General features: G+C 45.6%; 1 protein-coding gene and 2 long non-coding RNA genes across 8 annotated transcripts; 2 read left to right on the forward strand and 1 right to left on the reverse strand.

The window, feature by feature from the left end:
* Positions 1–19,804: 19,804 nt before the first annotated feature.
* On the reverse strand, positions 19,805–234,981 carry SHQ1 (SHQ1, H/ACA ribonucleoprotein assembly factor). Of its 6 annotated transcripts, none has more exons than XM_068253995.1 (13): positions 215,419–215,528; positions 202,723–202,876; positions 195,908–195,972; positions 192,625–192,747; positions 186,437–186,591; positions 169,657–169,769; positions 162,481–162,581; positions 152,101–152,255; positions 149,125–149,178; positions 117,983–118,106; positions 108,012–108,132; positions 20,260–20,306; positions 19,805–19,909 (listed from the first exon to the last, which is right to left on the reverse strand). In XM_068253995.1, exons 1-13 carry the CDS (start codon positions 215,432–215,434, stop codon positions 19,851–19,853), a joined length of 1,287 nt encoding a protein of 428 aa, XP_068110096.1. In that variant the 5' UTR covers positions 215,435–215,528; the 3' UTR covers positions 19,805–19,850. The 6 variants fall into 6 exon arrangements, with proteins under 6 accessions (XP_068110096.1, XP_068110094.1, XP_068110091.1 ...); XM_068253993.1 differs by lacking the exons at positions 19,805–19,909; positions 20,260–20,306; positions 215,419–215,528 and adding exons at positions 41,403–43,785; positions 82,735–82,785; positions 234,913–234,981; XM_068253990.1 differs by lacking the exons at positions 19,805–19,909; positions 20,260–20,306 and adding exons at positions 41,403–43,785; positions 82,735–82,785 and having other exon boundaries at positions 215,419–215,525.
* LOC137531866 (uncharacterized) lies at positions 54,197–67,532 on the forward strand. Its single transcript, XR_011023788.1, has 2 exons — positions 54,197–54,345; positions 66,633–67,532. It is a non-coding gene; the product is annotated as an uncharacterized lncRNA (long non-coding RNA).
* On the forward strand, positions 126,213–162,841 carry LOC137532944 (uncharacterized). The gene is made up of 3 exons (XR_011024081.1): positions 126,213–126,348; positions 139,243–139,309; positions 162,428–162,841. It is a non-coding gene; the product is annotated as an uncharacterized lncRNA (long non-coding RNA).
* Positions 234,982–278,348: the final 43,367 nt, after the last annotated feature.

A 278,348-nucleotide genomic window follows, 5' to 3' on the forward strand; every position in this document is an offset into this window, starting at 1 on the left:
AATGAAAGCTTTGAGGAATCTTGGGGAAGGATTTCTGCAAAGACTGCTTATTGGTCATGGCATGGGCCAGATACTTCAAATAAGAGAACTGCCTAAGGCTCAGTTCACACTGACACGGATGGAAAACTGATTCGTGTGAAAACTGGAATGGATCAGTCTTTAAAGGCACCAGTTTTCCCTCTCCGACACTCTTTTCCATTAGCGCGCAGTCAATGTGACGCATCCACCAATCCCGAAAAATTACTGCAGATCCAAACCTGCAGTCTGTCCAGCGGATTGTGCAGAACCGATCTCCTCAAACGGACCAATGTGAATCAATGTTACAATCCGCTAACTGACCATTTTTTAGTGGCAGTGTGGCACAGGCCTAAGGAAGAGGAGGGCTAAAGCACAATGGGCCTTTATTCATGTAGCTCCGGTGTGGTGAAAATAAATGCAACTGTGTCAGAATTTGACACCATCTACCATTCCTTTCCTATGGGGTGCAAATTCTGACAGGTCACATAAAATGCTATGTGTAGTGAAAATATTTGCAACTTCATTAGAATTTGCAATGTCTACCATTCTTCTGTCCCACATGAACCTTGAAACCTTTTTGCTAAATACTAACCTACCCTTATCCTGTGCCTAAAACTACCCTCCACCCATCCCATGCCTAACCAACCCTATCCTGTTCCTAAAATTAACCTCCTCCCATCCCATGCCTAACCAACCCTATCCTGAGCCTAAAACTACCCTCCACCCATCCCATGCCTAATCTACCCTATCCTGTGCTTAAAACTACCCTCCACCCATCCCATGCCTAACCAACCATATCCTGTGCCTAAAACTACCTTTCATCTATCCCAGGCATGGGCAAACTTGGCCCTCCAGCTGTTTAGGAACTACAAATCCCACAATGCATTTGCCTTTATGAGTCATGACTGTGGCTGTCAGACTCCTGCAATGCATTGTGGGACTTGTAGTTCCTCAACAGCTGGAGGGCCAAGTTTGCCCATGCCTGATCTATCCCATGCCTAACCAACCATATCCTGAGCCTAAAACTACCCTCAACCCATCGGCTACTTCCGGGTTCGGCGACAGCCGCCGATAGGTTGGGAACGCGAGTGATTCTCCGCGTTCCCAGCCGCTATATCACCCTCTATGCTGCTATAGCGTATAACATATAGCGTATAACATATACGCTATAGCAGCATAGAGGGTGATATAGCGGCTGGGAGCGTGGAGAATCACTGTCGCCGAACCCGGAAGTAGCCGCCGGCGGGGACAGGAGGATCGGAGCCAAGCTGCGAGGGCACCATACAGCTTCAGGGGGCTGAGGGATGCCCCAGGTGAGTTAAAATCATTTTTTTATTTTGACTTAAGTATTCCTTTAAAACTACCCTCCACCCATCCCATGCCTAATCTACCCTCCACCCATCCTATGTCTAATCTACCCCATCATGTGCTTAAAACTACCTTCCACCCATCCCATTCCTAATCTACCCTATCATGTGCTTAAAACTACCCTCCACCCATCCCATGACTAACCAACCCTATCCTAAGCCTAAAACTACCCTCCACCCATCCCATGCCTAATCTACCTTCCACCCATCCCATTCCTAATTTACCCTATCCTGTGCTTAAAACTACCCTCCACCCATCCCATGACTAACCAACCCTATCCTAAGCCTAAAACTACCCTCCACCCATCCCATGCCTAATCTACCTTCCACCCATCCCATGCCTAATCTACCCTATCCTGTGCTTAAAACTACCCTCCACCCATCCCATGCCTAATCTACCCTATCCTGTGCTTAAAAGTACCCTCCACCCATCCCATGCCTAACCAACCCTATACTAAGCCTAAAACTACCCTCCACCCATCCCATGCCTAATCTACCCTATCCTGTGCTTAAAACTACCCTCCACCCATCCCATGCCTAACCAACCATATCCTGTGCCTAAAACTACCCTTCACCTATCCCATGCCTAACCAACCATATCCTGAGCCTAAAACTACCCTCAACCCATCCCATGCCCAACCAACCATATCCTGTGCCTAAAACTACCCTCAACCCATCCCATGCCTAACCAACCATATCCTGTGCCTAAAACTACCCTCCACCCATCCCATACCTAATCTACCCTCCACCCATCCCATGCCTAATCTACCCTATCCTGTGCTTAAAACTACTCTCCACCCATCCCTAATCTACCCTAGCCTGTGCTTAAAACTACTCTCCAACCATCCCTAAGCTACCCTATCCTGAGCCTAAAACTACCCTCCACCCATCCCTAATCTACCCTATCCTATGCTTAAAACTACCCTCCACCCATACCATCCATAATCTACCCTATCCTGTGCTTAAAACTACCCTCTACCCATCTCATGCCTAATCTACCCTATCCTGTGCTTAAAACTAGCCTCCACCCATTATTATTATTGATTTTTAAAGCTCCAACATATTCTGTAGCGCTGTACAAGTACATCCAGTAGATAATAAACCCTATCCTGTGCCTAAAACTACCCTCCACCCATTCTCTGCCTAACACTAACCTCCCCTCTCCTCTGCCCAACACTAACCTCCCCTCTCCTCTGCCCAACACTAATCTCACATCCTCTCTGCCTAACACTAAACTCCCCTTTCCTCTGCCTAACACGAACCTCCCCTCTCCTCTGCCTAACACTAACCTCTCCTCTCCTCTGCCTAACACTAACCTCCCCTCTCCTCTGCCTAACACTAACCTCCCCTCTCCTCTGCCTAACACTAACCTCTCCTCTCCTCTGCCTAACACTAGCCTCCCCTCTCCTCTGCCTAACACTAGCCTCCCCTCTCCTCTGCCTAACACCAATCTCTCATCCCTGCTGCCTAACACTAATCTCACATCCTCTCTGCCTAACACTAGCCTCCCCTCTCCTCTACCTAACACGAACCTCCCCTCTGCCTAACACCAATCTCTCATCCCTGCTGCCTAACACTGCCTCTCCTCTGCCTAACACTAGCCTCCCCTCTCCTCTGCCTAACACTAGCCTCCCCTCTCCTCTGCCTAATACTAATCTCTCATCCCTGCTGCCTAACACTAGCCTCCCCTCTCCTCTGCCTAACACTAGCCTCCCCTCTCCTCTGCCTAACACTAGCCTCCCCTCTCCTCTGCCTAATACTAATCTCTCATCCCTGCTGCCTAACACTAGCCTCCCCTCTCCTCTGCCTAACACTAGCCTCCCCTCTCCTCTGCCTATTACTAATCTCTCATCCCTGCTGCCTAACACTAGCCTCCCCTCTCCTCTGCCTAACACTAGCCTCCCCTCTCCTCTACCTAACACGAACCTCCCCTCTGCCTAACACCAATCTCTCATCCCTGCTGCCTAACACTGCCTCTCCTCTGCCTAACACTAGCCTCCCCTCTCCTCTGCCTAACACTAGCCTCCCCTCTCCTCTGCCTAACACTAATCTCTCATCCCTGCTGCCTAACACTAACCTTTTCATATAGGATGCAAATTCTGATAGGTTGCAAAATATGCTACCACATCGGCAAAACTGCTGTGCCCAGGAAGAGCACAACAATTTTCCTGGTACCAACGAATGGGGAATAGCGAACGATGCGCAAGTTGCGTAACCTGCATTATCTAGGTAACTTGCACGGTATACTACTGCAATGAGAAGACTGGGTCAGCACCTCCTGAATTGAGATCTAGTTCTTTAATTGCATCAAAAACCAAGGCAGAGTGACAGAATAAAGACGTAACGTAATGTGTGTCACTCAATTAATGCGGGTTGCGCTAAATGCATGCTACTACCCTGGCATTAGTACCAGTAAAACCACCAGCCACATGAATCATGCCGAATGGGTGGTGGGCATGAAACAAAGGCTATGAATAGAAACTGAAGGCTACACATACTAGAGGAGTTGCTGTTCATGGATAGACTGCACGTGTGCCTTTTACCAAAATGGCTGCTTGTGATTGTTTTAGGTAATAATTTACTTAAAGCGGATCAGAGATAAAAAACTAAATATAACAAGTGACTTGTCTATATATCTTATCTAAAGTTTAGATAGTTTACACAGCAAATCTATCTTCAAACAGCTTCAACAGTATATTAATATTTTTTCCTGTGATACAATGGGAGCAGACATGTTTTCTGCTTGTCACGATTACACAATTACACACACAGGCAAGCTTATCTGTATCTAGGCATGCTAATCTGCATATTCTGTGAAAACTCCACTCTTATCTCCTCCATTACACAGGCAACTGATCTGTATCTGCACTGCAGCTCTCAGATTGTGAAAACTCTGCCTCTGAAATCTATAGCTAGTAACACCTTTTTCACCTGCCCAGACTGAAATCCCACAATCTCTTGCAAGCGCCAAGGCACTCTGGAGAAGCTGTGGGTGTGGCTTGTTTAGTTTATAGGAAATTAGGGTATTAAAACAAAACAAAAACGTATTTGGCTTGAGGAATGCCCTATAAACAATAGGAAAGGAACACAATTATGCAATGAGTAAAAGTTCATCTCGGATTCACTTTAATGTGCCTCCCGTGTTTCTTATCTACTCTTCAGCAGTCTGCCAAGTTGAAAAATCTGGTCAAACTACTACTGTAATGTCAGTGGGATGACTCCTTTTTCTCCCCCACCACTCCATAAGGCAGTGCATGCAGAAATCCAGGCAAGCATGTTTGCGCAGCCTGGAGGAAACCCACATAGATAGTGCCCTGGCTGGGATTCGAACTGAACCCAGTGCTGCAAGGCGAGAGTGCCACTACACCACCAGGTCATGAAAAGTCTCACCCAAACAACAGACATGAGATTGTAAACATCCTCCAGAATCCGGATTCAAACCTAGTTTAGTAAGGAGGTATGACCAGCTTGTTATAAGGAGTAGACCCACATTCCCCATGGGACACAGGGTGACATGTTGTATACCACAGGGAGATTGTAGGTAGTAATTACCCTGGCAGCTCAAGCAGCCTTCCGAGGGAAAGCGCAAAGGAGTAGATTACACTGGAACACTGGTATTATACATTTTGCATGAGTTCCCCTCCAGTTTGTATCATTAAATAAATTAAATACCGGCAGCCTCCTAATCGATCTGAAGCTGCGGTGATTATATACAGATATGATTTGTTATCAGTAGGTGGGATTCGTGGTAATGACCAATGGAGTTCGGCTGTTTCTTGAATTTCATGGGTTATGCAATGGTTTTTCTGTGACTTTGAACAAACAAGGCCGATGTCCACTGACTTGGTTTTAAAAACCCCTGTGATGAATTTCACACAAGAATTTATAAAGAGAAACAGGAAGTGGTCAGGCACATAGATTTTAGTAGAATGCCTTTTTCTAAGTAGTGAGGAGGATAATTTAGGAATCAGGTTGCAGTGCTATGCTAAATATATCCTGTTTAGCAATGCTTCCTGCACAGAGATCAAACTCGTTGCACGTAGACAACTGCAGATTCACAACCTGTCTGCTGCCCCGCTCTGTGTGCAAGCATGTTGCAGGCAGCTGAGGGACGATGTGGTACATAGGGTTGTCGGATTCCGCGGAATGGAGATTTCCGCGATTCCGGTCGGAAATTGGCAATTCCGTTACGGTGAGCCGGAACGGAAAAGCTATAGCGGTAATCGGAAATAGCAGAATTTCTAGGCGGAATTCCGTCGGAATTTAATCAGAAGCGTGTAAAAGCTGCATTAGCCAATCGCAGAAGCTTAAAATATGTGAATTTCTGCATTAAAAACTGAATTTCTGCACCAATTAGAGTCTTAACAAAAAACAACCAATCCTACGTTAGCAACCAGATCCTAGCTACCTATCATCAGCTATTCCACCCATTTTGTATATAAGAGAGGTGTGACAGTCACGAAGCTTGTGGGTTTCAGTCTGGTGTTTTGGAGAGAGTAGAGACAGACCCATATCAGTTGTTTCAACATAAAACAATAGTCTTTTTAAAGACTGTGAGAGAGAATTAGACTGAGTGTGAGCTATTAGTAGTAGTAGCTAGGTGTATTTGTGAGAGAGTGACAGTAGATTGTTAGTTTGAGTGATAGACTGTAGTGTAGTGTACTAGTAGTTGCTGTGTGGAGAGGGTTAGACAGAGCCAGCCAGGCCGCAGGCTTAGTGTTTGACAGAGTGAAAGAGTTAGGTGATTGATTAGTTGAGTGTAGTGCAATGTTTTTTGTTTTTGTTTTCCAAGTTCATTTTTTTTCCTTTATTTTGTTTTTGATTTATTTTCTTTATTTCACTACCTTATTTTCTTATCTGTTTTTTAGTTCAAGTTAAGAAAAACAAAAGTTTGCTTTCTTAAAACAGAAAGAATTTGTGATAATTCAGGTTGGAGTGAGCTTGAGATGTCTCCCAGGGCATCACTGCTGAATATATGCAAATTAACCATTGTACCCTTAGAAGCTAAACACACCTCCAGAACCACTGGAAAACAATGATGTGTCAGCTTGTTAATTTGTACAGAGCCATAATAATCCAACATGCATACAGACTGTTTCGGAGTGTTTGATCCTCATCAAATGGTATCCATGGTACTGCTGAGGAGGGTGCAAGATCTGGGGCATCTCAGCTGGTGGTGCCGCCACGTGGGTTGAAGGGGAGGCCTGTTCTACTTCCCTCTGCTACCTGTTCTGTCCAAGGCCAGTCTGCCGTTGCTGAGCCTCCCAGCAAGTGGTCCCGCTCCTACACAGGTCTGCAGCACCAGCGATGCCAAGCAGTGCTTAAACTTGAATCCATGGACAAGAACAGGCAAACCATATCTGTAATCCTTGCAGCCTTACAGGATCAGATTCGGCAGTGGCTGACCCCTCCCCCCCCCCCCCCGAAAACTGGAGACAGGTGTAGTGGTGTCTGATAATGGTGCCAACATGCTGGCCGCCATTTCTGAAGGTGGCTACACTCACTTACCTTGCTTGGCCCAAGTCTTCAACCTTGTAGTCCAGAAATGTTTACAAACTTTTGATGGGTTGAAGGACAATGTGGCCTCAGCACGAAAAGTGTCAGCCCATATCTGTCGCTCCGCAACCGCCACCGCGGCCTTGAAACTGCTGCAGCGCCGCCATAGCCTGCCGCAGCACAGGCTTATTTCTGATTGTCCGACGTGGTGGAACTCCACCCTCCACATGCTGGAGAGGTTGTGGGAGCAATGAATTGCGGTCAGGCTATACCTGTCTCAGACATCTTCCTCCAGAACAGGGCCACTGGACTACATTACTGGGGACCAGTGGCAGCTGATTGGACAGGTGTGTAAAGTCTTGGAGCCATTTGAGCAGGCAACAAAATTGGTCAGTGAGGAGCACTGCAGCATATCAGAAGTGCTCCCTATTGTCTTCATGCTGGACAAGGCTCTTGACAAAGTGCTCGGACAGGGGGAGGAAGGCCTACTGAACAGTGGTCAGTCAAGTGGGGGAGTGAGTGAGCATGCTCAAGTCCTGGATGAGGAGGCAGAGCTTGTGGAAGCGGAAGAGCCCATTGTCCGGGGGTGGGAAGAAGAGTCTGATGTGGAGCTGTAGCATGACGACAGTTCTGACAGCCAGGAAGAGGTGATTAATGGCAGACAACTCTTCCCTATGGCTGCGCATATGCTCCAGGACCCCGGATTAAAACTCTAAAATCAAGACATATGGGTGGCCACCATCTTAGATCCCCAGGTGCAAGGGGAAAATGTGGCAGTTCATACCCCCCTCCCAAGCAGACACCAGGATGAGCCACATCCGGGATGCCCTTCTTTGTTGGGTAGAAAATGTGTTTCCTGCACCTGTATCCCGGGCCCAAGCTACCAAGCCTCATCATACTCAGCAAAGGTCGGGTGGTCCCACTCCCAGCAGCAGCACCAATAGCCAATCTGTGAACCTGCTGAGTATGTTGAAGGATACTCCTTCTAGCAGCAGCACCACCAGCGGGCAAAGCAGTCACCGCCAGCGGCTGGCCCGTATGGTGAATGATTACTTGGGGTCGGCCAAGTGCTCCACACAATATGGAGAGTAATGATGACCCCATGGAGTATTGGAAAAAACAACTGGATACCTGGCCTGAACTCGCTCAGTATGCATTGGAGGTTCTTGCATGCCCAGCCGCCAGTGTTCTTTCTGAGCGAGTATTTAGTGCTGCAGGAAGGGTGGTCATCGACCAACGGACCCATCTGTCCACAGACAATGTGGACATACTAACATTCATAAAAATTAACGAGTCATAGATCAGTGATAATTGCAAGGCCCCTCTCACTGATTCATGATGAAGATTAGACAGACTAAATTAAAATGTTGCTGTTTTTCAAGCCTAAAATGATCTCCCTCTCAAACTCTGCTGCATATTTTTGCATTTTAAGATCATAAAAATGCAGCTTTTGCAGCTGTCCGACGTTATATTATAAACTAACCCTATGCTTTTGGCCTACAACTTCTGCTGCTCCAAACAAAAATTGTAATGACTGCCGTGGAACCACCTCTAGGTCCCATGGCCTACGCCAACTCCTGCTGCTCCAAACAAAAATTGTAATGACTGCCGTGGAACCACCTCTAGGTCCCATTGCCTACGACAACTCCTGCTGCTCCAAACTAAAATAATGACTGCCGTGGAACCACCTCTAGGGTCATTCCGGTTTCCTCCCTCATCCCAAAAACATACAGATAAGTTAATTGGATTCCCTCTAAATTGGCCCTAGACTACGATACATGCACTACACGATACATACATAGACATAGGACTATGATAGGGATTAGACTGTGAGCTCCACTCAGGGACAGTTAGTGACAAGACAATATACTCTTTACAGTGCTGTGGAAGATAATGGCGCTATATGAATACATAATAATAATAACTAGGTAGACACTTTAAGTCTTAGTCTGTTCACACTTTTCCTAGATCTATGTAGGCACACAGTAGCAGAGAGGGGGGAAGGGGGGATGCAACCAAAATTTTGCTATGTGGCCCAGGGCTAGCGATTGCACAGGGTCAACTGAACAATTGCATAGGGCCACAAGCTACCCATTTTGCCTAAAGCCATCCCTAACAGGGCCCAGTGATTTCTAACTACACCCCTCCCCATAAGACTGCAGCCCTACTGACCACTGACTGTAAGGAGGCCCCAACTAATACTTCATTCTCTCCAATAAGGGTCCATCCTTTACATCAGGTGTTTTTTTTTTTGGCTACACTTGTTATGGGTGAATAGATTATGATGTCCCCACTTGTTTTATTACCTCTTAAGATTAGCCCTCAGGCTGTGACAGTCACCCGCGGTATGCAAGGGAATGGGTGTGAGCATTGGGGGGGGGCCATGATTTGTAGTTACTCCACTGGCTGGGGACACACTATATGGGGCCCATCAAAGATGGTGTGCACTTGATGGAGGAAGTGTTGTTGGTGGTGGTGGTGGGGTATAAACTAGAATAGGGGTTTCTATGTTCTCTCTATAGGTTTTCTCAGGGCACTCTGGTTTCCACCTATATTTTATAAAAACATACTGATACGTTTATTAGCTTACCCCTTGATTGCATCTAGACTTTGGTATAAACTGAAAAAAATAGGAGGAAGACACGGAGTAACAGGAAAATCAGAGCGCAGGCTGTGCACAATTTTTTTTTACATTTCCGTGCCGTCAGAGCACTCCTGCATACCCAAGTCCTTATGCTGGAAATACACGGGTCGATTCTGGCGCTCAATTCTGCGACCGATTGTTTTGCCCGCTCGATTCTCTGATCTTCCTCTCGTTTTTCTGATCTTTTTTCAATTCACTTCAATGACAAATCGAGTGCAAAATGATAGAACGGTGATCGGACATGTAGGTAATTATCTATCTAACCATCTTATCAGCTCAGAATCGACTTGTGTATTCCCAGCATTAGACCTTGCTTGCACCCATTTGTGAGCGGCCACACAGCAGTAATAGCGACACTTTTTGCGGTGTTCTTTATTGACTAGACTGCGCATAAGCAAGACCGCAAAGCTCACAGCAAAGAACCATTCAAGGTAGTCTCTCTTGAGAATGCAGTTATGAGGATTCTGTAATTAAATCTGTAATTAAGCAATCAACATAATTACTTAATCACCACGAAGGCATCTCAGTTGCACCATCTATAAAGTATCTTTAAAAAAAAAAAAAAAGGCCATTGAGTTTGATCTATGCAGTAAAGCTGTAAGGCGTATTTGTGACAGGTGTCTCAGCTAAGTGCTCTGTGATTATTCAGCTGAAGAGGGTAGTTAGCAGCAACCATTGGCCCTTTCCTTATAAAGGGGCAGAATAGTAATAATCAACCTCCATGATCGTTAACACCCCCTCCCACCGGGGACTGACTGCGGTTGGCCGGCAAACAAGAGATCACCGCTTGGCCTGGCTGATAAATTGTCTGCTAAATCTCAGGATGTTGAAGCGGTGATGGGAACATCCTGCTAGGACGTGTAGTTCAGTAACAGCGGGAGAGTCGGCTGCAGACTGCCGAAGTCAGACTACACAGCAAGTGGACACAATATGACTGCGCTGCCAGCTCCTGCCATTAATGGCGGGCAGAGAAATGACATAATTAATTGCTATTTAGTGCATCCACTTCAGGAAGCAATGGGGTTAATTAAGCCAAGATCTGAGATTCATGCAACATAAGTTGTGCCGCTCGCTAATGAGAACTGTGCAGAGATGATGAGGGAAGGCTGGATAGAGCGCTGAAAGAGCAGCGCGATATAGATTCAGCTCTCTAAATTGGCCCCCGGGGGCAGCTAAGAGCTCCATATGGCAGTAATGTGCCATTTCACTACCCCTTCAGAGCTGCACAGCCTCAGCCGGGAGACCTCTCCCTACCTTATTAAAGGGACAGGGGTGACTTACACTGACGGAGCACCTAGAGTCTATGTACGGTTTCCCACAGAAACTGTACTGTATGTGATACTCTCTTTATTTCAACTGATGGTAATTTCTCTCAGATTTCATTTTCAGGAGCGATTTCTTTGGCCAGATGCTGGGAATGCGGAGTCAACTACCAAACATTTACATAAGGGCACATTCTGAATGCAGAAGGAGGCAACAGGATGCAATGTAAATCACAGATAACAGCTGAGTAAGGCCCCTTTTACATGGGGGCATGCTTGTGTCTGGCAGCCGCAAGCCTCTTTCCGCAGCTAAATGGCAGCGTCTGTTACCCCACAAGTGTCGTCATTTGACATGCAGTGGTATTAAGGCAGGGGCAGTGCCATTAGGACAGTGGCACAGCAGCAGAGAAGCATGAGATACTGCGTCTGAGCACAGCTGTGACCGTGCTCAGATGTGGGTGGGTGGGGGGGCAACCTCTTCACTGCAGGTATCAAGTGCCGAGCCACCTTTAGTCTCACCACCTTTAGTCTCCCATGTGAAAAAGGCATTAAGGACTGGTTCAGATGGCCGCTCTGGGAAGTTTCGCTTAGCCAATGCTAAACGCTTTTGTGCCGATGAGAAGAGTTTGGCATCAGTTCCAGTCATGTGGTCGTCGCGTTGCGGTTTGATCACCCAAGGGGGCACAGAAGAGCCGAATGTAGCTGATGAGATGAGACGACGGGATTGAACGCAGCTTTTACGTGAATGACAAAAAACGCTAATACCATTGTTTAAAGAGTGCTGTTGATTTATTTGACCGGACAAGGCTTGAGCGTCAGATGCCGCAATTGCTGCAAGTGCCGCGTGAACCGGACCTAAGAGTCAGATGCGAGGAAAGGGGGATGTAGAGCAGTGAAGGGGTCATGTAGATAGATGTTGGGCAGAGATACTGAAAGCTACGTTCAGTAATGAACACTGTCTGCCTTGTATTGATCAAGATCATCATCCTCTTCTCAATTCAAATGTTGTCCAGTCCTGAACAGATCCAAAGCCACCTTCTAAAACCAGAACATTCACATCTTAACCATTGTGCCCAATCTGGGAAAAATGATGACCGAGTTGCATTGAGTAGTTATCTTTGTGTCTTCATAGCTTCATTCTTTTTTACACCACACTCTGGGAAGAGTATCATCAGTATGATCCTGTGATGTTTCCATAACAACCATTGTCACACTTATTGCACTGTACGAGGTATGCCACATTATGGGAATGGTGGCAGAATGATCCTGTGATGTTTCCATGGCAACCATTGTCACACTTATTGCACTGTATGAGGTACACCACATTTCGGGAAGGGTGAGAGAATGATCCTGCGATGCTTCCATGGTAACCATTGTCACACTTATTGCACTGTATAAGGTACACCACATTCCAGGAAGAGTGGCAGCATGATCCTGTGATGTTTCCATGGCAACCATTGTCACACTGTAGGAGGTACAGGTTCCCTGTGAGCACAGATCTGATTGCCTGGTTCCTCCCAGGCTGAGATTAGCGCTTTGAGGCTAGCACTGCAGGTTTAACTCGGCAGAATCTCATCTTCTTTACCCCTGCTCAGTAGGTTAAAAAGTATTTAACCCTTCCCACACCCTCCCCAGTGTCTTTATAAAAGCTGTAAATCAAATATCAGTGACAACAATTCCGTTACTGAAGGCAAGACAGTGAGATGAAAGTTACACATGGATTTTATAAAAAACATGTGGAAGGCGGGGAACGGGATATGTGGTGCATTACATACTGAGCAGGGAGGGAAATGAGCAGGAATATACAATAATAATACAATAACATTTCTATAGCGCTTTTCTCCCATAGGACTCAAAGTGCTTAGGCTCTCTCAGAGTCAGTAATTGGTAGTAGGATGAAGTATTCACACAACAAAAGTTATATTTCTGCAAATGCCAAACTGAACAGGTGGGTTTTCAGTCTGGATTTAAACACGTCCCGGGATGGAGCTGTCCTGATCTGTTGAGGTAAGGAGTTCCAAAACGTAGGGGCAGCATGACAGAAGGCTCTGGGACCAAAAGTTTCCAAGTGGACTCTGGGTATGACTAGATTATTAGAACCTGTGGATATGAGAATGCGAGGATTGCTACGCAACTGCAACATATCTTTCATGTATCCAGGGCCTAGATTATTCAGGGATTGAAATGTCAATAGGCCGATCTTGAATATAGGTAGCCAGTGAAGGGAGTGCAGGACTGGCGTTATGTGGCACTGACGGGATCCGTTGGTTAGCAGTCTGGCAGCAGTATTCTGTATCAGCTGTAGGCGGTACAAGACCTTTTTTGGAAGGCCAGTGTAGAGAGCATTACAGTAGTCCAGTCGGGATGTGATGAAGGCATGGACTAAGGTTGGCAGATCTTCTGGGGGGGATGAGGTGCTTGATTTTTGCAATGTTCCAGCAATGCTGGCCACGAACAGTTTGCCTCTTGGCATCAAAGCAAGGAGCTGGATAGCATCAGGTGGGATGGTTCTGCCCTGGGCAGTGAGTAGCTGCCATTTTTAAACACCCCACCCCCCACATATGAATCTTTGGTCACATGACTGAAGGGTGCCTTGCCCAAAGACTGTTACGCGTACTGGATAGAACCAGGATTCAAACCCTGGTCAAATGGTTCAAATTCCACATCAAGAGCAACAGCCTAAGGCCCCATTTACACCTAATCAGTTGCTCTCAGTTATAACTGAAAGCCGGTCAACTGATTTTCAAAGTAAGTCCCATGTTTTCCTATGGCACCTCTCACACTGAAATGTGGGGCCTTACCAGTACGCTATCCAGCTGACCTGACAATAGGATTATGGTATGAGTGATTGCATGGCCCCTTATTTACATTTACTGACAACAAGAATTCAGGTGGGGTGATAAAGGGCTTTAAAAGGAACCAGAGGTGTGAGACCTATGGAAGCTTTCATATTGATTTCCTTTTAAACAATACCAGTTGCCTGGCAGTCCTGCTGATCTTTCTGGTCAGTATGCCTAAATCACACACCTGAAACAAGCATGCAGCTAATCTTGTCAGATATCATAGACATCATAGAAAGGATCAGCAGGACAGCCAGGCAATGTGGATTATTTAAAAAGAAATAAACATGTCAGCCTCCAGATCCCTCTTACCTCGGGTTCCCTTTAAACATCCGTTGCATGTTCCACACTGATAATTAGTTAAAGTACATCTGAACTGAGAGGGAGACGGAGGCTGCCATATTTATTTCCTTTCAGACAATAACAACAACTACAACAAATAACATTTGTAAAGCGATTTTCTCCCGTGGGACTCAAAGCGCATAAGCATGGCTCCGACCATTGTGGTACAGAGGAAGAATTTTATAAGTCTGGAAATGCCAGGCTAAACAGGTGGCTTTTCAGTCTGGATTTGAATAGCTCCAGTGATGGTGCTGTCTTTACTGGGTGTGGCAGGGAGTTCCAAAGAGTAGGGGCAGCATGACAGAAGGCTCTATCTCCAGATTTTTTGAGGTGCACTCTGGGAGTGACCAAGTTTATAGAACTTGCTGATCTGAGGTTGTGAGAGGTGTGGTGCAGCTTCAGCAAGTCCTTCATGTATCCAGGGCCCAGATTGTGCAGGGATTTGAATGTCAGCAGTCCAATCTTGAAGAGTATTCTCCATTCTACTGGTAGCCAGTGCAGTGAGCGAAGGATAGGTGTAATGTGACAGTGGCGAGGCTGGTTTGTTAGCAATCTAGCAGCAGCATTCTGCACTAATTGCAGGCGACGCAGGTCCTTTTTAGGGAGGCCAGCATAAAGGGCATTGCAGTAGTCCAGCCGTGATGTGATGAAGGCGTGGACTAGGATTGGAAGATCCTCTGGGGGAATCAGAGGTTTAATCTTTGCAATGTTCTTCAGATGAAAGTAGGAAGATTTAACTACAGATGAAATTTGGTTTCTGAAACTCAATTCCCCATCGATTAGTACTCCAAGGCTGCGCACAAGGTTGGAGCTGTTTATGTCTGAATTTTCCAATCCTGATTGGTGTTGCTTTGGGATAGAGCTGTTTTCATGGCGAGTGCTGGCTTTGGACAAACAGGACCTCAGTTTTGTCAGCATTCAGTTTCAACCAGTTATCATTCATCCATGCCTGTAGCTCAGCTAAGCAAGAGTTTATTTTTGGAGTAGGGTCTGTTCCCCCAGGTTTGAAGGACAGGTATAGCTGTGTGTCATCGGCGTAGCAGTGGTACGTCAGGCCATGACGTTGGATAAGTGTACCGAGTGGCAGCATGTAGATTGCAAACAGCAGAGGGGATAAGATTGATCCTTGTGGACATTATAGGACCTAGGGATACTCTCTGTGTTCTGTCAGTCAGGAATGATCTGAACCACTGGAGGACTGATAAACTGATGACACAGTACTCCTGCAGTCTGTTAAGCAGGATTTCGTGGTCAACTGTATCAAAAGCCTCTGAGAGGTCCAACAGGATTAGGATGGAGCATTCCCCTCTGGCTCTGTCCCTTGCCATGAGCAGATCGTTGCAGACTTGGATGAGGGCTGGCTGTACAGGACAATACATGGATGCAGTGATTATTAAACACATTGCACAATTGAAAATAAAAATACACTTATACAGTAGTATCCCTTTAATAGTAAACACCAAGGGACCTGAACAAGTAATTTGCTATATCAGAAATTTACTAGATCAGGATTTGCCATATATTGTATATTAATACAGGCGCATGGTCGGGACCTGGGGGCTGAGTTTACGAATAACCAGAGTTTTACTATATCCAGGGCCGGTTTAAGCCACACGGGGGGCCTGGGGCAAAAGTAACTTGCCCCCTGCCACCCATAAAGTCAGCTCCTAGGGCCCATGTGCCTCTGGACTCCCCCCTCCCCAAACCCCCCCCCCCCCCGTGGTCTCCCCTGACTGCTTCCCGTGGCCCCCATTGGGTAGTTTAGCTGCCTTGAAATCTCACCTTTCCCGGTGGCTGTTCCACCCCTTTATCCGTCTTCAGCCCAGTTGCCTGCGTCTTCCCCATCCGGCGCATGTTATGTGTAAAGAACATGTGCCGGGCATAGAGAAGATGCAGGCAAGTGACTGAAGATGGAATTTAGGAAGGAACAGCCACTGAGACAGGTGAGATGCTTCAAGGCAGCTGAACTACCAAATGGGGGCCACGGGAAGCAGTTGGGGAGACCACTTGTGGGGTTCGGGGGCAAGGGGACCCCTGGAGCGGTCGGGGCTCTGGGTCAATTTCCCCCTTTGCCTAAACTATATCATAGTTTATTATAATGTGACTCTGTACTGTAATAATACATAGGATTTCAGCTTGGCCGCCTGAAAGCAGCGCTGTCCCTCTTCTGTGGCCGCCAGAATAGCTGAGGCTTCTGTGCAGCGTGCTTGGAAGATCAGGGTACTCCCCGGGGCACACAGGAAAGGATATGAAGTATAACAAATGAGAAACCATCATTCCCAGCATGCCCTGTTAGTCATGCTGGAACCTGCGGCTATACAACTGCAGCAGGGCCACAAGTCGTCCAACCTTTGCACGCTCTGCGGGTAGAACAGCTTCCGAGCTGAAGTTTTCCTTGGCTGAGCCGAGCTTTACTTCATACAATTCCCTTTGTAACTGAATTCTCTTTCCCAACACCTGCAGGCTGTGAGCTGGCCTCCATCCTCTCCCACTTCTCAGAGAGCAGACAGATCGGAGCTCCCATTCCCCCTCAGCTCCGCCAGCCCCCCGCCACAGCCTGCCTGCTGAGCTGCACACCAGTTATACACATAATTAGGGAATTCGATGGAAAATGAAGCAGATCATTGCGGGCGGCTGTTACATGATGCGAGACGTCTGAAAATTGTACTGGAGGATGGCAGTCTGGGAAATAAAACATAATGTTTGCTTCTGGGTAGCAAGAGAGCTCGGCGCGCTGCGGAAGGCAGGCCACAGCCACAGAGGGATTACACCAAAGAGCTGCTGGTTAGGGTGAGGTCAGCGCATAGCTCCAGGCAACCCGCTACATGGAACATGGCATCTCTCCTGCCTGCCACAGGGTCACTCAAATCACTTTCACCTACTGTGTAACACTGCTTTTTTTTCTTAAAAGAAGGTCAAGATAATACAATAAAAAGAAAAATCAGCATTTAATTCAGTTATGTCCGTAAAAATCGATGGCTAAATGTAGTTTTAAGCAGAGCTACTAAAGACACTGGGGAAGATTTTTCAACACCAGTGCAGAGATAACTGGAGCAAGACTGGTGCAATATTAAGCAGATGTGTGGAGGATTCTGACTGGTCAGATTGTGCAGGTTCTCCGCTTCTGCACTAGATTGCATTGATTTTGATAAACTTGCCCCACAGTTCTTAAAGGACAACTGTAATCAGGGAGTATTGAAACTGCCACATTTCCGATGCAAAGTCTGCAGCAGGTTGCCTCATGATCCGTGCCTACCATACAGATTATGCAGCAATGCAAGTCAACGGATGAAGCAGTAAGTGTAAATGTCGGGAGTGTGGTGCGGCGCACATGCACGAACCGATAGGAATCCCAAAGATGTACGTCCCGAGGAAGCGGCTTACGCCATGAAATGCATTGTGTTAAATAAAAAAAAGTGACTTTTTTTTATAAATAAATTCTACTGTGAGCCTTCTTCTTAAGGTAGGACCAGGATCTATTATTTTATATTGAGGTTTACAGTAGTCTCTTTTTGGGTGCCTCCTGCTTTCGTGTGTATTTTACGTTTTAGTTTTGATTTAAACGCCTCCAGGATTAGAGATGTCTTGATTGAGTGTGGCAAGGCACTCCAAAGGGTAGGAGCAGCATGATAGAAGGCTCTGGCTCCAGAGGTTTTTATTTGGGCTCTGGGGATGGTCAAGGTATTAGATCCTGTTGATCTGAAGCTGTGGGAGGTGAGACTCAGTTACAACAAATCCTTCAGGTATCCGGGGTCTAGGTTGTGTAGAGATTCGAATGCTAGCATGTCTACCTAGCTTATAGAGAATCTGTACTCTAAAATTCTTACAATAAAAAGTATACCATTCTATTCATTATGTTCTCCTGGGCCCCTCTGTGCTGTTTCTGCCACTCCCTGCTGCGATCATGGTTTGTAATTGCCAGTTTTAGGCAGCGTTTACAAACAAAAAACATGGCTGCTAACCAGAGTGTGATAGGCTGAGAGGAGCTTAGTCTGTGACTCACACAGAGCCTGCAGGGGGCATGGAGAGGGTGTGTATAGCTTCTATCCTATCACAAGCTGACCAGCACATTCCTGACTGAGTGCCTGAGCACGACAAAGCTGTCAGAGGAAAGAAGATTAGATTATATAACAGAGATAATGCAGCCACTGTGCAACTAGGAAAGGCTGCAGTAAGACAGACCACATTAGAACAGGTATAGGAACTTATAGCATAGAAGAAATAAGGCTGACAATGTTGTTACAGAGTCTCTTTATGTACTGTACTGTGAGTGAATTCAAATGTGTATCGACTGTGTGGCTATTTGCAGCAATGCCTCTAGCAGCATCACTAGCAGGGGCCCTCTGCCACTGTCAAGTCAAATGACAGCAGCTTTTCAGCAAGCCACAGGGTGCCAGCTTTGCCTCAGAAAACGGTGCCCACAGATATAATACTTTGGTCAGCTGAAATTCAGCGGTTTCAGTTGACAGTCTGTTGTAAGAAAGATCTTTCTCAACTGAAAACCTGTTCCGCATGGTTACATACTTTTGGCTGAGCATCAAGTCAGCGCCATGTTTCATCAATGATGTTACCAAACAGAGAATGGAGAAATGCCACTCGCTGCCTCATCAGCACATCATAGGCCAGAGCTTGCGAGGCTAGGTTCACAGTCGGGCGTTAATTAAAGTCACGCGTTATAAACATTTTTAAAACAGAACAGTGTGCTGCAATAAAAAATGTATGCGCCGCTCACAGTGCACAGGTTGCATTGAGGTATAACATTCTGCGTGAGGCTAAAGTAGTGCACGCAATGCATTATTCTATTGCAGACGTTACTGTCACAGGAGCCCTAGTGGTCAGACCGCAAATTGCCTTCCAATCGGTTTCAGCACACAGACCATGCAAGCTGTGGGCGTGATCTTTGCGCAGAAACCGACGGAAATTTGGGCAGCAGCCCGACCAGAAGGGAGCCTGTGAGGTACGGCACTTACAACTTTACACACTATTTCAGGGTATCTGCCACCACCACTGGTATGGGCCAGTGGACCTGACTGACTGACTAGTCCTGCAAATAAAAAAGGTTAAAACACGCTGTATTCTGTCTGGCTAGTAACAACAGTGTCTCTTCAGAAGTCTGGTTCAGTTTGTGCGGCTGAGAAGCAGGGTAGCGGAACAGTGAATGACTTTGATAAAGTCTTTATTCACTAGCAATATAAATAATTAATACAGACAATTATTAAAATCAACAATTATTGAAACATTAATAGCCAGTATGAAAAATAAAAGAAATAAAAGAAAAATACTTAGTTTCATGGAAAGATGTCCTTTTGTGGGAAGAATCATAAAGTCCTTGGTTTCAAGTTCCGCAAAGTTCTTTGTTTCAGAGCAAAATTCAAAGTTCAGCAAGATGGCCGCCAACCATATGTCCTCTGGCTGGCAGCAGACCGCTCTCATACAGATGGAATTTGGAGGACTGAGGGAAGAGCCCCTTGCAAATACTTTTGATGAAGCTGGTTTGGGGGTGTGGCAACGCCGGCCCCCTCTGAATTACCCACCAATGACGGTTCATTCCCTCTGAGAGATTTTAGGTTTAAACTTATTGTCCACAAAGTGAGGATGGAGGAGCACCCATGTAGAGGAAAAAATGGTTGTGTGCCCAAGCCTTAGATCCCAGTACCATAGGGACCTTTAATCCAATCTACGACAAGAGGCTGGCACCACAAAAATCAAAGTTCAGCTCTTTATTGATTAGTCATTAAGAATGACATAAAGGTCAAAAGATGATAAAAATGGCAATAGCAGCGACAGCCCGCTGTTTCGAGCCTCCTAGCTCTTTCTCAAGCCACTTAGCCATACTTAAAAACATCAACAGGAAGTCCTTATATACATACATATGCGCAGATCAACCAATCAATTCAAAATATCTTAGACCAATGAGAATGCACCATGCAGTAAGCGGACCTGATGGGGAACAAGCATATAAGGCATTCAGCTTACCTAAGGCAGAGTCAGGGTAATGTATTCAGCAGCAGTGCGGGCGGCGCAATAGCGTAGACACATAGCGCGGCGCCATCCATAGACGGCAGTGGAGAGTGACGTCACAGTCACATGGGCCATCAGACCAATGAGCGCAGCGCCCAGCCGCCCTCCAATCCCAACTCACGCTGGGAATCAAAATAGAGCAGCGTACAGGTATCGCAACACACTGTGACTGCTAAGGGAGACAGCACCGCCCACCGCCGCCATGGAAACGCCATAAACAAAAACAGGGCTACAACAGCCCATGTATTATCAGAGAAAACAGGGCTTACCACTCCTGCGCTGAACAGAAACCCCCACATCAGCCAACGGGCATTTGCTGAAAAAGAAAAAATAGAAATTAGAGCAAAATCCCCCAAAAGGTTGCGACTGCAATAGTACATAAGCATTGTTCACCATATACACACACATTAAGGATCCAGACTTACAAGGACATAGCCAAAATCAGTATAGGGCTTCCCCAAACTTTAAATGCAAAAGCTTAGATCGTATTCACGATTCAGGCCCCCATTCCCCATAGCGTTCAATTTCCTAATCCACCAGGCTTCCCTTCTGGCTAGTTCACTAGATCTGCTAAGTCTACCTCTCCAGTTAAGGGGCACACTATCTATAATCTGAACTCTCATTTGGGACACATTATGTCTGGCTTCAGTAAAATGACAGGATACAGCCTGAGTGATGTCTTTATTACGGATAGCAGTTTTATGCCCTGACATTCTAACCTTCAGTGCCTTGGTTGTAATTCCCACATACGCCAAGCCGCAGGGGCATTTAATCAAATATACAACATAGCTCGAATCGCACGTGTAACGACCCTTGACAAAAAATCGTGTACCCCGAGATGGATGCTTAAACGAGCCCCCCTTGACTATGTGACTACACAAATGACAGCCAAGGCACGGGAAGGTACCTATCTGCCGCCTACCGTGGGCCCCCCCATCGACTGGAGGGTCACTCACCTGCACTTTACCTGGGTTAACATTAGGAAATTGATGGTGGAACACTTTGTCCCGTATGGTGGGAGCCCTTTTGAAAGACATCATTGGTGGGTACCTAAATTCTGGTACCCTGGGGAAAGCATTCTGCAACAAATGCCAATGTTTCCGAATAACCTTACTGACCAAGTCACTACTGGTATTATAGGTGGATACAAACGGCATCCGAAATTGTTTGCGTTCAACCCGTCGATTCCGACGTGTGGTGACCAAAGTGCGCTCAGGATAACCCCTTGCTAAAAATTTCTCTTTTAGTGTATCTTTTTGTGCTTCAAGGACAACATTGTCCATGACAATTCTCCCAACTCGAGTGAATTGGCCAGAAGGTATGGCATTTTTGACGGAGGGAGGGTGGAAGCTGTTATAATGTAACAGGGAGTTTCTGTCAGTGGGTTTTACAAAAAGTGAAGTAATGAGGTTCCCCGCCTTTTTTGTGACACATGTATCAAGGAATGTGACCTCACACAGACTGGCATGTACCGTTAGCCTGATCACTGGACAATTAGAGTGCAGCGAGGAAATGAATTCCATCAGGGTCGAATGTGGCCCTGCCCACAAGCAAAAAATGTCATCTATGTATCTCCACCAGCACTTAGCATGCTGGTGGAATAGCGGATGAGTGTATACAAAATAATCCTCATATTGGCCCATAAAGAGACCCGCATAGGAAGGGGCCACACTGCTGCTGAATACATTACCCTGACTCTGCCTTAGGTAAGCTGAATGCCTTATATGCTTGTTCCCCATCAGGTCCGCTTACTGCATGGTGCATTCTCATTGGTCTAAGATATTTTGAATTGATTGGTTGATCTGCGCATATGTATATATATAAGGACTTCCTGTTGATGTTTTTAAGTATGGCTAAGTGGCTTGAGAAAGAGCTAGGAGGCTCGAAACAGCAGGCTGTCGCTGCTATTGCCATTTTTATCATCTTTTGACCTTTATGTCATTCTTAATGACTAATCAATAAAGAGCTGAACTTTGATTTTTGTGGTGCCAGCCTCTTGTCGTGGATAGGTTTAAACTTATAAAATGCCGTAACTTACAAATGATACAAGTCATATTTAGGGGGATAACAGATTCATACTTGTCGGAAAATACAGATAGACATGGCTAGTGCAGCGGACCCAGTTCTTGAGAAGGGTCATACCTCAATAGCCGGACAGGCTATCGCGATGAATTTCATATCAGCACGATGGCCAGATTTTACTGAATAAGACTATATGAATTTTATAGCTGTGTGATGTACAGTCGCCATATAATCGACAAGAAACCATACATCACATGCCTTCAGGTCTGCCCTGGTCGGTGCTGGAGAGTCTGGCTTCCTCAGGGCCCCCCTGGGGAGCCAGCTTCCGAGCCCTTTTCATGGAGACATCTGGCTGTAGGGGGAATGAGCTGGTCCCTGCAGGGAATGTGGCCAGTGTGACATTCCTGAGGGGGGAGGCATTCCTGAGGGGGGAGGGGAATGCTTTGCTCACAGGGGAACAGATCTCTGGTTTTACAAACACAAAGAAGTTGTTTTTGATCGCTTGCACGACTGCACAGATCCGACAGGGAGCGATCAGGAAATCGACTGTTACATAGTTATTTTGGTTGAAAAAAGACATACGTCCATCGAGTTCAACCAGTATAAAGTACAACACCAGCCTGCTCCCTCACATATCCCTGTTGATCCAGAGGAAGGCGAAAAAACCCTTACAAGGCATGGTCCAATTAGCCCCTAAAGGGAAAAATTCCTTCCCGACTCCAGATGGCAATCAGATAAAATCCCTGGATCAACATCATTAGGCATTACCTAGTAATTGTAGCCATGGATGTCTTTCAACGCAAGGAAAGCATCTAAGCCCCCTTTAAATGCAGGTATAGAGTATGCCATAACGACTTCCTGTGGCAATGCATTCCACATCTTAATCACTCTTACTGTAAAGAACCCTTTCCTAAATAAATGGTTAAAACGTTTTTCCTCCATGCGCAGATCATGTCCTCTAGTCCTTTGAGAAGGCCTAGGGACAAAAAGCTCATCCGCCAAGGTATTATATTGCCCTCTGATGTATTTATACATGTTAATTAGATCCCCTCTAAGGCGTCTTTTCTCTAGACTAAATAAACCCAGTTTATCTAACCTTTCTCGATAAGTGAGACCTTCCATCCCACGCATCAATTTTGTTGCTCGTCTCTGCACCTGCTCTAAAACTGCAATATCTTTTTTGTAATGTGGTGCCCAGAACTGAATTCCATATTCCAGATGTGGCCTTACTAGAGAGTTAAACAGGGGCAATATTATGCTAGCATCTCGAGTTTTTATTTCCCTTTTAATGCATCCCAAAATTTTGTTAGCTTTAGCTGCAGCTGCTTGGCATTGAGTACGATTATTTAACTTGTTGTCAATGAGTACTCCTAAGTCCTTCTCCAAGTTTGATGTCCCCAACTGTATCCCATTTATTTTGTATGGTGCTAGACCATTAGTACGTCCAAAATGCATGACCTTACATTTGTCAACATTGAATTTCATCTGCCATGTATGTGCCCATATAGCCATCCTATCCAGATCCTGTTGCAATATGACACTATCTTCCTGAGAGTTGATGATTCTGCACAATTTTGTATCATCTGCAAAAATAGCAACATTGCTCACTACTGCATCTACTAGGTCATTAATAAATAAATTGAAGAGCACTGGACCCAGAACAGACCCCTGTGGGACCCCACTGCTAACAGTCTCCCATTTTGAGTACGATCCATTGACCACAACTCTTTGTTTTCTGTCCATTAGCCAGTTCCCTATCCATGAACACAGACTCTTCCCCAGTCCTTGCATCCTCAACTTTTGCACCAGACTTTTGTGGGGAACAGTGTCGAAGGCCTTTGCAAAGTCCAAGTATATCACATCTACAGCATTCCCAATATCCATATTAGCATTCACTACCTCATAAAAGCTGAGCATGTTAGTCAAACAGGACCTGTCTTTAGTAAACCCATGTTGATGCTGAGAAATAAGATTATTTTCTACTATGAAGTCATGTATAGTATCTCTTAGTAACCCCTCAAATAGTTTGCATACAACTGATGTTAAACTTACAGGTCTATAATTTCCTGGATCAGATTTTTTGCCCTTCTTAAATAATGGGAAAACGTGGGCTGTACGCCAATCCACTGGGACTCTGCCAGTTGCAAGAGAGTCACAAAAGATAAGATAAAGGGGTTTATCTATAACTGAACTTAATTCCCTTAGGACCCGAGGATGCATGCCATCCGGGCCAGGAGCCTTGTCTATTTTTAATTTATTTAGTCTTGCCTTCACTTCTTCCTGCGTTAAGTATTTAATATTACAGTTAGAAGATTGAGACTCTTCTGCCTCTGTAGTTTGCAACAGTGCTGTTTCTTTTGTGAAGACAGAAGCAAAGAAAGCATTTAATAACTCTGCCTTACCTTGGTCATCCACCATTGAGTTCCCATCCTCATCCTTTAGGAGTCCTATACAGTCAACCTTTCTTTTTTTAGAGTTAATGTACTTGTAAAACTTTTTTGGGTTAGATTTGATATCCTTAGTGATTTGTTTTTCAGCTTCAATCTTTGCCTGCCTAATTTCTTTTTTACAATTTTTATTGCACTCCTTATAATTGCTTAGTGCAGCCTCGGTCCCCTCCTGTTTTAAGACCTTATAGGCATTCTTTTTTCCTCTTCATTTTATCTTTAACCTTTCTATTCATCCATAGAGGCCTTTTTTTATTCCTAGACATTTTGTTTCCATATGGGATATACATACTACAGTATTGATTGAGTATAAGATTAAAAGCTTGCCATTTCCCTTCAGTGTCTTCCCCTTGTAGTACATTATCCCAGTTCACCAAACTTAGTGCCTGCCTAATTTGAGTGAACTTTGCTTTTCTAAAATTCATAGTTTTAGTGGTCCCGCTGCCCCGTGGCCTATCAGTCACCAGATTAAACGTTATCATGTTGTGATCACTATTTCCCAAATGTTCTTGAACCTGCACATTTGATACATTATCTGGTCTATTAGAAATGATCAGATCCAGTAACGCATGCCCCCTAGTTGGTTCAGTTACCATTTGAGTCAAGTAATTGTCCTGTAGTGCTGCCAGAAATCTGCTGCTTTTACCAGAATGGGTAGCCTCAATACTCCAGTCAACGTCTGGAAAGTTGAAGTCGCCCATAATTATGACCTCATTTTTACCTGCAGCTTTTTCAATCTGCTGTAGTAATCGCAGTTCTGCAGCTTCAATAATATGAGGTGGTCTGTAGCATACCCCAATAAGCAATTGGCAACTTTTATTTCCACCATGAATATTTACCCAAACGGACTCCACATCTTCGCAATCTTCCTCCATCTCATCGTTGAGGACAGCTGTAAGAGAATTCTTAACAAAGAGACAAACCCCTCCACCTTTTTTCCCTGTTCTATCCCTCCTAAACACATTGTATCCTTTTAAATTGGCTATCCAGTCATGGCTTTCATCCATCCATGTCTCGGTTATTCCCACAATGTCATAGCCTTTGTCATTCAGAATGAACTCTAGTTCGTCTATTTTATTTGCAAGGCTCCGAGCATTGGTTACCATGCACTTTATATTTTTACCACCACATTTACCAATTTTGTTTACATGAAATTGGCTACTTGAATTTTTACCAACCTCCTTAATCTTTACACTGTCCCCACCCCCCTCTCCACCCTCCATAATGATAGGTTCCCACTGTCTTTTTACCTCATCTTGTCTACGTATTGAGACTTTATCCTCCCGCCTCCCCCCAGATCCTAGTTTAAAATCTCCTCCAACCGTTTAGCCATCTTCTCCCCCAATGCAGCTGCACCCTCCCCATTAAGGTGCAGCCCATCCCTGCTGTAGAACCTGTAGCCGACTGCAAAGTCTGCCCAGTTCTCCAGGAACCCAAACCCTTCCTTCCTACACCAATTTCTCAGCCACTTATTTAACTCCCTAAGCTCCCTCTGTCTCTCAGATGTAGCACGTGGCACTGGCAATATTTCAGAAAACACCACCTTAGAGGTCCTTGCTTTAAGTTTATCTCCAAGTACCTGAAAATCATTTTTGAGGACCTTCCATCTCCCACTAACTTTGTCATTGGTGCCAATGTGTACCATGACAGCCAGGTCTTCCCCAGCCCCACCCAGTAATCTGTCAATTATTTCCGCTACATGCCGAACCCGAGCACCCGGGAGGCAACAGACTGTACGGCATTCGCGGTTTCTTCGACAGATTACCCTATCTGTGCGCCTAATAATTGAATCCCCTACCACCAGTACCTGTCTAGCCTTAGCTGCACTCCTATTCCCTTTCTCGTTACAGCAGTCTGCCCCTTGGTTGCTAAGGAGCACATCCTGCTGCAGCATTGCTACTCCTGAATCATCCTCCCCAATATTACGCAAACAAGCATACTTATTAGTGAGGGACAACTCGGGACTAGCCTCCCTGCCACTTTTTCCCCTACCCCTTCTAACTGTGACCCAACTAGCGGCTGCCTCTGCTTCTTGGTCCGGCTGTACTCCACCCTCCTCATCTTCAACGGTTCCATCCAGTGTCTGGATCGTGAGATCCAAGCTCTTCTCCATGTTGTGCATGCTTCTCAGTGTTGCGAGATGCTTATTTAGCTCTGCGACTTCCGCCTCTAACTGAGCAACACGCACACACCCAGGGCAACAGTAAACACCCTCAATCCGCTGATTGTGAATTCTCCAGATTCACCTGCGTTTCTCACGGCTGTTCCGTGACAGTTACAATGTTTGCATATGCATAGTAATGCCTATAGCAGATGCTGAATTGAAAAGATAATCAATACAATCCATTACTTCTGTGATTTTAATATCGCATGCGCCATAAAAAGACGTAACCAAACAACCACATAACTACACAAATTACTGTACGCTTTTCATCTGCACAGCACATGCGCTGTTATGGTGGCAACATTTGGTGGTTTAAAAATGAAAATGATGACAAATCTGCCATAGCTAATTATGACCCAAGCATATGCACCATAACGCAATGCTGTTTAACATGTGTCCGTAATATGTTAAGTGTGACATTGCGTTGTGATTTTGCATTGCGCCATTAATGCTTCACCACAGAGCAATGTCCCACTGTGAACTTAGCCTTAGACACAACAGGGCCAGTGGTGAAGGGTGGGAGGCTACAGGGCACTGAGAGAAGGTGACTCCAGTGGGAAGAGGGAATTAAGAGGCCAGCCCATGCTCATGTAGGGGAAGGGAGGGTAAAAATTTTTTTGCGAAACGGAGATTTTTTTTTCATATATTTGCTGTAAAAGTACAATTATCCTTTAGCACTATTACCATAATGACAGGTTCTCTTGTCAGGATGCAAAACTCCATGGCATTCCACAGACAGATTATGGATTGGCAACGTTTAGGAGTATAAACAGTGCTCGATTATCCGGAATTGTCCGCGCAGAGTGTGAGTGATTGTCCTTTGTCGATCTTGGCTGTGGGATGAGCCTCCTGCTGTGCGTTAGAGTAACAGGCTATTTACAGCCACAGCAGGAGGCCTCTCAGCACATACACAACAAGACAAACATGTCCTAGGGAAGCATTTCTCCTGATCCCAGCGGTGAGGGAAACTTTACATCCTGCCTGCGTGTGGGGAAACTTTCCCTGCACAGCTATGTTATGCAGCTAATCGTCACTCTTGTCACCAGCAATAGCAAACATGCCAGCCTGTATAGGAAACCAAGTCAATTTCTATTTCTGTGCAAGGGTGGTGGGGAATGTTATACTCAGATTGTGAGATGTGTAAGCAGCTCGTTATAGGGAACCTGTTACTCTTGTAAGCATGTTAAGGTGCATACACACTGTTGATGGATATCGCTGGTTGGGACCCGATCCCCTTGGGCGACATCAGTGGGCAGGACTGTTCAGATGCAAAGTCAGCTGTATAGCTAAGGACACGTTCTGGTGCAAATCCGGGTGGGGTTCGGAGGAGGGATGACAGAGAGGCACGTTTTACTTCACACGGGGGAGCAACATGAACAAGGAATCACCCGTCGCACAGGTGAGTTGATCTGCTGGGCAGATCGACTGCAAGTTGGGGGTCAAGGACTACTGTACACACACCTGATTATCGGCTGAGGTGATCACGATTGGTAATGACCACCTCAACAAACTTGAATCAAGCATGTGTACAGGGCTTAAAGCGGAATATAACCCTGCATTTCAACTTTGCTTTAAAACATTATTTACAGGATATTATATGCAACCAGCATTTTTTTTTTACTAGACCAGTATTGGAAGGGTTACACATAGAGCTTTAAAGTTCTGTGGATAGAAATGCAGACGCATCCGAAGTTTAGATAGATACATTTAAGTAAACAGAATGTAACAAGTGTGGAATGTGACACACACTCTCTGACTGTGCAGGAGCTGGAGGACAGCCAGAGAGTGTGTAACATTCACCACTTGTTACATTGTGTTTACTTAAATGTATCTATCTAAACTTCGGATGCGTCTGCATTTCCACCCACGGAACTTTAAAGCTCTGTGTGTAACCCTTCCAATGCTGGTCTAGTAAAAAAAAAATGCTGGTTGCATAGAATATGCTGTAAATAATGTTTTAAAGCAAAGTTGAAATGCAGGGTTATATTCCCCTTTATAAAGACACAGATTTCTTAAAGTGTATCTGCAGTTATAGAAATGGGCACATTAGCAAGTACTTTCCAAATAACAAGCGCATAGAAAAGCACTGCTAGTGGGTCAGAGGCCTAAAAATAGATCACCAATCACAATTCAATAAAGAGAGGGTACAGACAAGGCAGTGAGTGTTGCTTCCTTGTCTTGGAGCTCTGAACTGTCACTTCATGCTGTCTAGAAAATTAAAAAAGCTCTCATTAGTTTGTAGACAAATGTGAGAATAGGGCTTGTTCACACTATCAGCATTTGCTGATTTTTTTAAGCGTTGGCGATTTTGCAAAACACCCTAAAAGCACTTGTGTAATGATTTACTATGACAGTGTTCACGTGTAAGCATTTCGATTTCAATAAATCGCAAACGCGATACGTGTACCATTTTCTGAGCGCTTTGGCTCAATGAAGGGTATAGGGAAATCACAAAGTGCTCGAAAAAGCGCTTTGTATAGCGATTTCCAGAGCCCTTTTATGGATAAATACAGTGTATTTATTCATTTTCGGGTTAAAGAGTTCATTTCCTGACTAACATCAGGAAGTGAAAAAAAATCATTGCTGAGCAAAAGCGCTTAGAAAACCGCTTTTCTAAGCGCAAATCGCAGGGAAAAGCTCTTCACAAATCACAGTATAAGTCGCTCAGCGCTTGTGGTAGCGCTGTCAATTTTTAATGTGAACAAAGCCTTAAAGGATACCCGAAGTGACATGTGACATGATGAGATAGACATGTGTATGTACAGTGCCGAGCACACTAATAACTATGCTGTGTTCCTTTTTTTCTTTCTATGCCTGAAAGAGTTAAATATCAGGTATGTATGTAGCTGACTCAGACAGGAAGTGACTACAGTGTGGCCCTCACTGATAAGAAATTCCCCTTTTTATCTTTCTTGCTCTCAGAAGCCATTTTCTGCTAGGAAAGTGTTTTATAGTTGGCATTTCTTATCAGTGAATGTCACACTGTAGTCACTTCCTGTCTGAGTCAGGACTGAGTCAGCAACTTACATACATGATATTTAACTCTTTCAGATAGAGAAAGAAAAAAAGGAACACAGCAGTTATTTGTGTGCTAGGCACTGTATATACACATCTCATCATGTCACATGTCACTTCGGGGAGAGAAAAGGGTAGGTTTGAAAACAGTGCGGAGTGGGGGATATTAGGGCCTGTAAAATTATGTGTGGCCAGAATTTACCACCGCCCATACTCAATGCTCATATATCTACTCTCTGTAGTAATACATGTGCCCTGGACAGCTTTTAGGCCCCAAGCATCCACCTCTAGTCTGAAGCACAACATAAATACTTGCAGGTACCCCGTAGGACTTCAACATAATCACTACAGTAAGTTCACAAGCACTGTAAATCCTGACAGCTGCTCTCTAACGTGGACCTGCACTCTTGCACAGAACAGAAGGAAAACATAGAGAAATGCACCCTGTATGTATTTAGAGAGTTTAGCCTGTCTAATTCTCCCTCAACTGTGACTAATCATAAGCGGTTATTTGATCACTCAGCTGTGTCAGCTGGCTGCCTCAGCAGGGCAGCTAATTTGTAAGCGCAGGGTGTTAACCCTATTTCTGCTTCCATGAAAGCAGGAAATAGAGCAAATGCAAATGTATTGCAGGATTTGTATCAGCTGTAACAAAGAAATGTTTTTCTTTAAATGTTATTATGCTGTTGCTTACCTTTTAGAGCAGAAAGGACGTTCTGAATTCAGGTCCGCTTTAAATGATTCACTTAAAATGCACAGATCAGTCTCCTTTCTGCAGCCTGCTGCTTCTGACAGATGCTAAGTGATTTTTTTTATCATATACTGTATGACCATATGATCGTTATCTCGTCTTGGGTATAGTTTTGAGGCCAGGAAGCCATGTACAGCAATAAACTGCACAAAGATAAGAGTCTGACAATCCCAGTAGTTTATCACACAGCAATCAGGAGTGAGATACGAGATAAGACAGAGGGAAGCGCTGTAAATAGACAAATATATATAAATTGGTGTAAATGATGTGGCTATGAGAATTACATATGAGTAGTTACCATGTCAGTATACAAGGCTGCAAAGGAGAGTGCATTAATAAAACCCAGGGAACTTCACTTATTAATATTCTTAGCTGGTTCCATTCCTCCTACACAGCCGATTCTGTTTGATTTAATGATTTTGTTTTAACTTACGGTATTTGTTGATCATTAGCAACTGTTTACTATAAATGTTTAATAATGCACTGGATCATATGCCTGCAAAAACTGCGTGCAAATGTACCTGGGAAAGGACTTTTTGTTTTACAGGCAAGAGGTGGTGGCCCCACCAAATATTTTTATTATCATTATGTATATATAAAGCGCACAGTAATTTACAGCTTACACTGAATAATTCATGTCGCTAAATGCCCCCGAGGGAAGGAACCCACTAGAGCGCGGGTTTTTTTCTTTTAGCGTTTAGGGATAGCTTTTAATCGTTAGCGATTTCCCTAAATGCTTTGCTAATGTAAGTGGATGGGACTGATTCTACTAGAGCAATTGCAATTAGGCAAACCACAAATTGCAGGACATGCAGCATTTTAGGAGGGTTTCCATTCTAATGTATAGGAGCAGGGAAATCGCTCCCATTGCGCTACGACAAATCGCTAGCGATTGCAACAGCGCTTTGTAGTGGATCCCAGGTCTCAGTGTAGTACATCCCTATAACAGAGGCTACCAAAAAGCTGGTGCAAGCCCTAATCATATCCCATCCTGACTACTGCAACGTGTACATGAAAAAAGGGCACATAGAAATCCGGGCGCCCAGAAAATGCACTACTATCGGCAAATAACGATAGTAAAATATCAGTAATAAAAACTGATATTTTACTACTGCTAAACATAAACCTATTCTCACACTGAACCCTCCTCTTTACCGATGCCTAACCTTAACCATCCCTAACCCCACTGCTAATGTAAACCATCCCCCCACACAGCTAATTTGAACCACCCCCTCCATGGCTAACTTTAACCAACTCTCCCAAGGCTAATCTTGGGGGGATCCCTTGTGGGGGCGTGCCTCAATATTAGGTAGGAAGAGGTTCACCCCAGTATTAGGTAAACAGAGGTGCCCCCAGTGTTTTGTAGCTAGACGCATCCCCAGCATTTGGTAGGTAGAGGTGCCCCACAGTATTAGTCAGCCAGATATGCCCCCATGCAGAGTCATTTTCTTCCTCCAGAGAGACTCTGCTAGAGCCATGGAGATGGGGACACTGAAAAGGAAGGGAGATTGCATCACTGGAGTGCAGAGAGGTGTTTAAGGGGCCCGTGCTGGGCGCCCTTGTCGCTGGACGTTTCCACAAGGGTCGAAGCAGCTGCCTCGGTTGCTTTGTGGGTTAAACAACCTTGCCTCCCGCTCCTCTGAAAGTGGCCCTCTTAGTCAATCCCTCCACTGGCTGCCAAATACCCAAAGAATCAAAGTCAGACTACTAACCCTCTCATACAAAGCTATCCATTAGTTGTCCTCTTCATACACTTCCACAATAATCTCAAGATACTATCTCTCCAAATGCCTTAATTTCTCCCATGAAACCCTCCTGGAGGCTTCCTTTATTGGACAGCTTTTTTTCATTTGGCAGTGTTATTGGCCTGATGAAGCAGGCTCAGACCTGCGAAACAGGTTGCCTGTGCTAAATAAAAACCCTTTGTTTACACAAAGATGTTGTTACTGAGGTAAGCCACCTAATGTTCTCAATTTTATCTCTTTTTAAATATTTTTATTAACACCAGGGCGCCTTTCCCATAATTGTGCTTATATACCCCCCAACAGTTTCTGTTGGAGGGGTCTAGACAGACCACAGTGGAAACCTGTCAGTTTTACTAAGGAGAGCGACTGTATCCATGTCCAGTTGGGCCACCCAGAGTGGAGTCCGGTTTGTTGTCACCACCTGCTTCCTTTGATCGGTTGCCCCTTTGCAACCCGCTTTTGTGAGTAGAACACCATTTCACCTTCAGGCTATTTCTGCTTTCAAACATACGGCACTATTGGGCTCCCGTTTTTTGTTTCCTAGATTTTTTTTCTCTAGGGTGTCAAGACACCCTCACTCCTTCACAGGTTTGGTGGTGGGTCTTGAAAAGAAAATCTATGGATAGAGACAAACCTCTACAGGCTAGACAATGGCACCTTGACTGCCATTAGGTATCGGAGTGATAAATCCAATAGAACACCTCTGTAACATAATCTCTCGGTACTGCCAACTTGCACCTCAGACTGTCCAAGAGCTCATTGATGCCCTGGTCCAAATCTGGGAGGAGATCATCAGGACACCATCTATTGTCTCATTATGAGAATGCCCGAATGTCGTCAGGCAATGTCCATACTATAGTCACAGTATAATGTTCATGCTGTAGTCTAGGGACAGTTTGAGGGAAGGTCAGTCAACCTACCGTTATGCTGTAGTTACTCATTTTGTTTATGACAAAGTGAAAAAGATGTGTACACTCCAGTGCAAGTTGTATGCAGGTAATTGATTCAAGGCAACATTTACCTTTTGTAATTTATAAACTTAAAGTGAACCTCCAGACTAAAAACCTACTCAGCAGAACTGAAAAGGCTTGGTGTTTCTTTAACAGTTTCAAGGCATCAGAACTTTGGTTTTCTTACCAAAGCATCATTTTTAGCTGCATTTTTAGCAAAGCTCCGCCTATCAAAGAAAAAAAGCCCAGGCTTTTTTTCACTGATGCTGTGCAGAGCATGATGGGATTTCCTATGTTGTGATTCACGTTGCCTAGCAACTGGGAGAGGTGCTCAGGACACAGGACAGTTGGAATGCTCCCTGTCACCTCCTTTCCGGAGCAGTGCTTTTCAGCGCTGCTAGATTTGGGCGCAGCCAGCGCCGCCATAGACTGTAATGGGAATCAGTCTATAGCGGCACTCAGTGAGTAATGTCGGCTCCGTCAGAAGACAGAGCCGAAGTTGCTTAAAAAACACAATAATTCGGCCTCCAGCAATCGCTGGAAGCCGCATTATTTCATTCCCCCACTATCCATGGCGGCCTGGAGGGGAAATAGTAATTAAATCGGCCCGGACTTGGGCAGAAGCAGGATCAGCCATATAGCGCTGTATCCTGCGCCCAAGTCTACCGGCGCCGATTTCAAATGTACTCCTCCTTTCAACCAAAAAGATGGCTACCATCATGAAATCAATCATTTGACTGTTCTTTTAAAACAGTGTGGGTAAGAGATTATATTACCTATCTATTTTAATTAACATAACTAATGTAACTTAATGACAGTATGTTTGTTTAGGCTGGAGTTCCTCTTTAAAGGCAAACATTGCAGGTGGGAAAAGTAGGTGCTTTCCTGTATTTATCACTAATTTATCTCAAATAGCTAAATTACAATCAGGTGCAAATGATTGCATCATCACAAGGCCACATTTCTGACCTATTTGGGGCCACAGGCAAGATAACAAGTATCCCTACAAACACTGATGAGGAGAGGGGTGAAGAATGTGTGTGAGCAACCCTAATGCAGAAACTAAGCCATGGATTACACTTCAACAACACAATGCAGACCGCACATGTATTTCCTCTAAATAAAATAATTAAAACATAAATCAGTAATGCAGAGGTTGCAGTTTCTTGTCCTGCACTGCAGATGGTGCCCAGGGTTTTTGCCTAAATGGCCTATGCCTATAAACAACCATGACACATTATAAGAGAAGATCTTGCTGGAAGGTGTTTATTCAAACCTCTAGGCATTTCGTCCGATTTTACTTTGTTGTTAAATATGTGGTATAACCAGATTATGTATGTTAAACTGCACACATCAATTAGAAAAAAGCTGCATAAATTATTCTGGGAGGAGTGTCAGGAGGAAACTTCAATACTACGACTACTCCAGGGCACTATGGCCAAATCTTTGTCCAGAAATTTCCAAGTTTGCCTGTGGATACTACTAACAACTAGGATTTCTGTAACATTTGCCTTTTGTGTTGAAGGAAGGAGAAAAAGAGGCACTGTGACCTTAAACACCTTTTATTCTCTCAGACAGGCATTACATACAGCGGTTCGAAGTGGGGGTTAGGTGGCTGGCCTGACCTTTGGCATAAGATCCATCAGGTTCTGTGCCGACATTGGTCAGTGCTTGCCATAGATCCCCGGATCGGGCCTCTCGTCGGAGAAAGACAACTTATGGTGGCCCGACAGGCACCAAATCTGAGGGATCGCTTAGTTCATTCGGATTTAACCCCAAAGCGGAATTGGTTACAGAATAGGATACCCAATGGGATGCACAAGTGTGGTGGATGTACTGCTTGTGAATTTGTGGATGTGACTAGAACTTTCAAAGCCCCCCAACAAGAAAAAGTATGGGAGATAAGGAGCTTTATCAACTGCAACTCCGAATGGACTGTATACATGATTCAATGTCCATGCCCAAAGTTCTACGTGGGGATGACGACTCGAAAGTTAAAGACCCGTATATCGGAGCACTTAAGCAATATCACATGTGGAATGAAACCTAATGGAGAATATCGTAGCTCCCTGACGGAGCACTTCTGCTTAGTACATGTACTAACAGAAAAATCTAACAGAAAATTGTATGGTGTGTACTAGGCATTATGCTGGGAATACACGTTACCGGTTTCTGCGTTCAATTCTCCGCACGATTTGTTAGCCATTCGATTCCGCGCTCGATTCTCTTATCTTCCGCTCGTTTTTCTTATCTTTTTTCCATTCACTTATATGAGAAATTGAGTGGAACAGAATCGAGCGGAGAATCGGACATGTTGGAATTTATAGATCGTGCGGAGAATCGAACGCGGACACCGTAACGTGTATTCCCAGCATTACACCTAAAAATCCTGGGAGTGGAAATGTTATGGGGTGGAGCTGCTTTACTGCATGGAAGCCTGGACAACTCACCATCACAGAACTCGTAAATTTAGAGGATGCGTGAAGATAATCTGAGACTATTTGTCTGTGGACCAAAACTGGACATTGCAGCATGACAAAAGGTGCCCACTAATGATACAATCTTACCACTTCTGAGGAATATGAAGAACTACCTAAAGTATTAATTTAAAATTATATACACTCAGTTTACTCTTCTACTACATAACTTGGCAAGATTGTACAATCAAGATTGCATCATTAGCAGGCACCTGAAAGGTTATACGAGCTGGAGGGGGGATAAGATTAGATTTACTTTCCTAGCAGTCAGGTCCCTTGCTGTAGTTCCGCTGCGATCCAGGGTCCAGCTGTCCCCTCTGAAATATCCCGGACCACAGGTGTGGTTGCGGGCTACTGCTCACGTGTGGGTACATTTGTGTTCCCTTGGCCGGTAGCATTCTGCACTGGCACAGTTTAAAGCGATACTGCAGGGGGGCCTGGAGAAAATGAGTTGAACGTACCCGGGGCTTCTAACGGTCCCCCGCAGACATCCTGTGCCCGCGCAGCCACTCACCGATGCTCCGGCCCCGCCTCCGGTTCACTTCTGGAATTTCAGACTTTAAAGTCTGAAAACCACTGCGCCTGCGTTGCCATGTCCTCAATCCCGCTGATGTCACCAGGAACCTACTGCGCAGACACAGACCATACTGGGCCTGCGCAGTATGCTCCTGGTGACATCAGCGGGATCAAGAACACGGCAACGCAGGCGCAGTGGTTTTCAGACTTTAAAGTCTGAAATTCCAGAAGTGAACCGGAGGCGGGGCCAGAGCATTGGTGAGTGGCTGCACCAACACAGGATGTCTGCGAGGGACCAATAGAAGCCCCGTGTAAGTTCAACTCATTTTCCCCCGACCGCCCAACAGTGTCCCTTTAAGCCTTTGTGAGCTGTGCAAGTGCAGAAAGCTCCAGACCATGGGACCACGATTAAAGGAGGTACGCGGACACGCCCATGAATGCGCAATCCTGTCAATATTTGACAGATTCCATCATTTTGATTGAATCTGCAAAAATGTACACCACAAACATGACTCAGATGGGGAGTGCACAGCTCCACACATATTCAATACATTTGATGGTGAACTCTATTGGAAAATCTGTGTCTAGTGTGTGGAAGAATTTGATCCCTCTCACATCAGGTTTGATCTGAGAGGGATCTGATTGTCAAATCTGGTGACCATATATAAGTGTATGGCCTACTTTAGAGGTTACTGTGAAAATAGGTTAAAATTATTTTTTGTTTCAAAGACATAACCAGGATAATAATATGCAAACTGGGATTGTTGCTGGAAACTCCCTCACCTATGACCTTTTACATATTCTTACCCATCCTTAAAGTAACCTAGAGACCAAAGAATAGAAAGAATCGATACTTACCCGGGCTTCCTCTAGCCCCATAAGCATGTCTGAGTCCCTTGCCATCCTTGTGTGGTCTGCCGCCCAGCCGCAATCAGCCCCGGTAACCGGCTCAGTTGCGTCAGTCGGGGTCTTCTGCGCATGCTGGAGGAAGCCCCGGGTAAGTATTGATTCTTTCTATTCTTTGGTCTCTGGTACACTGTAAATATAATGGATCACTCACCAGTAGGGAATTCTAGGGATTCCAGAAGCTCAGCCGGCCTTAGGCCTCTTTCACATAGTCTGTTGATATTGGTACAACCACTGCCTGTTTCATGTTCCTGAAGATGTAGTAGGACAGACCGTAGTGTGATATCTATCCCCTACAAATACATCTGAGCAGACAGCTGTCTTCTAACCACACAGTATCATGCACATTTGAACCATGAAACAGGTATTTGGTTCACGGTTTTACTTTGATACACAGTTTATATTCAGCTATACTATTTATCTTGTTCACTTTTCTGAGGTTTAGTTGGGTTTTAGTGCTGTCCTGCAAAGGATCACATGACAGCTTAAACTCAACAGGACAGGCTGCTACCACTAACAGGGATCTACTGAGCCCAATCGAGTTCCAGTGTTGATTGGACTTCTTGGTTTGAATACCCAGTCATGCCCACTAATCCACTCCCATGTATCTTCATGCCTGGTGTTCCCAGAGACAGGAAAAGAACAGCAATAAAACATATTTATTGCGTTCTCTTTTACTACTGAAGAGATTTCTTGCCAAGACAAGAAGTGGGGTAAATCCTCTTAATCTGCGCACTAACGATCCAATTTCCCAGACGATCGACTGTACGATCCTGATTGTTGCGATAGATTGTAAATTACTATTTGGGCTCACCAACATAAGGGTAAATAAGAAGAAATCTGACTAAAAGAATCAGGCCAATATTCAGATTGATGGAACGGTCAAAAGAACTATTGTTCATTGTTGATCAACACCAATAACGATACCCGATATGTTCAATTGTACAGTCAATCATTCGGGAGACTACGTTAATGGTATCTACTTTAATGGTATTCAGGATAGTACTGCTAATAGGCATCTTTAAATGGGGTGCAGATAACAATAAAAAATCCAGGCAAGGTTCTAACTCCCTTGTGCGCTATTCGGAGCTAAAATGAAATGTTTCCTGGACTTAGGCTCTAAGGCTGAATACTCACCTCACAAGGCAGGAAGATGGATCCCAGCGATGTCCCACAATGACAAGCGTCCCCCGATCCATTTTCCTGCCGGCAGGTATACGCGACGGCAGATGACAGGTGCAAACGAGAGTTCAAGCGATTACAGTACTTTGCGCAGAAGTCGTCTGGGATCTTAATGTGCTTTGCCTTCTGAAAACAGAAGGTATTTGCAATAATTCAGCTAATTCAGTGAACATCTGTAGTTATCCACAATGCACCACTACTGAATAAGCAAATTATCTCTTTATGTCCCTGAAGCCAGGCTTACATCCAGAACCGCTGGTGTAGAACAAGCCTATAGCTTTACATTTTACACAGCCACATTAACCCCACGTGCAGACAGCCTGTTTCGGACTTTTGGTCCTCCTTAGAGCATGGCAGGGATTGATGTGGCTCTATGGGATAGGGCTTGGACCAGATCCAATTCACCGTGATGGTTGTTGTCACCACGCTTATACTCGCGTTTCAGTACCCACGTTGCGAGATCGCATAAATAATCACTCGTCGCTTAAAAAAAATTGTCGGAAAAATTGTATAGTGGGTGCGGGCCTTAATTCGAGTGAGCTGTTCTTTCAGCACATTCAGAAAAAAAAAACCAGCAGCAGAAGTACATTTTTACATAAAGCTAGGAAAATATATTCCAGGCTGTGCTGCAGGCGGTAAATGGCACCCTCTCAAGTAAAATGACAAATTAGAAGGCTGGGAGATTGGCCGTGGTAAATCGGGCGCCGGCACAGGCTCCCGCTCTGCCTTGGCTGGCTGGTAATTGCCGGCAGCACTCGGCGCTCTCCGCGTCCCCTCCAGCTTATCTCCGCCAGCAGTTGCCGTTCCTTATCTCGCAGACAAATGGCCTGCGCAGCAAACTCAAACAGCATGAACATTTATCTCCCTGACACGCGTGTCCCTGTTTGTTTTCCGCAGCCTTGAGACATCGGCTCAATCTTCCAACATTATTTAAGACTCGCCTGCCAGGCTCCCCCGCTCGCTCTTCCGAGGTATTAATCAATTCCTGAGGTGCGTTTATCACGCCGGGTAATAAATCCGCACCTAATCAATGCCTATCTGGCGCTGACAGTGACGGAAGTCTCCGGGAACAGGAACTTTGGGAAAGCAGGAACGATGCATGGCTGCCGAGAGGCTTTGTCCCTTAATCCTGCTCCTCGCACGTCCGCTTAGACAATGTCGCTCTTCCTGCTATCAAAGAGAATAGAAAAGGAGTCAATAATATTGATCGTCTGCAAAGGATTCTTATTATTCCAGAGGAAGTCATTCTCCCAGAATCCCGAGTGCCACAGCTTGACATGTGTACTCAGCAGCAGCAGGGACATTAAAGCAGAAATAAAGACAGCAGGCCAGCATACAGCAAAGTCATAGTAGAAACACTGTTTAAAGCCACACATTTTTTTCTACACTGGAGCAGGCACTCACTTGCAGAGTTTGTTTTATCTATAGATAGGCTAACAGAGTAGCCTTTTAAGGGTATCTGGTGGATGAAATTTGGGTGAAACCTCAGGGACCAGGATGGAAAAAAGGAACAGAGAACAGCAGGAGCACTAAATAGCGTATTTTCAGGCAATGGGATAAAATGGAGACACAAATACAAAATTGGGTTGCTGATAGGCAACCACAGCATCAAGTAAGTGGAAAATACCATTTTCATGTGCATAGGAAATCTTCTCCTGGAGTTGTTCGGTCACACACCAAAAAAAATCAAAGAACCCCTTGATACATATCACAGGGGACACCCCTGGGGGGAGGGGAGAACTGTACACAAATTGGAAGGCACCCCAATTCTAAGTGGATGAGACAGTCTTACCTCAGACTGAAGGTATAGACATTTAATTTTACTTTGATTGATACCAGAAAGGATGACACGTTTCGTGTGACCTGCTCACTTCTTCAGGTGTATAGTAGTGTTTTAATGCAGCTGCATGCATGGGCGTGGACCACATGTCTATTTTTTACCAGGAGTCCAGAAACTGTCAACTTTCTGCCCCGCAGACTGTCATTTCTACAGACTGCAATCTTCTCACACAGATTTGGTCTGTGCTTTCCCTCTTTGCAGCCAGAACTACAGTAACATGTTCAGAGTGCAAGGGGACATTGCACCCCAAATTATATCTATTGTATATTATTGATGGCTTGCTGATGGATCCCAAACGCCTATTTCGCTACAATAAATTCTATGGTACTTTACAAAGCTTCCTTAGGTTGAGACATATTCCTAGACTTTCATTGGACTCTATGGGGTTGATTCACATTAATTGTAAGGAGAGCTAATGCATGAGATAAACAAGAAGAGCTAATTCATGAGATAACCAGATAAGAAGAGATAAATGTTCTCCCATGCGGCCCTTATATGCTTCACCCTTGGGGGTGGAGCCATGTCACCTGTCCCACAATGTTACCCTGTAGATGTATCTCTAACTCTCGCCCATGATTCCCCAGCCCTCATCCATGCTACCCAAATTCTCACCCATGCTACCCAAGCTCACGGCTCCCCGGGACAAAGCCTTGTGTCTTGCCAACGGGATAAATACCAACCACGTGGCCAGCACTCCATCCTAAAAGGTCAGTGAGCTGAGTAAGGGAGTGACAGCACATGGCACCACTCGGCGCTCCCTTCTAATAAGGCAAAGCAAGTCTCAATCGCTCAAAGAGGGCAGTCACCAGAAAGGCAAGTGGAAAGAGGGTGAGCGGGAGGGGTGATTAGATGGTATTTTTAGATCTGCGCTAATATGATAATTAGACCTGTGCCTAGAGGGAGAGAACATTTGGGTACTTACCTAAGTAGTGGGAAGCCTCTTGATGGTGCATACACTTCCCAGAACCTCCTGGGGCCAACCACTGCTGCACAGGGCCCTCTTTTTCTTTGTGGCCATGCTCCCGTCCATGTATGAGCACATCCGTGCAGCACATGTGGGACTATGGGCCTCTGCATGCCCAGTAGAACGAAGCTGCTCTTGTACAAAGGGAAAAGCCAGCTTCATTGCACTGGGCTTGCGTGGTCCGTTATCACATATGTGCAATACGGACGCACTGATACATTGATGCGCTCCGCAGCCACCATAACATATTCCACAAGCTCTTGTAAAATATGTTCTAACAGACCCAGCACTGGAACAGGGTGCTCAAGGAGGATGGTGGAAGCCTCTGAAGTGACACCAGGGGTAGGGAACCTGAGGTTCCTACTAATGCAGTATCTTTTTTTTTTTTTTTTTATGTGTATTCCGCTTCAGGTATGCATTAAAGGCAATATACTTTTTAGCTTATTTCTTTATTGTGTATTATTTAATATTAAAAAACATATAAAAGATTACATATATTACTCACACAGTGTTCCACATACTAATATGTGGTGAGGTTTTGTGAGCAGAAGAATGTGTTGCTTTATTGCTGCAGTAATGATGTCTTGAAAATCATATACACACTGTGATTGCTTTAGGTGACAGTTTGCCACCAATACCCTTGCAGACAAGCTTGTTGTACTTTCTGCTGAGCAGCATGTATTGTGGTGTGAGGAGAGTGACTCGAGCACACAAGCAAATAAATATACCACAGCCAACTGCCGAAAAGTATATAGTTGCCCAAAACGAACAGAAATTATTGTTTTCAGTTACCTTAAAGAGACTCCGTAACAAAAATTGCATCCTGTTTTTTATCATCCTACAAGTTCCAAAAGCTATTCTAATGTGTTCTGGCTTACTGCAGCACTTTCTACTATGACAGTCTCTGTAATAAATCAATGCATCTTTCCCCTGTCAGACTTGTCGGCCTGTGTCTGGAAGGCTGCCAAGTTCTTCAGTGTTGTGGTTCTGCTATGAACTCCCCCTTCTGGCCCCTCTCTGCACACTGCCTGTGTAATATTTAGGATTAAAGCAGCTTCTCTCTTCTCTCTTATCTTTTACAAGCTGGATAAATCATCCTCTGAGCTGGCTGGGCTTTCACCTACTGAGGAATTACAAAAAAGGGCAAAGCTGTTTGCAGGAAGAAAAGAGCAGCCTGAAACTTCAGTGCATGGGGGAAAGAAACACACAAATGATCTCTTGAGATTCAAAAGGAATGCTGTATACAGCCTGCTTGTGTATGGATGTATTTTCTATGTGTGGACATACTGTACATCAACCTACTTCCTGTTTTGGTGGCCATTTTGTTTGTTTATAAACAAACTTTTTAAAACTGTTTTTAACCACTTTTAATGCGGCGAGGAGCGGCGAAATTGTGACAGAGGGTAATAGGAGATGTCCCCTAACGCACTGGTATGTTTACTTTTGTGCGATTTTAACAATACAGATTCTCTTTAATCTGTCTACTCTATATAAAGCCTAAAGAGGAACTTTAACTTCATTCCAATCAGTAGCGGATACCCACTATCCAACGAGAAATCGTTGCCTTTTTTGAATAAATCAACAGGATATGGGGGAGGGGGGTTGGGGTCTGAATTGCAGCTTGCTGTCTGTGAAACTTGTTGCATTGTGGGAAATAATGGCTGTTTCCGACTGCCAAGCAAGCAATATCTCCCTCTGTGCAGTGATAAATTTCGGAATGTAAATCGGGGAGAGGAAAGATTTTACAGTGGGCAGCAAACACTGAGCACTTCTTGCACAGCTCTGTCTGCATCCCTCTGAACCGCTTGATAAAACTGATCCAAGCAGCAGAGCCTTCAGTTACCTTTCTTAGAGTGCTTTGAGTCACCTGATCAAATGATTAAACCAAGATCTTTAGCTGCAGAAGCCTCCTTTGGCACAGAGAGCTGACACTGCTAAGCTATCAGGCGGTATATTTAGATTTGTGGCCGCCTTTGGGCCTTGAATACTACATTACCAAATAATTTGTTATTTATACTCTTGTCCATGTAACGGTTAACAGTCTGCCAGCCTTTTATGGCTGTTCTGATTCACTTAGGAAATTGATTGGATGGCCAGGAACACGTCTCCCGCATTAATGAAGTATCCCAAGAACAAGACCATCATTTATCCTTAATGAAAACCCATCCAGAGCACTCGCTGCGGGTCACGCGCTCTTTAACGAGAGAGGCGGGAGGGATCAGTCAATAGGTAATGCAGTGTCGCTGTCTCCTGAATGCTGTATGATCAGGAAGGGATTGCTGTGAGGAGTCACCTCTAAGAAGTCAGTGACGAGCCTGCTTAGCTCAGTACATCCTGGATGTTGGATGGGGCCGTCTGTCTCTGTCCTGTCTGGGGATCTGTCAGCAGTATTCTCATTGTGCCCAGAGGGGATCTCGGAGCCAGTAATTGCTGTCTGCACCTTGGCGTCTTGCATGCTAACAGATGTGAGGTTTGTGGCAGGATCTGCACTTGCAGCTGTGTCAGGTTGGCTGGGTGGTATATCTACCACCTCTATGAGGGTTTTCTCACACACGTCCTGAGCCTCTGCTTCCTCATCACTGCTGCTGCTCTCCTCCTCGTTGGATGAAGTGTACTCCGATGAAGAACTGCTGGAGGTTTCAGAGGTAATGATGGCTGTGGGCTGCCTGGGGACGCTGCCTGGTGTCTGAAGCGATTCTTCTTCCTCTTGTACCTGACGTGCTGCCTCCTCCAGGTCTTCCAACTCAAAGCCCAGATCGCCTTTGGTGAGGCTGACTGCCTGCAGCAAGTCCGCCAGGCCCACCACTTTCTTCGATCTGACCAAGAAAGAAGAAATGTTAAATAAGATCACTTGAAACCTAAACACACGCAAATATTCAATGAATGCAGAATTCCAGCTTTTTGATGCGGGCCTGAACGCAGAACTTCTTCTCTGCTCTAAACGAAAAGCAACAGCATAATAACCTTTACAGAAAAACATTTTGTTACAGCTGATACAAATCGTACAAATAAATCTGCAGTGTTTCTACTTCCTGCTTACATGAAAGCAGACATTGTTAACATCCTGTACTTTCAAATGAGCTTATCTGCCATGGCAGTCAGGTGACACAGGGAGAGATCAAATTCCAACTTGTGATTAGGCAGGCTAAACTCTCTGAAATACATAAAGGGTGCATTTCTCTGTGTTTTCCTTCTGTCCTGTGCAGAGTTCAGGTCAACTTTAAAAGGCATTCACCTGCTTGCTGATAAACCCAAGAACAACAAGTGCAATAAAATAAAAGTCGCTGTTGTCATGGAAGAGCCATGAAAGACACAATCGTAATCAGTTTTCTGCACCGATTGTGGTTAACGGGACAATCCAAATTGGATGTGTACTCCTACTGGGAGAAGATGAATCCACAGTGACAATCGCTGCACACTATGTCACAGCATGCCACAGACTGAGAGGAGCATAACAGAACTGTTAACCTAAAAATGTCCACAGACTGCTTAGCCATTGTCCCCCCTACCCCACCCCCTCCCATGTCCCCTATTTCCCCTTGCTTTGGCAATACCTGTAATGAATCTTGGTCATGCCAATAAAGCTATCTTTGATTTGATTTGGAAGCCAACAATAGCTTTGACTCGTCAGAAGACCAGACTTGCTTACTCCACTGAGAGTAGATTGAAAATAGATGCAATGTATGATTTTTGCTTGTTTAAGGAATACTGTACCTAGGATAGTTATGGGAGTTATATAATTTGGTTTGTGTTGTCTTGCTGAACATTTTGATACCAATATTGAAGGGCAGGGGTAAGCCACGACCAAGTTATTAAACTTCTAAGGAACTGGACATTATACGGTAGGCATGTTTGATATCAATAGGAATTGTCATATTCTGATGATTATGAATCTGTAATTGTTATTTGTGTGCAAGGGCGTGCAAAGAAATATGGAAATGTCATATTTTGTAGACTCAAATGTTCCACCCAAAAGATAAATAACACCCAGTCCAGCCCAGGGGCGACCCAGAGATCCCGCCCAAAAAGCTGGGTCATTCAAAAGGACTGGACTGGAGCTCCTCCCCAGTCCTCCACCTTACCACCGTCATGAGAGAATGCTGCTAGCCTGAGGACCGAGCTAGCGGCCATCTTGTATGTACTCTGACCCGAAACAAAGACTTTCCATGGGCTCAGACTTCCACAAAGGGACATATTTCATCTGAACTTAAGTATTCATTTATTTTCTTCCTTTTTATTTTACACTGGGTTACTTTTCTCTTTAATCGTTAATTTTAATGATTTTCTGTGTATATTAATTATTCATATTGCATTTATAAATTAAAGACTTTTAACGTCACTTATTTCTTAGCTTTACCTACTATTCAGCCACGGAGAACAAACCCTAGCTTTCTGAAGAGTCGCTACTACTGTCCGTATAGCCAGATTAGTGTCTTTTAACTGTTTTTATTTGTAGGTCTTAGAATCAGTGAGCGTAGGTCCTCTGTCCTTCTAAAGAGGTGTTAGCAGCTTTGTACCCTGAAATAGTGTGTAGTTTAGTTACTGTAGCTCACAAGCTACCTTCTAGTCTGTCTGCTGCCAAATTCCAGCTGTTTTTCAGCTCATTGATTGCATCAAAGAGGTTAGACAGTCTGTGGGTTGAAATACATTGGAAGGCTTTGAAAGGTCCGGTCACTAGGGGGCCTGTGATAACTGTAGTCCAGATTTGTAGTAGGCGTCCTATAAAGGATAGGTGGATCTAAAATCTGATTGTTCCCTGATCAGCAATGCAGAAGTCATGGTTAATGTTTACAAGCAATTTGTATTTGTACATCAAACACTGTTGTGGGCTGCTTGCTAGTCTAAAAGCCTTGTACACACTACTCTCAAGAAAATTGGCAGTTGGCAATGCCTCTGATGAAAACTTGGTGTGTATACAGTGGCCCCCGACCCCTCACGGTTATTCGGTCAGCAATCAGCCTGGCGGATTGTCTCGGTCAAACGCACGGTTCTCTCCACTCACCTGCTCACCCTAGAGGCTAGCAAAACAGCTGTACAGCCTTGGCCCTGTCGGTGGTGGACGCCTCAGCCAAGAGTATAGCATGTGTACATGGCCCTGATGCTTTGTACTTTGTTTAGTGAAGGAGAAAGAGGCAAGCACAGTTTACATCTCTAGCTGAAAAGTACCTTACTATTATTATCTATTGAGGACAAATCTAGAAAATATGGGAGACTTTCCATAACTTAAGGCAAATCTGACAAAGGACTACAGCTGACACACATGTGACGACTTTCGCCAGGCTCAGGATCGATCCATCTGGTGACAGTTTGGGGCCTGATGTCGAAAAGATAAACACATCACTAGCCTGCAGGCTAGTGCCGTGTGTTACTATGGAGGGGCAGAGGGACAAGGAGCGGCACTTGAAGAAGCAGCTTCCCACAGTCACTAAGGCTCTGCTAAAGATCAGGCAACAGGCAGATACGTTATACACACACTAGATTCTCAGCCGAGCTGGTCTTGTCGACTGAATTTAATCAAGTGTGTGTACGCCGCTTATGTGAGACTAACTTGCTGACTACTGAAGCTCTGTGCAGACTCAATATTCAGCTGAGCAGTGAAAACATTGAGTGGGGGAGGGGCAAGATCACCATCTCTGGAAGCAGAGGCTGATTGGTTAGTCATTTATAGAAACTATATAATGAACAGATTACATGACTATAAATCTGCAAACTGCCTGCCAATGTATACAGTGAAGAAGTACAACTAAGGTATGGAGGAACAACCCAACATTTGTAAAGCATTCTTTTTTAGTAGCAGTCAAAGCAAATAAGTACTGGCCCACTTAAAGAACAGTTAATAAGCTATCCTAGTTGTGTGAAAAAACAAATCTACTTATAGTCTTATATCCCTGCCACAGTTACAGCAACTCCATGAATGTAGCATCCAACCTAGGAACTGAACCCAGTATTAAAATGCTACAAGGTTAGAGTGCTAGCTAAACTACTGCCTCATGTACTAGATATGGTCTGTACAGCGAACACCTCTCCTAATTTGAACGAGGCCAGGCAGGCGTGTGTGCGCGCATGCGTGCTGACATGCGGCACTGACAACCTAGAGGCCGTTTTTAAATGGGCTTAGGTCAACTAGTCCTTAATAATTTCCTGCATTCTACTGTGTGTCACTGCAGTGCCTCTTTAAAAGTTATAAAGGTGAGTTTGTCTTTTAATGCTAAGCCATCAGCCGGCTTGCTTCAGTCTGCACTATGCTCTGCGCCTTGTCCTGGCCTCACGGCATGCAGATACTTAGTGTTCCGATCGTCACGTTCTGCCTAAGAGGAACACGCAGATCTGTTAGCAGTTAGGAGCAGCTGGAGAGATCACAAGCGGCCCTTCCCGGGGGGAGACTGGGAATAACAAAGTTTAATCCCGGTTTCCTCTCATTCCATTCCTGTGACATTACCGGGCTGGAAATAGAAGAAAGGCGAATTCAGAAAGCAAAAGATCGAGTGGCTCCAGTCGTAACCTAAAATGAAGCCGTAGAACGAGGCCCTGGAGACCTCTAGCATATGAGGAACTGCAAATCCCAGCATGCACCAAGAAGAGTCGGGTTTCCTATGTAACAGGTGGTCCTGTGCCAAAGCAAGAAAAACTGAGAAACAGACCTGAAACGCAGTTTCGTACCTAAAAGGGACTCCGAGCAGCGCAGAAACTATGGAAAGATGCATATCATTTTAAAGCTCTCTTTCTCCTCTTTCCAATGATATATAAACCACCGCCCTACGCCTTTTAGTTTTCGCTATTTTTGCGATTGAAATTGCTGAGGCCGCGATTTCAATCGCGAAAATAGAGAAAACTAAAAGGCGTAGGGCGACGATTTAGGTGTCGCCAGAAAGAGAGCTTTAAAATGATATGCATCTTTCCATAGTTTCTGCACTGCTCGGAGTCCCTTTAAAGGATACCCGAACTGAAATTTGACATAATGAGATAGACATGTGTTTCTACAGTGCCTAGCACACAAATAACTATGCTGTGTTCCTTTTTTTCTTTCTCCGTCTGAAAGAGTTAAATATCAGGTATGTAAGTGGCTGACTCAGTCCTGACTCAGACAGGAAGTGACTGCAGTGTGACCCTCACTGATTAGACTTTCCCCTTTTTTACCTCTTTCTTGCTCTCAGAAGCCATTTTCTGCTAGGAAAGTGTTTTATAGTTGGAATTTCTTATCAGTGAGGGTCACACTGTAGTCACTTCCTGTCAGGACTGAGTCAGCCACTTGCATACCTTATATTTAACTCTTTCAGGCAGTGAAAGAAAAAAAGGAACACAGCATAGTTATTTGTGTGCTAGGCACTGTACATACACATGTCTATCTCATTATGTCACATTTCAGTTCGGGTATCCTTTAAAGACTTGTTATGATTCCCAGTAAAAGTATTAGAAAGTATTAGAAAAGTATTAGAAAAGTAACTTAAGTGACCTGTTAATTAATTAAATAACAAATACACTTGTCATCTAGTATTGAAGTAATACCCTTTAAAAATATATTTAATAAATGCAATATGACTGGCCATCACGGTCATCTGGCAAAAATACTTTCTAATTCATAGACCTGAGAACAAGTATGCTGTATGCGTATGTTAGAATCTTTCCAAAAGCAGATGCTGATTGATTAGTTGACTGGAATGCAGTGTGGATAGTACAGTAGGGGAGCGCTCTAAGGCAGGGATGCAGTGTGTACAGTACAGTATGGGAACACTGTAAGGTTGGGATGCAGTGTGGACAGTACAGAATAAGAGAACTGTGAGGCTGGGATGCAGTGTGGACACTACAGTGTGGAAGGTGGGGATGCAGTGTGGACAGTACAGAATGGGAGTGCTGTAAGGCTGGGATGCAGTTTGGACAGTACAGAATGGGAGTGTTGTAAGGTTGGGATGCAGTGTGGACAGTACAGTATGGGAGCACTGTAAGGCTGGGATGCAGTGTGGATAGTACAGTATGGGAGCGCTGTAAGGTTGGGATGCAGTGTGGACATTACAGTATGGGAGCGCTGTAAGTCAGGGTTGCAGTGTGGGTAGTTCAGTAGGGGAGCACTGTAAGGCTGGGATGCAGTGTGGACAGTACAGTATGGGAGCGCTGTAAGTCAGGGTTGCAGTGTGGGTAGTTCAGTAGGGGAGCACTGTAAGGCTGGGATACAGTGTGGGTAGTTCAGTAGGGGAGCACTGTAAGGCTGGGATGCAGTGTGGACAGTACAGAATGGGAGTGCTGCAAGGCTGGGATGCAGTGTGGACAGTACAGAATGGGAATGCTGTAAGGCTGGGATGCAGTGTGGACAGTACAGAATGGGAATTCTGTAAGGCTGGGATGCAGTGTGGACAGTACAGTATGGGCGCGCTGTAAGTCAGGGTTGCAGTGTAGGTAGTTCAGTAGGGGAGCACTGTAAGGCTGGGATGCAGTGTAGACAGTACAGTAGGGGAGCACTGTAAGGCTGGGATGCAGTGTGGACAGTACAGTATGGGAGCACTGTAAGGCTGGGATGCAGTGTGGGTAGTTCAGTAGGGGAGCACTGTAAGGCTGTGACGCAGTATGGGAGCATTGTAAGGCTGGGATGCAGTGTGGACAGTACAGTATGGGAGCACTGTAAGGCTGGGATGCAGTGTGGGTAGTTCAGTAGTGGAACACTGTAAGGCTGTGACGCAGTATGGGCAGTACAAGGTGGAAGGATTGTAATAGTGGTGATCACTATGTAGACAGAGATCTACTGGAGTTACCGTAAATTATAATCATACATTAACACCTGTAGTTCTGATAGACCTACACTGACTGTATTCCATTAAATTATGTGTATGTGGTGCAGCTGATTGTTGGAAGACATACAAATCTATTACAGCACATATATATCTTGTAGCTCGTGTTTTTTTTCCACTTTATTACAGCTTTAAAGGTCACCTGAGGTGAAAATATACTAATGAAATAAACAATTGTATCTATCCTCTTTCTCCTAAAAATGACTTTTTAAGATATTCCACAGTTTTATTTTATATTTAAATCTACTTTTTAAGTTTTTACTGTTTTATTGTTTTTGCTCCTCAATGACACATTCATTGAAGTATGCCAGAGCTAAAAAGCTATTAACTATGGACCCTTTTTATCTCTTCCCTGCTCTCAGAAGCCATTTTCTGCTAGGAAAGTGTTTTATAGTTGTAATTTCTTATCAGTGAGGGTCACACTGTAGTCTGACTCAGTCCCGACTCAGACAGGAACTGCCACTTACATACTTGTGTTTAACTCTTTCAGGCAGAGAAAGAAAAAAAGGAACACAGCCTAGTTATTTGTGTGCTAGGCACTGTACATACACATGTCTATCTCATCATGTCACGTCACCTCAGGTATCCTTTAAACAGTTATTGTTTCAAGAGGCCCATTTCGTAGTTCAGGTCTGCTTTACCAGACCTGTGCATATTTCGCTATGCACCAAACCACAACAAAACACCCTCCAGAAATAGGCCGTGTATAAATCCTGCAGAAAGGCCCGGACTCATTTCCGCTGCACGGCCTTCGCTAACCTTCCAGGCACGCCACACTGACATCGGAGCAATCAGCACATAATGTAATACACAATTCCCGGGAGGAGGGAGCTGAGGTGCACACTCTCTCGGCTGAATGGCTTTTAAGAGCTTCATATTGCCTCTCTCGGGAGGATAATCATTTAATATGTCACAAAACTTTGCCGTCTATCTTCTAATAGGATTTTATTTCTCTGTGAAATCTCTCTGCCGCTCAGGAGAGGAGCTGTGTCTGTTACAGAAGGCGGTATGAAACCCCCTCGGCAGACACAGAGGAATCTCCGGTCATCTTCATCAGCCCTCCTAGATCAGCAGAGATTAGCAGGCGACAGGCAACCACTAAGCCGGGCACACGAAGCCAGAAGCTACACAACATACTAGCATGATCCAACAGCTTTCAGAACACAGCAGCCAGCCAGAACGGGCAATTCAGCTACAGGCAGGCAGGCTCTGCTCAGCCAAGCATAGCTATACATTGCGATGGAAGGGTAGAGAGGCCAGGTACTGCCTAGTTGGGCCGGAACATTGGGAAACACATGTGCGGATATCAAATGGTCAACCTTACTAATCTATCTCTACACTGCTACCTGAGCTAATATTTACGGAAGACCACATGAGGTATTTTTTGTGTGCAGAATGAGCATGTGAGCAGTTTGCTCAAGTGAAAGATTTATAAGGCTCTGCTGGTCAAGACCATTTGCCCTTCCTGTTTCCTGTGTCAGCTAAAGCAGGAAACTATAACAGCAAATCAGAGCCCTAGAAATCCCTCATCTTAACACACAGAGTCCATTATTCTCTATGAGTTGTTACATACAGGATAACCAGACAGCTCATGGTGACCCAGAAGCACCTGGCAAGTATAAAGGGCTTAAAGAGACCAAAAAGCGAAATGCTTGGTGTAATTTTGCCTTGTTAAAGACAATGAACTTCATTCCAATCAGTAATGGATACCCCCTTTCCCACCAGAAATCTTAACCTTTTCTCAAACAGATCATCGAGGGGGGGGGGGGGGGGGGGGGGATTGGGGGGGGGGGATTCTGTACAGCTGATATTGTGGTGAAACCTCTCCCACAGTGTGATGTCATGACCATGGACCTGACAGTTTGCGGTAGTGATGGGAATTCCGGCTCTTCTCGGAGAATCGACTCTTCTGAATCCGCTCCCATTAAAGAGCCGGTTCTTACGCCTCTGAATCGGCTCTTCATTAAATATCACTAGACACCACTCAGAATCGGAGTAAAAGCCCCGCCCCCGTCTCCATGACAACTCCAGACTTCTTCTCTGACTGGGGCAATCCCTCCTGCTACTGCTCTTCTCCGCCCCATACACTCCTACAAGCTGCAAGAGGAGGACTACATCTCCCAGCATGCCTCAGCGCCCTTTATTACACAGCAAATCAGAGCTGTGTGGGGCTGCTGAGGCATCGGCTCTTTCAAAACTGAGAACCGACTCTTTTCGTTCGCAGCAAAGAGCCGGTTCTTAGAGCCGGCTCGTTCGCGAACGACCCATCACTAGTTTGCGGTCTGTGAAACTTGTTGCATTGTGGAAACTTTTTCAGCTGCCAAGCAACCAGCATCTCCCTCTGTGCATAGAACTCTCAGTAACGAACAATTCGTACAAATCACCTGGCAAAGCTTAAGGTGTCACCACTGATGATACATTCTAGAATGTAAATTAAGGTGATAAAAGATTGTACAATGTACAGTGGGAAAACACTGACATGAATATTGTAAAAAATAAGCAATTATATTCATTATGTTATTTTCACAACAGTTCCACTTTAAAACAGAAGGTATTTGCGATAATTCAGCTGTAAGTGAGCGGTGTTTCCCATGGTGCATCACTCCTGAATATGCAAATCATCTCTTTATGCCCTTGATAGCAAGGCTGCACATCCAGAACCCCTGGTGTGTCTTATAGTGAGGTGGCGGAAAGCACTGACAGATCCTGCTGCACCTCAGCTTCCAGCTATGGAAGTCGGTCTGCAGTGACAAACCATGCCCCATACAGCTGAAGCTGGCCTCCACTGCCAATACAGAGGTTGGAGTATGACTGGGTGGGGGATAATACAGAGGTTGGAGCATGACTGGGTGGGGGATAATACAGAGGTTGGAGTATGACTGGGTGGGGGATAATACAGAGGTTGGAGTATGACTGGGTGGGGGATAATACAGAGGTTGGAGTATGACTGGGTGGGGGATAATACAGAGGTTGGAGCATGACTGGGTGGGGGATAATACAGAGGTTGGAGTATGACTGGGTGGGGGATAATACAGAGGTTGGAGCATGACTGGGTGGGGGATAATACAGAGGTTGGAGTATGACTGGGTGGGGGATAATACAGAGGTTGGAGCATGACTGGGTGGGGGATAATACAGAGGTTGGAGCATGACTGGGTGGGGGATAATACAGAGGTTAGAGTATGACTGGGTGGGGGATAATACAGAGGTTGGAGCATGACTGGGTGGGGGATAATACAGAGGTTAGAGTATGACTGGGTGGGGGATAATACAGAGGTTGGAGCATGACTGGGTGGGGGATAATACAGAGGTTGGAGTATGACTGGGTGGGGGATAATACAGAGGTTGGAGTATGACTGGGTGGGGGATAATACAGAGGTTGGAGTATGACTGGGTGGGGGATAATACAGAGGTTGGAGTATGACTGGGTGGGGGATAATACAGAGGTTGGAGTATGACTGGGTGGGGGATAATACAGAGGTTGGAGTATGACTGGGTGGGGGATAATACAGAGGTTGAAGTATGACTGGGTGGGGGATAATACAGAGGTTGGAGTATGACTGGGTGGGGGATAATACAGAGGTTGGAGCAGGACTGGGTGGGGGATAATACAGAGGTTGGAGCAGGACTGGGTGGGGGATAATACAGAGGTTGGAGTATGACTGGGTGGGGGATAATACAGAGGTTGGAGTATGACTGGGTGGGGATAATACAGAGGTTGGAGTATGACTGGGTGGGGGATAATACAGAGGTTGGAGCATGACTGGGTGGGGGATAATACAGAGGTTGGAGCATGACTGGGTGGGGGATAATACAGAGGTTGGAGTATGACTGGGTGGGGGATAATACAGAGGTTGAAGTATGACTGGGTGGGGGATAATACAGAGGTTGGAGTATGACTGGGTGGGGGATAATACAGAGGTTAGAGTATGACTGGGTGGGGGATGAGGCGTCAGTCTTGGCAATTCCACAGCTTGGTATGTAACAGGACCTGTTGGGGCCAATAGCAGCCTCATTTTTCAAAATGGTGCAGGAGAGGGCAATAGGTCCACACAGCACTCTCATTTGGCATAGTATGAATATTAGCACAGATTTGTTTAAAAAATCTTAAATAACAAATCCGATATGTTTTCAAAATGTGTTTAAAAGTCCCCTCCTCACCAATGATACCGTTATTATGCAGTGCTGAATCTGAAGACAACACTACAGCTCCTTCTATGGTTCACATGTAGAATCTGCAGAGAAGCCTCCTTTCTGTGCATCAGCCACTCGTCTCCTGTGCTGCTGCCCAGCTCCACTCTGGCCCTGCTAAATACTCCGTCACTTGGAAGGTTTAGGCTATAATCAGTGCTTTGGGTAACCAGGCAACAGCCATCTACTTGGCACCCTCCTAGCCTCCTTAGCCAGGAGCTGCTTGAGGTGACAAACAGCAGCAGACTGCAGGGACAGCAGTGAGCAGATGAGGGTTTGAAGGCTCCATGCGTGGAGCAAGGACTATACTGTAATCTAAATCATCTATAATCTGGACCTAGTTCCCATTACATGCAGGACTTTCTTGGGTTTCATTATGAGTGGAAAAATGCACACAGAAAACCAGGTATGCGCTAGAAGAGGAAACATGGCCCATGCATTGCAATGGGTGTTGGGAGTATTCAACAGGAGCAGAGTGAAAGTGTCTGGTGTACAGAAATGACACTGCATGCCGCCTGCCATCTACACCTATATTTCACTATTCTCCAGAGCTGAATAACTTTCAGACAGCAGTGAGGACCTGCACAAATATCCGCCAGGCTTCTGAATGGTTTCTCAATGGTCCGTACTTTTTCACAAAAAACAGTTTGCTTTCTTTTCTCAAAACTATTGCTACAAATCAGACAACTGCCCAGATAACATGACACTTATATATCAAATCCAAACATGGCTACATGTGGATACTTTATGTAACTGGCGCTGTCCAGCACTCGGCCTTCTGTGATGGACAGCATACTGGCTAAGGCTTCTTTCACATCAGGAAACGCATGCAGGAGCCGATCTCCTGCACGCATTGAATGGCCTGGGGCGTGTCGTTGGGATGTTGCGGTGCGTCGCTGATTAGCGGCAGTAGTTCTAATTCCTGCGACGGGAGAACGCGTCAAACCGCAATGCACCATAAAACAGAATCAGATGTGAAAGGTAAAATGAAAGTCTATGGACTTTCATTTTGCCTTGTTAACGCAAAGTATTGACTTTGCGTTAAAACGCATCAAATGAGCTCTAATGTGAATGAGCCCTGCGGGCCTGTCTCCACTCGTCAGGTTTTATTTGTGCATTTTCTGCACAGGAAAACTGCAACCAATGTTAATCAATGGGCTAGTTCACATTTAATGTCTTTTCACATACAGAAAAACTGCAATGCAAAACCATCATAACTCATGCAGAAAAACTGACGAGTGGAGACACTGACAACGGAAAACAAGGGTTTAAATCTCGGCTCCTCCTGTTTATTAAGCCTGCACCTATATAGTGAGGAGACCTTAGGCAAGACTCCTTAAAGAGACTCTGAAGCGAGAATAAATCTCGCTTCAGAGCTTATATATAGCAGGGGCATGTGTGCCCCTGCTAAAACGCCGCTATCCCACGCTGAACGCAAAATCCCCCCTTGCAAAATCTATGACCAACTTGGTTGTAGATTTTGCTGCTGCTGGAGGCAGGGCTAACGGCTGCAGCCCTGCCTCACAGCGCGTCTATCAGCGGCGCACCGCCCCCTCTCCCCACCCCTCTCAGTGAAGGAAGACAGAGGGGCGGGCGAGAGGCGGAGATACACGCTGACAGAGACGCGCTGAGAGGCAGGGCTGCGGCCATTAGCCCTGCCTCACCAGGAAGAGATCCCCGGGCACCACGGAGGGGATTTGGGAGGTAAGGGACCCCCGTTCAGCCGCGGAACAGCGGCGTTTTTTAGCAGGGGCACACATGCCCCTGCTGAATATAAGAGCTGAAGCGAGTTTTATTCTCGCTTCAGACTCTCTTTAACACTGCTACTGCCTATAGAGCGTGCTCTAGTGGCTACAGCTCTGGCGCTTAGAGTCCGCTAGGAGAAAAGGGCAATATAAATGTTCTGTGTCTTGTGTATTTATCAATAGCTGTGCAACCCTTCCTGAAACATCCATCCAACAAAAACGCACAATGTATCGTGTAGAATGTTAGTTTAACCAGTGGCATAGCTTAGGAGCTCTGAGCCCCACTGCGAGTTTTACATTGGGCCCCCTCAAGCACTCTATACATAACTGATATGGAACAACAAAACCTGCCAAGGACAACCACAGGGCCAGAGAGGTGTAAGCTGGGGAGGAGAATAGTCTAAAGCCCCATCTACACGATACGATTCTTTGTACGATTCGATTACAATTCTATTTACGATCTGATGAAATCTGACATGTCCGATCGGGATTCAATTCAATTCGATTTGCCATTGTTTTGCGATAGTGAATCGAATTGAATCGAATCCTGATCGGACATGTCGGATTTAATCGGATCGTAAATAGAATCGTAATCGAATCGTACAAAGCATCGTATCGTGTAGATGGGGCTTAAAAATAGGTTACAACTAAGCAAAGCACATATAGAGGTAATCATTACCAGCTGAGCACCAATAAAGAGCTAACAAAGCGGTTGACGGAGGGCCCCTACTGGTCCAAGGGCCCTGGTGCAGTCGCTCTTCATTCCCTCCACCAAGCCCAACTTCCTGAGTAGGCCATCATTTGCAGAGCCTCAAGATATTGGTTGTCCAAGACGAGATTGTCAAGTCCTACAGTGCTGTTGGCCTCTTCTTTGCCAATCCATCACATTGTACATCACTTAAACGTGTACTAGAGGCTGTATTAAAAAAAAAATACTTACCTAAGCTGAGGGAAGCCTTGGGATCCTGCAGCGACTTCCCAAGTCCTCCTGGCACCCACCATTGATGCGTGTGGACACAGAAATAGATTAAGATGAAATAGGCCCTAAGCAAGATAGCTATTTTTCCCCATTACTGATGGTCATCTAGCTTTTTTTTTTTTTTTTAGTAATATTTGGTGGGGGCTAGCATCCACCAGGTCCCTAGACTCTCTCCAGGCCCTAGGCAACTGCCTACAATTATTTCCTTATGGATGACATGATGATCGGACAAGAGCTTGTCAAATATGTTACGTGGCCATGCTCCTCTTAATACACGAGCGGCTCAGTGCTACTGCGCAGGTACGGCCATGCTTGGGTATACCTGAGTGAGGGGTCTGTACAGCATTCCCCGCAGGGAACTGAGCTCAATCCTGATGACTGACACACACTATAAGACTTTGGGGGGAGGAGGGGGGGTGTTGAAAAGCAGCAGATTTACAGCCAGTCAGTGTGAGTGCTGCATCTGTAAACACCCTCACACGCTGCTTGTCTTGACTAAGCATTTGTGCCTTTGCCTATGGAGAGGAAAGACCAGTGATAATGCAGCAGATGCTGCCTGCAATGCTTCCTCACATTTCTGTAAAGCACCCTCACACTTCCCTTCGGGAACTTTTACATCACAGCTCCAGAGCAAATCGCTGGAAATGATCATCTGGCATGTGCAGCTGCTGCCTGCAGATCTCACTCAGATATTCAGAGGTGAGGCGAGGACAGCGCAGCCTACAGATGTAACCAATTTAGCATTCTGAACGCTACCTTTTAGCTAGGCCGGAAAAATGCATTTAGGGATTAACCTGTTGCAAAAGAAAAATGGGGGTTACGCTCTGCATTACCGCTGCTATATTGGATATGGGAGAACGATAGTGTTGCTCATGAAAATCAGGAATCCATCTGTTTCTTTCCTCGTGCAACTTGATTTACAGAGCCCAGGGCTAAGTCAGAGCTCAACATCCTAATCGGTGTGTGAAGGGTTCAATAGAAAAATTGTTTGATTGTGGCTCCTCCTGTTGATGTGGAAGCTCCCTCCCCTGGCACACAGCTCTTCATATGAATGCTAATCCACAACTTAAGGTGGTCCTCCGATGTAAAAATGAAACCCACACTATCAGCATAGGCAGCAGAAGTTATAACACTGTAGCAGGATAAAATGTCTAAAAACTTACCACTTGTGACATAAAATCCCAGTTTTGTTGGTTAGCCACTCCCCCTTTCTGGAAAACTGCCATGGCAGATTTCTGCCTATGCAAAGACTGCTAACAGATTGTGTCATCTGTGGGAGGGAGGAGCCTCATAGTGTGTCCTGAGAGTTACTCTCCTTCTCACCACTGAGCCAGCCTATCACAGAGAGGAGAAAGGTGAAGAGAGAAGTAGTGCAGTGCCAACCACAGTATGTTGCACTCCAGAGCTGCCACAGTGCTTCTCTGCTGCTTAATGGAAAAAGTCATCTTTGCTGCATTGGGTAAAAAAGTCAGGAAGCAGTCAGTGTCATTCTGGCTCTTTTCACTTTGGAATTTACAGCAGAGGTTCACTTTAAGGAGTAACTCTACTCCCAGAAACTGGCCAGTTTTTTTCAGTGTTCCCAGGTTGAATAGTCCATTCTTAGTGCACTTTGGGATGGATGTAAAAGGCATCTCTTGAGATCTCCAGTATCATAAGTGATCCACTAAACCTGGGATGCATTCATTAAAATTGTCTGCTATTAGGGTCATATCAGAACATAGTGTTGCTAAGAGATTTGGGAATTGGTTGTGTGACTGGGGCTGAATGCAGAAACCAAAGCAAGAAAGGGAGAAATTGTCAGAAGTGCTAGATTTTTTTCCAGCACTATACTATTTCCTCAGTTACAGCACAACCAGGCATCATAGGGGTAAACTAAAGCAATTTCCCAGGTCCCAAAGCTCCTTAGGGGCCTTCAAATTAAGGACTGTGGCGGTCACAATAATTACACTGTCAGTACAGCACTAAAACCCTCCCAGCAGGCATCACTCCATGCTTTTACTACCATTGAACTGAAGGATGTAAACAGGCTGTAGACTACCAATGTGTCTGTAGAGAACTCACCCCCAAGAGATTGAGTCCCAATCCCTATGGACAGGGCCGGCGCTTCTATAGAGGCAAATGGGGCAATTGCTCCAGGGCCCTAGAGCCTGTAGCGGCCCCCAAGGTTCCCCTGTCCCCTCCAGCTATGGTGACCCATGACAGCGGGGATGCAGTGTGTACACTCCGTATAGGAAAAGGAGGATGTGAATAATGGGAACCCCAAAAAATTTTTTTATTTTATTTATTTATTCAAGTATTTATATAGCGCCGACATATTACGCAGCGCTGTACAGAGTTTATTGTCTTGTCACTAACTGTCCCTCAGAGAGGCTCACAATCTAGCCCCAACCATAGTCATATGTCTATGTATGTATTGTGTAGTGAATGTTTCATAGTCTAGGGCCAATTTTTTTTAAGGGAAGCCAATTAACGTATCTGTATGTTTTTGGGATGTTGGAGGAAACCGGAATGCTAAGAGAAAACCTGCACAGACACGGGGAGAACATACAAACTCCTTGCAGATGTTGACCTGGCTGGGATTCGAACCGGGGACCCAGCGTTGCAAGGCAACCACTATGTCACCGTGCTGCCCACAAGTGGACATATGACCAGGGCCGAGCCTGGGCGGGTGCTGCGGGTGCAAGGCACCCAGGCGCCTGCCTCTGAGAGGCGCCGCCCGGCCCCGCTCTCCCCCTGTGGCCGCCGCCGCTTCAAGCTCCCTCCCTCTAGCCGCCGCGTCAGACCTCGATCAGGCGGGCGGGCGCTAGGACCTAGCACGCCGCACTGATATGCGGAAGTGACATCACTTCCGCATATAGAGCGGGTGCGTCCGGCGCCCTTTTCCTGGTCGGGTCGCCCGCTGATTGAGGTCTGACTAAGGGCTGCTGAAAGGTGAGGAGGGAGCGGCGGCGGCGGGGCGCGCTCCTGTCACTCACTAGCTATCCTGGGCACAGATACCACCTGGCTACCTATCCTGGGCACAGATACCACCTGGCTACCTATCCTGGGAACAGATACCACCTGGCTACCTATCCTGGGCGCACATACCCCCTGGCTACCTATTCTGGGCGCACATACCCCCTGGCTACCCATCCTGGGCGCACATACCCCCTGGCTACCTATCCTGGGCGCACATACCACCTGGCTACCTATCCTGGGCGCACATACCCCCTGGCTACCTATCCTGGGCGCACATACCCCCTGGCTACCTATCCTGGGCGCACATACCCCCTGGCTACCTATCCTGGGCGCACATACCCCCTGGCTACCTATCCTGGGCGCACATACCCCCTGGCTACCTATCCTGGGCACAGATACCACCTGGCTACCTATCCTGGGCACAGATACCCCCTGGCTACCTATCCTGGGCGCACATACCCCCTGGCTACCTATCCTGGGCGCACATACCCCCTGGCTACCTATCCTGGGCACAGATACCCCCTGGCTACCTATCCTGGGCACAGATACCACTTGGCTACCTATCCTGGGCGCACATACCACCTGGCTACCTATCCTGGGCGCACATACCCCCTGGCTACCTATCCTGGGCGCACATACCCCCTGGCTACCTATCCTGGGCACAGATACCCCCTGGCTACCTATCCTGGGCGCACATACCCCCTGGCTACCTATCCTGGGCGCACATACCCCCTGGCTACCTATCCTGGGCGCACATACCCCCTGGCTACCTATCCTGGGCGCATATACCCCCTGGCTACCTATCCTGGGCGCATATACCCCCTGGCTACCTATCCTGGGCGCATATACCGCCTGGCTACCTATCCTGGGCGCATATACCCCCTGGCTACCTATCCTGGGGACATATATCCCTGGCTATATATTCTGGGGACACTGTCTGTTTGTCATTATGTGCATTTACTGGTGAAAATCTCTCTTATGTGCATTTGCTGGTGAAAAGCTGTCTTCTTATGTGCATTTGCTGGTGAAAAGCTGTCTTCTTATGTGCATTTGCTGGTGAAAAGCTGTCTTCTTATGTGCATTTGCTGGTGAAAAGCTGTCTTCTTATGTGCATTTGCTGGTGAAAAGCTGTCTTATTATGTGCATTTGCTGTTGAAAAGCGGTCTCTTGTTATGTGCATTTGCTGGTGAAAAGCGGTCTCTTGTTATGTGCATTTGCTGGTGAAAAGCGGTCTCTTGTTATGTGCATTTACTGGTGAAAAGCGGTCTCTTGTTATGTGCATTTACTGGTGAAAAGCGGTCTCTTGTTATGTGCATTTGCTGGTGAAAAGCGGTCTCTTGTTATGTGCATTTGCTGGTGAAAAGCGGTCTCTTATGTGCATTTACATGGGGAAAAGCTGTCTCTTATGTGCATTTAGTGGGGAAATTTTGTCAGTAAAAATAATCTTTTGTCAGTAAATTTTTAGGTATTTGTCAGTAAAAAAATAACGTGAAAGGTTGGCAACACTGGCAGGCTGCGCGGCGCAACGGGAAAGATACAGGCAGCCCACCTCACGCTTGGGCTTGGCGGGGGGAGGAGCCTACGACAGCGAGAGTAGGGTGGCCGCAGGCAGCCATAAATACGCAGTGTGTGACTGCGTCGCACTCGCAGAGCCTCTCAGCCTGAGTCAGTCCAGAGACTGGCAGACTCGCAGGAAGCCAAAGCCAGCCAGGAGCAAGCCCATGGAAGAGGGGTAGGAATGGGGTATCACATGCATGCGGAAAGAGGTGGAAGGTGTGGGTGTGATTAGGCAGGACACTGGTGTGGTTATGTGGTTGGGCGCGGTAAATTTAACCACTCCCATAGGCGCCAGAGAAAATCTTGCACCCAGGTGCCAGGCACCCCAGGCTCGCCCCTGCATATGACGGACAGCAAATTATATTGTGGGGGGGCGGGGGGGGGAATAGGATTGGGCCTGGCAGACGACTCAGGGGCCCTGGGGTAACTTGGTTGCAAGAGCCCGCCCCCAAGTTACTTTTGCCCTAGGGACTCATTGTAGCTAGAACCAGCCCTGCCTGGACAATATTTAAACGTAATAAAAACCTTCATATCACCTGCTCCACTGCCAGGTTTGTATTGTCTAATGCGGTGCAAAGTTGATACAAGCATCACTCATGTACCGCTCTATTCGCAGCCCCCTTAAACCTCAGCTATATCGATCAGCAGAAAGAACAGCTTTTTATGAAAAACAAAGCAACTGATCAAGACCCTAACGGAACACCACCCCCCACCACCGATGCCCAACTCTAACCAAACCCCCTCACTGATGCCTGACCCTAACTGACCCCCCACGAATGCCTAACCGTAACCAACCCTCCTCCTTTCCAATGCCTAACCCTACCTGACCCCCCACCAATGCCTACACCTAACCGACACTCCCTTGCAAGCCTACCGATATCCATGCTGCCTTTGCAGGTATATAGTATACACAAATATCGGGAGCCACTGAAGTTTAGGCGCTCCAGTTATGGACTATAAACAGAAATTTGGTTGCCTGGCCCGCCACTATACAAAATGCGGGTACAGATGATGGGTGCCTTGCTCGCTATTTCTAGCCACAGTCTGCATAGCAAGCATCCCCATCACCTGCTACTTCATTGGGTACCCTACAAATTTCCATTTATGGAACCCCCCAAACTTCTGCGGCGCCTCCATTACCCAAATTTCCTGTTTCAGATTCTGGACAGTTTATTAAACGTGCAATCAAACACAGTGGTAATTTCAGCAGAGTGCATGTTGAAACAACAGCTGTATACATTTGCATGGTAATATCTGGTACAAAGCTAGCGGTTCAGTTGATTCTCCATAAGATTTCAGTGAATGGTGCAAGTTAATTAATAGATCACAAATCCAAGGAGTAATCATTGGCTGCACTGGACCACTATTAACCAGCGCACTGCCAGCTTATATGTTTCATGCTCCAGAAAAGGAATGGGCAACATTCACTATACAGACATTACTGTAGCACACGTGAACCAGGGCTGTGGAGTCAGAGACAAGGAGTCTGAGCAATTTTGGGTACCTGGAGTCGGAGTTGGTGGTTTCAATAAACTGAGGAGTCGAAGTTGGATGATTTTTTTAACCAAATCCATAGCCTTTGTAAAAATTAGGCAAAGGAGTCGGAGGCGAAACAATTTTGGGTACCTGGAGCTGGAGGTTTCATAAACTGAGGAGTCGGAGCCGGATGATTTTTGTACCGACTCCACAGCCCTGACGGGAACACAGCCTGATATTATATACCTTTATTAGGAATCATTGCCAGTCGCTCTGGGCTTTCATGCCATTACTATGAGCAGAAAGCACATAACACCAGGTTCCATTATTGTAGTTAAACAGTCCTACAGTGCGGACACTTAAGGTGGCTATACATCAGGTGACTTGACGGCCGATCGACGATCTGATTCAATTATCATAATTTGATAAAAATGTGTGCAGGCAAGAGAATGCCCAATCATCAATGCAACCAATTTCAGCTCTAGACTGGTTGCATGTATTGATCGAAAATGCTGCAAGATGTAGGGCCGACTTGCTCGATCGGGTGCGATTTTGGGACAAGCAATGAACGTGGCGGAACCCCTGGCACTGTCACCCCTAGTGTCAAATCTGCCCCCGGTGCTTCGTGCAGTATACTTTACCTGTCTGTGTCCACTGCTGGTAGAGTAACATGCCGTTACATACGCGCCCACGGTATGCAGGCAACCACATGGGGAGTTTGTATGAGAACGGAGCCATTGGTGGACACCGACAGGTAAAGTATACTACACATGGCATCACATTAGGGAGGACATCAGCATCACAAGCCCAAATCATGGTAAAATCGATCGGGAATCAGCCTGCGGTGTATGGGCAGGCAACAGATGCTGATCAGATTCGACCAGAGAGAGATATGTCTCTTGGTCGATCTGTCCATACATCGGGCAACTTTATTCTACAGCACTTCATAGACAGCATCAGATTACTTATCACTGATTGTACTTCTGCGGGACTCCTAAAATAATACGCCTACAAAACTTGAGAAGCAATTTTGGTGGGAACCTATTAACCTACCATTATGGTTTTTAGGACAATACAATGAAGCTCTTCCCGTATCACACTACATAAGCCTGGCAAAACAATAACCAATATAAATTTCCAGAAATCCCCCAAAACTCCACATCTGCCAAGCTATTTGTTCCATACCACAAGTCACTCAATATTGTCTTGAGTTTTGGACTTGGAAGTCCCCTTGTATAAGTAAATTACAAGTTAAATAAAGTGCTTTGAAAACCTTGATTAGCTTAACACACATAACATACCATGAAATTGCAGGTGCATAGTCCAAAGCCTCGCAATAGGCATGCCGCCCAGCGTGCACTGTGAGTTAATCCCTTGGGTGACATTGTAGGGCAGAGGTTGTGATGCTAGCCTGAAGGCTGACCACAGGCCGAGAGGGGTCAGGGCTGCTGTACACACACTGGATTTTCAGCAGAGGTAGTTATTACGTATGTATATATATGCCGTCCCTAAGCTTGGCGCAGGGTGAGCCGAATGCCAGCAATCACTGGAACCCCGGATTATCCATGCTCAGGGGATGTAGTATAGCACTAGTGCCAGTGTCTGACTGGGAGCTGGAAAAGTTGAGGAAATCCACTTGCTGGCCAAGCAGCAGTAATCATGTGTTGCTACTCACAAGCAAGACTTGCTGTAGGTTTCTATTGGGAGTGATAACACATGGTTTCTGCTGCTTGGCCAGCAGGTGGATTTCCTCAGTTTTTCCATCTACCAGCCCTACACAGACTAGAGCTGTAGCGGCACCCAGTTATTGGCTGCCTTGGCCGCACAGGCGTCTCACCCACCAGGCAGCTATAAATTCTTGCCTAGAGCGGCAGGAGGAGCCAGGAGCGCTGCTGAGTAGTGAGAGAAGAAATGCCTCTCAGCCCACTAAGGTATCAGTTTACACAGCAGCAGCTAACAGCAGCACCTGACTGGACTTATACCTGATTCACTGACTGATTAATTCAGTTCCTTCAGCTCAATGATTCAAAGAACCACAGTAATGAGTCAGTGAGAGAAGGCTCCGAGTACAGCATCAGCTCCTGAGTCCTGACTCTTCACTCTGATTCACTGATTCATTCAGTTCCTCTCTCTCTGCTACTGGTAACTGGGTGGATGTAGAGACTGAGCGTAGCAGGATTAGCAGCCTGGCATGGACTGCCCCCCAGGACGCCTTTTATTCAGTGATTTAGGGCTGGTCTGGTGTCTGGTGTATTCAGGTTTGTTGTTGTACAGCAATGTGAAACACTAGGCTAGCTGATAAAAGTGCAATTAGAGGACAGGCAAGCTGGTAAATATACACAGCATGATGCAGAGCTTGCCTGGAGGGTCCGTGGGAAAAAATCTGTCTCGTCTCTCCTCATTTTTATGACTGCATGTGCAGATAAGGTGTTAAACAGGTTGAAAAGTTTTGACAGTCCCTAGACTCCAGGAGGACTCCTTTCTGACTTGTGTGGGAGACTGGCAGGGACAGCAGTCCTATTACTGGCAACTAGTCTCTGTGTAATGTGGGACTGCAATACAGATTAGCTCTCTGCTCCATCTCCTGCTATTCTCAGTCTCACTCCACTCCTCCTCTCTCTGGGCTAGTGCACGACAAAATTGCAATAGCAATCGCCAGCAATTTGCAAATGCGACTTGATAATTTGGGCTGAGGCTGCCATGATAACGGGCCTCAAGTCTATGTTCCCCCACAGGGCAAAAGGTCCCAGTCCTCCCCTGGTAGCAGCATAGTGAGTGTGTATAGTGTATATCTACTGTGTGCTGTGTGTGTGTGCGCGCGTGTGTGTGTACTGTGTGTGTGTGTACTGTGTATAGTGTGTGTGTTCTGTGTACTGTGTGCATGTGTATATTGTGTGTGTGTGTGTGTGTGTGTGTGTGTGTGTGTGTGTGTGTGTGTGTGTGTGTGTGTGTGTGTGTGTGTGTGTGTGTGTATGTTGCAATAAGTATATTTTATGGAGAAACGCTCTGCTGCATTACAACTATTTTCTGGTGAACCCATGCCGCAATAAGTGTATTTTCTGGTGAAACGCTGCTGTATTATGATTTTAGGGGGTCTTGGGGGTGGGTTTCACCACAGGGGTGGTGTTCACCACGGGGGTGGTGGGTATGGGGCTGGGGGGGGGGGGGGGGGGGCACAGGATTTCTCGCCTGGAGTGATAAAATGGCTAAAGACGCCTGTTGGCCGAGTTTCATTTAGCATGTGTACGGGGCTTACAGTGTACCCGAGATGGTGTGGGGGGAAAAATGTATACATACCTGGGACGTCCTCAAGCCCTATTGCTAGCTCGTCCGACTCCTGGATCCTCTGAAACTGGCCTAGAAATGTTCTCCAGTTGGGGCCAGTCGCCACATGCGCAGTCTGGCCGTGCACACTCCCGTAGCCAGGAGCGAGACAGGGGCGTGCACGGCCAGGCCACACATGTGCAGTATGCCGCAGACCGGAGGACTTTCTGTGGCCATTTTGAGAAGATCCAGGAGACGGAGAACTATGGCGAGGGGGCTGGAGGAAGCCCCAGGTATGTCTAAAAAAACTTTTCTTTCCCTCCATCTCAGGTCCTCTTTAACAAGTCCAATTACGCAGGCTTTGAGTCCTATGGGAGAAAAGCGCTATAGAAATGTTATTGTATTGTACCATGTCTGTTACAGAAAAGTGCTGAAAACATGTTATGAGCAGCTTGGTGGAGTAGTAGATAGCACTCTCACTTCCTATCCAGGGCACTATTTGCACTGAGATTGTATGTCTGAGGACTCTAGTTTCCTCCTACATCCTACAAACGTACAAAGAAGTTAAATGGCTTCCCCTAATATTGGCCCTTGACTATGATAGACATATGACTATGGTAGGGACACTAGACTATGATAATTGTCGGGATTAGACTGCGAGTCCCGCTGCGGGGCAGTTAGTTACATGACAATATATACTCTTTATATATTCAGTTGCTGATGGAGATCACCAGCTGGGCACTCTGGAGCTGATCACTGTAGAAACGAAAAGCCAGCAGGATTAGGACAGCCCAAAAAAATAAAGGCAGCAGATTGGATCCATTCTGAGAACCATAGCAGAAGGATGGCTGTACCAGAGAAATAACTAGCTTGAAAAACAACCACAAAAGAAAATACATACAACGGAGAAGCAATCTGTGCCAGGAAGAGATGTCTCCAGCCGAGGAGTCACCAGAAACATTGAGAGTTAAAAGATCTGGACCTCAGGAAGCAGAAGCGAGCTGGCTGGTCTTTTTCAGAAATCCAATGAATACGATACTCAGGCCACAACCTGGCAAAGAGCATCAGGTGCATCTGCATCAGTCTTTCCCGTTATGTTCCCCAGATGTTGATGCACCTGTTGTGGACCCTGGTGAAACTGGCTGGCACCCTTGCCGATTTGAATATTATCTTGGATCTGCCACACAGAGTTTATTAATAATGTTCAGAAATGACATGCTAGACCCATTACACATATGCAAACATTTGCACACTGCTGATATTATAATAAGAAGCATATCTACATTTTTGGTAAAGGAAATTGCAGGTTTATATGTTCATCCAGCGAGTGTACAAGGCTTCAGAGTTCCCTCCTCCTTCCCTGACCGCACTGACTGACCACAACGTGCCTGAAATGTGACAAAGGCAGCTGTAATTCCTCCAGTAACCCCCCCCACCCGCATTGGCGAGAGATTTGGACAACCAGACCATCTCAGCTGAGGGAAGTGTTCTACTTAACCCACAATCTCTCAGTGTGCTCTGACTTCATCCTTCCTCCCCTCTCCACTGTAATAAAACATGTCACTAGCCTGCAGGCTAGCAATGTGTCTGTAGTAAACTCTATTCCAAACAGTCGCACGAAGGACTGAGTCCTAATCAATCCATATGGCAGTTCTCATTTGTGTGTATGAGGCTTTACTTAGTGACTCAAATCTTCCTCTGATCTATTAAGGCTCTGGTTTGTCTACACATTCAACTGTCTGTGGCACAAGAGTGGGAGGTGCAAGTAGTACCATGAAGCATAATGATCCAAAATGCATTAGGGGGGCTGCTCCATCCTCTTGTGAAGGGCGCTCTGATGCGGACCATAAGAAAATTAAACTGCATAGTCCTGCAGATAATGGTTTGTAAAAGGAGCTATCAGTTACACAGCTGCTCCCAGTTCCTCTACCATACACCAGCCTACTATGCAGTGTTGCCAACAGGTTTTTTTTATTTTTAGAGGCACTTCAAGATGAACTTAAGACAATCACACCATTGTGCTTAAAGGAGTCATCAGGGAAAATAAGTGCTACTTGCTGGGGGCTTCCTCCAGCCGCAAGGTCCCAGCATGTCCCTCGCCGCAGCTCGCTCCAGGTCTCCGGCGATGACGTCAGGCCGGTACTGCACCTGCGCAAGCGGCGCTGTCAATCACCATCACGTGGGTCGGAGCAGACTGCGCATGCACAGAACTACGGCGCCTGCGCAGTGCACTCCAGCCCATGTGGCAGTGATTGACAGCGCCGCTCATGCAGGCGCAGTACAGGCCGACCTGGAGGTCGGCCTGACGTCATCGCCGGGGACCGGGAGCAAGCTGCGGCAAACGGCTGCGGGGAGAGCTGTGGCGAGGGACATGCTGGGAGCTTGGGGCTGGAGGAAGCCCCGGGTAAGTACCACTTTTATCCATGTTTCCGTGATGACTCCTTTAAAGAGAATCTGTAACTTTAAAAATTTGCCCATGGGGTGTACTTACCTCGGGAGGGGGAAGCCTCTGGATCCTATCGAGGCTTCCCCCATCCTCCTCTGTCCCACGGTGGACTCGCTTGGCCGCTCCGAGCAGTGGCCAAGTAAATATTTACCTCTTAGGCTCCAGCGCTGGCGCAGTAGTGGCTCTCGGCTCGGAATCAGGCGGAAATAGCCGATACCATTCGGGTCCGCTCTACTGCGCAGGCAACATGTGCATGGGCAGCAGAGCGTACCCTACTGGGATCGGCTATTTACGCCTGATCCCAAGCCGATAGCCACTACTGCGTCTGCGCTGGAGCCAGGGAAGGTAAATATTGCAGGCGCCACAGCCTGACAAATTCCGGCTGTGGCTTATGAGGGGAACAGCGAGACTACTGTGGGACCGAGGGACAACGGGGGAAGCCTCATTAGGGTCCAGAGACTTCCCCCTCACGAGGTAAGTACCCCCTCCAGGGGCACTTTTTAAAGTTAGAGTCTCTTTAAATTCACCTCCCTGGTTTAAAACTTGGACCTGCATTAAAAACATGTAATACCAGTTACATAAAACGTGTTAAATATTAGTTCTCTAATGCAAACAAAGGAAAAAAAGTATTATTTTACTTTTCAGATATTGTCATTTGTATGCCTGCTGCTGCTGTCTGGTGGGGTGCACCTCAATATGCTGGTTAGCATGTGTCAATTACTAGCCAGCTCCTTTCAGCCCCTCCCTCCTAAATATGTTTATTAGTAATGGAAGTGTACACCTGATACTATGAGACCTCGAGCATTTGTTATGTTTTATAAGGGGAAAAATATCTAGAAGGAGTGCATGTAAATACCACTGAGAGCTGTCCGGCTACATGAGTTAGGGCTGGTTCACACGGGCGTCTGCTGAGCTTTTGCTTGGCATTGCGTTCAAACGCCAGCGTTTAAAAGCTAGCTTTTGAAGGCTTTTGAAAAGCGTTCAAGGCTAGCAGTTCTGGTCTCTGCTATTGTTTCCTCGCGTTTACCGCCTCTGAAAGCAGCATGTTGCTTTTGAGACTAGACGCAACGCTGGGATCTACTGCCAGGCTTTCATGAAAGCCTGCAAAAGCCAGCTCTAAACGCTCCCATTCACTTGCATGGGATGGCAGTAGATCCCAAAAAACGCTGCGTCTGAAACGCTGCGTTAAACGCCACAAAAACGCCCGTCTGAACCAGCCCTTATGCGTGTCTCCCCTTGGAACACCCCCCTCCTGCCTTTCCTTTCAGGAAGCTCCTGCAGAGAGGGAGAGAGTGGCTTGTCAGCTCCCAGCATAACTAGCACTGTACCTGGTACCTTGCCTTGGCAGCATGCCACAGGGGGGAGTGGATAAATACATAAATGAAGGAAAAGATGGCTTATTATTATTTTTAAAGAACTTAAATACATCCAGAATTATAAATACCAACAGGAGAGCAATGGATTTAAATGATAAAAGTGTGCAGAACTCTCCCTTTTATGGGACGAATTTCAGAAGATCCAGGAGGTGGAGGACTATGGTGAGGGAGCAATCAGCCTGGAGGGGGCTGGAGGAAGCCCCAGGTATGTATAACTTCCCCCCCGGCCATGTCAGGTTCACTTACAGCAGAGATGGATTAAATTAAAGCGGATCCGAGATGAAAAACTAACTATAACAAGTAACTTGTCTATATATCTTATCTAAAGTTTAGATAGTTTACACAGCATATCTAGCTGCAAACGTTTATGATTATTTATTCCTGTGATACAATGAGGGCAGCCATGTTCTGTTTGTCACATTGTCATAGGCTGAGGGCTGGAGATGCTATCAGCTTGTCTGTGTGTAAATTCAGTCCCCTCTCCTCCTCCCCTCTGCCTCTGAAATCAATGACTAGTAACCACCTCCTCCTCCTCCTGCCCAGACTGAGCTCCCATAAGCCCTTTGTAACTATTGGGAAATTATTTCCGTGGTCAGCACACAAGATGTGCGCTGACACTGTGGAAATCCTCCACAAGCGTATAAAACAACAGAACCCAGCTTTGGTGCAAGGCACCTGTAGAGGGAAATTCCCACCGGCAGATGGAGCTGTGGAGTGCAGAGGAACAACCCCTCTGCACTGCCCCAGATGCAAGATGGGAATTGTACGAGTTGAAGCAATGCAGGGCAAGATAGCCCTTAGAGAGAAAGTGAGCACAGAGACAGAATGCATGTGTGTCCACCAATCTAGTCGCCACCCGGCGACGGTGTACACACAACAACGGAAACCAAGTGGAAACGCAGTCGCAAGAATGGCGATTGCCAATAGCGACACCAGACTGAGTAAGACAGAGCAAAGGAACAGACAGGACTAACTACACGCGGTCCCCACACGTTAAGCGCAATAGTGACAACGCGCGTGCACGGCACGGTCGCCACTTGAGAAGCGCAATTAGCGACAAAGCGTACCAACCCTGACTAACCAATGTAACACGAAAATGAATAGAGAACGCGAACGCTTGCTAAACGGTTACCTCACCGAGACTACAGCAAGCGTTCGTTCCAGACAAGACAGACAGAAGGAGTAACCAGTAGCAAGCGCAGCTCTGGCCTACACTCCCAGACAGAGTACAGAAGGAACCACCGCCACTACGGCTAGGGCGAATGCGATCCAGACAGACAGACAGATGGAGCAACCAGTAGCAACCGCTGTTCTGGCTTGCACCCCTAAGACAGAAGGAACCACTGCCTCTACCGCTAGGGCAAATGCGATCCCAACAGACAGAACGATTTCCTGTCGACCGCCGCTGGCGACAAAACAATCACAACAGATAGACAGTACAAGGCAATACAGGTAACAAACAACCTGACTACGCTAGAAGGAATGCTAGGGCACTCCCAAGGATAACTACTCTAAGATAATATTAGCAAACAATAAGCAAAGGGCTGAGACTCTAGGTAAGTCTAGCAGGGTCAAACCTTTATGACCAGCAAGGAATTCTGGGAGGAAATGGTATTTATACTGCAAGCCATCAAAGGAAGCAGCTAAGCAATTTGTATGCCAAGTGGATGCAAATTCCTCACCAGAGCAGCAGCTCAGCAAGTTGCAGAGTGAAGACAGGTCTCCTTTCCAGGGACCTGCAGCACTCAGACCTACAAAATGGTCAAAAAGCTGTCTGCCTGTGCAGACAGCAGAGCAGATCATTACACCCTTGCTACAGTGCCAAAGCACAAAATGAGCTGTGGGCGAGGCTTGTTTAGTTTATAGGGTATTAGAGTATTAAAACAAAACAAAAAAAGTATTTGGCTTGAGGAATGCCCTATAAACTATATGAAAGGAACACAATTATGCAATCAGCAAAAGTTTATGCAGCGAGGAGGTTCATGACGCTCTACCCCCAACCATCAAACCAGTCGGTGCAGGATCAGACAAGCCGGGCCATAGTAGTAGAGAAGTACAAAAGAGGATCCGCAAGCCAAAACAGGATGAGGTAAAAAAAAAAAGGCTGAAATGTTTATTTGAAAAATCCACAGACAAGGCAACTACGACTAAGGGCAGATGGTAGGCCCGATACGCGTTAGTTGATCCTGTGATTTTATTGCCTTGTCTGTGGATTTTTCAAATAAACATTTCAGCCTTTTTTTTACCTCATCCTGTTCTGGCTTGCGGATCCTCTTTTGTACTTCTCAGCAAACGTTTATCTTGGATCCGCTTTAAGATGTAATGGGGCCCTAGACAAGGTAAAGATTTAGGGCACCCTTTTTGGTAAGCTGAAGGAGAGAAAGGTCAAAGAAGGTGGCAGGTGGGCCCCCTTTCTCACCCACTAGACCCTAGGCACCAGCCTAGGTTGCCTGGTGGATAATCCTGCTCTGACTTTAAGGTGTGTTTTACATGCATTTGCAAGACGTTTTGTTTAAAAAAACAGTTTTTGGTATAGAAGCAATTTAGATGCAGAGGAACGAACCTAGAAAGCATGTATATAGCGTGTTCCGTCCCTTGAAAATCCATGTGGATTAAACTGGGGTTTCTGCATTGGCTAGGGTCTCCCTTTAGATAAAATGCCTCAGCGGTAACGAGTGACTTCCAGCAAAGTCCTGCAGGGAGATCTCTGTACAAGGCCCAGAGACGGATGATCAGAAAGCTCCATAGTAGAAAGCCAGCAATATATATTTATCTTAGTCACCACCCACCAAGATCAGATAGGAGCCTGGATTCCGCAGCAGCTCGCAGCGGCGCTCACATACATTAAACATGCAACGTGTCAGCCAAATAAACTTGTAATGGAAGCCCCATCGCAGCTCAGCTACGGCTGCCAGATTCATCTTCCTTACACCTCCTCCTGTCTCTGAGCCAAGGGAAACAGGTCTATCTTTCCCCACAGCTCTGGCGGAATCCACAGGCTAGCCTGCGAGTGTGAAATCCTAGCTGTCTGACGACTACTGCAGCGAGCCTTCTCTGCTCTATCCATTTAAATTGTGCTGATGGTAAGAATGTCAGTCTGCAGTCATTTCATCCACATAATTAAAACTGTGGAGAATTGAATGGTAATTAGACTTGGACAATGTATAGACCAACTTAGGCTTTGTTCCCACTTCATGCGATTTCTCCAGCGCACAAGTTTTAGCATTATAAGACTAATGTTCTTCAAATTGGCAAATTATGCTACTCAGCATGGCATGCTGAGTAGCATAATGGTTGTAATTCCATTACTGTCCCTCTCAGTGCAATTGAATGAGACCTTGCACACCAAAAATCACATAGCAAGTGCACAGAATTTTTAAAACAAATTTTCCTGTGCGCTTTGAGGCGCTCATGCTTTCTACACAGCTATAGAAGTTTAGCCACCTGTTTTTTCACAGACTTGAGGAATCGGACAAGCACCAGTGAAACGCGTTGCCAATTTTACGTGCTCAATTAAAAGACCTTTTTTTCAATAAACTGGTCCAAATTCTTCAAGAGAGGTAAGATTACCTCTCTGTTTAGAAGATCAACAGCTTATTAGACCATATTTTATGCACTGGGCGCCCCCATCCCAGTTTTAAATGTCTTAAAAGGCAGAGGATCAGCAAGATAGCCAGGCAACTGGTATTGCTTAACAGTTAATAAATATGGGCCACAGTTTGGAGCCCATTGGTGTACAGATATGACCCTGTCTGATGCTACGAAGAGGAGCAGAGGGACAATGCATAGGGTGGCGCAGCATAGAGTACAAGGGGTAAGGAAGGAGAACAATGGACTTGGCCTGCATTTGGAGGAGATGATCCGGCAATCTGGATCTTGCAACAATGGACTGGGGAAGGGAAGGGGGAATATTGGGGGCCACCGTCCACATGCCAGGTTGCCAGCAGAGGCTGCCCCAAACCACTAATCCACCAAGAACCATACAGCTTTACTCCAGGATCCAAGTATACAGCCAGTGGATGTGTGTAATGATTAAGGGCTCTGCCTCTGACATAGGAGGCCAGGGTTTGCATTTTGGCTCTTTCTGTTCAGTAAGTCAGCACCTATTCAGTAAGGAATCATTGGGCTAGACTCCCTAACACTGTTAATGCCTACTGAGGGCCCCCGAGTGGCTGCAGCTCAAGCACTTTGAGTCTACCAAGAGAAAAGCACAATATAAATGTTATTTGTCTTGTCAGTGAAGTCAGACTGCAGGCATAACACCTGATCTGCATCTCCATTGCCACTCCACCCCATTTATAGGAACAGAACACGTCACTAGCCTCTAGCTTCACCCCAGCCATGTCGACCGAGGGTTCCAGTATTGATCCCCGACATGCTACCTACATATGTACGAGGTTTCAGTGACTCGCAGGCATTCAGCAGAGGACCAGCCCAACAATCAAGAAAGCAGTGTTTTAAAATGAAGAAATAAGTCATAAATAAATCAGCCTCCATATCCTTCTCACTCTAGGCTTCCTTTAAAGAGGACAGTAATGAGGAGCCCTGCACAGAAATCAGACGACAACTTCAAAAGGAGCAGAGCAGACTGCACTCCTGTAATTGTATTATCTTAATGCAGGCGGCGGAGGCGGCGGGCTGTTTGATAAGCTCACTTAGCAGGGGGATGGAACCACGCGATGACATTCTAGCGTGACCTCGGGGGTTAAAGATGCAATTTTCCATCTGGCATAACCTGGCTCAGGCGCGCCGCTTCCCACCACCTGCTGTTGGCGCCGGAGGATGTGAAGAATCAGCTGACAATGAAATCGCTGCTGAAGGTGTTGTTCCGGCTCAATCACTTCCCTCGACAAATCCTCTTATCTGTACGCCTTGCGAATTCAGCGGAGACACTGCGGGTTACAATACAGTACAGCTACGCTTCGTCTGCAAGGTGCGAGGGGGACATATACATATTTATAGACCGGGGAGTTTCAGCATTATTTCACTGGAAAACACGCAGCAAAACATGGGAACAAAACAATCAGCCTATAGGTTGATTGCTTGACAATGCAATCCCGGCATTGTAGTTGTGGGCGCTGAAAGATTTTGGCACTAAGCAGATGGGAAAGATGTCTAGATTTTTAACAAATTTGAAACTACATCTCAATTACTATTTACAGTGGGTTGCAAAAGTATTCGGCCTCCTTGAAGTTTTCCACATTTTGTCACATTACTGCCACAAACATAAATCAATTTTATTGGAATTCCACATGAAAGACCGATACAAAGTGGTGTACATGTGAGAAGTGGATCGAAAATCATACATCATTCCAAACATTTTTTACAAATACATAACTGCAAAGTGGGGTGTGCGTATTTATTCAGCCCCCTGAGTCAATACTTTGTAGAACCACCTTTTGCTGCAATTACAGATGCCAGTCTTTTAGGGTATGTCTCTACCAGCTTTGCACATCTAGAGACTGAAATCCTTGCCCATTCTTCTTTGCAAAACAGCTCCAGCTCAGTCAGATTAGATGGACAGCGTTTGTGAACAGCAGTTTTCAGATCTTGCCACAGATTCTTGATTGGATTTAGATCTGGACTATAACTGGGCCATTCTAACACATAGATGTTTTGTTTTAAACCATTCCATTGTTGCCCTGGCTTTATGTTTAGGGTCATTGTCCTGCTGGAAGGTGAACCTCCGGTGAGTTTTCCAAGATGTTTTCTTCCAAGTTTGCCCTGTATTTGGCTCCATCCATCTTCCCATCAGCTCTGACCAGCTTCCCTGTCCCTGCTGAAGAGATGCATCCCCCGAGCATGATGCTGCCACCACCATATTTGACAGTGGGGATGGTGTGTTCAGGGTGATGTGCAGTGTTAGTTTTCTGCCACACATAGCGTTTTGCATTTTGGCCAAAAAGTTTTGGTCTCATCTGACCAGAGCACCTTCTTCCACATGGTTGCTGTGTCCCCCACATGGCTTGTGGCAAACTGCAAACGGGACGTCTTATGCTATCTGTTAACAATGCCTTTCTTCTTGCCACTCTTCCATAAAGGCCAACTTTGTACAGTGCATGACTAATAGTTGTCCTATGGACAGAGTTTCCCACCTGAGCTGTAGATCTCTGCAGCTCGTCCAGAGTCACCATGGGCCTCTTGACTGCATTTCTGATCAGCGCTCTCCTTGTTCGGCCTGTGAGTTTAGGTGGATGGCCTTGTCTTGGTAGGTTTACAGTTGTAAATTACACCAGAAAGGAAATGTGTGCATCAACCAAGTGAACCTGACAAATCTGGCTTTGCAAATTTGGCCTATTGGCTAATCACGAGACATTGCTCATGCAAATATGCATTTGCTTTCGCATGCCTAAATATGCAGGGTCAAAAACCAAAACCGCAAAACAATCGCCCTTTGGAGGCAGGTGGAATATGGCTTGCTCTGGTGGTGTGAGCCCTGGAGTGAATTGTTTGCACCTGTCCCCCCCCCTCTGGAGTGTTGTGTGTGAGCCAGCCCTGAGCTCTAAAGCTTGGGGTGACCCATGCTTCACTCCTTTCTAATGTGGTGCCCCCAAGTTAATGCGCATGTAGCAGAACGCAATGGACGTTAAGGTAAGTGCCTGTTTTTAATATTGGGAGGTTGGAGCGGATGGCTCCCCTCGGCGCTGGCCACGCTTGGGGGGGGTCGCCTACGCCACCCAGCCTCCCCCTCCAGGGTGCTGCTGTGGTTCCCAGGCGGTGAGAGTGCCTGGGACCCCGCAGTCCCCACGCTTGGGGGGGGGGGGGTCCCCTGCGCCACCCAGCCTCCCCCTCCGGGGTGCTGCTGTGGTTCCCAGGCGGTGAGAGTGCCTGGAACTCCGCAGTCCCCCGGTTGTATGGGGGCATTGGGAAGCCTCCCCGTGGCGCTCCTGGATAGTGCTAATGTAGCATGAACTAATTCCCGCAGGGCGACCGCTTTGCGGTATTTGTTTTTTGACCCTGCATAGTTTGGCGTGCAAAAGCAAATGCATATTTGCATGAACATTGCCTCATGAATAGCCAATTGAGCCAGATTTGCAGAGCCAGACTTGCTAGGGTTAAAACTTGGTGTTAGAGCACGCATACATTTTCCTCAGGTAAGCATTTTTTGTAGTTGTATCCTTTGGAGGCAGGTGGAAGATGGCTTGCTCTGGTGGTGTGAGCCCTGGAGTGATTTGTTTGCACCTGTCCTCCCCCCCCCCCCCTCTGGGGTGTTGTGTGTGAGCCAGCCCTAAGCTCTAAAGCTTGGGGTGACCCATGCTTCACTCCTTACTCATGTGGTGCCCCCAAGTTAATGCGCATGTAGCAGAACGCAATGGACGTTAAGGTAAGTGCCTGTTTTTAATATTGGGAGGTTGGAGCGGGCGGCTCCCCTCGGCGCTGGCCACGCTTGGGGGGGGGGGGGTCGCCTGCGCCACCCATCCTCCCCCTCCGGGGTGCTGCTGTGGTTCCCAGGCGGTGAGAGTGCCTGGGACCCCGCAGTCCCCCGGTTGTATGGGGGCATTGGGAAGCCTCCCCATGGCGCTCCCTAGCTAGTAGACTTGCTAGGGTTAAAACTTGGTGTTAGAGCACGTGTACATTTTCCTCAGGTAATCATAGGTTTACAGTTGTGCCATACTCCTTCCATTTCTGAATGATCGCTTGAACAGTGCTTTGTGGGATGTTCAAGGCTTTGGAAATATTTTTGTAGCCTAAGCCTGCTTTAAATTTCTCAATAACTTGATCCCTGACAGGTGTCTTGTGTGTTCTTTGGACTTCACGGTGTTGTTGCTCCCAATATTCTCTTAGACAACCTCTGAGGCCCTCACAGAGCAGCTGTATTTGTACTGACATTAGATTACACACAGGTGCACTCTATTTAGTCATTAGCACCCATCAGGCAATGTCTATAGGCAAATGACTGCACTCAGATCAAAGGGGGCCGAATAATTATGCACACACCACTTTGCAGTTATTTATTTGTAAAAAAAATGTTTGGAATCATGTATGATTTTCGTTCTACTTCTCATGTGTACACCACTTTGTGTTGTTCTTTCATGTGGAATTCCAATAAAATTGATTCAGGTTTGTGGCAGTAATGTGACAAAATGTGGAAAACTTCAAGGGGCCAAATACTTTTGCAACCCACTATAGATGGGCATACACTGTAAAAGCTCCATGCTAGGGGACACTCGGCCGAGGTGGCCGATAATGACCGCCTCTGCTGAGAATCCAGCATGTGCACAGCGACCCTCGACGCCTCTCGACCAGTGATCCGCCTGATGGGTTTTGTTTGCTGAGAGCATTGTCCTACCCCAGCCGCATGATGTTACTCCTGCACTGCTCCCCCGCCCTGCATAGAAACAGAGCACAGCGAAAGCATCTGTGCAGCCTCGGCCCTGCATCACAGGCAGCACTGTTACCAATTAGATAGGAGGTCTAAGAGGAAGAAGATGCGCCTCATGTGGATCCTGGAGAGGCGAGTTACGTCTGCGCTCTCTCGTCACCTACACTGGGGGCACTCAGGCTACCTACAATGGGGGTGGGGGCTCTCTGGCTACCTACACTGGGGGCAGAGGCTCTCTGGCTACCTACACTAGGGGTAGAGGCTCTCTGGCTACCTACACTGGGGGTAGAGGCTCTCTGGCTACCTACACTGGGGGCTCTTTGGCTACTTACACTGGAGGTGGGGGCTCTCTGGCTACCTACACTGGGGGAGGGGGCTCTCTGGCTACCTACACTGTGGGTAGAGGCTCTCTGGTTACCTACACTGGGAGTAGAGGCTCTTTGGCTACCTACACTGGGGGTGGGGGCTCTCTGGCTACCTACACTGGGGGTGGGAGCTCTCTGGCTACCTACACTGGGGGTGGGGGCTCTCTGGCTACCTACACGGGGGGTGGGGGCTCTCTAGCTACCTACACTGGGGGTGGAGGCTCTCTGGCTAAGTACATTGGGGGCTCTTTGGCTACTTACACTGGGAGTGGGTGCTCTCTGGCTACCTACACTGGGAGTGGAGGCTCTCTGGCTACCTAAACTGGGGGTGGGGGCTCTTTGGCTACCTAAACTGGGGGTGGGGGCTCTTTGGCTACCTACACTCAGGGAGGGGGCCCTTTGGCTACCTACACTGGGAGAGTTGACTTTCTGGCTAACTACACTGGGGATGGGGACTCTTTGGCTACTTAAACTTGGGATGGAGGCTCTCTTGCTACCTACACTGGGGGAGGGGGCTCTCTGGCTACCTACACTGGAGGATAGGACTTTCTGGCTACCTACACTGGGGGAAGGGGGGGGGGACTCTCTGACTACCTACACTGGGAGTGGGGGCTCTCTGGCTACCTACACTGGGAGTGGACTTTCTGGCTACCTACACTAGGGGTGGGGGCTCTCTGGCTACCTACAGACTGGGGGAGGGGGCTCTCTGGCTACCTACACTGAGGGAGGGGGCCCTTTGGCTACCTACACTATGGGAGGTGACTTTCTGGCTACCTACACTGGGGGTGACGACTCTCTGGCTACCTAAACTTGGGTGGAGGCTCTCTTGCTACCTACACTGGGGGAGGGGGCTCTCTGGCTACCTACACTGGGGGAGGGGGCTCTCTGGCTGCTCACACTGGGAGAGTTGACTTTATGGCTACCTACACTGGGGGAGGGGGCTCTCTGGCTGCCCACACTGGGAGAGTTGATTTTATGGCTACCTACACTGGGGATGGGGACTCTCTGGCTACCTACACTGGGGGAGGGGACTCTCTTGCTACCTACACTGGGGGAGGGGACTCTCTGGCTGCCCACACTGGGGGAGGTGACTTTCTGGCTACCGACACTGGGGGTGGGGTCTCTCCGGCTACCTAAATTTGGGGTGTGGGCTCTCTGGCTACCTACAATGGGGTGGTAGTTCTCAGACTACCTACATTTGCGGAGAGCATAGCTGTAGGGGGAAGTTGTCGGTCTATAAGCTACAGCCATCTTTGGGCACCTAAAGCAGTCATGGCAATGTCTCTCCAGCTTCTGACTCCTCTAGAGACTCACTGTCACCTGACTGCAGGTGTGGTCCCTGCACTTGCATGAGAAACCAGAAAGTGGAGGACTTATAAAAGTACTTTTGCCGGCACCAAGAGAGACAGCTATAACTTATAGACATGCCTGAGAAGGACCATTTCCAAACTGAAGATAAATAGACAAGACACACAACATTATTATTGCGATTTTCTCCTGGTGGACTCAAAGCGGTTCAGAGTTGTATCCACATAGGGCGCGCTCCATGGGTGACCAGGATCATTAGGAAGCTAAAGCTAGGGTTGGAACCCTGGTTAAAGGCCAGAACCTTACATCAAAAGCAACACTCTTAACTAGTTGAAGTGTACCCGAGGTGATGTGACATGATGAGATAAACGTGTATGTATAGTGCAAAAAATATTAAAAACCAGGCTGATTTTCTTTTGCCTCCTGAAAGCGTTATTTTTCAGGCATGTAAGTGACAGTTTCCGTCTTGTCGGTACCTTGTCGGGAATATAGTACATCTCACTGATAAGCAAATTACCAGGGCTGTGGAGTCGGAGTCGGCGCAATTTTGGGTGCCTGGAGTCGGGAAAAAATGCACCGACTCTGACTCCTAATGAATTTGTAACTGTGATTAAAATAGAAAATATGATAAAATGTTCTATTTCTCAGATAATAGTCATTAAAAATAATGTATATATACAGTAATAGCTGTGCTTAGTCCACAAAAATGAAATAAACCAATACAAATTACTAGTTACTTGTGCTGCTTCAATAAAGCAGTCCCCGTATTTTTAAATTCAGATATACATATCTGATTGTGACTGTACAGTATATATGATGTGTACACAGGAATCTCTTATATATACTAAATAACATCTATGCTGTAAGTATAAAGCCTGATGTGTAGCTGTGTCACTAATAGAGATGGTCAATGAGATGGAAATAATTCTGCATTGATGCTGATTTATGCAAATGTATGCACTCTCTTTGCTCGTGAAATCAAATAATTTGATATGTTGTTAAAATTTGGTTTGGTGACTACAAATTAAAGGGTACCTGAGATGGATGAAAAGTAAAGTTTTATACATACCTGGGGCTTCCTCCAGCCCCCTTCAGGCCAATTAGTCCCTCGCTGTCCTCCTCCGCCACCCGGATCTTCTGCTATGAGTCCCGGTAATTCAGCCAGTCAGCGCATTCCGGCCACATGCCGCTTCCATAGCCAGGAGTGTTCTGCACCTGCGCAATAGTGCTGCGCAGGTGTAGTACGCTCCTGGTGGCGGAGTGTGTGCATGCGCACTACGCCCGACTGGCTCAAGTACCTGGACTCATAGCAGAAGATCCAGGTGGTGGAGGAGGACAGCGAGGGACTGATTATCCTGAAGGCGGCTGGAGGAAGCCCCAGGTATGTATAAAACTTTAATTTCATCTGTCTCAGGTTTACTTTGTTACACAGTAGTACTATACTCTACACATGCACTCCCCACAGAGCTGCAGGGAATCCACTGAGAATGTTGTGCACATTGAACACAGAGGTGTTGTCTATCACCTATAAACCTTGTTCAGATTGTACATGAAGTATGTGTAATAGAGGAAGAATCTCCTCATTCCCCTGCAGAGTACCTGCACATCATTCTTACATGCACCCACACTTACATTGCCTAGGGCCTGATACATGTTCTTTGTTCCGGTTTGTACCTTTCACAAGTACTCTTACCAAGGACTAGTTTTAGTCTAAGGGGAATAAATATAGTAGTCTACATATCCTCCTCACTTCAGTTGTCTTGTAAAATTCCTAATCGTTGGCAGTTAAGAGACGAATTTTCACGTTACATACTTTTAATCAACAAAATTGTAATATGCAAATTAGAGAAGTCGGTGGAATCCTTAACTGAGGAGTCAGAGTCGGTGGATTTTTGTACCGACTCCACAGCCCTGCAAATTACAGCCATAAAAGTTTTCATGGCAGAATTCTGAGGGCAGGGGAGAGGTAGAAAAAGGTCAATAGTTCATTTATTTTAACTCTGGGACACTTAATAGGCTCCCTTTGAGTAGAGACAACAAAACATTAACTATACTTTGTAAACGTTTAAATATAAAATAAAACCATGGGATATCTAAAAAAATATATAATTTTTAGTAGTAGGAGGATACATACAATTATTTTCACCTCAAGTTCACTTTAAGACTAACCGGCCACTTTACCTGCAGATATGTCAAACCCATATTTTTTCTACAAAGATATTGGCTTATCCACAACAGTAATATTTCCTGGTAGCTGCCAATTGCAAGGGCTTGGGGTCAGACTATTCAGAAGAAAGTAATTTGTAACAAAGTAAGCCAAATCATTTGTAATTTATACAGCTACCTGAAGATAATTTTTTTAAACTAATGTGGAGTTTTACAAACACATTAATGAAGATATGGCACAATGCCCAGTTAAAGATTTGAGCATTACATCAAAAATGACTTAATATTTAATGTTAGAATGATGGTCTTAAGATGCTTCTTGAGAAAGAGAAATGTACTGTTCTTTTTAGCATGTTCTGTTTATTTCTGCATTGTATTTAGCTCTATAAACTTTTTTTTTTACTTACATAAATATGAAATATTACCAATAGACGTTTCAGTTTTTATTAGCTCCGCCTGATGATTTCATCGATATTTTCTGTGAGTAGAAGAGTTTCAGATTACAGCTAATTAATGATTGTCCTTTCTAGAGGTACATACACACGTCTGATTTTTCCAAACGACCGGTCACTTGGATGTCAAATCGGGCGTACGTACAAACGGAAAAATTAGACGTGTATGTTCCTTAGAGTTTTGGAGAAGAAAGTGATTTGTTTGATCAGCTAATAGATTTGCAAATCCCTGATTTGCTGAGATAACACATGATCATGACTAGCATATCAGAGATTTGACCTGACCAAACTGATCACATGGTCCTCCACGAGTTCTGTGCATACCTATGAAACGGCCGCCGAGAGATTTGGGCGCAGGGTTAAGCTGTTAAAAGTATTACCCTGCTCCTGTAGAAGTCCATTCTGCTTGATTGATGGAAATTGGCCGATATCTGCTGGAACAGACAAATTTACTTGATCGAGCAGGATGGAACATATCAATTGATCGTAAAGAAACCGGCTAATGTTCATATGATTTCGATAAACACAGAATTGATTTTTGGTTTAAAAGCACGGAGACACAATATCGTTGAGATCGATTAGTGAAGGAGCATTGCCAGGATATTGCTTGCAGTGTGTGGGCCACTGGTCAATTTACTTTCAATCGACCACACTATTTTTGTTCGCCCAACAATGTTGCACACCTAATCTCTTGATATAAAATTGAGTAATATATGGGCACCTTAAAGCACAACTGAAGTGAGTAGACTGGGAAAGAACATATTTATTTCCTTTTAACCAGCTTCCGACCGCCTAACACCGATGGGCAGTGGGAGTGTGGCTCTCTAGAGACCGCCTAACACCGATGGGCAGTGGGAGTGTGGCTCTCTAGAGATCGCCTAACACCGATGGGCAGTGGGAGCCTGGCTCTCTAGAGATCGCCTAACACCGATGGGCAGTGGGAGCGTGGCTCTCTAGAGACCGCCTAACACCGATGGGCAGTGGGAGCGTGGCTCTCTAGAGATCGCCGAACACCGATGGGCAGTGGGAGTGTAACTCTCTGGGGACCTCCTAACACCGATGGGCAGTAGGAGCGTGGCTCTCTAGAGATCGCCTAACACCGATGGGCAGTGGGAGCGTGGCTCTCTAGAGATCGCCTAACACCGATGGGCAGTAGGAGCGTGGCTCTCTAGAGATCGCCTAACACCGATGGGCAGTGGGAGCGTAACTCTCTGGGGACCTCCTAACACCGATGGGCAGTGGGAGCACGGCTCTCTAGAGATCGCCTAACACCGATGGGCAGTGGGAGCGTGGCTCTCTAGAGATCGCCTAACACCGATGGGCAGTAGGAGCGTGGCTCTCTAGAGATCGCCTAACACCGATGGGCAGTGGGAGCGTGGCTCTCTAGAGATCGCCTAACACCGATGGGCAGTAGGAGCGTGGCTCTCTAGAGATCGCCTAACACCGATGGGCAGTGGGAGCACGGCTCTCTAGAGATCGCCTAACACCGATGGGCAGTGGGAGCGTGGCTCTCTAGAGATCGCCTAACACCGATGGGCAGTGGGAGTGTAACTCTCTGGGGACCTCCCTGCTTGTAAACACAGCGGGGATCCGTGATCAGCCTGCCAGCCGCGATTGGAGCTGGATGCCTGAAATACAGAGGGAAAAAAAACACAAATATGTGTGTACAACGCTGCAATATAGAGCAGCGTTGTGCAGAGGAGATCCCTGTCACCTAACTGTCCCTCCCAACTGCTCACAAACTAAGCCCTCTCAGTCTAGGGCCAAATTGTTTAATGAAAATAAATAGGGATTTTTATTTTAAAAAATAACCCGTTTTAATAAAATAAAATAAAAACGCAGCAGCAATCAGAGACCACCAAAAGAAAGCTCTATTAGTGGCAAGTAAAGGCGATAAAATTCAGCAATAAATCGTTAAAGTGGCAAAGTGCTGAATTGTAAAAAATCGCCTGGTCACTAGGGGGATAAAAACCACTGGTCCTCAAGAGGTTAAACAATAACAGTTGCCTGGCAGCCCTGCTGATCTATTTGGCTGCAGTAGTGTCTGAATAACACCAGAAACAAGCATGCCGCTAGTCTTGTAAGATCTGACAATAATGTGAGAAACACTAGATCTGCTGCATGCTTGTTCAGGGTCTATGGCTAAAAGTATTAGATGCAGAGGATCAGCAGGACTGCTAGGCAACTGGTATTGCTTAAAGGACAAATGTAACTAGAGCGATATGGAGGCTGCCATATTTATTTCCTTTCAAACAATACCAGTTGCCTGGCAGCCCTGCTGATCTGTTTAACTGAATTACACCAGAAACAAGCTTGTTCAGGGTATATGGCTAAAAGGATCAGCAGAATAGCCAGGAAACTGGCATTGCTTAAAAAGGAAAGAAAAATGGCAGCCTCCATATCCCTCTTGTTATAGTTGTCCTGTAAAAGAAAATAAATATGGCAGCCTCCATATCACTCATGCATCAGTTATCATTGAAAGCTAGGCATAGACTAATAGATGTAGCAAATGAGTAGCCCAATATCAATCTTTCACCCCTTTCAATATTAGATCAGATCTCAGCTGACATCTGACAATTGTTCTGAAACAGTGCCAATAATGACAATGAAAAATGGCTGGAGCCTATGGGAATGAAGCCAACAAGCCAGACATTTTCAGAAGACAGTTTTGTGCTGTGATTTATGTGTACAGGGCATGGACGAGAACGATCCAATATGTTGCTCTACTATGCCTGTGCAAACCGTTAGTTTTCAGGAATCCAAGGGTAGTGCCCTGCTTTATTTCTGTCTCTAGACATGGATAATGGCCGACTGTGCATATGTTCATCTGGTACAAGTAAAAATCTAATTATCTACCTGTCCTCAACTCAAACTGATGACTAACTTTAAATACCACAGTCTTTTCCCCTACTCTACAAGTATGGCATCCAGGTGTCACCTATGGCTCTGCACTACATATAAGGCTGGAAATTCACTCCCCACATCAAGAACATCTCTAGGTCTTGACATTTGCCCCTGAACATCATTTATAAAACAGGTCCTATCCTATCCTTAGGGACCAAAGTCCTGGTACACACCATCACTGTGCACCCCCTTATATGTTATTCCACTAACGGATCTTCCCACTGCTATCACTTATGAATACTGCAACCAGACAAGACACAGAACATTTCTATAGGGCTTTTCTCCTGGCGGAATCAAAGAGCTTCAGGGCTGCAGCCACTTAGGGCGTGCTCCGTGGCTGACCAGGATCATTAGGGAACCTTGCTCAAAGACTCCTTACTGATTTTCATACTGGCTTGGGCCAGGATTCGAACCCTGGTCAAAGGCTCAAATCCCACTTCAAAGGCAACAGTCCTACCAGTACGCAATTCAGTAGACCTATTTGCGTAGTACCCACGGCCAGATGGAATGGGGATATGATGGTTCCCCGATGCATCTGTCCAAATCAGCAAGTGTTGTTGGCATAGTCGTAAACTAATGATTGTGTGAGCTCGAGAAAGTCATTGAGGATCCGCAGTTTAATCCAAAATGGCAATCATTAAAAGACGAAGGACGCAGCTGGTGGCATGGGTCATGAAACATTGCTTAACAAATTTTGTTAAACGATGTTGCATGATATCGAGAGAAAAATCGTTAAATGAAGTTGGCTCCTGACCAAACTATGGAGCTCAGCTGTCATTAGCAGCACCAGAGCGACAAGAGTGGTGTAAGTGCTGAGTGGCGAGTACTTAAAATCTACACCCTAGCAGGGATAACAGGATGTAAGCTGGGTGTAGATTTCAACTAGCTCGGTCTGGAAGACTAAACAACAACTAAAACAAAAAAACTGAACCGACTGTGAAACATGGAGGAGACTAAATTATGTTTACAGGCTCGTATTAGCTGCTTTGAGAGTGTACAGGGAATAACATCTCAAGACCTTCTAGACTTCCTAGAGTGGCAGAGTCATAAAGATTTCTCACAGTTAAAACTCAAAGATCCTCCATCAGACATAGACAACTACAAGCACTCAAGAATGGCTAAGAAGAAAACAATGAAGTATTCTGAAGAGATCTTCTATGGGCACTGATTTCATTACTACTGAACATCTATGAAAAGAAATGAAACATGCAGTATGGAGAAGGCACCCTCAAACCTAACTTTGCTGGAGTAGATTGCTTTGGAGGAGCAACTAGAGTCTCACTGAGAGCTGAAGGGATCACTCGTTTTCATGGGCCCTTATTCAATTCACTCTTTCTCCTAATAATGTTAGAGAAACCGAGAGCCCAATATAGTGTAGTATGTTCAGCATAAAATTAGTAAAGATAATTAGTGAGAAGAGTATTTCCTCTCAAACATGGGTTACCACAAAGGCAACCACGGTATAGGCAGGTGAGGAGATTAGACCTGTCCTCACTCAGGATTAAGAAGTCGCTCTCTGTAGATCAGAAAAGGGGTAGATCACCCCTCCACAAGGGGTGGACACGGTGCAGCAAACGGGGAACAGAGGCGCCAGCAGGGTAGAAGTGGATAAAACCTTTAAAATTTGCTTGTGCATCACATTTCGCAGGTCACGCCCGCTTCATCAGGCAATAAACGTGGGGACAAACAGAATTTTATCAGTAGCAGGAGTAGCGCCTCAGTCACTTTTGGGGTATTATATAATAAATGTGATTACTATTATACAGACAGTCTTTCGTGTCTGCTTTATGGAGTTAAGTCCACCGCTTCCTCCAAGCAAATTTTAAAGGTTTTATCCACTTTTACCCTGCTGGCGCCCCTGTTCCCCGTTTGCTGCGCTCTTTCTCCTAAGTTTTCTCCTAGGAGATTATTAGGCTAATTGTCTCATTTTTATTCTTCCCTTTTCCATTTGTGTTATTTGAAATATTTTGTTGATTCAAAGCTGTAAAACAAAGTCTGATTTTTATAAAATATGTAATAAATAATGATGGGTGCTTAGTAGTTTTGCAAGTATTAAATTAGTTTTGAGAAGATTGTGGATCTTGTTTTATGTGCTGCGTAATATGTTGGCGCTTTATAAATACAATAAATAATAATAATAATGTGGAGAGGGACCAGCTATTTGTAACAGATCCAAAACCACCTTTCTTTGCTATGCAAATGGCCTACTAATGACCCCCTCACTCACAGCCTCTCTTCCATTAGCAACCATAGTTCCAAGACTTTTCTAGTGTTGGCACCCATTTGCTGGAATTCCCTACCTTTAACACATTTGAACAGGCCCTAAAAGCCACATCTTCAAATTCACCTACCTCACTCCCTCTCTCTTCATCATCAATAAGAGGAGAGGGGAGTTTCTGGATCCTCCAGAGGCCTCCCACACCGATCTTCAGACAAATACTTACCCAAGGAGAGGGGAGTCTCTGGATGCTCCAGAGGCCTCCCACATCGATCTCCAGAAAAATACTTACCTAAGGAGAATCTATGGATCCTCCAGAGGCCTCCCACACCGATCTCCAGACAAATACTTACCTAAGGAGAGGGGAGTCTCTGGATGCTCTAGAGGCCTCCCACACCGATCTCCAGACAAATACTTACCTAAGGAGAATCTATGGATCCTCCAGAGGCCTCCCACACCGATCTCCAGACAAATACCTAAGGAGAGTCTATGGATCCTCTAGAGGCCTCCCACACCGATCTCCAGACAAATACTTACCTAAGGAGAATCTATGGATCCTCCAGAGGCCTCCCACACCAATCTCCAGACAAATACTTACCTAAGGAGAGGGGAGTCTCTGGATGCTCCAGAGGCCTCCCACATCAATCTCCAGAAAAATACTTACCTAAGGAGAATCTATGGATCCTCCAGAGGCCTCCCACACCGATCTCCAGACAAATACTTACCTAAGGAGAGGGGAGTCTCTGGATGCTCCAGAGGCCTCCCACATCGATCTCCAGAAAAATACTTACCTAAGGAGAATCTATGGATCCTCCAGAGGCCTCCCACACCGATGTCCAGACAAATACTTACCTAAGCAGAGGGGAGTTTCTGGATCCTCCAGAGGCCTCCCACACCGATCTCCAGACAAATACTTACCTAAGGAGAGGGGAGTCTCTGGATGCTCTAGAGGCCTCCCACACCGATCTCCAGACAAATACTTACCTAAGCAGAGGGGAGTTTCTGGATCCTCCAGAGGCCTCCCACACCGATCTCCAGACAAATACTTACCTAAGGAGAGGGGAGTCTCTGGATGCTCTAGAGGCCTCCCACACCGATCTCCAGACAAATACTTACCTAAGCAGAGGGGAGTTTCTGGATCCTCCAGAGGCCTCCCACACCGATCTTCAGACAAATACTTACCTAAGGAGAGGGGAGTCTCTGGATGCACCAGAGGCCTCCCACATCGATCTCTAGAAAAATACTTACCTAAGGAGAATCTATGGATCCTCCAGAGGCCTCCCACACCGATCTCCAGACAAATACTTACCTAAGGAGAGGGGAGTCTCTGGATGCTCTAGAGGCCTCCCACACCGATCTCCAGACAAATACTTACCTAAGCAGAGGGGAGTTTCTGGATCCTCCAGAGGCCTCCCACACCAATCTTCAGACAAATACTTACCTAAGGAGAGGGGAGTCTCTGGATGCTCCAGAGGCCTCCCACATCGATCTCCAGAAAAATACTTACCTAAGGAGAATTTATGGATCCTCCAGAGGCCTCCCACACCGATCTCCAGACAAATACTTACCTAAGCAGAGGGGAGTTTCTGGATCCTCCAGAGGCCTCCCACACCGATCTTCAAACAAATACTTACCTAAGGAGAGGGGAGTCTCTGGATGCTCCAGAGGCCTCCCCCATCGATCTCCAGAAAAATACTTACCTAAGGAGAATCTATGGATCTTCCAGAGGCCTCCCACACCGATCTCCAGACAAATACTTACCTAAGGAGAGGGGAGTCTCTGGATACCCTCGAGGCCTCCCACACAGATCTCCAGACAATTACTTACCTAAGGAGAGTCTATGGATCCTCTAGAGGAATACCCACACCGATCTCCAGACATCCACCACTGTGCAGGACAAGAAATTGCAACTACATGCACGAACGAGGCCATGCTGCACCCATGCGAGCATGATCCGACCTGAGCAGTTGCACAGAGCATACAACACAGATAAATTCCTATGCAGTGTTTAAAGAAACTTCCCTTTTAATAGTTACATTAAAAACATATTTTAGGTTTGGCTCATAAGAAGGTTCAAATAACTTGCTAGTGAAGTTGGGACGCCGTTTGCCACATGTTAGCAGGAATATATCCCTAAATCCTCAATTATCACCAGATAGAAACAATATTTACCCCCCCCCCCCCTTTCCAAAAAAAAAAAAAAAAAAAAAAAAACCCGACATATGTTTCACTTCATAAAGAAGCTTTTTCAAGGGAAAAGTGCATTAGTGACAAGTGCTACAGTGCTAAGGTGCGACTATACATAGTATCTACATTTACAGATATAAGAACATAGCGTATAGGCTAAGATAGTGACAGCCAAAAGTTGCACAGAGCCAACTTGTGCCCGGCTCCGAGTAACTCTGCAGACGCAACCGTGTTTGCACAGGCACAGTATCACCATGCTCTTAGCCTGAAGAGTAACGTGGTTGCAAGTTTCAAATCCGACAAGAGCTTGATGGATTCCTTTCGGAGGTCGGCACTTGGCAATGGTGGACCAGAAAAATGACATGGGTAATCTCTACAGGATCCAGAGCCTTCCCTCTCCTAAGGCAAGTATTTAACTTTGGACCCGAGGTTCGCCTCGAATACACTTTAAGAACCATGATGTGGTACTGTTTGTGGAAAGGCTCAAACAACAAGACTTACCTGTGCAGATGTCTGCCTTTTGTCGAAATAGTTTGTGTGAGATCACAAAATACTGATTTTAGGTGACGGAATGTTGCTTTAAAACTGTTTTTTTTAGATCTCAAATACATTTACTTTAAGCAGAAGGAGCACTTGGGAATCAGTCTATACCTTTTATTATTTCATGGATACATATAATTTTTTATTTTTTTTTATATAGTAAACCTCAAAAATAAAACAGCATATAAAAACAAAATCATTATGCATTGCCTTTACCGTGAAAAGAGCCAAGGGGAAAGATCTGAAATGGTCTCAGCCAGACGATTTACCCTTTTATACATTAGGAAGAGAGATTTTGGAATTTAAGGGAGGAAAAAAGAAAACTCTCAATTTGGAAACAGCTGCTGTTCTCACAGCGCACAGAATACGGCGGAGTGCGTCTGTCTGTGTACAATTGGCTTGAACAAAGCTTCTCCCTGGAGAGCGCAAGACTGAAAAGATGCAGTTTTGCACATGCCTGCACAAAGGCTGCCAAGCAATGGGCCTAATCGACACTGAAAACATTAGCCGACAATACAGAGACATGCTGAGATCACTCAAGAGTGGCAGAGATTCTCTCCACCAATACAGAAAGACATTTCCATTCAATGGAAGGGACTTAACCCCTTGGATACCCAGAGCTTCGGCTGTTCGCTAAGTAAAAAAAAAAGAAAAAAAAGAAATGCTGAATCCGCTACAGCAGATTGTCTTCCTAATCGTCTACTTCAAGATGTTCCTCATTAAGTGTTGTGACCTTCAAACGAGACCACCCAGCGAGTAATCGCACAATGACAAGGTCCTATCATCCGCTTGCCCTTGAGTCACCCTCCATGTAGCAGCCAGCCATGGAGAGGGTAATTAGTTTCTACATACATGCAATAGAACAGAGCCACCTACTGGCCGAATGATAGTGAAAACCGGTGTGAATTATTCAAGAAGATCGCTGTATTTGTAATGCTAGGTACACACAAAGCAATTTTCTGCCAGATTTACTGTCCAATCAGTTATTGCCAACATGTCCGTTCTGATTTCCAATCGATTTTTCATAGATGTGAACGGATAATCGATAAAAAAATATCAAATCGGAAATCAGATCGACATGTTGGAAATAATCAATACGACAGGAACGCTGTCAGAAAATTGCATCGAGTGTACCTAGCATTAAAGTGGGCCTGAACTCTTGCACAGGACAGAAGGAAAACAGAGTTATGCACCCTGTATGTATTTAGAGAGTTTAGCCTGTCTAATTCCCCTCATCTGTGTCTAATCACAAGTTGTAATTTGATCCCTCAGCTGTGACAGCTGACTGCCACAGCAGATAAACTCATTTGAAAAGCACAATATGTTAACAATATGTCTGCTTCCATGAAAGCAGGAATGAAACAAACTGCACATTTATTGCAGGATTTGCATCAGCTGTAACAAAGAAATGTTTTTCTTTTTATGCTGTTGCTTATCTTTTAGAGCAGAGAAGCAGTTCTGAAATCAGGTCCGCTTTAAAAGACACTACACATTTTGAGTAACTGCAAATTTTACCTGAAAGCTTACTGTTTTCATTATGGTGTCTTACAGCCTGTAGGCCTAAGAAGTCCAATTAGGGCCCTTAAAGCATTCCTATAGTGGATTATAATCTCAATAGGTGGTATGCAACTTTACCATCTCAGTAGTACTCTCTGCTGTGACTAAAAGGATTCTGCTGAGTCCCAGGCCGTACCCACATTAGCATGAAAATCTTACTATAGATCTGACAACCTGGCCCAATGCCCAACCCATGTGATTGCTGCCTGAACTTTGTATTGGTGCAGAGGCTTGTCTATGATGCAGCGCGATTGCAGAAAGGGTATGGAATAAGCTCTGAGGAGGTGTGGTCAGCATGGAAGGGGTGGGGCTCGACTTATATTATTAAACTGAGCTGACCAATATAACTGGCACTGAGAGGAGCAGCCTTGCAAAACTAGGGTCCCTGGTTCATAACCGGGCCAGAGGACTATCAGCATGGACTTAGTATGTTCTTCCCAGGTTTGCGTCGGTTTCTCTAGGCGATAAGGCAAAGTTCACCGCTGCACTGTGAGCTGCCAGAGACAGTGCTGGACCCTTAGCTGCTTAATCCAGTCAAAGTGCAAAGTAGTAAGGAAGGTCCGCAACGATGTCTCTTTCCAATGCTCAAAAAAGCACAGCTGACATGTTTCGGGCCAAACATGCCCTTAATCATAGCTGCATAGCTATGATTAAGGGCATGTTTGGCCCGAAACATGTCAGCTGTGCTTTTTTACTGTCATGAGGACATGTCCTGAATAAAGATTGGAAAAGGACGTAACACCCTGGTCACCCCCAGAGTCCACCTCAAAACCTTTGGAGACAGAGCCTTTTGACATGCTGCCCCTACACTTTGGAACTCCCTGCCACACCCAATCAGGACAGCTCCATCCCTGGAAGCATTTAAGTCTAAACTGAAAACCTACCTCTTCAGTCTGGCATTCATGAACATCTCCTCTGTAACACAACCCAGCCTGCAACCCTGTATTAATCTGAGACACAGCTATGCGCTTTAAGTCCTATGGGAGAAAAGCGCTTTACAAATGTTATTGTATTGTATTGTAAAGATTGAGCATTGGAAAGAGACATCGTTGCGGACCTTCCTTACTACTTTGCACTTTGACTGGTTTCTCTAGGCACTCCGGTTTCCTACCACATCCCCAAAACATACACTCCTCTGAGAGAAAGTTTGTGACATGACTGTATATACTACACTACAGTGTATGTGGTAATAAGTGTGAATGAGGCCTTCTGGTATCCCACTGGAGACGATTAGAGAAGCCTTAGGGTGCCCATACATCAAACAATGTATGGGCAGACTGACCAGGAGTCAGATCAAATATGATCTAATCAAATACGATTAGAGAGAGCTGTTGGCTGCCCATACACCGCAGGCCAATTCCCGATTGATTTCAGCATGAAATCGCATCTGCACGTCAAATTTTCTCAATACCACTGCTTTGGACACATACTTGGCTTATGAAGTCATAAAGAAACGTTTTTGCCTAATTATGAGAATTTTTTGGGAAACTACTGCCTAATTATGTGCATTTGGTGGTGTGTGGGGAATGCTGGCAATTGTGTGTATTTTTTTGAAGGAAAACGTTGCCAAATTATATGTATGTGTGGGTCAACCGCTGCCTAACTATGTGCATCTCTGGTTCAAACTCTACCAAATCATGTGAATTTTGGTGAAAACGGTTTGCCAAATCATGTGTATTTCTGGGGGAAGATGCTGACAATTGTGTATTTTAGAGGGAAATTCTGCCAAATTATGTGTATGAAGAGCATGCCGGTTGGTTGAGACTGCTGGATGCCTGAGTTCCATTAGGGGGAGAAAGGAGGCATAACTTTAGCCTTTTGTAGATCTGTGCGCAGCAGAAGCGACTTACCAAACCTCTGGGCGCTGTCTTCTATACTTCCTGCAGCTCCCAGAGGCTTTTCTGGGTCCATGTACACTTCCTAGCGTGTCACGTGACCTGCATCGGGTCACATGCACAATTCAGAAGCTGTACACAGAAAACACAGGAAAGCTGCTGGGAGCTACAGGAAGTCTAGAAGACAGCGGCTAAAGGTTTGGTTAGTCGCTTTTGCTACGCATCTCTATGCACGGGGGGAGGTAAGTGTTATTTTAGGGCCAGTTGCTTAACTTTTCAAGCAACTGGCATGCACACATAACCGCCATCAGGCAATTCCCATCTCTGCTGGATACTAGGGGTAAACTGCCAATTATGTGTATTTTTTAAGGAGAAATGCTCCAAAGTGATGTTAATTTTGGGGGGAAATGCAGTCAAACGTGCGTTTCTTCCAGTAGGCTTGAAGAAAGGAAAAGGAGGCACAGCTTCTTAAAATTCCTTTATTCCGGTGGGGGAAATAGCAGGTACACAGCAGTGGGGGTAAAAAAGTCCTTTTTTACCCCCACTGCTGTGTACCTGCTATTTCCCCCACCGGAATAAAGGAATTTTAAGAAGCGGTGCCTCCTTTTCCTTTCTTCAAGCCTACTGGATGCAACAAACTTGTGGATGAGCACACTCTGTTTCCTGGGTCCGGTGTGTCTGCCCTGCTGCGTTTGGTGCCAGGTACTGTTCTTTTTCTTCTCAAACTCATTAACCACCCTGGCGTTCTGATTAAATCGCCAGGGTGGCTGCGGGAGGGTTTTTTTTAAATTAAAAAAAAACTATTTCATGCAGCCAACTGAAAGTTGGCTGCATGAAAGCCCACTAGAGGGCGCTCCGGAGGCGTTCTTCCGATCACCTCCGGCGCCCAGAATAAACAAGGAAGGCCGCAATGAGCGGCCTTCCTTGTTTTGCTTACATTGTCGCCATAGCGACGAGCGGAGTGACGTCATGGACGTCAGCCGACGTCCTGACGTCAGCCGCCTCCGATCCAGCCCTTAGCGCTGGCCGGAACTTTTTGTTCCGGCTACGCTGGGCTCAGGCGGCTGGGGGGACCCTCTTTCGCCGCTGCTCGCGGCGGATCACCGCAGAGCGGCGGCGATCAGGCAACACACGCGGCTGGCAAAGTGCCGGCTGCGTGTGCTGCTTTTTATTTGACGAAAATCGGCCCAGCAGGGCCTGAGCGGCAGCCTCTGGCGGTGTTGGACGAGCTGAGCTCGTCCAGACCGCTCAGCAGGTTAAACGTGCGTTTCTGTGTTAACCGCTGCCAAATTACAGTATGTGCATTTTGTGTAAAATGCTGCCAAATTACCAGTATGTATTTTTTGTTAGGGGAAACGCTCACAATTATGTGTATTTTTAGAGGAATAAAGCTATCAAATGAAGTGCATTTTGAGGAGAAATGCAGCTAAATTCAGAGCTGGATCATCCACAAGGCAAACCTAGGCAGTTGCCTAGGGGCCAGGTGGATGTTATGCTGAGGATACACGGTAAGTTTCTGTACCGTGTATCGACCAGCTGATCCAGCCAGCTGATAATATTCAGCTGGCCCGATCATGACGCTCGACCTGCGCCTGCTCGATTCCCGCCGGCGGACAATGGCAGGGAATAGAGCGGTGATAACGAAGCGCCGGCAGGGACGAGCAGCAATCGATCCGCGCGCGGACGAGCGGGGATGCACCGACACCGAGCCGCTGGCTCGATCCGGCGCACAAAATGAGTCGTGTATGCACGGCATTAGCCCTCACCAAATCTTACTAAAAAAGCCAGATGATCATTATCAGTGTTGGCCAAAAACTGCTATCTTGCCTAGGGCCCCATTTTATCTTAAACCTCTTGTAGCCAAATTATGTGTATTTTTGGGGGCAGAATGTTGCCAATTACATGTATTTTGTGTGGAATCCCTGCTAAGTTATGTGGTTTTTTTTTTTGCTTTGTCTTTTTTTGGGGGGGGGGGGGGGGGGGAGAAAATCCACTTTGATCTGCACGTTTTATCCCGTATTTGGTACCGCGATGGCTCAATCTATTGTAGCCAGTCCTCCACTATGTAGTCTTCAAAAATGTGGCCCTCCATGTCTAGGAAGTTAGTCAGCACTGGCCTAGCTGTTCAGACAGCAATGACCTAGAATTACCTTCTGTTCTGAATAGACAATACTGTACACTCTGCAGGGCTGCTGTAGGGAAATGCAGATGCAGACTTCTGAGGAATCTCTAGACAAAGGCTTGTAAACAAACATTTTTACCCCCCAGGACTCCCTTTTTCACACTCCCTCAGCATTTAAAATGCGTCTAGGCTTAACATTTATGTCCACTTCAATGTGAACACTTTCACATATACAGAAAAATGAAAAACTAAAAGCATTTTACATCCATTAAGAATAAAAGTGTTGCGTAGTCAAGCAACATGTGGCCAGAAGCCCTAATGGATGAAATTCCCAGGCTCTGCCTCTCTGCGCTCGTTTTCTGGAGCCCCACTGTGCTCATTTTTCTGCAGCCGTCTTGTCACATTGCCGTCATATAAATACAGAACTAAAGGCCTGTAATCTGCTCCTCTGAGTATCTGAAAAGTGGATGGCCTAATTGCTCCAGTAAATCTCAAGCCTGCTTGATAACATAGTTACATAAATTATAGATATTTGATAATGAAAAAACGTTGGTTGGCCAAATAGTTTTTTTCATGATCACTTTGGGTGAAGGGATAACCTCAGGGATAACCTGAAGGCAAGCTTGGGCAGGTGCCTCGTACATAATGTGAGTGCAAGGGTCTGGAATCATCTACTCTGAACCCCTGTCCCACCGTTATTCACCTTAGTAAAAGGCCAAGAGGGAAGAATGGAGAGCCAAAGCTACCCCATCTAGTGCCCTCCAGTTCACCTTAACCTGTTTAACCCCATTTCACCTTCAAGTGGACCTGAACTCTTGCAAAGGACACAAGAAAACCAGAGAAATGCGCCCTGTGTTTTTTTTTAGAGAGAAGAGCCTGTATAATTCGCCCTCATCTGCAAGCAATCACAAGTGTAATTTGATCTCTCAGCTGCATCAGCACAGAGATTCAGCCATCATCAGCAGACACAGCTACTATGTAAACACAGGATGTTAACCCTTCGTCTGCTTCCATGAAAACAGGAAGTAGAGACACTGCAGATTTATTGCAGGAGTTCTGTCAGCTGTAAGGGCTGGTGCACACCAGAGCGGTTCTGGAACGCTTGCAGGGGGAAAACTGCTTGGCTAATGAGAGTGAATGGGATGGTGCACACCAGAGGTTCGTTTTTTCCACAAACGCAAACTCGGGGGCTGCAGCATTTTTTAGATTTCTGAGGCGTTTCTGCCTCAATGTTAAAGTATAGGAAAGTGGAAACCCGCTCTGAAAAAAGCTAGATCAGAGCTGTTTTCCAGGCATTTTTGTTACAGAAGCTGTTCAGTAACAGCGTTACAGTAACAATATATGAAATCTGCTACACAAAAACGCTCCAAAAAACGCTAGGCATGTTTAGAAAACGTCTCTAAACATGCCTAGAATCCCTCTGAAATCTGCTTCAAAAACCTCTAACGTTTGGCAGATCTGCTGGAGGTTTTTGGTGTGTACTGGGCCTAACAAAGAAATGTTTTCCTTTAAAGTTTATTATGCTGTTGCTTATCTTTTAGAGCAGAGAGGAAGTTCTGAGTTCAGGTCCACTTTAATCTGTCAGCTGAAAATATCTAGCATGAAAATAGCTTGTTGCCTGCATTAAGTTGGGCATTAAACTGGCAGCCCAAGCAATCATGAACGATTATTTTAGCTGTACCTCACTAATGAGAATTGGTGAAAACGAACGATAAATTACCCAATTATCGTTCAATAAAAAAATGTTCAGCTTATCTCTGGCTAATGGCAAATGTAATCATTGCTGGCTGAAGCTCTCCGAGGGCCCTTTCACACTTGGCCGGTCCGTGAAATTGACGCACTGCTACCGTTCTCCAATGCAAACCCAAGGGGGAAAAACATTACCTGTGTCGCGGTGCGGTCCGCCAGAAGTCCTCAAACTGACGTGGCTCCAAAACTACTTACCATGCGGCTTCTGCGGCAACCTGCGTTGGTCCGGAAGTCATGTTAGTTTATGGTAACGCAGGGATTTTTAAACACTTTCAGCCGCGATGTCACATGCGCGGAAGTGTATTTTTTACAATGCACTTCCACGCGCATGATCGCTTGGCCGACTGGAAGTGAGTGTTACTTCCTGCTTGGCCAGAAGCCAGATGGAGAATACTACGTAGTAACGCTGTATTCCCTGAAGGCCTGTTAATGGCGGTGCGGCTTACAGTGTGAAGCCAGCCTGAAGCATGTGCCTTCACTCTGCCACCCACCTTTTCTGCTGAATTGACTCAGCTGTTGCCAGGGCGATGCGTCTGTTCAGCAGGGAAGTAGGGGAGCAGAGTCAGAACAGAGCCATAGGGGACTAAAAAAGACCTAAAAGCCCTCCTACTAAAAAGCAACGCTCAGTGTAATTTACCGCCTTCAAACAGAAGGCCTTTGCGATAATTCAGCTTTAAGTGAGCAACTGTAGTTTCCCACTCCTGAACATGCAAATTATCTTTTTGCCCCTGAAGCCAGGCTAACATCCAGAACCGCTGGCAAAAAGTGTCTTCTTCTTTTTCCAACGAAACAGAAGACACTGCTGTGGATGGTTCTGCCTAGAACTCAAGAAGCATGAGATCAGTTTAATCAGCTAATAGATTTATAAGGCTCTGCCTTGCTGGTCCTGATCATGTGCAAAACGAAAAAGTCATCATCATCATCATCACAGCAAATTAGAACCTTACAAATCTATCAGCTGATCAAACTGATCACATGCTCCCCATGAGTTCTCCTAAACAGGGTCATCCCTTCCTCTGCCTCTAGTCAGAGAAAAGCCACCCTGTACTGGTCTCTGCAGTGAAAGTATATGTTTTATACACAGAGAATGTGTGGGGTTGTGTTCAAATGTTTTTATGTAACTAATGCTGGATACACACGTTGCGTTTTCCCGCGCGATTCGAGGGATCGATCCCATCAATTCGATTATTTCCAACATGTTCGATCGTGTTTCGATGGATACAGCCGTCGATTTTGCATACTTATTATGCAAAATCGACAGCTGTATCCTTCGAAACACGATCGAACATGTTAGAAATAATTTAATTGATGGAATCGATCCCACGAATCGCGCGGGAAAACGCAACGTGTGTATCCAGCATAAGAATAGTTACTGAAATTTTAGTTTTGAAAGTATAATCCCACTTTAAAGTGGACCAGAACCCAGAACTTCCTCTCTGCTCTACAAGATAAGCAACAGCATAATAACCTTAAGGCTACTTACATACGAAGACGTTACGTTTTAGGGGACGTTATGGTCGCATAGCGTGCCCCTAACGCAACGCCTGGTGCTCTTGGATGTGGACGTCAGAGTTAGCCGCGTTGTGCGGATCACTCTGGCGTCCGTGATGCTGTGATGCGTACTCTTGGACGCATGCGGCATCACGTGGTCCCGCCGGCCAATCGCCGCACAGAGCGGCGCTCCAGGAAGTAAACACTGCACGTGACACCGTGCAGTGAATATTAATTAGCCATGTGGCTGGCCGAGGAGGAGGAGGGGAGACCTCCTCCTCCAACACTACTGAGCATGCGCAAAAAGTCTAACGCGGCGAACGCACAGCATGCAGCAGTTTGAAACAACGTGAAGCGTTACAATGTAACGCAATGTGGGCACTGTGAACAGCCCATTGATTTTTCATTGCTATGCGGTGGGCTGCGTTACAGGCTGCTCTAACGTGCGCCTGTAACGTCCCACTGTGAAAGCAGCCTTAAAGACATTTTTTATTATTACGGCCAATACAAATACAACTCCTGAAATAAATATTCAGTGTGTTTACTTCCTGCTTTCATAGAAGCAGACATATTGTTAACATCCTGAGCTTACAAATTAGCTGCTCTGCCATAGCAGCTAGCTGACACAGCTGATAGATCAAATTACAACTTGTGATCAGTCCCAGGTGAGTGGGAATTAGACAGGCTAAACTCTCTAACTACATACAGGGTGCACTTCTGTGTTTTCTCCTTCAGGTCCACATTAACAAGGTATCCCTGAAGTGCAGCTGCCTGAAAAGAAGGAAATATGCAACATCGAAGGATGAAAGCTATAAAAAGGATTGCTGTAGATCTCTGAAATGTCACTGTAAGTGGTAACTGGAAGCAAATGAAATTAAAACCAGCTAGTGGTTTTAAAAATGTAGGAGGCAAATGCTTGAATTCTGGCTGCAAACAGTAACAAGCAATAAGTAATGCTCTACACTAGTCACATCACTCCTGCTTATCGGTCACATGCAGTTTCCACCGATTACCATGTAGCGTGTGTACAAGGCTTTACTCCAGCAGACACAGCTATTGATTGAGAAGCTGTAAATGGCTATGAAGACATTAGACTGTTGATGGCCGTAATAATCATTTATGATCATTTCAGCAAGAAGATTCCCTCCTACAGAGAAGATGGTGAGGGAAGCAAGAACTGGTGTCAATATGTAATTTCCACATGTATTCTTCAAGGCCTGCCTGACTGAAAAAGTGATGGAGGCGTTTTCAATCTCTAATTTTTCTAACTCAGCTTCTGTTTCCCACTTCATAACGTTAATAACGTACATCTTAATTAACCAAGCAGATAAATTATGTCTTATATGGCCCAGAATTGGCAGTAGACTATTTTCCTTTGGGACCTATTCACACTAACTGAGTAAACAAGCTTAACCACTTACTGCACCTTGTGCAGTATATCTACACCCTGGGAAACGTCATCTGAAGTCCCAAGGGCATAGATATTCGTCTATTGCTGCTACACACTCCCGCGCGCGTTCTCACCGCCAATCGTTAGAGGGGACATAAATAAATAAGAATGCAATTCCCATTCACTAATCCCCAACAGTCCCTGTGTAAATGATCGTCGGGATTAATGAGATGCCTGCGGTCATTGTAATAACGGAAGTAACACCTCCACGCATTAATTCCTGTTAGCGTACTAATAGTACGCACAGGAAAGTAATGCGCAAGGACATCTTGCGGCCAAATAGTAAAATTATACCTACATACATTTTTTCTAATAAAAAGACCTACACTTACACTTAAAATTAACCCCTTACCTCCTGCGCTCTACCAAAGTTACCCCCAAAAAACGTTTGCATAAAAATAAAAAAAAAATACATAAATAGTTACCTTAAGGACTGAACTTTTTTAATATATATGTCAAGAGGGTATATTACTGCTATTTTTTTTAAACAAGTACTTTTAATTAGTGATGGAGGCAAAACTGAAAAAATCCACCTTTATTTCCAAATATAATATTGGCGCCATACATTGTACTAGGGGAACATTTTAAACGTTGCAATAACCGGGACAAAATTGGCAAATAAAATGTATGGGTTTTATCTGCAGTAGAATGTTTTATTTTAGAACTATAATGGCCGAAAACTGGGAAATAATGATTTTTTTATTTTCATTGTTTTTATTATTCCCATTAAAATGCATTTGAATAAAATAATTCTTAGCAAAATGTACCACCCAAAGAAAGCCTAATTGGTGGCGAAAACAAACAAACAAGATATAGATCATTTTGTTGTAATTAGTGGTGATTAAGTTCTTGGCGAAAGAAAGGGAGGAGCGCTGAAAGGAGAAAATCACTCTGGTCCAGAAGGGGAAAAATCCCTCAGTAGTCAAGTGGTTAAAGAGGCACTTTAACCAAGGACTGAACTGCATTCCTATCAGTAGCTGATACCCCTTTCCCACAAGAAATATTTAGCTTTTCTCAAACAGATCATCAGGGACGTCTGTATGGCTGTATGGCTGATATTGTGATGAAACCCCTCCCACAGTGTGATGTCATGACCATGGTCCTGACAGTTTGCTGTCTGTGGACCTCGTTACATCGTGGGAAATAACTGCTTTTTCCAACTGCCAAGCAAGGAGTATCTCCCTTTGCGCCTAGAGCTCTCAGTAACGAACATTCTGTACAGAACACCTGGCAGAACTAAAGAGGTCACCACCAGTAATACATACAGGGAGAGGAAATATATTTACAATTGGCAAATATTGTAGAACAATAAGTAATTTTATTCATTATGTTATTTTCATTACAGTTCCTCTTTAATGCTCGGTTCACACTCAGAACTGCAAATTGGCTAACGAATGCAATCGCGATTTTGCCTTGCTGTGTTCAACAATTTTTCAGTGATTAAGTTTTAAGATTCTCATTCCAATGAATGAGAATCAGGAAGCAAATCACCAGGAAAATGCTACATGCAGTGCGTTTGTGATCGTCGGAGTTGGCAAACGCGCCGCAATTGCCGCAGTGTGAGTAATCCCATAGGGTTACTTGTGCTGCAGCGCTTTGCTGATCGCCACAATCAGTAGGGCCCTTTCACACCAGAGGGCTTTTTCGGCGTTTTAATGCCACAGCCGAAGTTGGCGTTTTCCTAGGTAAAATGAAAGTCCATAGACTTTCATTTTACCTTTCACACTTAACGCTGTGTTTTGGAGCGTTGCGTTTTGAAGCTCCCAGGAGCTTTTTTAGGGCTGACCGCTGCGTTTCTCAATACAATTGATACTAATGAATTGGCGTTAAACCGCCTTAAAAACGCTTTGAAAACGCCTTAAAAATGCCAGCAGCCAAAACGCAGAGTTTTAGCCTTTTACTGCTGCCTGTAGTGTGAAAGAGCCCTAAATAAACAGAGAGAGCTGTTTGGATAAAAAGGTGGATCTCTGACTGCTTCATTCCTAAAGCAAGAACCAGTGTCAGGCAGAATGAGAGAGGACACACATACAAAATTAAAATGTCACAATGTTACAAGATTACCGTCAAACACAACCGCCACAGGACGCTAAATGCAGCATTCAAAAAAATGTGATTGGTCGTGACTTTCACGCAATCGCCAAACGATGGTAAACGCATTGAGATGAATGCTCCCATTAATCTCAATGAGGGTATCTGTCGATCCCAGCGGTAAATGATATCTATTAATGCCGCCAGTCACCCATGTGAACCAAACTTTACCCAAAAGGCAAAGAGGCAAGGCATGAGACCCAGGACTGCTAGCTTGCCCAGAGCCCCACATCACCTTAATCCATCTGTGCTCCAAACTCCTCTGAGACACTGACCCAGAAAGAGTATGCAGATCAGGTGATCTGCCTCCACTGGCCAGCAGGCTTGTTCCAGAAAGAGTATGCAGATCAGGTGATCTGCCTCCACTGGCCAGCAGGCTTGTTCCAGAAAGAGTATGCAGATCAGGTGATCTGCCTCCACTGGCCAGCAGGCTTCTTCCAGAAAGAGTATGCAGATCAGGTGTTCTGCCTCCACTGGCCAGCAGGCTTGTTCCACAAAGAGTATGCAGATCAGGTGATCTGCCTCCACTGGCCAGCAGGCTTGTTCCAGAAAGAATATGCAGATCAGGTGTTTTGCCTCCACTGGCCAGCAGGCTTGTTCCAGAAAGAGTATGCAGATCAGGTGTTCTGCCTCCACTGGCCAGCAGGCTTGTTCCAGAAAGAGTATGCAGATCAGGTGTTCTGCCTCTACTGACCAGCAGGCTTGTTCCAGAAAGAGTATGCAGATCAGGTGATCTGCCTCCACTGGCCAGCAGGCTTGTTCCAGAAAGAGTATGCAGATCAGGTGATCTGCCTCCACTGTCCAGCAGGCTTGTTCCAGAAAGAGTATGCAGATCAGGTGTTCTGGCTCCACTGGCCAGCAGGCTTGTTCCAGAAAGAGTATGCAGATCAGGTGATCTGCCTCCACTGGCCAGCAGGCTTGTTCCAGAAAGAATATGCAGATCAGGTGTTCTGCCTCCACTGGCCAGCAGGCTTGTTCCAGAAAGAGTATGCAGATCAGGTGTTCTGCCTCCACTGGCCAGCAGGCTTGTTCCAGAAAGAGTATGCAGATCAGGTGTTCTGCCTCCACTGACCAGCAGGCTTGTTCCAGAAAGAGTATGCAGATCAGGTGATCTGCCTCCACTGGCCAGCAGGCTTGTTCCAGAAAGAGTATGCAGATCAGGTGTTCTGCCTCCACTGGCCAGCAGGCTTGTTCCAGAAAGAGTATGAAGATCAGGTGATCCGCCTCCACTGGCCAGCAGGCTTGTTCCAGAAAGAGTATGCAGATCAGGTGTTCTGCCTCCACTGGCCAGCAGGCTTCTTCCAGAAAGAGTATGCAGATCAGGTGATCAGACTCCACTGGCCAGCAGGCTTGTTCCAGAAAGAGTATGCAGATCAGGTGTTCTGCCTCCACTGGCCAGCAGGCTTGTTCCAGAAAGAGTATGCAGATCAGGTGATCTGCCTCCACTGGCCAGCAGGCTTGTTCCAGAAAGAGTATGCAGATCAGGTGATCTGCCTCCACTGGCCAGCAGGCTTGTTCCAGAAAGAGTATGCAGATCAGGTGTTCTGCCTCCACTGGCCAGCAGGCTTGTTCCAGGTGGGTGAATTAGACGCTACTACGGCTAACAGATGAGCACGATAGACTAGAATTTTAAAGGGAATTAAATGGCTGCCTCCATATTCCTCTCACTCCGAGTGCCTTTCAAATCTTTGTAATCTCCCCAAATGCTCTTTTGAAAGTGTGTTGATGGAAAGTCTATCCCATTCCAGTTAGTGCGACATTATCTGGCTCAGCCTGTAGGAGAATGCCTCTTTCCATGCTTTGGGCTCTCATTCCTTTGTAACGATGTCACTGGCGAAATCCTAACAGCTCTCCTATGTTCCCTCTGCCTCGTCTCCCTCTCCACCATCCGATCTGGCAGGCAGAGCCCTCCCACCCCCCTATTGTTAGTGTGCTGGCAAGAGACAACGCCGTTATATTTCAGCTCCTGGCAGCTCTTTCTGCTGGAAACATTTCATATTTCATCTCTCCCGCGTCTCCTCGCACAAGAAGCCTGACACGCTCTTGTCACAATGACAGCCAAGAAAGTTGGAGCAATCTGCCATGTGTCTCTCCGGGGGATGTCAGCACTGCGCGAGGACCGAGCAGCGAGAACTCCCCAACCTCTCCAGCACTTCACACGGTGTGCTGCGCAGATGGCCTGTGCCAGGAGACCTAGTAGTTGATAGCAGATTGTTAACCTACGCCGACCCTCTATCTGGGTACGGCAGAAGCAGGGATGGTTTATAGTGTATAACTAAGCGTTTGTAAGCTCGTGTGGCCAGAACTATTCTGCATCATAGGTGTCTGAGCTTTTTAGATATGTGGGGCAAGCACACGTTCATGAGGTCTGGTGAAGTTGTATTTACAGATCTGCTACAAGCCCACTCAATGGCACTTATTAGCATATAGTGGGAGTTAAGCCATGTACACATGTCCCACCACCTTCACTTAAACCAAATGAGGTATGACGGCGTCACTGAGAATTGTTTAAAGGAAGCCTGAATAGAGCCCCCCCCCCGTAGCCCATGAGGTCTCTTGGCATCCTCTCAATCCTCTCCATGGTCAGGCTGGCGGCTTCATTAACCGGGCAACTTCGGCCGACTACTCGCCGGTCGCCATAAGCATCCTGCGCATGCGCGGTTCAGTCTTTCAAGAACCACGCATGTGCAGGTTGCTTATGGCGACCGATGTGGTGACGCGCCAGGTGCACGCACATAATGCAACTTCAGCGGAAGCTGCCGGGCTAACGGAGCCGCCAGCGGGACCACGGAGGGGACCCATAGGATGCCAAGGGACCTCACGGGCTATGGGGGGCTGGAGGAAGGTAAGTCCAGATTCCAATTATTTTCTCTGTTCAGGGTCTCTTTAACCATTTATGCCGCGTGGACGTGAGCTTCACCTCCGCAGCGGCAGCTGCTACAGCCGCAAGGATGCGCTAGTCACGTCCCTGCAGCTTGGGGGGCTGTGTGGGCGATCATGCGGGCGGATGCCCGTGATCTCGATGTTGCTGGTAGCAGAGAGGAATTGGCTGCAAGAGACAAAATTCCCCTGTCTCAATCTGTACATGTCAGCCGAGAATAAACACTGTTTTTATTTGTTCAAAAACAGTCTTTATTCTTAAATGGAGCCGACACACTTCTTTCCGCCGCCGATCATTAGATTTATGAATGGGAACTTTGTTCCATTAATCTCCCCACAGGCTTACATTGAAGCCTCCGTCACTTCCCTATTTACAATGTAGCAACACATTGTTTTCTATGTAGTGTACATTGTACGCTAATAGGAGATTTGCTCAGCGGGGACATCATGTAGTAAAATTACACCTACTGTCTTAAGGGAAAAAAAACAAAATTATTATGTATGTCAAGAGGGCATATTATTATAAATATATGGTCTAAAATTAGCGATGGATGTAAAACTGAAAAAATGTACCTTTATTTCCAAATAAAATATTGTCACCATACATTATACTAGGGATATAATTTTAACGTTGCAATAACTGGGACAAATGGGCAAATAAAATGTGTGGATTTTAATTACGGTAGCATGTGGTATTTTAAAACTATAATGGGCGAAACCGGAGAAATGTTTTTTTTTCACTTTTTTTTCTAAATTATTCTCATTAAAATGCATTTAGAATAAAATAATTCTTAGCATAATGTACCATCCAAAGAAAGCCTAATTGATGGCAGAAAAAACAAGGTATAGATCATTTCTTTGTGAGGAGTAGTGATAAAGTTATGGGGGAATGAAAGGGAGGAGCGCTGAAATAGGAAACTTCCTCTCGTCCATAAGGTGAAAAATACCAGCGGGCTGAAATACAATACAATAACAAATACAATACAATAACATTTCTATAGCGGACCATTATAGCAAAAAAAAAAATAAGCAGTTAAAATTTGACAGAACCGACAGGTTTTGGACTAATCCATCTCCTCATGTGAGATTCTCAGGGTTTTCTTTGTTTTCAAAAGCATTTCCTAAATGACAGTTTAACTGCAAAATAATAAGATATCAGCCAGCCTCCCTACTCACTAGCACACTATTCTGGCAGTCTGACTTAGCAAGTACCATTCAGGAAATACTTTTGAAAACAAAGAAAACCCTAAGAATCCTCCATGAGGAGATGGACTAATCAAAAACCTGTCAGTTTTGTGAGATTTTAACGTCTAACTTTTTACTCTGTAGTGGTCCTTTAAAGCGGACCTGAACTCAGAAGTCCTCTCTGCTCTAAAAGATGAGCAACAGCATAATAACCTTTAAACAAAAAACACTTTTGTTACAGCTGATACAAATCCTAAAATAAATCTGCACAGTTTCTACTTCCGGATTCATGGAAGCAGACATATTGCTTACAGCCTGTGCTTTCAAATGGGCTTATCTGCCATCTGTGCCATAGGCAGTCATGTGACACAGGGGAAAGATCAAATTACAACTTGTGATTAGACACAAATGAGGGGGAAGTAGACAGGCTAATCTCTCTAAATACATACAGGGTGCATTTCTTTGTTTTCCTTCTGTCCTGTGCAAGAGTTCAGGTCCACTTTAAAATAGTGTCCTAACAAGGGTAAAAGACAGCAATTATCGTCCATGAAGACCGATCCATCCTGGTGGATCAGTTCAGACGATAATTGCAGTTAGTCAATTGTATCAAACAATAACAGACAATCGCTCCAAAGAAACTACTTAGGTGTGACTAGCTACGCACTTCCGGGTACTCATTTCGCACTTCCGCTAACGATCCAAATGGCAGCCTGTCATTGTGCGGTCACTGAATTAAAATGTACTCCAATGACGTTAATCGATTACCGCTGGAGATCGCCCATTTTTTAACGACAGTGGTCAAGTGTTTGTATGGAGCTTTACACCAAAGGTTAGTAAGTGAAGTAGTTGACTGTGATCTCATACAGATACCTGAACTAAGCATTTTAATAAAGGTAGGTTGGGCTTGGTTTATTTTTGATAAAAAAAAATTGAAAAAGGAATGATGATGTGTATGCTGCATGTAACCGCAATCACACACAGACAACCGCATCACATCCCTTCTAGCAAATACTGGCCAATTACTTGCAGGCAGATTTGTAATGAATCCAGTCCAGGTGTGCTGGATCATTTAGGGAATCTACATTCAAGATCCTCAGGGATCAGTGGAACTGCTGCAGTAAATCGGGCCACTTGGCTAGAAGTATTACACAAAACCGTATGTCGCAGTTCAGAAAAGAGTATATACACACAATGACTTGCAAGAATTAGGATTCAATCCCTTGGGTAACAGTTCACAGCCAAGTGCTGTACAGAGACATCGGGAGCATGGAAGGCATGCAGTGCGCGATGGAGCATGATGGGTAAGGAGTAGAACGGTGCTCTTGCTGTGTTATCGGTGATACAGAGACAGCCCTGACCGGCCGAGAACCATCCAGCATACGATATATACAAGACTATGCTCAGTTTGTGCTACCAGTACAGTGATCACAATGAACACCTGTAGTACTTACTTGACTTTTTGGATCCAGATGCAGTAATCTGTGATATACAGGTCATTGAGGATGTATGCAGGATCATTTTCTTGGAAGATGGAGTGAATATCCAGCAAACACTTCAGAACAGCAGCTTTACCTAAAAGATTAGAAAGTAAATTAGTTTTAACAGATTGCAGAAGGAGGCTACGTTACACTGATCTGCAGCTGTTGTACACTCCATTTTTTACTGCCTAAAGAAGCAGGGTTACGGCTGTGAAATGCTTTGCACAATTTCTTGGAGAGTATAAATAAAAAACTTTCACTGTTGAAATCGACAGTTTGTTTGTCTGCTTGAGAAGGTAAGTCCACCACTACCTCCTCTTTATTTATACTTTTAAAAAAATGTATTGGATTTTAGTCTTTTGGCACTGATAATATGTAATGTTTATGGATGGGCAAGCTAAAAATATCAGGCTGAACAAAGGAATTCCAAAACGAGGAAAATATTTTAAATGTCAGTGCTTTTAAAGCTAAACACTCACCAGCCGACGGAGGAAGATGGATCCAGCGACACCCCCCTGACAACGAGCGTTCCATGATCTATCTTCTGGGCCGGTGTGTACAAGCGACGTCACAAAATGGACGCAAAGAAAAGTCAAGCGATCGCGGTACTTTGCGCAGAGTCGTTGGGGATCTTAAAGATCCGATTCGCCATGATGGCTATCGCCATGCGTCACTAAATGTCATTTGGTTGATCGCACACCTGTATCCATATTGCAAGATCGCAGAAACGATTGTTAGATGACAGGCAAAAAACTGCCGGTCATCGGGAAAATCGTATAGTGGGTATGGGCCTTTAGATCTACTGGAAATACAGCAGGGAACGCTTAGACCCAGTCAGGAATATATTTTGTTTTGCTGTCTAGGCTGACACAAACTGTGCTGACACAAACAGAGCTTTGCTTCTCTTTATATCATGGTCTGGTGATCTGGGTCAGTCGCGCCGGTCTGCTCTTCTACGCATGTTCGGAGGGGTTGCGCATGCACGGAGGAGCCGACTGGCGTGGCTGCGCCAGATTGCCGGGACTGATTGCGGCTGGATGGGGGCACTCGGGAGGACGGCGGGGAACGCATCGGTGCTCATGGGGCTGGAGGAAGCCCTGGGTAACTATCATCAAATCTTTTTTTTTTATTGTGACATCACACTTTAACCTGGCATCTTAAGGTGGCCATTGACTGTCCAATTTGTAGCGAAAGATCGTTCGAGCGATCAGAAATTCTCATCGGATTGGTTGTATATCTCAGTTGATGGGCACAATCGATTATGAATGATTATAAAAAGAATCGTCCGACTGTATTTTTGTCAAACCGAAATTTGGATTTTCTTGTTTGGTTGTGATAGATTGGAAGCAAAGATTGGTTCATTGATGGTGTAGTGAATTATTTTTCTTCCGATCAGAATTTCTGATTGCTCCAACGATTTTCCGCTAGGAATTGGACCATTAGTGGCCACCTTCAGCATGGTGGCGTAGTGGTTAGCTCTCTCGCCTTGCAGCGCTGGGTCCCTGGTTTGAATCCCAGCCAGGGCACTATCTGCAAAGAGTTTGTATGTTCTCTCCGTGTCTGTGTGGGTTTCCTCCGGGCACTTCGGTTTCCTCCCACATTCCAAAAACATACGGATAAGTTAATTGGCTCCCCCTAAAATTGGCCCTAGACTACAGTACTTACACTACATAATATAGACATATGGCAATGGTAGGGATTAGATTGTGAGCTCCTTTGAGGGACAGTCAGTGACAAGGTATATATAAGCACTGTACAGCGCTGCGTAATATGTTGGCGCTATATAAATACTAAATAATAATAATAATAATAATAATAATAATAATAATCATGCATAGTCTAGTAAATCAGCCCCATAGCAGAGAGGTAAGGAGAATAGCCACAGTATATATCACTGACGTGATTACGGAAAGTGTATGAGAGGACGTACTAATAACTAAGCTACAGTATATTAGCCCCAATCTGTTCCCTGACCAATACTACAATTATAATCTTCTCTCCTGAAGAGTTCAAATGCCCAAGCTACCCCTTATTTACATTCGCTTTTGTTTTACCAGCAGCTTTTACCTGTAAAGGGGCCCATACATTGGTCGATTTCAGCCATCGATCGATCAATTCTATAGAATCAATTCATCGATCAGAAATCGATTCTATCAAATTCCCAGATCGATTGATTTGTAGTCGATTACGATCGATTTGCTCCGTCTGACAGGATGGAAAATCTAGTTCGATCTGCTGCTGGCTGCAGATCGATGGCCCATAGAGTTGCATTGGATCTAATGGGGCACTCATGCATTTAGATCGATTTCCAATAGATTTACTTCTGGAATCTATCGGAAATCTGTTCCTAGTCGGTGGCACACATCAGATAGATTCCTGTCACATTCGACCTGACAGGCATCTGACAGAAATCTATCTGATGGTCGAATCTGCTGCAAATCTATACGTGTATGGCCACCTTAAACCTGCACTGCAGTTTTGCTGCCTGCCGACAACCTCTCCAGACATTTGCCTCCTTTCTCCACATCTTTCACCACTGTCCATGGTTCCTTTTGATGACATAACTTGCATATCTGTGGTTAATCTGTGGTCTGTTATCTATACACCAGGTCTGCTCACTGCTCTCTGTAAGCTATTCCATGTGTCCTGTTCTCCCAGACTTGAAGTGCAAATAACAGATCACAGGCATGTAAAGCCTTGTACATACATAGGGGGCATCTCACCGGAGTGGGATCGGGACAGGATCCCTCGGGTGACAGTGCTGGGCCCAGGCTGCATAACTGCAGGCTAGTGGCACCTCCTGTTACTGTGAAGGGGGGAGGGAGGAAAGCAGAGCGGCAAATGAGGAGTATCATCGGACTTGTGGGGTGAACAGAAACCCTGCCACTTTGAGGATCACTCGTTATTGGCCACCTGGGTAATCCAGCAGGAGTACATAGCTTAATTGAAGGTGGATTTATTATTTAAAAAAAAATTAAATTAGTAAGAAAAAACTTCAGTTATTTATGCAAAAGAGCTTCTCTGAGCTGGGTCGAGTACAGTCCTGTTTTCTGAAGCACTCAACCTCTTGACGACCAGCTAACGCCGATTGGCGTAAACTGGTCGTCTGCGGGTTACCATGGAAACGGAGTGGCCTTTCCATGTCAGTTCACGGAGGGTGTCTCCGTGAACAGCCGGAGAGCCGCCGATCGCGGGCAAAATGTAAACAGGCGGGGAAGAAATCCCCGCTGTTTACATCATACGGCGCTGCTGCGCAGCAGCGCCGTAAGGCAGATCGGCGATCCCCGGCCTCTGATTGGCCGGGGATCGCCGTCATTTGATAGGCTGAAGCCTATCCTACAATGCGCAGGACGGATATCCGTCCTGCGCAGCTCCGAGGGGAAGGGAGAGGGAGGGAGAGGGACGGAGCGCTGAAAACGCTGCGGAGGGGGGCTTTGAAGAGCCCCCCCCCCGCAAAGCGCAGAGAGCCGGCGGCGATCAGACCGCCCCAGCAGGACATCCCCCTAGTGGGGAAAAAAGGGGGTAACTCTGATCGCCCTGGCTAAAACCTGATCTGTGCTGCGGGCTGGAAAGCCTACGCAGCACAGATCAGCCAGAAAGTCACTGGTCGGCAAGTGGTTAAAGGGAAACTGAAGTAAGAGGTATACGGAGGCTGCCATATTTATTTCCTTTTAATCAATACCAGTTGCCTGGCAGCCCTACTGGTCTATTTCTCTGCAGTAGTATCTGAATAACACCAGAAACAAGCATGCGGCTAGTCTTCTCAGATCTGACTTTAAAGTCTGAAACACCTGATCTGCTACATGCTTGTTCAGGGGCTATGGCTAATAGTATTAGACGCAAAGGATCAGCAGGGCTGCCAGGCAACTGGAATTGCTTAAAAGGAAATAAACATGGCAGCCTCCATATACCTCTCTCTTCAGTTCCCCTTTCAGTGTCACGTTACAGCCAAGAAACAGCGAAAGACAGCTTGAGATAAGGTTTTACTGCAGGAAGGTTCAAAGAGTCATTATTTCTGCTTTGCTTTATAGCTTAATAGACAGAGTGTACTTAAAACTGCAACTGTGACAGAGTGATGCAATGTTATAAATATAAAAGCTATATAACTGAGAATAAAAATATGAGACTCTTTTCTTTGCTATTAATGTTCTATTTTTTTAATCTGTACTACACATACAATTCATTATATCATTAGCTTTTTTCCGCATTAGGTTTGCTTTAAAGAAAACCTGTAGTGAGAGTAATATGGAGGCGGCCTTATTTGCTATTAGAACACTGTCTGACTGTCAGGGTGATCATCTACTGCTAATATTCTCCCAAACCTCAGACAAGCATGCAGAGCTTGTTAGGCGACTCAAGTAGGAGTTCACTGGAGGCGTGGCTGGACCAGGTCAGTGACCCAGACACTACTTAAAGACTGAAAAACTGAACATGACAACCAAGAAAATTATATTTTCTAAAAGGGCATAAAATGGCAGCTAGCATTTTCTCTAACAAGTTATCATAAAGGGCATTCTAGAATGTAAGGTTAAAAGCAGTTCTCCTTTAAATTGCTCCCTGTGTTCCTGACATCGTGTGTTCTGGCTCTGTTACTCGCAGGAGATAAAAACGAACAGATATTATTATCTAAACTCAAATGTCTTTTTGGCATCACTTGGAGTTCTGACATTTTCACACCCCTTCTCTTGGCAGACAACTCTCCGGGCTAAAATGCTCTCCAGATTGTATTAAATAAAACACACATTTTATCCGTCTTCCCCGCGGCGCGGCACGAACAGATAAATGCTCACAAATTCACGCCGTTTGTTGTGGTGGTTGACGTTCCCCACCCAGGAACACACTCCGAACTGGAGCCATCTGCAGAGCAGGCCAAGAGACATTGGATGCCGCAACGTTTACATGGAAACCAAACGATAAATGGCAAATAAACAGCAGTGGAACGCCGCTTCTGATGGTTTAACGAAGACTGGAAAAATGCTTCGCTCTTCCAAGCCAGCTTAGAGGATATTTTTGTCTCTTGAAAATGACCTACAGCATTACCTCATAGCCACCAGTCATCCATCAGTGCGATAACTATGGAAGTGGGACATGATGGGTAAGTGGGCAGCTCTCTCATCCTACAGCACTAGAGTGCCAGTCTTTCAATCCTAGCCACTAGAGAAGGTAAGTGAGCCGCCAATAATTCCACCTTGCATACAAATTTAAATGTGAATTGTATGCAGTTAGCAAATGAGCCAATGAAAGGATGCTCCACCTCATTTGGATTGGCTCAACTGCAAGCTGCATACAATTTGCAATAAATTAGCATGCAAGTTGGAATTATTAGTAATCTGCATACAGTTTGTATTTCCCTGTGTTTCTGGGTTTTCTCCAGCCCCTCTGGTTACTAGGAATGGTCAATGAGCTGCAGATAAGTTCAATTTGATGCAAACCAGTGAGGGAAAAAAATGCTAAAGTTAAATACTTCCCTTAGTAGAGGGAAGCCTTGGGATGATCTAGAGCAGGGGTCTCGAACTCAATTTACCTGGGGGCCGCAGGTGGCAAAGTCAGGATGAGGATTTCACAAAAAAAAGTCCTCAAATGTCATTAACAGTTTTCATTATTTCTTCTAAACATGAAGTGTCCTACCTTATAGTTCCCTTCAGTGCTCCCATTACAAGTAATCCGCCATGTCCCCGCCGCAAAACGAGGGCTGCAGAGCCCCCAAATCGCCCAGGGGGTAATCCGCCAGTAATTTCCTGGAAGGATCGCCGCCTCTGCCAGCCCCTCTCACTCTTCCTTCACAGAGAGGGGCGGGGAGAGTTGGCGATTGACGTCAGGAGAGGCAGAGCTACAGCTGGAAGCTCTGCCCCTCAGCGCAGTCGTGGATGTTTGCCCGGGGGATTTGGGGGCTCTGCAGCCCTCGTTTAGCGGTGGGGATGCGGTGGATTACTTGGGAGCACTGAAGCGAACTATAAAGTAAAATAGTTTGCTTCCATGTCTCTTTTGCTTTTGCAGGCGCGGGCCACAAAATATTGTACAGAGGGCCGCAAATGGCCCGCGGACTGTGAGTTTGTGACCTCTGATCTAGAGGCTTCTTCAGTCCTCCTCCACCCCAATGCTACTCGCTGGGAACCTCTTCTTCACAGCCCAGCCCGTCTGTGTACAACTACACCATACTCTGCAGGAGCCACTTGTGCATGGAGGAAGAAGGTGCGCACACGCAGCACTGTACTATTGAGTGGGCGTGGCCCATCCTTGCGCCTGCACTGTGTGGCCTCGCTTATACATGGACAACAGCATGGCCGTGTGAACATATTCAACAAGTTCTTGTTCAATGTGTTCAGAGGGTCCCAGCACTGTATTGGTGCATTGAAGGAGGATAGGGGAAGCCTCTGGAGAGGCTTCCCTCTACTGAGTTAAGTATTTATCACAAAGTGCAATCGCTTGCTCTTGTGTAAGTGTTTAGGCCCCAGTCACACTAGAGCGCTCTTCAGGCGATTTCAGCATCGCTGGAAATCGCTAGCGTTTTGAAAAGCGATTGTGCAATGTTAGTCTATGCGGCTGTTTTCATGTAAGTGTTCTGCAATTTGCAGCGATTAGTTGAAACGCAAACGCGTAGCCTGCAGCATTTTTCTAGCGATTCTGCAGCGATCGCATTAGCATATATAGAACCACTAATAGTGATCGCTCCAAAACCGCAAATTTGTCCAGTGATTTTTTTTGTGGAAAAATCACCCTCGGAAAACGTTTAGTGATTTTAGGTGTGAATGGGGCCTTTGTAAGCGATCTGAGGTGCATTTTCCAGCAATTTAAAGTATTGTATTGGACCCAAACACTGACAAAATGCTGCATTTGCTGCAATTGCAGTTAGCCCTAATTGCAATCGGTCTAGTGGGCTCAGCACAATAGGCTTACATTAGGAAAGCATTTTTAAACCTCCAAAAACGCTTAAAAAGGTGCTCTAGTGGGTTTTTCTACCACTGTGTAAACACAATGCTGATTACACAATACTAATGACTGGCCAAAGAGTTCACGGTTAAGGTAGCCATACACTGGTCGATTTGCCATCAGATCGACCAACAGATAGATCCCTCTCTGATCAAATCTGATCAGAGAGGGATCGTATGGCTGCAAACAGATTGTGAATCGATTTCAGCATGAAACCGATCACAATCTGTGGAGCTGCCGCTGACACCCCACCAGCTATACATTACCTGATCCGGCCTGTGCATATCCCCAGTCTCCGCTGTCTTCTTCTCTGCTGGGTTCCGGACTGGCTGGCTTCACTTCACGTCCGGGGAAGTTTAAACAGTAGAGGGCGCTCTACTGTTTAAATTTCCTGCCGGGACAAGAAGTGAAGCCAGCCGGTCCGGAAGCCAGTGGAGAAGAAGACAGCGGAGACTGGGGATACGCACCGGCCAGATCAGGTAATGTATTGCCGCTGTATTGCGTTGGTCGTCGATTGCCGGGAACAATTGATTTTGGATGAAAATCGAACGTTCTGTCAGCGTTTGCGCAACAATTTCACAGCAGATTCGATCACAGTGATCGAATCTGCTGTATATCGGCGGGAAAATCGTTAGGTGTATGGGCCGCTTAACTGTAGATTTGTAAAAGTAAAGTTCCAAGAGTATTCCTGGCTTTTTAAACCAGATGGGAAAATGCCAGGCAAATGCCTATGTGAATGAAGCCTTGCAACCTGGGCAATGGCCCCATGGAGCTGAGCGGGCGCGCTCCAATGGCAGTTCATGGCTCTGCACACTCCCGACTTTGACCATTTAGGTGCGCCTCTCTGCGTTACGGAAAAGAGGTGCTCCTGCGAGGACAAATTCGGGAGTGCGCAGAGCGGTGCGCAGGAGCACACCCACTGGGAAAGGTAAGAAGCTATTTTGCCATGCTCAATTGGGTGCGTGGCAGTAACAGTGTGCGATAATCCCGAATGAACGCATCAGAAACCCCAAATCGATGTCCCCCTTAACCTTTTAACGACCGCTCCACGCCAACCGGGGTGGACCCGGCGCAGCCCTAGGACCGCCTAACACTGACCGACGTGCAATCCAGGAGGCGTGTTTTGCAGGATATCGCACTCACCAATGGGTGCGCATCTCCAATTGAATGATGGAACTCCGCTCTGTCATCAGTCTCCCAGCAGTGATTGCCACTAGGTAATTGTTAGACGAAACCGCCGTATATTTAATATGTACAGCGCTGTGATCTATAGCAGCGCTGTGTTGGGGACAGCCTTGTGACACAGCTGTCCCCCTGGGCGGCAAGACAGCGATCCGCTGTCATAGGCTGAAGCCTATGACAGCCAATCGCACTGATTGGCTGGCAGGGGGGAGGGAGGGTTTAAAAAAAAAGAGCTAAATCTATTTAAAAAAAAAAAAAAAGACAAGAGCTCTGTTGGTGGGCAGAAAAGGGGGGGGAGGGGAGGGACACTTGTGTGCCGAGTTTTACGGCCCTGCAGCGAGGCCTTAAAGCTGCAATAAAGTTGTAGTGGCCCAATTACTAATAAATGGCCTTGTCACTGGGGGGGTTTAAGCCCGTGGTCCTTAAGTGGTTTATGTTTTATGTCCCCTCTGCTGCCCGTGCTGTTATACTTTACCTGTGCTCCATCCATGCTGAGTGTCCGTGCCCTATTTTCGCATTCGGGCCAGACTTGACTAACGGCATATAGCATGTGAGGCGCGTGTATCGGCGTCATGCAGGGCACATGGGGCATGTGCTAAAACGCCAGCATCCACATGGGGGTACAAATGCGGAAGTACTGACAGAGGACAGGTAAAATATAACTGCACGGGCTTCGGGGGTTATACATAAAATATCAGGTGGACAGTGGCCAGTGGTAGCGTCTCAAGGCCGATTCCCGAAAGATTTCATACTGAAACCGATGGCCTGCGGTTTATGGCGGCCAACAGATCTCTCTCCGATCAGACAGATGTATGGCCACCTTTAAGCTTCATGGAGATAAAATGATTTACATTAGAAGGTGGCGATAGATTAGGTAATGTGTCAGCAGTGCGGACCAAATTCTGCAAACAAAGTACATGTGTGGTATTGTGTCTATAAGGAGAGCTCACATACAACTTTTAAGTTCACAAGTGTTTCTGCATTCACTTTAAGATGTGTACAGTCCCAAGTGTCAGGCGACAGGGCGCACACAAACAGGTGAAGGGTTTCATGTCCCAGTATAGGATTAGGCTAATTTCACACCAGGACGTTGCGTTAGAGGGGGCGTTAAGGTCGCATAACGTCCCCCTAACGGAACGCCTGGTGGTGCTGGATCTGGACGTCAGAGTGAGCCGCGTTGTGCAGCTCACTCTGGCGTCAGTGATCCCGTGATGCGCACTCTTGTGTGCATGCGGCATCACGTGGTCCCGCCGGCCAATCGCCGCACAGAGCGGCCGCTCCAGGAAGTAACGTGCAGTGCATATTAGTTAGCCATGTGCCTGGCCGCTCTCCGCTCCTCCACAAGATTACTGAGCATGTGCAAGCAGTCTAACGCGGCTCAGCCGCATCTAAAGTACTGCATGCAGTACGTTGACTTGTGACGCAGCGTTACAATGTAACGCAACGTGGGCACTGTGAACAGCCCCATTGATTTTTCATTACTGTGCGGTGGGCTGCGTTACAGGCTGCTCTAACGTGCGCCTGTAACGTCCCACTGTGAAACCAGCCTTACTCGTCCTTTAATATTTATCAGCAGCTTAAAGAGGTAGTACTTTTATAAGTAAGCGGGTGTAAAGCAATTTAAAATGGGGTCCTGATCAATGATGTGATATGGTTATATTATTTGACACCATTTTCAAGACACGGGCATGGCAGTCACAGTATATAATGTATAAGTTGCTGCACAATGCTTACAGTATAGGCCAGTCTGCAATGAATGCGCTGTGTCAGCACATCAATTGCCAGCCAGATTATAGAACTTAAAGAAAAGAAGAAGAAAAAAAAAAACATACCTAGTCTGAGTAGCGAGATCACATCGCGTACGGCTCTGGTCACTAGATAGAAGCTTCTATAAAGAGGATAGCATAAGACGCGCCTCCCAAACGATACCAAAACTTCCTTAACAGATTTGTAGTTCTGTGTAAAAGAAAAGGGCTTTTATTAAATATTTTAATGGCATTTATATTTTTATTTATTTACACAAAAAAAGTCCACACTGGCCTCAACAACGTGTCAAATATTAACTCCTGCCACCATCAGTTTTAGGTCTAGCTTATTAGGAGATGACATTATAAATGTATATAAATTATGAAGGCCTCTTTTCCACGAGTAGTTGAACTGTGTGCTCAGCAAGCAGTTACCAGGCAGCAGCGAGCAGTTACCAGGCAGCAGCAGTGAGCAGTTGTGAGAGTTTGACAGGCTTTTCACTGCCTATCAGCTGCCCGTGGAAAAGAGGCCTAAGGCATCCACCAGGATTTTTTACTTTCACAAATGAAATATATGAGAAATGTAGCTGGTAATGTATACCTTTGCCTAGAACATGCATTTCTCACACAGGCATGACTGTTTTAGGACAGTGAATGGATCTTGATCCCTCCCACCTATGCACAGGCAGTTTGGCATTGAGTCCCCAGACTTGATCGTTTCCATTCTAAAAGCAGTGAAGCCAAGAATGATTTTACTGAAACTTTCAAGTGGAATTTTCAGGCATATCCCAATGTAGTTACAGGCAGCATTTTAACGTGCACAAGGAACCCTGGAAAAGACACCTGGACTGAGAGTGATAAGGAGGCTGTCATATGTATTTCCTTTTAAATCATACCAGTTGTCTGGCAGTCCTGCTGATCTCTTTGGCTGCAGTAGTGTCTGAATCTCACACCTGAAACAAGCATGCAGCTTGCAACTGAAGTCCAAGCAGGACTTCAGTCAGAAACATCTGATCTGCATGCTTTTTCAGGGTCTATGGCTAAAAGTATTAGAGGCAAAGGATCAACCGGACAGCCAGGCAATTTGTGTAGCTTAAAGGGAAATAAACATGGCAGCTTCCATATCCCTTTCAGTTAGGTGTCCTTTAAGCACCCACCTCCCCTTCTCTCCAGGATTGCCACATATCAATATTAACCTCTTTGCCTCACAAACTGTGTCAGACAGTGATAAAAACCACTAATGCTAAAAATGGAGGATATCCCACATTAGAAAACTGAAATCCCTATGCTAATCCATGTCATTCAGACACTTGGGCATCAAACTTTGATTGCATGCATATTTGAGGGTCAGAACCTTAATAAAAGGGAACACACTTTCTGCATCAATGTTGCCAGGGAACAATGAACTCTAACACTCACACCATTTGTTATGGTATAGAAACAAGTGTATCCTGTTGTTACTCTGTCCGGTAATCTACACTTCAACCCAACCATTTGGGAGTCAAAAAGAGCCGATTAAGATGAAGTGCCAGTTTCCTACTTTGGAGTGACACAAAATCTTTGCAAAGTGAAGATAAGCAGGATTTATTTGGGGGACGGGGGTGGATGGAACTACCTGGAGGTCATCTCTGTACTGGAATGCAGAACACTGGAGGGGATACTGCTGCAACACCAACAAGGAATATAGGAAGCATCTTGAAAAATGTTCCCCCTCTGCCAGGGGCCACCTGTAGAGTACAGTCTTTGTAGTCATGAATGGTGAAATTTGCCTTCTTAAACAGAAGGAAACTTGCAATAATTCAGCTACAGGTGAACATTTGTGGTTACTCATAATGCACCACTAATGAATATGCAAATTATCTCTTTTCGCCCCTGTAAGCCAGGCAAGCATCTAGAACCGCTGGTGTATAGCAACCCTATAGCTTTAAATATTACACAACCAAATCAATCCCACATGTAGACAGCCTGTTTCAGACTTTTGACCCTCATCAGTACATGGCAGGGATTGATATGGCTGTATGGGATAGGGCTTGGACCAGTACAGCAGAGTAACCAAGCAGCTCTGGGTGACCCAAACCACTAGGACTGTATAGGGGGATAATAGAGACCGTAAGGCCCTCCTACTAATAAGCAATGCATGGTGAGATTTGCCTTCTTAAAACAGAAGGAAACTTGCAATAATTCAGCTATAAGTGAATATTTGTGGTTACCCACAATGCACCACTACTGGATATGAAAATTATCTCTTTTCGCCCCTGTAAGCCAGGCAGGCATCCAGAACCGCCTATAGCTTTAAATATTACAAAGCCACTTCAACCCCACACACACAAATGTTCTCTTATAGCTGAATTATTGCAAGCTTCCTTCTTTTTTAAGAAGGTAAATTTTGTTAGGGGTAAGCGGGGGGGGGGTTGGGGAGTTGAACTTACCTGGTGCTGCTAAGGGTCCCCCGCAGACGTCCTGTGCCTGCGCAGCCACTCACCGATGCTCCGGTCCCTGTCTCCGGTTTACTTCCAAAATTTGCAACTTTAAATTTGCAAAACCACTGCGCTTTTGCGGCCGCACCCTCGCTGACTTTCCTGGGAGCGTACTGCGCAGGCGAGACCATACAGTGCCTGTGCAGTATGCTCCCGGTGATGTCAGTGGGAGCTAGGGTGCGGCCGCACAAGCGCAGTGGTTTTGAGACTTTAAAGTCGGAAATTCTGGAAGTGAACTGGAGGCGGGGCCGGAGCATCGGTGAGTGATTGCGCAGGCACAGGACGTCTGCAGGGGACCATTAGAAGCCCCAGGTAAGTTCAACTCTTTTTTTCCCCCTACAGTATTCCTTTAACCAATCAAGGTCTGCAGTCATAAAACCCCTTAAAGGGTACCTGAAGAGAGAGGTATATGGAGGCTGTCATGTGTATTTCCTTTTAATCAATACCAGTTGCCTGGCAGCCCTGCTGGTCTATTTCTCTACAGTAGTATCTGATTAAAACCAGAAACAAGCATGCAGCTAGTCTTGTCAGATCAGACTTATAAGTCTGAACCACTGAAACACCTGATCTGCTGCATGCTTGTTCAGGGGCTATGGCTAATAGTATTAGAGGCAGAGGATCAGCAGGGCTGCCAGGCAACTGGTATTGTCTAAAAGGAAATAAACATGACAGCCTCCATATACCTCTTCAGTTCCCCTTTAAGGACCACCCTTTTTTCCATTCAGACCACTGCAGCTTTAACAGTTTATTGCTCGGTCATACAACCTACTATCTAAATGAATTTTCCCTCCTTTTCTTGTCACTTAATACAGCTTTCTTTTGGTGATAATTGATTGCTGCTGTGATTGTTCGTTTTTATTATATTCATCAAAAAAGACATTCATTTTGCCAAAAATATGATTTTTTTTAACTTTCTGTGCTGACATTTTTCAAATAAAGTAAAATTTCTACATACATTTTTGTCCAAATTTATTGTGCTACTTGTCTTTGATTAAAAAAAATCCATTCAGTGTATATTTATTGGTTTGGGTAAAAGTTATAGCGTTTACAAACTATGGTGCCAAAAGTGAATTTTCCCATTTTGAAGCATCTATGACTTTTCTGACCACCTGTCATGTTTCATGAGGTGCTAGAATTCCAGGATGGTATTAAACCCCCCCAAATGACCCCATTTTGGAAAGAAGACATCCCAAAGTATTCACTAAGGCCTGAAACACACCAGAGGAGTTTTTCTGAGCGTTTTGAGTTTTTAAATCTGCTGCTAATGTTATTCTATGTGTCTGTGCACACTGGAGCAATGAGGTTTTGTAAAAATCCCCATAGCATTACATTGGGAAGAGCTTTTAGAGGTTTCAAAACCTCTTCCCAATGTAATGCTATGGGGTTTTTTACAAAACCTCACCGCTCCAGTGTGCACAGACACATAGGATAACATTAGCAGCAGATTTAAAAACTCAAAACGCTCAGAAAAACTCCTCTGGTGTGTTTCAGGCCTAAGAGGCATGGTGAGTTCATAGAAGATTTTATTTTTTGTCACAAGTTAGGGCCTTTGTGACAAAAATAAAAAAAAGTTTCCATTTCTGCTAACTTGTGACAAAAAAAAAAAAAAAAGAAATCTGCCACGGACTGACCATGCCCCTCTCTGAATACTTTGGGGTGTCTACTTTCCAAAATGGGGTCATTTGTGGGGTGTGTTTACTGTCCTGGCATTTTGGGGGGTGCTAAATTGTAAGCACCTCTGTAAAGCCTAAAGGTGCTCATAGGACTTTGGGCCCCTTAGCGCAGTTAAGCTGCAAAAACCTGTGACACATGTGGTATCGCCGTACTCGGGAGAAATAGTATAATGTGTTTTGGGGTATATTTTTACAAATACCCATGCTGGGTGGGAGAAATATCTCTGTAAATTAGATTTTTTTGATTTTTTTTTTTTTTACACTATTGTCTATTTACAGAGATATTTCTCCCACCCAGCATGGGTATGTGTAAAAATACACCCCAAAACACATTATACTACTTCTCCTGAGTACGGCGATACCACATGTGTGACACTTTTTTGCAGCCTAGGTGCGCTAAGGGGCCCAAAGTCCTAGGAGTACCTTTAGGATTTCACAGGCCATTTTGAGGCATTTGGTTTCTAGATTACTCCTCACGGTTTAGCGCTCCTAAAATGCCAGGGCAGTATAGGAACCCCACAAGTGACCCCATTTTAGAAAGAAGACACCCCAAGGTATTCCGTTAGGAGTATGGTGAGTTAATAGAAGATTTTATTTTTTGTCATAAGTTAGCGGAAATTGATTTTTATTGTTTTTTTTTTTCACAAAGTGTCATTTTCCACTAACTTGTGACAAAAAATAAAATCTTCTATGAACTCACCATACTCCTAACGGAATACCTTGGGGTGTCTTCTTTCTAAAATGAGGTCACTTGTGGGGTTCCTATACTGCCCTGGCATTTTAGGGGCCCTAAACCGTGAGGAGTAGTCTTGAAACCAAATGCCTCAAAATGATCTGTGAAATCCTAAAGGTACTCATTGGACTTTGGGCCCCTTAGCGCACCTATGCTGCAAAAAACGTGTCACACATGTGGTATTGCCGTACTCAAGAGAAGTAGTATAATGTGTTTTGGGGTGTATTTTTACACATACCCATGCTGGGTGGGAGAAATATCTCCGTAAATGACAATTTTTTGATTTTTTTTTGTCCATTTACAGAGATATTTCTCTCACCCAGCATGGGTATGTGTAAAAATACACCTAGTGTGTGTGTACTAGGGGGGCTGCCTCCTGCCCTGGTGGTCACTCGATCACTGGGACCGCCAGGGCAGGAGGCAGCCTGTATAATACGCTTTGTATACATTACAAAGCGTATTATACGCTTGCTTTGCGGCAGATGAGGGGTTAACAACCCGCCGGCGCTGCTAATTGGCCGGCGGGTTGTTGGAGCCTAATGCCGGTGGATGCACGCACATTACTGCGCGCGATCCCCCGTCATTCAGTCCCCCAGGTGCCACCGCCAATTGGCGTTACGCGGTCCTGGGGGTGCCACTTTGCCGCCACCAATTGGCTATGGGTGGTCGGCAAGTGGTTAAAGCAAGCCTGAAGCAAAAATAAACTTATGAGATAATGAATTGTATGTGGAGTTCAGCTAAGAAATGGAACATTAGTAGCAAAGAAAAGAGTCTCATATTGTTTTCCAGTACAGGAAGGGTTCAAAAAATTTAATTGTTATGTATGCAAGAGAGCTTCTCTGAGCTCTTAGACCCGCTGGGTGGAATACAGTCCTGTTTTCTGGAGCACTTAAACAGCAAGAAACAGTGAGAGACAGCTTGAGATAAGGTTTACTGAAGGAAAGTTCAAAGGTTCATTATTTCTGCTTTGTTTTATAGCTAAGACAGAGCGTGGTTTTAAAACCGCATGATGCAATGTTAAAAAGCTATATAACTGAAAATAAAAATAAAACTCTTTTCTTTGCTATTAATGTTCTATTTATTATCAGTACTACACATACAATTCATTATATCATAAGATTTTTCGCTTTAGATTTTCCTTTAACCTCCCTGGCGGTTAATTTTTTTTGCCAAATTGGCAAAAATCCTTTTTTTTTTAATTTTTTTTTGTTTCATGTAAAGCTACCAGAGTGGTAGCTACATGAAACACCACTAGAGGGCGCATGTGTCCCTCTAGTGCGATCGTCGCCGGCATCTATAGCAAACAGGGGAACGCGTATATAACGCGTTCCCCTGTTTGGCTTCTCCTGTCGCCATGGCGACGATCGGGATGACGTCATGGACGTCAACCGACGTCCTGACGTCAGACACCTCCGATCCAGCCCATAGCGCTGCCCGGAACTCATTGGTCCGGGCAGCGCAGGGCTCTGGCGGGGGAGGGCCCTCTTTCGCCGCTGCGTGCGGCCGATCGCCGCAGAGCGGCGGCGATCAAGCTGTGCGCGCGGCTAGCAAAGTGCTGGCTGCGCGCACAGCAATTTACAGTATAAAAATCGCCCCACCAGGGGCTGAGATCTCCCCCTGCGCGGCATAGCCCGAGCTCAGCTCGGGCTTACCGCCAGGGAGGTTAAAGGAGTTATCAGGCTGTTTTAAGTAAAATAGGTGCTTCATACCCTGGGCTTCCTCCAACCCCAAGCTCCCAGCACGTCCCTCGCAGCAGCTCGGTACGCAGCCATTCGCCGCAGCTCCCTTCCGGTCCCCGGCAATGACGTCAGGCTGACCTCCAGGTCGGCCTGTACTGCGCCTGCGCAAGTGGCGCTGTCAATCACCGCCATCAATCACCGCCATGTGGACTGGAGCATACTGCGCAGGCACAGAAATACTCCGCCTGCTCAGTCCGCTCCGGTCCACGCGGCGGTGATTGACAGCAGCGCTCGCGCAGGCGCAGTACAGGCCGACCTGACGTTATCGCCGGGGACAGGGAGGGAGCTGCGGCGAACAGCTGATTGCAGAGCTTTGGCGAGGGACATGCTGGGAGCTTGGGGAGGAAGCCCCGGGTAAGTAGCACTTATTTTACTTAAAACAGCCTGGTGGATCCGAGGTGAACATTTACACATTGCATAATTGTGCTCCTTTCCTATTGTTTATAGGGCATTCCTCAAGCCAAATACTTTTTTGTTTTTGTTTTAATACTCTAATTCCCTATAAACTAAAAAAAAGCCACGCCCACAGGTTTTCAGAGAGCCAAGGCACTTTCAGACAGTAGCAAGGGCTCATGGGAGCTCAATCTGGGCAGGAGGAGGGGGAGGTGTTACTAGCCATTGATTTCAGAGGCAGAGGGGAGGAGGGAGGAGGAGAGGGGATTAGGCTGATGGCTCAAGATACAGATAAGCCTGCCTCTGTGTAATGTTTACAAACAACATAGCTGCTGTCATTGTATCACAGGAATAAATAAACATATTCTATTAAAACTGTTTGCAGCTAGATTTGCTGTGTAAACCATCTAAAACTTTAGATAAGATATATAGACAAGTTACTTGTTATAGTTAGTTTTTCATCTCGGATCCGCTAGTAGGAGGGCTTTTTGGTCCCTTCTAGTCCCCTATACTTTCCTAGTGGTTCTGGGTCACCCTGTTAACCAGGAGAGGTGATGAAGCGTACAGATCAGGTGTTCCCATACCTCATCTGCATATTTATTAATCTTAGTGCGTGACGGAGAATGTTACAACCAGGGGCTCAGCACGACACCCAGAGAACAATGTCCTCCAGAGAGTGGCTCCGCTAGGTTTCTCTTACAACAAGTGTTCTATAATGTAAAATGAAGAGTACTTTGTTGTCACGTTCAGCACAGCTGCAGCATTTGCTGAGAGACGTCCATGTTTCACTTGTGCCTTGGAGGGGAATTTGTCACAGAATAAGATAGCCGAGTGATTGGACTCGCATGGATACAGCCATTTTCAGGCTTATATGTCACACAGCAACTCCAGGGCAGCTACGGCAAAGTCACTGCAATGGAGCTGGGATTTATATTGTGTACGCAAGTAAATTCAAGTAACATTGCAACTACTGTGCTTTACAAAAATGTATTTTTTTTTAAACTCAAGCTATGACACTTACCATTTAAAGGTGGCCACTAATGATCCAATTTTTATCAACCAATTTTAGCATTTTTATGTAATATAAGGAACTGCCTATCCATTCAATATATTCACTCAATTTACCCTTATACTACATAGACTTGGTAAAATTGGATGAAAAAGATTGGATCATTAGTGGCTACCTTTACTAAACCCTTTCATATAGGTCATGTGCAGCATCTGCATGGTTATGGTATGGGGGAGGAGCCGCACAGAGAGGCAGGATGATCTAGTGGTCATGTGACTTCCTTACATAGTAGGTTTGTCTCAGTACTCTTCAGGCACATTGGAGCCAATTTGCCATGGCAACTGCAAAGAACAACGGGAGTAAATGCACAGGGCAGCCAGTCAGAATCCTTGTTTCACTTAACAGCTGTAATGTGATTGGTTGCTTCAGGTATCTGATCTATATTTGCTCGTTTTTTGTTTTTTGGCACTTGTCTTGCTTGGTAAAACAGGCCTTGTATGAGAGCTGTCTTTTTAGTCTGCCAGCATCTCTCTCTTCCAGGACAGCACCACAGGAATGGGTGTGGTCTGGACTTTCAGACTCCTTCTTGGAGCCCAATAGGGATGATCAATGAAATGCAAATAAATAAATATTAAACCTCCACACTGGATCCGGCACTGTTCGATAAAAATTATCTTTATTGACTACAGTTTTCCGTTTGGAACTCTGCCCTTGTTCATGCAATGCAGCTTGAACTTTCCTCCCACATATCAAAAGCATAAGTAAAATGGTTCTGGCCAAAATAGACCTTAAACTATAGAAGACACATTAGGCTACAACTATGGTAGCAATGAGATTGTGACTGAGCACGTCTGAGGGAAAGATAATGAACAAGACTATATACGCTGTAAATCACTGTGGAAGATGAAAATGCAATATAAATGTACAACAATATTATTATTAATTGTATTTATAAAGTGCCAACATATTACGCAGCGCTGGACATTAATTTAGGTTACAGACAATATTTAGGGGTGACATACAGCAATATGACAATACAGGATACAAGAACGATCAGATCACACAGCACAGTATGAGTACAAGGTAATGCTTAGTCAGTCACTGGATGGAGCATGGAGATTAGGCAAGTTAGGTTCACTCAGATGCCTAGCATGGGTGCACAGTAATGGAGGAGCATGATCAGGTAGGACACAAAAGGAGGAGGACCCTGCCCGAAGGCTTACAATCTAGAGGGAGAGGTAGGGACACGAGAGGTAGGGGACCAGAGTTCAGCTGTGTGTTTAGAGCGCTTGTGAGGGGTGGTAGGCCAGAGTGAAAAGGTGAGTTTTGAGGGCCTTCTTAGAGGTGTTGAAGGAGGGGGCTGCCCTAATGGGTGGAGGTAGGGAGTTCCATAGTGTTGGAACGGCTCTTGAGAAGTCCTGGAGGCGTGTATGGGACTGGGTGATGCGGGGGACGGTCAGGCGAAGTTCATTGGAGGAGCGGAGTGAGCGGTTTGGTGTGTATCTCTGAGAAGATGAATGTAGGTTGGACAGGTTTTGTGGACGGATTTGTAGGTCAGACACAATATCTTGAATCTGATTCTGGACTGGATAGGAAGCCAGTGGAGGGATTCACGGAGGGGAGCCACCCTGGTGGAGCGATGGGAGGAGTGGATAATTCTGGGTGCCGCATTCATGATGGACTGCAGTGGGGCTATTCGGGTCATAGGGAGACCAGACAGAAGGGCATTGTAGTTGTCGAGGCGGGAAATTATGAGGGCATGGATGAGGAGTTTGGTGGTGGCAGAGGTTACAGATGTTACGAAGGTGGAAGTTGCAGGACTTTGTGAGGTTTTGGTTGTGGGGAGTGAAGGAGAGTGCGGAGTCCCGGGTGACACCCAGACAGCAGGCTTGAGAGGTAGGGCGAACGGTAGTGTGGTTAACAGTGACCTGCACATCTGGGAAGCCCAGGGATGACCGGGGTGGGAAGATCATAAATTCCGTTTTGTCTAGATTTAGTTTCAGGAATCTAGCGGACATCCAGGAGGAGATGGCAGATAGGCAGGAGGAGACCTTGTCCATGGTAGTGGTGGATATGTCAGGGGTGTGGAGGTAGATTTGGGTGTCATCTGCATACAGATGGTAGTTAAAACCCATGGAATAATAGTAATAATAGTAATAAACAATACACACATTCAATTCTGATTGGACAATTTTACCCGAAGCAGAAAAAAAGGGGATGTTGCAAGCGGTTAAAAAGGGCACTGCATAGAATGATATTAGTGGCTTTTGTGGCACCCACAGTATAATAAGGGTGTAAAATATTTATTTTAATAGCAATAAGCGTTCTCAAGACAAAAATCACATAGTGGAATACTTCTGGTGCCCAAATTTCCCTGTAATGTCGCTAACTGAAGCGGGGTTGGTGGAATTAAGGGTTAGGAACCATGGGAAGAGGGGGGGGGGGGGGTTATAGTCAGATATGGAGCAATCATAATAAAGAAATCTTTACTATTTTCTGAGATTTGATCCACCTCTCAGGATTCGGAATCAGATTCACTTTAAAGCACACCTAAATTGGGACTAAAAATATATTTTTCTTTACCTGGGACTTTAAGCCCCCTACAGTTCCTCGGTCCCCTTCATTGACTGAAACGTCAGAAGGGGTTACTGCGCATTCGCAGTCCTGTCTGTGCACCTCCTCAATCACACTCCCATTGCCGGGAGATTTCAGTGCATGCGGTTATCAAGTCTATATGAACTGTGCATGCACAAAAGGCTCCCAGCCACGAGAACACGATCACAAAGGCGAATGGGTGGTAGTGCGCAGGCACAGTAGCTGCAACTGGAGTTCTAGTTGCAGATGTTTCCGAGGGGGCAGCGACACAATGGAGTGGTCCCTCAACTTGAAAGACTACGGTGGTCTTTAAGTAGCGGAAGCACGGCTTATATAACAGACTAATTACACAGGTCTTTTCCTGGCTGGCAGAATCTCTTAGGGACATTTTTTACATGGCTGGGTGTTTTAATCTCCCGAGACACGAGGATCACTGATAACCTGCTCTGGTAACTCGGAGCCAGAGGTAAACGACATCACCCGAACGCTGTGCGTAATAACCCGTACACAGACAATCTGGTCCCATAAAATCATTAAGGCCCCACAAATCTATTTATTTCCCCCTCCGCGGCGCACAGCCCAGCGCAGCAACATGTGGTATTTATAGAAGACGAATACACGGCTGCCCTTTGAAACAATGATTTATGAGACGCATTCCCAGAAATTCAGCGCCGACGCGAGGTGGGGGGTGGGAGGGATGTACGCTCATCGCTGTTCCCAGAGAGGAGGATGAGGCAAAGGTGTGCCAGACCTGACAGGAGGCAATGAGACACCTTCAGAAATGCATTCTGTGAACAGACAAGGCGGTCGTCTCAGATATTTACCACAGATTAAAAATTAAATTTGCATCGGCACTGCGGAAGGCTTGAATCTTGTTACATGAATATTTTACTGTGTTGTACGAAACTGAGAACGATTGGGGAGAAGGCCAGTTAACTCCTCTGTGGCTGGAGCATATGATGAAGAGTAGACCGGAACGGAGTAGTGGGGAAAGAAGGGGTTGTAATGAACGTAGTCAGAGAGAAGGAGCAAGCATTGTTAAATTAAACTAGTCATTTTTTGTGTGTCAATTGAGGCTTTTGCAGCTAAAAATCCTGTTTAAAAAATTCAGCAACATGACCTGAAGCAGCCCAGATGAAGAAGGTTAACAGGCTCAGAGTGCTGCAAGGGATTATTTCAGCATTGTCATGCTGTCCAGACTGCTAGGGGATGGGGCAATGACACAGTTGCCAGAATTGTTTGAAGAGAGCCTGAGGTGGGCTCATAAAAAAAAAGAAAAGAAAAATCCTGCTACCTGATCCAGGCGTTTTCGAGCAGGGAATTCCTCTCCTCTATTTACCCTCCGAGATAGTGACAAATATTGTAGCTAATTTCGGAAGGGGGGGGGGGGGAGGGGGCAGAGAGCTGCGGCGTGGGGACACAGTGGCAAGTCATGAGGCATAGAACCTGCCGTTGTGTCCCATCTGCCCCCCAAGGAACAGCCTCTGGTTCTCTTTAAAATCTTAAAGCGGGATTGTCAGCCATAACAACAAATTCCATTTACCCACTGCTCTGTGTTTATTATGTAGTCTACATGCAGTCTGCATTGCAAGCATTCTAATATAATGAAACATTTCTGCTGCAATGAATGTCATCTCAGTAAACCAGGCTCTATTTGGTACATTGCCAAGGAAAGGGAAGCTTGTTATCTCCCCTCCCACATTCCTGCTCCTCACTGATTGGCTGATGGCAACAGGAGGCTGAGAAGGGAAATACATCTCATCCTTCTGCAGAAGCAGCTGAAAAATGATCTATGCTCACTTGTTTACAAAGCAAGCTAGATATGACAGTGCGGTTTCTTGAGAGCAAAAAAAGAGTAAGGGAGGAAATTACATCAGGATTTGATTCAGTCAGAGGCAGTAAAGATGGAAATTGCCTGGAACACACAAAAAACTGATAGACAAGTGTGAATCCAGCCTAAATGGTCTTCCGACCAATAACTTTAAAGTGACATACAGCTCACCATGTGCTTAGTGTCTCCATCTTCCATCACTATAAGGCGCTCAGTCTGCTCAGAGGCAGGGCACACTTCTGCCTGTATTCCTTTTCTGGGGAGAGAGAAAGACGCATACCTGTGATGTGATTTCTCCACACCCCCAGGTACCAGAACTACACATGAACAGCTATGTTCACAGATCCACTCCTTGGAAAAGTATAAATACAAAGGCCCTTCCCACTTGTGTGCCACAAGAGACATGGGTGTAGATTTGTGCCCCATCTTCAGGCAGATTGGCCACATTACAGTGATGATAGAGGATGCCTCAAGTAATCTATATTCTCTTGTATAACGATATTAAGAGAGGATAAGGTGATCTGTGATATTTCTAAAAAAAAAATACATAAATAAAAATGAACTCAAAAAAGTTATTAGAGATTATTTAATGAGGACTCCAACACTGGCACAGCACACAATGAAAAGCCTTAAGTCCACATATAGTTGCTGAAGAATTCACTTCTGTGTTCTGTGTTTCAAAGATTAGATCACGGGGCCTGATCCAATTGACGTTTTCTCCTGAGTGATATTTTCATATTTTTTTTTTCAATAAAATGCCTTTTAAGCCACCATCAAGCAAAAAAATAATCAGAACTATTTTGATTGCAAAGTGCTGAGAAGTTATTTTAAACAAAAGGAAAAAAAAACGTAAGAAGGAAAAGGTGAATTGGGTTGGGCCCAAACTGTCTATTTAGCACTTATTAGCAACTGTGAATAGACTGCAGGAGAGCTCTGCCAAAGCAGCTCTGACATACTGTACAGTTAACACTGAGGCTTAACCCTTCAGGGCTCTGCAAAATTGGAACCTAGTAAAACTTTTTTTTTGTTTGTTTGCTTTTTTGTTTTTAGGATTTCCATAAAATGTAATGATGTTTTTTATTCCCCCATAAAGGTTATGTTGTGGCAAATCTTTCCATGCTGAAATGTATTGAATTTCTACGTGCAGTGCATGGAAGGAATAGATCCCTCTCCTATCAGATTCAAATCTGAGAGGGATTGATCTATTTGCGACATTGGGTGGCAATCTACTATATGTCTATGGCCGCCTTTAGTTATCGGGCACCCAAACCAAACACTTTATACCAATTAACATGTGCTTTTGCGGAAAGAGCACTGATCCCACCTGCTTCACCTACTGCAATTGCAGTTTTGATTAAAAATCAGTGAAATGAACAAATGTGTAAATTGCAAATTGTACTGGACTGAATCTGCAGAAAATCAACCATTTAAGAGAAGCTTCACTTTTGTAATGAAAAAAAAAAAATCAATCATTTAGCTGTCAGATCAATACATCACAATGGCCTTGATTCACATAGCACCAGTAAAAGCTGCCTGCACACGGCAATACTACAGGCACTAACGCCAGCAGAGAATTAAGTTTTACGCAAGTAGTGTGACTCGCGGTTCATAGGTAACACAAGCTACACAGGTAATGGACCGCTCGTTACCATAGCAATGCACGTGTTACCCATGTACAATGCTCTGCCCTAACTGTGCAACAAGCGGTACTCTGCTGCGGTTGATAGCGGTAATAATGCCGTGTGCACTGCAGGTTTACCATTGTTAAATGCATCAAAGCCAAATATTCTAAACCATATTCCAGGTCCTTACCTTGTTCTGTCCACATACCAGCAAAATCCACCTCAGTGTTTGGCTATTAAAGAGATTTTACCTGGATGGGTCAGTCTCTTACACACCTTGGACTGCTCAAGTCTTTATAAAAGGAAAAAAAGACATTCTAACCCAGTATTTAATGCCTCGCACACACCATGCAATTTTCGCATCAGATCGATTACTTCCAGAATCTCCAATTCGCTTCTGATCAAAAAATGGATTGATTTTGTGCAGTACTGATGCTGGAAATTGTTGAACAATGGAAAAAATTGCATGGTGAGCGGCAGGCAAAATATAGTGAATAGGAGCTCCAAACTGGCTGGATATTGTAAGTAGTGGCTGGATAGTGTAATGGTTAAAGGAGAACGGTAGTGAGAGGTATATGGAGGCTGCCATATTTATTTCCTTTTAAAGAGAACCTGAAGCGAGAATAAATGTCGCTGATTCTCTTATATATAGGAGGGGCATGTTTGCACCTGCTAAATACTGCCGCTATACTGCCGCTGAACGGGGGTCCCTTACCCCCCCCCCCCCCCCCAAATCCCCCCTGCAAAATCCACAACCAACTTGGTCGTGGATTTTGCTGCTGCTGGAGGCAGAGCTAATGGCTGTAGTTCTGCCTCTCAGCGCGTCTATCAGGCGGCGGATCTCCGCCTCTCCCCGCCCCTCTCAGTGAGGGGAGACTGAGAGGGGCGGGGAGAGGCGGCAATCAGCGCTGAGAGACGCGCTGAGAGGCAGGGCTATAGCAGTTAGCCCTGCCTCACCAGGAAGTGATCCCCGCGCTGCACGGAAGTGATTTGATGGGTAAGGGACCCCTGTTCAACGGCGGTATAGCGGCGCTTTAGCAGGGGCAAACATGCCCCTGCTATATATAAGAGAATCAGCGAGATTTATTCTCGCTTCAGATTCTCTTTAAGCAATACCAGTTGCCTGGCTAACCTGCAGATCCTCTACCTCTAATACTTTTAGCCCTAGACCCTGAACAAGCATGCAGCAGATCAGGTGTTTCTGACATTATTATCAGATCTGACAAGATTAGCTGCATGCTTGTTTCTGGTGTGATTACTACTGCAGGCAAATAGCTCAGCAGGGCTGCCATGCACCTGGTATTGCTTAAAAGGAAATCAATATGGCAACCTCCATATACCTCTCCCTACAGTTCTCCTTTAAGGGCTCTGCCTCTGACTAGGGATGATCAATGAGATGCAAATACTTTCAGGTTTATTCAAATTCATGTACATTTTTATGCATAAATATGTAGCTTGAAATTGGACCAATCAATTTAACCTGTGTATTTGGTGCATTGGAAGTATTTGCATCTAAATGATCATCCCTTCCCTTTCGGTCCACACTTGTCCAGTTGCAGATCGGATCCATTTCAAACGGATCAGTTTTTCAAAAAGTCCTTTTGTAGCCTACGTTTCCAGTCCGTATAAATGTATGACCTTTTTTCATGTGCGTTTCTATTAGATAAAAGATGATGCTGAGGGGAGGAGCAGGCATGAGGGAATCCGTTTTTGCCTCTGTTTTGTGTGCAAAAGTTCTCTGTGTAGAGGGAGATCCATTTTTGTGTAGCCTGTCACTACCCCTCCATGTATCCGGGTAATCCGGACTCTCTGTTCAGTTTTTCAAAACGGATTCCATGGATCCGTTTTTTTTAAGTGTGTGAAGACAGCCGTTATTACCACTTAAGGACCAGGGGATTTTCGTATGATCGGTGCTGTGTGGGCTCTCCAGCCCGCAGCACCGATCAGGATTGAGCCAGGGCGACCAGACTGCCCCCCTTTTTTCCCCACTAGGGGGATGTCCTGCTGGGGGGGGGGGTCTGATCGCCGCCAGCTATTTCTGCTTAGCGGGGGGCTCCTCAAAGCCCCCCTCCGCAGCGATTTCTTCCCTCTCTGCCCTTACCTGCCTCTCCCACAGGCTATGGGCTGGGCAGGACGGATATCCGTCCTGTGCCGTCTAGGATAGGCTTCAGCCTATCAGATGCCGGCGATCCCCGGCCAATCAGAGGCCGATCAGCAACGCCATATGATGTAAACAGCGGGGATTTCTTCCCCGCGTGTTTACATTTCGCGTGCGAGCCGCGATTGGCGGCTTGCAGTCTGTTCACAGAGACACCCTCCGTGAACGGACATGGAAAGTTTCCATGTAATACCACTTACAACCTGCCGACGCCTATCAGCGTTAGGCGGTCGTTAAGTGGTTAAACATTGGTATCCGTGGCTCGGGTTTTGAACCAGGCCTAAGGCCGGGTTCACGCTGTACCTGATCCAAACCGTATCCGTCAGAAACGAATCTGTTTTCTATTCCGTCTGATCCATTGACACATGTTTTACCTACATTTTACATATGTTCTGTTCCGCTATAATAAGTGAAGGAAATCAATGATCTTCTTGTACGATACAGATACGTTTTCAAGCCAGTCTGATCAGTTTTGTCCGGTTTCCATTAATACGCCAATCGTTCAGGTCCGTGTCAGTTCTGTAAAAATGGTACAGGTCGGGAACGTCCAATCAGTTTAGCGGAATGTAAGGATCGGATCCATTTTAAAATACCAGTGTGAACTTTCCCATTTGAATTGCATTGCATCCATTTACAGATACGCTTTTATGCTCCGCTTAAACGGTACATTTTTAGCCCAATGTGAACCAGCCCTAAAAGCGGAGCCATGGATATGTTATTTAAACAAGTGTGAGCTGACCATAAAATCTTGGCTCTTCCTGTTAAGTAACCCTGCCTACTAAGCGCGCCATAGTGGCTGCAGCTCAAGCTATTTGAGTCCACCAGAAAAAAAGCTCAATATAAGTTATCTATCTTGGTGTCAATAGGGATGCTGAGAACATACATTCCACACAATGCGACAAATTACTCATGTGAGAAAAAAAGAGGGGCAGGGAAGGGGAGGGGGGGGGATTGTTGGCATGGTAACAAGGAATTCATAAACGTGATAGCTGAACTTCTTGACAGCAATACAAATGATAGCCAGCTGCAGAGTGAAAAGGCAATGTCATTTTTAATAACATCAGACCACAATGGCTTGCTCAGCACTGAGAGTAGTTTTATCACTCAGGAAATTGAATTGGAGTTCCCCTTTAATGTTACACATCTGCTGGATTACTTCATGTTCGTGAAGCGCTGAAATGTAGGCATGTGTGTGGCGGGCCCGGAGTTGTTCTTTAATCCCTTAGTGGCCGCAGATCCAGAGGTTGCCTAAGATCACAGCATGTTGGTAATCTGGCATTCTCCCCCTCTGCAACATGAGCCCCTTGTCCTGCCATACCCTATCAGTGCTGTAACTCATCTGTGCTTCCTGGAGCCTCTCACATAAAAGGCTGCAGCTGCTTTTCCACGGTAACATAAAGCCCCTTACCATGGCTGGAAATAATTATGCTTTTATGCTTATTTTTTTGTTATAGAAGCCGCAAAACACAATAAAGACTGAGGTTGACCTCACATAAAAACATAACACAAACACTGAAATTACAGACGTGCAGAAAAATCCCCCGCTTACTGAGAAAATACCCAATAATAGAGAGAGCGTTTTAATGGGGTCTGCAAGATTTTCTGAAGAATCGGAGGGGCCAAACTCTTAAAGGCTGGGTAACTTTACAACATAAGCATATCGGGTCAGCCCCAGATTAATAATGCAGTTGTAATCTGTTACTGATTCTGACCACCGATCTTAGCACCCCCTGGCGGCTTGTTGTTTACATGTGTTCCCTTTCAATAGCTTGCATACACCGGCAGTGCTCAGGTGCTGCCTGCTAGTCTGACAGCGTTCCTATGCTTCTCCCTGCTCCCTACACGCTGTTTGCATTGGCTGTGTGTAACAGCATTAAATATCCATCTGCAATTTCATTCAGAGATCTGCAATTCACACTCGATGCCTAATGCTTATATTTATACCCTGAATCCAGAATCCATGTGGTGTGCCCAAATTTCCCTGCGCCGTTTTGCACTGGCAAAGCACTGGAAAAAACCTGAAAAGCGCCCCAGTGTAAACGGGGCCTAAAGGCAGCCATACATCTACCAATTTTATTGAATCGGATGAAAATCAGTGCCGCAACATGTCGGCCTGATCGAGGATTCGATTTTGGGTCGAAATTTGGTCGAAAGCAAAGATCCGACACAATGTTAAATCTCAGCAGCATGTGGTTGATCGGGTACGCTGCAGTACCAGCATGCAATATTGCAACGACACACGTACACGACGGCCACCAGACGCATGTGTAACGTCATACACGTGGCATAGCACTTGCGGTAATGACAGACACGGGGGTAACAGTGGGGGAGGTGACTGGGTGGGAGTCGCGCCGACAATTAAGAATTTGTAGGGCACGAGGAGGACATTTCCCATTTGTGGGGTGGCCAGGCAGGCGTCATTGTTAGGCTGACTCCTGATAGATTTTGTGCTGAAATTTATCGGGTATTTAATTGGTCTGAGGTGTATGGGCAGGCAACAGATCTCTCTCTGGACAATCTGCCCATACATCGCTAGATAGATTGAGCTGGAGGCAGAGACCTTCTGGATTTCCGCACATGCAGCACTCCCTAGATCACCCACGTGTTTCAGAATACCAGAAAAAAGAGAGTGCGTGTGTCAAAAATTAGAGTGGAACGGGTTAAAGCTTTCACACAAGGATGCAGAGAGAGTAGAGCTGGTGTACAGTATGCACTGTACACAAGCTGCTGTAAAGGGGGAAGTGGGAGGACATTAGGCAGTTCGGGGGGGGGGGGGGTCTCAGATCTAGTCAGAGAAAAAAAGTGGGCAATCTATAATTATATTATTGATCCTTTAGCAATTTGGGGCTGATTTTCTCAGTATATTTATGCATGAAGGTTTTTGCTGCCACCATCACTGGAGGTCGGATATTTCCTGGATGTCTCATCTTCTGCAGGCACAGGCACAGGGCCTCATAGTTGCCAATCAAATGCAAGGACTGCTCTAGGCTTGAGAAACCGAGTAAAGTCACTGCGATGCAATGAAACTGCATTTATTATCCCTTCATCTGGGGCCACCAGGGAACAGAAATAACAAAGGTATAACTATCTAATAGAATGTCAGATAAGAACAGAACAATAACTGCTACACTGTCCTACCCATAATTCCAGGTTTCCAGACTGCTGACTACACCTGGATCATTTGGATTCTACTGAATAGCTCACTCTCACTCCCACCTCGTCCAAATGTTCCAACTGATCCTAGATATAAGGAAACTGCTTATCTATAATCAGTTGCCATTCTCACTTTTATTTTTTTCAGGTTAATAAACTTCAAAAAGCTCTGCGTGAGAATCACACAGGTTCTCAGCGCAGCGGCGCATCGGGGATTCCTCTTGTACGATTTCAAAGCGCGATCGGGTCTTACGCATGCTGTGCAGACATCGCTCCGGGCTCTGATATGATCAAACTTTGATAATCCACCAAAGAAATGGCAGTGCGCCAGCAAAAGTGGGAAAGCGGCAGAGCTGGAACGCTGCATCAATAGGGAGGGCATGGGGGAAATGTAATTTGTGGAATTAAAAGAAACCGCCAGTTAGGTCAAAAAATCCCCAGTAAGATTACAGATCGTAAGGTTACATGTGTATGAGAAGTTTCTGATTGGTTGGTAGGACTGCCCCTCCCCTCACTTATCACGATGTGTGGCAGAACTAAAAAGAGAAACCTACAGATCACAAGCCATGATAAGGTGTTAAAGGAATAGCATCACAAGAATAAGAACATATACAGCCTGGCTTAGGTTTCAACTCTACCCAACTCTTTCCGAAGCTAGGAAGAAAGAATTTAGTTGCAGTAGGACTTTAAAGTACATCAGTCACAAATGACCATTTCAGGCAACAGAAATTAGGTGTGTATGTAGCTTGATATTAGTAAAGACTCTGTGACTAATAAAAAGGGCCTGCTGATCTCTGTGGAGAAGTCTTATCTAAGATCAGGAAAAAATGGAGAAGATCACAGACTGAAGCTCTGGAAATCAGCACTAGGGAAGTGCTGAGGAGTAGCTTCCTGACATGGTGCTTTAAAGGAAATCAGAGCTGAATAAAAGGAAAAGTTTTATACATACCTGCAGGGCTGTGGAGTCGGTACAAAAATCATCCAACTCCAACTCCTCAGTTTATGAAACCACCGACTCCGACTCCAGGTACCCAAAATGGCTCCGACTCCGACTCCTCAACTCCGACTCCTTAGTCTAATACTTACCAGGGCAGTGGATTTTGTACAAAAATCATCAGACTCCGACTCCTTAGTTTATGAAACCACGACTCCGACTCCAACTCCGACTCCAGGTACCCAAAATTGCTCCGACTCAGACTCCTCGACTCCAACTCCAACTCCACAGCCCTGCATACCTGACAGAAGTGACAGGACCCAGTACCGAAGCTGCAGAAAGCGGCGGCGTGGGAGCGATCAGAGTGGGTGAGCCTGAGGAAGACCCAGGTATGTATAAAACTTTTTCTTTTATTCAGCTCTGGTACACTTTAAAAAGCGATATAGTTGGATTTATATTACAAATATGGGCCTTAAACCAGGATTTAAAAAAACATCCATTTCAAATCCAGCTCACTGCAAACTATGTAAATGGTTTAAAGGTGGCCATTAACGATACAATACTGTGTGGCCAGCCAATTGGAAACAATTAGTCATATCCATTTAAAGGAAAAATTCCTGTTAGGGTTAATAGAACTGATCCGTTTTTTGGCTCGATCCCATCAATTTGACCAGATTGATCAGTAGGAATTCGGCTGGTAATGGGCACAACTGATTGATTACCATGGTGATTGGAAACAAACAATTGTTCTTGGGATTGTATCCTTAATGGCCACTACAATACATACATTACAAGCTGAAAAGATATTCATTCATTATAAGCAGTGGGGAGGTGGGGGGGGGGGAATGACTTTTTGTGCCCCCTATTTAATTAAACAAAAACAAACATTTTTGTTGATCTGCTGCTATTGCAGTGACACCCCCCCCCCCCCCCCAACAGTGCAGAGCAGTGTCGTGTGTAGTTACTTAGTTTTCACTATGCTGATTCTTCCATCTTATCCTTCATCATGGGTCTATTCTTCATGTCTCAGCAGGTCGTGGTAATACGGAGAAGGATAAACACCAGAGGGAGGGTCAGAAGGAGCAGCGCAGTGTCAGGTAAGTATGCAGTGTAATGTTCCTTTTTGTGTTTGTTCGGAGAAATTTGCTATACTTCTTACAGGAAGACTATAAACCTTATGGGGGTAGTGGATGACTTATTTTTTACAAGGAAGAAGGAAAGTCCTGTACACATTATGGGATGACGACTAAGGTGGGAGAGTGGTGGAGGAAATAGGTATATAAACATTGTGAGAGGGGTGGGAATGGCTGTTCTTACCATGGGGAGAAATAGGACTCTACACATTACAGGACAGGATAACTGTACCTACAAAACTATGGCAGGGGGATTGGAGAAGAGTATTGTGGAAACTATGGCCTTAATTCACTAAGGACAATTCGGCAAAATAATTTAGGTCAGTAAAATACTGCATTTGGTATTTAAAACTTTTTTTCTCAAATTCACTAAGATTTTCGCATGTGATATAAGTTTAGTTAAATACCCAAAAAACATGCTTCAGTTCACAAAAAGTCTTGTTCAGTAGTCTCACCAGATGTGGAACAGGTCACGCAGAAAGCTAACAGTCTTCTCTACAGCTGCGTACTCAACGCTCGACGGGTCCAGCGATGTCCCCTTGACAACTGTCTTTAGCGACGCCTCTGTCTGCAGGTTAAGCGTGAGGTCACGCAACTCACGCGACGGCACAAGCTAGACTTCCAGCAATCGCGGTACGTTGCGTGGTGTCGTCAGGGATCTTAAAAATCGGATAAAAATCCGAGAGCTCATGCTGACGATTTTGGCACCACACATCCATTTCCCATGTATAATTCTTAGGCACGAAAAAAACTTGCACAAAAACGTGAACATTTGCATGCGGGGGGGGGGGGGGGAAATGAGAAAAGGAATGCCCTAGTGAAAATAGACCCGAACGGAAAGCCAACTGCCACAAGCACAAAGAGTAGTATTTGAAAAGGGAGATACAAATGGTCTGGCTAGCTATTGACCAGACCTCTATGGCAGGTACACTTAAAGGGAACCTGAAGTGTGTAAAATTATTTAAAATACACACGACATAGCTGCAAATGAATATTATATACTTACCTCACTGTCAGTTCCTCTCAGAAGCTCACCATTTTCTTCTTACAGTGATCCCGTCAGAACTGAAATATACCAGTTGCTGTCGTTTATATATCAGCAGCTGTCAGTTTCAACTGAATGTGCAAGGTAATGTCCATGTTTCCCTATGGCTCAAGTGGGTGATATTACAGGAAGCGGTTATGGGGTAATGGCCATTTTCAAAATGTGATCAAAAGAATTCTATTGATCACAGTGGACAAATGGTAGGTCGGGGAAGAGAAAGAGATTTAGGATTAGACTACATGGGAGGTAAGTATGACCTGTGTATGGTTATTTTGACTTTGTATTTTCAGTTCAGGTTCTCTTTAAAGGTAACCTAAACTGAGAAGGATATGGATTTTTCCTTTTAAAATAATACCAGTTGCCTGTCAGTCCTGCTGATCCTGTGTGTCTAATACTTGTAGCCACAGCCCCTGAACATGCATGCAGATCAGGTGCTCTGCCTGAAGTCAGACTGGATTAGCTGCATGCCTGTTTCAGGTGTGTGATTCAGCCACTACTAAAGCTAAAGACATCAACAGGACTGCCAGGCAACTGGTATTGTTTAAAAGGAAACATCCATATCCCTCTCAGTTTAGGTTCCCTTTAAAGAGACACTGAAGCGGGTAAAAAACTCGCTTCTTCTCTTATATTTAGCAGGGGCATGTGTGCCCCTGCTAAACCGCTGCTATCCCGCCGCACAACGGGGGTCCCTTACCCCCCAATTCTCCCCCCCCCCCTGCAGAATTTACGACCAACTTGGTCGTAGATTTTGTTGCTCCTAGAGGCAGGGCTAACGGCTGCAGCCCTGCCTCACAGCGCCGTCTATCAGCGGCATATCGCCGCCTCTCCCCCGCCCCTCTCAGTGAAGAAAGACTGAGAGGGGCGGGGGAGAGGCGGAGATACGCGCTGACAGATGCGCGTGAGGCAGGGCTGCAGCGGTTAGCCCTGCCTTAATGCGGAAGAGATCCCCGGCGAGGACGGAGGGGATTTGGGGGGTAAGGGACCCCCGTTGTGCGGCGCGATAGCAGCAGTTTAGCAGGGGCACACATGCCCCTGCTGAATACAAGAGAAGAAGCGAGTTTTATACTCGCTTCAGATTCTCTTTAAGGTAGCCATACATCTATTGACTATTGGCCGATAAACCATCCGATTTGCTAATTATCAAATCAGATGGAAATCGAAGCCGCCAAGAACATGCCCGATTGACGATGCAACCAATTTCGGGCCATCGTGATAAATCGGGTGTGCGGCAGTACTTACTGGCGAGTGATATCGGGACGAGTGAAAACACACAGAGCTGCCATTCTTAATGTCAAAAAAGCCCACCCCCGCTGCCCTATACTTAACCTGTCCATTGCTGGTTCTGTCCGCAATCCGCGTGTGCCCCCACGTGTTTTCCGGAGTAAAACAGGCGCGCGTGTGATGTCACAGTGGATGCAGCGCCACAAGGTCCATTTCTGATCGATTTCAGCATGAAATTAATCGGGAATCTGCCTGCGGTGTATGGGCAGCTGAGAAATCACTCTCTAATCAGATTTAATCAGAGAGATTTGTCTCTTGGTCAAATCTGCACATTATCGCTAGATTTATATCTTAAGACTAAAAAAGAGGGAGATGGACATAATTATGAAGATCCTTAGACTACTGGAGACCTCTTTCCTGAACAGGACAGACACCCCTACATCTCTACCGTATCTGTCTAGGAAATGATACAATCTCCCTCCCAAAGTGCTCTACAGAAGACGCCACTGACCTGGAGGCAGCGATTACACAATAGGAAATCCTGGCAGCTATTTCTGAACTGCGAGGGGGTAAGACGCCAGGATTAGATGGATTCCCTTTGGAATTTTATAAACACTACAGAAAAGTCTTGTTTTATTGCAGTGTAGAGAGTTTTGGGCAGATTTGTGATCGGTCTCAGATTTCTGAAGCTCATTTGACTTTTACACAAAGAACTTACAGCAAGGAAACAAATACTGTAAATAATACAATAACAGCTCCCTTTAACTTAAAGGGATACTGTAGGGGGTCGGGGGAAAATGAGCTGAACTTACCCGGGGCTTCCAATGGTCCCCCGCAGACATCCTGTGCCCGCGCAGCCACTCACCGATGCTCCGGCCCCGCCTCCGGTTCACTTCTGGAATTTCTGACTTTAAAGTCAGAAAACCACTGCGCCTGCGTTGCCGTGTCCTCGATCCCGCTGATGTCATCAAGAGCGCACAGCGCAGGCCCAGTATGGTCTGTGTCTGCGCAGTACACTCCTGGTGACATCAGCGGCAGCGAGGACATGGCAACGCAGGCGCAGTGGTTTTCTGACTTTAAAGTCAGAAATTCCAGAAGTGAACCGGAGGCGGGGCCGGAGCATTGGGGAGTGGCTGCGCCAACACAGGATTTCTGCGGGGGACCATTAGAAGCCCCGGGTAAGTTCAGCTCATTTACCCCCGACCCCCCTACAGTATCCCTTTAAAGAGGAACTCCAGCCTAAACAAACATACTGTCATTAAGTTACATTAGTTATGTTAATTAAAATAGATAGGCAATATAATCTCTTACCCACAATGTTTTAAAAGAACAGGCAAATGTTTGATTTCATGAGGGCAGCCATCTTTTTAGTTGAAAGGAGGTGACAGGGAGCATGAGACACAGTTCCAACTGTCCTGTGTCCTGAGCACCTCTCCCAGTTGCTAGGCAACGTGAACAACAACATAGGAAATCCCATCATGCTCTGCACAGCATCAGGGAAAAAAAGCCCGGGCTTTTTTTTGTTTGATGGGTGGAGCTTAGCTAAAATGCAGCTAAAAATTATGCTTTGGTAAGAAAAACAAAGTTCTGATGCTGTGAAACTGTTAAAGAAACACCAAGCCTTTTCAGTTCTGCTGAGTAGATTTTTAGGTACACTTTAAACAGACACACCTGCCATGTGCATCCGTTGTCCCCTACCCTTGTTTGCCCTAACTGGAAAAACACTTGCCAGATAACTTAGGGAGACCATAAAGATGATGGTGGGGAGGATTGACAAGAAAGTCTCCTTATATGCACTCAAGGGAGACTCTGCGCCTCCCTTAAAGGCAGCCACAGATGTATATCATAAATAAATTTGGTAAATTTTCTGCATCTGCAGAAGTCCGTTTTTTTTCCCACTGCATGTTGAGGCAAGACTAGGTTGACAATACACTCTTCATTTGGATATTTAATGGTACTTTTAAGCAATTTAAATTTATGAGCACCCATATGAGCACCCAAACTAAATAGACTATTGATAAGTATGGTATGTCTCCAAAATCTGACTGTGATTAAAGAACACCTGAATTGAAAATTAAAAATCAAAATAAACATACTTTCCTCCTGCGCATCCTGCTCCTCAATCTCTTTCTGCTCTCCTGAGTCCTGTCTGTCCACTGTGATCAATGGAATTCTCCATGCTCCATTTTAAAAATGGCGATTACCCAATAATATCTTCCTGGTCAGTGCACTGTTAAACTGTAACATCGCCCACTTGAGCCATAGGGAAACATGGAAATTACTTTGCTCATCAGTTGTCCTTTCAGTTATGATTGACAGCAACTGACATAACTGACATCAACTGATTTATTTCAGACAAAAGCAGAGAAAATCAAGGAATCAGAAGAAAATGGCGAGCCTCAGAGGAACTGAAGGCGAGGTAACTATGTAATATTCATTTGCAGGTATAATTTTACTTGGTTCAGTTTCACTTTAAGCAATGAGAGAGGGGGGGGGGGGGGGGGAGATAATGCCAGTCCCCAATGACCAGTTCATTGTCAGTCTCCTTTGATGAAGAGAGGAGAAATGCACCCAGCCCCTGGATGCCTGTAATTTATACACGGAGAACATTCTGTGGTTGATCAGTCTATGTATGGAGGTCTTAGTCATCTCTGAGTGTATGCAACAAGTCAGAAATGAAGGAGCAGACAGCCATATGTGGCCCCTAGTGATGGGATTCTTAGAACCAAGGAATCGCAGGAAGCATACCAGTATTGTTAATTAGAATATAGCAGGTCCTCTTTAACAGATACCGTAAAGCTAAATGTGGACAGAGAGAGACAAGACCGAGGACAGAAGTATGATGCTCTGCCTCTGGCCAGGCCACAGTCCCTGGAGAGGCCCTGAAATGAGTCTGGCAGGAGCCAGCAGCTGCAGCACTAGTGGTCACACTTCTCCCCTCTCGCTGAAACACTGTAGTATTATTGCTGGCTCACAGTCAAGCAGCTGGAGTCCTTGCACAGCCTGAGCCAACTTTACGTCTTCTTCCTTCACATGGCTGTGGTTAACCCTGTCACGGGCAGCCTCATGCACCATTTCATCTGATTATCCCGCTCTGCCATTGCCACAGAGTCACACTAATGGCATTCATTAAAGGGTCATCCCACCCACATGTAATATTTAAGTGACAGGTGGATATTAGCAGTTAGAATAAGCCCTCTAATCTCTTAAAGGACAACTGAAGCAAGAGGGATATGGAGGCTACCATATTTGCTTCCTTTTAAACAATACCAGTTGCCTGGCTGTCCTGCTGATCCGCAGCCTCTAATACTTTTTGCCATAGACTATGAACAAGCATGCATCAGATCAGGTGTTTCCGACATTATTGTCAGATCAGATTAGCTGTGCATGCTTGTTTCAGGTGTTATTCAGACACCACAGCAGCCAAATAAATCAGCAGGATAGCCAGGCAACTGGTATTGCTCAAAACAAAATAAATATGGCAGCCACCATATCCTCCTCACTACAGTTGTCCTTTAAGCTCTGCAGTGTCAACCTAAGCAAGATGTCTGCAGCCTTCTTAGGTTAGTGTCCAATTCTCTGGAGAAGACTCACACAATCTGCTCCATGAGATACAGTGTAAAATGAGATCTGTCACCAGGGCTGTGAAGTTGGTACAAAATCATCCAACTCCAACTCCTCACATTATGAAATCATAGACTCCAACTCCAGGTATGCAAAACTATTTCGACTCCGACTCCTCAGTCTAATTCTTACCAGGGCTGTGGAGTTGTAACAAAAATCATCCGACTCCTCAGTTTATTGAAACCACCGACTCAAAGTACTCAAAATTACTCTGAGTTTTTTACCCCAGGTACTCAAAATAACTCCGACTCCACAGCCCTGGCTGTCACTTTAAAGCGGACCCAAACCAAACATTTTTTTTAATTCAAAATATTTAGTTACACCACTGTGACACATACAAAGATAAATTAACACTCCTTCAAGTCTATGAGCATTTCAGTGCATGCTTTTCACACTTCTCTTTTTATAACTAAGGTTATACTGGGGGCAGCCATTAGCAATTCCTCCTATGCTGGACACTATCTACTCCACCAGTTTGCCGGATTCTGTCCCGGCAATATGGAAGGAAGGGAGGGGTTCCTCCAATAAATGTAAAATATTTTAGATTTGTCATCATACAGCTGAAAAAGGCTGCTATTTATTATTATAAGTTAGAAAATAGATTTCATTTCTGAAATCTTATATTTTTAATTTGGGCCTACTTTAAGTACTGTGACTCTTTATTACTTAGCGAGTGTCACTGAGCTGAAAAACGCAGCCCACCACTTAAAGAGAAACTCCGACCAAGAATTGAGCTTTATCCCACTCAGTAGCCGATACCCCCTTTTACATGAGAAATCCAGGGCTGTGGAGTCGGTCCAAAAATCCACCGACTCCATCTCCTCAGTTTAGGATTCCACCGACTCCGACTCCTCGACTCCTCTAATTTGCATATTACAATTTTGTTGATTAAAAGTATGTAACATGAAATTCGTCTCTTAACTGCCAACGCTTAGGAATTTTACAAGACAACTGAAGCGAGAAGGATATGTAGACTACTATATTTATTCCCTTTAAACTAAAACTAGTCCTTGGTAAGAGTACTTGTAAAAGGTACAAACCGGAACAAAGAACATCTATCAGTCCCTAGGCAATGTAAGTGTGGGTACATGTAAGAATGATGTGCAGGTACTCTGCAGGGGAATGAGGAGATTCTTCCTCTATTACACATTCTTCATGCACAATCTGAACAAGGTTTATGGGTGACAGACAACACCTCTGTGTTCAATGTACACAGAATTCTCAGTGGATTCCATGCAGCTCTGTGGGGAGTGCATATGTAGAGTATAGTACTACTGTGTAACAAAGTAAACCTGAGACAGATGAAATTAAAGTTTTATACAGACCTGGGGCTTCCTCCAGCCGCCTTCAGGATAATCAGTCCCTTGTTGTCCTCCTCCACCACCTGGATCTTCTGCTATGAGTTCAGGTACTTGAGCCAGTCGGGCGTAGTGCGCATGCACACACTCCGCCGCCCGGAGCATACTACACCTGTGCAGCACTATTGCGCAGGTGCAGAATGTTCCTGGCTGTGGGAGCGGCATGCGGCTGGACAGCGCTGACTGGCTGAATTACCAGGACTCATAGCAGAAGATCCGGGTGGTGGAGGACAGCGAAGGACTGATTAGCCTGAAGGGGGCTGGAGGAAGCCCCAGGTATGTATAACACTTTTCTTTGCATCCGTCTCGGGTACCCTTTAATTTGTAGTCACCAAACCAAATTTTAACAACATATCAAATTATTTGATTTCATCAGCAAAGAGAGTGCATACATTTGCATAAATCAGCATCAACGCAGAATTATTTCCATCTCGTTGGCAATCTCTATTAGTGACACAGCTACACATCAGGCTTTATTCTTACAGCATAGATGTTATTTAGTATATATAAGAGATTCCTGTGTACACATCATATATACTGTACACTCACAATCAGATATGTATATCTGACCTTAAAAATACGGGGACTGCTTTATTGAAGCAGCACAAGTAACTAATTTTGATTGGTTTATTTCATTTTTGTGGACTAAGCACAGCTATTACTGTATATATACTGTATATATACATTATTTTTAATGACTATATATCTGAGAAATAGAAAATTTTATCATATTTTCTATTTTAATTACAGTTACAAATTCATTAGGAGTCGGAGCATTTTTTCCCGACTCCGACTCCAGGCACCCAAAATTGCCCGACTCCACGACTCCGACTCCGCAGCCCTGGAGAAATCTATTCCTTTTCACAAACAGGGGGCGCTGTGTGACTGATATTGTGGTGAAACCGCTCCCACAAGAAACCCTGAGGACCATGGTACTCCTGGCAGTTTCCGGTCTGTGAACCTTGTTGCATTGTGGGAAATAGCTGTTTACAGCTGTTTCCAACTGCCAAAAAAGCATGCAGCAGCTACATCACCTGCCAGCAGTAAAAATGTCACCATGTAATAAATGTCAGAATGTAAATCAGGGATGTAAAAGATTTTACAATGGGCAAACACTGACTAAATCATTTACCTTATTTTCACTGGAGTTCCTCTTTAAGTCGTGACCTTCTTGCTAATTCCTGGTGCCTGACTTAAATTAACTGGCAACATGTTCCTATAACCCCTCCTCTCCCCACTGAAATCTGGGAGAGAGGCGCTAGGATATGGGACAGTGATAAAGCAGCAGTTTATATGTGACCAGTTTGCAAGAATGTGCCCCACATCTGCAGAGCAGCACCTTTTGCACGCAAGCTCAGGAGCTGGGAAGACAGAAGTACCCACTACTAGAGGCAGTTTATCTCAATACTAGCTCAAAGAAAAGCACAGACAGTATTAAACTGTTGCTACAAAAAAAAAAAAAAAAAAATTACAAATGCAAAAAGGATTATAAAGGGTGGCTACACATTACATGGCATCAATAGCTATCCAATTTGATCATATTGATGTCACAACATGGACACCCGATTGATCACATTGATCAATTTCCATCCGATTGGGCATGCTGGAAAATCTCAGTCGCGAGGGCTCGATCGGGTGCGCGGCAGTAACGGCATTCAATTTCCCGATGACCCACAGAATCCTGACCGGTGCCCCCTTCCCAAGTGTATGTGTGTCTGCCCCCGCGCCCCCCCCCCCCCCCCCCCCCCATGGTGAGTGTTGGCGCAAAGCCTCACTTCTCCTGGTGTCTAATGTCTTTTTAAATTGTCATCATGAGGGCCTGAGCCACGTAACACCGACTCTGACAGCAACACAGGTAGTGGCATTACTACATGCACTGGTGTCATGTGGTACACTTAGGGGCCGGTCTGGCAGGCGGAGCCAGGAAGTTTTCCAATAGATTTTATGCTGAAATATATTGGAAATCATTCTGCAATGTGTGTGGGCAGGAAATAGATCCCTCTCTGATTCAATCATAGAGGGATCTATGTGATGGTTGATCTGGTGGCAGATTGACAGGTGTATGGCCAGTGCAACTTCCAACAGAAGAAAAGGGATCAAAAGAACCACCGTGTATCAGCCACTTTTGTGTACACAGAAAAATACAGGGGCATTTCCTCTGCCCACAGATAAAGCGTTTTCAAACACATTCACACAACTGTAAGACGTGAGAGCCAACATCAGGCAAGTCTATATTACGCATCCTATCTGTACATGCATCTAAGATTTATCTTACCAAGTACATTTACATCCTGGTAATGTGTAAGTAACCATGCCCTTACATGCTATCCACTGCATGCGAGATAATCACTCCATAAGCAGCTGCTCAGTATCAGCTTAACCACAGCAAGTTGGCAAAAGAATTCCATTCAGCTGCACATTCATCTTCAAGAAAACGTCTTCTGCAATTCATTTCACAAAGCTACTGTATGATAGGAGTACATTAGAAACTCACACCAATTACTTAACATTTCACTCCAGCAGCACCATACCTCAAACCAACTCAGGGTTCCACTCAGCTTTCTGATATTCCAAGATGACTCCACCTGCAACAGGAAAAATAAACAGCACACATTAAAAGAGAACTCTAGTCTCTACAAAGAGATGAATATAGAAACAGTCACATTTCTTGCCTTTAGAAAAAATGCCAGTGGTCACACGTGGAACAAGCGGACAGGCAGCAGAATCCAAACACCTAGCTTGCTTATGTATTCTATATAGAGGAAGTATTAGAGGTGGTAAATCAGAACAGCCGGGCAAATAGCGTATTTTCAAAATTGAGTCAGTAATGGTACCTGCCATATTCTTCTCACGCCAATCAAGTGTGCTGAAAGTTTGTCCTTTGGCATAGAGTGTCAAAAATCCACTTCCCACAAAGCACAGGAGACCAATGCTCATAGACACCCCTAGTGCAAGCATTTGGGGAGAATTTATATGCGATCCATTTTCCTTGTACATTTAGCTGCACTACACAAAGCTAATGAGGAAAGGACATTTTCAAACCCCTTAGGGCTCGTTCAGACTATATGCGCTGCCGTGCGCATTTTGGCAGTGCGTATATAGTGTGCGACACGCAAGAACGGTAAAAGGGCAAAGACAGCCCTTCTACCATTCCCATCATATGCTCTGCACAGCAGTGCAATTCGCTGCATACACCGCACGGCCATCTCCGCTAAAAGATGCCAATAAAAAGAATATGCAGTACGGAGCCACCCGTCTGTGGAAGCACTCAGGGACACAAGTGCTACTAAAGACTCTTGAGGCAGCAAATTGAAACTGGGTTGACAGCACTGGATGTGGCTGGATAGCATACTGGTTAAAGAGAACCAGATATTTAATAAAGGAAAGGTTTATACATACCTGGGGCTTCCTCCAGCCCCATACGCACGGATCGCTCCCACGCCGCCGTCCTCCGCTGCCTGGATCCGCCGGTACCGGGTCCAGTCATTACCGCGCGTCGGCCGGCTGGACGCGGCCAATTATCCGCATCACAGGGGCTCCCTCCATATACCTACGCGTGCGGCTGCATGCTGCGCAGCCGCATGCGTAAGGGTATGGCGGGAGCCCCTGTGCATGTGGACAATTGGCCGCGTCCGCCGGAAGTGACGGGACCCGGTACCGCCAATACAGGAAGCGGAGGATGGCGGCGTGGGAGCGATCCAGGCTTATGGAGCTGGAAGAAGCCCCAGGTATGTATAAATCCTTTTCCTATTTTAGCTGGCCATTCGTCTCTGGTTCGCTTTAAGGGCTCCCCCTCTGACACAGGAGACCTGGGTTCAAATCTTGGCTCTGCCTGTTCAGTAAGCAAGCACCTATGCTGTAGGAGGTCTTGGGCAAGACTGCCTAACACTGCTACTGCCTGTAGAGTGTGCCCTAGTGGCTGCAGCTCTGGTGCTTTGAGTCCGCCAGGAAAAAAAACACAATATAAATGTTCTTTGTCTTGTCTGGAACAAGGGAGACAAGAGAGGATTGGGAAGGCTCTGTAAGATCCAGAGCCTTCCCTGTCTATAGGCAAGTATCAGACTTTTTGGTTTTAACTTGCTTCCCATTTAAATCATATTTAATACTCTTTTGCCTGCTGCAGCTGCTAGTTTAGTACAGCTCGCTACAATGTTCAATCAACAAAACAATCAAGCTTCAATTAAGTGGAGATTCCTTTTTAATAGCTTTTTTTTTTCCTAGATTTGATGCTTTCTATTAAATATAATGCTCAATTGGGTGCAAAATTGTATGTTATAAACCCTGTTTAGGATGAAGATCAATCATGGATTAAGGTTCCTCTTTAATCAGTAGCCAATACCCCCTTTCCCGTGAGAAATCTTTACCTCTTTGTGTAATAGATCATCAGGGACATCTGTATGGCTGATATTGTGGTGAAACCCCTCCTACAGTGTGATGTCAGGGCCATGGCCTGACAATTTACGGTCTGTGAACGTCGCTGCATTGTAGGAAACAACGTCTGTTTCCAACTGCCAAGAAACCAGTAACTCCTCCCTCTGTGTCTGTCCGTCTATCTATCTTTGTGTCAACCTTTTAGCCTATCATGTTATTTGTGGGTGTGTTTATAGATAATGGCAGTTGGCACGTTTTTTTGTTTTTTTTTTGCAAAGAGGACGACCTGCAGGCTTATGGGGGATCAAGCAACAGGAATTACATGGCAAGTCTCAATTTTTTGATCTATCATCTATTTTTTAACTCCTCGCTTTGCAATGTATTGATTCTACTATCTTTGGGTAAAGTTCCTCTTTAATTCTCTTACAGCCAACTATAGGGAATGCAGGCAGCACTGTAAGCCACATAAAGCTGTCAGATCAGCAGGCGGACCCCCGGCAGTGCTGAGCTGTACAGAATATACTCAGTGGGGAAATGTATTAGAAGCTAGATAGTGGAGGGGGAATGAGAGTGGCAGAGGGTCTAATCGAGTAAATCCGTAATGCTGGAAAAGTGCATTACTGACTGGGGCCACTTTGGAGTGGATACAGCATATTTATGTTGTAAGTGCCCTTATCCTTTAACACTTGGGTAGAGATCAATCATGCAGCAGCTTATCAAGACATCATATTAGAGAGCAGAGCAGACATCTGGTCTCTCCCATGCAGTCGGGGTCATACCTGTAAGAAGTGCCTGCCATTCTGCTTGAATGACACAGACTCCAGCAAGAGATTTCCCCCTCTCTATGACACTTCAGGAATCCGCCATGCGGCCCCATCTCGCTGCGCTGGCGCTCTGCCCCGCACTATCAGATAAATCTACTGCCAAGCGCCTCTAACAGCAGACTTCAGGCTGATCCTTTCAGCGAGAGGAACTCATTTTTCACCTGTCAGATTATTGCTCGTTCCTCGTCTGCGCGCCTCGCCTGTCAGAGCGGCCGGCGGCTGCTCATAATACAGGACTATTACGGCAGAATCCTCCAGACGAGGCGCAGAGAAAAGGGGAGGGAAAAAACACCACAAGAAAATTCCACTTACGTTTCTCTCTCCTTCAGTGGCGAGGATTTCATAGCAGTACGCCAGCAGCACATCGATCAGACCCAGGTATGCCAGCTGCTCCGACTTCTTATCCAGCAGGAAGGACTTGTTGGTAAATTTCCTCAGCTGCTCCTTCTCCTGCTCTGTGAACAGCACTGCGGAGGGTGCGAAAGGCAGAAAGTTATACCTGTGCTCCTAATTAACCTGTCACAGTGAAGTGTTTCCTTCTATTACAGCCCTGACATTTATTGTGTCTATTTATAGAGAAGAAAAATACAGCATTCCCCAGCACTTAGCTCTGCTGCTCCTGCTACTTCCATCTCAAAAACATTTCCAGAATCTGTCCCTTCCTTTCACAAAAAGCAACTAAAATGCTTGTGCATGCCCTAATCATCTCCCGTCTTGACTACTGCAACACCCTACTCTGTGGTCTACCAAAAAGCAGACTGGCACCTCTCCAATCCCTACTAAACTCTGCGGCCCGTCTCATCCACCTCTCTTCTAGATCCTCTGAGGCAGCCCCTCTCTGCCAATCCCTCCATTGGCTACCAGTTGCCCAAAGGATCCAGTTTAAACTTTTCACACTTGCATACAAAGCTCTACACAAGCTATCGCCTCCATACATTTCCTCTTTAATCTCCAGATACCTCCCCGCCCGGACCCTCCGTTCCTCACAGGAGACCATTTTGTCCTCCAGCCTAGTCACCTCCTCTCACTCTCGCATCCAAGACTTCTCACGGGCTGTCCCTCTCCTTTGGAACTCCCTCCCTCAGCCGGTTCGTCATGCCACGAGTCTGGAAACCTTCAAACGTACTCTGAAAACACACTTGTTCAGACAAGCCTATAATTTGCTATAGGCAGCACTGAAGGCACACTGGCTCACCCACTAACCCTGTGTTTCCTTCCCTTTTGTTTCCTCCCCACTACCCTCTAGATTGTAAACCCGCAAGGGCACGGACCTCCTCCTAGTGTTTCTCATACTGATGTTATTTTAACATATGTACATGTACCAACTACATATCAACTATGTATGTATCTATATTTATTCTATTCAATGTCATGACTGTACAGCGTCTTGTATTTCTTATGTATATTTGTTCCCCATTATTTGTTTGTATTATGTACAGCGCTACGGAAGATGTTGGCGCTATATAAATAAAAAATAATAATAATAAATAGCGGGAACCATTTCTTACATTGTATATCGGACCTGAACTCAGAAGTCCCTCTCTGCTCTAAAAAGATGAGCAAAAGCATAATAACCTTTTTTAAAAGGGAACTTAAACAGAGGGATATGGATGTTTCCTTTTAAACAATGCCAGTTGCCTGGCAGTCCTGCTGATCTCTTTGGCTGCAGTAGTGGCTGAATCACACACCTCAAACATGCATGCAGCTAATCCAGTCTGACTTCAGCCAGAGCACCTGATCTGCATGCTTGTCCAGTGGCTGTGGCTAAAAGTATTAGAGACACAGGATCAGCAGGAGAGTCAGGCAACTGGTATTATTTTACAAGGAAAAATCCACATCCTTCTCAGTTTAGGTTCCCTTTAAAGAAAAACATTTCTGTGTTACAGCTGATACAAACCCTACCATAAATCTGCAGTGAGTCTACTACCTGCTTTTATGGAAGCAGAGATAGGGTTAACATCCTGTGTTTACTTATTAGCTGCTCTGCCTTCCCAGATGAGATTCCTGAGCCAACACAGCTGAGAGATCAAATTACACTGCGATTAGTCACAGATGTGGGGGAATTAGACAGGCTAAACTCTCTACATACATACAGGGTGCATTTCTCTCTGTTTTCCTTCTGTTCTGTGCAAGAGTTCAGGTCCACTTTAGAGACAGCCGCAAAAGACCATTTCCAAGAGCAGATCTAAAAAAATACCGCTTGTAAATTAGAATGTTCAAATAAGGCTTCAGCAGCTAAAAAGCATGCCTTTTTTTTTCCTTTCTCTTGCCTTGAAACATTGATCACATGACCAAAAGCAACAGCCTACAGGGACTTTATCCTCCCTGGCATTCAATTTCCCCAGGATTTCTGTGCAAAAAGTGATACAATTAAATTTTATAAGTTTTTTTTTTCCTGTAACTTGCCAAAATGTGTCAAGCAAGGGTCTAGTATACAGTGCAGGAGAGTATTGATGTGTATACATGTTTATACTGTTCACAGCATGTTTTGTATGGACGGATAATCTGTCCATACCGATAGGGAGGTGATTTTCAGCCAGTTTATTTAGAGGCTTGCAAATGCTCCTTGCCAATTTATTTTAGCACTTTTTTTTATTTCTTACTTGTTATATTTCCTTGTTTCTAATTAGTACTGCTGTAATGTGCATTTATGGCCACTTGTCACTAGGGGGCAGTGTGAGACAAAAATAGAGGACTTCTACTTTCAGTTTCTTTATTTTATCCCAGCAGAGAGATCAAAGCATTCCAAGAATTTAAGGCACAAGGAGTTCTGCCAGGCCAAAAGCAGTGCACGTATCTAAAATGAGATAACTCTATTGAAGCTGCTAAAGGGTTAAATGACCACTACTTGCAAAAACTGTAAAAAGTTTAAAATACAGGTAGGCCCCGGTTAATTCTTAACCTGAATTTGTTCATAAGTGGGAACATTGTGCCATCTCTGTCCCCTGTACCTCCTCTGTGCCCCCCTGGGCCTCCAGTATCCCCCTCTGTGTCACCTCTGCCCTTTGTACCTGCTTATACAAGTTTAAAAGCTATTTTTTCTTTTCATTTTTAAGTCCAATTTGAAAAAAAAAACTTTTTTGACTTGTTCCCATGGAAACACAGAATACATGCTGTTCGTATCGGCGGGTTGTTCGTAAGTCGGGCCTTCGTAAGTTGGGGAATACCGGTACATGTGCACACATACATATAGTATAGAAGTAGTTCATTTTTCCCAGAGTAAAATGCACTATAAATTACTTTTCACCAATGTTTCCATCACTTACAGTAGGCGGTAAAATGGGTCTAGTCCATATCCTCATGGGGGAAATCCTCTGTATCGCCTTTATTCTTTTCAAAAGCACTCTATGGAAATTATCAATACAACAATGCAACTATTTTAGCAGTTGCACTGAGCAACCGCTGTTCAGTAAGTGCTTTTGAAAATAAATAAAAATGAGAACCCCTCCCCCATGAGGAGATGGACTGGTCCAAAACTAGTCAGATCCGTCAAATTTTAATGACTATTGTAACCGACAGCAACATAGGATAAAAGTAATTTACAGTGCATCTTACCCTGGGACAAATGTGCATATGTGTAAGTTGTATTTTACAATTTTTTTTGCGATTGTGGTCCTTTCAGAGGCTGAATGCAGAGACTGAAACTTTCAGAGAAGACTGCCATCTAAAGTGGCGACAGTCCGGATTGCAGGGTGTGGCCAGCATATGGACTCCTAACAAGTTCATAAAAAAGTGATTCAACATCAGCTGATCGGGAATATAAAGGTGCCCATTACTGGTACAATTTTGTCATCAGATGAAATCTTTCACCACAATCATCACAATCTAAGATTCCCCATGGAGGTGACTAATCCTATCCCCCCCCCCCTCTCCCCCCGATGGCGCCTAACCCCACCTGGTGGCACCTCCATGTGTCTAAACCTTAAATTTAGACCCCTTCTCCCCCCCCCCCCCCCCCACAGAGCTGCAGCAAAGAAAGAAAATTTGGGTGCCCGGAGGCACCGCCACAAAGCCAGGTTTTGCAGAAAAGAAAGTAATTTTCAGCCCCAGACAGCAGGCGCTGCCATGTGCCCAAATTTACCTTCTTTGCCGCAAATCGTGGCTTTTATAACAGGCGCCTATAGCAGCGCCCTTTTTCCATAAGGGCTCCTGCACCCTTTTTCCCTGTTAGTCCCCGAAGCAACCAGGACCATAGCAATTGGCTAAGAAATTCCTCCGCAACTGCTTGTCACCTGTGTTCTGGTGGGGCAGGGAATGGAGGACTTTAGCCCCTCAAACTTTAATATCTGTACTTATATTAACAAAAGGGAGTAATCAGACCCGATATGCTAATGATAATAATACAGCAGCTAAGTAGTCAGCATGCACAGCTATACATGTTGGAATGTCAGCCAGGAACCTAGACTGGGAGACATGATGTGTGATATGAATGCTTTCTATACAGCAATGCAGAAAAAGTGTCAGCACTATGCAAATGTATTAAACTGGAATAAGTAGCAGATCAGCAGCGGGGGGCTTGCCAGTGGATAATGAGGCTGCTGGATCAGGGGGCACAGATCTGTATTTAGTGTATGTATCCAAGCTGCTGGTAAAGGGAAACTGCATGCACATAAAGTACTGTACTGCCTTCTTTAACCACTTGAGGACCACAGTGTTAAATTCCCCCTAAAGATCAGGCCATTTTTCACAAAGCAGCAAGCATTTAATTATGGGACAGGGCAATATCAAAGCCGTGTGAAGTCTACTTACCCTTGATCACCAGCGTGACCTAGGCATCATTCACCATCATAACCAGGGCCGGATTTCGGCCAAGGCCACCTAGGCCATGGCCTAGGGCACCAAATGAGCAAGGGCACCAAAGCAGCAGGCTAAACTGGTGCAGCATTTGCAAGCTTGCAAATGCTGCAATGCAGGGAGATCAGGTGAACGCCTGACTACAGTACTCTGCTGCCAGTGGCCTGTGCAGCAGCCACCTTGCTCTCTGTGCACGTTTGCATTGTGGCCAGCGGCTATGGACTTGGGCAGCATTGGAGACGGAAAGGAAGAGAAAGCTTCTGCACTGGAGACGAGCTGAGAAATGAGTGACACTGATGGCTGCTGCGGTGTGAAGGCGAGCTGGCTACCTATACTGAAGGGGGGGTGGGAAAAGGAGGGATAAAGGGAGTCATTTGGCTACCTATACTGGAAGGAAAGAGGGGAGGGGTCATCTGGCTACCTATGCTGGGCGGGGGGGAATTATCAGGCTACCTATACTACCTACTACCTACCTACCTACTATACAGGCTACCTATACTAAAGGGAAGGGGGAAGGGTCATCTGGCTACCTATACTAGGGCATCATCAGGCTACCTATACTAGAGGAAAGGGGGGGGGGGAGTGGTCAACTGGCTACCTATACTGGAGGGGAGGGGTCATCTCGCTACCTATACCACCTATACCAAAGGGGGCTGCTGGCGACAGTGGCCTTGGGCGGTAAAGGGTACAAATCCGGCCCTGATCATAACTCACTGGCTTTGTGCAAGCGCAGTAGTACTTTTGGGCCCCCGAAACAGCTAATAAAAAGCTGTTTTCGGAAACATGCACAGTAGGGCCCTGGTGATAATCTTGTGCTGCCCGGAAGCTCAGAGCTCTCTGGGCATACGCACTGTGATTACATTTGAGCACTGTGATTGGTTACATTGAAGCCCGGAGATCTCCACGACCATAGCCCCCTAATGACCCTAAGAGCCACCTCTGTGCCGAATAGACCAAAGGCCCCTATTAAACTTATACACGTTTTTTGCTTTGCGTTACCCTTCCTGCACGCAGGTTAATGCAACAGCAAAGAAAGTGTATGGAGCCCAGTACTCTAACCGCTAGGGCTGTGGAGTCGGGAGTCTGAGCAATTTTGGGTACCTGGAGCCGGAGGTTTCATAAACTGAGGAGTCGGATGATTTTTGTACCAAATCCACAGCCTAGTTAAGTATTAGACTAAAGGTGGCCACTAACGGTCCAATTTGTAGCGAAAAATATTTTGAGCGATCCGAAATTCTGATCGGATTGGTTGGAAATAATCTCAGTTGTTGGGACACAATTGATTATAAACGATTATAAAAATAGTCGTCCGATTGGATTTTTAACAAATCAAAATTTGGATTTTCTTGTTGGTCGTGATAGATAAAAAGCAAAGATTGGTTCGCTGATGGTTTAGTGAAAGTTTTTTATTCTGATCCGAATTATCTGATCACTCGAACTATTTTTTTTTACTAGAAATTGGATTATTAGTGGCTAGTGGAGTAAAGGAATCAGAGTCTGAGACATTTTGGGTACCTGGAGTCGGAGGTTTCATAAACTGAGTCGTTGGATGATTTTTGTGCCGACTCCACTGCCCTGCTATTCGCATCACATTGCATTACCACGCAGGTCATGCTGACGATCAGGGTAACTAGACATCACACTGGCATGGCAATCTGCAGCATGGACAGAGAAGATGGAGGACCTTATAGAGACAGGGGGCACAGGGGGCTAGGGAGCAGCTCCCTGGAGGAAATTAAATCCCCCCCCCCCCCCAAACCATTTAGAACCCCCCCTTAAGGGGAAGTATATTTTATATATTTACTACTCCATAGAGCCAAATTAATCCATGCCATGCACTGATGAGGATCAAACAATCCGAAACAGTCTGTATGCATGTTGGATTATTATACCTCTGTACACATCATTGCATTCCAGTGGTTCTGGAGGTGTGTTTAGCTTCTAAGGGTACAATGGTTAATTTGCATATATTCAGCAGTGGTGCCTGGGAGACATCTTGAGCTCACTCCAACCTGAATTATCGCAAATTCTTTCTGTTTTAGGAAAGCAAACTTTTGTTTTTTTTATATATTTAAGTGTTATGGTGCTCAGTTTACTTTAAAGTCTGTAGGACAGGAAATGCTGTCTGTAGCTTGATTAGGCATTTTAAAAGTGATTTATTTGACAATAGCTAATCATGGAGGGCCTACAGAGAAAATAGCAAGCTTGGCCAGTAAGTATCTGTATAGAACTCTGAAGATATTAGAACCTGAGGTTGGCCATTAAAATAGTAGAATTCTTCTGCACACGACTGGCTGTTAGAAAGGAACAGAGGGAACCCTCCCTGGTCTTTATGGTGCTTCTTCAGTTAGTTAGTTACCCCTATTTTTTGTATGAAGATACGGTATCTCTAACAGTTTCCCTGCAGTTCAGCCTCTATCAGCAATCCGATCAGTGCCTGTTGAATTCTCAAGTTGTGACATCACCGACTTTGTATTAACCGCACTAGACATGAATTATTGCATCATTATTTATTGGTATTTATTTAACTAACATCCCACGAGAAGTACATGGAAAGCATTCAGCAAAGTTTATACATAAATCCAGTCTGTGTATTATACGTCACCTTTGGTTTTCATGACCCTTTGACCCGCGACTTTATTTAGTCAGAGTACTTTTTACGCATTTGAACCATTACAAAATAATAGTACTATGTCTCCCCAGATAAATTATCCAGGCAGCTGAAAAAATACAAAAAAAATTCTTGACAACAAGCAGCTGTTCCAGAATTCAGCCTGGTTTGAAGGAGAAACGTTCGGTTTGGGCACAGCAATCAGACTCCACCATTTACTTTGTAATAGAAACGTGTTTGATGATTGTAGCAGAGGCAGTGCACTGGCAGCATCCAAAACAAAGTGACAGTTGTATGTGATATGCTTTGTTCGCAGTAATTTCTTGAAGCATTCGTACAACTTCCTTTTGTCAGCGCACCGACTTAACGCCCAAGCTCTTACAGAATATAAAAGCTCAAGTTTGGAAGTTTAAGCAAAAGTCGATAATGAAGTCTGGCCAAGCTGAAAAACGCATTCATCTGTTTCTGGTCTACTCTGTTACTGGTCAGTACATTTGTTGCTGTGATCGGTTCTTGAATCGTGTCCCAATCTCACTTGTAGGCAGCTTAATGCACCCGTAAAGTGACATTGGCCTCGATTCATCAAACAGTTTGCGTTAAAAATATGCTGTTCGTTAATTTACTGCATGCGATAATTACCGAATGTTTAGTATTATTCAGCATTTTTTTTTTTAGTTGTCGGCAGTTTTTCGTTAAAAGATCGCTAGTGTTCGGTAATGATGCGGTAAGCCTGACACGCCCCCTTTTTGCTTCTTGAATACTAGTTTTGGAAAATGTACCGCACAATTACCGCCAGAACACCGTACGCACGATATTGACATGCGATGTCATTCATGAATACTAACTTCCGCTACATGTGCTAAATTACCAAATGCTCAATAAGGCGTTCGGTAAGCGTTCGGTAACACTTCATGAATCGAGGCCTTTATGTCATAAACATGGGTACATATAATACTAAGCAGGGGTGTAGATAGAAATCATGGGGGTCCCATAGCAAAATATTGATTAGCCCCCAGGTAGCCAGAGGTAACTCCAGTAGAGCATGTACTATCGTAGCGCTGTATCACTTGTGCGCCGGGATAATCCACCATGAGTAAAATATTGGCTTTCCTGACAACTATCATAACCCGCCCCACTCCCCCTCCCCCAAGGTAACTAACTTCAACCTCCCCCTGGAGGCAACACACACTAACCCCCCCCCCCCCCCCCACACACACACACACACACACACACATAACGCCTAACCTTAACACCCCCAACCCCCCTGAGGTAACTAACCTTAACACACACACACACACCTAATGCGTAATCTTAACACCCCCCCAACCCCTCTGAGGTAACTAACCTCAAAACACACACACACACACACCTAATCTCTAATCTTAATTTTCTAATCTAATTTGTAGCAGGGCGACATTTCCGGCAGCTTTAGCCGATTATTTATGATCACCTCCAACCATTAAATTCTATGCAGTAGCCGATTGGCTACTTCTCACATTGGGTGCTCAAATGACCGTCTGGGCAACTGACTGCTGAGATTTAACACATGCGTTTATAAGACACCTGCCAATCACAGTGCTGAATCAACCTGATCTGCCCTTAGCATGGGTATCCAGAGGAGCCCCCAGTATAGGTAGCCAGATTAGCCCACAGTATAGGTAGCCAGATTACCTTCCAGCATAGGTAGCGCACCCTCCTAAATAAAGGCTAGCCAGATTAGCCTCCCCATATATAGGTAGCCAGATTAGCCCCCCACCTCCCAAGTATAGGTCGGCCTTGAAGTATGGATAGCTAGACTAGACTACCCTCCCCAAGAATAGTTAGATAGGTAGCCAGATTACAACACCACCCCCAAGTATAAGTAGCCAGATTAGCCCCACCCCCAGTATAGGGTATAGGCAGCCAGATTAGCCCCCCAAGTATAGGTAGCCAGATTAGCCCCCAAGTATAGGGTATAGGCAGCCAGATTAGCCCCCCAAGTATAGGTAGCCAGATTAGCCCCCAAGTATAGGGTATAGGCAGCCAGATTACCCCCCCAAGTATAGGTAGCCAGATTAGCCCCTCAAGGGAGTGACAAAGTGACTGCCGGATTGTGTGGTTACTGACCCATATATGGTTAGCTTTACATCCAGGAAAAAAAAACCACAAACTACTAGCAAGATCCATCTCCACCACTCCCCCCACCCACTCTAAAGTTCTTCTTGACACATATGTGTCTGTTAGAAGTAATCCATAATTGTAAACACAGCTTTCCAAACACGAACTTTGGATGTGTAGTACTAATAGTTAATAAAACAGTAGTATAAAGGAACAAAGTCTATTACTTTTATTTTCAGTTTAATATCTGAATTTTTAAGACAGAATTATGAACAGCAGCCATGACAGTCTGCTTCATTCAACTGCAAAGCAAACAGAAGTCAAGGCCCTTTGAACTTTTCAACACCAAAACCTTATCAGCACTGTTTCCTCAGCCAAATAAGTGTTTTGCCTCATTTCCCTAGATAACTCTAGTTTATTAACACTTGCGGTACAGGAAAGGGACTTCAGACAATTTCTTAGTAGGACTAGGTTTGTCTTATCAGGTCACGTCAGGTACCCTTTGACTATAAAGTTTGTATATAGATTTGTTGATATAAGCTTTAACCCCCTCCCCAATATAAAGAGGAACTGTAGTGAAATTAACATAATTAATACAATTGTTTACTGTTTACAATATTCAGTTATACATTATTTAGTCATCGTTTGCTCATTGTCAAATTTTCACCCTTTCTGATTTTACATTCTGAAACGTATCATGGTGGTGACAGCTTTAGTTCTGCCAGGTGATCTGTACAGAATGTTCATTACTGAGAGTTCTATGCATAGAAGGAGATATTGCGTGCTTGGCAGTTGGAAAATGCAATGAAGTGCCCAGACAGCAAACTGTCAGGACCTAGGTGCTGACATCACACTGTGGGAGGGGTTTCACCATAATCTCAGCCATACAGACCCCCTCATGATCTATTCGAGAAAATGTAAAGATTTCTCAAGGGAAAGGCGGTATCAGCTACTAATTGGGATGAAGTTCAATCCTGAGTTATACTCATAGTTTTGAGGACCCCCCCCCCCCCCCCCTGGTGTACTAATGTTGACAAAAGGACCTTGTGTATATGACTGTTTGACAGCTCCCTGACTGAACAGGATGCCAAAACGAAGAACATCAAATGTATTCTCTCTTTGCATTCTCCCTATCAGATTGCATCACTGTGATCGAATGCTGAGAGGACACAAGAACTGTCTTGTCTTACCTCGTTTCTCTTCACTTTCTGATGGACCACCCCCTAGATCCACCCACCACGCTTTAGACTTCAGCAGCTGTTGAATGGCATCATCTTCAAAGAGGTCAGCTCTGGAAAAAGACACACAGTCCACTTTATATATTTGGGAAAAGGATGACTTGTTCGAGGAGCAGCAAGGGCTCCCTAGGCACTCAATTATTGTGAAGATTACTGCAGGTACCTGCAGACACCACAAGGTGTCGCTCTGTGGCAGTACTGTTAGTGTGGTCACACGGTACAGACTTTAACATTTTAGGAAAAACAATGCTGGAGACATTTCCCACCCAGATGTCCTCCAAAACACCTTAAAGAGAAACTCCAACCAAGAATTGAACTTTTTCCCAATCAGTAGCTGATACCCCATTTTACATGAGAAAGACAATGATTTTCACAAACAGACCATCAGGGGGCGCTGTGTGACTGATTTTGTGCTGAAACCCCTCCCACAAGAGGCTCTGAATACCGCGGTACTGCTGGCAAACTGCCACAATGTAACAATGTTCAGAGACAGGAAATAGCTGTTATTAGCTGTCTAACAGACAGAGCAGCTAGAAACAGCTAAATAACCTGCCCACAGTAACAATGTCACCATGTAATACATGTCAGAATGTGAATCTGGGAGAGGAAAGATTTTACAATGAGCAAACACTGACTAAATCATTTATACATAATTATGGTAAAAAATGAAGCACTTTTTTTACTACATTATTTTCACTGGAGTTCCTCTTTAAGGAAGGTCACCCTCTTACAGCTACAAGCTCCAGTTACTACTTTACACTTAAAGCGGAAGTGTAGCGAAAAGGGGAAAAAATAAATCAATACATTACAAAGTGAAAAATTAAACAATAGAAAAGATATCAGTAAATCATTGACATTCGCCATGTAATTTGTTCATGTTGTTTGATACACAATGAGCCTGCACATCATCATCTTCACCACTGGCAGACAAGAAAAAAAACTAGACAGTACCAAGTACCATTATTTATAGCCAACCAACTTAAAGAAAACCTGAACTGAAAATTAAAAGTCAAAATAAGCATACACAAGTCATACTTACCTTCCATGTAGTCTACTCCTCAGTGTCTGTCTCCTGTCCCGCGTCCTGTTTGTTCACTGTGATCAAGGGAATTTTCCGTCCTCCATTTTGAAAATGGCCATTACCCATAACAGCTTTCTGGTCAGCACACAGTTAAACTGTAACATCGCCCACTTGAGCCATAGGGCAACATGGACATTACCTGGTACATCAGTTTTCCTCTCAGCTATAACTGACAGCAACTGATATATTTCAGATCTGACAAAATATTGTCAGAACTGGAAGGGATTATTGTCAGAAGAAAATGGTGAGCTTCTGAGAGGAACTGATGGCAAGGTAACCATGGAATGTTCATTTGAAGTTACCTCATGTGTTTATTTTAAAGAGAATCAGAGACGAAGCACCCTCATGTATTTTATTACATTTATCAGTGGGAACATGACAGTAAACACCTATCATGCCTTTAGTTTTATTCTTCTCAGTCTAATCTATCTGTTATCAACTGTGATAAGAATCCACCGACTGATTCAGTCTAGGTTTGACCTGGAATCATTATAGCTGAGTCACTCTTCTGTGGAGACTTTTCAAGCCCAAGCCTGGCCCCTCCTGGCTCAGATTTCCTACTCAGAGCGGTTGACATGGGAGGGGCTGCTGCTGCCAAGAAGGAAGCTCTGAAACAGACAAGTGTATCTGTGTGCAGTGTGCAGCCAGTCATTATCTACTGTATGCAGTTTCATTTTTATGAGAGACATTTCCTACAGGCAGCCACACAGCATACCAGAATAATAAAGTTGAAAGCAGACAGATGAAAGGCTGCAGCAGCCCTGCTTGTCTATAGTCTCATAGAGGCTAGACAGCACATCCAGAACAGCTAATAACCTAACAGAAGGGATATGAGGCGGCGGCCATATTGGATATTTCCTGCAGCAATAATGGATAAAAAAAACACTCAAAAAGGCACACCAGAGTGGCGAAATTATCAGGTAGATCATTTATTCTTTACAAACTATCAACTGATATGTTTATTTTGCGTGAATCGTTCATCTCTGGTTCCCTTTAAATATTTTTACTCAGTACAGGTTATCTTTAAACATTGCTAAAAGTTTTTTGTTGTTTAGATATGCACAGAGGGAGATACTGGTTGCTTGTCAGTTGGAAACAGCTGTTATTACCCACAATGCAACCAGGTTCACAGACAGGAAACTGTCAGGACATCACACTGTGGGAGGGGTTTCGCTACAATATCAGCCATAGCCCTCATTTGGGACAAGGTTTAGATTTCTCAAGGGAAAAGGGGCATCTGCTACAGATTGGAATGAAGTTTAATCCTTGGTTACAGTTCCTCTTTAATGTGGATAACCTCCCAAAGAACGGGGACACCACCATTACAAGTATTCATCAACACATGAACAAATATGGTACCTTCTGATTTAGTAAACCAATACTGTACTTGGCACAGATTTATCAGCTCCTTTAAGAAAAAAAGGTATTTGCAAAAAACACTCACTATTATGGATAATGTTATCAAATACCCAAAGACAATAAAAATTATGTAGGAGTACTCTATGTCAGAAGAATTGTTTTTCAAACGTTCTGCTTTTAAAGCATATTTGTAGCATTTTTTTATTTTAAAAAAAAGGTCAAATACGTACCTATGGAGAGTGCAGGCTCTGGATCTCATAGATTTGGCGAATAAGACAAAGGGGCGGGCACCAACCGCTGCTGAAACAATCTGTTTATTGCATCAGATTTCCAAAACACAAGAGTCGTGCGGGCAAATACAACATTCACTTTTGGTGTGCAACTGCAAGGAGTAGATGGGGATGTGAGAGAGGAGGATGGTGTGCATGGGCACTAGTAAGCCCCAACAATTGGGTTAGGTCCCACTCTGCCATGCACGGTGGTTGCTGTTATTCACCAAAAGTGGAGGTTGTATTTGCCTGCACAACACTTTGGTTTTGGAAATGTGACACAATAAACAAGACCAATACTCTTGGTCTTCTTTCTTCTTCCAATTGCATTGGAGCCCCCCCACCCCTCCCCCCTGGGAAACAGGCGATGCAACAAGCTGCATAACCTGGCGAGACCTTTTCACTTTTTCACTGTAATATAACCCAAACAGATTTTATCTCTTTTCCACACTTTCCAAAAACATTCTTTATTGTATTTCTCGGAGTCAGGGTTTAATCTTGCCAGCAACCACAGCAAATGGAATAGGTGGAGTTGGTCTTTAATCATGCAGGAAGCAGAATTGATGTGATGCCCCAGGGTACCTTTATATCTGATAAAAGGAGAATAATGAAAAGGAAACACGAGCCAACGGAGGAGACAGGACCGCCGGCTCCAGCTGCAGAATGAGTGAATGATGTCACCAGCAACCGCAGAGAATTTATCCACTGTCCATCACACAGATAGGAGGGACCGCAGAGCAGGCTGGGGAAGCTGGGCCGGTGCTCAGCAGGTGATAGATGGACAGAGCGTTCTACAAGACGCTGGGTGTGTACAGAGCATACTGTAACACTGCATGATCAGGTGACAGCAGACAAGCACAGCTCCGTAGCCATAGTGACACAGAGGATGGAGGGAGGACAGTACAAGGGCTGTCAAGAAGGGAAAAATACACAGAAACACAGGAGACAAAGTTAAGGGGAGAAAACAATAATAAAAAAAAGCACACTAAATAATAATAACAGAAGGCACATTATTGAACAGGCTGAGGTGAAAGAAGAAGCACAGTGCAGATGTCATGGTAACCAAAAAAGAGGTGAGGAAAAAGTGCAAATATTAATAACAGTATAAAAAATAATAAATTAAAAGAATCTGAGAAAGGTATTTAAAGATCAAATAAGAGAGAGAGAGAATGCAGAAAGAGGCTGGAGAGAGTCTTGTCACTCAAAACGATCAGTGATATCTACAGTATTTGTAATCTCATCTGTTCAAGAGTCTTGTCCTCTACTGCAGCATTTTCTGCAATTGCCTGCATTGGACTTTTCAGGTGATTGCCACTTTATTTCCTTCCCCCTCCACAGAGCAGCACATGTTGCTCTGCAGATCACTTGTTGTATGTTACGCATGAGTATGTTAAGCATTTCAGGTGAAAAGTCTTATTTCTGTATGGAGACTATGGAGCCCCATACACTATTCAATATTGCATAATGGGGCATAGCTAGAAATCTTGGGGGCCCCGTAGCAAAATTTTGATCCCCCCCCCCCCCCCCCACAAAAAAATGAGGTACTTTTGTGCTCCAGGTAGCCCCCCACTATAGGGAGCCAGAGATACCCCCTCCAATCCCCAGTATTAGTATGTACAGTATAGGTAGCTAGAAGTACACCCAGTATGGGTAGCCAGAGGGCTCCAAGTATCAGTAGTCATACTAGCCCTCCCCTAGAATTTAGGTAACCATACTAGCCCCCCCCCTCCCTTAAGTACAGGTAGCCAGCCAGATTAGCACCCCCAAATTATAGGTAGCTAGATTAGCCACGTAACCCTTCCCCGGACACAGAGTATTGGCCGCACTGGAGGAAGTAACATGCCTCTTCTGGCTCCACACATCTACTTTTTCCTGCCAGCATCGGAGTATCTACTGTATGCAGTCATTAATATAAGGACACTACGAGGAACAAAGGTTATCAGTAGAGCCCACAGGGACATGTCACTGCACTCCATCGCTCTGCTGCTAACACTCTGCAATTCAGGAGGCCAGCAGTAGACCCCTTAACGCCAGCTAAGACCACTACCCACACCCACATCTTTGCTACAGGACCCATAGCAGCTGCTATGTTGATCCCTATGCGACTGAATTGTAACAAAAATACATTTTTAAAAATTACCCTTTTGGTCAGTTGTTGATTGTTTAATGATCAAATACTGATCAGGAAAGAACCTTTATTCAGAGACGTTTGTATAGGCCATAACTGTCACCAGAGGGATTAAAGTGTACCTGAGGCAATATGTGACAGGAGATAAACATGTATCTACAGTGCAAAACATTAATAACCAGGCTGGTTTTTCTTTTTTTATTTTGCTGCCTAAAAGAGTTACATTTTCAGGCATGGAAGTGAACGCTTCTGTCTTGTCGGTACCTTGTCAGGAATATAGTAAACGTCACTGATAAGCAAATAACAGCCATAAAAGTTTTCCTTGAGAGATGGAAAAAGGTCATGTATTTTAACTCTGGGACTCTTAATAGACTGCCATTAAAGAGAACCAGAGACAAAGCACCCTCATGTATTTTATTACATTTATCAGTGGAAACATGACAGTAAACACCTACCCTGCTTTTAGTTTTATTCTTCTCAGTCTAATCTATCTGTTATCAACTGTGATAAGAATCCACCGACTATTCAGTCGAGGTTTGACCTGGAATCATTATAGCTGAGTGAAGTCTTTTCAAGCCCAAGCCTGCCACCTCCTGGATCAGATTTCATACTCAGAGCTGTTGACATGGGAGGGGCTGCTGCTGCTGAGAAAGAAGCTCTGAAACAGTGCATCTGTGTGCAGTGTGCAGCCTGTCATTATCTACTGTATGCAGTTTCATTTCTATGAGAGACACTTCCTACAGGCAGCCACACAGCATACCAGAATAATAATTGAAAGCAGACAGATGAAAGGCTGCAGCAGCCCTGCTTGTCTATATTCTCATAGAGGATAAACAGCACATCCAGAACAACTTACAACCCGGAAGCAGAACAGGTATGAGCCGGCGGCCATATTGGATATTTCCTGGAGCAATAATGGATAAAAAAAACACTCAAAAGGGCACACCAGAGTGGCAAAATTATCAGGTAGAGCATTTATTCTTTACAAGCTATCAACTGATATGTTTATTTTGTGTGAATCGTTCATCTCTGGTTCCCTTTAAGCTGAGACAATAAAACATTCAATCTACTTTGTAAATGTTTAAAGTCATTTTTTGGAGTAGAAGGACGGATCCAATTGTTTATCTCATCAGTTCATTTTCACCTCGTGTTAACTTTAAAGTAAACCTGAGAGTGGGCCAAAGAAAAAAAAAAAATTATACTGTACCCCCCTCTGGCCTGATCACTCCCTTGTCACCCTCAGTCACCACCTGGATCCTCTGCAAATTACTCCAGAAAGTCCTTTGGTCCGGGGCATACTGCGATTGCACGGCCCAACCGCGCGTACGCCTCTGTCGTGCTCCCAGGCGCAGAACGCTCCCGGCCATGGAAGCATGACGGGAGCGCGCATGGCCTTACTGCACTGACTGGCCAACTTACTGGGGCCAGTTATGGACAAACCGGATGGCGACTGAGGACAACGAGGAAGTAATCAAGCAGGGGGGAGGGGCTAGAGGAAGCCCCATATATGTATACATGTTTTATTTTGCCCTATCTCAGGTGCACATTAAAGTGAACCAGTGACGAAGCACCCTCATGTATTTTACCATATATACCAGTGGGAGAAAACACCTACCCTGATCTCTGCTTCATTCTTTACTGTTCCGCTCGCTTGTCATCAGCCCTGATAAAATCTCTGACAGCATTCAGTCTGGCTTTTCTATAATGACTCAGCTATAATGATTCCTGAGCAGAGCCAGAAGAGGGCAGGCTTGGGCTTGAAAAGACATCAGAGAAGACAGACTCAGCTATAATGATTCCTGAGCGAAGCCAGACTGAATGCTCAGTCTGGGATTTTATCAGGGCTGTTAATAAGCAGGCTGAGCAATGAAGAATGAAACAGAGAGCAGGGTAGGTGTTTTCTCTAATGTCCCAACTGATATACAGTATATGGTAAAATACATGAGGATGCTTCGTTTCTGGTTCACTTTAAGTCCCAATTCCTTTAGACAACAACAGCATTTATAGGATAGAGAAGATCAGTGAGATGCAAAATTCTAATCCATGAATCATCTTTATGCATCAATACATTTGCCATTTGTGAATGCTACAAGCCCTGGTTTTTCCTTGTTGCCTGGAAATGTAATGCCCGGCCCCTGAGAAATTTTTAACATCTGCATAAAAGAAAAAAGAAACCGAGAAACAGAAATATGGAAGAGCAGAGCTTGCAGGAAGAAATCCAGAGGCAGCCATAAAGTGATGTCAATTCTACTGGGGAATCGGCCATCTCACAGACATTAAAAGGCACTTACAGGTAATGATCAGGGTCAAACTTGGCCTTTTCAGCTTCCAGGCGCCTGCGTGTGCGTTCAGCGGCTGGGGTGACGTCAGGGTCTCTCAAGTCAATAACATCATTCAGTTCTTCCTGCAAAAGCAGAAGGCAGTGTGACACAGGTGGGAAGACAAAGGCCTGAATGAGGTGCAGCATAATGTAAACAGGCAGATGACACAGGCCAGTGCCATAATGAGAAAAGCTGCATAGTAAATACAAGTGACACACGTACACATCTCACCGAATGGTGTTTTTATTTGCTAGTGTTCTAATGCTACGTACACACATGCGACAACGATCGTTCGTTAAGAACGACGAACGAACTTTTAATTGATGAAAGAACGACCTAAGTAAAGGTAGTTTTAAAATGTGTGTAACGATCTGATCGTTAGAACGAACGTTACATCACAGAAAGCAACTATTGCGCCTGCGCATAAAAATGAGAAGTTCCATGGAGAAATAGTGAAATGCGCATGTCAAGCCTAATACGAACGATCGTTTCCAACGATGTACTACTTTTGCAAACGATCGTCGTTGGTTTAAATCCGCCGAGACAGAACTTTCTTTTGTAGCGATTTGGCTCGTTCGTCGTTTGCCTTAATAGTCGGTGGTTCGTTTTTTGTAACGATCGTCGTTGGTAAAGATCGGGGAACGATCGTTACAAACGACTATAGTCGCATGTGTGTACGCACCTTTAGTGTCCTCCGTTAAAGAGACACTGAAGAAAAAAAAAAAAATCTAATGAATTGGTTGTGTAGTATGGATAATTACTAGAACATTAGTAGCAAAGAAAATATCCTCACATTTTTATTTTCAGTTAGTTTTTTTATAACATTGCATCATTCTCTAATATTTGCAGTTTACATACTACTCAGCATTCTAAATTACTTTACAGAGCAGGTGAACTTTTGAACTGTCCTCTGCAGAGAAAAAAACAATACAGTGCCAGACACTTGAGATAATAAGCTTCAGAAGACAGAGCTCTCTGCTTTGAAAGTCTTGGAGCTCAATGACTCTTTTGCATAGATAGCAACTGGAGTTTCTCAACTCTTCCTGCACTGGAAACAATATTAGACTTCTGTATCTGCTCCTAATGTTTTATTTATTAGCTGTACTACACATACAGATCATTAGATCTTTTTTTTCGCTTCAGTGTCTAATGATTACACAGCCAAGAACATACATATCCTCAGATAAAATGATCATTTGTGTTCTTATATCAGCCATAAACCTAGAGTATGCACAGATGTCCCCGATGTCACCAAGACGATCATTAGTGGTTAGTGCTGTTGCACTAATGCTGTTGCAGGTTTCTCTGAAGTTCCTGCATTGGGGTGCTGTGTGACTGTCCTCCCTTTTATCTCTCCATGGAACTCTATGACAATCTATGTTGATACATTTATCAGTATAAAGCAGACCTGCACTCAGAACATCCTCTCTGCTCTAAAAGTTAAGCAACAGCATAATAACCTTTAAAGAAAAACATTTGCTACAGCTTGCAAAACGCCTGCAATAAATGTGCAGTGTGTCTACTTCCTGCTTGCATTAAAACAGACAAAGGGTTAACATCCTGTCTTAACATATTAGCTGCGTCAGCCAAGGCTTGCTGAATTTATGTGCGAACACAGCTGAGAGATCAAATTACTCTTGTGATTACTTGAAGATGAGGGGTGAATTAAACAGGCTCTTCTACCAAAAAACACACAGGGTGCATTTATCTCTGTTTTCTTGTGTCCCATGTGTTCAGGTCCAGTTTAAGGAAAAGCATGCATTTTTTTTCGTTGACTTTGCTTCAATACATGCAATTTGCTTATCACAAGGGCACAATGTTTTTCAGGGAAATCATGATGCTCCCTTTTCCCTTCTTGCAGTGCGATTCTTGTGGAATAACAAAAATCAAGTCAAGTTCCACCCTGACTACTGAGACGCCTACACTCTCCTGGTGGATTCCTGGTCTGCCAAACCTGGGTGATGTGTATAATTATATCTATCTATCTATCTATATATATCTCTATCTATATATATCTCTATCTATCTATCTATCTATATATATCTCTATCTATCTATCTATCTATCTATCTATATATCTCTATCTATCTATCTATCTATCTATCTATCTATCTCTCTCTCTCTCTCTCTCTCTCTCTCTCTCTCTCTCTATCTATCTCTCTCTCTCTCTCTCTCTCTCTCTCTCTCTCTCTATCTATCTATCTATCTATCTATCTATCTATCTATCTATCTATCTATCTATCTATACCTACACACACACACACACACACACACACACACACACACCTATGTCTTTTTCACCAGCCACCAACAGCATCATTTAAGTGGATGGCCATTTTCCATTACATTTGCTTACTGTGTATGCACTTTGTTCTTTGGTTGCACTGCTTTAGCACTTCTTTCTGAACCTGGGTTCTAGCACACACTGTGTCAATCTTGAATACAGTGTTGTGAAGATAGATCATACCAGGATATTTATCTGAGTATTTTCTAATACATTACTTACTATTACCTTGGGAAAGTGTATATGCTTTTAATTGCTGTTAATTGTGTGTCTCAACAATGTTATATGTTTTTGATATAATAAACTTTGTAATATTTTGACCTATACCCTGGAGTGGTGCTGTCACTATATGGGGAGATCTTTTCTCCTTTTTGTTACTTACTGTTCCTAGCCTGCCTATAGCACACTCCTAGTCGTTGAGTGCGACACAAATCTGATCTATTTCTAACTTCAGAAGGGCTGTATCAGGTTATGTATTATCCTGTCTACTGAATTTGACAGATTTTTTTAAAAGATATTTTCGCCCCTTTGGAAGCTTATAAATTGATGGAAAGCCGAGAATCTAGGCTTTCAATTGCACTATGCCACGCATCGGTAAGATGCACTGTTCGTGAATCGTGAGTCAGGGCCCATTTTCACTACATGCAGATTCTGGATATAGTGGGTGGGGGGGGGGAAATCGCATTTAGTGAAAACAGGCCTATAGACATTCATTGGAGTCAGTTTTTCTGCATCTAGAATCCACGTGTAGTGGAAACAGGTCCTTAGGGAGTGTTGATCGAGGCATGTCCAGTAACGGTTGGAGGAGGGAGAGAGAGCTCCCGGAAGTTGCAGCTGGTGCTTTTTTCCACACAGTTTCTGACTCTTGTTTACCATTCTACTGGCCCAATCAGGATTGTCGACCCAAACATCCCTCCTACTTCCAGTACTTTCAGAGTGGCAGAGTGCTGTGAAGGGCTGAAGCTACTACACTGTACACAAAACAAGCAGCTGGATGCTCCTGAGTTCTCTCCCTCCTGCAGATCTTCATAGTGCTCTCTACAATCACATACAGTGGACACCTCTCCTTCAACACCTACAAGGGAACTTTCACACTCAGGAACAGTGTATCACAACGACTTGGGGCATAGTGTAAATTAAACCGGAGACTCTCAGCTTTCCAATGATAAGTAGATTTCCAAACAGAAGTAAATATCAACAGCAGGCAGTCAAAGACGGTAGAAGGGATAATAGGCAAGTACTAAGAAAAGTCAAATTTTGATGCACAGGTTTCCAAGCTGTCAGATAGTGTCTTCAGCTCTGCGCTTAGAGAAGGGCATTAGGTTTGATGTTCTACCACTTAGGAAACAGATTTTATATCAAGAACAGGAATGGATCGCTGAATGATCTTGTAAAGGAGGCAAATGTGTGAAACCGTAATCAGATGTGTCAACAAACACAATAATGAACAAATACATTCTCAGTATATTTTATTTGTTCTGACAACATTACGACAGTCAAGCAAGAAGAATCATAGTGACACTGGGATGTGAAACAACTAAGCTTGTCATACTTTGGTATCACCACTAGGGGCAATGTGACTTCATTTGTGCTATTTATTATGGTGATATCCTTTTGCTGCTGCAGCTGAATGTCCTACAGCGCCCAGTAACTCCTGTTGGGTTCTATGAAGCCTTCAGACAGAATTAGCTAAGCTCAATGCAGGAAAAAGGTACTTTACAATAGAAGCAGCCACAGATCCAGACATCATTTCTAAATCATTTTTAAGTATTTAAATGAGGAAGCACGATGGCGTAGTGGATAGTACTCTCGCCTTGCAGCGATGGGTCTCCTGGTTTGAATCCCAGGCAGGGCACTATCTGCAAGGTGTTCTCTGTGTGTGCGTGTGTAGGTTTCCTCAGGACACTCTGGTTTCCTCCCACATCCTAAACACATACAGAGGAGTTAATTCTCCCTAAAAATTGTCTCTAGACTTGATGAACATATGACTATGGTAGGGATTAGATTGTGAGCCCCTTTGAGGGACAATTAAGTGACAAGACTATATGTACTCTGTAAAGTGCTGAGGAAGATGTCGGCGCTATATAAATATGAAATGATAAAATAATTCATCCAGTCTGGGGGAACTGCGCATTTACTGCTGCGCAGGCAGAATGCTCCCAGCGAGGGGAGCACGGCGGGGAAGCACGAGCGCAGACTGGAAATGAATGAACTACCGGGCCGCCTAGTGGAGGATCCCAGCAGCCTAGGAGGACCGATGAGCCTGAAGGGAGCTGGAGGAAGCCCCAGGAACGTGTATTCTTTTTATTTACATAGTTTTAGGTACACTTTATTATGTGAAACTGAAGGGGCTTGATTCACAAAGCGGTGCTAACCCAGTTAGAGACTTTAGGCGTGATAACCATTGCACCACGCTGGTGAAAAGCCAGTTTAGGCATGCTAAGTTTAGATAAGTGTAGATAGCGTGCAAAGTCCCGCACGCAAAGCAGCGCCATTAAACTCTATGCGAAGTGCACCAGACTTCGCTAGCGCAAAACTTTTGATCAGCTGTGCATTGCGGTGCTAACGCAGTTGGTGCTTAAACTTATCATGCCTAAACTTATCATGCCTAAACTTATCACGCCTAAACTTATCATGCCTAAACTGAGTTTAGGCATGATAAAGGGCTTTTCACCAGGGTGCTAACTGTTAGCAACGCTTTGTGAATCAGGCCCAAGGTCTCCATGTAGGATGCAGTCAGTTCAGCCCATGCTAGATACGGTATTGCAGGTTGCTGACTGGCTTTATCCTACAGACCATTTGAATAACCAGGTGCCGTTTGGTTAATAAGCATTTGCCTTTCCTTGTGTTTAGTTTGGGCAGTAGCCGTGGGTGGTGTACCTAGTAGTGAGGGCACTGGGGAGTGCTGCCCACTCTGCCCCCTGTGGTGTATCGTACACCCGTGGTGATCTCAGGTGGTGGCAGTATTTGGGACCCAGCCTGTACTGCTCACCCATTTGTTGTTCTGTAGCTTATAGTGTCCCACAGGCAATGTGGCTCTAGATCACATAATAGTGATAGGTGGGGGGATATCAGGAGACTGGTTGCACGCACCGCTCCTGCTACCATATTACAGCAAAGTCCACGTTATCTGAAACTCATGCAACCAGAAGTCTCAACTAACTGACATGCCTGAGGTGATAACGGGGCTAAGCTTTTGTGGGGTTTGCAGCAGCAGAAACTACTCACCGACATCCAGGCACCGCCCTGTACACATTCTGCAGCTCCCAGCGGGTTTCCGGCAACCATGCACGGCTATCAGCATGTCACATGACCCGATGCAGATTTATTTATTTATTGTACTTATAAAGCGCCAACATATTACGCAGCGCTGATCAGATGACATGTCAGGAGCCATACACTGAGGAGCGGATGGAGGGGGGGGGGATGTTTGTGCTATTTAAAGCTGAACTGAAATAACAAAAAAACAAAGTGTTTGACTTACCTGGCTTCTGCCAGCCCCTTGCAGCCGTCCTGTCCCGCGCCGGTCCTCCACGATCCTCCTTTCTCCCGCCGCTAGCTACTCTTGGTACTATCATACCGTCAACTTGTAAGTCGATGGCAAGCCACGCGTATCTTTCCCGCCCGCAATATTGTCCATGCGTTAATAGCGCAGGACGCTATCACGGAAAAATACAATATAAAAATATAGGCTCTGGGCGCGCAGGCGCAGTTCGAGTCGACGGAACCGAAAGTAGCTGGCAGCAGGAGAATGGAGGATGGTGGAGAATCGGCACAGGACAGGAAGGCTGCAAGGAGCTGGCAGAAGCCCCAGGTAAGTCAAACACTTTGTTTTTTTGTTATTTCAGTTCCCCTTTAATGCAGCTTCAAGCAATAGGCAAGCCCATGCACCTGGCATCAGGCAAGCCCATGCACCCGGCATCAGGCAAGCCCATGCACCCGGCATCAGGCAAGCCCATGCACCCGGCATCAGGCAAGCCCATGCACCCGGCATCAGGCAAGCCCATGCACCCGGCATCAGGCAAGCCCATGCACCCGGCATCAGGCAAGCCCATGCACCCGGCATCAGGCAAGCCCATGCACCCGGCATCAGGCAAGCCCATGCACCCGGCATCAGGCAAGCCCATGCACCCGGCATCAGGCAAGCCCATGCACCCGGCATCAGGCAAGCCCATGCACCCGGCATCAGGCAAGCCCATGCACCCGGCATCAGGCAAGCCCATGCACCCGGCATCAGGCAAGCCCATGCACCCGGCATCAGGCAACCGGCATCAGGCAAGCCCATGCACCCGGCATCAGGCAAGCCCATGCACCCGGCATCAGGCAAGCCCATGCACCCGGCATCAGGCAAGCCCATGCACCCGGCATCAGGCAAGCCCATGCACCCGGCATCAGGCAAGCCCATGCACCCGGCATCAGGCAAGCCCATGCATCCGGCAAGCACATGCACGCGGCATCAGGCAAGCACATGCACGCGGCATCAGGCAAGCACATGCACGCGGCATCAGGCAAGCACATGCACGCGGCATCAGGCAATCCCTGATACTGGCGATCTTGCTGTACTATGTGAAAATGAATGTCTCCGTTCACTGCATACAGCCCTTATTATAGGTGTGAATACTGGAGCACTGAAAAGGACACAGCACACTTCCACATTGAGGTATTGTAATGATGATTGTAATAAAGAGCTCACTATAATCTGTTGCAGCTTACAAATATGCTCCATTGCTGCATTTACCTAATGCAGAGAGTTCAGGAATGGAGCTAGAAAAGCTCTGTACAGACTAGTCACACACTTTAATGTTAGCTGGAGTGCATCCTTAATTGCCTGTGAAAGCCAGCAGCTCCTGATACCCGATCCACTCCTCCTCTTCTCCGGGGAACGCGTACTCACAATGTCTGGCAGGACAGAGGCTCATGTGAGCACTGCTAACTGTGTTTTACAAGAGCAATGTAATCCCAGGATTTGGATGAGCCACAGGAGACTACAGAGGAGAGTTCATCAACTCCCCAGGCAGCCTGACACTGGTCCCATTACTCTGCCTGTTAGGGACACTGAGTATAGCTTGCTGGAGGAAGGGCATGGGAGCAGCTGCAGCAATGATCACACTGCACCCAGCATTAGCTCAGTATACAGATACACCGGTCCCATCACAGAGGTCTTCATTGTTCCCAGCAGATGCACAAGACTGTCTGCTACAACTGAGGAACGTCACATTTGCCATTTTAAAACAAGAGCAAATGTTTGTCCTATTCCGATGTATGTATTCATTGGCTGAGCTTGAGTCCATCTGTGTAGAAGCTACTTGATAAGCCAGTATTAAATAAGATACATAGGGCTAATTATTATGATAATACCATTTAAAAATTTAAGTGAAATCCTGACCTCAAACAGGCACTGTAGTGACATAGTAGAATGTAGTAAATTGTTCAGGTTGCTCTTTTAAACAGGAATTTTCTTGGTTTCAGCAGTAGAAAAATTTCCTACATCAATATATGGGTATGTAACCCCACCTAGAGTTGCCACCTAGCCGGTATATGGCTGGCACAGCCGTTTTTTTCACTCAAAAGCCAGTGCCGGTATCTAATTTATACCGGCATGTCATCTGCCGGAAAATCCCTGCTGTGCAATCTAAATCATGACACACAGACGTGTCACCAACCTCCCTGGCGGTAAGCCCGGCACAGTGTCGGGCTAGGCCGCCGCAGGGGATCACATAGCCCCGGGAGGATCTTTTTAAATAAAAGTATCTCTATATGTTTAAGCTAGCACTTTGCTAGCTAATAATGTCCCCCAAGTGCCTCCGGTCCCCACCGATCGCCCGCAAACAACGCCATAATACATAACCCCCAGGGATCCCGCGATGGCGTAGCCTTCACTTTGGGGAAGATCGGGACTGCGCATGACGTCATGTCCGATCGTCGCCATAGCGACGAGTGAAGCTGGATCGTGAAGCTGCGGCTCTCGCAGATGGGTAAATATTACCGGTGGCGATCGGGGTGTTCAGTTAGCTGCCGCGCGGCTTGGGGGACATAATTAGCTAGCGTAGTGCTAGTTAAGGTATATAGAGCAACTTTTATTTTAAAAAATCCTCCCGCGAACACAGCCTCTAAAACTGCGTACCGCCAGGGAGGTTAATATGGAGGAAAGATCTAGCCAATAGCAGCAGCAGCACCAGCTTTCCACTAGCCAATGCTGGAGCTGCTAATTGAGGATATCCAATGAGGAGTGGAAGAGGGAGGGACACAATTTAGAAATGAAGCCCGCGCTACAGAACAGGGAAGCTCCATGCTCCTGTATGTTGTGTAATGCATGTCTTCCTCCTCAGTGAGAGAGCAGCTGCAGCTGAAAGGAGAGAGGGCAGAGGAGACCCGGAGAGGATCGTTATCATGCTGACACTAACAGGCAGCAGACCTGTGGTGCGATAATGAAACATCACAGTACAGAGGGTAGCACAGTGACTATACTGCTTCCAGTTAAGGTCGATTTATGGTACTTGTGTTTTTTTGCACTCTTGTCACTGCCTTTGAATTGCAGGCATACAAAGAACACTGAAGAAAGGGCTGTTAAGTGTACATTACAGTAAATGTGATGTGAGGTAAAATCTAAAAGACAGACACCTATGGACAGGGAAGGCTCTCTGGGTCCTATAGAGTTTTCCCTGAGTTTACATGTTCACCTCTTTTCAGCGCCATCACCCCAGTTTAAATTTGCCGCCTAGGGAGGCTTCAGAAGTACTTGTGTCCCCTCCCCGAGTGCTTCTGAAGACGTGCAGCTCTGTACTGCACGAGTGCGCATGTGCAGTATACTCCATAGTCCGTGAGGTCCTCCGGCATCCTTTTCTTTCCAATTCTGGTCTGGCTGGCGGCTCCGGTAATCAGCGACTTCGTGTCATCACGCCAGTTGCCGTATGCCTCCCTTGCATGAGTGGTTCACTCTTTAGAGAGCCGCACATGTACAGGAGGCTTATGGCAACAGGCGTGTGGTGGGGGCGTGCACATGTGACTTTACCCGAAGTTGCCGATTACCGAGCCACCATCGGGACCAGAGGAAGGAAGAAGAGGATCCCAGAGGACCTCACGGGATACAGGGGGCTGGAGGAAGCCCCTGATAAGTCCAGATTCCTTTTTTAAATTACAGCTCAGGATCCCTTTACAACTGCACAAATACCCCTGCACTAATTACTGCGATGGTTTAAAGTCTCTTTCACTCCCGTCATTTGTAGACGCAGTACATGATTGCGAAGATGGCTCAGGGAACGCTCGCAAGTTCCATATCCCCCGATCCATCTTCGACTGAGTATGTAGCTTAAAGAGGAACTCCAGTGAAAATAATGTAATAAAAAAGTGCTTCAATTTTACAATAATTATGTATAAAGGATTTAGTCAGTGTTTGCCCAATGTAAAATCTTTTAAATCCCTGATTTACATTCTGACATTACATGGTAACATTTTTACTGTTGGCAGGTGATGTAGCTGCTGCATGTTTTTTTGGCAGTCGGAAACAGCTGTAAAAAGCTATTTCCCACAATGCAGGAAGGTTCCCAGACAGGAAACTGCCAGGAGTAGGTACTCAAGAGTTTCCTGTGGGAGGGGTTTCACCACAATATCAGTCATACAGCTCCCCCTGATGGTCTGTTTGTGAAAAGGAATAGATTTCTCATGTAAAAGTTCAATTCTTGGTCGGAATTTCACTTTAAGGGTACACTGCTCATGTTGCCAGCCGCTTAGTGAGTGATGAACATTAGTGCCTGCTCCATTCACCCCTCTACGTCTACATATATAATATAGACTATACATTAAAGAAGACCTGAGCCGAGGCTCAGGTTCAAAAACACATACTTACATAAGGAGTAGGAAGCCTTTGGATCCTGAGGATTCCTTTGCTGTATTTTTGTACTGGAGCTTTGGCTGGGTCACACTTTAAAGTGTTATTACAGTCATAAAGAGGGGCTAAGGAGCAGACCAGTAGCAGACGAAATATAAGGGGGAGGGAGGAAGGGAGGCTATGCCATTGTCTATATGACCACCTAATGGAGCTTTTAAGAGGACACTGAGCATTTTTTTCTCAAAACAGCTTTTTTTCTGCAGATTCTTGTGCTATTTTGTATACAAAAAAAAAAAAAAAATCGTAACAACCCCCTCCCTCTTTTAGGCCACACCCCAAGCCGGTATTTTTTTCACCCAAAAGGTGGCAACCCTAACCCCACCAAGTGAGGATTAGCTTATGGTGCCCAAACCTGGTACAATAAAAAACGTTTGTTTACCCATTTGACCAAAACGATTGAATTGAATGAAAGTAAAAAAGATTTTTTTTTTTTAATCAAAAAAAATGGACGATGATCCTTTATAGTCGATCTAACGGAATAATCGATTTAATCGAAAAAATGAAAAAAATTGTACCATGTATGGGCACCATCAGTCTGCTTAAATATTCTGGGAGACCAGGTATATTTTCTACTGGCTTTAAAAGGAACCTGAAGTAAGAGAGATATGGAGGCCAACAAATTATTTCATTTTAAACACTGCAAATTGCCTGGCTGTCTTGCTGATCCTCTGCCGCTAAATGTGACCTCACATAAGGCAACTTAGCAGCAGATTGACCATTCAATTTGACCATTATGATCAGATGAAAATTGGTGCTGCCAAGAGCATGCCCGATCAACATTGTGACCAATTTCGGGGCATGTGTCGATCGGACATGCTGTAAGATGTAGGGCCAACATGCTCAATCTGGTGCGTGGCGGTAATGGCGCACAATATCAGGACGGGCGACAAAACCCCCAGCACTGTCCCCCCAGTGTAAAATCTGCCCCCCAGTGCCCCGTGCATGAATACTTTACCTGACGGTATCCGGCGCTGGCTTCGTGCTCCATCCACATAAACGAGCCTGACAAGGTTGCGTGTAACGTCACACGTGCCCACATTACCGATTCCAGAGATATTTCATGCTGAAATCGATCGGGAATCAGCCTGCTGTGTATGGGCAGGCAACAGATCTGTCTCTGATCAGATTTGATCAGAGAGAGATCTGTTTCTTGGTCGATCTGACACGAAAAGACTAGCCTGTCAGAACTCGACCCTCCAAGGTGCTTAACAGCTTTTTTATTGCATTTATACAGGGGAAAGGGGAAAGAGCAGCAACAGCAATCATACATTAAGCTATAAAAAGCATCTAAGGCTGAAGTCCTCACGACATTATATTGAGTTACGCCATAGAGTTACACAAATAAGATGGCAGGTGTTAGAGGTGGTGAAGTGTCAGGAAGGGGGTGACCAGAGGAATACTCTTTTAAGGCGAGAGGCTTGCTGGATGGACAGGTTGGGGACTCAATCGCCGGGAGGGCTGAATGAGGACTTCAGCCTTAGATGCTTTTTATAGCTTAATGTATGATTGCTGTTGCTGCTCTTTCCCCTTGTAAGGGGTATGTAACTTTAAGTAGAGTGCCCGCCCTCTAAGAGGAGGGCGTGTTGTTTGAATGCCTATATATGTTTGTCAGAAGGATGTGAACTTCAGCATTTGAGAAAGGGCCTTTGCCCGAAACGTCATGCTGTCGGCTTGCTGTTGTACTACTGCTGTATAAATGCAATAAAAAAGCTGTTAAGCACCTTGGAGGGTCGAGTTCTGACAGGCTAGTCTTTTCGTGTTGGATTAATATGGAGGATTGATGGACCTCTGATCCTGATGGGACTCCCCAATATATAGTTTCATCCCAGAGGCGGGCAGATACAATATAGATTGCGTCTTGGTCGATCTGCCCATACATCGTCTGATGCATAGTCATAGACCATAAACAAGCACGCAGATCAGGTGTTTGTCAAAAATTTGACAAGATTAGCTGCATACTACTTGTTTCAGGTGTGTGGCCGGTGTGTGGCCAGACATTACTGCAGCTAAAATGATCAGCAGGTCTGCCCAGCAACTGGCATGGTTGGAAAGGAAATAAATATGGCAGCCTCCATATAAATCTTGCTTCAGGTTCCCTTTAAAACGCTCAGTAAACAAACATTCCACAGAGCTGCACCTTACAGGACTAGAGAGTTGCCACCTGTGACGAATTTCAGAATGTAAATCAGGTAGAGAGAGAGGGGAAACACTGACTAATCTATAAATGAAGATTGTAAAAAAAAAATTAAAAAAAATTAAGCGATTGAATTATGTGATTTTTCGCTACTGTTCCTCTTTAAAGTAACTGTTCAGCTCTTTTAACAGCTACTTCCTTCAACACAGACTTCCAGAGAGCAGGCTGTATCTTTTCAGACACCCCTGTCTGCTCCCAGCTCTTTCCAGTCTTAAAGCGCCGCTACTCACTTTTTTTCCGGTAAGGGAGGTTGACTTACAAATCGACCTCCAATGTGCCCTAGCCATGCGTATCCTAGTACGCGTTCCTGTAGCCAGGCGCACTATGCGCAATATGAGAATATCTCTGCTGCACCTGCGCAGTACGCATCCGGCTAGGGGAACGAGGAGGTGAAAGTAAGCCGAGGCGTGGGGCCAGAGCATCGGTGAGTGGCTGCATGGGAACAGATCGGCTGCAGGGGGCTGGCAGAAGCCCCAGGTAAGTGAAACTTATTTTTTTTAGATATTTACAGTTCCGCTTTAAAGTGTACCTGAGATAGGAATAAGGGTATATTTATACTTACCTGGTGCGTTCTCCAGCCCCATGAGGTGCATGGGCTCTCTCTCCGTCCTCCCCGGCCACTCTGTTGTCTTCTAATCCCCCCGGGAATCTGGCCCCGCCCGGTAGCGTTCTGCACCTGCACAGTACTACTGCACATGCACAGAACGCTCCCGGCTGCAGACACAACAGGGGGTCTGACGCGGCCAAGCTGCTCATGCTCAGAAGAGCGCTGCTGGCCAGATTACCGGGGAGGATTAGAAGACACCAGGGGTTCGATACATAATCCTCCTCCCAAGCCCCCAAGAAAAGACCCACATAGGTACATGCCACTGAGGTCCCCATGGCCGTCCCGGACGTCTGGTGGTACCACCTTCCATCAAACATGAATGCATTATGTTTCAAAATAAACTCGAGGCAGTCACAAAGAAAGTCCTTGTACCCCTCATCTTTATGGGTTCTGTCCAGGAATCTACGAACTGCCCTGATCCCCCCTCGTGGGGTATTCTACTGTAGAGACTCTCTACATCGATGGATGCTAAATGGCAACCCGGTTCCCACTCCACGCTTTCGACGAGATTATTCGTGTCTAGCGTGTCGGCCAAATAGGCTGGGACCCCCACGAGTAAGGGGCGTAGCAGGTGATCGAGGAACCTGGACAGACGTTCCGTCAAAGAGCCACACCCCGAGACGATAGGTCTCCCTGGGGGGCTCTCCGCAGATTTGTGCAGTTTAGGAAGGTGGTACCACACAGGATGCCGGGGGGACATGGGGAGTAGGTCAACTGCCAATCTCTGTGACATGTACCCTTTTTCCACTCCTTGTCTTAATAGAGTACGGAGGGTTGACTGGTACTTGTTGGTGGGATTACCAACCAACTTTTGGTAAAACTCAGTATTGTTGAGTTGCCTGTAGGCCTCCTTAACGTAAAAGTCGCTCAACATGATTACCACATTCCCCCCTTTGTCCGCCTGTTTAATCACCGCGATGCTGCCTAAGCCACCTAAGTCACCGCGATGCTGCTTAAGCCACCTAATAGCAACTTTATCTGCCCTGCATAAATTGTCTGAGGCTCGGGTGTAGCACAATGCCTTCATGTCAGCAGCGACCTGTGAGCAAGCGCCGGTTCTGGCGTGAAACGGCTGTAGTGCCGTCCTGTTCACCCCCTGGTCACCCTTCCCAGCTCACCAGACACCCTCCACCACCCAGGTTTGATGCATCTTTACTATTTGTCAAACTGTTGCATTCGTGGCTGTATGCCGTTGACCAGGGGAGGACTGGCCCAGGGGGACGGGGGGCAATTGCCCCCCGGGCCGCCCGAATCTTAAGTAATTAGGGCCGGCCGCTGCTATACGCAGCGGCAGCAGACATACCACAGGTGACAGGTTCGCAGTGGGGATCGCAACCTCGCGCGATATTTCCCGGCAAGTTGAAGTATCCAATCAAAGAAGGGGCTGAGGCGGCCGGCCGTGGTGTGCCCTTGTGCGTGGCTGCGCCTGCGGTGGATGTGAGCGGCACAAGGACACAAATAGCTTAGGTCCTCTCCGGCCCGGTGGGTTGACCCTGCTTGACTCCGCCCCCTGCCTGGAGCCATTGCCGCCCGCAACGTACTGCTGTGCCTGCGGTTTCATCGGAGTGAGCTGTCTCACTCTTCAGCTTTCTGTGCTGGGGGGGCTGGGGGCCTGGAGCTGTGGCTACGAGTGGCTGGCTGAAGGAGTCGGACACAGTCCTCCCCTGTGCTGCTGTGCCTGAGGTGTCGTCGGAGTGAGCTGTCTCACTCTTCAGCTTTCTGTGCTGGGGGGGCTGGGGGCCTGGAGCTGCGGCTACGAGTGGCTGGCTGTCCTGGCTGGAGGAGTCGGACACTCTGGGGGCTGGGAGTAGGAGATGCCACCTATAGCTGCTTGCTGCTGTGGAGGAGGAGGAGGTGTAGGACTGAGGAGACAGGAGGATAGAGGAGGTTGGGTCCAGGTTGCCAGAGGAGAAGGTGGTTTTTATAAATTTTGTTTCTGTACTTCTTCTCCCTTCTTGTCACTGAGTTACTCACACTTTGCTGCCTGCCTGCTACTGCTGTCAAATTCAATTCTCTGCCCAGGCCAGTGCCCTCTGAGTTTTTTTTTTTTTTGTGTGTGATAATCATCCCCATTCTGACCCTGGCCTGAGGGGGAACGTTTTTTCTTCTTGTGGTGTGATTGGCGGCAGGGGAGTGGGGAGGCAGGCAGTTGGGCACTGTCAAACAGGTAGTTGGGGGGGGTAGGGGGTAGGGGTCAGACAAGTAGTTTGTATGGTGGGTGGGCAGGAGTGGGGTTAGGCATCACCAGGTAGGTAGGTAGGTTTGTGTGTGTGTGTGGGGGGGGGGGGTGTTTAAAGGAGTTATCAGGCATTTTTAATGAAATAAGTGCTACTTACCCGGGGCTTCCTCCAGCCCCACGCTTCCAGCATGTCCCTCGCCGCAGCTCTGCAGTCAGCCATTCGCTGCCGCTGCCTCCCAGTCCCCGGCGATGGCATTAGTCCCACCTGGATGTCGGCCTGTACTGCGCCTGTGCGAGCAGCACTGTCAATCACCGCCACGTGGACCGGAGTGTACTGCGCAGGCGCAGTAGTTATGCGTCTGCACAGTACGCTCTGGTCCATGTGGTGCACAGGCGCAGTCGGCCCGACGTCATCGCCAGGGGCTGGGAGGCAGCGGCAGCGAACAGCTGACTGCAGAGCTACAGCGAGGGACATGCTGGGAGCTTGGGGCATGGACAAGCCCTGGGTAAGTAGCACTTATTTTCATAAAATAAAAGCCTGATAACTCCTTTAAGGTTAGGCATCAGACACAGACAGGTGTGTGTGTGTGTGTGTGTGTGTGTGTGTGTGTGTGTGTGTGTGTGTGTGTGTGTGTGTGTGTGTGCGCGTGCGTGCGTGTGTGATATCACAATTTGAAGATTTGCTCACAAGAAAGCTTTGGCTTTGGGCTGGGGATGCCGTGAAACGGGCCTCTAGTTTGTGTTGTCCCCCCAGGCCAAAAGGTCCCAGTCCTCCCCTGCCGTTGACTGAATAAAAGGTCTCAAAGAGACAGATGCACAGTCATCTCTTTATGATCCTTCTACTTTGTGGCTGCAGTAGAGTCTGAATCAGACATTTGAAGCAAGCATGCACCTAATTTTGTCAGACGTCAGTCAGAGACATCTGATCTGCATGCTTGTTCAGGGTCTATGGCTAAAAGCATTGGAAGCAAAGCATTGGAGGCACAAAATCAACAGGACAGCCAGGCAATTTGCATTGTTTTAAAGGATTGTAGATTGTAAGCCTTTGGGCAGGGTCCTCCTTCTTTTGTGTCCTACCTGATCATGCTCCTCCATTACTGTGCACCCATGCTAGGCATCTGAGTGAACCTAACTTGCCTAATCTCCATGCTCCATCCAGTGACTGACTAAGCATTACCTTATGCTCATACTGTGCTGTGTGATCTGATCTTTCTTGTATTCCTGTATTGTCGTATTGCTGTATGTCACCCCTAAATATTGTCTGTAACCTAAACTAATGTTCAGCGCTGCGTAATATGTTGGCGCTTTATAAATACAATAAATAAATAATAAAGGAAATAAGTATGTCAGCCTCCATATCCCTCTCAGTTCAGGTGTACTTAAACCTCATAGTGGTGCTTAGCCAGGCAGAAGACGATTCAACCCACAGAGCCTTTTATTAACTGCAAAATACTGGCACTATGCTTACTGAGCTACCAGATGGTATATTGAAATCAGTGTTGCGAGTTTAATATCCTGCTCTCTAAAATGCCCAGCAGCCTAGCAATATGACTGAACCAGATTGCGCAGGAGGAGGGACTGAGAGGGAGAGGGCAGTACCTGCAGTCGTGTGAAGACCCCGACGCGCAAATTCCCAAAACCATAGCTGCACTGGGAATTAAGGTCATCAGCAGCCGGTTCTTCATAGAGAGTCTGCTCAATCTGCCAGTCAAAGTCCTCCTCTTCCTCCTCCTCAGGAACCTCACTAGAAGCCCCTAAAAGTGAGACAAACAAGTTAAAGCGGCACCACATTCTAAATGATCACCAGAGATAACGTGTGAAAGCAAACTAAGCGAAAACAAATTCAATTGGCAGCTATTGTTTCACTGTTAAGTGAAGTTATATGATTTATTGGCACTTTACAAAAATCCCATGCAGATCAACCTCCTATTACATGGTTAGATTGTTCTACACTATGCCAAACAGATCAATTCCTCTCTGATCAGTGGGTAGATCAAATTCCCCATACAAAGATCACAGATTTTCAATAATTTTTACTGTGAATTCTATTGAAAATCTATCAAACTGCAGCATAGCACGGTTCAATATAATGCAACGCTACAGGCCATAAAGTTACTGCTGCCTGCCCGCCACGTCCAACTGACCAAAATGTACCGCTCTGTCCAATTTCAATCTATTTTTGCCATGAATTGTTCAAAATTACAGTCTGTTCTGATTTCTGATCTCGGGTAGACTTGCCTTCTACTCAACTGTAGTTTGTCAGTTATAGTAATATGACATGGGGGCCTCATGTTGGATTTTTGGATTATTCATTTTTGTGGTCTCCTGGACTTGACCTTCCCTGATCACTCCCATCTTACTTGATCTTCCATTTCCCCCCCCCCCCCCCCTCACCTATTCCTTCTACACCCACTTCCCCTTCCACCTTTGGCGTTGGGCATCTCAGAAGCTACATGTTACTGCTTGGAGCATCTACCTCCATCCTTTTTTGGGGGATGGGAGTGATGTTATAATTATTAGTATGGATTTATAAAACTCCAATAAATGTTGTGGTGCTGATTAAAATGAAACCTTGCTGGGTTTGATGGTATCTGGTGCCAGGGAAATGGTTATTCCCTCCTCCCCAGATCTGAGGGGTGTGTGTGTGTGTGTGTGTGTGTGTGTGTGTGCGTGCGTGCGTGCGTGCGTGCGTGCATGCTCTTGTTATTTGAGTTTGCATTCTGATATTTCATTGCTAATATATTTCTCCAGGGTCTTTAAAATGCGCCTGATCCTTATGCGCTGCTCTGCTCCTTTTTTTATTGACAATTTCTTTTGCAGGTGGTCTCATGCTGTCACTGAATTATCTGGATTGAGAGACCCGTTTCTCTACCTGTGATGACAGTGATGGTCCTTCCTTTAGATCCACCTTTGTGGGGGTTGACATTAGGATTTACAGTAATACTTGTGTGCAGTGTCCTTATCCTTCAGAAAGTGTCAGTGTCCTTGAGAACGCCGGTATATACCAGCGAAACATGTCATGTCTAACCTGCGTGGGTTGTTTCATGGCGTAGTGGCGTTCTCTGCAGCCTTGCCTGCCCCGTCATGCCACTGATCCTGCACGCTTGCATGTAATACACGATTGCTGCAGCGATCAGCCCGCATTGTGCCCAGAAAATCCCCAGCTTGTGAATGGGCTTGCTGAGACAGACTAATCTTTGGATTCCAGACACATGTGGCATCCTGCACTGCCTCCTTGCCACCATCAATATCAATTTGCACAAACTGTCAGCCTATATCTAACGGCTTGTTATCTGGAGCACCAGTGGATCCATCGCTGGCCATCTGGTGGCTTCCATGACACATACCACCTTCTCCAAGGATCGGTATTGTACGTGTACATTTACCTGATACTGCCATTCCATGCTTCTGCGTTCTTTTGATTATTTTAACTGTGCATGTGCGCCAGAGGTTGCTACATAGGCTGTTTGGAAATCTTTGGCTCATCATTATCTGCTTTCTGCATCCTGGATATGCTTACTTAACTTACGCATCTGCTTTGCATTATCCATCTGAACTGAACCCAAGTTCTTATGCTTCTGCTAAATGCTTTGGCTGGCATTGTCACTGTGAACTCTCCTACAGATGAGGAGTTGAAGAGTTTTATGATTCTTTTGTGGGAGTTGCCTGGGCATATTAGGCATATTATCGTGTGTGTGGGTTGTATATGTGTGGATGAGTACTGCAGCGTGGCCACTTGATGCTTTTTGAATTATGTTCTGTCTTGTCTTTGTCTAAAGAGTTATATTTTAGAGTAAACCTTTAATTCGGCATCAGTATTGAAGCCCACACTCTGTTTGTCTTAAAGTTTGTGTTGGCACTTTTACACTTTAGGATGGTTTTAAACCTATTTTTTTGCATTGCTGTGGGGATGCCATGCTCCTGCCACATCTCATGCAAAGCAAAGAATGACAAACATATGACCCTGCGGCAGAGTGCACTGACAAGGTCATATGCATAGCGTCGCCCCCTGATTTACATTACTTCCGCCGCAGAAGTCCGTTGGCAACTCACTGTTGAGATTGCAGGAAACGATGTGATAAGTGTACTATGCCCCATTGCATTGCAGTTACGTTTCCATGCGGTAAAATAGGGTAACGCACACTTGCAATGCAAGTGTAACAGGAGCCTCAAAACATAAACGCAATAGCAAGCGTAAAGTGATTGTGCATACGATTTTGCAATACGATTTTTGCGGGGATTGCACATTCATTCTGACAGCAGGAATCGCAGGAAAAACGCAACATGCACAACTTTTTTGATTGAGAAAAATCGCAGCGCAATCACAAGTTACTTTAAAACAGAACCCACAATTTCTAATTTTATGCACAGTGTACCTGCATTTTGGGAATCGTATGCGATTGCACTACAAGATGCAGTGCAACGCCAGCCGTATAAAAGAGCCCTGACAAAGCTGGTTTGCATGTCTGTATAAGCGCCTCGATTATCTGACTTTTATATTTAGCAGTCCAGGAGCCCCCTCTATGGCCCAGCATTCTAGAGCTGCAGGCTGCAATCTTCTCCCACATCTGTGTCTGTGACCCACTTCATTAGAGTACAAACAAGCCTGCTTAAACTAGACCTGAACTCCTGCACAGCACAGAAGGAAAACATAAGAGAAATGCACCGTGTATGTTTTTAGAGAGTTTAGCCTGTCTAATGCCCACTCATCTGTGATTACCAGAAGTTGTAATTTGATCTCTTTCCTGTGTCAGCTGTCTGCAACAGCAGAGCAGCTAATTTGTAAACACAGGATGTTAACAATATATCTGCTTTTATGAAAACAGGAAGTAGATACTGCAGATTTATTGCAGGATTTGTATCAGCTGTAACAAAGAAATGTTGTTCTTTAAAGGTTATTAAGCTGTTGCTTATCTTTTAGGAGCAGAGAGGAAGTTCTGAGTTCAGGTCCGCTTTAAGGGCTACTGCTTTTGATCACATGACCAAGATTTTAAAAACTTGATTTTAAACTACTCAACTAAACTACACAGAAAAGTAACACTCCAGCACTCGGCGCACTAATGCTACATACACACTTGAGATAAAAGTCTTTGGAAAAGGCAAGATCCCAGACCAATTTTACCCCCTTCCGTGTAGTATGAGAGCCATACCTACACAGTCTATTCTATTCAGCTGAACTCCCCATCAGATAAAAATCTTTGCAAGATGCTGCACACAAAGATGCTGTACACATTCAAAAGATCAGTATCTGCAAAAGATCTGTTCCTGCAAATTGCATTTATAGTCTATATCTGCAGATCATCATACACACCTTCTTTAACAGACATTCATCTGCAGATCTGAAGATTCATCCTGGTGGATCTGATCTGCAGATGAATGTCTGTTAAACAAGGTGTGTATGAGGATCTGCAGATATAGACTATGAATGCATTTTGCAGGAACAGATCTTTTGCAGATACTGATCTTTTGAATGTGTACAGCATCTTTGTGTGCAGCATCTTGCAAAGTTTTCTTTGATGAGGAGTTCAGCTCCATAGAATAGACTGTGTAGAGTATGGCTCTCATACTACATGGAAGGGGGTAAAATTGGTCTGTGATCTTGCCTTTTCCAAAGACTTTTATCTCAAGTGTGTATGTAGCATAAGATATCAGGTAGCATATCTAGTTCCAGCAATGTGTTAAAGTGTAACTGTCGGGCAAAAAAATCAATTCTTTATTTTTATTTGGTAAACAAATAAATAAGGATGCTAACCAGGCAATCCAAAAGTTGAAATCTTTTACTTTTCTTGTTGATAAATGATCATTCCCCAGTTTACCTGACTCTTATTTGGTACACACAAAAAGGAAGTTGCAGGGCATGTTGGGTTGTCATTTTTTGCTTCTGCACTTCCCCTCAGACTTAACTAATGCAGCCTGATTAGCTGAAGCCTCTTCCCCTCCTGTTTTCCCCTCCCCACACCTCTGTTCCTCTCTGATTGGCCAATATTTCTCATGCTGAGACAATGCACTTTCTATATAGTGAGGGGCGGGCAAATAAGGCAGAGGAGACTAAGGGAGGAAATTACATCAGAATTAGCTTCAAAATAGCCACACTTAAAATGGGAAATGCTAAGAAGGTTTTTCTTTTTTTTTTTACTGTAGAAAAATCACTAAAATCAAAATGTGGAAAGTGCAATACATATGTTATGTAAGTAGAGCAAGTACTTATATGTGTTGTTTCTTTTTCTGAGAAAGTATGGCTGACAGCTCCTCTTTAACACTTTCCAGTTCCTGGAGTGAAACGTAGCATCTCTCTTTAAGACTCAGCGATGGTAGTCAGAAATGTGTCCCTGTGTGTTTCCCCCATCTCAGCCCTGCTACGTGCATCAGTCTGTGCGATTGTGGTTTCAGCCCCTGAATTACTCCTGTGGGTTATGAATCTCCCTCTGGGAGCATCACAAGAGCCCTCCAGGCAGAAAATTACAGTGAGCGGGCCTCTCAGAAGCCCTCTAAAGGAGCCTGGTCATTTAATGCATGAATCACTGTCATTGCTTCCACTCGCAGGCTTTGTGCCATCAAGAAGCAGATATTAGCCCTGGGAGACCAGCGTCCCACTGGTGCATTTGTTGTCAAGATCTCTTACAGCAGGTCACTCAGCCAGCTCCAGCAAGGGGAAGAACAGAAAAGGGGGGAAAAAAACACAGTCCTGAATTATGGCTCTGCCTGGCTTCCATGTAGCTTATCTGCGGTAATCATTTGCTCAAAGTATAATAGCAGCTTTTAGCTTTCGGGAATAAACTCAGATAAAACAATACTAATCTCATCAATGTAATTGCCTACATTTGACTTCTGTGTACAACAAATTGTTGCTGTCAGCTAGGATTCTATCTGCGGTTATTTATTTTTGTGATTAAAGTGAAACCACCTTTGCTGTGGGGGGAAAAAAAACACTTCAACAAATGTAATTCCCATGTATGGAAGGAGGGGAGGTCTTCCATTTGCCATGGGTGGTCCTTCATCTTCAATGTATTTAAATTGTTTTTCCACTGTGGTGTATGGTATTTCTGCACTTATCCTAAAAAAGGGGACCTTCTGTGGCCCCGAAACAATTGTCAGTTCTGTTTTGACATATGCCTTGAAGAATAATTGATCAGGTCATTGTATTGAGTGTCAGAGTAATTCCAAAATATACTTTCCTAAAATCAGGGTAATCTATGACCACAATACTTGCCCTTTAATATACTATTATGCCAATTTGATTTTTTATTTTTTTTTAATGGACATCAGTGACTTTTGTTCTGTTTGACTGTAATTTCATTTGACATCCTTTGTATTCAGGGGTCCATTGACTCCTACCACCTCCTCCTACACTAAACTTTCAGAAACAGCAAGCATGCAAATCCTTGGTTTCATTTTATAATAGGGGGCTTCAACTTTCCTAAGTCTCACTCCCAACAGTAGCCTAAATAGGTAAGGGCCCATTCACAAATGCGATTGCAAAATGCAATTGACTAACAACTGTGCGTTTACATTCTGATCACACTTGTTTTTGTCAGCAATTGTGATTCTGATTCAGTGAATGAGAATCTCGATCGCGCCAAAAATGCTATATGCAGTGCGTTTGTGATTTACGGAGATTGCAAGCGCTGCAGTGTGAACGGTTCCAGAGGGATACATTGTTCGCAATGCTTTGCTGATCACCAAAGCACACAAAAAAAAATGTTGAAAGGCGCCCCAGTGTGAATAGGCCCTAAGGGAATCTCAGATAAAATGGCAATTTCTTTTTACAAAAACAGATAAAAGCACACCTATTTCCTCCACGAGAGGTCTGGCTGTTCTCGCTCCTTTAGGTGCCAGTAAAGCAGTCAGCAGATTCAGACCTTCAAAATGCTGTCCTGGGGCTTCCTTAGGCACTTGAACAGTAAATATGCCTGAAAAAACAAGCACATAACAGATCGGTAAGCAGAATATCTGGCTAGGACTACCTACAAACAAGAAATTGTCATGCACCAACCAACCAGAAAAGGGTAAATAAGGTTCCTGCTGGAGAGTTTTATCATGATCTGCACCTTGCTGTTCAACAGGCCACCAACAGATGTCTCTCTACAGTGTGCTAACTTCTGCTTTTTGAAACATCCGTTTATTTCATGCCGTCTGGAGGAGGATCTACATTGGCACCACATCACTACTGAGTATTTGCCAGCTGAAAGTGGCTACACTCTCCCCCAAATGTGTACTCACCTCAGTAGAGAGAAGCCTCTACATAATCCAGAGGCTTCTCCCATCCTCCTCCACTGGACCATTCAAGCACTCTGCCCTCCAGAAAACCATTGACAAGCCCTTGTAGACCTCTCACACCTGTGCAGTACCAGGGACCAGATTGTGCTTGGCTTGTTCCGCCTGACTAGGTCCATGCTACTGCGCGGTCATTTCCCTGGTGGTCTAGTGGTCCCCTATGCTTCCATTGTAGTCTACTGGATCCCTGATACATTTTTCTGATAGTCTCCCCCATACGCTTCTCTGGTAGTCTAGTGGCTCCATCTGCTTCCTTGGATGTCTAATGCCCCCCTGTATGTTCCCCCAAATGCTTCCCTGGTAGTCTAGTGGTCCCTCATATGCCCCCTGGAGGTCTAGCGTTACCCCATAGCTTCCCTGGTTGTCTTCTGGGCCCCTATAGTTTGCCAGGTGGTCTAATGGTCCCCTTTTGGTTTCCCTGGTGAGCTAGTGGTCTATCGGTTTTTCTGTGATCTAGTGTTCTTCAATAGCTATAGGGAAACTATAAGGAAAGCTATGGGGAATTACTACCCCACCAGGGAGGTGGTGTAGTAGTCCCCCATAGTTTCCCTGGTGATCTTGTGGTCTTCTATAGTTTATCTGGTAATCTCGCGCCCCCCCCCCCCCCCTAGCTACCCTTGTGGTCTAGTGGTCCTCCCATAGTTTTCATGTGGTCAAGAGGTCTCCCATAGTTTCCCTACTTGTCTATTCGTCCCCCATAGCTTCTTTGGTGCTCTAGTGATCTCCCATAGTTTTTCTGGTGGTGTAGTGGCCCCCATAATTTCCTTAGTAGTCTAGTGTTCCCCCCATATGCAGAGATCGGCAGCAGGAAGAATGGAGAGCAAGTATTTACTCATCTACCCTAGTTCCAGCATCGAGCAGCTCCCTTCTGCTCAGCACCGCATCCAGCCTCGTACTGCCGCAAGTACAAAGTACCGGTGATGATGTCATCAAGCCAGGACCCGATACAAGAGGCAGTGCAAGGCTGGTAGCACTGCTGAGGAGTGGAGCAAACAATGATGACTGGGAGAATGAGGAGAGGTGAGAGCTATCCCCCCAGCCTCTGCTTTACTCTAGTGATCACTATGGACACTGTCAATCGTAGTGATCACTTGATCAGGAGCCAACCTGCATGTTTCCTGATCTGCGAAAATGTCAGCTGTCAAATGATTGTCAATCCTCCCCCGTAAAGTGCACACGATGGCAGGGGGTCTATGTGGACTCAGTTTACTGAACTCTACACCATGGCACAGATAAGACACAAACCCGGCGTGGATTTCAAAAGGCTGGTTCTGGCTAGTACACAGGTAATTAAGGGCTATGATTAAATATGCTTTCCTTATGGTAGAGCTGCCTTTGTGGATGCAGAAACAAAAATATTCGTAGTCAATGGTTTTGTTTCCAATTGCGTGGAGTGATGTCACTGTACTACTGGTAAATGTGACCCAATTAGCACTGGACACATGTAATGTCACTTACATGTAAACATGTTATGTTCTTTCTAACACTGCACCTCTATAATCTGTCCTAAAGAATGAAGCATTGTCCCAAGAAATGCATAGATAGTGTTGTGTTGTCACATGCATGTGTATAATACACATACAACCTACCATATATTATTAGTGTGCTGCATCTGCAATAATACATGTGATGTTAGTACATTTAGACTCAGTTCTATTACAAACTGCTTATATAAGTCCATTAACAAGCTTAATATTGGGTCTCCTAAATACATACCACAATGAATTTGCCTACTAGATGTGCTAGCTTTTAACTGTGCTCTATGTTTACTGCTATACAGTATTGTAATAAAACATTTTATGTTGTAAAACATTTTAATCATGCGGTACATGAATGTGTCACAAGTGTTATGGTGACCTTTATAGTACTGGACACTGTACTAAGGCCTATGTGGTGTTAATATCTGCCTCCTCACACGCATGTCCTGTACAATCTTTGTGCTATCCAATATGGGTGATAAGCAGCTGTTTCAGAGACATGTGCAGTAGGGACATTTTCTAGCAGCATGTATACTGGGTATGTGTGTGATGATGAGCACATCGGTTTGCTCCCCCTGCTGCCGGTGAAATTCCAGAGAAGGGAGGGAGAAGCAATCCAGGGTCCGGCAATCGCCGGAACCCTGAATTACGGCTAATCGGGCCGCGCACTACAGCATTGTGGCTACAGCAGCGCCCATTTCAGGTGCTACAGAGCACATGCCATGGAGGTCTGCCTCAGTGATGCCTCAGTGATGCCTCAGTGAGGCCGAAGTGACAAAGGTGCACATATTGACATGAATCTGCAGTTACCTCGTGGTCCAGCAGTTCTGAGTTGCGGAGCGTGTGCTCATTTAACTTTTCCCAATTTTCTCTACTTCAGATGTGTATTTGGCTGTTTGCCTGGAATGTGGCCTCTCCAAAGAAAAAAAGCCTAAGGGCTCGTTTCCACTATCGCGAATCCGCATGCGGATTCGCACATGTAATGCAAGTGGATGGGCCTGTTTCCACTGTAGCGTTGTTGAGGTGCGTTATTTTCAGCGGTGAAAAAAACGCACAAAAGAGCCGCAGAATTCGCTAATAGGGAAATTGCATGCAATTTGCCCATGCGTTTTTTGCCGCAAATTCGCATAGGTACCAATGTAAATTCACACAGGCAGTGACATGGTTAAAATGGCATGTACCCTCACCTATGCGAAATCGCGGCAAAAAAACGCATGGGGAAACGCATCCGCATGCGATTTCATCAGTGGTGGAATCCAGGCGATTCCGCACCGCAATAGTGGAAATGAGCCCTTAAATAAAAAAGAAATGATCTTACCTTCATCAGCATTATATGTGCCTTTCTGCCGCCCATCTTCCACTATTCTGCCAGGTAGTGTCAGCCTGTGGGGGGAAATGATGCTGCTTCATAAGCCAGAAGAACAACTAGGTATTTTTCATAACAGCAGTTACAGCTATCCTATTTCTGTGTTGGAGTGTTGGATAGCAGCGACTGTGTTAGCGATATTACATTGTGAGCTCATGTGACAAACTTTGAAACGAATTGCAAAAGCGGTAATCGCTAAATAAATGCAAAACACAATGTCAAACAGTCAGCATGACACCAGGTAACTTGCATTATTTATAAGGGAATTAAGATGGGAGCCTCTGTATTCTTCGTAATCTTTACATTCCTAGTGTAACCGTCCCATGCTACCAACCTCAACATCGGTTTACTGGCTCATTATTCTGATGGATGGCCATAGACTGGTAGATCAGTGATAAAATGTCAAGGGCAGCACCAATCAAACTCTGCTTTGGTGTTGCCCGCAGGCCTTGAGTTTGACACCTATGTTAAAATTATTATTGATTTATAAAGCACCAACATATTATGTGGTGGTGTACAAAGTAAGAAACAAACATGGGGTAAAGAACAATACAGACAATGATATACAACAATATGCAAAATACAGAATCAGTACTCAGTACAAAATCAGTAATAACAGTGACAGAATGAATATACAGTGGAGGAAATAATTATTTGACCCCTCACTGATTTTGTAAGTTTGTCCAATGACAAAGAAATGAAAAGTCTCAGAACAGTATCATTTCAATGGTAGGTTTATTTTAACAGTGGCAGATAGCACATCAAAAGGAAAATCGAAAAAATAACCTTAAATAAAAGATAGCAACTGATTTGCATTTCATTGAGTGAAATAAGTTTTTGAACCCCTACCAACCATTAAGAGTTCTGGCTCCCACAGAGTGGTTAGACACTTCTACTCAATTAGTCACCCTCATTAAGGACACCTGTCTTAACTAGTCACCTGTATAAAAGACACCTGTCCACAGAATCAATCAATCAATCAATCAAGCAGACTCTAAACTCTCCAACATGGGAAAGACCAAAGAGCTGTCCAAAGATGTCAGAGACAAAATTGTAGACCTGCACAAGGCTGGAATGGGCTACAAAACCATTAGCAAGAAGCTGGGAGAGAAGGTGACAACTGTTGGTGCGATTGTTCGAAAATGGAAGGAGCATAAAATGACCATCAATCGACCTCGCTCTGGGGCTCCACGCAAGATCTCACCTCTTGGGGTGTCAATGGTTCTGAGAAAGGTGAAAAAGCATCCTAGAACTACACGGGAGGAGTTAGTGAATGACCTCAAATTAGCAGGGACCACAGTCACCAAGAAAACCATTGGAAACACATTACACCGCAATGGATTAAAATCCTGCAGGGCTCGCAAGGTCCTCCTGTTTAAGAAGGCACATGTGCAGGCCCGTCTGAAGTTTGCCAATGAACACCTGAATGATTCTGTGAGTGACTGCGAGAAGGTGCTGTGGTCTGATGAGACCAAAATAGAGCTCTTTGGCATTAACTCAACTCGCTGTGTTTGGAGGAAGAAAAATGCTGCCTATGACCCCCAAAACACCGTCCCCACCGTCAAGCATGGGGGTGGAAACATTTTGCTTTGGGGGTGTTTTTCTGCTAAGGGCACAGGACAACTTAATCGCATTAACGGGAAAATGGACGGAGCCATGTATCGTGAAATCCTGAACGACAACCTCCTTCCCTCTGCCAGGAAACTGAAAATGGGTCGTGGATGGGTGTTCCAGCACGACAATGACCCCAAACATACAGCAAAGGCAACAAAGGAGTGGCTCAAGAAGAAGCACATAAAGGTCATGGAGTGGCCTAGTCAGTCTCCGGACCTTAATCCAATAGAAAACCTATGGAGGGAGCTCAAGCTCAGAGTTGCACAGAGACAGCCTCGAAACCTTAGGGATTTAGAGATGATCTGCAAAGAGGAGTGGACCAACATTCCTCCTAAAATGTGTGCAAACTTGGTCATCAATTACAAGAAACGTTTGACCTCTGTGCTTGCAAGCAAGGGTTTTTCCACTAAGTATTAAGTCTTTTATTGTTAGAGGGTTCAAAAACTTATTTCACTCAATGAAATTATTATTATTATTATTATTATTATTTATTGTATTTATAAAGCGCCAACATCTTACGCAGCGCTGCACAATAGATAAATGGGTTAACATACAGGTAGAACATACGGAAACTCACAACAAAACAAGATCATGCAAATGATTTGATAACAATACAGTATCATAGGTCAAAATAGAGACTGTTCGAGTCTACAAGAGGGGTGAAGCATGTGCGAAATCTTGTATATGTGAATGTGAGGAGGTGATTCTAGAGGAGGACATGTGCAGATCTGAGATTGTGGTTTGGTTGGTATCTGGAAACTAGTGAGAAGATGTGAGAGAGATTGGGGAGAGCTTAGTTTTAGAGTTAAGAGTTTGAACTAAATCTTTTGGTTAATTGGTTTCCAATTAAGAGCCTGACAGAGAGGAGCAGCAGAGTAAGAGCGGGAAGAAAAATGAATGAGACGAGCAGCTGAGTTCAAGTACAGAATGGAGCGGAACCAGCCTGCTAGTTAGTAGTGCACAAAGTGGTACCATATGTTATAATAGTCCAGAAGAGATATTATAAGAGCATGTATTAACATTTTAGTCGTGTCCTAAGTGAGAAAAGGTCGGATGTGAGATATGTTTTTGAGTTGGAGATGACAGGAGCTGGTTAAGGAGTGAACGTGAGGAATAAGGGAGAGGGAGGCGTGAAATATTACCCCTAAGCACCATGCTTTGGGAACTGACGTTATAGGGGTGTTATTAACATTTATTGTTATATCAGGCAGAGAAGTGGACAGAGATGGTGGAAAGATGATTAGTTCCGTTTTACTCATATTAAGTTAAGAAGCAAGAGGTCATGAAAGAGGACATAGCAGACAAACAGTCAGGAACACGTGTGAGGAGGGAGTTAAGATCTGGGGCCGAGAGGTACATTTGTGTATTGTCTGCATACAAGTGGTATTGAAACCCAAATGAATTGATTAAGTTAACAAGAACTGCATGTAGAGGGAAAAGAGGGGGCCCAAGGACAGAGCCTTGAGGTACCCCCACAGATAAAGGATGGGGAGATGAGATCTGATCTGAGTAAGAGACTGTGAAAGACTTTCCAGAGAGAAGGAAGATATCCAGGAGAGAGCAAGGTCCTTTATACCTATAGATCAGGTATGTCAAACCGGTCCATTGTTGACACAGCTCAAATTCATTGATGAGTCTGAATCAGGAAAAGTGTGGTCCATCAGGTAGAACATATTCCTCTCTTTCTCAGTCCATCCTAAACACTGGCATGGATCTGGCCCTCCAGGCCTGGAGTTCGACACCTGTGCTATAGATGAAAGTATCTGAAGGAGTAGGGTGTGGTTTAACAGTATCAATCCCTGATGACAGATCGAGAAGGATGGGTATGGAATAATGTCCTTTCGTTTTAGCAATAAGAAGGGCTTTTTCTGTGGAGTGGTTAGAACAAAAGTCAGACTGGAACTAATCAAGCAGGGAGTTAGATAAAAAATGGCTCAGTTAAGCATGTATATGGTGTTCAAGTAATTTGGATGTGAATGGGAGAAGTGACACAGGGTGGTAGTTAGCGAGGCGGTGGGATCTAGAGATGGTTTTTCAAGTAGTGGTGTTACAACAGCCTTTTTGAGTGAGGATGGAAAGATGCCATTGGAGAAAATGACTAAAATATGAGTTTTATATTCTTGAACTTTTCCTAATTGTTATGTATGCCATTACCTTACGCTATAAACTTCAAGGTTATTGAATGTTTTCAAATTCTTAAACAAAACAAAAGGGCTACAAAGACATGCTTAGCTGTAAGTTTAAGACTCAAACTTTACAAGTCTCTACTCATTTGTGTTACCTTTGACAGGCCAGGATTGCAAACAGGGTAAAAGTATGTCAGCTTCTTGGCCAGGAGCATTGTTTTGTTTCCAAAAGTAGATTTCATCTTAACCTCTCTGGCGGTTTGATTATTATCACACTGCAGAGAGATCTGCGGCAGCCCAGCATTTACTCACCTCCCTGGGATCCAGTGCTGCAAATCTCCCTATGTCCTCCTGGTTGCGCTGTAACGCTATAGTGAGATCTCAGTCTGTCGTCATGACGACACACAGCGATCTCACCAGTGGGATGCAGAGCCTCCGAAGACAGGAAGGAGAATAGCTGACGGCATCTGGATCCCAGGGGAGGGGAGTTAAAATGCCCGCTGTGAGCTGCACTCTGCATAGAGCTCCCGGTGGCTACCACAAGTCAGGCTCAGGATTACCGCTGCAGGCTGCTTTTTTCCACCCAGAGCCAGACTCGGGGATACCACCAGGGAGGTTAATATAGCTTTAAAATTGCTAAGCTTTGGCAGAGATTAAATGCATTTTATCTTATATTCTCTAAAGTGGATCCGAGATAAACTTTTACTCATTGCATAATTGTGTTCCTTTCATATAGTTTATATGGCATTCCTCAAGCCAAATACTTTTTTTTCCCTAGTTCTAAGACTAATTCCCTATAAACTAAACAAGCCTTGCCCACAGCTTCTCCAGTGCCTTGGCACTTTGAGACCTATATAGCAAGGGCTTATGGGAGCTCAGTCTGGGCAGGAGGAGGTGTTACTAGTCAGAGATTTCAGAGGCAGAGGGGAGTGGGAGGAGGAGAGGGGAGTGAGGTTTTTACAGGCTGAGGGCTGGAGATTCAGACCAGCTTGCCTGTGTGTAATGATCACAAGCAGAACATGGCTGCTCTCATTGTATCACAGGAAGAAATCATATACTTTTAAAGTGGTTTAGTAATCCGTGCCCAGATTATTATCACATTATTATCTGGTGTTTGGCATGTTCCTCATATGTGGCATTACTCGGCTTTCTCACGTGTTTCACACAGTAAAGTTTAAGATTTGTTTCTTTAAGACGGTATTTACGTTATCTTTATAATATCCTCTTTACTGTTCCTCTACACTAGAGCTTTAACCATGCTAAGTGCTTCCCAGCTGTCAGATATGTTCACAGTCAGGTTTTAGAAAACATTCAGTTTCCCCCTACTTTTTTTTTATTTTTTTTGTCTTTATACAATAGTCTGCAAAGGGAAGGTACTTGTGTGTCTCATCCTGTACTGGCATTCATTGTAGAAAGCATAACTGCAAGCTTAGTAATAATACAAAAAATGCTATATTACCTCAAGACCTCTGGCACACACGCGCGCGCGCAGCTACTTTCTTTTCCAGCAATTCTGTGGGAGGTAGCTTGTGAATTTAACACAAGGCGGCCCACTTCCACAAGCCACAGATTTTGACTTTGGAACTCTATGTTGTCCACCATGCTCCAAGCCTTAATAACTTTATGTGCACCCTTTAAGGGGCACTATGGTGAAAAATTGTAAAATTTAAAATATGTGCAAACATAGACAAATAAGAAGTAGGGTTTTTCCAGAGTAAAATGAGTCATAAATTACTTTTTTCCTATGTTGCTGTCACTTACAGTAGGTAGAAATCTGACAGAAGCGACAGGTTTTGGACTAGTCCATCTCTTCATAGGGGATTCTCAGCATGGCTTTTATTCTTTATAAAGATATTCCCTAAAAAACATTTAAACAATGATGCTGGCCAGCTTCCCTGCTCGCTACACAGTTTTTTGGCAGTTGGACAGAGCAGCTGCCATTCACTAAGTGCTTTTGAAAATAAATAAATCCCTGAGAAATCCCCCGTGAAGAGATGGACTAGTCCAAAACCTGTCACTTCTGTCACATTTCTACTACCTATTGTAAATGACAGCAACATAGGAGAAAAGTAATTTATGGCTCATTTTACTCTGGAAAAGACGTCAGTGTTCTCCCCAGGCTCTTTTAGCCGGGTGCTCCACCCGGCTAGATTTGGTGACCACCCGGCTGTCATCGGCTCACCTCCTATGCTGTAAGCAGAGTTGCCCTGCATTTTCATCTCAACCCACCCGGCTACTTTTTCATGCCACCCGGCTACTATTTCATGCCACCCGGCTGGAAAAAAATTCTGGGGAGAACACTGGACGTACTTCTTATTTGTTTGTTTGTTTGTACATATTGTAAATTTTTAAATTTTTCGCCATTATGCCCTTTTAAAATGCATCACTTAACACAAGTGAATGATCTGTCATAGCACCTCTACACACACAAAAAGCAGTCTGGTGCAATGACAAACAGATCTGAGTGAAAAACGCTGTTTGATTTAAAGAATGTACATCCAGCAAAGCCTGATTACAGATATAACACATTTGTGTATTACCACTCGAACAAAGGTGGTTTGTGAGGACCTCAGGAAAAGAGTTGATCTCCAAAGAGTTTGGACTGTCAAACCCAGGGTAACCCCTAGGTTTATATTCGAGTCCGCCACCAAAACAAACACTGAACAAAAAAAAGGTTGTATGACAGGGTAGTGAAGAGAAGCCACTGCTCTCCCCCAACAATATTGCTGACCATCTTCAGTTCTGGACAAACCGTAATGGTACGAGACAAATGTTTTGTGGATGGAAGCAAAAATATATATTTTTTTTCTTCAATGTGAAGGCTGGTAGGTCCCTTGTCGTCTTCCCAGGCCACCTGGCAGAATTACTAAGCCGCCTAGCGGAGGATCCAGGTAGGCTGGGTAGACAGCGAGGGACCAATCTTTCTGAAGGGGGCTGGAGGAAGCCCTATGCATGTATAATTATTTTAGTTAGTCTCAAGTACACTTTAATTAAACCATAATGAGAATACATAGCTGATCCACTTGCCTGAGAAAATAAGGTTTAGCATAGAATTTGAAGTCATCTCCATCAATGTAGATATCGAATTCGGACACCCTGGCATAAGGAACCTTGATAGTAATAACAATGAAGTCTGGATTCTGGCTGATGTCAAATGCAGGAGTGATCATAATGAAGCCAGCTAAAAAACAATGAAGTACATAGATGAGTATGATGGTACAGCACAGGGCTGCTGAAGAGCCAGAAAGTGAAAACATAGGATCTTTAATAGCAATACATGCTACATAATTATATAACCACAAAATCTTTGTGGCATATTCACAAAAGACCAGTAAAGTTGCTGTACACAGGGAGCACACCGGTGCAAATCCGCATGCCTTGCACAAGTAGCGCGACCTATGATACCTAACATGGGTCGTGCTAATTGCACATCACATGCTACCGTAAAATTCCTGTGAGGGAGCACATGAGAATTTGCATGACAACGTTACCAAACGTGAATACCCCCCCCCCCCCCCCCCCCATGGCCAGTGACCACACGACATCTTCCCCTGGCAGAGTATAAGCGCTGTGCTATGTGCCCTACATTTACCTGGATCCCACTGCAATGCGTGTCCTCTTCCTACAGGCACCCACTCACTCTCACTCCAGTATTCATGGCTCCTCATCATCTGATATCAGGAGCCTTGCAGAGGGAGCAGCTACCAGGAGGAAGAGGACACGCAACATAGCAGGAATAGGTACATATATGCACATAGCAGAGCGTTAATAAGTGTCACCCCACCCCCCATATGTCAGCAGAAACAAGCATGCAGCTAACTAATCTTGTCTAGATCTGACAATCTGCTGCATGCTTGTTCAGGCTTTATGACTAAAAGTATTAGAGGCAGATGTACAGGAGTATAGGCAGGCCACTGGCATTTATTGCCTAAAAGCAAATAAATATGGCAGGCAGCCTCCATATACCTCTCACTACAGGTGTCCTTTATAAATTAGTTCGCAGAAATCTTGATAGGAAAGATCAAACTAGCCCCATATGCTTGCATATAGGAGCCTAAATAGTAAAGTATACATACTACGATGTGAAAACCCTGGCCACGTGATGGTTATTAACTTGGTCATTACAAAGCAGCACAACAAACAGCAGCATGCATGTTTCAATATTAAGTACTGTATAAGTGATGAGTGACCAGCAGACATATATTCCAGCAGCTCAGCTCACCTCAGTCACTCCAGTCCACACATGCACCTATGCACGCAGGCTTCCTTCTTCCGGGACTGCACGTGTAAAGGATCGAGATCAAATCCAGCGCTCTGATTCGTCAACCTCTCCGGTCCTGCTGTTGCCCTCTACCAATCACACGCTGGTACAGGGAAACTCGGGGATGGATTGGTGGAGGCGTGGAAACAGCAAGGCGGGATACTCTTCTATCCAGCGAGTGGCCAGCGCAGGGAGAGGCGGGTTAAGGAAGAGGATACTCGTATAGCTGTGTAGTTGCTATAGAGACAGGAAATTTAGCGTGTAGCTGCTGCTCCGCCTTCGTGCATTATATGAGCGTGTGTGTATAATGTGTGTGTCATGTCATTGCTGTCTGGCGGCCGAGTAACGTGCAGGGAATGCTGGGAGAATCTGCACTGAAAGGAGATGCCAATGCACCACCAGAGACAAGTACCGGTACACCGGTAGTCGATAACACAAACAATAGGTTGCATTGAACTGGCCATCCACGTTTAGATTGCCATCTAAAAGGCCTCGTCCACATCATTATGCTGGGCATACACGGCTCGATGCCCCCTTATCAATCGAGCCGCTGATGGCTCGATTGCTAATATCCGACGTGTCCGATCGCCGCGGGGATCAATTCCGCACTCGATCCCCGCAGGCAGACAATAGCGCCGAGGCAGACAATAGCGCCGAATCGAGTGGGTGATAAGAAGCAGGGACGAGCGGGAATCGATACGAGCGGGGATGTGGTGGAGGTTGATCCAGCGGCTAATCGGCCGCCGGATCGACCCGTGTATGCCCAACATAAGGCGCCGATGGCCGTGCAACCGGAATGCAACATGTACAAACGCATGCCAACTGCGCTGCTGCTGATCCCATTCACTACAGTGAATGGGTCAGCTCTGCGCTTGCGGACAGAACGCATGCAAGACAAATAACATTTATATTGCGCTTTTCTCCTGGCGGACTCAAAGCGCCAGAGCTGCAGCCACTAGGACGCGCTCTATAGGCAGTAGCAGTATTAGGGAGATTTGCCTAAGGTCTCCTACTGAATAAGTGCTGGGTTACTGAACAGGCAGAGCCAAGATTTGAGCCCTGGTCTCCTGTGTTAGAGGCAGAGCCCTTAACCATCCAGCCCCCGCATGCAGCAGCCCAATAGCACATCATAGCGCTTTGTACTGCTGCGCTGGGTTGCGCAGCGCCTATGATGTGAACGGCAGAAGGGCTGTTTATGCCCTTCCGCTGTTCTTGCATGTCACACATCATATGTGCTTCTAAAAGCTCACAGAAGCGTGTCATGATTAGAGATGGCCCGAACCTCCGATTTTCAGTTCGCGAACCTCCCGCAAAAGTTCGGTTCATGCGAACTTTCACGAACCGCAATAGACTTCAATGGGGAGGCAAACTTGGAAAACTAGAAAAATTTATGCTGGCCACAAAAGTGATGGAAAAGATGTTTCAAGGGGTCTAACACCTGGAGGGGGGCATGGTGGAGTGGGATAGACACCAAAAGTCCCGGGAAAAATCTGGATTTGACGCAAAGCAGCGTTTAACCACTTAAGGACCGCCCCCAGCCGATGGGCGGCGGCAAAGTCCGGGCCCAAACGACCGCAATACGCCCATCGGCGGGGGCGGCTGCGGGAGTGGTTATGCGGCGATCGCGTCATTCGTGACGCGATCAGCCGCCGGGGACTGGCTCCGCCCACCGCTCGTAGTAACCCGCCGGCCGTTCGGAAGCGCCGGCGGGTTACTAGCACCCGGATCGCCGCACTTACATTGTATAATAGGCTTTGTAATGTATACAAAGCCTATTATACTGGCTGCCTCCTGCCCTGGTGGTCCCAGTGTCCGAGGGACCACCAGGGCAGGCTGCAGCCACCCTAGTCTGCACCCAAGCACACTGATTTCCCTGCCCCCTGATCGCCCACAGCACCCCTCAGACCCCCCCCTGCCCACCCCCCAGACCACTGTTTGCACCCAGTCACCCCCCTAATCATCCATCAATCACTCCCTGTCACTATCTGTCAACGCTATTTTTTTTTTTATCCCCCCCCCTGCCCACTGCCCCCTCCTGATCACCCCCCCCCCACCCCTCAGATTCTCCCCAGACCCCCCCCCCCGTGTACTGTATGCATCTATCCCCCCTGATCACCTGTCAATCACCTGTCAATCACCCGTCAATCACCAGTCAATCACCCCCTGTCTCTGCTACCCATCAATCAGCCCCTAACCTGCCCCTTGCGGGCAATCTGATCACCCACCCACACCAATAGATCGCCCGCAGATCCGACATCAGATCACCTCCCAAATCCATTGTTTACATCTATTCTCTCCTCTAAACACCCACTAATTACCCATCAATCACCTATCAATCACCCCCTATCACCACCTGTCACTGTTACCCATCAGATTAGACCCTAATCTACCCCTTGCGGGCACCCAATCACCCGCCCACACGCTCAGATTGCCCTCAGACCCCCCTTTATCAATTCGCCAGTGCAATATTTACATCTGTTATTCCCTGTAATAACCCACTGATCACCTGTCAATCACCTATCAATCACCCCCTGTCACTGCCACCCATCAATCACCCCCTGTCACTGCCACCCATCAATCAGCCCCTAACCTGCCCCTTGCGGGCAATCTGATCACCCACCCACACCAATAGATCGCCCGCAGATCCGACATCAGATCACCTCCCAAATCCATTGTTTACATCTATTCTCTCCTCTAAACACCCACTAATTACCCATCAATCACCTATCAATCACCCCCTATCACCACCTGTCACTGTTACCCATCAGATTAGACCCTAATCTACCCCTTGCGGGCACCCAATCACCCGCCCACACGCTCAGATTGCCCTCAGACCCCCCTTTATCAATTCGCCAGTGCAATATTTACATCTGTTATTCCCTGTAATAACCCACTGATCACCTGTCAATCACCTATCAATCACCCCCTGTCACTGCCACCCATCAATCAACCCCCTGTCACTGCCACCCATCAATCAGCCCCTAACCTGCCCCTTGCGGGCAATCTGATCACCCACCCACACCAATAGATCGCCCGCAGATCCGACATCAGATCACCTCCCAAGTGCAGTGTTTACATCTCTTCTCTCCTCTAAACACCCACTAATTACCCATCAATCACCCCCTATCACCACCTGTCACGGTTACCCATCAGATTAGACCCTAACCTGCCCTTTGCGGGCACCCAATCACCCGCCCACACCTCAGAACGTCCTCAGACCCCAGCCCTGATCACCTCGCTAGTGCATTGCTTGCATCTATTTCCCCCCTCTAATCACACCTTGAGACACCCATCAATCACCTCCTGTCACCCCCTAGCACACCTACCCATCAGATCAGGCCCTAATTTGCCCCGTGTGGGCTCCTGATCACTCGGCCAAACCCTCAGGTCCCCCTCAGACCCCCTTCCGATCACCTCCCCAGTGCATTGATTGCATCTATTTTCCCCTCTAACCGCCCCCTGAGACACCCATCAATCACCTCCTGTCACCCCCTAGCACTCCTATCCATCAGATCAGGCCCAAAACATCCTGTCATCTAAGAGGCCACCCTGCTTATGACCGGTTCCACAAAATTTGCCCCCTCATAGACCACCTGTCATCAAAATTTGCAGATGCTTATACCCCTGATCAGTCATTTTGAGAAATTTGGTTTCCAGACTACTCACAGTTTTGGGCCCGTAAAATGCCAGGGCAGTATAGGAACCCCACAAGTGACCCCATTTTAGAAAGAAGACACCCCAAGGTATTCTGTTAGGTGTATGATGAGTTCATAGAAGATTTTATTTTTTGTCACAAGTTAGCGGAAATTGATATGTATTGGTTTTTTTTTCACAAAGTGTCATTTTCCGCTAACTTGTGACAAAAAAAAAATCTTCTATGAACTCACCATACTCCTAACAGAATACCTTGGGGTGTCTTCTTTCTAAAATGGGGTCACTTGTGGGGTTCCTATACTGCCCTGGCATTTAAGGGGCCCTAAACCGTGAGCAGTAGTCTAGAATCCAAAGGCCTCAAAATGACCTGTGAATAGGACGTTAGGCCCCTTAGCGCACCTAGGTTGCAAAAAAGTGTCACACATGTGGTATCGCCGTACTCAGAAGAAGTAGTATATTGTGTTTTGGGGTGTATTTTTACACATACCCATGCTGGGTGGGAGAAATCTCTCTGTAAAAGGACAATTGTGTGTAAAAAAAAATCAAACAATTGTCATTTACAGAGATATTTCTCCCACCCAGCATGGGTATGTGTAAAAATACACCCCAAAACACATTATACTACTTCTCCTGAGTACGGCGGTACCACATGTGTGGCACTTTTTTGCACCTTAAGTGCGCTAAGAGGCCCAAAGTCCAATGAGTACCTTTAGGATTTCACAGGTCATTTTGCGACATTTGGTTTCAAGACTACTCCTCACGGTTTAGGGCCCCTAAAATGCCAGGGCAGTATAGGAACCCCACAAATGACCCCATTTTAGAAAGAAGACACCCCAAGGTATTCCGTTAGGAGTATGGTGAGTTCATAGAAGATTTTATTTTTTGTCATAAGTTAGCGGAAAATGACACTTTGTGAAAAAAAACAATTAAAATCAATTTCCGCTAACTTGTGACAAAAAAAAAAAATCTTCTATGAACTCACCATCCTCCTAACGGAATACCTTGGGGTGTCTTCTTTCTAAAATGGGGTAATTTGTGGGGTTCCTATACTGTCCTGGCATTTTAGGGGCCCTAAACCGCGAGGAGTAGTCTTGAAACGAAATTTCTCAAAATGACCTGTGAAATCCTAAAGGTACTCATTGAACTTTGGGCCCCTTAGCGCAGTTAGGGTGCAAAAAAGTGCCACACATGTGGTATCGCCGTACTCAGGAGAAGTAGTATAATGTGTTTTGGGGTATATTTTTCCACATACCCATGCTGAGTGGCAGAAATATCTCTATAAATAGACAATTGTGTGTAAAAAAAATAAAACAATTGTCATTTATGGAGATATTTCTCCCACCCAGCATGGGTATGTGTAAAAATACACCCCAAAACACATTATACTACTTCTCCTGAGTACGGCAATACCACATGTGTGGCACTTTTTTGCAGCCTAACTGCGCTAAGGGGCCAAAAGTCCAATGAGCATCTTTAGGCTTTACAGGGGTGCTTACAATTAGGCACCCCCCAAAATGCCAGGACAGTGAACACACCCCACAAATGACCCCATTTTGGAAAGTAGACACTTCAAGGTATTCAGAGAGGAGCATAGTGAGTCCGTGGCAGATTTCATTTTTTTTTGTTGCAAGTTAGAAGAAATGGAAACTTTTTTTTTTTCTTTTTTTTGTCAGAAAGTGTCATTTTCCGCTAACTTGTGACAAAAAATAAAATCTTCTATGAACTCACCATGCCTCTCACTGAATACTTTGGGATGTCTTCTTTCCAAAATGGGGTCATTTGGGGGGTATTTGTACTATCCTGGAATTTTAGCCCCTCATGAAACCTGACAGGTGCGCAGAAAAGTCAGAGATGCTTGAAAATGGGAAAATTCACTTTTGGCACCATAGTTTGTAAACGCTATAACTTTTACCCAAACCAATAAATATACACTGAATGGGGTTTTTTTTATCAAAAACATGTTTGTCCACATTTTTCGCGCTGCATGTATACAGAAATTTTACTTTATTTGAAAAATGTCAGCACAGAAAGTTAAAAAAATCATTTTTTTGCCAAAATTCATGTCTTTTTTGATGAATATAATAAAAAGTAAAAATCGCAGGAGCAATCAAATAGCATCAAAAGAAAGCTTTATTAGTGACAAGAAAAGGAGGTAAAATTCATTTAGGTGGTAGGTTGTATGACCGAGCAATAAACCGTGAAAGCTGCAGTGGTCTGAATGGAAAAAAAGTGCCTGGTCCTTAAGGGGTAGAAAGACTGTGGTCCTGAAGTGGTTAAAGGGCCGAAATCACATTGAATGCTAAATTGCAGGCCTAAAGTGCTTTAGATAGAACATCTTGCATGTGTATACATCAATTTTAGCCAGTATGCCTGGGAAAGCCTCCTCAGTATCAGTTGAGGCATCTAATTACATTTATGTGTGCTAAAGAATGTTTCTCCTCTGTATGTCAGTGTATATAAGCTGTGTTTTATTAGTTTTGGTCAGGAACCAGTCCGATGAAGGCTTTTTATAAGCCGAAAGCTCACTGTTTATCCATCTCTGTTAATCCATCTCCTAATTCAAAACTCCTTGCCTGTACATCAATCAGGGAGTGTAATTAGAGTACTGCTTCACACTGACACACCAAACTCACTGTGTAACGCACTGCAAACAGCTATTTGTGTTGTGACGGCTGTGCTGGACTGGTGCGCACCATGGCCAGTGTGCAGGCCGTGGCGGTTTTCAAGCCCATATGGCCGCCGGGCTGAGGTAGCTGAATGACAGAACAGTGACTGTTATATAGCCGCGGTCATTGCTTCATTGTGATACGCAAGCCCCTTCACTGCGGCCAGGTAATGATCACGAAGGGGAATTGTCACATGTACATGCCTTTTGTTTTGTTGTTGCAGCCGCAGTGCAGCCAGAAAAATTAGGCAGGCATGTACATGCACCAGAAAAACTCAGGAATCCGCCTGGAGTCCTGGACCCTGTTGGTGGTGGCGGAGAAGGCAGTCAAGCGGCCTGAAGGCAGAGATGCTGTGTAGGGAGCAACTTAGTCTTGGGGCAGGCAGTCACATGGCATGCAGGCAGAAATGCTGTGTGTGGGAACTGACTAAGGCCACATACACACATCAGACTATAGTCTTTGGAAACTGAAAGATCACAGACCAATCTTACCACCCTTCATGTAGTATGAGAGCCATACTCTACACAGTCTTTTCTATGGAGCTGAACTCCACATCAGAAAAAAATCTTTGCAAGATGCTGCACACACAGATGCTGTACAGACACAAAAGATCAATATCTGCAAAAGATCTGTTCCTGCCAAAAATCCATTCCTGCAAATTGCAATGATAGTCTATGAGATCTGCAGATCATCATACACACATGATTTAACTGACATTCATCTGCAGATCAGATCCACCAGGATGGATTTTCAGATCTGCGGATCTGCAGATGAATGTCAGTTAAATCATGTGTGTATGATGATCTGCAAATCTCATAGACTATCATTGCAATTTGCAGGAATGGATTTTTGGCAGGAACAGATCTTTTGCAGATATTGATCTTTTGTGTCTGCACAGCATCTGTGTGTGCAGCATCTTGCAAAGATTTTTTTCTGATGTGGAGTTCAGCTCCATAGAAAAGACTGTGTAGAGTATGGCTCTCATACTACATGAAGGGTGGTAAGATTGGTCTGTGATCTTTCAGTTTCCAAAGACTATAGTCTGATGTGTGTATGTGGCCTTAGTCTTCGGGCAGGCCTGACCGTGCTATGCAGACCACGTGGTCAGATGGTCCCTTGACCCAACGCTGTGGGCCAGAGATGACACCACTTGCCTTTCAACATCATGGTACAGTTTGAGTATCGCCTTTTTTCAGAAATAATTGCATATCTTCCACTGCGGTGTGTGGATTTGCTTTTGTGTGCTGCTTTTCCTCAAGTGGTCATTCCATTGCAGTTTGTGCTTTGTAATCATGTGCCTTTGTAAGGTAGTTGTCCCTATGCGGGTGTTGTTCTTTCCACGGCTCAATTTTTGGTGGCAGAGAGTACAGACGGCATTGCTCTCATCTGAGGCAGACACACAAAAAAATGTCCACATCGCTGAGCCCGGGGGTGATGGCACTTTGGTGGTGGCGGCCGACTGAGTGTTAAGTGGGGTGCCAGAATCAGAGCAGGGGGAGGAAGATATGTCACGCTTCTGTGCGGAAGATGAGAAAGATGAGGTGTTCTGTGTTAAAGGGACTCCGAGCTCACGAAAAAAAGAAAAGTTGTACTCACCAGGGGCTTTCTCCAGCCCAGTGCTGGTCGGGAGGTCCCACGCCGGCGTCCTGGCTCCTCTCCTTCTCCCCGCTCCGGTATAGCTGACAGGCCGCAGCCCGGGCGACACTCGGTGGAGTGTCGGGCTGCAGCTTCCGCGTATGACGCGGATTACGTCACACGCCGGCCGCCTCGCGTCATCACGGCGGCCGGCGTGAAAGTACTGCGCATGCGCGCTTTAATCGCGCATGCGCAGTACTTTCACGCCGGCCGCCGTGATGACGCGAGGCGGCCGGCGTGTGACGTAATCCGCGTCATACGCGGAAGCTATAGCCCGACACTCCACCGAGTGTCGCCCGGGCTGCGGCCTGTCAGCTATACCGGAGCGGGGAGAAGGAGAGGAGCCAGGACGCCGGCGTGGGACCTCCCGACCAGCACTGGGCTGGAGAAAGCCCCTGGTGAGTACAACTTTTCTTTTTTTCGTGAGCTCGGAGTCCCTTTAAATAGTCAACTACGTCCTATTGGGGGTTGATGGCACATGCCTTCTTCTGAACGCTGTACTTTGGTTGCGGCCTCCACAAAATCATGACAGCGCGACCTCGAACAGACCTGCCAGGTGGCCTGCCTCTGCCTTTTGTTTTGTCCATATTGGGGGGGATGAAGTGAAAGGTATGCACTGACTTGACTAATACAATGTGCAGTCAGTCACACAGGTGCAGTTAACAGGTATGCACAGTGAGAGAGTGTCTGTTCTCATAGGCTTTCGTTTGACACATTTTCCAGTCCAGGAAAATGTGCCAAGTTGGGACTCTGCGTTCTGTCTCACGTTGCGTACCGAACTGATCCATATTTTGTAACAAGTGGAAGTGGATCCTATTTTTAACATAGGATCTGCTTCCTTCGTTTAAATGGCGCTTAAAAAATGTCCCGAATGGGTACATTTTTTAAGCAAATGAGACTAGCCCTAGCACTATATGCGGTTCTAATTTGCTTTCGGGGCATGCCGTATCTTTTACTGTGGGGATAGGATCGGATGAAGAGGGGCAGCTTTCTTTGAACTCTGGTATTATTTTAGAGTAAAAGTGACTCTTGTGCTGGTTGCGATCCCCTTAAACTTTACTATTTTCAATTGGCGCGCAGTTCTGTATTTTGACTTTTAGAATACACATAGATATAAATGTACAATTTTCCCAGCGTAAAATGCACTATAAATTACTTTTTTTCTTATGTTGCTGTCACTTACAGTACATAGTGAAAACTGACGAATTTTCAGGTTTTGGGCTAGTCCATCTGGGTGATTGGCCTCTATTCACAAAGCATTACCGCATTCGGTAATGCTGAAAAAAGCTGTTTTTTTTCCATGCTCTCTCTGTACGGTAACTTGACAGACAGCCTTGTGGGCCCATTCACACTTAGAAGCACAAAATGCCAGCAATTTTTGTCTGCGTTTTGCAAGAGTGATTTTTCCGCAATTTCACGCGGAAAAAATCACTGGACAGTGCATCGATTTCTCCGTGATCGCGTTTTGCGCTTCTATAGCACTGAAACGCGATTGCGGGGAAATCGCCTGAAAATGGTGCAGGCTATGCGTTTGTGTTTCACGATTTTGGGCAATTTGCGGCGATTAGCGCAAATCGCCCAAGTAAGAACGGGCCCATAGGGTTTTATTACACTAGCGCTTTCAAAAGCGCTAGCGTTTGAGTGTTTTGCCGAAATCAACGACAAAACGCTCTAGTGTAAATGGGCGAGGCAGCCAATAGGGAGAGCCACACAGCCCGGCTTCTCAGCTGATTTGATGCAACAGAGATTCCAGTGGGTCTTTCACTGTGTCAGAGCAGTGGAAGGTGACATTTTGGGGGGCTTTTCTGCATTCCTTTAGATGTGAAAATCTGTATTCTGGCATGCAGAAGAGCTCCAACTGGTGACTGCAGCACATCTAAAGGGATGTAAGAGATACACTGGAAGGAAAAGCCTGAGTCATACACGCAGCTCCCTGCCTCACCACGGCTAGTAAGTGACACTTACCAAGCAGGGCTTAGTGAATTAGAGGCAGAGGATCAGCAGGATAGCCAGGCAACTGGTATTGCTTAAACGGAAATAAATATGAAAGCCTCCATATTCCCCTCACTACAATTGTACCTTATAGGGACCCTGAGCAGACCCTTTAAATGAAAATGTGCACTTACCTGGGGCTTCCTCCAGCTCTCTGTAGCCCGCAATGTCCCTTGGCATCCTCTCGGTCCCCTCTGTGGTCCCGCTGGTGGCCCCGTTAGCCTGTCGCCTTCGGGAGTAGTCTTGCCCTTGCTGGCCCCTCCGGTTCTCAAAAGACTGAACTGCGCATGCGCAGGAGGCTTATGACAACTCGCTCGTGATCGAGTCGGGTGCGTGGATGGGCCATGCATGTGCAGTCGCCCACAACTTTGCCTAAAGTCGCCAGGCTAACAGGGCCACCAGCAGGACCACGGAGGTGATCCAGGGGACGCCAAGGGACCTCGGGGGCTGGAGGAAGGCTTAAGGGTCTGCTCAGGGTTCCTTTATGGTGGCTTCCTTTGAACAAACATGACTGTCTGACCCTCTGCGTATGGGTATACTATCAATCTTCTATTCTTCTTTTAATGCTGGGTCCACTGCCTCCAAAATTCCCTTTCAGTCTGTGTGGGAGCTGGACAGAGGCGTAGCTAGGGTTTTCAGCGCCCAGGGACAATGTTTTTGCCCCTCCCCCAGACATAATGGGCGTGTACATGCATCAGATTGTGGGCATGGTCATGAGTGGAGACATGTACAAATGCTGTTTAGATAGCCACATGTGCCCCCTTCCCCCATAGATAGACAGATGTGCCCCCCTTTAAATAGCCAGATGTCCCCCTTTAGATAGCCACATGTGCTGTTTATGTAGCTACATGTGCTCTCCTTTTCTGATGCTGTTAACGTTTCTGTACTTCAGGCAGCCAGCAAGTCGGCTCTCGCACACGTGGGGGTGCAGACACATGTTCCCCTTTGCCCACCTATAGCTACGCCTCTGGAGCTGGATTGTGGTGTGGACCTGGACAATGAACAATGGTCACAAGTGTTTGACATTGTCTCTAAAGGTAGACTTCAGGTTACAAATATAGAAGTTTCCCCTCGGCTGCTACATAGGAGCTATTTAGTTCCAGTGAAACTGCACTCAGTTCACCCTAATAATTCTACTATCTAAAAATCCTTATAGTGAACAAAGCTTCCGGGCACCAGTAGCAATTAAGGTGGCTCACCTTTATTCCATCCTCAGTCAGAGGTCAAAAAAACAAGGATGATAAGCCTGACAGCCTGTTCTCGCAGAGTCTACGCTCTGCTTCTTCGGAGGCAAAAGGTTTAAGCTTTGTTCACTATAAGGATATTTGTTCTTGAATTGTTTTTTCTGGAGGCACAGTGCTTTCACCAATTACCCTCAGTGTGGAACCAGTGATCTAGTGCTGGTCCTTTAATCTTGCTTTAACTATATGTAATTCTACTATCTGTTTTAGGGGTTGCCAAAATAATGTCCGAGAGTGTTTTGACTAATAAATCAAACCTTATCTACTCACCTACGTTCTGACCCCAACATTTTCCTTTTGGGATTGATACCTGAGGAGATCCCTCGTGCCAAGCATAAACTGATCCAATTTACGGCTAATGCTGCCAAGGCCTATATAGCTTCTCAAAGGCGCCAGCCCACGCTATCTTTTAGATGTGTCTTGGATGGGATTCAGAAAATTATGCTGAATGAGAAAGTAAAAGTGAACCTGTAACGATTGGCCATGCAGATCGTGGTCGTGACTGGAACCAGACTGGCAGATCCACGATCTCTGCATGGCAATCGTTTTGGTTTAACAAACAGGAAGATCACAATGGAAATACTGACGTCTGCACAACAGAGTAGAATGATAAATGTGTTTTATTTACAATAATGCAAGTGAACAAATGCAGATCACCATACACATACAATATACAATCAAACAACGCGTGGTGCACCACAAATACCAGAACCCTGACTATCTAACTATCTATACAAATATATACAGCAACACACACAATATGAGAGTATATACAATAATACCATATATACAGACACGTCTCAGCAGAATCAGCACACGGAAGAATAGTCGTACAAGCCAAGATCAATAACCAGAGAATACAAGGTACAAGGGCAGAAGACAGAGAATAGTCAGACTAGCAAGGATCAAATACCAGGAGTACAGAATATCAGAGCAGGGTTCAGGAGCACAGGACTGGATGGCCAGAGTCACAACTGCAGCGAGCAGACAAACGGAATGACCTAGCAATGTGCTGCTAGGAAGTCCGGCCTTAAATAAGCAGCACATTGCTCAGGTGACTGGCCAGAATCTCCCACAGTTCCATCTGCTGGTGAGCCGAGGAATTGCCCCGCTCCCAGCAATATGAGAGCCATCTGCTGGTAGACAGCGGAAGTCCACCTCAGTGCTGCCACCAGCAGGATGACACAGGCACAGATCCTCACAGTACCCCCCTCTTTAGGAGCGGGCTCCGAACGCTCCATACGATCTCCAGAGTTAGCCCCACCTGGGTCCCAATAGAAAAATCGAGGCTGGGTGGGCAGGGAGGGAGAGAAATCGAAAAACTTCTGGAACCCATCAGGATCAAGAAGAGCCAGAGCAGACTTGAGATCCGCAGGAACACCGTACTTAGAAGCAACAACTGGAACCGTGGACTTGGAAGCAACAACTGGAACCGTGGACTTGGAAGCAACAACTGGAACCGAGGACTTGGAAGCAACAACTGGAACCGAAGACTTGGAAGCAACAACTGGAACCGAAGACTTGGAAGCAACAACTGGAACCGAAGACTTGGAAGCAACAACTGGAACCGAAGACTTGGAAGCAACAACTGGAACCGAAGACTTGGAAGCAACAACTGGAACCGAAGACTTGGAAGCAACAACTGGAACCGAAGACTTGGAAGCAACAACTGGAACCGAAGACTTGGAAGCAACAACTGGAACCGAAGACTTGGAAGCAACAACTGGAACCGAAGACTTGGAAGCAACAACTGGAACCGAAGACTTGGAAGCAACAACTGGAACCGAAGACTTGGAAGCAACAACTGGAACCGAAGACTTGGAAGCAACAACTGGAACCGAAGACTTGGAAGCAACAACTGGAACCGAAGACTTGGAAGCAACAACTGGAACCGAAGACTTGGAAGCAACAACTGGAACCGAAGACTTGGAAGCAACAACTGGAACCGAAGACTTGGAAGCAACAACTGGAACCGAAGACTTGGAAGCAACAACTGGAACCGAAGACTTGGAAGCAACAACTGGAACCGAAGACTTGGAAGCAACAACTGGAACCACAGACTGGATACCCTCAGAAGCGGCAGCAGACTGGATACCCTCAGAAGCGGCAGCAGACTGGATACCCTCAGAAGCGGCAGCAGACTGGATACCCTCAGAAGCGGCAGCAGACTGGATACCCTCAGAAGCGGCAGCAGACTGGATACCCTCAGAAGCGGCAGCAGACTGGATACCCTCAGAAGCGGCAGCAGACTGGATACCCTCAGAAGCGGCAGCAGACTGGATACCCTCAGAAGCGGCAGCAGACTGGATACCCTCAGAAGCGGCAGCAGACTGGATACCCTCAGAAGCGGCAGCAGACTGGATACCCTCAGAAGCGGCAGCAGACTGGATACCCTCAGAAGCGGCAGCAGACTGGATACCCTCAGAAGCGGCAGCAGACTGGATACCCTCAGAAGCGGCAGCAGACTGGATACCCTCAGAAGCGGCAGCAGACTGGATACCCTCAGAAGCGGCAGCAGACTGGATATCCTCAGAAGCGGCAGCAGACTGGATATCTTCAGGAGCGGCAGCAGACTCACCAACCTTGGAAGCAGCAGCAAAGTCACCAGACTTGGAAGCAACAGCAGAGTCGCCAGACTTGGAAACAACAGCAGAGTCCTGTGACATCTGAGCAGTTAACTGGAAAGCTTCAGGTAGTGCTGCAGGCAGATTAGCAACAGACTGAATAGTCTCGGGCAGGGCAGCAACAGGCTGGATTGTAAACTGGGTGCCCTCAAGTAGTCCAGCAGACCAGGCACTACCAGGAGAAGCAAGAACAGTAGCAGGCCGGGCACCATCAGGAACATCAGTCTGAGCACCATTAGGAGCAGGATCATCAGCAGACTTGGCACCTACAGGAACAGCAGCAACAAGTCTGTGAAGGCTGGGCAGCAGCTTGCATAACCTCAGGCAAAACAGAAGACGGGATAACTTTAGGCAAGTTAACAGGTTGGGATGCTTCAGACAGGACAGCAGGCTCAGTAGTTTCAGACAGGACAGCAGCCTGTGTAACCTCATAGATCTGGACCTTTGGTTGAGCTCTTGGCTGGACCGTTGGCTGAGCTCTTGGCTGGACCGTTGGCTGAGCGCTTGGCTGGACCGTTGGCTGAGCGCTTGGCTGGACCGTTGGCTGAGCGCTTGGCTGGACCGTTGGCTGAGCGCTTGGCTGGACCGTTGGCTGAGCGCTTGGCTGGACCGTTGGCTGAGCGCTTGGCTGGACCGTTGGCTGAGCGCTTGGCTGGACCGTTGGCTGAGCGCTTGGCTGGACCGTTGGCTGAGCGCTTGGCTGGACCGTTGGCTGAGCGCTTGGCTGGACCGTTGGCTGAGATCCCGATACAGTTTGTGCGGACTGGCACTGAAACGGTGTGATCTGAGTCTGTGCGGACTGGGAGCAAAGTTCCGCAGGCAAAGAGCAAAGTTCCGCGGGCTGGATGCAACACTCTGCGGGCTGGATGCAACACTCTGCGGGCTGGATGCAACACTCTGCGGGCTGGATGCAACACTCTGCGGGCTGGATGCAACACTCTGCGGGCCTGGCAGGCTGACCCACTGTCAGCAAACCTAGTCCATGAAAGAGTCCACAAAGAAAGGCGAAGGACTGCTCAGGACAGACTGGAGATTGCTGAGGACACAAATCACCTGGAGTCTGCATGGACATGGTTGAAGTCTGCACGGATCGGGGTGAAGTCTGCACGGTGCTGGATGAAGTTTGTATGGAGCTGCATGGAGTCTGCACCGACTTGGATGGAGTCTGCACCGACTTGGATGGAGTCTGCACCGACTTGGATGGAGTCTGCACCGACTTGGATGGAGTCTGCACCGACTTGGATGGAGTCTGCACCGACTTGGATGGAGTCTGCACCGACTTGGATGGAGTCTGCACCGACTTGGATGGAGTCTGCACCGACTTGGATGGAGTCTGCACCGACTTGGATGGAGTCTGCACCGACTTGGATGGAGTCTGTACCGACTGGAATCAGCTGGAGGCTGCACACGACTGGAATCGGCTGGAGGCTGCACACGACTGGAATCGGCTGGAGGCTGCACACGACTGGAATCGGCTGGAGGCTGCACACGACTGGAATCGGCTGGAGGCTGCACACGACTGGAATCGGCTGGAGGCTGCACACGACTGGAATCGGCTGGAGGCTGCACACGACTGGAATCGGCTGGAGGCTGCACACGACTGGAATCGGCTGGAGGCTGCACACGACTGGAATCGGCTGGAGGCTGCACACGCTGAATGGAGTTGGTAGGAAAGAATCTTTTTCTTTTTGGATGATGACTTGTTTTCTAATGATTTTTGCCAGGACCAAGGTGTGGTTCTGACTGCAGTTTGCAATGGAGTTTGTACAGATAACTGACATGCAGGTTGTGAACTCTGGACATAAGGGTTATCAGAGAGAGGGTGAGATTGAAATTTAGAGGAAAGAATTTCTTGCCAGATGGCAATCAAAGCAGAGGCAGATTCATTCTCACACAAGGCATTAACCATCAGAGATCTTACTCCACAGATACAATTCCTAATAAACTCCTCATTTTGTTGCGAATAGAATGACATAAACTGTTCCCTATCATTCTTCAAATAGCCATAATAAGCATTGATCTCTTCTGCAGTAAAATCAAAACTGACTCGATTGCTGCAATCTCTCCACTCATTTGATTCCTCAATCACATGCATGCATGCATCTGCATCAAATGACAAGATTTCCTCCCAAACTTGGATCAGGGCAGAGGCGGCTTTCTGCGGACACAATTTGTAACCACTCATCCTTTTCACAGCATGCACATATTTCAGCAGACAAGAACTTTCCATTTTAGAATAGTGGTTTACAAAACTTTTCCTATCCTTCTTTAAATGATCAATTAGATAGTTAATATCTGCTGCACAAAAGACAGGCTCTAAACGAGATTGGTTCCTAACTGGCAGAGAATTTATTTGTCTATTAATAGAACTTGACTGAACTACATCAGAAACAGAATCAAGACTGGACTGGATAGTAACAGACAAAGAACCAGTTTGTATTTTATTCTTTGCTGTCACAGAACAAGGTTTGCATTGGGAAATTAACATCTCTTCCCAGGCAGACATTAACAAGGAGGTTTTTTCAAATTTGCATACTCTTAAATCAATCAATGATTGAAGGGATTGGACACAAGCTTGCATAATATTTTTGTCTTTCTTGGAGTAGAACTGAAAGAAAGATTCCCTGTCGTTTTTCAAAATGGACGTCAAAACGGTAACATCAGATGGGCTAAATGGAGGATCAAGAAAATTATCCTTGGATAATTTACTTTTTAGCAACCATTGAAGGACTTGCAGCAAGTCCTGCACCTCTTCTGCAGACAAGATTTTCTGATTAACATAGTTTTGCACTAACTCCAATAACTGCTGAAGCTGCTTTCTGGAGTAAGCTGCAAAATACATGAAGGAATAACTTTTGCTATCCTCAGCGAGCAAGACATAGTAGTACACATCATCAAAACTCCAACTCTTTGTACAGATAGATGAATCTGCAGTATTTCTGTGATCAATATATGGGTAGGCTAGGTCATTCTGTAACGATTGGCCATGCAGATCGTGGTCGTGACTGGAACCAGACTGGCAGATCCACGATCTCTGCATGGCAATCGTTTTGGTTTAACAAACAGGAAGATCACAATGGAAATACTGACGTCTGCACAACAGAGTAGAATGATAAATGTGTTTTATTTACAATAATGCAAGTGAACAAATGCAGATCACCATACACATACAATATACAATCAAACAACGCGTGGTGCACCACAAATACCAGAACCCTGACTATCTAACTATCTATACAAATATATACAGCAACACACACAATATGAGAGTATATACAATAATACCATATATACAGACACGTCTCAGCAGAATCAGCACACGGAAGAATAGTCGTACAAGCCAAGATCAATAACCAGAGAATACAAGGTACAAGGGCAGAAGACAGAGAATAGTCAGACTAGCAAGGATCAAATACCAGGAGTACAGAATATCAGAGCAGGGTTCAGGAGCACAGGACTGGATGGCCAGAGTCACAACTGCAGCGAGCAGACAAACGGAATGACCTAGCAATGTGCTGCTAGGAAGTCCGGCCTTAAATAAGCAGCACATTGCTCAGGTGACTGGCCAGAATCTCCCACAGTTCCATCTGCTGGTGAGCCGAGGAATTGCCCCGCTCCCAGCAATATGAGAGCCATCTGCTGGTAGACAGCGGAAGTCCACCTCAGTGCTGCCACCAGCAGGATGACACAGGCACAGATCCTCACAGAACCTCTCGGACGTAGTCCATCATTTTGACAAGGTGTGGCAGCCACGGCTCCAGAATGTTTCTTCCACAAGGATACGACAGGCTCTGTCACAATTTTAGTCTTCTGCCCTTATGATTTTCATTCAAGAAAGGGATATACTATTCGATTGCTTGATTTGAATATGTTGCCTTTTTTATGATATCAGACTTGTTCTATTCTGCCATGTTTACTATTTTTTGTAAGATTTGACTACAGTTTTATTGTGCAAAAGAATGGTCTAATAATTATGAGTGCACATTCCCTGTAAGAGTTGTACTGCACTTTATCTGTACTTGAAAAAAATCCAATAAAGAATTTTTGAGACTAAATTTTACCATTTTTCGCAAAAGTGGTCCTTAAATGCCAAAAATTCTATTAACCAGAAATCTTATTCCCTCTCCCAGCAGACTAGCAACCATAGTGTATCATTCTAAAATACTGTATATCTGCTAGATGCTTTTAATTTAGAAGTGCTCATCTATGGTGAGGGACAGTTCTAGACATTTTGCTGCCTGAGGCAAATGAGCATGCGCAAGTTTGACAACCCCCCACTCCCCCACCCCTAATTTGGAATGATCGCACAGCAATTCACAATTTACTCTGCTTCATTTAATGTTCTCACATGACATGCTGCAGCTCAACACAATAGCACACTGGCTGACTGTGAATCTGTGAGTCTCGCTTCTCCTCCTACTCTGACTGCATGCTGTGTAAACACAGTACAAAAATGCTGCCCCTGTAATCTCTGCACCTGATGCAAATGTTTCACCTTGCTTCATGAGAGAACCGGCCCTGTCTATGGTCATGTGACCACCACTGAATTCATATAAATCCAAAGGGGCAGATTTATCAAAAGCGCTGCAAAAAAACAGGAGCACAAATAAAACAGATGTGTAGACCAAAGATTCTGGTTTGTGATTTGAACAACTTCTCTCCTTTTGAAACTTTATTACGGTATTTCCCTGTGCTCTGCTTTTGGTAAATCTGTCTCATCATTCCTGCCCCTGGGCCTGTGTTGCACTGCCTTCTGGGAGCAGAGCAATGGACACTAGCGGTGGCCAGCCTACCTCTTCCTTCCTCCTGCGGTGGTCACTGTAGGGGGTTAGATAAAAATGGCGCACATCGCCGAGGTATAAAAATGACGCCGTTTTGAACTGTTATATAAAACAAAACGCTGTCTATCGTTAGGAAAGTTGAAAAAGGTGCTGAAATACAGTAGTGCAAGCAATGATTAGCGGCAAGGAAGTTAAAATATGGCACCCGACAAATAGCGGGCACCATAATTTACCCTTATCGCTTATCGCTGCTTGTACATACTCAGGCAGCGGGGCTTGTGTTAGGCAGCGGGGGTCGGGGGGGGGAAGGAGAGGCAGCAGGACACTGGTGTTAGGTAGCAGGGGGTGGAGGGAGTAGGGTTAGGTGGAAGGAGGATGTGTGCATAGGCATACATTACCTTGTCGCGGCGATCGCTCCTTCACTTTGTCGGTTAGTTTGCTGTAGTCCTGCATCCAGCCAATCACCTTGTCACTTCAGTCCCCGCATGGTGATTGGCTGGCTGCAGGACAACAGCAAACTAACCGAGGAAGTGAAGGAGCGATCGCCAGGACACGGTAATGTATACTAACAATAAATACCGTTTTGAAAATAGCGCACTGTTCCACCGATAAATGTATCATAAAAACCTATTTACCGTTTTAATGTATTGAACATTAATGTATTTACATTAAAACGGTAAATAGCGTTTTATGATACATTTATCGGCGGAATGCAGGGGCGGCGCCAGGGGGGTGCTTTGGGTGCTGAGGCACCCCCTAAAATTCTTCAAGCACCCCTAAAGCACCCGCCAGTGTGAACGGACTTTCAGCGTCTAATAGATGCTGTGTCAGTTCACCGGCAGCATCAGTCCGTAGCTCCGGCAGAGCAGGGCTACAGTAAAATGGCGTCCGAAGCCCTGCTCTGGAGACTTAGAGTCTGCAGTGCAGGGCTTCGGCGCCATTTTCCCATAGCCCTGCTCTCAGCGTGGGAGTTTCAGTTGCTGGTTGCAGAGGATCGTGGGAGCTGCGCGCTGGAAGGATCCCGGGACAGGAGGTCTTCAGCAGACAGCAGGTGAGTAAATGTTTTTTTTTAATTTATTAATAGGTGTATTTTCTGGGCAAGTCTGCCTCATGATTGAAGTGTTTTCTAATCAAGTCTGCCACACAGGATTGAAGTGTTTTCTGATCAAGTCTGCCACATATGATTGAAGTGTTTTCTGATCAAGTCTGCCACATATGATTGAAGTGTTTTCTGATCAAGTCTGCCACATATGATTGAAGTGTTTTCTGATCAAGTCTGCCACATATGATTGAAGTGTTTTCTGATCAAGTCTGCCACATATGATTGAAGTGTTTTCTGATCAAGTCTGCCACATATGATTGAAGTGTTTTCTGATCGAGTCTGCCGACGTGATTGAACGTATTTTCTGGTCAAATCTGCCAACATGGTTGAACGTATTTTCTGGTCAAATCTGCCGACGTGATTGAATGTATTTTCTGGGCAAATCTGCTGACGTGATTGAACGTATTTTCTGGTCCAATCTGCCACATGGTTGAACGTATTTTCTGGTCAAATCTGCTCACATTACGTGTATTTTCTTGAGAAAACCTGCACAATTTTGAGAATTTTCTGGGGAAAGGGTCACCAAAACTTGGGCCCACTATCTTTGCGTTGCACTTTTAAAGTGAACCTGAGGTGAGAATAATATTGAGCAGGGCTGTGGAGTCGGTACAAAAATCTTCAGACTCCAACTCCGACTCCTCGGTTTATGAAACCACTACTCCGACTCCGGGTACCCAAAATGGCTCAGACTCCGACTCCTCGACTCTGACTCCTTAGTCTAATACATAACAGGGCTGTGGATTTTGTACAAATATCATCCGACTCCGACTCCTCAGTTTATGAAATCAACGACTCCAACGCCGACTGCGGGTGCCCAAAATTGCCCCGACTCCTTGACTCCGACTCCACAGCCCTGATATTGAGGCTGCCATATTTATCTCCTTTTAAGCAATACCAGTTTCCTGGCTGCCGTGCTGGTCCTCTGCCTCTAATTCTTTCAACCATAGACTCTGAACAAGCATGCAGCAGGTCAGGGGTTTCTGACAATATTGTCAGAACTGACAAGATTATCTGCATGCTTGTTTCTGGTGTAATTCAGTTCACTACTGCAACCAAATAGATCAGCAGGGCTGCCAGGCAACTAGTATTGTTTAAGGAAATAAATATGGCAGCCTCCATATCACTCTCCCCTCGGGTTCACTTTAAATTACAGTTAGCTCCGCCCTCATCTGGTCATGACGACGCCCATTTCTTGCCATGGCGCAGGTTATAGCAACACCCATTTGTTGCCATGGTGTGCGAGTCATCAGCTACTCCAGAAATTGGTCCAGCACCTGCATAGCACGCCACCCAAAAAATCCTGGAGCCGCCATTTTTACAGTGTATCTCAAATTACCTTTATTTATTCAAACTAAATTTACAGGCATGTGGTTTTAAGAGTCACATACCTTTCTGCCATCTTGTTTTTTTCCTGTCTTCCCCGGTTTCTGCAATCTGGTGGTGATGTAACTTACTGACCACCAGTCGAATACGGATGAGTAGTAAGAGGCAGACCCTTTTTATCATTCCTATTCCATACCTAACCCTTTCCCCTCCCATTCCCCACCCAAACCAACCAGGGCTTTGGAGTCAGAGCAATTTTTTGGTACCTGCAGTCAGAGTCAGTGGTTTCATAATGATGATTTTTTTTACCAACTCCACAGCCCTGGGATGTATTAAGGTGCACATTAATGGTGCAATTTTTTTCACCAAATGCGAGATTTCTATGTGATTTTAATGATCGAATTGTATAGAAAATTTGCTGTTTATGAAGGCAATCGAAAAGGAATGATACTTTGGTTGATTGTTAAATAGGATAAAATCGATCCAAAAGTTGGATTTTATGATCGAATCTGAAGAATCGTTCAGTAAATGTGAACAATCTATAATTACCTTCCGAATGTTTTCAATTATAAAAAGCGCACCGAAAGATCACATTTAGTGAAAAATTGTACTGTTAATGGGCACCTTTAGACTAAGGAGTAGAGGAGTTGGAGCAATTTTGGGTACCTGGAGTCGGTGGTTTCATAAACTGATGAGTCTGATGATTTTTGTATCAACTCTGCAGCCCTGGAACAAACAGCACATTCCAGGGGTGTAGCAATCAATAGTCATAGCAGCCAGAGTAGCTTCTATGGGGCCCTGGAGCAGAGGGGGCCCAGGTGCTACTTGATGTATTCTCTATTAACTTTGTTCCTCCACGCTCTGACTTTGTCTCAGTACTCATGAACTATGTGCGGTGTTGATTGCATGAGAATGTAAATTGCCCATTTAATTCATATCCATAGGGTAAGGGCAGGTGGCATTGCTTAACCATTTACCGGCATCCTGATGTAATGATCTGCTCAGCTGTCTGCATGGGCAGACAGCTGTTTGTCCATTCTTTAGGTCTGAGTGCTACAGGTCTCTGGAAAAGAGACCTGTCTTCGCTTTGCAACTTTCAGAGTTGCTCTGCTGGTGAGGAATTTGCATATACTTGTCATGCAAATTGGTTAGCTGCCTCCTTTGATGGCTTGCAGTATAAATACCTTTTGCTCTCAGAATCCCTTGCTGGTCATAGAGGTTTGTTTCTGCTGAACTCACCTGGAGTGTCAGCCATTGCTATCTTAGTGTAGCTTATTCTTGGGGAGTGCTCCTTGCATTCCTATTTAGTGCAGTCGGTTTGTGTATAATTTGTACTGCCTATTCTGTCTTGTCTGTGCGATTGCACGGTCGCCAGCGGTTGCCGATAGTGAATCGTTCTGTCTGTTGGGATCGCACTCGCCCTAGCGGTAGCAGCGGTGGTTCCTTCTGTACTCTGCCTGGGAGTGTAGGCCAGAGCTGCGGTTCCTACTGGTTACTCCTTCTGTCTTGCGATTGTCTTGTCGCCAGCGGCGGTCGACAGGAAATCGTTCTGTCTGTTGGGATCGCACTCGCCCTAGCGGTAGCGGCGGTGGTTCCTTCTGTACTCTGTCTGGGAGTGTAGGCCAGAGCTGCGGTTGCTACTGGCTACTCCTTCTATCTGTCTTGTCTGGTACTAACGCTTGCTGTAGGCTCGGTGAGGTAACCGCTCCACACGTGTACGCGCCGCTGCAGCCGCCGTTTCTGGCGGAATTCTGTGTTCAGTGATTGGGGAAGAGGACCGAGCTGTCCTCTACCCAATCGCAATGCCTGGAATGAATGGATGTGACCACAATCAGCGGCCACGTCCATTCATAAAACAGGAAATAGTCACAGCTAGTTAAATAGTAAAAAAAAAAAGTGAACACTTCCTATTAACTGGGAAAGTGTTCACTAGCTCCATCTTGTGGCCAAAAAGTAAAAATTACACATACATGAAACACAATATTAATACAATTAATAACTTACACTTCCAAAGGCCCCCCCCCCCCCCCCCCCCCAAGAAAAAAATAGATAAATAGTTGCCTTAATCTATATTTTATGAGGGAAAATTACTTTTACTTATTACTTTTAAAATTACTTTTACTTAATTATGGAACGGACAAAAAAAAAGCCCAGAAAAATAACACCTATATTTCCAAATAATATATTGTCGAATTACATTGTGATAGGGACAGTTTAATATTTGGGACAACTGGGCAAATTAAATGTGTCGGTTTTATCCACAGGAGAACGTTTAATTTTAAAACTATAATGGCCGAGAAATAATAAATGTTTTCCATTATTTTCTAATTTTTCCCGTTAGATGAACGCATTTAGAATAAAAAAAAAATTCTTAGCAAAATGTACTACGCACAGAAAGCCTAATTGGTGGCAAAAAAAAACAGGTATAGATCATTTTCTTGTGATAAGTAGTAATAAAGTTATTAGGGAATAAAAGGGAGGAACACTGACAGGTGAAAATTGCTCTGGTCCGTTAGGGTAAAAACTCTTGGGGGTGAACTGGTTAAGAGTGCCTAGTTCTAAGGGCCCAATGAAAATTTTGCTATGGGGCCCCATGATCTCTATCTATGCCACTGGCACATTCCAACTCTATTCACCTTGCATCCCAGCTTATTGTTTTGCTGGTGTACATAGTCAGAGGACCGTGCATCAGCTCATCCAAGTAATGAGCACTGAGCGCATTATACACCAAATATTTCTTTCTTTTCATAACTCCAACCCTTTGGTTTCATTCCTGGGGTGAAGTCACAGTTATGAATTACATATTAAAACAGTGAGCCACCTAGTTATAGGTTACTGTAACGGGCGGTGGGGATTTCGCTGCGGCAGAGAGCGGCATGGACGCCGTCTCCACGGAGCAGCCGGCGGCGGTCCCCGCCACGCTGTTACAGTCAGGTCCTTCGGCCGCAAACAGGGCACGCATTACGCGTGCGCGCGCCCAGCGGCAGGACCTTTATGCAGCTTGACGGGGAGTCAGCTGACTCCTACTAGTCGTGGGATTGGCTGGGTGGCGCTGTAGATGCGCTCCCAGTATATAAGGAGCTAGTCTGCAGATGCTCCTTGTCTGCTGTCGTGAATACCTCGGTGTAAACGCTCAGACCTTAGCTTAGTCCCTAGCTGTTGATACCAAGGACGTCACACCTCAGTTAGGATTATATTGTATATTTATCTGTGTTTTTGACTCTGGCTTTCCCTGACTACTCTCTTCTCTTGTCGATCTTGTACCTCTGCCTATCTGATTCAAAGTTGCCGACCCTGCTTGTTTACCGATTCTGAATCAGCCTTCTGTTCCTGTACTGTTGCTGTCTCTCTGTTGCCGAACCTCTGCTTGTCTGACCTTTCTGCCTCCAGTGGGACGTCTCCCACTGGTGGGTTATCCCTGAGGCTTGCCTCTCCGAGACGCCTGCCCTAGCAGACGATTACTGCCTGGGGCTGAGATTCCTCTCTGCCTGGTTGAGGATCTCACATACGGGGTTCCCATTCAGAGGTAACCACACCTCTGAAGAATTGCTGTGTGGTGGATATTTCCACGCTCTTGTGAATTAGTACTGTCTTTATTGTCATTTATTATCAGGTGTCCAGAGGTTAGTTATACTTGTATTATTGGTGATTCTGCAGATCATCAATAATCAGGTATATATCTGCATTCTTGGTGATACTGCAGATCATCAATAATTAGATTCTCTCCTATCCTGAAGAGCGGGGGGGGGGGGGGGGGGGGGCTGCTCGGATCTGACCGTGGTAGATGAGGTGCTCTGCTTGCTATAACTGAATTGCTGTTGTTTATCCCCTGCTTATTGCCTGAAGAAATGGGTTGTGCCCGCGAAACACGTTGCATCTTTGGGGTATTTTTAATAAATGTGTATATCTATATATTTACAGTCCTTGGTGTCTGCTTTAACGGAGGCGAGTCCACCACTTCCTCCCAGCAATTTTTTTAAAATTGTATGTACTTTTATCCTTCTGGCGCCTCTGTTCACCTACCAATATACATGGTAGATGGATGGGTTTATGCTGCCAGCGCATAAAAATACATACAGTTGCTGTGCATTTTCATGCCCTTTTCTATATAGTGGGTCCACATGCATGAAAAAATGCATGCAGCAATGCGTTGTAAAAATGCTGTCAAACACATAAATGTAAATTTGCCCAAACACCCTGTTAGTCACTGTGATGTGAGCATGTTTGGGCCAGTGAAAAGCCACACAGTTCAGGTTCATTTATCAGTGACTCATCAGCCTTTGTCATTTATCAGTGACGTGTCAGCCCTTGCAATGGCACTGAAGGATCAGCCAGGTTATACATATACAGTATATTAAACTTATGCTGGGCATACACGGGTTGTTTTTTGTTATCAATCGAGCCATCGGCGGCTCGATTGATAATATCCGACGTGTCCGATGACCCGCCGGATCGATTCTGCGCTCGATAAGCGCAATAGCGAAAAAAGAGCAGAAGATAAGCGCCCGCGGGGACGAGCGGGAATCGATCCAGCGCACGCGCGGGGACGATCGAGGACGCGCGGGAGTCGATCCGCCGGCTAATCGGGCCGCAGAAATGTATCGTGTATGCCCAGCATCACACTCTTGTACCTAACAATAGGTACAAGAGTTTTATAGAGAGAGTTTCATCCCACTTTAACAAGAAATAGGAGAACCAATTAGCCTTTCATTTTGACCCTTCATTTTGTCTTCTAACCTCCATTGAGAAATCAAGCTCATTATTTGCATTTATCCCAAGCCTAGCTGACTCATACTAAAGGTGACTATACATCAGGCGACTTGGCAGCCAATCGACTATCTGATTCCATTATTATAATCAGATGAAAATCTGTGCTACCAAGAGCATGTCCGATCGACGATGCGACCAATTTCGGGCCTAGATTGGTTGCATGTATCGATCGGACATGTTGCAAGATGTAGAACCGACTTGCTCGATCTGGTACGCGGCGGTAACAGCGGCAATATTGGGACCAGTGACAGAACCCCTAGCGCTTTCCCCCTCAACGTAAAATGTTCCCCCCAGTGCCTGGTGCAGTGTACTTCACCTGTCAGTCACTGACTACGGACTCCATCCGCATACACGCGGCCCACGTGGTGTGTGACGTTACATATCTACGTATACGATGGCAACCACGTGCGATGTGTGTATGTGGAAGGAGTACGGAGCCAGCGACGGACAGGTAAAGTATACTGCAACAGGGGGAACATTTTACTTTGGGAGGACAGCAGGGGGGCGGCGAGGCGGCAGACGCGTCATCACAAGGCCAATTCCTGAGAGATTTTATGCTGAAATCGATTGGGAATCAGCCTGTGGTGTATGGACAGACAATAGATCTCTCTCCAATCAGAGTCTGTCTCTTGGTCGATCTGTCCTTACAACTTCTGCATGGGCACCATTATTTTACAGACTATCCCCAACAGGTGAATGCAATTAGCTACTTAGGCCTCATGCATAAGTACGAGGCCCAGCAGGGATTGGGACTCAATCCCTTGGGCAACATTGCAGTGCCGTTACTGTACAGGACATGTCACTAGCCTGCCTGTTCTGTTTCTATGTAGCAGGTGAGATAGCAGCATGTCACGCGGCAGGCGGGGTGAGTGAGGAGAACAATTCTCTTGGGCAACATTGCAGTGCCGTTACTGTACAGGACATGTCACTAGCCTGCCTGTTCTGTTTCTATGTAGCAGGTGAGATAGCAGCATGTCACGCGGCAGGCGGGGTGAGTGAGGAGAACAATTCTCTTGGGCAGCATTTGACCAAAACAATGTGCCAGGCTGATCGCTGGCCCGCTGTACACACAATAGAGCCTCAGCCGAGTTTCATTAGTAAAAATCTTTCCTTGAAACATTCTGCTGCTTCAGTTTTACTTTCATTAATAAAAATCCCCCCTCCCCAAGTTAAGTTTTCATTAAACCGTATACTTCCCTTCTAATCCCTCTTCTGTGCCACTTTGCCGTCAATAACACATACCATATGTAATGCAGACAACCTATTGAAAAAGGGTAATGGTTCACGTCGAGCACAGAGTCTAATCCCGCAACACGTTTTATATCCTGTGATCTGATATTTCCAAGATTAATTTCAAAGAAGGTAATATTGCGCATTTTCTACAACAATAAATCTGTTTTAGAACCAAAACGTCAGCTGCAGCTACGGTTCACTCCGGGTTACGGTGGTGCAGATGTAGAGCGAAGTCATATTTCTGTCAGGCACTGGCTTCCTGGAGTAATTTACAGCAGGTTTCCCTTCAGGCCTTCCACAAAATGTTCAGTCATTCTGCAGTCACTATTGTAATGGTAATTGTGTGATAAGGTGCTCAGAAGAGGAATGAGCTCTATAGAGACACTATGCATAAAACTTAGTAACATCTGGTAAAGCTTGGAAGTTCAGGAAAGGTAGGAAGAAATGCTTGGCACAAAGCTGGAAACAGTGCAGACCAGACACAAGGTTAATACATAGGGCTTGATTCACAAAAGGTTGCTAACTGTTAGCACGGCCGTTTTCGCGCGAATTTTCGCATTGCGTGCGATCGCGAATTTTCGCGCGAAACGATAACGTTTTCGCGCGCTAACGCGAATTTTACCGCGAAATCGATATCTTTTTCGCGCGAAAATTCGCGTTTGCGCGCGAAAAAGTTAAAATTCGTGATCGCGCGCAATGCGAAAATTCGCGCGAAAACGGCCGTGCTAACAGTTAGCACTCTTTTGTGAATCAAGCCCATAGTCTTTCATGAATGGGTGTTTAAAATCTATTTCCACACTTAATTGGTGGAGTTTTATCAGTGAATCTTGGCTTGTTTTCCCTGTTTATGTTATTGATTATTTGAGAAAGATAAGTCTGGTACACAGAGCCGGTTTAATGCCCAGTGGGACCACAGGGAAAAGGTAACCTGGGCCACCCCAGTCAAACTCAGCTCCCAGGGCCCCTCAAACCGACAGCTGCCCCCCTTTCCCCCCCTTTGACTCCTACGTGCTCCCCGGGGCCTCTGCACAACACTAGCATCATCACTGAACTGTCCCGGCAGCTGGCACGCTGCTCCTGTCTTCTTCCTACTGCCTGCCTCTTGTGACTGGCATATGTAATGCGTAACAGTAATGACGTGTTGGTCACAAGAGACAGACAACAGGAAGAAGACAGAAGCACGAAGGAGCGGGACAGTGTGCCGGGACAGGTGACATACCAATGCTGCTATTGTGCAGGGGCCCCTGGGAGGGAACGGTTCAGGGGTAGGCCGGGGGCCCGGCAGTGCTCGGGGGACAGGGGAATTGCCCCTCTTTGCCTTATCTAGATAAGGACCCGCGCTAATTGAGGGCGTAGATTTCAATATACCAACGCCACGCATTCTCACCGCTTTCATCGCTCCCGACGATCTCGCCACTGTCTCATTATTGCAGCTCACTCGCTCTGCCATCTCTATAATGGCAGAGCCCTGTGAGCCGGTCAGGAGCCGATTTCATTGGCTCCTGACCCTGTCTATCAAGGTAAGCAGCTCCCAATGGCTTACAACGATAGGCAGGGTCAGGAGCCAATGAAAGCGGCTCCTGACCGGCTCACAGCAACTCTGCTGTCATAGAGTCGGTAGAGTGAGTGGCTGAGGTTCCCGACATGCGGCGTGGATGGCGATTGCAGCAGGTAAGTGCGGCAATTCGTCGGTATTCCGCCGTATCTTCTACCAGTGTTCTCTGGTCCTTAAGGGGGCAGAGACCGCTGGTACTTAAGTGGTTAATAGAAGCACTGGCCTTCCAATTTTGGACAATTTTATCACTACCACCAGGCACATCACTTCTTGCAGTCATTGTCATAAGACAAGAAATGTTTAGGGAGAGATGCTCCCCGGCACTGTCACTCCAAATTTGGCATAAAGATGAAAATGTTCCCAAAGCCATCCAGATGTTTCTGGGGTTCCGATTTCTGTTCCAAAGCCAAGAAGGCATTCCTGCCTGCATACGGGTTTTATCATTTGCATTTTATGAGCTTGTTTCAGGTTTCATGGTTCACATAAAGGCCAAGTGTGCTGTAATTCCATATGAATTTATAATTCCTCCGGCACAGTTTTATATGTTCATAGTTCGTCATTTCTAACCCATGTGAGTTGAAGCAGTGAAGCAGATTCATCAAAACCAGTGCAAGGAAAATTGGAGCAAAACGGATGCAGAAGTGGAGAAGACTCCAAGATCAAGGATTGGGATTGGAAGCTCTGTGCACATGGGTGGGGCAGAGGCTACTGCACAGAGTATCTTCACCCACCTTGGTATGTCTAACTGGCAATTGGTTCACATTAGGGCGGCTTGGGCTTGCCCCCGTTGCCTTATATGTTTCAAAAATGCCAGCCTTACTCTTAGGGCCCTTCCGCATTTTACCGCAGCCTACTGCTAGGGCAATTAAAGTCTATGGGTTAAATCACATTCATAAAGAATTTCCGCATGCTGAAATGCTGAAAACAGCCGACTTTACCTAACACATAGCAAGATATTCATTCATAAAGGCTCTTTCTGCATGAAAAGCTGACATTACCGAGCAGAGCGATAAATCACCGCCTTGTGCGGTGACTATCGTAACAAATGTAACAAAATGTTAATTCATAAAGATTTACGCAAGCGGTATGAGGACGGGAAATACCGCTCCCTTGGATGTGGCGATAACCATGTTAAGTTAATGGAGACACAGACCTCCCAGGCAGCTGCAATAGAGCGGAACACAGAGAAATGTATCAACTCGGCAGCTTCCTGTGTTTCCGCAAGTCTACCGCCTGCCTACCGCCAGCCTAGTTCGGGGAATCTCCGCACTGCTATCGCAACTGTGCACTTTTTTTATGAATAACCACACAGAAGTGTAAAATACCGGCAGCGGTGTTTTCCCGCACTGATTTGCATTACCGACCACTCTTTTATGAATGATAGCCATTGCCTGCAGTGCGGTGTGCTGCGCCGGAAGAACCCTATGTAACACAAGCACATACCTATGTTACCGTGCGGCTCGTGCAGCGACCGGCGCAGACCAGAAGTCATGTACGTCTATAGCGACAAACTTGTTTTTAAACGGACCGTCGAGCATGCACGGTGCTGTGATCCCCACATGACATAATGGGGTGTGGTTTTGACTGAAGTGAGAAGAATCATCCAGGACAAACTTGTCCTTTGTACATGGCTCTAGAAAGCTAGTCAGAGAATTCAACCAGCTACCTGACCTTGCTTTTTCTCCACCCCAGCCAATACAACCTGATCACACAACCATATCCAGTGTCCATGCTGCTCGCCGAACTGTGAAGAGAAGCAGCACACAAGCACACATTTTTCCTCTGCTTAGACAGCTCCCCTATTAGCAATGCTAAGCTGCCCTTCCCTCTCCCGCTGTGAGTTGCAGGGAAGTACAGGAGAATAATATTAAGACAAGTTCAGCTGCTCACATTAGCTGTTTGTACAAATACATTTACAGCGCCAGGATAAATGGTGATTTCAGGTTTGCTGCCTTCAGGTTCTGTCCTGATGAATATGACCATCCAGGAAGTGTGCTGCAATCCAAACCAGCCTGTATTCCATTCCAGGCTGGCAGCCACATGAAGAGCTTTGCTGCTGATATACTGAACATCTGAATAGAGTTAGAAGCTGCGTTACCGGTTATTGTGAAATCGCTGTGGGATGGATCACACAGATACGTGTCAATATAGGAACAATTAAATGGTGCTTTTATCATTTATTGCTTAAATCAATGCAGCACTTTGAAGTGTCGTTGAACTCTCCATCTAATTATAATGAAATAATTCTGTGTGGTTGATTTACTGAAGGGCTAGATAGATATTAGTGAAAGAGTACTTAAAGCCATATTGAGAGAGCCTGTAATGACAGGCTCTGTCTGACTGATGGAGTATTGAGGGGGTCACGGGGTTAAATACTCACCTGCCGTGACATCTTCCCTTCAGGCAGGTGATCGTTCCGCCTTCCTTTCAGAATTGTTTCTGGTGGGTTTTTTTTCTTCAAAATTATCGCCAAGGCTCTGACAACATGACATGGCCGCTGCCACACTGCTGAGGAAGGGGGCGGAGCATCACCTGTGCCCTGAAGATGTCAAGACATGTACATATTTAGCCCTGCAACACCTCCATCTGATCTCATTCAGACAGAGCCTGTCATTTTAACTTCAAGTAATCTTTAAATCAGGGGTACCCAAACGTTTTCTGTCAAGGGCCAGAACAACATACTTCAGACTGCTGGGGGGCCGGAACATACATAAACTGATGTTGAAAAACATTACATTGAATCTAGGTATTAATTCCCCCCAGTCATGCCCAGAGTACTCTTAGCAGCAGCTATTCAGTCATGCGGCACCCCAATGAACGTTGTTGTGCACCAGACAGTGAAGCATACCCAGGTCACAACCTCCCATTCAGTTGGAGAACAGTGTCAACTTACGCAGAATTGGATTTGAAGCCAGCGAATAACTGCTCACTGGCTTCTAGCATGTGGATGGGTGGTGCGGGCTTTAGTTTGGAGGACCACTGCTTTAAATGCTGTTGTGTCTGTAAAGGATACCTGTCTTTCTCTAGGTCTGAGATAGGCTATCATTCATAAAAGTGTGGTCGGTAATGAAAATCAGTGCGGGAAAACACCGCTTTCGGGATTTTACATTTCTGTGTGGTCATTCATAAAAAAGTGTACAGGTGCGATAGCAGTGTGGAGATTTCCCGAACTAGGCAGGCGGTAGGCATGCGGAAACACAGGAAGCTGCCGAGTTGATACATTTCTCCGTGTTCCGGTCTACTGCAGCTGCCTGGGAGGTCTGCGTCTCCATTAACTTAACATAGTTACATAGTTATTTTGGTTGAAAAAAGACATACGTCCATCGAGTTCAACCAGTACAAAGTACAACACCAGCCTGCTCCCTCACATATCCCTGTTGATCCAGAGGAAAGCGAAAAAACCCCTACAAGGCATGGTCCAATTAGCCCCAAAAGGGAAAAATTCCTTCCCGACTCCAGATGGCAATCAGATAAAATCCCTGGATCAACATCATTAGGCATTACCTAGTAATTGTAGCCATGGATGTCTTTCAACGCAAGGAAAGCATCTAAGCCCCCTTTAAATGCAGGTATAGAGTTTGCCATAACGACTTCCTGTGGCAATGCATTCCACATCTTAATCACTCTTACTGTACAGAACCCTTTCCTAAATAAATGGCTAAAACGTTTTTCCTCCATGCGCAGATCATGTCCTCTAGTCCTTTGAGAAGGCCTAGGGACAAAAAGCTCATCTGCCAAGCTATTATATTGCCCTCTGATGTATTTATACATGTTAATTAGATCTCCTCTAAGGCGTCTTTTCTCTAGACTAAATAAACCCAGTTTATCTAACCTTTCTTGGTAAGCGAGACCTTCCATCCCACGTATCAATTTTGTTGCTCGTCTCTGTACCTGCTCTAAAACTGCAATATCTTTTTTGTAATGTGGTGCCCAGAACTGAATTCCATATTCCAGATGTGGCCTTACTAGAGAGTTAAACAGGGGCAATATTATGCTAGCATCTCGAGTTTTTATTTCCCTTTTAATGCATCCCAAAATTGTGTTAGCTTTAGCTGCAGCGGCTTGGCATTGAGTACGATTATTTAACTTGTTGTCGATGAGTACTCCTAAGTCCTTCTCCAAGTTTGATGTCCCCAACTGTATCCCATTTATTTTGTATGGTGCTAGACCATTGGTACGACCAAAATGCATGACTACATTTTTCAACATTGAATTTCATCTGCCATGTATGTGCCCACATAGCCATCCTATCCAGATCCTGTTGCAATATGACACTATCTTCCTGAGAGTTGATGATTCTGCACAATTTTGTATCATCTGCAAAAATAGCAACATTGCTCACTACTGCATCTACTAGGTCATTAATAAATAAATTGAAGAGCACTGGACCCAGTACAGACCCCTGTGGGACCCCACTGCTAACAGTCTCCCATTTTGAGTACGATCCATTGACCACAACTCTTTGTTTTCTGTCCATTAGCCAGTTCCCTATCCATGCACACAGACTCTTCCCTAGTCCTTGCATCCTCAACTTTTGCACCAGACTTTTGTGGGGAACAGTGTCGAAGGCCTTTGCAAAGTCCAAGTATATCACATCTACAGCATTCCCAATATCCATATTAGCATTCACTACCTCATAAAAGCTGAGCATGTTAGTCAAACAGTACCTGTCTTTAGTAAACCCATGTTGATGCTGAGAAATAAGATTATTTTCTATTATGAAGTCATGTATAGTATCTCTTAGTAACCCCTCAAATAGTTTGCATACAACTGATGTTAAGCTTACAGGTCTATAATTTCCTGGATCTGATTTTTTGCCCTTCTTAAATAATGGGAAAATGTGGGCTGTACGCCAATCCACTGGGACTCTGCCAGTTGCAAGAGAGTCACAAAAGATAAGATAAAGGGGTTTAGCTATAACTGAACTTAATTCCCTTAGGACCCGAGGGTGCATGCCATCTGGGCCGGGTGCCCTGTCTATTTTTAATTTATTTAGTCTTGCCTTCACTTCTTCCTGCGTTAAGTATTTAATATTACAGTTAGAAGATTGAGACTCTTCTGCCTCTGTAATTTGCAACAGTGCTGTTTCCTTTGTGAAGACAGAAGCAAAGTAAGCATTTAATAACTCTGCTTTACCTTGGTCATCCACCATTGAGTTCCCACCCTCATCATTTAGGAGTCCTATACAGTCAACCTTTCTTTTCTTTAGAGTTGATGTACTTGTAACACTTTTTTGGGTTAGATTTGATATCCCTAGCGATTTGATTTTCAGCTTCGATCTTTGCCAGTCTAATTTCTTTTTTACCATTTTTATTGCACTCCTTATAATTGCTTAGTGCAGCCTTGGTCCCCTCCTGTTTTAGGACCTTATAGGCATTCCTTTTCCTCTTCATTTTATCCCTAACCTTTCTATTCATCCATAGAGGCCTTTTTTTATTCCTAGACATTTTGTTTCCATATGGGATATGCATACTACAATATTGATTGAGAATAAGTTTAAAAGCTTGCCATTTCCCTTCAGTGTCCTCCCCTTGTAGTACATTATCCCAGTTCACCAAACTTAGTGCCTGCCTAATTTGATTGAACTTTGCTTTTCTAAAATTCATAGTTTATGGTCCCGCTGCCCCGTGGCCTATCAGTCACCAGATCAAACGTTATCATGTTGTGATCACTATTTCCCAAATGTTCTTGAACCTGCACATTTGATACATTATCTGGTCTAGAAATGATCAGATCCAGTAACGCATTCCCCCTAGTTGGTTCCGTTACCATTTGAGTCAAGTAATTGTCCTGTAGTGCTGCCAGAAATCTGCTGCTTTTACCAGAATGGGTAGCCTCAATACCCCAGTCAATGTCTAGAAAGTTGAAGTCGCCCATAACTATGACCTCATTTTTACTTGCAGCTTTTTTAATTTGCTGTAGTAATCGCAGTTCTGCAGCTTCAATAATATGAGGTGGTCTGTAGCATACCCCATTAAGCAATTGGCAACTTTTATTTCCACCATGAATATTTACCCAAACGGACTCCACATCTTCGCAATCTTCTTCCATCTCATCGTTGAGGACAGCTGTAAAAGAATTCTTAACAAAGAGACAAACCCCTCCACCTTTTTTCCCTGTTCTATCCCTCCTAAACACATTGTATCCTTTTAAATTAGCTATCCAGTCATGGCTTTCATCCATCCATGTCTCGGTTATTCCCACAATGTCATAGCCTTTGTCATTCAGAATGAACTCTAGTTCGTCTATTTTATTTGCAAGGCTCCGAGCATTGGTTACCATGCACTTTATATTTTTACCACCACATTTACCAATTTTGTTTACATGAAATGGGCTACTTGAAGTTTTACCAACCTCCTTAATCTTTATACTGTCCCCACCGCCCTCTCCACCCCCCCCCATGTTAGGCTCCCACTGTTTTTTTACCTTATCTTGTCTACATATTGAGACTTTATCCTCCCGCCTCCCCCCAGATCCTAGTTTAAAATCTCCTTCAACCGTTTAGCCATCTTCTCCCCCAATGCAGCTGCACCCTCCCCATTAAGGTGCAGCCCATCCCTGCTGTAGAACCTGTAGCCGACTGCAAAGTCTGCCCAGTTCTCCAGGAACCCAAACCCTTCCTTCCTACACCAATTTCTCAGCCACTTATTTAACTCCCTAAGCTCCCTCTGTCTCTCAGATGTAGTACGTGGCACTGGCAGTATTTCAGAGAACACCACCTTGGAGGTCCTTGCTTTAAGTTTATCTCCAAGTACCTGAAAATCATTTTTGAGGACCTTCCATCTCCCACTAACTTTGTCATTGGTGCCAATGTGTACCATGACAGCTGGGTCTTCCCCAGCCCCACCCAATAATCTGTCAATTATTTCCGCTACATGCCGAACCCGAGCACCCGGGAGGCAACAGATTGTACGGCATTCACGGTTTCTTCGACAGATTACCCTATCTGTGCGCCTAATAATTGAATCCCCTACCACCAGTACCTGTCTAGCCTTAGCTGCACTCCTATTGCCTTTCTCGTTGCAGCAGTCTGCCTCTTGGTTGCTAAGGAGCACATCCTGCTGCAGCATTGCTACTCCTGAATCATCCTCCCCAATATTACGCAAACAAGCATACTTATTAGTGAGGGACAACTCGGGACTAGCCTCCCTGCCACTTTTTCCCATACCCCTTCTAACTGTGACCCAACTAGCGGCTACCTCTGCTTCTTGCTCCAGCTTTACTCCACCCACCTCATCTTCACCGGTTCCATCCAGTGTCTGGATCGTGAGATCCAAGCTCATCTCCATGTTGTGTATGCGTCTCAGTGTTGCGAGATGCTTATTTAGCTCTGCAACTTCCGCCTCTAACTGAGCAACACGCACACACCCAGGGCAACAGTAAACACCCTCAATCCGCTGATCAAGGCATGCATACATGCTGCAGGATGTACACTGTACTGCATTGTCCAACATAATGACTATTGTGTGGGGAAATTTTATTTAAAGTAAACTGTGGCGGTAAAAGTTGAAACGGGAGAGTGAGTGAAGTTTGGGAGTGAGTGCAGCTGGGGTGGAAGAGGGGGAGGGGTGGAGGTGGGGGAGTGAGTGAAGTTGGGGTGGAGGAGGGGGAGCGAGTGAAGTTGGGGTGGAGGAGGGGAGCGAGTGAAGTTGGGGTGGAGGAGGGGAGTGAGTGAAGTTGGGGTGGAGGAGGGGAGCGAGTAAAATTGGGGTGGAGGAGGGGGAGCGAGTAAAGTTGGGGGGGAGAGGAGGAGGGGGAGTGAGTGAAGCTCGGGTGGAGTCCTTAAACTAAAAGACTACACCACAACGTGTTAGCACATTCTAACCAATGCAAAAAAACGCAATATTGATTGAAGTTTTTTTATTTTTATTTTTTTTTTAGTCCTTACCTGCTTCCTCTCACCTCTCTCTTTGTGCCTGTGTTGTAACACCTGTTTTTAACGCCTATGCCACTTGTGCCGAAGCCACTTAGTGAGCAAGCCACAGACTGAGCAAGCTCAGTACTGAGTCCTGAAGCTGACCAAATACCTCCTGTTACAGCTAATCCCCCCCCCCCCCCCCCCCCTAGCTAATTACCTGCCTGCTGCTGCAAGCACACTAGAGAAAAAAATGAACTTTTAAAAACTTTTAAAACTAACACTTGCTGCTAGATATCTGATGAACTGCAATGCACAAGCCACCAGATATCAAAGCAGCAAAACACAAATTTACAAACAACAGCAATATAATATAATCAGAGCTCACAATTTCCAGCAGTGAAGTGAAGTGAAACAGCCCTCCACCAAGATTAGGCCTGGTTATTATTATTAGTGAGGGACATGGTTATCGCCACATCCAAGGGAGCGGTATTTCCCGTCCTCATTAGGGATGGTCGGAATGTCAATTTCCGATTCCGCGGTAAATCCGCATTCCGTCATGTACCGATTACCGATTCCGCTTTCCGCTATCAATTTCCGCATTCCAATGCGGAATTTACGCCCGACTTTAACATCGATTTTCTCAAAAACTATAAGGTCTTTTTGAAAACTTTTTTTGCATCTTGTTCAGAAGATTCTGTTTAATAAACCCTGAAAATTTGGTGTTTCTAGGACTTACGGGGGCTTTGCTATTAACCGCTAAAGTCGGCGGATTTTTACTGTAATGTAAAATGCAGAAAATAGGCAGATGCAGATTTTCTGCATTTTACATTACAGTAAAAATCCGCCGACTTTAGCGGTTAATAGCAAAGCCCCCTTAAGTCCTAGAAACACCACATTTTCAGGGTTTATTAAAACGAATCTTGTGAACAAGATGCAAAAAAAAGTTTTCAAAAAGACCTTATAGTTTTTGAGAAAATCAATGTTAAAGTCGGGTGGAATTTCCGCGATTTCCGGCGGAAATTTCCGCGATTTCCGGCGGAAATCCGCCTAGGGCACTTGCATTACCGATTTCCGCATTCCGATGCGGAAATGCAATTTCCGATCGGAATTTCGGAAATGCATTTCCGTGGAATCCGAATGAGCATCCCTAGTCCTCATACCACTTGCGTTAATCTTTATGAATTAACATTTTGTTACATTTGTTACGATAGTCACCGCACAAGGCGGTGATTTATCGCTCTGCTCGGGAATGTCAGCTTTACATGTGGAAACAGCCTTTATGAATACACATTTTGCTATGTGCTCGGTAAAGTCGGCTGTTTTCAGCATTTCCGCATGCAGGAATGCTTTATGAATGATAGCCATTGTGTCTCTAATGGAACCTTTTAAGTACACTGGATGGTATGCTACGGAGGATCTTCTGGGTACCCTAGGGGCTCTAGCCATACACACTGTCTGAATCTTTATTGCAGTCACATATTCTCTTTGATTAATACCCATGCTAGGGACATGGGGACTACTGCACACTTCTGGAGTTAAGGAGATGAGATGAGGATTGTTGGGGGTGTAGTGGTTAGGTTGGGTGGGGAGTTGGGAGTTTATCTTTGAAGGTGTGATCACTTTCTGCATATTACATCTTGAGTTGTACATTGGTTTCTTCTCACTCTGTAATAGGAATCTCGCTTAATTTAGACAGGACAAAATATTTTCCTTTAGTGTATATATAGGCAGATCCCCCCATCATTTAGTGTATATAGACAGATCACCCCTCCTTTAGTGTATATAGGCAGACCCCCCCCCCCTTTCCTTTAGTGTATATAGGCAGATCCCCCTTTTAGTGTATATTGGCTAGGCAGATAGTCCATATAGTCAGATCCCCCTTAAGTGTATATAGACAGACCCCCCCCCTCCTTTAGTGTATATAGGCAGATTCCCCCCCCTTCCTTTAGTGTATATAGGCAGATCCCCACCTTCCTTTAGTGTATATAGGCCAATCCCCCCTTCCTTTAGTGTATATAGGCAGATCCCACCTTTAGTATATACAGGCAGAACCCCCTTTTAGCATATATAGGCTAGGCAGATAAATAGTGTATATAGGCAGATCCCCCTTTAGTGTATAGATAAGCACCCTGCCCTGACTGCCCCCCCCCCCTCCTTCCCCGGGAGGCAGTTGGGAAACCTTACTTTTCTGCTTGGCTTGTCCACAGTGTAGCTGGGGATAAACGATGGCCCCTTTAAGTGTATATAGACAGACCCCCCCCCCCTCCTTTAGTGTATATAGGCAGATTCCCCCCCCCTTCCTTTAGTGTATATAGGCAGAATCCCCCCTTCCTTTAGTGTATATAGGCAAATCCCCCCTTCCTTTAGTGTATATAGGCAAATCCCCCTTCCTTTAGTGTATATAGGCAGATCCCACCTTCCTTTAGTGTATATAGGCAAATTCTCCCTTCCTTTAGTGTATATAGGCAGATCCCCACCTTCCTTTAGTGTATATAGGCCAATCCCCCCTTCCTTTAGTGTATATAGGCAGATTCCCCCCCCCCCCCCCCCTCCTTTAGTGTATATAGGCAGAATCCTCCCTTCCTATAGTGTATATAGGCAGAATCCCCCCTTCCTTTAGTGTATATAGGCAGATCCCCCCTCCTTTAGTGTATATAGGCAGATTCCCCCCCCCCCTTCCTTTAGTGTATATAGGCAGAATCCCCCCTTCCTTTAGTGTATATAGGCAGAATCCCCCCTTCCTTTAGTGTATATAGGCAAATCCCCCCTTCCTTTAGTGTATATAGGCAGATCCCCACCTTCCTTTAGTGTATATAGGCCAATCCCCCCTTCCTTTAGTGTATATAGGCAGATCCCCCTTTTAGCATATATAGGCTAGGCAGATAAATAGTGTATATAGGCAGATCCCCCTTTAGTGTATAGATAAGCACCCTGCCCTGACTGCCCCCCCTCCTTCCCCGGGAGGCAGTTGGGAAACCTTACTTTTCTGCTTGGCTTGTCCACAGTGTAGCTGGGGATAAACGATGGCCGGGATTCAGGAGAGACAAGTCTCTGATTTGAGGCAGCGCAGCTCCAGAGCAGCCTGCATCCCCCACTGAAGCAGGCTGAGCCATCCAATCATACATCGCCTGTGAGTGAGGGGCGGCACTACTGGCACACACGGCTCACACACGCTCTGCAAGAGGCAGGTTCCTGGAGTCTTCGCCCTCGTCACCCTTAGCGGGACCAGGGGTACAGAGGTGGAGCTACTCGCAACAGCCACAGATGGACTTGGAGCCCGCAGCCAGGTAGAAATGCAGCCAGGGCCAGTCCAGAGTAGATGAATGCACGTGCACCCCCAGGGCCGGTTCTAGACTTTTTGCTGCATGAGGCAATCTTGTGAGGATGCGCCCTCCCGATTTGGAATGATCGCACAGCTCCCTACAATTTACTCTGCTTCATTTTACGTTCTCATATGACATGCTGCAGCTCAACACAATAGCACACTGGTAGGCTGTGAGTCTAGTTCTCCTCCTACTCGGACTGCATGCTGTCAGTACAAAAATGCTGCCCCTTTAATCTCTGCCACCTGATGCAAATGTTTCACCTTGCTTCATGAGAGAACCAGCCCTGTGCGCTCCCAGGAAGCCGGCGCCTGTCGCTCAGGTCAAAGGATGGCATGAACATGAGTCATATATACTGCCTATAACAGGCAGTCAGCCATGAGCGACCCCTTCCCCATGACACAGGCCAGACCAGAGAAACCTCTGCCCCGAGTCCCCAGCAACTGCTCCCCCCTTCCCTCACATCCCCCACAGCATTCCAGCACAAACAGGGTGCGAATCCACATCTAAATCACTCACACATGACAACAGAAGCAGCTAGGAAGAAGTACCGTTTCCAGCGTGTCTCTCCAAGAGCGCTGCAGTGATGAGCCTTGCCCTGCACATCTCCTGTCTCCACGTGAAACTTCAGGAGGCGGGATTGTGAAGGAACCGAAGTATCCTCTAAACCAGCCAGCCTGGTTGAATCAAGACAGGAGGTAAGCGGCAGCTCACGTGCATCTGCATCTTTATCGCTGTGTGCACTTGCTTGCTGAATACCCGCCGCATCCATGGCCAGGCACAGCAAGTAGGAAGAAGCTCCTTGCTTGCCAGAACTGCCCGCCTGCTGCCGCCCGCTGCGGTGTGATCTATGTACACATCACACTGCACAGCTGAGCAGGCCAGGCAGGAGAGAGACAGCACCACGAACGCAATCAGGCAGGCACCCGGCAGCGCGAGCAGAAGCAGAGCCTGCAGCCAGTGCCAAATGGCAAACAGTACATGTGCCCACTGCCTGCAATGCCTTGGGTCATGAGGCGCCCTAGGCCATGGCCTCTGTGGTCTTGGCTGAAATCTGGCCATGCCAGCACTATGAACTTCCTCACTGCTCTGAAAGATACGCAACAGCATAATAACTTTAGGGCTTGTTCACACCTAGGGCGTTTGCAGAATTTTTTTTTAAGAGCTGGCGATTTTTAAAATCGCCCTAAAAGCGCTTGTGCAATGATTCCCTATGAGAGAGTTTACATATGAGCAGTTCGTTTCTGATCCGCTCAGCAAAGCGCTGCTTGTACCATTTTTGAGGCGTTTTTGCCTCAATGGCAGGTATAGGGAAATCGCAAAACACTTGAAAAAGTGCTTTGCATAGCGATTTCCCAGGAACTTTTAAGAATAAATACATTGGCCTCAATTCATAAAGCATTACCGCATGCGGTTATGCTGAAAACAGCAGACTTTCCTGAGCACTTAGCAAAGTGTCAATTCATAAACACTGTTACCACACGGAAAACTGAAATTACCGAGCAGTGAGGTAAATTACCGACTTGGCTGTAATTACAGTGTTCTCCCCAGCATCAAATAGGTGGGCGCTCCGCCCAGGTAAGTTGGGCGCCCGCCCGGCTGCCATCTCGCGCTGGGCAGTCATCTCGCACCTGGCTTTTATGCACATACATTTTTAGATGTTCCCGGCGGGCGTAGGAAAAGTACTGCGCTCCGCGTACGCTGCGTGAGCCACTCTCCTCTACGTAGGAGACCTCGCACTTCCTGGCAGGCTGTATTATTTGTGATGCCTGGTGCCTCGAGAATGCTCATTGGCTTGGTGGCATAAGAGGCGGAACTATCTGTTCTGAATGCTGTGGGCGGCTGGGAGCGTTCCTCCACGAACGAGAAGTTTAGCAGCGTGACAGCCAGTCAGCTAGAATAGCGTGCTTATCTCCTTGAGTCTTAAGGTGCGTACACACATGCGACTATAGTCGTTTGTAACGATCGTTCCCCGATCTTTACCAACGACGATCGTTACAAAAAACGAACCACCGACTATTAAGGCAAACGACGAACGAGCCAAATCGCTACAAAAGAAAGTTCTGTCTCGGCGGATTTTAACCAACGACGATCGTTTGCAAAAGTAGTACATCGTTGGAAACGATCGTTCGTACTAGGCTTGACATGCGCATTTCACTATTTCTTCGTGAAACTTCTCTTTTTTATGCGCAGGCGCAATAGTTGCTTTTTGTGATGTAACGTTCGTTCTAACGATCAGATCGTTACACACCTTTTAAAACTAACTTTAGTTAGGTCGTTCTTTCATCAATTACAAGTTCGTTCGTCGTTCTTAACGAACGATCGTTGTCGCATGTGTGTACGTAGCATTACACGTGGGTAAGCTGCCGATCTTCTTTCACTCTGCTTTTGGCTGTCACCTTCATTTTGCTAGTGTTATTTATCACTCTGTGGGAGTGTAGGTTGCCCTTTAGAAGTTTTCCTTGTGCGCTGATCTCGGTTTTGTTATTTAGCACTGGATTGCGTTGGAGGTCTGATCAGCTTATACCCAGCATTTTGTAACACAGCTGCTAATAACCAACAACACTTATTTATTTGCTTTTTTTTTAAGCTATCTCTCGGTGCTGCGGTGTGCTTTGTGTTGGCCAATATGGTGTGCACCTAAACTGCAAAACAAAATTTTCTGAATGATGATCAGGCTTGTGATTAATTGTGGTCTTTTTTTTTTTCTGATCATTGTTAGTGATACTGGAAAACTGTGTACTCACCTTGGGTAGTTTTCCTTTCCTAGTGTTTGTCCATGTCAGCGTACTGCTGGGCAAAGCCCCGCCTCCCTTTGCCCTGATAGGACAATAAATTAATAAAGCCCCTTAGACACCCCATACTGCCATTCCGTATTACTAGATCGAGCCGACAGCATAGGGCGGGGCCGTACGCTGACATGGACAAACACTAGGAAAGGAAAACTACCCAAGGTGAGTACACAGTTTTCCAGTTTCCCTAGTGTTTGCCATGTCAGCGTACTGCTGGGCAATAACTAGACAAAATCAGGGTGGGTATGCTGAACAGAAATTTAATATACTAAACATAGAACTGAAATCAAACAGCATTATTCGTTGCAGAGGAAATAACTTTCTTTCCAAAATCAACAGTTGATAGAGAGGCTGGCTCAACACAATAATGCTTTATAAAAGTGTGATCAGTTGCCCAGTTTGCAGCTTTACATACAGTTAGTAGTGATACTTTGTTCAATGCTGCCCACGAAGAAGATATACTTCTTGTTGAATGGGCGTTAATGTCCTGCGGTGGCTCTAAGTCTCTTGACTTATATGCCATCTGTATTAACTTTACAACCCAACAGGCCAAGGTCCTTGTGGACGCCATTTTTCCCTTTCTGTATCCTGTTGGGATAATGAATAGTCTGTCAGATTCCCTAATTTGACTTGTTGCTTCCAAATATGCCTTAATAGTCGATGGGATGTCCAGAGAATGAGGCTTCGAGGGATCGTCCTGCGAAGCAAATGATGGGAGTGTCCACTCTTGATTAAAGTGAAAAAGAGAAGAACACTTTGGAAGAAACGTCTGTACAGGAAATAATACCACTCTATCCTGAAAGAATATTAAATAAGGCTCCTTGCATGACAATGCTTGCAGCTCCGATATTCTTCTTCCAGAAGTAATGGCTATTAGGAATACTGTCTTGCTTGATAGGTTTTGTATTGTTGCTTTATCATTCTGGAAGTCAGCAGATGAAGACAGGAAGTCTAAAATTAATGGCAAATCCCACTTCGGAAACCTTGGTTTAATAGGAGGCCTCAATTTAATCGCAGCCTTAAAAAATTGTTTAACTAATGGTTCGGCAGCCCACGATATTCCTGATACTGAAGAAATGGCCGATACTTGTCTCCTAAGAGTTGAGTATGACAGATTCAGATTCAAACCCTTTTGCAAAAATAACAATAGGTCGCATGGTTTTATATTGTCTGATGATAGTCCCTGTTCGTTGGAAAAGGTCTGAAAGGCTTTCCATACTCTGTTGTATGAGGTCGTCGTTGACGGCTTCTTGGCCCTGAGCAGCGTCTCCACCACCTCCACTGTACAACCTGTACTTAGTAGCCTAGCCCTCTCAAATTCCAGGCCATTAGCTGTAGATGTTTCAGATTGACATGATGAACTTGTCCTTGTGACAAAAGATCCCTGATCATTGGCAGTGGTAATGGATCCTCCTTGGACATCTGGAGAAGTAGTGGGAACCAAGGCCTGGCTGGCCAATATGGCAGTACTGCTATCACTTCCATTTTGAGGTAACTCAACTTCTGCAGGAATCTGAAGATCAACGGAGTCGGCGGGAAGGCATAGGCCCTGCTGAACCTCCAATTGTGTGTCAACGCATCCACTCCCAGGGCCTGCTGGTCTGGATACCTTGAATAATACAGGGGCGTCTTGTGATTTTTCCGTGAGGCAAACAAATCTATCTGGGGTAACCCCCATTTGCGCACCAGTTGGAGAAAAATTTTCGGATGCAGAGACCACTCGTTGTTGTCTAGATGGTGACGAGACAGAAAATCCGCCTGCTGGTTCTGTGGTCCTGGCAGATAGATAGCCGAAATGTCCCTGAAATACTTCTGAGCCAGTTGCATAATCGGACCAACCTCCATCATTAGGGTTTCGCTGTGCGTCCCCCCTTGTCTCTTCACATATGAGACTGCCGATACATTGTCCATTCTTAGAAGGACTGAATGACCTTTCAACTCTGGCAGAAAATGACATAGAGCTTGATGGGCTGCTCTGAGTTCCAGTACATTGGAGACGGCTTGATGACAGTCTTCCTTCCAAACCCCCTGAGCTGGTTGGGATTCTAGCACTGCCCCCCATCCCACAATACTGGCATCTGTCGTAACAATTTTCCAATCTGGAGGGAATAAGCTGCGACAATTCATCAAATTGTGACTGCTCAACCACCATTTCAGAGAGTTCTTTACTGACCCCGGAATCTCTATCCACTGTTTCATACTCTCTGTGTCCCATTGTTTCAGAAAGTTCAACTGGAATGGCCTCAAATGCCAATGGGCCCATGACACCATGAGAATAGTTGAGGACATGAGGCCTAACAGACTCTGACACTCCCTTGCTCGAACCACTCGCTTTGTTATCACCTTCTGAACTGATGTTTGAATTTTCATCATCTTTTCCTCCGGTAGAGAGATAGAGCGATGTACCGTGTCTATTATCGCCCCCAGAAATAGCATCCTTTGTGAGGGTCGAAGATGACTTTTCTCTAGGTTTATTATCCAACCATAATCTGATAATGTCTCTATTACTACTGCCTGGTGCTGAAGCAGAATTTGTTCTGATGAGGCCAGGAGAATGATGTCGTCCAAGTAATGAAGGACGCGTATTCCCCGAAGACGTAACAATGAAATTACCGCAAGAAGCACCTTTGAAAACGTTCGAGGAGAAGTAGCGAGACCAAATGGAAGACAAACGAATTGCAGGTGCAGATCTCCTATCGCAAACCGAAGAAACTTCTGAAATTTTGGATGCACCGGGACGTGAAAATACGCGTCCTTCAAATCTATGGACGACATCCAATCTCCTGGCCCCATACACATCATTATGGATGACAGAGTCTCCATTTTGAATCTTGGAATTTGAATGAATTTGTTTAATTTCTTTAAATCCAACACGGGTCTTAGGCTTCCTGACTTCTTCTTTATGAGAAATATTGGAGAATAGTAACCTGTACCTTCTTCTGAAGGCGGAACTGGACAAACCGCCTCTTGATCTAACATTTTCGACACATATTCTTTTAGAATTAGTCTTTTTTCCCTTGTCTTTGGAATTTTTGTCCCAATCATATGGTCCCTTGGCGGATATTCCTTGAATGTCCACTGATGACCTGAAGACACAGTGTCCACTATCCACATATTCTGTACACTTCCCGCCCAGACATCCTTGAAGTATTGCAGTCTTGCACCTACTGGGATATCTAGAGCGGGCCTCGTCTCAAAAAGATTTACCTCCCTCTGCATTAGTGGTCTTTGATCTATTGGCTTTTTGGAATGTCTGGGTTGATCTCCAATTTCTTCTGTAGTCCCTACCAGGCTTATATGACTTCGCTTCCGTGAATTTATTGACTACCTGCTTCCTATATTGCGGGAACCTCTGTTTTCTAAATTTGCGATCTTGCGGCAATAGCCCGGATTTTCCTCCAGTCACTCTTGAAATCGCCGCATCCATCTTTTGGCCGAAAAGATACTTCCCGTCAAACGGAATCTTTGCCCATGACTGTTTTGACGTTGGATCTGCTGCCCATGGCTTCAGCCATAGACATCTTCTGGCCATTACTGAAAATAACATTGACCTACTAGAGCTTCGAACTAGATCAACGCTCGCAGCTCCCACAAAATCTGCAGTCAATGACAATTCCTGAAAAGCAAACGATAAGTCTTCCAAATCCTTTGCTCTCTTCACTGCCCTCTGTAAGTCTTCTACCCAAACTTTCATTGCCTTTGCTACCGAGGTCAAGGTGATAGCAATCTTCGCTGCCTCTCCTGCCGACAAGTATGCTCTTTTAAGATCTTGATCTATTTGGCGATCTAAGACGTCTCTAAATAAAGTGGAATCTTCCATCGGGAGCGTCACATTCCTAACCACTTTCATTAACCACTTCGCATTCCTGGGTTTTTACCCCCTTCATATTCCTGACAATTTTGATACTCAGCTGTGTTGCTTTTAATACAGTGATAACTTTTTAATTACTTATGCTATCTAATTGAAACATGTGTTGTTTTTTTCAGGACAATCTAGGCTATCTCTCAGTAATATTGTTTCCAAGCAATTATTTTATTTCATATGCATATGACAAGGAAAAACAGATGTAAAAGCAGAAAATATACATTTTTGTCACTTTTCACCCTGCCTAATTTTCACATGACAAGTGATTTTGATATAAAACACTTCAAAAAATGTTCTTTGGCCCTTCCTGGTTAAAATGATGTGCCATAGGCCTTATTTTGTTACTAGCTGACCACGTAGTGGGCCTTTATAAGAGACCTGCGTACTTGGATTTTTGAAGGGCATTTTTTCCGCTTTCCTTTTTATAGCGTCACACTTCCTTCACAGAGTCCTATGTGTGTCAGAACAGAAAATAAGTACTACAAGTGCCACCATTTTGAAAAGTAGAGATCCAGGGCTATACAAAGATGGGTATATTGTGTCCGTTACATTTTTGTGGTTTTGCTGAAAATTGCACAAGTGTGACCACTTGTTTGAAAATAAATATTTTTTTGACTGTTGGTGACAGTTTGTCGCTAAGCATTTTGAAAGTGACAGGTGCCACTGAAATAAAACACTGGAAAATGTATTCTTCAGCTTCTCACGATGAAAATGATGTGCTATAGGCCTTATTTTGTTACTAGCTGACCACGTAGTGGGCCTTTATAAGAGACCTGCGTACTTGGATTTTTGAAGGGCATTTTTTCCGCTTTCCTTTTTATAGCGTCACACTTCCTTCACAGAGTCCTATGTGTGTCAGAACAGAAAATAAGTACTACAAGTGCCACCATTTTGAAAAGTAGAGATCCAGGGCTATACAAAGATGGGTATATTGTGTCCGTTACATTTTTGTGGTTTTGCTGAAAATTGCACAAGTGTGACCACTTGTTTGAAAATAAATATTTTTTTGACTGTTGGTGACAGTTTGTCGCTAAGCATTTTGAAAGTGACAGGTGCCACTGAAATAAAACACTGGAAAATGTATTCTTCAGCTTCTCACGATGAAAATGATGTGCCATAGGCCTTATTTTGTTACTAGCTGACCACGTAGTGGGCCTTTATAAGAGACCTGCGTACTTGGATTTTTGAAGGGCATTTTTTCCGCTTTCCTTTTTATAGCGTCACACTTCCTTCACAGAGTCCTATGTGTGTCAGAACAGAAAATAAGTACTACAAGTGCCACCATTTTGAAAAGTAGAGATCCAGGGCTATACAAAGATGGGTATATTGTGTCCGTTACATTTTTGTGGTTTTGCTGAAAATTGCACAAGTGTGACCACTTGTTTGAAAATAAATATTTTTTTGACTGTTGGTGACAGTTTGTCGCTAAGCATTTTGAAAGTGACAGGTGCCACTGAAATAAAACACTGGAAAATGTATTCTTCAGCTTCTCACGATGAAAATGATGTGCCATAGGCCTTATTTTGTTACTAGCTGACCACGTAGTGGGCCTTTATAAGAGACCTGCGTACTTGGATTTTTGAAGGGCATTTTTTCCGCTTTCCTTTTTATAGCGTCACACTTCCTTCACAGAGTCCTATGTGTGTCAGAACAGAAAATAAGTACTACAAGTGCCACCATTTTGAAAAGTAGAGATCCAGGGCTATACAAAGATGGGTATATTGTGTCCGTTACATTTTTGTGGTTTTGCTGAAAATTGCACAAGTGTGACCACTTGTTTGAAAATAAATATTTTTTTGACTGTTGGTGACAGTTTGTCGCTAAGCATTTTGAAAGTGACAGGTGCCACTGAAATAAAACACTGGAAAATGTATTCTTCAGCTTCTCACGATGAAAATGATGTGCCATAGGCCTTATTTTGTTACTAGCTGACCACGTAGTGGGCCTTTATAAGAGACCTGCGTACTTGGATTTTTGAAGGGCATTTTTTCCGCTTTCCTTTTTATAGCGTCACACTTCCTTCACAGAGTCCTATGTGTGTCAGAACAGAAAATAAGTACTACAAGTGCCACCATTTTGAAAAGTAGAGATCCAGGGCTATACAAAGATGGGTATATTGTGTCCGTTACATTTTTGTGGTTTTGCTGAAAATTGCACAAGTGTGACCACTTGTTTGAAAATAAATATTTTTTTGACTGTTGGTGACAGTTTGTCGCTAAGCATTTTGAAAGTGACAGGTGCCACTGAAATAAAACACTGGAAAATGTATTCTTCAGCTTCTCACGATGAAAATGATGTGCTATAGGCCTTATTTTGTTACTAGCTGACCACGTAGTGGGCCTTTATAAGAGACCTGCGTACTTGGATTTTTGAAGGGCATTTTTTCCGCTTTCCTTTTTATAGCGTCACACTTCCTTCACAGAGTCCTATGTGTGTCAGAACAGAAAATAAGTACTACAAGTGCCACCATTTTGAAAAGTAGAGATCCAGGGCTATACAAAGATGGGTATATTGTGTCCGTTACATTTTTGTGGTTTTGCTGAAAATTGCACAAGTGTGACCACTTGTTTGAAAATAAATATTTTTTTGACTGTTGGTGACAGTTTGTCGCTAAGCATTTTGAAAGTGACAGGTGCCACTGAAATAAAACACTGGAAAATGTATTCTTCAGCTTCTCACGATGAAAATGATGTGCCATAGGCCTTATTTTGTTACTAGCTGACCACGTAGTGGGCCTTTATAAGAGACCTGCGTACTTGGATTTTTGAAGGGCATTTTTTCCGCTTTCCTTTTTATAGCGTCACGCTTCCTTCACAGAGTCCTATGTGTGTCAGAACAGAAAATAAGTACTACAAATGCCACCATTTTGAAAAGTAGAGATCCAGGGCTATACAAAGATGGGTATATTGTGTCCGTTACATTTTTGTGGTTTTGCTGAAAATTGCACAAGTGTGACCACTTGTTTGAAAATAAATATTTTTTTGACTGTTGGTGACAGTTTGTCGCTAAGCATTTTTAAAGTGACAGGTGCCTCTGAAATAAAACACTGGAAAATGTATTCTTCAGCTTCTCAAGATGAAAATGATGTGCCATAAGCCTTATTTTGTTACTAGATGATCATGTAGTTGACCATTATATTCAGCCTGTGCAGGAGCAGCAGAAAGAATTTGTGGCCCCTTCATCCGCCATTGTCAATATAGTATTCTATGCAGGGCAAATGGCAACATCCACCGTAGAGACTGCATAGCCACTATCTGCTGATAAATCAAATATAAAATGAAATGAAATATCCACTGCATTTTGCCAGCTTTCGCTGTTTCCACCAGGCACCACGTGGAGGTAGCAGCAATGCCTAGCTCTTTTTTTTTTTTTTTTTTTTTTTTTTACTTTTTTTGTCTTTTTACTTTTCTTTTTACACTTTTTTTTATTGTTTGATATTCATTTATGTGTATAACTGCAACATAAAAAAAACATGAACAAAATACAGTCATAAACAATGACCAACTGTAACAATAAGAATATAATGTGGTGGCCCGCTGGGAATGGTGGCCCTTAATTAATGGCACATGCCTTAGGCTGCCCCTGGTCTATTTTCTTTATTTTTGGAAAAGTTTTTTTTTTTTTTTTTTTTTTCAAATAGGGCTGGTGGCTACAGAATTTTTTTTGGGAGATAGGCATGGTTCTAATAATTGGTGACCGTATGGTATATTTTATAACACGGAGTAAAGCAGAGGCCTGGGTGGGAGGGACAATCTGGACAGTAATATCTTGTGTCCCTTCTTATTTGATGTTTGGCACACACTTTGCACCTCTTCTGAGGATATTTTTTCAGGGGATTAGGAGGGAGTGATTCCATAAAGTGCCTGTCGCAGAGTCTGATGATGTCTTCGCACTGGGATTGGTCACTGCGTACTGGTGTTGTGCCAGATCCAAAAAGGAAAGATGCAATGATCTGTTCCTGGAACTGCAGGTATGACCCGGTATTGCCTGCTTTTCTGTATGCCACATGGGCATTGAACATTGCCATTTGTAGCAAATAAATCCCTACCTTCTTGTACCAGGATTTAGTTTTTCTAGCTACCAAATATGGGGCCAACATCTGGTCGGACAGATCCACTGCTCCCATATGCTTGTTGTAGTCATCTATCACAATAGGCTTGACAGTCTCTGATCGGCGAGACGTCACTAGCACTGTGCCCTCTGTGTGCATGGTGGACAGCATAAGCACATCTTTTTTGTCCTTGTATTTTAGTGCCAGGACTTCATTGCTGCGCAGACTACAAGTCTCCCCCTTTTTCAATTTTTTTTTCAGGACTTCTTGCGGAAAGCCTTTTCGGTTTGCCCTGATGGTACCACAGGCAACGGTGTCAGCCGAAAAAAGAAATTTAAAAAGTGGCAAGCTGGTGTAGAAATTGTCTACAAATAGATGATACCCCTTATTTAGTAAGGGGGTCATGAGGTCCACCACAATTTTTCCATTGGCTCCCATATCTGCTGGGCACCCCTCTGGCTGTAGCAGGCTATCTCGCCCCTCATAGATGCGAAATGCAAAGGTGTACCCTGATCCGCTTTCGCAAAGCTTATAGAGCTTTACTCCATACCTGGCTCGTTTACTGGGGATGAACTGTTTGAATCCAAGCCGGCCATGAAATGGCATTAGAGATTCGTCTATTGCGATTTCTCTTCCAGGCACACAAATTTCACTGAATTTTAAATTAAGGTGATTTATAAGCGGCCTTAATTTAAAAAGCCGGTCTCTGCCTGCATTGTCTGGACTCTTGTTTTGACTATTGTCATTGAAATGCAGAAATCTCATGATCATCTGATAACGCAGCTTTGGCATAGTTGATGAGTACAGAGGGGTGTGGTGTATGGGATTTGTACTCCAGTACATTGCGAGCTGCGATTTTTTTGTTAGCCCCATGTTGAAAGTTAGGCCTAGAAACACTTTCAACTCCGACAAGTTTGTTGGTGTCCATTTCCGGGTATAAGTGGACCTGGGGTGGGACTCAATGAATTGAGAGGCATACAAATTTGTCTGCTCGACAATAAATTGCAAAAAATCGTCATTGACGAATTGCTGGAAAACATCGACTGGTGACATATTCCCTGTCATGTCAACCATTAAGCCACTGTTTGCAATGAAAGCAGGGATTTGGGGTGCTTGCATGTTTGGCGGTACCCACAGTAGGTGTGACATGTCCAGTGGTACCTGCTGACTTTGCTGCTGGCTGCTAGCCCCTGGAGCACTAGTGCCATCTAAAATGTCCATTGGTTCCTGAGGACTTTGCTGCTGGCTGCCTGCCCCTGGAGCACTAGTGCCTGCTGTGCTCCCTCCTCTGCCATCTGATGACGCCTGTGTCTCAGAGTCGCTGCCACTGGGAACTGATGCAGTGACAACAGGATGCACAGTAGCAACTCTTGCCTGCTCTGATGGCCCTTCACCTTCATCAGAGCTGGAGTCGCCGTCTGACAGCGGGTCGGAATGTTCAACCGGCAGCCATTCTTCGCCGTCAGATTCGCAGTCAGATTCTTCGTCGCTGCCGCTGATTTCCATCAAGGCAACGATCTCCTGTTCTGTGTATCGCCTCTTTGCCATTTTTTATAAATAGGGTACAGAACAAGATAAAGAGATAATAGATAGAAAGATTTTTTTTTTTTTTTTTTTTTTTTTTTTATATGAATGAGGATGAGGAAAAGAAGTGCTGGGAATGGAAGTAGAAGAGAGCACGGTGATGTGAGTGGGAGAGAGATGAGATCAGAAGATCAGATGATCAGATGACGATCAACTGATCAATAAGGGGTCAGCAAACTAAAACAGTAATAGGGGGGGAGGAGGGCAGTATAAAAAGGGCCTAGGACAGCTAGATCAGCTAGATTAGTACAGTGTGATCAGTACAGTGTACTGAACACACAAGGGATAGTTAGGCTGGGAAAGGGTTAGAAAACAGCAATAAAATACAATTTATTTCCACAGTAGATCACACAGCTCACACAGCTCTGCACACAAGCTGCTCCACCTCAGATCTCACACTGACGAGAGATCTGAGGCTTCAGCAGCTTTAGGTGGCAACAATGTAATGTTTACATTGTCACAGTGTGAATGAGAGCTGCCATTGGCTATGGCAGCTGTCATTCACAGTAAAAACGATCTCATTGGTTCTGTGAACTTCTGTTCACATGCACCAATGAGGGGATCGCGCGGACTCGCGTGCGCGCGTGCGCGCGCACAGCGCTGTTTACACTGCAGGACGTGAGTTTCACGTGAGTGAATGCAGGCAGGGACAGAGCATGACGTGAAACTCACGTCCAGGAATGCTAATTGGTTAAAGAGGCATCCACAATTGGATTAGACTGTACTAAATCTTCACTATGCTGCGAAAGGGGGTACATTTTTTGATAACGGTTTTTAAGGGAAGGCTTTTTAGTAGTTTTTTCCCATTCTTCCAGAATGAGTTCCCTAATTTCCTCCATAAGTGGAAAAAAGGTCTTATCTTTACTGAGATGCTTATAATATCTTCTCTTTTTATTTTGGGGCGAAGAGCAGTCTTCTTCCCACTCAATCGCCTCCTTCACTCTTGACACAAATGGGGGAATTAGAGTAAAATCAAATCCCACCCCCTCATCATCAGAATCAGAATTTGACGAATTCCTTTCCGGAGATGAAGAATCTGGCGTCCCTAATCGGGGAGATTTCTTTGAAATCGAGATTTCTGATACAGCATCCTTGACTACCTGCTTAATTAGGGAAGAAACATCCCTGTTTTCTTTAGCAATGTCAGCATAACACAGTTCACAAACTTTTTTGCTCGGCAAAGAAGATCTTCCACAGATCCAACATTTCTCAGGGTCAGGACCTGACTGCCCATGACTAGCAGTACTTATCGAAGGACCGGGGCAGTGATCCTGAACTGACTTTTCAGTTGATGAACCCCTTTCCTCTTGCTGGATCCGAAGCTCAGTAGATTTTACTATTTTAACACTATCCTCAGTCTTTTCTTTTGATCTGGACGTATTTGCGGAAGGATCTCGTGTCTTCGATCCCCCTGTATGGGACCCTGACTTCTCTCTTGACTCATGACGTCTAGAGGATTCTTTAGTCTTTGAGTCTTCATGCGACCTGTCAATACGACGATAATACGTCAGTTTTATGACAGATTGACATTCAGCTCACAAATAAATACTTACCACCCTTACCTATTTGACTTAGACTTTGATCTGGATTTGGAACGAGATCTAGTCTTAGGGTACTCTCCCTGATGTTTTCCCATAACAGCAACTGTAATAGAAATAGCGCGCCATCAGGAACTATCCTGACACTATACACTATATGGCAGCAATATACAAAACCGTTCATATACATATATATATATATATCTACCTATATACATACACAGATCTATACTATCCTCATAGTTTATGTCCACATAACAATGACCAAGAACCAAAATAAAATACCAAATACACAGCCCAGAGCAGCATAATCTTACACCACCATAACACAAGTACAATTATATCCAACTACCTTACAGCTACTCCCTACGCAGCCACCAATAATCAAAGAACTTTCCCCCAGAAGTACCTCTGGAAAACAGAACCCTTTTCAAAATTACATAAATAATCCATGATCCTACCTGGTCAGATGCACCCCAGGGTTCCAAATGGAAGACGCTCTCCGACACCACCAGGACGCTACCTACACTTCCTGCCTTTAACTTGCCGCTCCGGAAGTGATCAGCCGGCAAATCTCCGGCCTCTGCCCATAACCAAAATGGCCGCCGCAACACTTCCGCCCTCTCTCCGCATCAGAAAAGAAGAGGAACTCTCGCGCGCGCGCGCGCGAGACCCGGAAGTTCCGCCTCTCTTGGACGCTAAGGCCACGCTGACGCTATACTGCATAGCAGGTAGCGTCCAAAAATTTTTAACATGCCCTTGCGCCTGACAGTTGCCGGGAATCCACAACACCCTTTAGGTGTTCAACGTGGTCGCAGGATGTCCTTATACATATGCCCCGGAGAGTACCAGAGGGGGCTCCACTCCTCCTAGGGGCGTTTAGCCACCTGAGGACGTGGACTACAGCAGAGGAGCCAAGCTGCTGGGACCGCATAGCGGAGGTAAGGGATCTATCCTGCTGGAGGCGAGGACTTGAAAAGGAATGGCAGTATGGGGTGTCTAAGGGGCTTTATTAATTTATTGTCCTATCAGGGCAAAGGGAGGCGGGGCTTTGCCCAGCAGTACGCTGACATGGCAAACACTAGGGAAAGGTTAGTTTCTTCCTGCACATATCCCCAATATATTGGGCATTATCATCTGACCTTCTGGTATATGTTTTTTTTTTTTTTTTCTTATAATGTCAGCCTGTGAGCTAACTCTGGCAGTTACTCTGTGCTGTGAAAACTGTCCAGCAAAAGTCTGTGCAAAGTGGTCCATTGCACAAACTAAAGAATGAACTCTTGAGCCAGTGTAGAGAGACTACAAGGTATGCGCACTATGAGATATGCAATACCCCTTGACCCGCCACATCCCCCCCACCCCCGACCACCCTTACTTTTCTCTCAGCAACATTAACATCTGACATGCAACAAACACTCCCGTGTGGAGCACAGCAATAACCCCCATAACCACCAGATTTCCCCGTCTCGCACCACCCGGCTACTTTTCCATGCCACCCGGCTGGAGAAAAATTCTGGGGAGAACACTGAATTACCTCCAACACATTTCAGTAAATTGTCAGCAAATGTCAATTTATAAAGCCTTCAACCAGCAGTAAGCCAGATGATAATTACCGACACCTCTGGTGAGGTCTTAACAAGTTACCAACACCTCTGGTGAGGTCTTAACAATGCAAAGTGCAGGGAGACGAAAGTCTGTGCAGGGAGCCAAAGTCTCTGTGAGTCTGTGCAGGGAGCCAAGTCTGTGTGAGTCATCTGTGCAGGGAGCCAAGTGTCATCTGTGCAGGGAGCCGAAGTCTCTGTGAGTCTGTGCAGGGAGCCGAAGTCTCTGGAGTCTGTGCAGGGAGCCCAAGTCTCTGTGAGTCCTCTGTGCAGGGAGCCAAAGTCTGTGTGAGTCATCTGTGCAGGGAACCGAAGTCTGTGTGAGTCTCGTCTGTGCAGGGAGCTGGAGTCTGTGTGAGTCATCTGTGCAGGGAGCCAAGTCTGTGTGAGTCATCTGTGCAGGGAGCCGAAGTCTGTGAGTCATCTGTGCAGGGAGCCGATGTCTGTGTGAGTAATCTGTGCAGGGAGCCGAAGTCTGTGTGAGTCGTCTGTGCAGGGAGCCGAAGTCTTTGTGAGTCTCTCCTGTGCAGGGAGCCGAATTCTGTGTGAGTCATCTGTTCAGGGAGCCAAGTCTGTGTGAGTCATCTGTGCAGGGAGCCAAAGCCTGTGTGAGTCTCGTCTGTCCAGGGAGCCGAAGTCTGTGTGAGTCATCTGTGAGAAAGCAGATGCAGCCGGCAGCGTGAAAAGAAGCCCGGGGTGAGGACTACGGGAAATCAGCTGGCGGAGGGGAGAGGAGTAGGAATTGGATGGCGGTGGCACTTTGCGGTGGGGAACATTTCAGCTGCCAGATGGCGGTGGCAGCAGCAGAACTGCAGAAAGAGGAGGTACTTTGTGGCTGGGAACAGTACTTCGGGACTTGGCCGGCCACATATAGTCATAACGCGTTCTGGCCGGCCAAAGTACGAAATTAATCCTCATTTGCAGACTGGCCGAATCAGCCGGCCACTTCTAGTTTTGACTTCGGGTTCTGGCCGTAACATATACATAGAATATTACTTAGTATTTACAGTATATAGCGCCAACATCTTATGTAGAGACGTACAGAGTATATTGTCTTGTCACTTACTCTAACTGTCCCTCAGAGGGGCTCACAGTCTAAAAATACCTGCCATAGTCATATGTCCATTGTACTCTAGGGACAATTTTTTTTTTTTTTTTTAAAGGTGAAAGCCAATTAACTTCACGGTATGCTTTTGGGACATGAGCGTATTCTGGCTGGGATTCGAACCAGGGTCCTAGCGCTGCAAGGCAAGAATGTTATGCACTGCCCTACCAGGCTGCCTTTTATACTGCTCTTGCATAAAAGATTCATATGTATCTAGTAGATTAACTTTTGGATTTCCCCATTAGTGCAGCTTTAACAGGAAAACAGAAAATTCTGAATTAATTTAAAATTCAAAGAAATAAAACCAAAAGGAAAAGTAAAGTAATGTAAAGAAAGCCAAAAAATATAACAAAAAACAAAAATAAAGTGGGCCAATGCCACACTGTCTGTCACACAGTAAGGCCTGGTTCACATTAGCGTTTTTTTCCAGAACGTAACCGGAACGTATACTGTACAAATGGAACAGATGTGAATGGATCCAATGTTAACCTATGGATCCATTCACATGCGTCCATCGGTACGGATACGTTCCGGTCCCCAGACCTAAAAATTGCTGCAGGCCCTAATTTTCCGGACCATTCTGCTTAGCGGAACAGATCCGGACAAAAATGCAGCAGCATTGGGGGCAATGGGAAACAGAACGTTTCTTCACACTAGTGAAGAAACGGACCGTTCCACGAGGGGATGGGGGCATGTGCCGACGCAAATCTAGCGACGGGAGGGTGAGGGGAGAGTGTAGCAGCTGGGTGAGTGGGCTAGGGAGGGTTTATATATACCTAATCTTCCGTAGCAGCCGGCAGTAGAGGCTTCCGTCTTCTTCCGCATCATGTGATTACATGACGCGCTGTGTAGTCACAGCGGAAGAAGAGGTACCCTCTACCGCTGGCTGCTGCAGAAGATTAGGTATGTATATGCTGAGTGAAAACGGATCCGATCAATCATTGATCAGATCCGTTTTCATATGTGAACTGAGCCATCCGGATCCGGTGAAGCGGAGACCGGATCCGCTCACCAGATCCTTTTGGCTCATTTTACAGATGTGAACCGGGCCTAAGAAGACAAGCGTGCTGCCAGTATCAGTGTGGACACACTCAGGGGTGCCTCTAGCCATTTTGTCACTCCAGGCGAGAAAACCTTATGGAAAACACCCCCCCTCCTCCCTTCCCCCACCAAAAAATAACTTGAATGCGACAGCATTTCACCAGAAAATAATCGTAATGCAGCAGCATTTCAACATAAAATAACCGTAATGCGGCAGAAAATACATGTATTGCGGAAGTGTTTCACCAGAAAATAATCGTATTGCAGCAGCGCTTCACAAGAAAATAATCATAGTGCAGCAATGTTTCACCAGAAAACAATCATAATGCGGCAGTGTTTCGCCAGAAATTACACTTATTGCGGCAGCGTTTCACCAGAAAAATACACGTAAATGCGGCAGCGTTTTACCAGAATATACATGTAATGTGGGCAGCGTTTCTCCAGAAAATACACATAGACAGGGCTCCACTTTCATGAGGCCCAAAGGGGGACAGAAGGAGGCCCAAAGGGGGACAGAAGGAGGCACAAGGGGGGACAGAAGGAGGCACAAGGGGAGACAGAAGGAGGCACAAAGCGGGACAGAAGGAGGCACAGGGGGATGAAGAAGGCACACAGGGGGACATAAGAAGACAAAGGGGGAGAGAAGGAGGCACGAGGGTCAGAAAAACGCACAATGGGAGGCAGAAGGAGGCACATGGAGACAGTAGGAGGCACAAAGAGGAACAGAAGGATACACAAAGGGGGACAGAAGTAGGCACAAAAGGGGGGCAGAAGAAGGCAGAGGGGGATGTAAGGAGGCACAAGCAGACAGAAGCAGGCAAAGAGGGACAGACAGAGCCACAGGGAGACAGAAGAAGGCATAAAGGGGCACAGAAGAAGGCACAGGTTGACAGAGGAAGGCACAGGGGACAGAGGTGGCACATGGGGACTGAAGAGGCACATGGAGACAGAAGGAAGCAGAAAGGGAGACAGAAGGAGGCACATGAGGACAGAAGGAGGCAGAGTGGGACTGAAGGAGGAACAGGGGACAGAGGTAGCACAAGGAGATAAAGAAAGGCACAAGGGGACATAAGGAGGCACAGGTGGACAGAAGGAGGCAGAGAAGTCACAGGGGGACTGAAGGTGGCACATGGAGACAAGGAGGAACAAAAGGGAGACATGAGGCATAAAGGGAGACAGAAGGACAAACAGAGGGTGAGACATGGCACAAGGAACTGAAGGAGACACAAGGAGACAGAGGAAGGCATAATGGGGGAAAAAAGGATGCACAAGGCACAGAGGCACACAGTGGCATCTGCCTGCAACTTACGCTAAGCAGATGCTGCAGAAGCAAGTAATAGAACACCCATGGGGCGAGGCTTCGTCAAAGGGTGGGGCTTCCTTCAGGGGGCGGTGCTTAATACAGCAATATGGCGCCCCCTGGACCAATGGCACTCCAGGCAATGGCCTGTCCTGCCTATGCCTAAAGGCGCCCCTGGACACACTATTATGGCTTCCCTGTAAATACACCATGCTGGCCTTTCACAAGTTGGAGAGAAAGCAGCCAGCAGTAAAGATGCCAGAGGAAGTACTTCCACTTTACCTAAGGGGTGCATGCATGCAGGGGAACCCAAGCCGAAGCAGACAAGGCAGAGAGGAGCCAGAAGGACAGAAAGGGTAAATGCTGCTGGTAGTCAGGACCTTAATTAGGTGTACAGTGCAGAGTAAGAGGGTAAAACAGGGCCCTGAAGAAGTAGTAGGGCTCCTCTCCCCATGAGAGTATTTAACAACTTGGGAAGATTACCTAACGTAGGTGAGGCAGAGCCTGGCTCAGTCAGGGGTGTAGCTAGAAATCATAGGACCACATGGCAAAATTCTAGATAGCCAGAGTGGCCCCCATTATTACGTACCCTCCAGTTGTTGGTAGCCAGAGGGGTCCCCACTATAGGTAGCCAGATGTGACCCCAGTGTAGGTAGCCGGAGGTGCCTCCCAGTTTTAGGCACCCCCACAGTAGCTGACAGACAGAGGGGCACCCAGCACTAGGGAGCATCCCCAGTATTGGTAGCTGGATGTAACAACTCATCTCTTGAGACTCGATCAACCTTCCTCCACAGTCACCATCTCCATGGCTCCAATGGTGATTCTGATTCTCTTCACATAACTTGCGGAAGGCACGGGATGAGAAATGGAGTTGGAGTCATGGAGACAGAGGTGCCTAGGGGAAGGGGGATTATAGATTGCTACTTTGCACCTCAGGGGGCCCATCAAGGGGCTCCATAAGGCCCAGACCCCCTTAGCTCTGGCCAATGGGATCGGGACCACCTTGGATACGTCTCCATATACGTCACTATAGCTGCTATGGTGATCCTTATGACACTGACCTGGCTGATGGTCTCACAGGCCAGAACTGAGGGATCTAGAGAATAAGAGAAGTCCTGCTGTCAGCAAGGACACAAGAACAGGAAAGGTGGGAGGTGTACCTAGCTTTATACATTTGGGAGATGTCCTGTCCTGTTTTTTTAAGTATTAATTTTTCATTTCCCTTTCTTTGCAAAATTGGGTAAAAATATACTTTTAGCGCTAGTGCATACCAAAAAACGCTAAGCGTAATTACAAATGCTTAGTGCTTTTTGTAGCGATTTGCATGTAGTGATTCCCAAATCCTGGCATGTGCCTAGCGATTTTCTATTTATGCTTAGCGATTTTGGAGCATTTGTGATTAGCAGCTTTGTAGTTCTTGTGGCAAACAGGAAGTACACTTTGATCTGGAAGTCAACAGCAAAAAACATTTTGAAAACTGTTCCATTCGTCGATTTTTAAAGCGATTTGACAGTTTTTCTCTACTTTACAATGAGGCATAATCACCTCCAAGATACTGCAGGACCCACGTTTGCGCTTGAGAAAAAAAATCCCATCGCTCTGTTGTAAACTAGCTCATACCAACACATAAGCCAAGCACTTTTAGAAATGCTGGCGTTTTTAAAAGACCTCAAAAGCTCTCGTGGTGTGAATCAGCCCTTAGTCAGAATTAACTTTTTAATAAAAAACATCTCATTGATCTTCCCGCTTGATCGAATAATCAGAAAAATCAAACCCATACATAATATACACTTATGATCAATTTTTCCCAAAATATTTTAGGTTTTATATTTTCCTATCTGATTTTTGCAACGAATCTGATCAGGTTTTTTTTTTTTTTTTTAAAGGAAAAGTAGATGTTTTTTTTTCCTTGATCGAAAAAGTTTCATTTTTATGGATACAATTGGAAAATGTATTTGATTATCTTGTTTACGGCCACTTTAAGGCTGCTTTCACATTAAGACGTTACAGGCGCACGTTAGTGCCGCCTGTAACGCAGCCCCACCGCACAGTAATGAAAAATCAATGGGCTGTTCACAGTGCCCACGTTGCGTTACATTGTAACGCAGCACATTCGTTGAGAGTGCTGCATGCTGTGCGTTATGCGAGGCTAAGCCGCGTTAGACTGTGCGCACATGCTCAGTAGTGTTGGGGAGGAGTGGAGAGCGGCCAGGCACATGGCTAATTAATACTCACTGCACGATGTGACGTGCAGTGTTTACTTCCTGGAGCGGCCGCTCTGTGCGGCGATTGGCCGGGCGGGACCACGTGATGCCGCATGCGTCCAAGAGTACGCATCATGGCATCATGGACGCCAGAGTGAGCTGCACAACGCGGCTCACTCTGACGTCCACATCAGAGAGCACCAGGCGTTGCGATAGGGGCAATGTGCCCTATAACGTCCTCTAAACGCAACCTCCTGGTGTGTAAGTAGCCTCAAGATGCCCATCAATGATGCAATCTTGACTGTGCAATCTTACCAAATATAAGTAGTAGAAGCATAATATGTGAATATACTTTAAGGCTGCTTTCGCAGTGAGACGTTACAGGAGCACGTTAGTGCAGCCTGTAACGCAGCCCACCGCACAGCAATGAAAAATGGGCTGTTCACAGTGCCCACGTTGCGTTACAGTGTAACGCAGCAGGCAAAAACAAAGTGCTGCATGCTGTGCGTTATAAATTAGACTGTTTGCACATGCTCAGTAGTGTTGGAGGAGGAGGTCTCCCCTCCTCCTCCGCGGCCAGCCACATGGCTAATTAATATTCACTGCACGGTGTGATGTGCAGTGTTTACTTCCTGGAGCGGCCGCTCTGTGCGGTGATTGGCCGGCGGGACCACGTGATGCCGCATGCGTCCAAGAGTACGCATCATGGCATCACGGACGCCAGAGTGAGCTGCACAACGCGGCTCACTCTGACGTCCACAACGAAGAGCACCAGGCGTCGCATTAGGTGCACGTTATGCGACCTTAACGTGGCACCTAACGCAACGTCTTAGTGTGCAAGTAGCCTTAAGTGAGAAAAAAGGTTGTGATTTACATACCTGGGACTTCTTCCATCTCCCCAGTCTATCAGGTCCCTTGCTGTCCAAACGGTCCTCACTGTAGTGTTGCTGTCACTCCATGCACTGACCGTGCGTGCCTCCTTTATTTCACTCCTGTGGCCAGGACCGTCTGCTATGACCGGACCGCTCTATGTGACCGGACCGCTCTATGCGTCGATTGGCTGGCGGGACCACGTGATGCCGCATGCGTCCAAGAGTACGCATCACGGCATCACAGGACGCGTGAAGAGCCGCTTAACGCGGCTCGATCTGACGTCCAGCTTCTACCCCACTATGCGTTGCGTTAGGTGCACGTTATGCGACCTAACGTAGCATCTAACGCAACGTCTTAGTGGGAAAGAAGCCTAAATGGACACTGTAGTTCCTCATATTACAGAGAAGTGGTAAGATTGTACAATCAAAATTGTATCATTAATGGGCACTGGGTAATTTCATAAAAATACATTGCATCTCACAACAGTTTCAATCCCCATACAAATCTAAAGGATTTGACTTTGGGAAATTCATACTGAACACTAATCTTTACTATAAACACAATACTGTATTCTCACTATATCTAGATCCCCTTTCCTGGCAAATATATATATATATATATATATATATATATATATATATATATATATATATATATAAATATATAAATAAATAGAGAGAGAGAGAGGCTGCCATTGCAGACCCCCTTCCTTTGCTAACCTACTTGTAACAAAAAGCTGGTTTCCTAGGTGTAATGCACCCAGGTTCCTCTCACTGCAGGTACATGTCTGGGCATCTTCCCACTATGCCATTCTACCATGTTTCCGTATCAGGTGCTGACTCTCGTCAGATTTTGGACTAGTCTATCTTCTCGTAGGAGATTTTAGGCATTACCTTTATTCTTTACAAAAACACTCCCTAGAAAGGATCCAAAGGTGTCAGCTAGTCTCCCTACTTGTTTGCACACTATTTTGGCAGTTAAAAGCGCAACTGAAATAAGAAGTATATGGAGGCTGCATTATTTATTTCATTTAAATCAATACCAGTTGCCTGGGAGTCCTGCTAATCTATTTGGCTGCAGTAGTGTCTGAATCACACCAGAAACAAGCATGTAGCTAATCACCCCCATATACTATACACTAGGGATGTGATTTTAAATTGCATTTACTAACAATTTCGGTCGGTATACAGATCTAACGATTTGACTTTTGGAAAGAGATATTTAATACTCATCTCTACTATAGACACAATACTGTATTCTCACTTTATATAGACCCCCTTTCCTGGCAAGATATAGATATGGAGGCTGCCATTCCAGACCCCCTTCCTTTGCTAGCCTCCTTGTTACATGAAGCTGGTTTCCTGGAGTAACAACGCTGATCCGGCTTCCAGGTTCCTCTCACAGCAGGTACATGTTTGGGCATCTTCCCACCATGCACTTTGAGTCCAATGGGAGAAAAGCGCTTTACAAATGTTATTGTATTATTGTATGCCATCTTACCATGATTCCCAGACAAGTGCTGATTCTTGTCAGATTTGGGACTAGTATATCTTCTTGTAGGAGATTGTCAAAATTATCTTTATTCTTTAAAGATACACTCCGTAGAAAGGATCCAAAGATGTCAGCCAGATTTCCTTACTAATTTGCACACTATTTCGGCAGTTGGACTGAGCAGCAACTGCAGTTCAGTATGTGCTTTTGTAAATAAATAACTGCAAATCCCTCAAGAGGAGATGGACTAGTCCAAAACCTGATTCCCGGAGATAACTGCGCTCAAATCCTTTTTAGCCTTCAGTTTACGGAAGTAGCTTACAGAAGTACAACCAGGATACCCTGTAATAAAAATACAAAATCCCACATAGTGATCAATACTGTATGTGTAAGGATCCGCTCAGCTGGCTGCACAGGCAGACAGCTGTTTGACCATTCCTTATGTCTGAGGGATGCAGGTCTTTGAAAAGGAGACCTGGCTTCATCTTGCAACTTTCAGAGTTGCTTTGCTGTGGGATTTGCATACATGCAAATTGCCCAGCTGTCCCCTTTGAGGGCTGGCAGTATAAGAAGCTATGTTTCCCAGAGTCCTTTGCTGGTCATCCTTCAGGGTTTGTTGAAACACTCCTAGAGTGTCAGCCATGCTATATCTTGTCAAAGTAATTCCTGGGACTGCACTAGGCACTTTTCCTAGTGCAGTTAGATTGCATATCTGTTTTGTCTGTCTGTTGCGATTGTCCTGTCCCAGCGGTGGTCGACAGGAAATCGTTCTGTTTGTCTGGGTGCTAACCGGGGCAGCGGTTGCTACCGGTAGCCCCTTCTGATCTGTCTTGTTTGGATCGCACTAGTCTTGCGCTAGCGCTGTGGATCCTTCTGTTCTGTTTTCCTGGATCGCACTAGCCTCTAGCGGTAGTGCTGTGGATCCTTCTGATCTGTCTTGCCTGGATCGCACTAGCCTTGCGCTAGTGCTGTGGATCCTTCTGTTCTGTTTTCCTGGAGTATACCAGCTATCTCACCTGCCTGTCTTGCTTAGATCGCACTAGCCCCTAGCGGTAGCGGCTGTGGATCCTTCTGATCTGCTTTCTTGTTCCTGAGCTCGGGTCGCACTCGCTCTGACGGAAAGTGCAGTGGATATTTCCTCTCGTATTCATGTTTTCCGTTTGTCTGTCTTGTCTGATACGAACGCTTGCTGTAGGCTCGGTGAGGTAACCGCTAAGCAAGGGCTCGCGTTCTTTGTTTCGTGTTTGTCTGTCGGTGGTTAGTTAGGCGTGCTTGTCTCTGTTGTGCTTAACACACGGAGACCGCGCTGTAAACGCTTTCGCTGTTGCGAATGAGTGCTGTGTTCGCGTTTAGTTAGCGTTTGTTATTTTCCTTATCCTTTCATTGTATGATTTGCTGTGCCTTTGCTACTCTCGTCCCCTGTCTTGCTTAAGCCTTGTGTTACCTCTGGCAATCGCCTCTCTCGCGATTGCGTTCCTACTTTGTTTCTGCTGATGTGTGTTCACTGTCGCTGGGGTGCGACTACATTGGTAAACACACATTCATCCTGTACCTGTGCTCTTTCTCTTTAAGGGCTGTTCTGCCCCGCATTGTCTTGATCTGTACAATCCCCATCTGGCATCTGTGGCCGTGCAGCGGTTGTACTCGTCTGCACTCCACAGCGCCATCTGCCGGTGGGAATTGCCCTCTACTGGTGCTTGCACCAAAGCTGAGTTCCCCCCTTCATACGTTTGTGGAGGATTTCCGCTGTGTCAGCGCACGCCTTGTGCGCTGATCACGGAGATTATTCCGCAATCGTTACAGTATGCAGAAATACACTCTGTGCCACAGCCAAACAGCACATCCCCACTAAGGAGGAAATCAAGTCAACTGCTCTCCCCGATTCCACTCACCAGAACGCTTCTTGCTGTATGCAGATCACAAATGTTGCGGATTCCATCTCGCTTATCCACAACCCAGCCCAGGACAGCAATGGTTTGACTCCAAAACAGCTTCTATTCCACATATGGATGGTGTAAGGAACAAGGTATTTTCTGTGCAGCTAAGCCATGGACTCAGCCAGCACGCCTCCCTTCCGTCACCCACCGCCATACTCAAGCACATTACCACATCAGCGTACCTGCAGGCTCCCTCCTATGCGTTTCATCATATAATGACTCATCAGGGGCTGGAGGTGCACTAAGATAGACGCTGTATATTGTATAGCTGCCAGCAGTGGCGACCCTTAAAGCTGGCTGGTTGTGGCCAGTCGCAGGCTACTGTGCATGCGCGACCCCGAGCCACGCGCTCCCAGATTGCACTCTGCTTGTCGGAAGTGTTCTGCGCAGTCTCAGTAACCATTTTCCCTTACTGCACATGTGCAGAACACTGCCATGCATGGGTACACGATGAGGAGGTGCACGGCCGGCCAGCTTTGAGGGGGTCGCCGCTGCTGGCTGGAAGGTCGTGGAAGGACAGTGGGGGCACAGGATGACTGCAGGGTGCTGCAAGAAGCCCCAGGTAAGTTAAACTTTAAAAAAATAAATAAATAAAAATTAAGATTTCCTTTAAGGCTGCTTACACACTAGGACGTTACAGGCGCACGTTAGTGCAGCCTGTAACGCTCCCCAACGCACAGCAATGTAACACAAGTGGGCTGTTCACACAGCCCACGTTGCGTTACATGTAACGCTGCAAGTTCTTAAGAAAGTGCAGCATGCTACGCCGTTAGAGCGGCTTAAGCCGCGTTAGACTGTCTGCACATGCGCAGTCATGTTGGGGAGGAGCGGAGAGCGGCCAGGCACATGGCTAATTAATATTCACTGCACGTTGTGACGTGCAGTGTTTACTTCCTGGAGCGGCCGCTCTGTGCGGTGATTGGCCGGCGGGACCACGTGATGCCGCATGCGTCCAAGAGTACGCATCATGGCATCATGGACGCCAGAGTGAGCTGCACAACGCGGCTCACTCTGACGTCCACAACGAAGAGCACCAGGCGTCGCATTAGGTGCACGTTATGCGACCTTAACGTGGCACCTAACGCAACGTCTTAGTGTGCAAGTAGCCTTAAGTGAGAAAAAAGGTTGTGATTTACATACCTGGGACTTCTTCCATCTCCCCAGTCTATCAGGTCCCTTGCTGTCCAAACGGTCCTCACTGTAGTGTTGCTGTCACTCCATGCACTGACCGTGCGTGCCTCCTTTATTTCACTCCTGTGGCCAGGACCGTCTGCTATGACCGGACCGCTCTATGTGACCGGACCGCTCTATGCGTCGATTGGCTGGCGGGACCACGTGATGCCGCATGCGTCCAAGAGTACGCATCACGGCATCACAGGACGCGTGAAGAGCCGCTTAACGCGGCTCGATCTGACGTCCAGCTTCTACCCCACTATGCGTTGCGTTAGGTGCACGTTATGCGACCTAACGTAGCATCTAACGCAACGTCTTAGTGGGAAAGAAGCCTAAATGGACACTGTAGTTCCTCATATTACAGAGAAGTGGTAAGATTGTACAATCAAAATTGTATCATTAATGGGCACTGGGTAATTTCATAAAAATACATTGCATCTCACAACAGTTTCAATCCCCATACAAATCTAAAGGATTTGACTTTGGGAAATTCATACTGAACACTAATCTTTACTATAAACACAATACTGTATTCTCACTATATCTAGATCCCCTTTCCTGGCACTATATATATATATATATATATATATATATATATATATATATTTATATATATATATAAATATATAAATAAATAGAGAGAGAGAGAGGCTGCCATTGCAGACCCCCTTCCTTTGCTAACCTACTTGTAACAAAAAGCTGGTTTCCTAGGTGTAATGCACCCAGGTTCCTCTCACTGCAGGTACATGTCTGGGCATCTTCCCACTATGCCATTCTACCATGTTTCCGTATCAGGTGCTGACTCTCGTCAGATTTTGGACTAGTCTATCTTCTCGTAGGAGATTTTAGGCATTACCTTTATTCTTTACAAAAACACTCCCTAGAAAGGATCCAAAGGTGTCAGCTAGTCTCCCTACTTGTTTGCACACTATTTTGGCAGTTAAAAGCGCAACTGAAATAAGAAGTATATGGAGGCTGCATTATTTATTTCATTTAAATCAATACCAGTTGCCTGGGAGTCCTGCTAATCTATTTGGCTGCAGTAGTGTCTGAATCACACCAGAAACAAGCATGTAGCTAATCACCCCCATATACTATACACTAGGGATGTGATTTTAAATTGCATTTACTAACAATTTCGGTCGGTATACAGATCTAACGATTTGACTTTTGGAAAGAGATATTTAATACTCATCTCTACTATAGACACAATACTGTATTCTCACTTTATATAGACCCCCTTTCCTGGCAAGATATAGATATGGAGGCTGCCATTCCAGACCCCCTTCCTTTGCTAGCCTCCTTGTTACATGAAGCTGGTTTCCTGGAGTAACAACGCTGATCCGGCTTCCAGGTTCCTCTCACAGCAGGTACATGTTTGGGCATCTTCCCACCATGCACTTTGAGTCCAATGGGAGAAAAGCGCTTTACAAATGTTATTGTATTATTGTATGCCATCTTACCATGATTCCCAGACAAGTGCTGATTCTTGTCAGATTTGGGACTAGTATATCTTCTTGTAGGAGATTGTCAAAATTATCTTTATTCTTTAAAGATACACTCCGTAGAAAGGATCCAAAGATGTCAGCCAGATTTCCTTACTAATTTGCACACTATTTCGGCAGTTGGACTGAGCAGCAACTGCAGTTCAGTATGTGCTTTTGTAAATAAATAACTGCAAATCCCTCAAGAGGAGATGGACTAGTCCAAAACCTGATTCCCGGAGATAACTGCGCTCAAATCCTTTTTAGCCTTCAGTTTACGGAAGTAGCTTACAGAAGTACAACCAGGATACCCTGTAATAAAAATACAAAATCCCACATAGTGATCAATACTGTATGTGTAAGGATCCGCTCAGCTGGCTGCACAGGCAGACAGCTGTTTGACCATTCCTTATGTCTGAGGGATGCAGGTCTTTGAAAAGGAGACCTGGCTTCATCTTGCAACTTTCAGAGTTGCTTTGCTGTGGGATTTGCATACATGCAAATTGCCCAGCTGTCCCCTTTGAGGGCTGGCAGTATAAGAAGCTATGTTTCCCAGAGTCCTTTGCTGGTCATCCTTCAGGGTTTGTTGAAACACTCCTAGAGTGTCAGCCATGCTATATCTTGTCAAAGTAATTCCTGGGACTGCACTAGGCACTTTTCCTAGTGCAGTTAGATTGCATATCTGTTTTGTCTGTCTGTTGCGATTGTCCTGTCCCAGCGGTGGTCGACAGGAAATCGTTCTGTTTGTCTGGGTGCTAACCGGGGCAGCGGTTGCTACCGGTAGCCCCTTCTGATCTGTCTTGTTTGGATCGCACTAGTCTTGCGCTAGCGCTGTGGATCCTTCTGTTCTGTTTTCCTGGATCGCACTAGCCTCTAGCGGTAGTGCTGTGGATCCTTCTGATCTGTCTTGCCTGGATCGCACTAGCCTTGCGCTAGTGCTGTGGATCCTTCTGTTCTGTTTTCCTGGAGTATACCAGCTATCTCACCTGCCTGTCTTGCTTAGATCGCACTAGCCCCTAGCGGTAGCGGCTGTGGATCCTTCTGATCTGCTTTCTTGTTCCTGAGCTCGGGTCGCACTCGCTCTGACGGAAAGTGCAGTGGATATTTCCTCTCGTATTCATGTTTTCCGTTTGTCTGTCTTGTCTGATACGAACGCTTGCTGTAGGCTCGGTGAGGTAACCGCTAAGCAAGGGCTCGCGTTCTTTGTTTCGTGTTTGTCTGTCGGTGGTTAGTTAGGCGTGCTTGTCTCTGTTGTGCTTAACACACGGAGACCGCGCTGTAAACGCTTTCGCTGTTGCGAATGAGTGCTGTGTTCGCGTTTAGTTAGCGTTTGTTATTTTCCTTATCTTTTCATTGTATGATTTGCTGTGCCTTTGCTACTCTCGTCCCCTGTCTTGCTTAAGCCTTGTGTTACCTCTGGCAATCGCCTCTCTCGCGATTGCGTTCCTACTTTGTTTCTGCTGATGTGTGTTCACTGTCGCTGGGGTGCGACTACATTGGTAAACACACATTCATCCTGTACCTGTGCTCTTTCTCTTTAAGGGCTGTTCTGCCCCGCATTGTCTTGATCTGTACAATCCCCATCTGGCATCTGTGGCCGTGCAGCGGTTGTACTCGTCTGCACTCCACAGCGCCATCTGCCGGTGGGAATTGCCCTCTACTGGTGCTTGCACCAAAGCTGAGTTCCCCCCTTCATACGTTTGTGGAGGATTTCCGCTGTGTCAGCGCACGCCTTGTGCGCTGATCACGGAGATTATTCCGCAATCGTTACAGTATGCAGAAATACACTCTGTGCCACAGCCAAACAGCACATCCCCACTAAGGAGGAAATCAAGTCAACTGCTCTCCCCGATTCCACTCACCAGAACGCTTCTTGCTGTATGCAGATCACAAATGTTGCGGATTCCATCTCGCTTATCCACAACCCAGCCCAGGACAGCAATGGTTTGACTCCAAAACAGCTTCTATTCCACATATGGATGGTGTAAGGAACAAGGTATTTTCTGTGCAGCTAAGCCATGGACTCAGCCAGCACGCCTCCCTTCCGTCACCCACCGCCATACTCAAGCACATTACCACATCAGCGTACCTGCAGGCTCCCTCCTATGCGTTTCATCATATAATGACTCATCAGGGGCTGGAGGTGCACTAAGATAGACGCTGTATATTGTATAGCTGCCAGCAGTGGCGACCCTTAAAGCTGGCTGGTTGTGGCCAGTCGCAGGCTACTGTGCATGCGCGACCCCGAGCCACGCGCTCCCAGATTGCACTCTGCTTGTCGGAAGTGTTCTGCGCAGTCTCAGTAACCATTTTCCCTTACTGCACATGTGCAGAACACTGCCATGCATGGGTACACGATGAGGAGGTGCACGGCCGGCCAGCTTTGAGGGGGTCGCCGCTGCTGGCTGGAAGGTCGTGGAAGGACAGTGGGGGCACAGGATGACTGCAGGGTGCTGCAAGAAGCCCCAGGTAAGTTAAACTTTAAAAAAATAAATAAATAAAAATTAAGATTTCCTTTAAGGCTGCTTACACACTAGGACGTTACAGGCGCACGTTAGTGCAGCCTGTAACGCTCCCCAACGCACAGCAATGTAACACAAGTGGGCTGTTCACACAGCCCACGTTGCGTTACATGTAACGCTGCAAGTTCTTAAGAAAGTGCAGCATGCTACGCCGTTAGAGCGGCTTAAGCCGCGTTAGACTGTCTGCACATGCGCAGTCATGTTGGGGAGGAGCGGAGAGCGGCCAGGCACATGGCTAATTAATATTCACTGCACGTTGTGACGTGCAGTGTTTACTTCCTGGAGCGGCCGCTCTGTGCGGTGATTGGCCGGCGGGACCACGTGATGCCGCATGCGTCCAAGAGTACGCATCATGGCATCACGGACGCCAGAGTGAGCTGCACAACGCGGCTCACTCTGACGTCCACAACGAAGAGCACCAGGCGTCGCATTAGGTGCACGTTATGCGACCTTAACGTGGCACCTAACGCAACGTCTTAGTGTGCAAGTAGCCTTAAGTGAGAAAAAAGGTTGTGATTTACATACCTGGGACTTCTTCCATCTCCCCAGTCTATCAGGTCCCTTGCTGTCCAAACGGTCCTCACTGTAGTGTTGCTGTCACTCCATGCACTGACCGTGCGTGCCTCCTTTATTTCACTCCTGTGGCCAGGGCCGTTCTGCGCCTGCGCAGTTAATAAAACTTGCAGGTGTAGAACCCTGCCATATACTATACACTAGGGATGTGACTATACATTGCATCCCTTAACAATTTCGACCCTCATACAGATCTAGATGATTTGACTTTGGGAAATTCATATTTAACACTTATCTCTACTATAAACACAATGCTGTATTCTCACTTTATCTGCACCCCCTTTTCTGTCAAGAGATAAATATGGAGGCTGCCATTACAGACCCTCTTCATTGCTAACCTCCTTGTAACATAGAGCAGGTTTCCTATGTGTAATGCTGATCTTACGCCCAGGTTCCTCTCGCTGCAGGTACATGTCTGGGCATCTTCCCACCATGCCATCCTACCATGATTCCCTATCAGGTGCTGACTCTCGTCAGATTTTGGACTAGTCTATCTTCTTGTAGGAGATTTTAAGTATTATCTTTATTCTTTACAAAACCACTCCCTAGAAAGGATCCAAAGAATAGATGTCAGCAAGTCTCCCTATTTGTTTGGACACTATTTTGGCAGTTGACTGAGCAAATGCAGTTCAGTAAGTGCTTTTATAAATATAGAAATAACTTAGAATCCGCCAAGGAGATGGACTAGTCCAAACCCTTTGGCTAGAAACCCACTAGGAGAGCTTTTCTGAGCGCTTTCTGATTTGAAAAGCTCTAGCTAATGTAATGCTATGGGTGTGATCCCACTTGAGTGATGTGATTTCATAAAAATCCCCCATAGCATTGCATTACCAAGAGCTTTTTCAAATCACTCACGCTTACAAAGCTCTCCTAGTGGGTTTCTAGCCTGAAAGATAAGTTGGAACTTCAGTGCCTACTGTAAGTAAGAGAAACACAGGAAAAAAAAGTAATTGTGCATTTTACTCAGGAAAAAAATATACAGTTAGTCATTATTTGTGCGTATTTCGGCAATGCATATGGTGTGCAACACACAAGAAAAAAATCAAGTGCATAGCCTGCACTGTCAGATGTTCTCACTTAAGGGCTCGTTTCCACTATCGCGAATCCGCATGCGTCCAACGCATGCGGATTCGCACATGGTATGCAAGTGGATGGGCCTGTTTCCACTGTTGCGTTGGTGATGTGCGTTTTTTTGAGCGGTGAAAAAACGCACAAAAGAGCCAACGAATTCGCCTGAGAGTGAAATGCATGCGAATCGCATGCAATGTATTTAATAGGGAAATCGCATGCGTTTTTACGCGTTATTTTACGCGATTACGCGTGCAATTCCGCATAGGAACCAATGTAAATTAACACAGGCAGTGACATGGTTAAAAACGCATATAGCCTAACCTATGCGAAATCGCATGCGTAATCGCGTAAAATAAAGCGTAAAAAAACGCACCTGCATGCGATTTCATCAGCGGTGGAATCCAGGCGATTCTGCACCGCAATAGTGGAAACGAGCCCTAAAGGACCACTGAAGTGAGAAATTGTGGTTGGGGTGTCTTGGCACCCTATGGAAAAAATACAGGAGACAAAAAAAGGGAGCCCGATAGTGCAGTATGTCAATAATAGGTGTGTGGAGAAATCAATTGATTGAAAGGGCTACTCACAAAGGAGGGTTGCAAGGGGCAACCGAGCACAGGAAGCAGGTGAAGACCATAAACCCGACTCCACTCGGGGTGGTCCTGGACCGCAACCAGGTCCTGGTTGCGGTCGCTCTCTTAGACGAAAAAGGATGGACAAAACATCAACCGTGGTAAAACAATGGATGTTCTGTTACCACCCCTCGGACAAGTATGTACGGGGGTATATAACTTTGCACAATAAGGGAAAGAGGCGCCCTGATTTGAATAAAAGCTTTTAAAACCAGTTTAAAAACGAAAAAGAAAAATGAGGTATCTTACCTCAATGACGAAATCTTTGTAAACTTACAAAAGATTTGTATTTGAGCACAGGCAACGCGTTTCGTGGGTCTGAGCCCACTTTCTCAGGCCAATACAGTGCCAAATGACAGAAATCATGTAGCATAGGGAGGCTCCTATGGTATTGCTTAAAGGGAAGGTTCAGGGAGGGTGGAGAAAAAATAAAAATCAATTTCCACTTACCTGGGGCTTCCTCCAGCCCGTGGCAGGCAGGAGGTGCCCTCGCCGCCGCTCCGCAGGCTCCCGGTGGCCGACCCGACCTGGCCAGGCCGGCTGCCAGGTCGGGCTCTTCTGCGCACCAAGTCCTGGCACTTCTGCGTCCCACGCCGGCGCTCTGACGTCATCGGACGTCCGCCGGGCTGTACTGCGCATGCGCAGTAGTTCTGCGCATGCGCAGTACAGCCCGGCGGACCTCCGATGACGTCAGAGCGCCGGCGTGGGACGCAGAAGTGCCAGGACTTGGAGCGCAGAAGAGCCCGACCTGGCAGCCGGCCTGGCCAGGTCGGGTCGGCCACCGGAGACCACCGGGAGCCTGCGGAGCGGCGGCGAGGGCACCTCCTGCCTGCCACGGGCTGGAGGAAGCCCCAGGTAAGTGGAAATTGATTTTTATTTTTTCTCCACCCTCCCTGAACCTTCCCTTTAAAAGGAAATAAACATGGCAGCCTCCATTTCCCTCTTGCTTCAGTTGTCCTTTAATGCACTGCGTGATGTGATATCACACTGCTACATGCACTTTTGCCATAAGGCAACACAGACCCATACACTGTAATGAATTGCATTAGAAGAGGCGGGCAGATGGAGTGTGATTGCGTGCATTGTGTTGCAATTGTGTGGCCATCTGCATTGACTAGTGTAATGCAGGCTAGGCTTTATACTGTATGTATGCATTTTATATTTTACACAATAAATGGCATTTAAATAACAGTGCCTGAGGTGTCACCTGCATTTCAGGAAAAGGGGCAGATTTGAAGGGTACCTAAAAGGGTACCTGAGATAAAGAACATTATACATATCTGGGGCTTCCTCCAGCCCCCTTCAGGCTAATCAGTCCCTCGCCATCCTCTTCCAACCCCTGGATCTTCCTCTACAGGTCCCAGTAATTCCACCAGTCGGGGCAGTCCTGGCACATGCGTTCCTGCGGCTGGGAGAGTTCTGCGCCTGTGCAGTAGTACTGCGCAAGAGCAGAACTCTCCAAGTGACAGGAGTGTGATGGGGTGGCATGGCTGGGTTGCGCATGCGCTCTACGCCCCAATTGCCTGAAGTACCAGGACCCATAGAGGAAGATCCCGGGGCCAGAGGACAGAAAGGGACCGGTGAGCATGAAGGGGGCTGGAGGAAGCCCCTGATATGTATAATTTTTTTTTTCTCAGGTGAGAAAGAAAGTTGTGAAAGAAAGTTATGGGTTTAAAAAGTTTATGTACCTGGGGCTTTTTCCAGCCCCCCCCCCCCCCCCCAGTTGATCAGGTCCCTTGTTCTCCTGATGATCCGCACTGCACAGTATCACTGTCACCCCATGCAATGTCCTGACCGCGCA

This window comes from Hyperolius riggenbachi, chromosome 9, assembly GCF_040937935.1.
Source record: "Hyperolius riggenbachi isolate aHypRig1 chromosome 9, aHypRig1.pri, whole genome shotgun sequence".
NCBI lineage: Eukaryota > Metazoa > Chordata > Amphibia > Anura > Hyperoliidae > Hyperolius > Hyperolius riggenbachi.

Excerpts from the sequence above, each read along its gene's own strand:
- SHQ1 (XM_068253990.1), bottom strand. Across the intron at positions 195,973-202,722 it reads GCTAAACCTTATTTTCTCAG|GCTGACACTACCTGGCAGAA; the intron begins GCAAGTGGATCA and ends TTCCCCCCACAG. Across the intron at positions 118,107-149,124 it reads GAACCCTGAGTTGGTTTGAG|AACTACAAATCTGTTAAGGA; the intron begins GTATGGTGCTGC and ends TCTTTTACACAG.